Source organism: Vipera ursinii, assembly GCF_947247035.1.
Source record: "Vipera ursinii genome assembly, chromosome: 4".
NCBI classification, from domain to species: Eukaryota; Metazoa; Chordata; class Lepidosauria; order Squamata; family Viperidae; genus Vipera; species Vipera ursinii.
Window position 1 is genome coordinate 58,992,471 of NC_139514.1, and position 288,358 is coordinate 59,280,828.

A 288,358-nucleotide genomic window follows, 5' to 3' on the forward strand; every position below is an offset into this window, starting at 1 on the left:
TTTCTCAGTGCTGTGCTGTGCTGCTAAGCTTGTAAGCCGCCCTGAGTCTTTGGAGAAGGGCGGGATATAAATGGAATTAAAATTAAAAATTAAAAATTAGTTCTTCTAGGTTTTCCAGTACAGATCACCAGTGAAATGGTTATGCAAGTATACCTATGTTAGCCAAACAAACACAACTTTAAAGCAGCCATGCAAGGCTTATAAAGGATGTGGCTGTTTTTATGCAGATGCTTCATTGAGGCTGATGGGTTGTGTGAATAATTTCTTTCAGATACTTCATCTCAGTCTTTAAATGAGCTAATGTCACCTTCTCTGTAAGAATTTAATATATAGTGAAATTTTGGCTGTCCTTGTATTTATTCTTGACATTGCTTTGCTCATTCTTGTTGTTGTCCTGTTGGTGATATATTTTATTAATAATAAATAGTTTCTGGTTGTGATATTGTGTCTATTTTCCATAATTTGGGAAGAACAGGTCATAAGAAATAGACATTTCTCTACCTACCCAAATTAGGAATGATGTCAGGGCAAACCAGTAACCTCTTCAATGAGGATGTTGAAGATTTAAAGTTTAGCTTCTGCAGCTGAATAACGGGCTGTGTGGTGTTAATTGTTGCAAATAATAAAACCGACAGTACCTCTTTTTCTAGACATGACTTTTCCAATTTAAATTCTTGATGGAAGATGGCACATATGCACACATTCAGCTGCTTTAAAATTATGATCTTTTGGGTGCAAAGGCTTTCTGAGAAAATGAGTAAATTGTAGAATTAAAATTGCTTGCAACTTAGTTGTGCCACTTTAATGCCTATACTTTATGATATCATCTTTAATTACAAGACCACTTGCTGTTTCTTCCCTACAGGATTTCCGCTTGATTTAACTTGTGGAAAAGATACTCAAAAGACCAGACACTTGATTTCCCCAAAATTGGTTAAATTAGCATTTCCTGGATTTTGATTACTTAAAGTACCATTTTTTTTAACTATTAGTATTTGAATTTGTAGAATACAGCCTCCGTTCCACATTCAGTGTGAAAATGCATTGTGGAAAATATGTCTGGATTCTGGGGTCCTTGCATTATACCTAATCTACATTTTGCATTGGTTTTCCTTTGGGCTATCACTGATCACTGATCTGCCCTAGCCTTAAATTTGAGAAGAATTTTTGAAAATTACTGTAATTTTTAGTGATGATGTCTTTTCCGATTATGGAGTATATATCCAACACCTTTGCTCCGCGAGCTGCATTGGTTGCCAGTTGTCTTCCGGGTGAGGTTCAAGGTGTTGGTAATGACCTACAAAGCCCTCCATGGCATGGGTCCAGAATACCTTGGGGAGCACCTGCAGCCGGCGTCAACTTCCCTCCGCCCAGTACGCTCCCACAGAGAGGGCCTTCTCAGGGTGCCGCCGGTCAAAGAATGCCGACTGGTGACCCCCAGGGGGAGAGCGTTCTCTGTGGGTGCACCGGATTTATGGAACCATCTTCCGGTAGAGCTCCGGATGGCGCCCGATCTCCGCTCCTTCCGGCGCGACCTTAAAACCCATCTCTTTAAAGAAGCGGGCCTGGCCTGATGGGATGGGGTGGAATTTTTATTATGACTTCAATTTTAAATTTGTATTATTATGGGCATTGTTTAATTATGTTTTAATAATTTTAATTTTTGTATCTGATTTTTATGTATTGCCCTGTTAACCGCCCTGAGTCTCTTGAGAGAAGGGCGGTATATAAATTAAATTAATAAATAAATAATAAATAAATATTTTGCCTGCTGAAGCACCCAGTTCTGTTCTGAACTTGGCAATCTTGTGAAATTTTGGCCACCTTTGGGATGGATTCATGCAAGTTCTTTTATGTGAGGTCATTGAAATCTCATGGGATTTAATTGTCATAATTTCACATTATTTAAATAAAGCATATTCTCTTTGGAGAATCCGAACTGTGGTAGGCGGAATCCAGTGCCTGGGAAATGCCATCTACTCCCTTGGAGCGTGAACAGACAAAAATGCTTGGAATAAGGAAACTCAGTGTTAACTCCTCTTTTACAAATAGTGAGTGTGCAAAACTGAGAGTCTCTCTCTCTCTCTCCCCTCCCCCCCCCCCGCCCCATGCGCAGAGTCTTGGGAATTTGCACTGAGCTGACTCAGGTCTTGCCCAGGGGAACTATTGTGAAGACAGTTTTGTAACATTTCTTTAACTGTAGCAATTTCCTACTCAACTGACTTGTGGCCCGCGGGATTTCACCTCTCTTCTGCAGCCAAGGCATTGTGTCCCCTTGCCACAGCTCCCAGATTGCTCTGCGGGATGGCTTTACTGCTTCCCCTGCACAGAAGCTGCTGCTTTTGTATGGTTTCTTTTTGCCTTTGCATGGAGAGAAGCCTGAGGGTGAGACTGAATGGCAGCTGGCATTTGCCCTTTGCCCTTTACCGATCGCCAGCTGGAGGAGGTGCTGGCTGGCTTAGTTGGGAGGACAGAGTGCTTTAGTGAAGACAGCCACACGGCGGTGCCAAACTGGGCTTGTGGCCATGGAGGAGAGGGAAGAAAAGTCAAGTTTTGTGATTGTTGCAAGGAATGGGAAAAAGAACTCACAGGTAGATTTGATGCGGCTATATACAAGGTATGCATTCTCTTCTAGTTTGGTGGTAATGCATAAGTGCTTATTTCAAAGAGAAAAGAGAGGGGACTTTATTTCTGCATTATGCACCTTGGTTTTGCAGAGAGGCACTTGGTTAGTGCCTTGCTCGGTTATTCAACTGAAAACAGTAGAACCAATGCCTTCTAAAAGCATGAATGGAACAATTTACATAGGTAAAGGTAAAAGTTCCCCCGCACATGCGTGCTAGTCGTTTCCAACTCTAGGGGCCGGTGCTCATCTCCGTTTCAAAGCTGAAGAGCCAGCGCTTGTCCGAGGACGTCTCCGTGGTCATGTGGCCGGCATGACTAGACGCCAAAGGCGCACGGAACGCTGTTACCTTCCCATCGTAGTGGTCCCTATTTTTCTACTTGCATTTTTACGTGCTTTCGAACTGCTAGGTTGGCAGAAGCTGGGACGAGTAACAGGCGCTCACTCTGTTACATGGCACTCGGGATTCGACCCGCCAAACTGCCGACCTTCTGATCGACAAGCTCAGCGTCCTAACCCACTGAGCGTCCCTTTACATAGGTAGTGTGCAGTATATATTTTTGCCTTAGGTATATACTCATTCTCTTATCATTTTGCACCTTTTGCTTATGGCACGTTCAGGACCTAAGCACTGGCCTTACTATAAACCTTGCTGAGTCATCTGGCTCAGACAACAGATCTTGCTGTTATCAGTTATGGTGTCTTCCAACCAGCCCTCCCCCTTCCCCCCAAACCTCTGGGCCCCTCCTTTCCAGCGCAGTTGCTTTTTGTTTTCCTGTGATATTTGCTGCTCTGGAGAATAAGAGACTAAGCGTAAGATGGCCCTGGAGAATCTCTGCTGATGCCATTCTGTTTTGATACAGTTGGTGGCAAATAACTATTTGACCAAGTACAGAGGAACCCTTCAAGGATTCTTGCTCGAATTACTTCTTACTGAGAGTAAGGAATTGAGATAAAGCAGGGGTGTCAAACTCAATTTCATTGAGGGCCACATCAGCATTGCGGTTGCCCTCAAGGGGCCGAGTGGGTGTGGCCTGGGTGGGCATGGCCTACTGGGTGGGCGTGGCTAAAGTGTGTATGGCCTACTGGGTGGCCATGGCCAGCTCTACATCGTTCGCATCAAGGGTGCCTATGGGGGCCTGGGCAGGAGTGGGACAGATCTGAGGGTCTCTGGCAGGAGGAGGGTCTCTGGGCCAGGGCCAAGGCAGTGGGGGCCGTTTCCTCACTGTTTCCAGGATGGCTTCGCGGGCCGCATGAAACCACGGGCCGGATCCGGCCCCCGGGCCTTGTGTTTGACATATCTGAGATAAAGTGTCACTGAATAATTGGTGATTCTGCATTGCTGGCCAATGGCAGCAAAACAGTTTTAAAATATTTTAAGAAGGAAAAACTGAGTCATCTTTATGCCTTAATTTGTGTGTTTAAGGCAATACGTGGTGTGGTTAAAGCAGAGATCCAGATTCAAATCCATGCTCAGTCACAGAAACCTACTGAGTGACTCTCGGCCAGTTACTGTTTATGAGTGTGAGCTGCTTTATAGGGTTGCTATGGTGATAAAATGGAGAAAGAGAGATCCATATAAACTCCTTGAATGTCTGCAGAAAAGATGGGAAATAACAACTAGCACGCTTGTCTTATACCACCCCTTAGGACTGTGTTCCATTTGTTTGTGACCAAGGCTGACCTTATTTTCCACTTCTAAAATTTTGAAGGGCAGGCAAGTGAATTGGTGAAAACCAAAATTAAATATATAGGGAGTGCTTTCTTCCTCTGTTGTCCTTGTGTAAGTCAGCATGTCAGGCAAGCTGAACTGGTTTATTTGCAAGGCTTTCTCAATCGAGAAAATTGAACAAAGGGAGATAATTTTACTAAATCAGCCCTCGAGTGAAAGGATTAATTCATTGAGAGTAAGTTTTTGGCAAGACAAACCCTTGGGCAGGAGTCCTGGACAAAATTTGCAGATAAGACAACTATCTGATGCTTTGGGAGAGTAGAGGATATGCAGCTTCTACCTTGCAAAAAACATCATCTGAGAAGGGCCTTCCATTCTTCTCCTCCTCCTTCCATCTGTGGCTTCCTATTTTTTTGAAAATCCTTTCTTCAAAGAGAAGGTAGCACACAAGCCTTCAAGGAATACTGCCTCTTTAAGATTCTCTCAGTTAAGCAGAAGAGAAGGTGCGAAGTGGACCCTTTTGGATATGCGAGATCTTTTCCAGTGTGTGTTTCTTTTTGTTCTTTATTGAATGTCTGTAGTGGTTGGGGCCTTAACATTGACTGTACCATTGTGTGGGTTAAACTATCCCCTGTTGCAGCAGTTTCAAAGTTGCTGTAAAATGAAAGTATAAAATCTACAAGGTTAGTTAAACGGTGGATAGTATCTCACAAATAGAAGCTGTGGTAATTCCAAATGTAATGATGACTTATAGAAAAAAAGATACTTGATTCCAAGAATAATCAATATCACTAACTGGAAAATACAAAAAATGCCTTTTAGATTCTTTTAAAAATCCAGATTAATGCACACAGAAATTTTATACGTCCATCTAAGTGAATGGTATTCTTTACTGTATTGACTTTCTTCAATGATTGATTTGATTTATATAGCGTTTTTAATCCACAGTTCTTCTGGTGAATTTATGAAAGAAGCCGGACTATTTGAGGACCAGCATTGTGAGTCTTCCAGTGGTCCCCACTTCTTTCCAGGTAAATCCAGAAGGTGGATGAAAACCTAAGTGCCAACTGCCCAGCAGAGACAATGCCTATTGCTACCTGAAGTAGGCTACCTTATGCTGCGGGACACGTATCCGTTTGGTATATTGAATGTTCTGTAGTTTCTCTCTATTGAAGTGAAAGTATTGCTAATCTGCTGAAGTACATTTCATGAGCACGTTCTTATTCTATTCTAAATTTCAGGTGCATCCAACTTACAATAGCCTGTGTAATTAATGCAAGAAAATTTCTTGGCTATTTTTCTATAAGCAATTAGGATATCTTTCCTTTCAACACCCCCCTCTCCTGCTCAATTTATTGAGTTTTTTGTTTTTTTTTTGTTTTTTTTAAAACCAAGATATTATTGTACTATAAGCTTTAACTATCAGAACTCTTAGCTTTGATTTGGGGGGAGGGGGATGTGAGGAAGAAACTATAAGATCTATGAAAAAGTAACACTCGATAAAATGTAAAAGTAAAATAGCTAATTATAATAAAAGCAGCATTACAGCCAACATGTGGAAACCATAGGACAAACATTGAAAAGTGAAATACAAAAGCTTCAGGCCTTTCCGGAAAAGAAGCTTCCAGATAATCTTATATGCATAGGTGAACTTGTATCCACACATGATTTTTAATATGAAAAATGTGGGTTCTAAATTGTATATACAAATTAAATTAATAATGAATGCAGTTGTTCAGCCAGGAGCTATGACCTGTACATAGCATGTCTACACATATATTTTTAATTTCAAGGACTTGGGTGTAATAATGGATCACAAAACTCAACATGTCCCAACAGTATCATGCAGCTTCAAAGAAGGTTAGTGACATCTTGAAGAGCATCAAGAGAAGCACAGAGTCCAGATAGTGGGAGGCAATTATCCCACTCTACTCTGCCTTGGTCAGCCCCACTCAAGAGTATACTGCATTCAGTTCTACGCACCCAAGGTTATAAAAGGGCTACCAAGATTTTTACAAGATATATACTGTATATAGAGAGAAAATAAGTAAAACACACATGGTGAACCCAATTAAAAATATACATAATGAATGAAACCATTAAGCAATCAAATATACTGTCATCTTGAATCAATATACAGATAGTCCTCAATGTATGACCACAACTGAACCCAAAATTTTTGTTATGTGAGACATTTGTTTTGCCCCATTTTACGTCCTTTCTTGCCACAGTTGTTAAGTGAATTACTCCACTTGGTAAGTTGGTAACATGGTTTTTAAGTGAATCTGCCTTCCCAATTTGGTTTTGCTTGTCACAAAAGGTGATCACATGACCTTGGGACACAGAAGTGGTCATAAATATGAAGCAGTTGCCAAGTGCCTGAATTCTGATCTCGTGATCATGGGGATGCTGCAAAGATCATAAGTGTGACAAACAAAAGGTCATAAGTCACATTTTTCAGTGCCGTTGTAACTTTGTACAGTCAGTAAATGAAGTATTGTAAGTCAAGGACTACCTGCAGTTCAAGTAGTAAGAGATAAGAAAGAGCAGAAAAGCCTTAATTTCCAGGGTGTTTGTTGGAATTAAAATAACAGGCTGTGTACAAGTTGCCCTCTAGTTGTCCAAATTAAGAATGAAATGAAACATCTCAAGGTTGCCATTTTAAGGAATTTTAGAGCCTTAACCATATATACATGCCCATCACACTTTTCAGGAAAAGCAGTTTTTATGCAGAGCAATAAAATAAAATAAGAGACAGCAACTACATGGGGATTACCTTGTTAAGTGTATTTGGGAAAGTGTATGAAAAGAATTGTGATTAGAAGTATAGGTGGAAATGAACAAATTTTGGGAGGTTCAGTGCTGCTTTACGCTGGGTAAGGGATATTCTTAAGTAAGTCATCATTGATACAGTACAGTTTATTATAGAAATAGTCCTTGACTTATTATAATCGGTATCCAAAGTTCTGACTGCCATTCTCCTCCCCAGACATACGATCCCCTTTTGGCTGCTTGGCAAGCAGCTGGTCCTTATGGCTGTTTGCAGCATCCCTTGGTCAGGTGCCACATTTATGTAACAACCACCACGGCAAAAAAGGTTGTAAAATTGGGTATGGTCATGTGATAACTGCTTTTAACAACTAGCATGGCTTTTGATATATTTTTTTCTAAAAAAATATGGAAGAGAGTTCAAGAGACCAGGAAAATTTCGAAGTATAAGCTAAATGTTGTGGGAATTGAGTATTTAAGAAATGTGTGTAGTAAAATAGTAAGAAATTGTTTCATGAATGAATGAATGTAGATTGAAGGCGAAAATGAATAACTAGTTCAAAAGTAGCACATTTAAGTGATTTGGTCCTATAGAGAATGAATGAAGGTTGAATCATCAAACAATATATGAGGGAGGTGTAAGAGAAGAAAAATATCGGATGAAATTGGTGAAATTTTCAAAGAAAGTTGAAAAGTTTAAGAACAAAAGACAATGTATGAAACTATATGGGTGAAGTGGAAATAAGAATTTCTTGGAATAGAAAGGTACGAGCAAGTTCAGTGGATGGTGTTAGTGTAAACCAGGGGTCGGCAACCTTGGCTCTTTTATGACTCGCGGACTTCAACTCCCAGAATTCCTGAGCCAGCTATGCTGGGAGTTGAAGTCCCCGAGTCATAAAAGAGCCAAGGTTGCCTACCCCTGGTGTAAACTAAATTAAGCCTTGTTTCTTTTCATTTTCATATCTCAAGCTTTTAATTTTGCATCTTGCCATGTATTCATCCCTTTTCTGTGCTTTCAACAATATTGCTTACTACAAAGAGGAACAGTGTGATGAATATGTACATATATTTGTAGAAGTAGATGTAAATGAACAATAAAAAAACATATCCTTTAGTTCCTGGCAGTTCCAAACCTACTTTGGTTGCCAGAGTTTCTAAGGAATGTGCAAGCTAGACAAGCCAGTTGTGCTCTCCAGATTATTTGGACAACTCTCTTCAGTCTAATCAGAAGCAAGTTGTGGGAGTGATAATCCACAAAGTCTGAAGGTTCTTTGGTCAACTAAGGTACAGGGTGATTCTTCGGATATGAAGATGTATACAGTTGTTGTATGTTACAACCAGCAAGCTGATCTTGTGATACTGATTCAAAACTGATGTCATATGTTCAATCCAACATGCTGCTGCATTTTTCATTGAATGTATTTTGTGAAAAATTGAAGTGTAAGAAACAGTATAGCAATAGGGACCACCTGCTGCCGGCGTCAACTTCCCTCCGCCCTGTGCGTTCCCACAGAGAGGGCCTCCTCAGGGTGCCTCCGGTCAGAGAATGTCGGCTGGTGGCCCCCAGGGGGAGGGCCTTCTCTGTGGGCGCTCCGGCTTTATGGAACCAGCTGCCGGTCGAGCTCCGGATGGCACCGGACCTTCGCTCCTTCCGACGCGGTCTGAAGACCCATTTATTTGAACAAGCTGGCCTGGCCTGATGGGGGATGTTAGGGTTTTTAATGGGGTTTTTATACTGTTATTGTTTTTATCTGGGCGATTATTTAATTCTTTTTAATTTTTGTATTCTCTATTTATATGTGCCCTGTTCACCGCCCTGAGTCCCTCGGGAGAAGGGCGGTATACAAATTTAATAAAAGTAAAAGTAAAGTAATAATCTATATGATGTTATATTCCTGATCATTGGAATGTTAATGAGAGAAAATCATTAGCAAACTGAAGTTAAGTATTCATTCTGAAATAAACAGGTCATATATATTCACTCCAGATTCTTATTTTCAGCATTGGCCAGCTAATCAATCAAGGAAGGCATGACTTCTTAGGTATGATTGTGTGTTTTTTTCCCCGTCTCAGTGCCAAAAGCTGTTGCAAAATAGCAACATATTATAAATAGACAAATTTATTCCAGCTCTGGCCATATAGTCTGTTTCTCAAAGTTCAGCAAGTCAAGAGAAGTAGATTTTATTTTGGAAATTGTATTTTTCCCCCAAATTGCTCATGGAGGTTTGTATATTTGTGTGTGTGTGAGAGAGAGTTTATAGATTTCTCAAAACCTTTCACTGTAGCTAGCTAGGCCAGAAATAGGCAAATGGCTAGAGCAGGGGTAGGCAACCTGGGCTCTTTTATGACTCATGGACCTCAACTCCCAGAATTCCTGATTCTGGGAGTTGAAGTCCATGAGTCATAAAAGAGCCGAGGTTGCCTACCCCTGGGCTAGAGAGAGCAACTGCTCATGCTAGAGTTCTGCCTGATGTTGCTAATCAGTCTAGCAGCCGCTTCCTGTGGTACCTTGGATTGCTGCATGCCAAGTTCTGTCCTTTTAGAATAGAAGAGTAGAATAGAATAATAACTTTATTGTCACTTTGAATGTACACTAATAGGCATACATTAAAATGAAATTTCATTGCATACAGCTCTCAAAGGGTCACCACCTCCGATATATGCTAAACAAATATGGCAAAAATAAACAAATACAGAATTATGCATATACTGTACCCATATATACTGTACTCATGCGCTCGTGACCTCCCGTTTCGACTACTGCAATGCTCTCTACATGGGGCTGCCCTTGAGGACCACTCGGAGGCTTCAACTGGTGCAGAATGCGGCCGCGTGAGTTGTGATGGGGGTCTCCCGATACTCCCATGTTACACCTCTACTCCGCGAGCTGCATTGGCTTCCGGTTGCCCTCCGGGTGAAATTCAAGGTGCTGGTGATGACCTATAAAGCCCTACATGGCTTGGGTCCGGGATATCTGAGGGAACACCTGCTGCCGGCATCAAGTTCCCTTCGTCCAGTGCGCTCCCACAGGGAGGGTCTTCTCAGGGTGCCACCGGTAAGAGATTGCCGGCGGGTAACACCCAGGGATAGGGCCTTCTCAGTGGGGGCGCCTGCCCTTTGGAACCAGCTGCCAGTGGAGCTGAGGACTGCCCCCGACCTCCGTTCATTCCGCTGGGGCCTGAAGACCTGGCTCTTCGAGCTCTCTGGCCCAGGCTGAGGATTAATTTATTTTAATTGGGGGTTTTATTATACAGGGATAAATTTAATCTTTTTTAAACTTGGTTTTTAACTTTTGTATTTTTGGTTTTTAATTACCCTGTAAACCGCCCTGAGTCCTCCGGGAAAGGGCGGTATAGAAATGTAATAAAATAAATAAATAAATAAATAAATATTATATGACACAGAGAGACAACACAGCCTAGTTCAGATTATGCGTACATGTGCATGGCGAGAAAAACGAGATTGCTCTCTTCATATGTGTTAATATGAGGTCTATTGGCAAGAGCTTCATTAAGCCACAGGCCATTTGGGTTGTGAACTCCGCAACATTTAGAAAAGAATAACATTCCATTCTGGACTCTTTTCCTGTATTGCCATGAGAACATCAACCTTGGCCACCAGTAGTCTTACAGTCAAATTTCTTCTACACAGAGTTATTCCAGACGACTCCACAAATGAGAGTGGGCTCACCCCTTTTCCACCACAGAGTATATTTCAGGCAGTTACCTTGTCACTGAACGCTAAATGGCTTCTGTTCTGAACATAACCATAAGATGTCTAGCTGCTTCTGCACATTCCCTTAGGGAGGAAGAATGATTGATCATGTCTTTTTTTGTCAGATAAATAAATAAATGCAACAGCAACAAACACATAGAACAGAAATAAGCAAACTATCCAAACCTGTCAATAGAGATAGATCAGCTGAAATAATGAGTTATTCCCCTCTTTCTGTGGCTTGCTGTGATTCCCTCATCAGTGAATTACAATAGCAGAGACTCAAACGCTGGAATTCATTATCATCACAATGCAGATGTAAGGATTCTCCAAACCTGTGGTGATCTATGAGAACAGTTCTAGATTTTATTCATCAGATGGAGGTGTCATGATGCAATTTTAGATGGCTAAAACATTAATATCATGCATGAGAACTGAGGATTTTTTTAAAGGAGTATTTTCCTTATCTGCCCTCTGCATTCATATTTGCACCACCAAAGCAAAGTGAGTACTAGCAGCACTCAAGTAGCTTCCATAACTAGTGGTACAGTGGTTTTATGTATTTATTCATTGCTTTTAATTTTGCTGTATGCTGCCTACAGTTGCTTTTGGTGAGTTAGGTGACTATATAAATTAGACAAGTAATCCATCAATCAGTCAATAAATTTAAAAAAAAACTGAAAAAGCTTTTTTTCTGACATTGCATCATCACCAGGGAGCTTTGTTATAACACCAATAAGCTAAATGCATTTGTTCCTCTCTGGGCTGGAAACTCACAGAACACATGATGAAACAGTGAGGGGAACAATGGAGAGGTCAATTTAAAACAACATTTGTTTTAGATTCATGGGGCTTCATTCCTCCACCTCGAAGTTCAGCGTATTGAGGATGGTAGCGAGACTCTTAAATAGCAGCAATTATACCAACCATGCTTGCTTAATATGGCCACATCTCTACTATACATGTCTGCCTTCTGTTTTGTAGCATCCTCATATGAAGTCCTGTTCTATCAGAGAAAGAAGTACATAGGCCCTAAGGTTGCTTAGTAGCAGTTCACATCTGGATAGCAGACAGCACAAGCAGTGATCACAGATTCCTTCTAATGTAAGAGAGATTATTTTTAAATTGCAATATTTTTTTTCTAATGTTCTGTACGTATATCTTTTTGTCTTTCTCAATTACATTTTGTGACTTGTTGCTATTGATGCATATCCTCTTTTTAGGGAATGAGCCTGTACTACAGGCATCTCATCTCTATGCTTTTATGCTAAAATGTAGATAGAGGCTTTCAGCTCAGTTCCTGGTGACCAGGTGGACACATTTATAGTTTTCTTGGCAATAGTATAGAAGTGGTATGCTATTGTCTCCTTCCTGATTTTCTAACTGGTGAACTTTCAAGTAAGTTATCCCAGGTTATATATTTTTTCCCAGGTATCTAGTTAGGCTACAGGGTCTCCCATGCAAATACTAACCAAAGCTGATCTTGTTTAGCTTCTCAACTCAGATCAGGTTAGTTCAGGTTAGCCAGATACTGCCATCTGCTGAGACACACATTAATTCTAGATTCTTTTTATTAAAAGGAAACACAGGAACTCCGATCAAGTAGCTATTAGCAGAGAGATCTGTCATCTTTCTTTAAAATTCACACCATGACTCTTTGCATTAGCTCATCTTTGCCCAAGCTTTCTGTTGTAGAAAACCTGAGCATTTTGAAGCAATAGTTTCAATACTTTTTATGATTTACTGTTTTTTTTCTTTCTGTTTTTTTAAACTGACGTACATACAGATTTAACAACATATAAACTACAGGTAGTCTATGACTTACAACAATTCATTTAGTGACTGTTCAAAGTTACAACAGCATTGAACAATGTGATTTATGACCTGTTTTCACATTTACGACCTTTGCAGCATCCCCATGATCATCTGATTAAACTTCAGGCGCTTGGCAACTGGTTCATATTTATGACCATTGCTGTGTCCCCAGATCATGTGATCACATTTTGTGACGTTCTGACAAAGTCAATGAGGAAGGCAGATTCACTTAACTGTGTTACTAACGTATCAACTGCAGTGATTCACTTAACAACTGTGGCAAGAAAAGTCATAAAATGGGGCAAAACTCACTTAACAAAATGTCTTACTTAACAAAATAAATTTTGGGCTCAGTTGTAGTCGTAAGTCGAGGACTACCTGTATAATAACCCCCCCATCCCCAAATATAAGTAATAAAATACAGGTGAATGGCTAACACGTTGAATAACCAGCAAATCTGAAATATCATTAACATTAACATTCCTAGAGTATTACAATATAGACATTTCATAGTTTAGTAAATTTTTGTTGTTGTTGTTAGTTGCGAAGTCGTGTCCGACCCATCGCGACCCTATGGACAATGTTCCTCCAGGCCTTCCTGTCCTCTGCCATCTTCTGGAGTCCATCTAAGCTCACGCCTACTGCTTCAATGACTCCATCCAGCCACCTCATTCTCTGTCGTCCCCTTCTTCTATTGCCCTCAATTTTTCCTAGCATTAGGCTCTTCTCCAGTGAGTCCTTCCTTCTCATTAGGTGGCTAAAGTATTTGAGTTTTAGCTTCAGGATCTGGCCTTCTAAAGAGCAGTCAGGGTTGATCTCCTCTAGGACTGACCGGTTTGATTGCCTTGCAGTCCAATGGACTCGTAGGAGTCTTCTCCAGCACCATAGTTCAAAGGCTTCAATTCTTTGGCGCTCAGCCTTTCTTATGGTCCAGCTTTCACTGCCATACATTGCAACTGGGAAGACCATAGCCTTGACTATACGCACTTTTGTTGACAGGGTGATGTCTCTGCTTTTTAGTGTGCTGTCTAGATTTGTCATGGCTTTCCTCCCGAGGAGCAAGCGTCTTTTAATTTCTTGGCTACAGTCCCCATCTGCAGTGATCTTGGAGCCCAGGAAAATAAAATCTGTCACTACCTCCATTTCTTCCCCATCTATTTGCCAGGAAGTGAGAGGGCCAGATGCCATGATCTTGGTTTTCTTAATGTTTAGTTTCAACCCAAGTTTTGCACTCTCCTTCTTCAGCCGCAACAAGAGGCTCTTTAGTTCTTCTTCACTTTCTGCCATTAGAGTGGTATCATCTGCATATCTTAGGTTGTTGATGTTTCTTCCGGCAATCTTAATTCCAACTTTTGATTCATCTAGCCCTGCCTTTCTCATGATGTGCTCTGCATATAAGTTAAATAGGCAAGGCGACAGTATACAGCCTTGCCGGACTCCTTTCCCAATTTTGAACCAATCAGTGGTTCCGTGTCCAGTTCTCACTGTTGCTTCTTGGCCTGCATATAGATTTCTCAAGAGACAAATAAGATGGTCTGGTATGCCCATCTCTTTAAGGACTTGCCAGAGTTTGTTATGATCCACACAATCAAAGGCTTTAGCATAGTCAATGAAGCAGAAGTAGATGTTTTTCTGGAACTCTCTAGCTTTCTCCATGATCCAGCGTATATTAGCAATTTGATCTCTAGTTCCTCTGCCTCTTCGAAATCCTGCCTGTACTTCTGGTAGTTCTCGATCCACATACTGCTGGAGTCTAGCTTGTAGAATTTTAAGCATAACTTTACTAGCATGAGAAATGAGTGCAATGGTGCAATAGTTTGAACATTCTTTGGCACTGCCTTTCTTTGGAATTGGAATGTAAACTGATCTTTTCCAATCCTGTGGCCACTGTTGAGTTTTCCAAATTTGCTGGCAAATTGAGTGTAGCACTTTTACTGCATCGTCTTTTAAGATTTTGAATAGCTCAGCTGGAATACTGTCACCTCCACTAGCTTTGTTGTTGCTCAGCTTTTCTAAGGCCCACTTCACATTCTAGGATGTCTGGCTCGAGGTCAGTGACCACCTCATTGTGATTATCAGGGACGTTAAGCTCATTCTTGTATAGTTCTTCTGTGTAATTTTGCCACCTCTTCTTAATCTCTTCTGCCTCTGTTAGGTCCCTGCCGTTTTGGTCCTTTATCATGCCCATTTTTGCATGAAACGTTCCTTTCATCTCTCCAATTTTCTTGAAAAGATCTCTGGTCCTCCCTATTCTATTGTTTTCTTCTATTTCTTTGCATTGTTCATTTAAGAAGGCATTCTTATCTCTTCTAGCTATTCTTTGGAATTCTGCATTTAATTGGGCATATCTTTCTTTTTCTCCCTTGCCTTTCGCTTCCCTCCTTTCCTCAGCTATTTGCAAAGCTTCCTCAGACAGCCATTTTGCTTTCTTGCATTTCTTTTTCTTTGGGATGGTTTTGGTTGCTACCTGTTGTACAATGTTGCGAACCTCTGTCCATAGTTCTTCAGGCACTCTGTCTATCAGATCTAATTCCTTAAATCTATTTGTCACCTCTACTGTATATTCAACAGGGATATGATTTAATTCATACCTGACTGGCCTAGCGCTTTTCCCTACTTTCTTTAATTTAAGCCTAAACTTTGCAACAAGAAGCTCATGGTCTGAGCCACAGTCAGCTCCTGGTCTTGTTTTTACTGACTGTATAGAGCTTCTCCATCTTTGGCTGCAGAGCATATAGTCAATCTGATTTCTGTGTTGACCGTCTGGTGATGTCCATGTGTAAAGCCATCTCTTGGGTTGTTGGAAAAGAGTGTTTGCTATGACCATCGTATTCTCTTGACAAAATTCTATCAGCCTGTGCCCTGCTTCATTTTGTACTCCAAGGCCAAACTTGCCTGTTATTCCAGTTATCTTTTGGCTTCCTACTTTAGCATTCCAATCCCCCATGATGATAAGGACATCATTTCTGGGTGTTAGTTCTATAAGGTGCTGTAGGGCTTCATAGAACCGGTCAATTTCATCCTCTTCAGCACCGGTGGTTGGGGCATAGACTTGGACTACTGTGATATTGAATGGTTTGCCTTGGATTCGAACTGAGATCATTCTGTCATTTTGAGGATTGTATCCCAATATTGCTTTTCCTATTTTTTTATTGACTATGAAGGCTACTCCATTTCTTCTGAGGGATTCTTGCCCGCAGTAGTATACCTGATGGTCATCTGAATTAAATTCACCCATTCCTGTCCATTTTAGTTCGCTGATACCTAAGATGTCAATGTTTAGTCTTGTCATCTCTTGTTTGACCACGTCCAGCTTTCCTTGATTCATGGATCTTACATTCCAGGTTCCTATGGAGAAAAAGTCTTTACAGCATCGGACTTTCCTTTCACCACCAGACATATCCACAGCAGAGCGTCCTTTCGGCTTTGGCCCAGTCGCTTCATTCTTTCTGGCGCTACTAGTACTAGCCCTCTGCTCTTCCCCAGTAGCATATTGGATGCCTTCCGACCTGAGGGGCTCATCTTCCAGCGTCATATCGTTTTGCCTTTTGGTACTGTCCATAGGGTTTTCATGGCAAAGATACTGGAGTGGGTTGCCATTTCCTTCTCCAGTGGATCACGTTTTGTCAGAACTCTCTGCTATGACCTGTCCGTCTTGGGTGGCCCTGCACGGCATAGCTTATAGCTTCATTGAATTACGCAAGCCCCTTCGCCACGACAAGGCAGTAATCCATGAAGGGGAGTAAATTTTTGAGAGAGGTTTAATTCAGATTTTCAAAGAAACTCATGCCGGTGTACTATTAATGTGCTATTAAGCTACTTGCCACTAAATTACAGTTACACTGCTATAGCAGAGTTAGAACATTGTCTATTCCTAGCAGCACTGTTGAAACAAAGATCGTACCTAATCCTGTCATCCCACACTATTTCTTTAGACATGGCTGGATATTATAACCAAGTGTGTATGTATGTATGTATGTATGTATGTATGTATGTATGTATGTATATATATATATATATATATATATATATATATATATATATATATATATATATATAAGAAAAAGAAATGCAAGAAAGCAAAATGGCTGTCTGAGGAAGCTTTGCAAATAGCTGAGGAAAGGAGGGAAGCAAAAGGCAAGGGAGAAAAACATAGATATGCCCAATTGAATGCAGAATTCCATAGAATAGCTAGAAGAGATAAGAATGCCTTCTTAAATGAACAGTGCAAAGAAATAGAAGAAAACAATAGAATAGGGAGGACCAGAGATCTTTTCAAGAAAATTGGAGAGATGAAGGGAACGTTTAATGCAAAAATGGGCATGATAAAGGACCAAAATGGCAGGGACCTAACAGAGGCAGAAGAGATTAAGAAGAGGTGGCAAAATTACACAGAAGAACTATACAAGAATGAGCTTAATGTCCCAGATAATCACAATGAGTTGGTCACTGACCTCGAGCCAGACATCCTAGAATGTGAAGTGAAGTGGGCCTTAGAAAAGCTGAGCAACAACAAAGCTAGTGGAGGTGACAGTATTCCAGCTGAGCTATTCAAAATCTTAAAAGACAGTGCAGTAAAAGTGCTACACTCAATTTGCCAGCAAATTTGGAAAACTCAACAGTGGCCACAGGATTGGAAAAGATCAGTTTACATTCCAATTCCAAAGAAAGGCAGTGCCAAAGAATGTTCAAACTATCGCACCATTGCACTCATTTCTCATGCTAGTAAAGTCATGCTTAAAATCCTACAAGCTAGACTTCAGCAGTATGTGGATCGAGAACTACCAGAAGTACAGGCAGGATTTCGAAGAGGCAGAGGAACTAGAGATCAAATTGCCAACATACGCTGGATCATGGAGAAAGCTAGGGAGTTCCAGAAAAACATCTACTTCTGCTTCATTGACTATGCTAAAGCCTTTGATTGTGTGGATCATAACAAACTGTGGCAAGTTCTTAAAGAGATGGGAGTACCAGACCATCTTATTTGTCTCTTGAGAAACCTATATGCGGGTCAAGAAGCAACAGTGAGAACTGGACACGGAACCACTGATTGGTTCAAAATTGGGAAAGGAGTCCGGCAAGGCTGTATACTGTCACCCTGCCTATTTAACTTATATGCAGAGCACATCATGAGAAAGGCAGGGCTAGATGAATCAAAAGTTGGAATTAAGATTGCCGGAAGAAATATCAACAACCTAAGATACGCAGATGATACCACTCTAATGGCAGAAAGTGAAGAAGAACTAAAGAGCCTCTTGTTGCGGGTGAAGAAGGAGAGTGCAAAACTTGGGTTGAAACTTAACATTAAGAAAACCAAGATCATGGCATCTGGCCCTCTCAATTCCTGGCAAATAGATGGGGAAGAAATGGAGGTAGTGACAGATTTTATTTTCCTGGGCTCCAAGATCACTGCAGATGGGGACTGTAGCCAAGAAATTAAAAGACGCTTGCTCCTGGGGAGGAAAGCCATGGCAAATCTAGACAGCACACTAAAAAGCAGAGACATCACCCTGTCAACAAAAGTGCGTATAGTCAAGGCTATGGTCTTCCCAGTTGCAATGTATGGCAGTGAAAGTTGGACCATAAGAAAGGCTGAGCGCCAAAGAATTGAGGCCTTTGAACTATGGTGCTGGAGAAGACTCCTGCGAGTCCCTTGGACTGCAAGGCGATCAAACCGGTCAGTCCTAGAGGAGATAAACCCTGACTGCTCTTTAGAAGGCCAGATCCTGAAGCTAAAACTCAAATACTTTGGCCACCTAATGAGAAGGAAGGACTCACTGGAGAAGAGCCTAATGCTGGGAAAGATCGAGGGCAATAGAAGAAGGGGACGACAGAGAATGAGGTGGCTGGATGGAGTCACTGAAGCTGTAGGCGTGAGCTTAAATGGACTCCAGAAGATGGTAGAGGACAGGAAGGCCTGGAGGAACATTGTCCATAGGGTCGCGATGGGTCGGACACGACTTCGCAGCTAACAACAACAACAAAATATATATATATATATATATATATATATTTCTTAGCTGAGGGAGACAGCGTTGTTGTCTGAAAACATTTTCATGTGGACAGCATGACTAGATGCCAAAGCGCTGTACTGCCCTGCTCACTCACACACACACTCGTAACTGCGGTCTAGTGAGTTTATGAATATTCCCCTTCACCGAAAACCCAGAACTGTCCCAATTAAATCCAGCCATGAAAAAACCAAGGTTAGTCCACAGAGCAATGGCCCAATAGTCCACAAGGCACTTGAAAGTTGCTCAAACAAAATAATTTTACCAGACAAACCTAATTCCACCAGGCAAAATTTAAATCCACACACAAGAGAGCTCATGGGGCAAGGAAAGTTCTGAGACTCCAATTTCAAACACAGTATCAATCCAGAGTGAAGCAGGAATCATGATGACCAAACACACAGCTAGAAAATAAACACATTGTTCCCAGCAAGGCCTCCATTTGTCTCCTGTGATAAATAGCCAGCTTCTGGTGCAGCCCATCAAGACGGGCAGGGCCCTCCCTTCTTGAGTAGTCGGGCTGACCTTCTCTGCTCCTGCCTTTTCTCTGCCCTACGTGATCTTGGATCAGGTGCAGAAGGCAGTTCCTCCTCCTCTTTGCTAGCCATCTGCCACTGCAAGCTTTCCCCAGCTGGAGCCTCAGTGAGCCATCAATCAAATTGGTTCCAAACATACCAGGAATTTGCTCATTCTCCCCTGAGCTGACATCTGAGGAAGTATCTGGGGAATCATTCAAGTGAGACATCACAGGAGCATGGAATGCTGTTACCTTCCCACCAAAGTGGTAGCTACTTATCTACTCACATTTGCATGCTTTTGAACTGCCATCCTGTTCCGCCGCACTCAGGTCTCGAATCTGGGCTGTCGGCTTTCCACCTGATAAGCTCAGTGTGTCAGAACTGCCACCTCACGCCTGTGCTCCTGCTATTGCTCGCTACCAGTCTACCATAGACTCTGTGGGGGAGGGTGAATGCTTAGGGAGAAAGTGAAAGTAATGGAAGTGTATCTCTTCAAGAAAGTGTTTCAAGGTCATTCCCCTGGGAAAAGAATGCTGCTGCAAACCAGCCTACACCCGACCATTTCAAAAACATATTCTTTGAAATTGATTGGACGATGGGGTGGGAACAGCAGTGGGAAATGCCTAAGAGGGGGGAAAGTTACACTTGGGGATTTGGTACATGAATTTCAGTTCTGGCTTTGCTTTACTTGACTTCTAATAAAACTATACCTTTTGCAACAAATGGAGCCAAGGATCATTTTTATTTAGATGTGCAGGCTGAGGCAGGGCTGACACAGCATTTTTAACTGTGCCCCTTTAAGTGTATCTATAGCTGACTTGAAAACAGTACTCTTATGTTTGTTAATACCATCTAGAGTGAGGCGTTACACAGAATGGCCTAGGACCAGAATAGGTCCAAAAGAATTCAATTTTTTTTAAAAAAATAATATTAGATTATTTTATATCAAATCTTCAGATGATACAAGATAGTGTGGGATAGTAATACCATAGAAAACAGACATTTAAAACATTTTGATTGATTAGAGAAAGACCTATGGAATATGAAAGTAACTCAAATGCAGAGGGATAGTGATGAAGGATCAGAAATAGTGTTTGTGGGGAAAAAACAGTATTTGATAGGAGCTGAGTATGATCACCAGTGTGATCTGGATGGGAAAAAAAAGGTCAAATGCAGTTTAGGCTTTATCGTCTGATAAGTTAGTTACTAAATAATGGAAAGCAATTCTTTTATTTTCTTGAGTGTTTGTCCAGTTCTGGGCACCACACTAAGAAGGACTCACTCATATGTTAGGTCCTAAGGCAGTGATGGCGAACCTTTTAGAGACAGAGTGCCCAAACTGCAACCCAAAACCCACTTATGTATCGTCAGGTGCTGGCTGGGCGTGGCCCATTGGGTGGGCGTGGCTGCGATGGTAACAGCAAACTGGGTGGGACTAAAAAGTTCAATCAATCAATTCCAACTTTGCGAGATCTTTTTTTTTCCCTGTGAGAGGTTGAAATTGATTGATGATTGAACCCAGTGCTTTTTTTATAAAAGAAAAAGGTGCTGGAACTCATACATGTCATACAACCCGCTTTGCCTACCCTATAAGGTTCCATCCAAAAAAGGTGCCGGAACTCCATTCTGAGTGTTCTATGACAAAAAAAGCCCTGATTGAACCTTTTTTTTTTTTGCACACAGCAGAGACCTAAAGTGAAAAGGTTTTATAAAACCTGAAGGCCTAGGACTCGGGCAATGGCGTGCGTGCCCACAGAGAGGGCTCTGCATGCCACCTGTGGCACACGTGCCATAGGTTCGCCACCATGGTCCTAAGGAGTCAAGATAGACTGTCTTTTCTGTCTACTTCCCATAGTCAGAACATAGTTTTTTTAATCTTGTCCATTGTCTGCTTGCATCACAGTCTCCTGGCTGCTCATTGCCTCAGGGAAGTACTCCATTTTTATTTGATCCAGAACTGTTTGGTCTTCTTTCAGTATATTTTATGTTAATAACAATCCCCAAATTAAAAAAAAATCCAAGGAATATTCTTTCTATGGCAGTTCTTCATTATCTCTTTTTAATAAATATACATCATACTGGATGTGATATGGAAACATTGCTTTACTTATTTTTTTTCCACTTTTGTGCTCCATGCTTCCAGTAGAGTGCGAAAAATCATTTTAATTATTCTGCTCTTTGTTGCCATTGAAATATCCTTATCTTTCATGATTTTGTATTAAGTTTAGTACTATCTTCCTCCCTAGAATGGCTTCTTCATTTTATATCACACTGTCCACTTTCATCTATTCTCGAACCCAGGAAAAGAAAACTATTATATTTGTTTCTGCAACAACTGCTATAAATTGAGCAAGCATTTTGTGACTTTCCGTCTTGGCTTCCCCACAAGCAAAATCAGTGGGGAAGCTGACAGGAAGTAGGAAGTTGCAGTCAGGTGAGGTTCTCACTAACCCATAGTCATTTTGTTTGAGGATAGTAACTGATAAATATACGGCCTCTTTCACTGATCACAATTGCCACCTATGTGTCAACTGCCAATAGATGTAGACAAATATAATGAAATATGGGACTCCTTCATATAAAATACAGTAGCTTAAAAAAGAGAAAGCTATACAAATGTATTAGAAATATGTTTGAATAATAATTGCATTTGATATATATATGTGTGTGTGTGTGTGTGTGTGTGTGTGTAACTCCTTAGAATTAAAATGATATACCGTATTTTCTGGCGTATAAGACAACTTTTTAACCCATGAAAATCTTCTCAAAAGTTGGGGGGTCGTCTTATACGCCGTGTCGTCTTATACGCTGGAAAAAAAACATAAATCAGTCGAGCGTCCCCGTTCTTGCAAAGCCGGGCCGCCCCGCGTAACTGAGCTATCTCCGGCGCGGCTCTGGGACATGGCTGGGCAGGAGCGTCGGGCGGCTCTCCCCACGCGAAGGCGGTGCTGCCCGTCGGCTCTTGGCCCAAGGGGAGGGCCTCGCGCCCGCCGGACTCACCTGTCGCCAGCACCGCTCTCCCCCCGTGGGGATGCGCTTCCGCCGGGCGGTGCTGGCTGAGACGAGCCAGCAGGCAGCCGCCGTGAGCGCGGCGCTGAGGGGCAGCAGCAGGACGGCCTGGCCTAGCGCCTGCAGGACAGCCAGCAGCTCCACGCGCAGCAGCAGCCGCTGGCTCAGCAACAGGTCCGAGCGCAGGAGCCGCACCGCCAGGCTGCCCAGGAAAAGCAGCCACACCGAGAGGCTGCACGCCCAGTCCAGCTCCATGAGGGGCAGGGTGGGAAGCTGGCCGGGAAGAGGGACCGGGAGCCCGGGCCGAGCGCGCCTCGGCCGACAGAGGCGGAGGACGGAGCTGCCCCGCCCTGCGCCCAATGGGAGAAGTTCAAGGCCTGGGGGGGAAGCAGGAGGGGTGCCGGCCATGGCGGGGTGGCGGCTGCCCTCCGGCGCTGCCTGCTGCCCAGGAAACGCTGCGCCTCGGGGGCTGGCAGAAGCGCAGGAGCAGCGGGAGGGCCAGCAGGGCCAGTCGGGCCTTCGCCTCCTCTGCGTCGGACAGGGAGGGCAGGGTGGCCCTCCGCTCTCGCCTTTGCGGGTCTTGTATGCGCAGGTGCAATTGGCAAAAGTTGACCCCTCGCCGCCCCCCCAAGGCCTAGGAGCCCTCAGGTGAAACGGCCCCTTTTGCGCGTGCCCCGCACCCTCCCCTGAGAAGAGCCTCCTGGGCTGAGAGGCATTCTCCCGGCCAGAGCTCGAAGGCAAGAGCCCCCCCAGTAGCCCCTCTTCCCCGCAGGGGCCCAAGAGCCGCCTTCCGTGGGGTGGAGCTGGACCCCAGGCGCTGGTGGGGTGGTTGCACCGCTCCCCCTGCAGGACGCCTCCCCTGCATCCCCCCTGGGGAGGGAGCGCCTGCCCGCCGCCAGGCCGTTCCAAGTTCCAGGAACTTCCGGGGACTTCTGGTGGGCCTGGTGCCCCTCTCGCCCGCAGACCACACAGCGGCCCTTGCCAGCCGGCCTCAGCATGGCCACCCCAAGCCCGCCTCTCCAGCGCGTCTTCCGAGCCCACCTGGCTGACCGCCTCCAGGGCGGGGTTTGGCTCCAGACGCGCGGCTGCTCCGTCTGCAAATGTGCTCTCAAATGGGTGGGTGGAAGGAAAAGCCCCTTTGGGCTTCAAAAGGGAGGCTTTGCACCATCTGCATCAGACGGGGCTGAATCGGGCTTGTGTCGGACACTTGGCAACTGGCATGTAAGTATTTTCTGGCGTATAAGATGAAAAACCTTGAAAATCTTCTTAAAAGTCGGGGGTCGTCTTATACGCCGGGTCGTCTTATACGCCGGAAAATACGGTACTATTTTTTCCTTTGTTTTTAAAAACACTTTCTATGTGTTTTTTTGTTTTCTTTAACAGTATATATATTTTTATCGTCATTATCTTTGTGCTTTGTTCCTCCTCTTTCTGTGCGATTATTTTAAAAGATTTTTTTTTTAAAAAAGCTAGTAACTGGGGACTCCTGGAACTGCCATCACTGTCTTGTCCCAGGCCAAGCACATACAAATAACTGAAGAGGTTGCTGGCTTACTTTATTAATCCAGGTCTGCAAACACACACAGTTGCAGTAGTGTATGTGTTTGCATACACATACTGTACAAGTCCCACCCAAAGTCCAGCAATTTGGTTTTTACAAGTTCCAAAATTAAAGTAGTGAGTAGAGAAGTAGTCGGTTGAAATCTGAGAGCCAGAGCTTGTAAAAGGTTTGTCAGCCAGTCTGTTTTCAAAGTCAGGGTCATGAGATTCAAGATTCAAGGCTCATGGAATAGGAGTTAAAGGATGGCTGTTGTCAACAGAGAACTTGAGCTCACTGTTCCATTTTAACAGAAACAGACCCAGTGTTGCTCATTTAGTGAGGTGAGACTACTTCCTTGTGAGCAGTCTTGCAGCATGCCTTTGCTCTGCACCCTGCCAAGCTCTTCATTGGGAGAGGGCAATAATTCTGCACCATCTTGGAGAGTAGAGGCAGCCATGTCTGTTGGTTGCTGGCAAGCTCAACGTCCTCTGCCTCATGGATAGCAATCCATCTGCTGACTCTGGAATTGACTGCTCATTGTCTGTTGGCAGTTCTGAAGCTGGCTGCTTTTTGTCAGTTTCCACTCCTGACTTTGAATCTGAGCCCACTATGACAGTCGCTGACTGGCGTGATCATATGATGTGCTTTACAGCCATGTCACTTAGTGATGGAAATTCTGCTCCCATTTACCATCATTAAGCAAGGACTACCTATGAACCCTCAGTGTCTCATTGGTGAATCTAAGGGAGGCGAAGGACTTGCAGGGCTCCAGCTGACTCAAACACAGGACTGCATGCTCTGATCTGGCCATGGGGCTTTCTATCCCCTTAGTAATTTCTCCTTTAGTTTCTGGAAAGCAATCAACATTTTTCTTCCTGAGAATTATGACAATATTAGAGAGTAGGGAGGCAGATATTAGAAGATTCCCCTTCCTCCTCCTTTGGTATCCTGGAATTAGCAGAAGCAATAGCAAAACAATTAACAAACAGCTACCCTTTTGCTGGCCTCATTTCAGAGGCATGACAAGAGTAATGCTGTAGAGGGTGGTGGGGAGAAATTTTACAAGCAATTTGCTTTCTTCTATTCTCCAGGATGGGAGGAAAGTACATCATCAGGCCTGTGGGGAAGAGTCTTGTACCTGATCCATCATTAGTAACCACCATTGCCCATTGAATCACTACAGGGAGTTTACTTGACAAGTTTTATGTTTAGCTTATCAGTTACTAATGCCACCTAACAATGGGCTTTTAATTGTTTTTCTAAGGGACGCGGTGGCTCAGTGGGTTAGGACGCTGAGCTTGTCGATCAGAAGGTCGGCAGTTTGGCAGGTCGAATCCCGAGTGCCGCGTAGCAGAGTGAGCGCCTGTTACTCGTCCCAGCTTCTGCCAACCTAGCAGTTCGAAAGCACGTAAAAATGCAAGTAGAAAAATAGGGACCACTACAGTGGGAAGGTAACAGCGTTCCGTGCGCCTTTGGCGTCTAGTCATGCTGGCCACATGACCACAGAGACATCCTCGGACAAGCGCTGGCTCTTCGGCTTTGAAACAGAGATGAGCACCGGCCCCTAGAGTTGGAAACAACTAGCACGCATGTGCGGGGGAACCTTTACCTTTACCTAATTGTTTTTATCATGCAATACTGTTTTTATAACTGTTGTAAACTGTTCTGAATTTTAAAAATGGAAGAAATATGTAATTTATGTATATTTTCATTCCAAGAATGAAAGTGAGACACATACACACACACACACACACACTTATGTGTGTATGTGTATGTACATATGTTTGTATGTGTATAAATATAATAACTTTCATCTTTGGAAATATTCATTTACTCACTACATTCACATTTCCTTTTCTTAAAAAAAAAAAAACTAAGGAAATGTTAACAAGGTCTCAAGGGATGTTTCATCCAGGAAGTTCCAACCAGTGTGAAGGTGGCAGCTGCATCTCCTAGTAGAAATACCATACTAACTCTTTTTCATAGATCTGTAGCAGTAGCTTTTGAGCTCTGAAAGCAATGGAGGAAATGTAGGAAGTTGAAAGTTGAGAATGTACCCTGAAAATCAAAGGGAAAAAGGGAAAATGGAAAAGCAAATGACTTTTTCTAACCCTCCTTTTTATAGCTCAGAACTGGGCATAACGTTCTGACATTAAGCTCTGGCATTAAGAGCATAAAACATATGTGTGCATGCACCTTTATTAATGTCTCATCACAAAAGGTATTACATTACAAAGAAAAGGGGGAAAAACAACCCCCCTTTTATTCTCTAGGGATCCGTCTTCTGTTTTTCATCTCAATTTGAGCATACTTTAGAAAGGATAGTGGAGAAAAAAAAATTCCTTCCTCTTTGTAATTCTCTTTCCACTCTACGGGCCAAAGAGCAGATCCAGTTCCTGACCTCCTGAAGGTCTGAGTAGGAAATCTGTTTGGGGGGGGGCTCCCATACTTTCCAGTACTGCATCACTGCAGTACTGGGTAGCTGCACGTCTCTATTTTGGTAATGATCATGATTAGTATTTAGAGTACTTTATAATTTGGTTTTTCAATCTCATTTTACAATTGGGATAGTATGTTTGACCAAAGGTTGTCTCATATTGAATCAATAACTGAGGACCATTTATACATCCGGCATCTATTCTGCTCTTTAGAAAGCTGCATCCTTGGATTCATGAAGCAACCAAGGAAAAGTGGCTTGATCAGTTGACATTAGAAAGTCATAGGCACCAAAATAATGATCTTTCCTTACTCCTCTATAACAACGTTTTCCTTGACGCAGTTTTCATTCAACAGCATTGCTATTCAACTCATAATACCACATTCTTCCCAGATTTCCTCCCTCCCCCTCAAATGCTATGTGTAACAGCTTGTAATCTCTCTAAATCATTTTCTAATCCAGCAACCTCCAACAGAGTGGTCTACAAGCTCCTTGATGCTCAGTTAGCTAGGAATTATGGGAGCAGTAATCCCACACCCTTAGAGAGTGCCAGTTTCAGAACAAAAGTTGTAAATTATCAGCCCAAACATCTTTGACTCTAAATGAAGGTCAGCGGAAGCTGCAGGTAATGTGCAGATGTCCTCAGAAGAGACTGCAATAGTAGCTCCCTGGAAGCCAATAGATGGAGTACTGACAAAGCTTTCCAGACAAGGCACATGACCGGGAGTCTGTAATCCTTTCGATCAGCAAGAGGGGGTTACTGTAGGGTTAGTGCTGACATAAAACCAACCAAACAGTCAAGACAACCTAGGAATTTAAATTTATCTTTTTTTTTCTTTTCCCCCTGGGAAGAATCCAGAGAAAGAAATATTTTGGGAAATATTAAAAAGGCAGAATATATTTCCCCAAAGAATATTAAAGGCAGGAACACCCCCCCCAAGTCTCTCTGCCCCAAACAGAAAACAGGTCTGCAGAAATGCAAATGATAATCTTGTCAGAAAGATTGGAGCTAGGAAGCTTGGATTAGAAAGACTAAGATCCCTAGAATCAACAATCCCTCACACCAAAAATTCAACAGTCATCAGCCACAGCCCCAGGGAAGCAGGATATGACCTTTGGGACATAATAGGATTAACCCACCACTATCAGAATACCAGAAACGGTAAACTCAGATTCAGGTCAAAGTTCATGGCACAGGAACAACTCCAAACAAAAGCTCAAAGTATAAAAACCCACCACTCCCTAGTACATGTAGTCAGTTTTCCCAGAGCCATCTTTCTGTTCAGCTCTCCTCTTCAATAAACTACAACCTTTTTTCTAAAGCAGTCTCCATTTTGCTTATTCCGAGCTTGGACTGGACCCTGATGAAGATTTTTCTCCCTATGATGACCAAATAATTTTTCGTCAACTATTCCTTTCTCCTTGAGCAGAGTTGAATGTGCTGTATATTTTTTTACTACATTTCTGTTATTGAGAATGGTATTTTCTCTCTCTCTCTCTCTCTCTCTCTCTCTCTCTCTCTCTCTCTCTCTCTCTCTCTCTCTCTCTCTCACACACACACACACACACACACACACACACACAAACACACACACACACACAAAGACAGGTATATTGATGAAAAATCTTAGCATGCCGAACTTGCCAGAAGTCAGTCTTGTCTGTATATCTTATTTTTAAGAGGAGTTTTAAACATCTTACATATGATTAAAGAATACACAAATACTCTTGTTTTTTATCCCCTTTCCATTTCTTCTCACAGACACTAGCACAATCAATTTGCCATGCCATGCCTCCTGTCAATTTTTTAGAATTTCCAGGATTTAATCTTTCATCCATGTGTATGTCCTCTATTTACTTTTGAATGTGATAATGCATTATATACATTATACAAATTAAGCTTGAAACCATATTTCTTCTCTGACTTGAAAAACAGAAAGTCACACTCTTCTTTCTTGGTAGAAATATTAGTCCCCATTATTTTGGCAGCTAACAAGAGCATCTGAGGTAAATACGGTAGCTTTAAGCAATAGTTCAGAGGGGGATCAATAGTTTGTACAACCATGTTTGGAACAGTATTAAAAATATCTAATCTGTGGGTCTCAGATAAGTTGAAAATTGGAGAACTTCATTGCTGACTGCTATTGTTAAAATAATAATTGCTATGGTAACAACAATAACAACAGTATACTCTTATGTTCTTCATCTGCCCCCATGATGAGAATTGGTTGGCATGGTAAAAAAATTGCCAAAATGAATAATTTTACACCAAAGTTATCACCTAAGACTGCTTCCCTCAACTTACAAGTTGATGCTCTAAGGTGCATATTAGAACTGGCTCTTAAACAATTTGTTCTGTTCATTACATTTGTCCTTTAAAAATGGATAAAATACTATGCTATGGAATTGAAGCTATGATTAGAACAGCTTATTAGTGTTCCATATTGTCAACTACATTTTAGCAGTAACCATATATTCATGATAAAGATATAATAAAGAGCTGGTATTACAGCGGCAGGTAATGTGCAGATATTCTCAGAAGACATTGCAACAGTAGCTCCCTGGAAGCCAATAGATGGAGCACTGACAAAGCTTTCCAGACAAGGCATTCGACCGGGTCTTAAGTAGTTGCACAAATATTTCTCAATTTGAATGTTATTTTTCTGATCAACTCATTAGATAATCATAAAAAGTCATTTTCATCTTCAGTCACTCATCTGTTGTGGAGGCTGGTGATACTGACTTTCCTTGTAGCTACATGATGCATTCATAAAACAACTCATAAAAAATAGATAAAGCTATACAGATTATTGCAGTGATTATTGAAGTACATCTCCTCTTTAAGGAGAGATTTGTTTTTAAAAATGAAGTTTAAATCAGAAGCGATCAAGAGATCACTGAGATCAAGAAAGAACATTTGTTGAGGACAACATCTTTGCTGGTTTGAACTTTCACTCCCTGAAAGCTTTCTTTAGATTAAGAATAATTTACAATGTTTCCTCCTCTTCCTTTCCTTCCTGATATATTTTCACTAAGTGAGAAATACTTTGCAGAACAAAATTATAGGGAACTGCTTATACAAGTTGTAGCAATATTTCTCAGTATGTACACAAAATAGAACTATAAGTTCATTTTTTTCCTTGCTATGGATTATACGTTTTATTGTAATGTTCAGGAAACCCATAATAGGGGTAGGTCAATTTTTAAGCAGGTAGCTTTTACAGATTGTGTTTATCTGAAAATTTCTACACTAAAATCAGGTTAGCATCATATTTATTTATGATAACTACGTTTAATAATCTTACTGATCAGCTCATATTATTTTTTAAAATGTTATTTAAATTGTTGTAGAAATGTATTGGATTAAGCATTCAACTAGTGTTTAAGGACCTAAGAAAATATCTTACTAGATTAGCATGACAAAATGCTGAGGGAGGATTTAAAAAGCTAGTAAATAAATACCATCTCATATCTATGATAATGCAGAGATCTGATGGGATGTACAATAGTACAGAATCAAAGTGAAGTATAAAAGGCCATATGTGTTTTGGGAAATGGTTACCCTCCAGTTAAACATTATTTTGTGCTACAGCTACAAAAAAAATGTCAACTGCTTTTTTTTTTAAACTGAAGGGGAAAAATTATTAGCATGGTGTTCTGCACATATAAACCTTGACATAGTGCTTTTTCAAGATTAATCGTAAAACGACATCCATGTTTTTACTTTTGTCAGCATAGCACTGTGTTGAGCGGAGATGATGTTCTTGTCTATCATAGTTCAAAAATACTAAGTAGAGGAAAGTGTGCACAAGTGAATCCCTGTACACTTGCCAGATGCCCATTTTGGTATATAGCCTTAAAGAAGGCAAATTCCTTGGGGAGTGTAACAGCACGTGGGCTATGACCTTGGGCAGGGCTTTCCAAACTACAGCCCGCAGGCTACACCAGGCCCTCTGGAAGGTTCCTACCACCCTGCCAGCTCTCTCCTGCGCTGTGCTCCAATCCTTTCCATGCAGCACACAGAGAGAAAGCAGGGTTGCATTCACCACTGTTTGAAAAGGAAGGTAGGATTTCCTCGATTTATTTGATGGGAGGGGAGGGGGCTTGTGAACCACATGGAGGGTTGCTGGATGAGGAAGGGGAAACATCTTCCCCTTTAAAATTTGTGCTGGCTTTGAGACAGCTAGAAGTTTGCTTCCTTTGTCAGGTGGAAGGTGATCCAAAGGGCTTCCTTGGATCATTTCCCTCCCCATGCAAACAAAGCCCCATTCAAACTGATGCAGGGCTAGCTGGACGAGGAAGAGAAAACCAGCTGGAGGGTTGCTTCAGGGGGGGGCGGGGGGGGGAGAGGAATGATCTGGACTGGTTGGGCACTGGCCTGATCCGGCATAGCTTTTCTCTGGTTTTATGTTTTATGTCCCGGACATAAGAACTAATGGCACTCACTGCTCTTCACTTATTGCAGATGTTCAGGAAGAAAGAGAAAAAAAGTGGTCGAGTGCTGACAGTTTAATGAAGAATGGGGTGTATAAGCAGGTGACAAAGCCTTGTGCCTCATGTGCAAAGAAACAGTGGCCGTTTTGAAGGACTACAATTTGAAATGGCACTATGAGGCCAACATGAATGGAGTACAGAAGTGTTCGGAAACCTTTTCATCAGTGCAAGGCAGTTTGCTTTCCCAGCAAGGACTTTTTGCACAACTGAAAATGAAAGTTTGACCAGAGCCAGTTGCAAAGTGGCTAAAAGAGGGAAGTTATTCACTGCCTGGGATCTCATCAAAGACTGTAGGATGGAAGCATTTGGAAGAGTTACGCCCAGAAAAGGCAAATCTGTTCAAAACACATTCCTTCAATTAAATTTTATTTGCTCATTTGTAAAATTGATTTTCCCCCCTCCCTGACCCTGAAATATTTGCAAAATGTCCAATGTGGTCCTCACACTGAAAAGTTTGGAGAGCCCTGACCTTGGGAGATAGGAGGAAGAGCCGCAGACTAGGTAATGGTCAGACAAAAGATAGCTGAGCCTGCAGAAGGAATAGGGTCATTGGAAACATCTGTTGTCCCTAGAGTGTCTTGGACTGTAAAAGTACCAGGGGAGAGATGCACTTTCAGACTTGCAAAATTATGTTAATGTAACCTTACAATAAAGGCAGAGCTAGTACACCTAGGAGTGCTGCTTGTCTGGACTATCATGCAAGGCTGAGATTAGCATGATGCCTTAAAAGATCACTCTTAACTCAGACTACTAATCCGAGTGTGCCTGAATACATTCCCTTCACTGAAACGCTTTGCTTCTTTCTTTTGCCTGAAGATGCTGCACAGTAAGTGAATGAACAGCAGCCCCACGGAGGCTTGATAGAATTTTCCTTCTGAGTCCTGCTGTGTTCCTCGAAAATAAAACTGGTCTCTTTTTTTTGGCCTTCAAAAGAGGCACCAGGTCTTACTTTTTTGGGGTGTATATATGTTCTCCACTCACCTCTGGCACTGACAGCCCCGGCCAGCTGGCCCACTTGGACTCCTGCCTGCATTTCGCAGTCAAAAGCCTTTCCGGAAGGCTACTGCAACCACTGCAATCCATAGCTCGGTTCTTGGCTGCAGAGGCCTTCCAGAAAGGCCTCTGATATGAAATGCAGGCCTGGTGATGCCGCAGAAGAAGTAGGTCAGTGAGGAGAGGCCAGGCTGCAAGGTAAGTGAGTGAGAGGCACGTAAAGCAGCTCCACCCCATCACCTCTGCCATAGCTTGATTTTTACGTGTGTGCCTTGTCCCCAAACTAGGGCTTATTTTTGAAGTAGGGCTTATATTTGGCCCACCCCCAAAATCAAGCTAGGGCTTATTTTTGGGTTAGGTCTTACTTTTGGGGAAACACAGTAGTAGGAGCAATCACAACTTATTTATTTATTTATTTGTTTATTCAGAACCTTCTCAACATGGGTATTTTTTCACAGACTTAAATGGCAGAAAGTCTGTAAGTTTTTGCAGGTGCTTAAAAAAAGGAGATGTTTCCTTCTGGAGGGTTGGCATATCATGGTTAGGATTTAGGATTTATTAAATTTATATGCCGCCCTTCTCCCTAAGGACTCAGGGTGGCTCACAACAATAAAAATTAAGAGATATAAAATACAAAAATTAAAAAAGAATTAAACAATGAATATAAGAAATACGGGACAATTTAACACAATAAAAACCAAATTAAAAACCATGGTCAGTCCAGGCCCGCTTGTTGGAACAACCATGTCTTCAGGTCATGGCGGAAGGATAGAAGGTCAGGGGCCGTCTGCAGCTCCGGAGGCAGTTCATTCCAGAGGGTCAGCGCACCCACAGAGAAGGCTCTCCCCCTGGGCGTCGCCAGCTGACATTGCCTGGCCGACAGAACCCTGAGGAGGCCAACTCTGTGGGAGCGAACTGGGCGATGGGAGGTTGACATTGGCAGCAGGTGGTCTCGCAGGTACCCCAGGCCTAAGCCATGTAGGGCTTTAAAGGTAATTACCAGCACCTTGAATTGCACCCGGAGGGCAACCGGAAGCCAATGCAGCTCGCGCAGGAGAGGTGTAACATGGGAGTATCGAGATACTCCCATAAGCACCTGTGCGGCCGCATTTTGCACCAGCTGAAGCCTCCGGGTGTACTTCAAGGGCAGCCCCATGTAGAGAGCATTGCAGTAATCCAGGCGAGAAGTGACAAGGGCGTGGGTGACCGTGCATAGGGCTACGCAGCCCTGCTCGCAACCAGACAACAGTAACGGGAAGGGAAGGCATTGGAATGTAAGGGAGGTTTGGGAGGGAACTTCAGAATGCAAGTGTGCCACCTGGAAGCATGAGACAGACCCAAACCCCAAGGACTGAGAACATCCGAGGCAGACAGCGCAAGTGCAACTGATTGGTGGACAATTGACAATGGGAGGTCCAGGGAAGAAAAGAAAAGTTTTCCTATGCTGTTTGAATGTGAAAATGTCACAACTTTCTACTTCTGTACCCATATGGCTTTTCAGTAAAGATATACTACTGGAGAAAAAAAAAAGTCCTGACCTAGGATTTTCTTTTGCTGTTTAACACAGTGGGAGAGCTTTTTAAAAAGGAGATATTTCTATGCTTTGACTTGATACAACTTTGCCTTCTGAAAAGTCTGTGTGGGCATGACATGTAGAAACAATTTTGTCAGTACGTTTCAAACTGCAATGATGGTGGTGAATAAAGTACAGTTTGCAGCATTGTAAGGCCATCAGAACATTGTAGATAATGCTAACACCCTTTAATCACAAGCTTTTTGAGTGTTTGTAGGCAATGGGAACCCACTTACTCCAGTGGCCTAGGTTTTCTCCAGAATAGCAGAGCAAGTTGTTATAGTGAGAACTGATGCTTACCTTTATGTGCATATAGCATTAAGAACACTGCCACTTTTCTGACCAAGATAATTGTGGTCTCTGCTAAAAAAAATAATGTGCTGATTAGGAGAATTATTAAGCACTTCTTACTGGCTGATAGCGTAAGCCTGCTTTAAAGCACATTATAAAAACATGAAAGGTTAAACTAGTCACCACAAACAGGGCAAAGTTCCAAAATTAATTTGATTAAAAAGAACCACTTGGAGATGATAAAGTGTTTACCACTTTGGTGGACCAGGTGAGCAGAAAAGAGTCCATAATTATTATTTTGCGGTATCCAAGAAAGAAAGCTTTAATCTCTACCCACATTGACACCAAGCAACATCAGTTCAAAAGGAGCAACACTAAAATCATCGGCCACACTACCACCCACCATGCGTATGAGTTCATTGAAGGCTGGCACTCCACAAGCAATTGTTACCACCAGCCTATGAACCTCTCAGAATTCAAATCAACCGCACAGCCAATCAGAGACAGCACCGACCCTCAACCAACCTACGCAAGATCCCCTCCCCTTCCCACCAACAGTTCACCTCCCACTGCAGTCAGATTCCAGCAAGTTAGGTTCTGGAACAGTAATACTTGAGTGTTCAAAGCAGACAAGTCAAAGCAGAGGTATAATCCAAACAACAGAGGTTGGATGCTAACTGAGCATTAATAGTTCAAGAAAGCTCACATTAGGTTGGTCAAACCAAGAAGAAATATCTGAGGCAGCAATTCTCAGGGAAAGGAAACAGAAGATGTTAAGGAATAGGGTTACCAAGGGGTCTCCAACCATGGCAAGTTTAAGACTTGTGTGCTTCAACTCCTAGAATTCCTCAGCCAGCATGGCTGCCTGAGGAATTTTGGGAGTTGAAGTCCACAAGTCTTAGAGTTGCCAAGGTTGGAGACCTCTGACCTAACAGACAAATTGCTTAGACCAGTGTTTCTTAATCTTGGCAGCTTTAAAATGTATGGATGTCAACTTTCAGGAATTCTTCAGCCAGCATGCTGGCTGGAGAATTCTGGGAATTGATGCCCATGCATCCTAAAACTGCCAATGTTAAGAAATGCTGACTTAGACTAAAAAAATACAAGCTGTAAGCTATGACTACATGCTATGGTATATAGTATTTAATAGACCTTTGAGCACGCACAGTACTGCTGCCCATTTTTGCCTTAATGCACAAAATACAGACTGTCAGAATTCTGCTGGAAGCAAAATGGTTCAAGATGCACAATTATGGCTCTTTATGTAACTGTTGTTACTGAATATTTTCAAAACCTCTTTATTATACGAGACATACTGTACTTATTTGCCATTTTTTGTTCTGAAACCCAAGTCAAAGAACTTGAGGTCTGAATTTAGGAGATGTCAAGTAATCTGAGCAAGATTTCATGTGATGAATATGGTCAACATGTCATCATTCTCCACATATAAAAAGAAATATATGACTTCAGTTTGCATTATATATGAATACATTACTATATATTCCATGAATAAGTGACATAGATGTGTCACTTAAAACTATATATCTGTAGCTCAGATAAGATAGCATTAGCAATAGCACTTAGACTTATATACTGCTTCATAGTGCTTTACAGCATTCTCTAAGTGCTTTACAATGTCAGCATTTTGCCCCCAACAATCTGGGTCCTCATTTTATTGACTCGAAAGGATGGAAGTCAAACTTGAGCTGGTCAGGATCAAACTCCTGGCAATGAGCTGAACTAGCCTGCAATACTGCATTCTAATCACTGTGCCACTATGGCTCCTTGTCACAAAGATATGAGATCTTACTGATGCCAATCCTTAGAAAGCTTATTTTGTTCTTTTCCACAGCAAACCAGCAATAATGTATATACTATATTTTAGGGATTTGCAGTGATAGTTATCTCAATAAGACCTTCCCTTGTCTGCTCTTCAGAAAATATGAGTAACTTTGTTGTAGGTATCAACATGAGTATTTTTATCTTATATCTTGGCTAAACTGAATAATTAATACATTAGCTAGAAGTATCAACCCGTTTCTATTGAGCTTTTTAGGCCATTGCAGAAATGATAGTAGAAAGTGGAATCCCTGTGATATGTGACTTGTATCGTTGTGACTTGAAATGACATGACATATTACTTTGCATGGCCAAAAGCCTTGCTGGTAACTTAAGAGAAACATCTTGATGGTATTTCTTAGTATTTTATCTTGTATGCACAGAAAGATTGTAACTCCAACAGACCCACATACTTATATTACCTCTAGTGATAATTAGATACATGCATCATTAACTATCTTAAAGGGATTCATACTAGCAATTATATAATACCAAAGTTAATTAAACCTGTTGATAATGTATATAGTGATGTGCCCTTACCACTAGGTGTTGTTTCTTTGGTAATCAAAACATGCTTGTGCACCCTAATATTAATGATTGCCTATTAATAACATCTCAACATATGACTGCTTTCCTCTTAGTTTAATAATTTGTCAATGTGGTTGATGATTTGAGGTGTCCTCTAGAAGATCCCCAGTGATGTAGTCTCAGTTTACTCAGAATGCTTTAAGAATTAAAGCTTTAGGCAGAATGCTTTAAGAAATCCTCATTCGGATTCTGGGTCAGTGGTTAAGAGCAATTCAAATTCAGCACCTTGCTCCAAGCTACGTGGCACACGAGGGACCATTTCTTCTTTAGCATTGTCCTATCATGTTGCAAGTTTGTAGGGTCTTATGGTATTATTGCAAAGCACTCTGAGCACGCACAGCATGAAGAAGCAGATAAATGGTACATTGGGATGCACAGCACTCCAATCAGATAAACTGACTGGATTCAAGGAGCTTGGGATGCTGACTGATTGCATTCGGGAATTAATAAAATCCACACTTGCTTAGTACACGCTGTGCCCACAAGGAGTAAGGTCTGTGAATACATAACACATTGACACTGTTAGGTACCTTTATTAATTCAGGTACCAGCCTGCCAATAAAATATGAGAATGAACCTAAAAACTATCATAAAAATGAAAATAGTGATTAGGTAGCAAATGTTTGAAGCCTGGATGAAATGATACATTCATGATAGCTCACTGTAGGGATTATAGATGCATTATTACTGGGTAAATGTACAGTAAATATCTAGCCTTTTTTCTTCATTTTAAATAGGTTGTAATTCTGTGACTCCACAGACTTTCCAAAGTAATGGATCAGAGACAAGGTTCAAAACCTGCAAGTTGAAAAGGGTCAGAGGAGGCTATGAAGGCTGTGAAGGTGGAGGTAAGTTAAGATGACATCAGGAGCATCCATGCGGAAATTAATCAAAATCTGCAAGATGGTGGATGCAGTGATGCAACTGAAGCTCTATCCATGTTGCACATGGGCACTGAAGGGGCAAAGGCTTTCATTGCAACATTGTGCCTGTCATCTTGCAGATTTTGGCACCCCTCGCCAACAGATGCTCCTGAAAGTAATGATTTTTTTAAAAAAAAAAAAACAAGTAGAAGAGTTAAATCTTCCAGGCTGGATAATCTAATGGCTGCCTGTGTCATTGTAGAATGATGCTAGGGATTATGACAAGCACAATACCTTCATTTTCATCCTGAATCTCAAACTGGACTTGTGGCAATATCTGAGACATTCACTATTTAATTTTGCTTGCTTTTCTTTTTACCCAAGTGTAAGTAGCTATAGATGTAAAAATAGGGACCTGTCACCCGCTCTTCCATTTCAGCAATTTGAAGCCCATTCCTCATGACTTCGGAAAGCTACTGATGAAAGACACAGAATTGGCAAGCATTTGATAAATATAAGCATCAAGAAACAATTATGGATTTATAATCTAGTGTTCAGATTCCATATGTAATTTCTGTCCTTATGACAACATTCAGAAATAAAAACTGCAACTGCAACAAAAATATTGTTTCTTTTGTTCCTTTGCCATTTGTTTTCAGAAAGCATAGACCTATTTGGTTTTCCTGGACATGGGCAATATTATATTACTGGATAAAAAAAAATGTTCCTGTACATTTCTTGCTGTCAGGCAGAAATCTCCCCAGTATGACTTGAGGACAATGCTCTCTGTCATCCCATTCTTTCTGCTGTGATCTTTGCATATGTTCTGAAACAAAAATGGCTTCTAAAGATAAAATTATGCTGAACTGATTTATTTTTATTTGCAATTTGTATTTTTTAAAACTTTCTGTTTTTTCTTTTCTCAGATACTGTCTCTTTAATAATACAACACTGGTCATTATTATTTTAAGTGAATTTCTTAAAATATTCTTCAGGAAAGTTTTTTTAAAACTTTTGTGTACCTAGGCTTCAGAAAGGTCCTCCTTCCTTCCTTCCTTCCTTCCTTCCTTCCTTCCTTCCTTCCTTCCTTCCTCCCTCCCTCCCTCCCTCCCTCCCTCCCTCCCTCCCTTCCTTCCTCCCTCCCTCCCTCCCTCCCTCCCTCCCTCCCTCCCTCCCTCCCTTCCTTCCTTCCTTCCTTCCTTCCTTCCTTCCTTCCTTCCTTCCTTCCTTCCTTCTCTTAGGATAGAATAGGTTCCATTAACATGTTCAGTCTGATTCTTTTGGAGCATGTGTGTGTATAATTCTTGGAAAGAGTTTGCTAATAGGAAAAAAATAATCCACTCTCAAATTCATATCAATGGCTCTAATACACTAAATACCTACTGCAAGCTTGAAACAAATGGAATTTGTTTCAATGGCCTAATGGCAGGGGTGTCAAACTCAATTTCATTGAGGGCCGCATCAGCATTGCGGTTGCCCTCAGGGGGCCAGGTGGGTGTGGCCAGGGTGGGCGTGGCCTACTGGGTGGGAGTGGGTAGAGTGCGTATGGCCTACTGGGTGGACGTGGCCAGCTCTACATCATTTGCATCAAGGGTGCCTATGGGGGCCTGGGCAGGAGTGGGACAGATCTGAGGGTCTCTGGCAGAAGGAGGGTCTCTGGGCCAGGGCCAGGGCAGTGCGGGCCGTTCCCTCACTGTTTCCAGGATGGCTTCGTGGGCCACATGAAACCACTTCGCGGGCCAGATCTGGCCCCCGGGTCTTGTGTTTGACATGTCTGGCCTAGAGTACTTCTATTGTAATGTCAGGATTAAATGTCTTGATTGTCTCATTTTACCACAGCGGTTGAGTAACATACAGGGAATAGAAAGTATGATAACTTATCTCAGGAGAAACTATGTGCCCAAGGAAGAAGTGGAAAAAAATGTGATTCTAAGGATCCTTTTGGAATAAACAGTTTCTTAAAATCATCCACAAGCTTACCATTTTTGACTGAGAAATGTAGAGGCACTATCTTTCTAGAGTAAAAGAAGGAGCAGAATCCCTGGTTTACACAGTTGGCTTTGCCATAAATGCCAGGAACCTTTTCTTGGCTTTTGATCTGCTCATGATTTTGCATGAAAATGTTAGAGAAAACCAGAAATGGGCATTCAGTCGGCCGCAGATTTTTCCTGATATCACAGTGGCTATGGAATTAATGCTTTCCAAACCACAAAAGACCGGTAGCTACTTCCATATATTGGTTGGGAAAATAGGAGACACCCAACTGAGTAAACTTCTCCTTGAATCTGAACTTTCACTAGCTGAACGAAGATGTAATTAAAGCTATTTCCTGATTACACTGATTTTTGCTGGAATCATGACATATGTTTTGGCTTGTGGTTTTCTTTTTCCCCCAGCAGTATTAATTATGGGCCAAAATGGTAAAGCCAAAAGAAAAGGGGAATAAAATGTATTCATACCATGCAGCCACTCTGTGCATATTACATAGGACAGGGGTAGGCAACCTTGGCTGGCTCAGGAATTCTGGGAGTTGAAGTCCACGAGTCATAAAAGAGCAATAAATAAATAATAATAATAATAAATAAATAAATAAATAAATAAATAAATAAATAAATAAATACATAAATAAAAATAAATAAATAAATAAAAAAGGAGCAGTACTTGGATTCACAAGGCAGCTTGTTTGTGGTAACTGACTTTTCTCTCTTTGGCATGTGGAGGTGATTTTTAGTTAATGAGAAATAGAAACCTGACTCTTTTGTCACGTAGTCAAGACATCAGATTTGTTTCCTAATCTAGAGCAATTCCACAGATGGAATTGTGTGCAAAATTGTTAATTTCTGCCTGTGGCATATATATATATATATATATATATATATATATATAATTTTATTCTTTACATACATATGTTAATTTTCCAAATGACGTGTGAACTGAGTTTATAATTCATTAATACATATACGAGGGGTGTCAAACTCAATTTCATTGAGGGCCGGATAAGCATTGCGGTTGCCCTCAAGGGGCTGGGTGGGTATGGCCAGGGTGGGCGTGGCCTACTGGGTGGGCATGGCTAGAGTGCCTATGGCCTACTGGGTGGGTGTGGCCAGCTCTACATCGTTCGCATCAAGGGTGCCTATGGGGCCTGGGCAGGAGTGGGACAGATCTGAGGGTCTCTGGCAGGAGGGTCTCTGGGCCAGGGCCAAGGCAGTGGGGGCCGTTCCCTCACTGTTTCCAGGATGGCTTCGCGGGCCACATGAAACCACTTTGCGGGCCGGATCTGGCCCCCGGGCCTTGCGTTTGACATGTCTGACATATACAAATCTCACTCTTTGGTTCTTTTTCCCAACCATTTATAAAATAAGTTCCAGCTTTCATAATATTCTGTTTCTTCTTTGTCTTTTAGTCTCATAGTTAGTCTGTCCATCTCTGCGCATTCCAGTATCTTCTTTATTAGCTCTTCTTCTGATGGTACTTGTTCATTTTTCCAGCATTGTGCATAGCTTATTCTTGCTGCAGTTATGATATGTAGAACCAAGTATGTATTTTGTTTATCAGTCTTTTCTGGTAATATACCTAATAAAAATAATTCGGGATTAAATGCTACATGTTCTCCTAGTATATTTTCTAGCCAAACATGTATTTTTCTCCAATAGGCTTTAACTTTATCACATGTCCACCAAATATGGTAATATGTACCTATATTGTGTTTACATTTCCAGCATTTGCCTGATACATTTTTAAACATTTTTGCTAATCTAGCTGGAGGTAAATGCCATCTATAAAACATTTTATACAGATTTTCTTTATATGCAGTTATTTGTTTCAATAGTCTTATATAGTTGTCTTCTTTTAATTTTGAACATTTAGCTGATAAATATATACCCAAATATTTTACCTTTTTCACTATCTGTACCTCTATCACCTCTGATATTTGATTTTTTTGCTTATCCGTAACCTTTTTCACTATTATTTTAGTTTTTTCCTTATTAATTTTTAATCCCGCTACTTCACCATATTGCTCCAATTTCTTCCACAATTTTGGAATCATCTTCAAAGGATGTTCCAAAATGAATACCAAATCATTAGCAAATGCTTGTAATTTATATGTTTCACCTTTTAACTCCAAACCTCTAATTTCTGTATCTTGTCTTATATTTCGATTTAAAACTTCCAAAGTAAAAATGAATAGCAGAGGAGACAGAGGACATCCTTGCCTTGTGCCTTTCCTTATTTCAAAGCTTTCAGTACAATCTCCATTCACAATTACTTTGGCAGTTTGTTTGCTATATATTGTTTTTACCATATTTACAAAGTTCTGTCCAAAATCCATTGCTTGTAATTGATAAATTAAAAATTGCCATGAAAGATTATCAAATGCCTTTTGAGCATCTAGTATATCTATTATCATTCTTAAATTGTTTTTAATTTGTAAAAAGCCGTTTTGGTCCAGATGTATAAATTCAACCAAATATTTCTTTTAAATCCCATTTATATCCCGCCCTTCTCCGAAGACTTAGGGCGGCTTACAATTTAAAGCACAAATCAATGTGCTTAGCAATAACCTTGATTCTATGTATATGCCTGCTTATTAGTGCTTTCGCCCCCCCCCAAGTGGCATTATTACAAAGTCAGCTTATTGCCCCCAACAATCTGGGTCCTCATTTCTTCAATCTCTCCGCCATTATTGAAGTAAAATTTTTATAATCCACATTAAGTAGTGAAATCGGTCTGTAGTTCTTGATCTGGGTCAGATCGGAATCGTCTTTTGGTATTAAAGAAATATTTGCTTCGATCCATGTCACTGGCATTTTAGCTTCTATTAAAAGTCCATTACAAACATCTTTCAATGGATCACTTAGTATCTCTTGCAAACTTTTATATAGTTCTGCCGGAAGTCCATCTGGGCCAGGAGCTTTACCATTTTTTTGTCTCTTTATAGCCTCTGTTTTTTCCATCATTTTAACTCCTTAGTCTAACATATTTTTAAATGTCTCTGAAATCTTCGGAAGATTACTATTTTCTAAATATTTTACAATCTTCTCTCTCGGAATCTCCTTGTTATCCAAACTGCCGCCGTCCCGTTCGGAGGTCCTCCGTGCTTGTCAAACATGGACGAACGCGGCAGCTGTGCAAACAGGACGGTGGCAGTTTGGAGAGTGCGCGCGCACCTCTCCAAACCGCCGCTGTCCTGTTCGGAGGTCTGCCGCGCTTGTCAAACATGGACGAATGCGGCAGCTGTGCAAACAGGAGGGTGGCGGTTTGGAGAGTGCACGTGCACCTCTCCAAATCGCCACCGTCCTGTTTGGAGACCTGCCGCATTCGTTCATGTTTGATGAGCGTGGCAGACCTCCAAACGGGACAGCGGCGGTTTGGAGAGGTGCACGCGCACTCTCCAAACCGCCGCCACCCATTGGGAGACCTGCCGCGCTCATCAAACATGGACGAACGCGGCAGCTGTGCAAATGGGCTGCTGCAGCTTTCCCAATGAGTGACGCCACTGCCCGTTCGGGCGGAAGAGGTGCGCGCACCGGGTGACTGGGAGCCGCAGGAGATGGCTCAAAGAGCCACATGCGGCTCTGGAGCTGCGGGTTGCTGACACGTGGTCTAACCAATCTGGTAGTTCTTTGTTCTCTAACAAGTCTTTCATCTTCCCCCTTTTGGAGACCTTCCTCTTTCTGTTCTTTTGTTTGTGCGGTTGCTCCTTGGATCTCCTCCTCTGTTTGTTTCTGTTCTTTACTTTCTTCTTGACCTCTTTTTACTCCTTCATCCAGAGTTGATCTATTCTTCTCTTCAAAGTCTTCTGCTTTCCAAATTGAGTCAAGTCTGTATCTTGTATTATTCCAGTTTATTAAGATGCCTTCTGGCATCAGCCATCTAAAGTTTATGCCATTAGCCATAAGTTTCGTGGTCAAAAAATGATATTCGAGAATCTCTAACTCTCTTAGGTATCTGTTTTAAGACCACAATTTCTTTATTTTTATATTGTATTGGTTCATCTCTTACTTTTCGTAGTATTTCATCTCTTATTGACTTCCTTACAAACTGTACATGTACTTCTCTTGGTAATTTATTTCTTCTTGCATAACTTGAATTAAAACGAAAAGCCCTATCGAGCTCAAGTTGAATTTCCTATCTGTCTATTTTCAGAGCGTCCTCCAGGATATCAATAATAACCTCTTCTATGTTTTCTGCTCTGTCCTCAGGAATATTTTGGAATCTCAAATAATACTCCACATTTGCCATCTCCAAAATCTTAATTTCATTGTCTAAATTTTCATTTTCTTGCAATAAAATTTCTATCTTTTTGTCATTATCACCTGTTTTTTCTTCAATCTTATTTATCTTCTGTTGGTTTTGTAATATCATTTGATTTTGAGATTCCAATTTCCCCTTTATATCTATCATTTCTTCATTTAACTTCTCCAATGTTGCTTGTGTAATTTTATGATTCCCTTGTGTCTCCAAGCGATGCTTCTCAACCATCTCTTGATTCTTCAACATAAGATCCTGAATAAATTTTAATGAGGTCTGTGTTTCACTTTGAACTGTAGTCTCTGCAACATAGCTTCAATGGATCCCTGGATTGACCAACTGAGGGTGCAGAGGAAGTTTTTTTTTCCGTAAGTCTAGTAATATTAGATGAAGTCATTTTGAAGTTTACAGTCTGTAGCAAAAACAATGTCTGTTTAAACTTATTCAGATTCAACAAAAGTAGCTTAAAGTCTCAGTCTCATAACAAAGCAACTTTATCTTATTGCAGGTGTTCTTTCCAAGGTCACGCAATCAACAGAGGGAATTACAAAGCTTTCATTCTTCTTCTCTTTTTTCACCACTAGATGTCCTCCTTAGCTTATTTATCAATGTCCACTATTTTAAACGAAGAATCAATGTCCAATATTTTAAACAGAGAATCTCTTTTACCCCAAGTAATTACCCGCTGCTCATAAATCTTCTGGGGGTCTTTGCCTTCCAACTCTTATCATCAGGGATTCAACATTAATAACCTTCTAAGAGAAGGAAATGAAATGAAATGCTCACCCAGATTCAACACGCTGTTGGAATTCCTCTGAATTGTGATTCTCTTCTTCCCGTTGGAGACGTCTGTGGCTGACGATAGAAAACAGCCTTTTATCTTCATTTAGCAGAGGGTCTTACAGTTCGCTCTGATCGGGCGCCCCCTGATCTGAGCTCCTGAAGTGCCCCTCCTCCTTTATTGCCTCTCCAAGGCAATTTTCGACCCTTTAAGGGTCGTTAGATGAAGAAAAAATCAAGCTGGAAAGCGGAGCACTGACTTTTCCAGCTTGTCTCAATGCTACCAAACAGGAAGTCCTCGGGGTTGGTGCCATTATTTAGGCAACATTATTTCCAAACATCTCCATTCTCCAATTAAATTCATTGGAGAATGAATTTAATTGGAGAATGGAGATGTTTGGAAATTCATTCTCCAATGAATTTAACAATGTAATTCTAAATTGCTAATGAACTGCAAAATGATTGAATCAGTGTATGGACCTGGTGTTATCAGATACAAAAGAAAGAAAGAACAAAAGAGAAAGAAAGACAGAGAGAGAGAGAGAGAGAGAGAGAGAGAGAGAGAGAGAGAGAGAGAATCATTGTAGTGCTACCTGAAATTAAGAATATGCGAGATAAATGAATAATACAGTTCATCAGGTTATTTTGATGGAAGTAGATAGTAGATGTTGCTATTGAATTGAATTCTGTATTCTGTTAATGTACAGGAGAACCTGGGACACATATGTTTAATAAAATCATATCTTACTTAAAAATCACCTTGTTTAACATCTACATGAGGCTGCAGGGCGAGATGATCTAACAGTTTGGAGTGAGGTATCACCAATATGCTGATATACCCAGTTTTATATCTTTACATTGGGCTGCCTGAGCAATGCTGTGGATATCCTGTCCTAGTGCTTGAAGGCTACAGGGTCATGGATGAGGCTTCAACTCAATCCAAGCAAGACTGAGTAGCTTTTGGTACTTGGACCTTCCAGTGATAAGATCCTGGATGAGTTGGCCCTGTCCCAAATGTACATCCAGTGTACAATCTGTTGGTCCTCTTGGATTCAGGGCTCCTGCTGAAAGAGTTGCTGTGGCTAAGAGGGCCTTTGCATACCTTCAGGTTATGCAACTCTTGCACCCAATCCTGGACCGTGACACTCATGCCCTCCCATCTGGATTCCTACAATGCACTCTACTTGGAATTGCGTCAGGCCCAAAGAACCAAGAATGACATATGTGGTTCTGAGTAGTTCTTTAGTGTTCCTCACCTATTAACAGAAATCTTGCCAGACTAAAGCAACTATCTGCATAATTATTAGATTATTGTGAATTGTTGTGGCATGTATGTCTGCATTTGCAATCTTCCTGCTTATCAGACATTCCAAGCTCTGATGTGTCTTTCTCTGGGAAAGAGCCCCTCCCGCCTGTCACTCCAGACTACATTCCACCACAAGCTGCCCTTGAAGACCATTTGGAAGCTCTGGCTGGTGCAGAATGCAGCTGTGTGTGGGTGTAAATGGTGTTGATTACTACTACTTCATGAACTGCATCATTTGCCAGTGTGTTTCTGGATGTAATTCAAGATGCTAATTATCCCCCTTAAAGGCCTTGATGGTTTCAGACCAGATTACCTGAGAAACTGTCTTCTCCCAGTTCTTTCTAGCCATCCAATTTGGTTCAGCAGGATGGACATGCTCTGGGTCCCATCAGCCCAGGAATGTTGGCTGGGTGGGAATCAGGAGTTGTGCCTTTTCTCTGGAATTGTGCCTCCCCTCTGGAATAATCTCACTTCAGAGATTAGAATTGCCCCCACCCTGTTGACTTTTTGTAATACCTTAAAGACATGGCTATGTGCCCAGGCCAGGGTCATGTTTGTGTTAAGCGTCCTGTTTCCTGATTATGTTAAGATATAGGGATGATAATTTTCTTGGGTGTTGCATATATTTAATTTTTGTTTCCCTTGTTCCTGTAATTGGGTTTTAATTGATTTATGACTGTCCATCATCCAAAGTTACTTGTTTGAGATGGAGGGCCATATAAATTGAATGAATGAATGAAAGAAAGAATGAACAAAATAAAATCAGCATGCTGGGATTCTGCTACTTTATAAGACTACCAACTAATGAAATGTACACATTTACATATTAGGTTAGGTAATGAAAACAGTGTTTGAGTGGTGGTGGTAAGTTGTAATTGTGGCAGGAAGGACAGGATTTGTTTTAGATTTGACCCTAGATTACATTTATTAGCTAGACATTTTCAGGGAGGGCTCATGATTGAGTATCGGGCAGAGAGGGCCCCACATGTTATTTTCAATGACTTTTGCTGGGATTTGGATAAAAGTAAAATGAGCTTTCTGGAGTTGTTGAACCTTTCTGTGGCCTTTAGCACCTTATATTACTAGACTTCTTAAAAAGAAAGTAGGGGGACTGTTTTACAGTCATTTTGCCCTTTCCTTAGTGGGTGGCCCCAGTTGGGTTTGGCAGATGATCTAGCTATCTCTCTCTCCTGCCAATTTGCATAAGCTCTTGGGAGATGTCAATTGTCAATTGGGTATGGCGTGATAGTTCCCTGTTATATACTTGGGCTCCTTGCCATGTGTGAGATGCTTTGCCTTGATTCTGTGTCTGGAGGCTACCAGGGTCCAAATGGAATGAAGCAGATTGAAGCTAAAGCTCAATTCCAGCAAGACCAAGTTGCTATTGATACATCTGACTGTTTTAGAGGTGTCTCTTGTCTTCCTGCCCCTGGGGAAGCAGGCATGAAATTTTGGTGTACGCCAATGTTTTGGACTCAGCAGTGCCTTCCGTTAATTGAAGCACTGGCTTCAATTCAAAGAGCTAATTTTGACCCAGAAAGCCCAGGATTGCCTTCTCACAACCTATCTACCTGATTTCTCACCTTAGGAGAAACTGTTTGTCATTCCCAATTGCATGAAGTCATGATCCAGAGATTCATACAGGTTGTTTCTCAATAGCCGCTTCTGTGTACTGGAATAGCCTCCTGATGGACATCAGACTTGTCCTAATATTTTTATCCTGGAAGCCACCAAGCTGTTTCAGAGGCCTGTGGATGATAGTGATGATATCAGTAAATAAACAATGGGTGGTATTAATAGGCTTATTGTGTCTGATTTTATTATTTTAGTACCACTGTGGATTGTTCATATTATTACTACAGGTGCTCTATGACCAGAGTACAGAATTAGTGTGACTGCACTGAGTAAAAATTGAATAAATTAAATCATGATGAATAAATGTTAGGTTTGGCTTGTGCATGTGAGACTGTATTTTGTTCTTGAGCACTTATGTGGCAACAGTCTTCCCCAAATTTACTGAAAGATAACAGTGGAGAACTGTGACAATCTAGAATTATTGAGAGTTTTGTTCATTCTTTTCCTGTGTGCCATATTGCTACATTGTCTTTAAGCTGTTTTTCTCTTCGTACAAGAAGAGGTACAAGTGTCCTGAGAGCCCACTCAAAGCTGCTCCAATCAAATGCAAAACTGCTAATTCTGTAAGCCAATTACATGTTGCAGTGTTGTCTACACACTTTTGCATTTCTACAAGAAGTATTTCTGAGCAACTTTACATAGTGTCTGGTATCACATACAAATGAGTTCTGAACTAAGGTCTAGGCACCATCTAAAAGCATATAAGGAGTTCTGTAATGAAATCAATTTGCTCAATGTGGCATGTTTTCCACTGCATTGTTGGGGTTGTTCCAGGAGATGAGGAGGATCTGACAGTGGATCTGTCAAATGAATATGCAACACATACTAGACATCTGTGAGATGGGCTGGATTCCATGGTAGGTAAATTACTACCTATAGCTTCTTTCGAAAGTAGGGTTTGAAAACTGCATGCCTATCAGTTTTTAGCGCAGTTGAAAAATATCGCTGTCTTTTAGAAACAACAACTACTTGCAAATGTCAACAGTAAAAGACCAAATACTAAATCATTGTCAAATGCAGATATGAAATGTTTGGCAGACATTTGACCAGTCAGAGCATGTTTTGAGAATACACAAAAAGAAAATTTTGGGGGAGAATATTAATTTGAACAAATATTTGAGAGATGTGTCTCAAACTGAACTATAAGTTTGTAAGTCACATGGAATCACTTGGTTAAAATGAAAGCCACATAATTTGCTAAACAAACAAACAAAAACGAATCATTTGGGTTTGGGAGCATTTCTGGAGTATTGGCCAAATTGTCACATACAAGGAATGCTGTATGTGATGTGTGTTAAGCTGATGTTGGCCCTCCTGGGTAAGCCAAATACAAAACATGACCACATGAGCTAAAATTGCTTTATCAAACACCTATCCTGCAAGTCTGAAAATACAACTTCCATCCACCACTTGTAACTGCTATATCCATTAGGGTGGATCCTTCCTAAGTTTTCTTCTTTGACTGTTAAACAATTGCACTCCTGCCTCTCTTGACTGATGGTTTCCTGGACAGTATCTCCTCTCCCCTTCCCTCAAGGTGGTCTATGTATTCCATTACATCTGGTAATTTAGCCCACGTCTTCTCTACCTTACTAAACTATTATGTGGGAGTTTCAATTGATGAAAACTATAATGGTTGGTGAAATTCAGTATCTATGGATGCATTGGTGGTGTCCATGGTATTCCAAAGATTGCAGTTTTGAATATGAGAGTAATGAAGAGAGAGAAAAAAGAAAAAAAAATGTGTCTATGAAACTAAGAGAAAGGGGAAGGATATAATAGATCTGAATGGAAGTGATATGATATTGTAAGTTACATTCAGAGGAATAAAGATGTGGGCTATATTATGAATGAAGGGCTAAAAAGTATATATGAGACAGTCTGAATTGTTGTTATCTAGATGTTGATGCATATGAAAGTAGGAATCTAATGGTGGGTGATGTTTGAAAGTTATACTCTTGATCTGAATGAATGTTATTCTGGGGCAGAGCTTATTGTGTTATGTGACATGAATGGATGAGTAGGAATATAAACAAAAATGTATAAGTGATTGGGCTACTCAGAAACAAAAGAATCAATGAGCATGGTAACTTGTGAGTTTCTCCTTAGAAAAAGGTCTATTCTAAATGCATGGTTTAAGTATAAGTCTGTTCATTGTGTATGCACACATGGCAGAAGAATGAATATAAATCTAAAAGCATGATTGATTTGATTGTTTATGATGAAAGATAAAAAGAATCAGGGAAGGTTACAAGAGTGATGAGAATTTTGAAGGTGGACAGATTAATTTTGTAGTATGAAGATTGGATCTTTGGAAAAATCCAAGAGAAGGGAGAAATGAACAAACCTGGAATGAAAGTAATGACTACAGGAAATGAAAGTAGGGGTCATATAAAAAGTAATCTCTAGTAAGAGAATTAATGGAGGTGGGCATAAAGAAAGTTAGAGTGCACAAGCTGCTTGAAAAGAATTTTCAAAGAAATCTGTAGTCACATGGGGAATAGGAAAAAATGTGCTTTACGGAATGAGATGAAAGAGGGTTTCAGTGAGGAAAATATATGTAAGAAAAATGGTTGTTGGAAAGGTATGGATGAGGGAAAGATATAGTATGTTGTGTATATAAATAAAAAAGATAATTGTAAATGATGCAGTCAAAGAAGAAACACAAATTTTAGGCAGAGAAAATGCAAAGCAATTTTAATGAAAATAAAACTTTTGCAAGTAGTGAAAAGGGCTAAACAAAGAGCTTCCAACAAAGTGAATGGGATTAAAAATAGACGTGATGAAATAATTTGGGTTGAGACTGAAATGAATGATTGCTATTCTTAAAGATAGTTATTGGAGTAATAATGACATGTCAAAGAGTGAAACTGTAACAACTGCTATGATAGTTTCCATAAAAATGATGAAAAGAACATAATAAATGCTGTCAGAAGTTGAAAAATGATAAGACTGCAGGTGTAGATTGCATAGTTGGAAAAAATTTAAATGTGGAAATGTTTTTCTTATGGACTGTCTATGAAACTTTAGTTTGTTATGATGGCTTTATCTGTGCCTGAGGATTGGAAAAATGTTGTTATTTTTCCCTTCTAAAAGGGGAAAGACATCAAGAGTGAATGTAAAAAGTACCAGGAGATTAATTAATTGGAAGGTGTTTGAAAGAGAATGGAGAAGTGATCATGAACGTAATTTGGGAAATGCAATGTGGTGTGTATAAGGAAATGTGTAAACTAGATTTATGTTATTCAGAGATCACTGAGAAATGAAATGAAAAAGTTTATTACACAATTGTTGATTCAGAGAAATAGTTTGATAAAGTATTTGAATATAAAGTAAATATCAAAATGGAATATTTTATGTGAGTGTGGAGCTGAAGTTTGGTTGTTGAATGTGTTACAGCAATACATGATGGGAGTAAAACATGTATGAAAATAAGTTGTTCAATACTCACTAGATTGGGAAGACAAGATGTTCCTTCCAATATGTTGATGTCCAAATCTGCCAGGAATAGTTGTAATGCTATTAGAGGTATGTTGGTTGTAGTATGAGTTGAGCAGCATATAGATTTGTTAATAAATAAATAAATAAATAAATAAATAAATAAATAAATAAAAATAGTACAGAGATGAGGCCATATTTATATTTATATTTATATTTAGTTATATTTATATACCGCCCTATTCCCTGAGGACTCAGGGCGGTTTACAGGGAATTAAAAATCCAAAATACAAAAATTAAGAACCAAATTAAAAAATATTAAATTAACCCTGTAGTCAGTTAAAAAGAACCCCAAATTAAAAATTCCTCCTCAGTCTGGGCCCGAGAGCTCGAAGAGCCAGGTCTTCAGGCCCCGGCGGAATGATCGAAGGTCGGGGGCAGTTCTCAGCTCCACCGGCAGCTGGTTCCAGAGGGCAGGCGCTCCCACCGAGAAGGCCCTATCCCTGGGTGTCACCCGCCGGCAGTCTCTTACCGGCGGGACCCTGAGCAGACCCTCCCTGTGGGAGCGCACTGGGCGAAGGGCATTTGATGCCGGCAGCAGGTGTTCCCTCAGATATCCCAGACCCAGGCCATGTAGGGCTTTATAGGTGATAACCAGCACCTTGAATTTCACCCGGAGGGCAACCGGAAGCCAATGCAGCTCACGGAGTAGAGGTGTTACATGGGAGTATCGGGAAACCCCCATTACAACTCGCGCGGCCGCATTCTGCACCAGTTGAAGCCTCCGAGTGGTCTTCAAGGGCAGCCCCATGTAGAGAGCGTTACAGTAGTCCAAACGGGAGGTCACAAGCGCATGAGTAACTGTGCGTAGGGCGTCTCGGTCCAGATAGGGACGCAACTGGCGCACCAGGCGAACCTGGGCAAAAGCCCCCCTGGTCACGGCTCCTATATGGTCTTCAAAATTGAGCCGTGAATCCAGGAGGACGCCCAAGTTGCGAGCCCTATCGACGGGGGGTAACACCTCACCCCCCATCATTAAGGATGGAATAACTTGGTTAACCCGAGATGCCGATATGCACAGCCACTCAGTCTTGGCGGGATTGAGACGAAGCCTGTTTCTCCCCATCCAGACCCGAACCGCCTCCAGGCATCGGGACATCACGGAGAGGGCATCACTGGGTTGATCTCGCCCAGCGGCTTCATATAGATGTTGAACAGGAGAGGCGAGAGAACCGACCCCTGAGGGACTCCACAAATGAGAGACCTCGGGGCGGATCTCTGCCGTCCTGTCAACACCGACTGCGAGCGGCCCTGGAGGTAGGAGGAGAACCACCGTAAAACGGTGCCTCCCACTCCCAGCCCCCTGAGACGCCGCAGTAAGATACCATGGTCGATGGTATCGAACGCCGCTGAGAGATCTAATAGGACCAGGACAGAGGAGCAACCCCTGTCCCTAGCCCTCCAGAGATCATTCACCAGCGCGACCAATGCCGTCTCCGTGCTGTGTCCGGGCCTGAAGCCCGATTGGTACGGGTCCAGATAATCAGTTTCCTCCAGGAACAGAGGGAGCTGATGCGCCACCACACTCTCAACAACCTTCGCCAGAAAGCGAAGGTTGGAGACTGGACGGTAGTTGTTTAAAACAGCCGGGTCCAAAGCAGGCTTCTTGAGAAGGGGTCTCACCACCGCCTCCTTCAAGGCGGCAGGAAAGACACCCTCCTTCAAGGAAGCAGTTATTACTGCATGGAACCAGCCTCGTGTTCCTTCCCGAGCCGCATAAGCTAGCCAGGAGGGGCACGGATCCAACAAACAGGTGGTGGTGCTCAGTCTCCCCATGATCCTGTCCACATCATCAGGGGAAACAGGGTCGAACTCATTCCAGATAACGTGCTCAAGACCGCCTGATTCCTCCACATTAGACTCTGCCCAGTCAGAGTCCAAGCCGGTCCGGATCCGAGCGATTTTGTCCGCCAGATGATGACTAAACTCCTCGGCTCGTCCCTGCATGGGATCCTCTCTCACCTCCTGGTTAAGGAGGGAGCGAGTCACCCTAAACAGGGCGGCCGGGCGATTATCTGCGGACGCGATAAGGGCGGCAAAGTTGTTGACTACCAACTTGAATAATTTGCAGCAAGTATATTGTATAATGTAATGAAGTATCTGAAAATTAATATATCAAAGGGCAAAGGGAAAAAGAGGGAATAGGTTGAGAGAAAGAAGAAGATTAAGAATTTTGTGGTTGTTTGGAGCTGATGTAATTCTTAGAGAGAATGAGTCAAGAAGTTAAAAGAACTGTGTAATGAAGGAGCCTAAGGAGTCTGTTGCTGGGTTTAAGAATGGTGTGTAAAGGTAGGAAAACAGGAAAATATGCAACCCAGGATTGTATTAGCTTTACTCCAAGGTCCCCCTCACAGGTCTAGATTTAGCTCTGTTTGGTTTCTTTTTATTTGATGGTTTTACTTTTTTTGGCTTACTATTTCTTACTCCCTTTTTATTCCTTGTTCTGTTCTGGACTGTTCTTGCTTATCCTGAAAGGATAACATAGGAAGGAGTATGTTCTTCTGTAGTCATGTAAATCTGAGGAATTAGTGCAAAATCTGGGTTCACAGCTAGATTAATTAGACTAAACAGGTTCTACTTTTATTTGAAGGGGGAAATCACTCGTATATGAATGCTTGGAATTCAATAGCCACTTATTCCAGACAGGCAAATGTAAAATGGTTTGCTCCTGAGTTTACAGAAAATACATTTTTTGCATCTGGAGAAATGTTCTTTGCAGCAGGGGAAACATTTTTCCCATAATGTTTCTCCCATCCATTGCCCCCACATCTGTTGTTTCTCTGCTACATCTGTGTCCCCAAGTGAGCACCTGAGAGCTCTATAAAACAGTTTACAAATAGGTTTTTTGGAGATGTGCTAACTGTCCACTAGCAACAGCAATGGTGGGTAGCATGGAAAGTCACACTCTCCGATTAGTCCAACAACAGTAGCCTTTACCAGTTGGAATTTGCTCTTGAAAATGAGCAAACAGTATAGTTGCTTTCTCTCCCCTTATCTACTCTCTATCCCACTTCTTTTCTGGAAAGATTACATAGTTATCCTAATAGCTGGCTCCAGTCCTTTAAATCCGGAGCAGAGAACTAGGCTATTACGATAAAACTTTCCAGGGTGAACAGCATTTCAATCTTTTCTTCTTAATAGAGAGGTTTGTGGAGATGTATCTGACAGGCCTGTCTTTTCGTTTTAGGGCCAAAATAAGGTCTTCAAATGGCAATTGCATCAGCAGAGAGAAGCCGAAGGAACTAGAAGTATGATAGAACAGGAACCAGCCATCTTCTAAGAATCACGTAGATTCCCAGCTGAGAATGCATGCACCTCAGCTCTTATTTTCTTATTTTCCTCTCTGTATTTTCCACACCAAGGCACATAATTCACCTAATTTCCTACTCCCTCCTAGTGACTGTAGGTTTCTTACTTCATAAAGATCTTGGAGGTGATAGAAGGGAAATGTCCCAGGCAAGGCTTCCTGAGAGGGAACAAGGAGCAATGTGAAGGCTGCTTTATAACAACCTTGTTTCTTCCTGCTTTGCTCTTCAACTGGGCAGAAGAAAATAAAATAGCCAGGCCAAGGGTCCTTAGTGCTCCACAAGTGAGAGATGCGCCCTTTGTGTGATAGGAGAAAGTACAAAGGCAAGAGTACTTATTTACTCTATAAATGCTTTCAAAGCTGCACCAATCATTTTATTTATTTATTTATTAGATTTATGTGCTGCCCATCTTGTCTAGATTATACTTAAACAAAAGTCAAAAAATTTGCATTTTCCGTTCAAATGGAAAATATAAGGGTTGAAATGCATATCTACAGAATCCAATAATTATTTCAGAAAGACATCAGGCTTAAATGCAACTGTCATACAACATAAAGGGAATTTGTATACTCATTTCTACTTTGATAGCAAATTGCCTTCCAATTAGGAATGATTACCTTGTGAAATATGTCTGCTTGAACCATGAGTTTCCTGCAAAAATACTATATTACGAGATTTAGTTATGGTCTAATCCACTGTACTGTTAAATCTGAAATTAACTCTACTCATATTTCTTCCCCTTTCCATGATGATATTTTCTCTCCCCATCCCCCCAACGAACAATAAAAATGTCAGATGTGGAGAACAATAACTCTTCTTAAATGGAATGCAATCACAACTAACCAATACGCACTTATTGCACTGAATAAATAACACTGATTTATAATTAGCCATCGATTAGAATCCCTAATTCATATCCTCACCTCATGCAGATGTTATAATTATTATACTTTGGCCTAGGAAATCAGTACTCCTTGCAGCTTGAAGTAAGTTTATATTGATTCAAAATGAAACCAAATCATTTAATGTAGGTCATAATTATTTTAATGTACATTCATCTTAGTCATAAATAAAATGGCATGTCTCCCTTGCTATGCTTCAGTGGAACATTTTATTTCTTTCTGTTTGTGGTTTATAATGGATCTTGAAGTAAATTGATAGTTCTGTGGTGTGGTCTTCCAATGCAGAGAAGACCCAACACATGATATGCAAAGAAAATTCACCAGGAAAACATATGCCAACCTACTGAGATCAGATTATGATCAAATGGCTAGGGGAAGAGCTGCCAAAAGGTTCCACCAAAGTTTAGTTCACATCTGTTTTCTTCTATTCCTAAATGACACCTGCCGTTAATCCTAGCTATCTCAGGAGATCTGTGCTAAGCTCCCAATTCAGCTCCTGAACCTCAGGTTAAAAAGATGACCAGTGCAAATGATGGAAAAATATTATGCAAGACTTCAGAGAGCTACTGCTACTCAGGGTGGTCTAAATTTTACCAAGTCAGCTTTGTTGGCCAAAACCATTATGATTTCCAACTGGAAAGGTTGCTACTATAAATGAAGGATATTGTGATGTAATGCAGGGCTTTTCAACCTTTACACAGATTGTACCACTTTTAGGACATGACAATATTTGAGTACCACCAGTCCTTAGCAAGGTGTCAAAAACGTGATGACTAAAAAAAAAAAAGGGGGGGGGATTTTGGGTTTTACTGATTAGATTCATTTGTTGTTATAGAAATGGCTAGTTTATAATATTATGGAAAAGCAAAAAGTTGAGGTTCAAAGTTAATGCTTGCTTCTACTGCAACAGAGGAAGTCTGCTCTTTTTCCCTTCTCCCCCTCACTTTCCCCCCTTTTTTCCTCCCCACTACATCCTACTATTTGCTTTTGTATTTTTGTATTTTATTCTATAATCTAATAAAATGTTACAAACTGTAGAAAAAAAGGAAAAAAGTACCAGTTTTAATTTCTTCTGTGGCAGTTCCTTTGCTGAATCACTTTCCCTTTGCACTGACAAATGTATGATGAATTTAGCCATATTTATTAATATGCACCACTACCAGCTGGCTGGTCGGCCCTTCTTCCTCTCTCCTCCACTTCTTCCTCCCTGCCTTCTGAGCTCTCCTTCCACAGTGTAGTAAGAATGCACCCCCATTCCCTTCACTGTACCCCTAAAGACACAGGAATCAAGCACAAAGCAAGAAAAGCTCACAAAAGCCTCCCAGAATAAAGAAACACTGACTATGTTTTTTTCCCTTTAAGGTGCCTCAGATGTGTCTCAGTTTAAACAATGTAGCAATCAGGCTCTGGCAATTACAAAAAGTGATAACTTTAAATTAAGCTTGTTTACCTATAAAGAAAACTTGCTAAAAGCCATAGACAGACTCAAGATAAGAAAGTAAAACTAATTACATTTGTTTAAAGGGATTAAACCTATGGAAGCCAACATTTTGGACTCCTTGCTAGCCTTTGTGAAACAGACTAAAATATTCCAATAACCAAAGCACACAAAGAAGCCTCTGAATTACAAAACACTGTAAAAACTGTACAAAAATCCTTATGGCAACCCAATCAAGCTGCCATTTGACCAGGAACCCACTGGCTTCCGAAATAAATCAACCTCCTTTCCAACATGCTCTTCTCCCGGCTTTTCATTTCATCAGCGCTGATTGCATTCTCTTGGCTGGAGAAAACAAACCAGGGGAACTTTTCTTTCAGCAAAAGCTGCTTCTTCCTCCCTGTCTCTTTTTCCTCCCTGCTTGCTGAGCTCTCCTTCATAGCTTCTTCTCCGTCCCCTTCTCTTCCCCTGATGTCTTTTTTTTCTCCTCTCGTGCCAAAACTGCCTCCTTTTATATCTTCTCCTCTCCTCTCCCCCTTTTCTCCAGTTCACCTCCAGCTCCACACTTCTTCCAGAAGTGCCAATCAGCTGGAGCCAATCAGCTGGAGCCCTGCCAGTGCTCCTGGGGCTTCTGTTGAGCTCCTGCAGCTGCCTCTCCCTCTGGCTTGGGTCGCTTCAGCTCATTCCTCTCCCCCACTACACTTCTCCAGGACAGTCATGTATCACTGGTGGTACACGTACTACCGGTTGAAAAGCCCTGATATAATGTACCTGAAAAGGATCAGGTTGATGAAAAGCTGAAGTAAATTGCACCAGCCTAATCTGGACAGTACTGAATAAAAAAATATCTGAATTGGTGTCTGGAAGATCCAAAAGCATTGGATTTAAGGTGCAGAGATTTGGGGATATTGAATATCCTGCAATTGCACCAAAGGAGAGGTGGTACCTTTTGTATCTTAATTAGTAGTTGTCAGAGAAGGGTCCCTTTCCATGGACTGCAAATATCTGGATGGGTGCAGTAAAATAAAATGTTACAACATTTTTACATTTCAAGACTCTTACTTTTTGCTCCTACACAATGTCTGCCCAAACGTTTGCAACCCAGAACTAACAGACCTATTTGGCTGGTGCCAAAACTTGTCCGTGTCCCTAGAAGACAGTGGCTAAGAACAGATGGCCAAAGATAAGTTCCCATCTACTCATATGAGATTCAGGATTCTGCTGCTTCTGCTTATCAAGCATCCCAGGCTTGCCTGTGTCCCCTAGGAAAGTGCAGCCAATCTGATCACTAAGGCATCTATAACTTTATGGAAACCTGTTCCTGAAAACAACAGGAAGTAGCTTGGTTGGATGTGAGTGCTGCAGAAATCGATAAGCAAACAATATATTTTATTTATTTATTTTATTTATTTCGATTTATATACCGCCCTTTTCCCAAGGGACTCAGGGCGGTTTACATGGCAAATTAAAACAGTACAATATATACAGGTTAAAATAAAATTAAATTAAATAGCCCCAAAATAATTTAAAAATTAAAACCTTAACCCAAAACCCTCAGTCCAGGCTGGCAAGCTCGAATAGCCAAGTTTTTAGGTCCCGGCGAAACGAGTGAAGGTCGGGGGCCATCCGGAGTTCCACAGGCAGCTGATTCCAAAGGGCAGGCGCGCCCACCGAGAACGCTCTCCCCCTGGGGGCCGCCAGCCGGCACTCCCTGACCGGCGGCACCCTGAGGAAAAGCCTTATGGTCAGGTTGCTTCATTGCCTATAACATTGAAAATGCTCTCTCCTAGTCTTTTAATAATATAGAGTTCTTAAGTTATGGAATGTTTTTAATGTTCATTTTATAGCTTAGTTTTTTATTGTATGCCATCCAGGGTCATAGTTGTGAGATAGGAGGCTAGACAAATATGATGAACAAATAAATAAATAATTCCATCATGTAGATGAATCAACTTCCACTTTCTGGAACAGTGGTTCTTAAACCGATTGATCCAATTATTCCCTTTCCCAGTCTTGAATAATGTCATTACCCCCACCCCCACCCTCACCCCCTAATGACGGTAGTTCCAAACTGGATCCTTGATTCACAAACAGACAATTACAAATTGCTTAATTACCCCCAGGATGTATATAAATTACCCCTTTGGGTGTAATTACCCCCCAGTTTAAGAAATGATGCTCTGGATGGAATGTTGTATGATCAACGTATTTAGGGGGGCAGAAGGAAAGCTGCTTAAATATGCTTACTCTTGCACACTATTCCAAAAGCTAAATCATCCTAAAATTAAATTATTAGACTAGTTGAACACCTTGTATATTCAATAGTACACAGTTTAGTAAATCAGGGAGGCTTGGCTTCAAATCCTCCTATACAGGAATTCTGTCTCTCAGCCATCCAACATCTAACCAAGCTATAAAGCTAAAATGGCTGGTGGGGTGGGGTGCTGGAGAACTATCTGTACTATTTTAAGCTCCTCAAACAAATGGCAGAATATAATGTGATGAAATTTACTATTAAGGCTTGCCTCAAAACTTTCTCAGTTTAGCACAGCCAAATTTAGATAGGGGCCAGCAGTCACATTCAGTTCATTAGAATGGCAAGCTTTGGAGGGTGATGGCAAATCAAGGAACAATTGCCTGGCCTCATACCAAGAGATATCTGAGGTGGCTCGACTTTCCATCATTCAACTTTCCTGAATCCAGTTGAAAAGGTCTCCAAACTTGGTTGATGCCAACGTTTTTTCAAACTTGGCAACTTTGAAATGTTTTGAATTCCACACATTGAAGTCTACACATTTTAAGGATGGCAAGTTTGAAAAACACTGATCCATACTATTTGGCTTTTTACTAGGCCTCTTTGACCAATATGACCCTAGGCATAGGCATACTTACATGACCGTGAATCTAAAGTTCATAAGGTACCACCACCTAATCAGCACTTGGTCTGTCAGCCAATAAACTGTTAGCTAATTTTCCCATCTTTTAAGTCTCGCCATAGTGACAAATCTCCATAGCCTTTCATATTCTAGTGCCAGCAATATTGCATTTGGGTCCTTTATTAAACCATGCTAGGATGCTGTGAAAATGGGATCCTGGGAGGAAGTGCTCTTTCCAAAGAGAGCACAGATTGCCCCTTCAAGCACAAAAGAGTGATACATGTCTGTTCCTGAAGTGGCATTCACTACTTTGAAGCAGCATTTCCCCGGCCCTGAAACAACAGGATTGGCAGAGAGAACTGTATTGCAATCGCTCAGAATTACAAGTCCCTCGTATGATGTTAGGCGATCAGCGGAGGGCTTATCTGTGGGGACTGTGTCTTTGTCTGAAAGGCTTCTGAGTCCGCAGTGAAACGCAGAAGGAAGCACAATTTGCAATACATGGTCAATTATGCAGCCCTTTCGAAAAATTAAGAAATCCTTCGAAGTGTAGCTTGGGCCTTCCAAGAGATGTTTTTCTGCGTGAAAGAGAAAACCGATATATGCCATCTGCAGGCATTTTTTATTTAAAATGAACTTGACTTGTTAAAATGTAGTATCCAAATAATTTTAAAATGTGCTAATTGATCACAATATTTAATTGTCTGGACATGGCAGCATAAAGTTTTAGTTATATACCAACCTATCTTGGTTTAAATCATGTTTCTTCAATGAGTTCAATATCCCAATATAATGATGGATTAAATAATTGATTGCTGTTTGTAGCCCACTATCATTTAAAAAAAAAGTATAAAAACCAAACCCAGCACTTTAAAATATTGGTGTGTGTATGTATGTGTGTGTGCGCACGTGTATGTTTGTGTATGTACACACACACACACACACACACACACACACACCATTAGTATATACAAACACATCAGCCTTTGTCTACCTGGTGCCCTCTTCTAGTTAATCTTATACTTCCTTATCAGTTTGGATAGGGATGATGGGAAATGTAGTCCAAAACTGAGTACCATGTTTTATTGCTAATGTAATGGACGCACGTAATTTATTCTTGACACATTGCTGTCTATAATGGGAAAATATGCTAAAGCAATAATTAACTGCTGAAAGATGGGCTGAAGTGAAACAACAAAAGGTAACTTTCTCAAGAAAGCACGGCCTTTTTAACACTGCTTGAGAGTCCTACATGTCAGATATCAGTGGGGTGACGGTTGATGAAAAGACTTGTAGTTTTGATGATACAAAGGAAAGAAGAGGCCAGTTAAAGCTTCTGAGGGAAACTCTGGCAGGAATAATGAAAAAGATACAATAGATAGTTGAATATGAGGCTTAAAATTTTCATCTTTTAATATTTATTTTTATTTTTCTGGATGAGCAACCTTGTATCATTCAGCCACAGGAAACAAACTATGAGTGAGCTGAAATCTCTCCCCCTGTGGTCTTTGAAACTATCTGTCCAATTTTAATGGCCCTTTCAGGAACTCTGAAATACTGTAATTTATTTAATTACTGAGCAGATTGTCAGCTTGCTTTTAAACTGTGGGTTTTGTATAGTAATACAAGATCTAACTGTGCATAATAAAGACTGTGTATGGTTGTCTTTATGTTCTGATGCATAATGGAATAGTAAAGTTAATGAAGTACAGATAATTTCAAAAAAGGGAAGAAAAAAATTCACTGTTGTTTGCATGTGTATATATGTTTGTGCATGTGTGAATTTTCAGATCTAAAGCAATATGTAAAACATTTTGTCTAGTAAATCAAATGTTTGGATACCGTAACTGTATGGTTGAACAGCATCTGCTAACAGAGGGAATTGGAACGGAAACATCTTTCATTTTCCCAAATATTTGGCATTGTCCATTGCAGGTTACTGCATTCTACCCTATAGGGGAAATGGAAAAAAAACTGCATTAGGTCTTTGTTTCAATAGACTGCCATCCAACTACTTCTTTCCGCATAGCTTTTTGAGCATAAATCATCTAGAAACATCTTCCAGGATTACAGCATTACTGAAATTGGAAATCTCTGCAGTGGAATCCTTAATTTTCTAGGACTCAAGGAACCAGGGAGGAGTACAGTATGTGATCAGAGAGAGCTTCCTACTACAGCTCTTCTGGAACTTTGACACTGATATATATTCTTACTTCTTTTTAACTGGATTGACCAGGTTGTAGGACAAGTGCATTACTTTCAAATGAAGTCCAATAGAATAGAATAGAATAGAATAGAATAGAATAGAATAGAATAGAATAGAATAGAATAGAATAGAATAGAATAGAACAGAACATAGTTGAAAGGGACCTTGGAGGTCTCCTAGTCCCTCTTTAAATTGTTTTTTAAGCCAAAATTTGATAAATGAACATCATCAGATATTAGGAAGAAATAAATGGAATTTTGAAGAAAAAATATATTTAGGACATTTTTGGATAGTCTTATTTCATTTGCCTTAGTTTCTCCTTCATAAATCTCACATGAATTTGTGATTATCACTGTAGTTGGCAGTTAGTTAAATGTTCTAATCCAATCACCTTCCTCAGCCTTTGTTGGTTTTAATTGTGATGAAACATATTTTTGGGTTTTCCTTATAGTATGCATAGCTTTTTAGAGCACTTCCTTTTTTCTTTTGCACATAATTATTTCTTTGTATATGTTTCCTGAATGATAACATCTGAGCAAGATAGCTTTGAGATTTATTATCTGGGTAGTAGGACTTTTAAATTTGGTTTCAAAAAGCTAAGCCTTTCAACAAATATGAGAGCTTAAAGTTGATACAGAATGCAGGAATGAGGCTCAGATATCTGGTTTTCACATTTCAATACTTGCAAAAAGGTTTACCCAAATAAAAAGCTGGAGACAATTTTACTGGTCCTCCTAATCCTATGTACTTAGCTGGATGATTTGTAAATGAACTAAAACACTTTTCCTATCTGGTTTTATGAGCTAATTTTTACTAACCCTGGCAACAGGCAATAACATCCGATAGGGAATCCATCCATGAGAATTTTCCATTTTACACTATGTATTATGGGATGAATATAGATTTCTTATTCTAGTCACCAATACCAGGAAAATATGACTCCAGTTCAGAGTGTTTTTAATTTCTGACGTGTCTTGGAGAGGAGAGAATACTTTTAAATCCAATCTACAATTTAGTCAACATGATTATTTCATTCAACTCACAAAACCAGAAAATTAAAAGCTACAGCCTTCTTGCTATTATTACTTGTATAAAAACTCTGATCAAGAGCAATTGTAACAATGAAGTCACTAGAAGGAGTCAAGTAAATTGCTAAGACTTGTAACTATTGTACAGAATTAACCTTCTTAGGAAGACTGTTCTGATATGTAGTTGCCTAGTTCAACTACCAATTTTTAATGTATTTTCAACACCTCAGATTCCACTTTGGGCACGTTTAAGACTTTCCTTGCCAAACTGAGTACGCTACATAATATGAAAAACAAATCCATTCCAGAATTTTGGCAATACAGGTAGTCCTCGACTTACAATAGTTTGTTTAGGGACTGTTCAAGGTTACAATGGCACTGAAAAAAATGAGTTATGACCATTTTCCACACTTACAACCATTGCAGCATTCCCCATTGTCACATGATGAAAATTCAGATCCCTGGCAACTGACTCATATTTATAATTGCTGTGGCGTGGCGTGGGGGTCACGTGATCATCTTCTGTGACCTTCTGACAAGAAAACTCAATGGGGAAGCCGGATTCACTTAACAACCATGTTACTAACTTAACAATTGCAGTGATTACTTAACAACGGTGGCAAGAAAGATAATAAAATGGGGCAAATCTCACTTAACAATTGTCTTGCTTAGCAACAGAAATTTTGGGCTCAGTTGTAGTCGTAGGTCAGGGACTACCTCTGCTATGAAGTATGCCAGGGTCAAAATGTATAGAAAATACTAGAACTGCAAAATTTCAATTGTTATACTAAATTAGTATTGAAAATAAAGAAAAAAAACCCTCAGTGAAGAGTGAGGAACAGTGTACAATATCAACTTTTGATGAGAAAGATTATTCTTACTATTAGAAGGGACATTTTCTGTTTTCTGGTCTAGCTCTCTTGCCTGTAATAGTACCAGGAGACTAGGCTCATGAGAAATGGGAAAGGAGACTCACTCAGTACACCAGTCAGCAGAAGATGATGACCGCCAGCTCACTAAGTTGAATTTGTGTCTCCTTTGGTGCCTGTCTTCACATCTTCTTTCACTTCTCCTCAGGCCTGGACTTCCTTCTTTGCAGTTTTCAACAAGACTGGTTTACCTCTGAGCTTCCACACCTGCATAAATGCAAAACTGTCCAGACAATCAAACACATATAACAGTTAGGAGATTGGTAAATAAAAACAATAGGAAAAGGAAGAAGATATCTGGCCATTTGGATGACACGCTGTGTTTCAGTCTGAGGCACAAAAAGCTTCAGTGATTTATCCAGTCTGTGGTGCTCTGGCAATCATTTGTCTTGAACCTTAGTAAATTAAAGATGGAAAAATAATTACCTGTTTGAGAATATTGCACCGAACATGATGCAAATGTACGCGCCTAAAAAACATGAGCTTACCAGACACGCTGACTTTGCAAGAAAAGCAGAAGCTGCACAAATGAGCAGATATAAATAAATAAAGGAAGAACACGGTTGGTAATTAACCTGCAATAAACCAACTTAACCACTTAGGGGCAGCATTAACACAGAGTTGTCCCAAAACCAGCAAAGCAAAACAGCACCCCCTTGCACTCCCCCATCTTTATCACCTGACCTAACTGAATATGCTCCAAATACTTATAGACGAGTAAATAGTTAAGACATTGACAGGCAGAAATACCATTATTCATCAAATCCCAGAACATCCCCTGGCTGCCTCTTTAAAAGTTCTCCCTGGTTGTTTGTTTAGATTCATCATATTTACAGATGCAGAAGCTCAATGCTCATCAGCACCAGGGTAGTAGTGACACAGCAGCAGATGTATTGTTTTTGCTTCTTTAACAGAATAACATAAACAGTAATCACTTCCTGTATTTCTAAATAGAAGCGATTGCTTAGTATAGTTACATCAGCAAACAGTTCCATCAAATCTACAGGATACAAAGACAGGGTTTATAGCTCTCAGCTTTGAGAATCTTACAAGGGAAACCGCAAGTAACAAAGGGAAGAATATGCATAAGAACTGATGTTTATCCTGGCAGGATTATGGACTGCTAACCCTAGGGCTAGGGATGCAGTGTCATCCTCTGCCAGCTCTTTAGTTCACTGGTAAGGCAACCTCTCTCTACTGCTCTTCTCTGCTATGCATCAAAAGGAGCGTTTTCTGACTTGTGTCAGCTCATGTGGTGCTGTTTACCTCCCAAATGCCTTTTTCCTAGTAGTTTATCGGCAGGAAGGACAAGGGAGACGCGTCTTCGTTAACAGGTTTATTTTAGTCAGCCCGGACAAACGGAACAGTGAACAAACATGCTTTATATAGGCAGCTGTCAAACGGGACAGCAAATCAGCAGGGCGCATTTTCCCTCCAAGAACAGGGGGCCAATCAGTCAGCTGTTAGGGCAGAATTTCCCCAGCGACAACGCTTAGCGGGTAACTAGGCAGGGGATCCTGTCAGCTGGATTTGGCGGGTGGCCGGCGTTTGACAGCTCGTCGCCGCGACTGCGCATGCGCCAACTTTGACAGCTCGCGGCGGCCGCCGGGGGCTTGCCGCGAGTTTGACAGTTGGGTAGTGAATGCGCATGCGTCAGTATTTGACAGCTCGCGGCTGTCGCTGTGGGATAGCCGCGGTTTTGACGGCTCGCGGCTTAATGCGCATGCGCGGCGTTTGACAGCTGTCAAACGGCCGCGTGTATTTGCGGGAGCGTCTGCGCATGTGTCATCTTTGACAGCTGTCAGTGCGGCCGCGTAAATGCGGCCTATGACAGCTGTCATTATGGTTCGCAGTATATTGCACCCCTTTCCCCCCCCCCTTGAACTGAACCAAGTAATTTGAATTTAACTTTTAACAGTGTTGGAACTTGTTGGCGCACTCCCGGCCCATTCGAAGTCCAGTAAGTATGCTGGCGGCCTTTTCTGTCGCGTGGATCTGCGTGGTGAAGGCTTTTCTATTGTTGCAGGGGCTTCCTCGGGAGGAGGATCGGCTGGAGCGGGGACATTCTCTGGGTGAACGGTGCTGGGGGGTGCAGGTTCTTCCGCCGCTGTTTCTGGCGTGGAGGTGTTGGGGGGTGACCTGGGTCGGAGTTGATCTGCGTGTCTCCGTAGTGTGAGTCCCGGGCCAGCATTGATGGTGTATGACAGGGGGCCGGTTTGATCGAGAACCACCCCCTGGGTCCATTTATCCCTTCCCCCATAATTTTGGGCCCAGACATTTTGTCCCTTAGAGAATGTTTTGTGTGGCAAATTGTTGTTTTTTTCGGCCGCTGGCCTGTCTGGGTGCAGTCTGTCAAGTCGAGTGACCAGTCGGCATCTTAGTTCTGCTGGAGATTTCCCGGTGGTGGACACGGGAGTGGAGTGGTGAGCGAGGAGGAAGCGGGCGAGTCGACGGTGCCAGTTTCCGACGATCAATCTGCGCAGAGAGTCTTTGGTGGTCTTTACCATGACCTCTGCGAGGCCATTACTGGACGGGTGGAACGGAGCCGATGTTGTGTGTCTAATACAGTTCCTCCTTGTGAAGATCTGGAAATCACGGGAGGTAAATTGAGGTTCGTTGTCAGTGATTATGACATCTGGTAGACCGTGGGTGGCAAAAACTCCCCTTAGTGCTTGAATGGTGGCCTCTGATGTGGTGCTTGAAACCGGGAGAACCTCCAGCCATTTAGAGTAACTATCTACAATAATTAAAAAGGTTTGTCCCTGGAACGGTCCTGCAAAATCGAGGTGGATGCGGGACCAAGGATTGGAAGTGGTTTCCCATTTGTGGACTGGGGCGTGTGGAGGGGAGGGTCTGGTTTGCTGGCAGATATAGCAGCCGGCTACATGCTGCTCAATGTCCCTGTCCAAGGATGGCCACCAGATGTAGCTGCGTGCCAGAGCCTTCATTTTTGAGATGCCAGGGTGGCCCTCGTGTAGTGTTTGGAGAACTCTTGCTCTGTGGCATGAGGGAATTATCACCCTGCAGCCCCAAAGGATGCAGCCTAAATGTGTGGAAAGCTCTTGTCTTTTTGCAAAATAAGGTTGGATGGGGGGTGAGGGGCAGGTTGATTGCCAACCTGATGTGACCCATGAGAGTACCCTGCTGAGGGTGGGGTCCCTGGTTGTGGCAAGTGCGATGTCTTTAGCTGTTACTGGGCATTCTGTGAGTTCTTGTATGGCCAGGACTTGGCCGGCTGGAGCTGGATCAGGGTCTATTTGGGGCAGTGGGAGCCTGCTAAGGCCGTCTGCGTGTGACATTTCCTTCCCAGGCTTGTAGATTAACTGATACGAGTAGGCAGAGAGGAATGTCGTCCAGCGAAGCATTCGCGGGGATAAAATTTGCGGGGTCTGGCGGTCCCATGTGAATATGCCCAGGAGAGGTTTGTGATCTGTGTAGATTGTGAAAGGTCTGCCGTAGAGGTAATCGTGGAATTTTTTAATTCCGGCTACGATAGCCAGGGCTTCCTTATCTATTTGCGCGTAATTGCGCTCGGTTTTTGAAAGTGTCCTGGAGTAGTATGCGATTGGGGCTTGCGTGCCATCGTTAAGGGAGTGGCTGAGGACTGCCCCGATGCCATAAGGTGAAGCATCGCAGGCGATGCATAGAGGTTTGGTTTCGTTGTAGTGCGATATGGTTGTATCGCTGGAAAGTAATTGTTTTAGCTGTTTGAAGCTGTCATTGTGAAGTGGGGTCCACTTCCAGGGGGCCCCTTTGTCCAGGAGTCTATGAAGGGGTTCTGCTATTGTGGCTTTTCCGGGTAGAAATGAATGGTAAAAATTTAGGAGCCCTAGGAATGCCTGGAGCTCCGTTTTATTTTTAGGGGGGGGGTGCGGCTTGTATTGCTTGTATTTTTGCGTTGGTGGGGTGAATGCCTTTGCAGTCTATTTTGTACCCCAGGAACTCTGCGGAGGGTACTCCGATTGAGCACTTCTCGCGTTTTAATTTTAAGCCAGCTGTGCGGAATCTTGACAGGACTTCGTGCAGCCTGGTTGCTAGGGAGTGGGAGGAGTCGCCCGCGATGAGGACGTCATCAAAATACGGGCAGACTCTGGGGATGCCTTTGAGAGTGCGCTCCATGACTTCCTGGAATATTCCAGGTGCCACGGAGATGCCAAATTGGAGGCGGTTCACTTTGAACGCCCCTCTGTGCGTTACTATGGTTTGGGCTTCTGCGGTTTCCCTGGTTACAGGGAGTTGCAGGAAGGCATGTGCCAAGTCTAATTTGGCGAAAATGGAGCCGGACCCTATTTCTGATAGAACATCTCTTACTGACGGGACTGGGTACGCATGCGGGTTGAGTGCGCGGTTGAGGGTCGCTTTATAGTCTGCGCAGATTCTGACGTCACCATTGGGTTTGACAGGTGTCACTATGGGGGTTTCCCAAGTTCCGCTGTCAGTGGGTTCTAGGACTCCTAGTTTGAGCAAGCGGTCTAGTTCCCTGTCTATTTTTGGTTTTAGGGCGAAGGGAACTTTTCTGGCTTTTATTCTAATTGGTCCGACCTCTGGTTTGAACTTGAGGTTGATGGGGGGGCCATTGTATTTGCCCAGTGAGCCGTCAAACACATCCGCAAATTTTTTGCAGATATTTTCTAAAGACTCGGTTTGGATGCGGTGTGTCCCTTCGAGGCGAATGCCTAATGCCTCAAACCAATCTAGTCCTATTAAGCTAGTTCTTGGTTGCTTGGTTATTTGGGCTGTTAAGTGGCCTGAGAATTTTTTAAAATCGACTTTCAGGACGGCTTGTCCCTTTAAATCTATTTGCGCCCCTTGAAAATATGCCAGCAAGACCCTGGAGGGTTGAATTGGAATGCGGTGATTTGTTTTGTCGGCTATCTTTTGGAGGGTGTCCCCTGACAGGATGGAAACGGAGGATCCTGAGTCGACCTCCATTTCACAGGGGATTCCCTGTATTTTGACCCACGTTCTAACTTTGGCTCTGGGGATGTTGTTGGCGGGAGTTTTTGTTAGGGAGCATACGGACCCTCTAACCCTTGGTTGAGGACGGGGAGGGACTGTCCTACCTGCGGGGATCTCGTCAAGGTCGTGGAGGGTCTCCCGGTTTAGGCTGCGACATGCTGATTGGATGTGGCCGGTTTTGCCACAGCCGTGGCACTTCGCGTTCCTAAACCTGCAGGTGGCTCGGGCATGGCTTCCGCCGCAACTGGCACACTTTGCTCTGGCGTTGGTCTGCGGCTTCTTCGTGTTGGGGCCCGATTGTCGGTCTTGGTTGCGGCTCCTTTCCCGGCCGGCGGTCATCCGGTTGAAGCGGGAGAGGATCGCATCGACCCCGGATTCGGGCTCCGGCGGCCCCTGGTCGAGCTCCTTGGCCTGATGGACAGAGTTGCCCGAGTTTTCGCCGAACGACTCGATTTCGTCGCGATGGCTGTCTTCGTACGCCATTATCTCCAGCGTGAGCTCTGCGAGGTCCATTGTGGGCTTTGCCACAAGCTTCCTCTGCAGACGCGGGTTCTGGAGACCGGCGATAACTTGATCGCGGATCCGGTCCTCCAGGTCGGGGAAATGGCATTTGCGGGCGGCGTGCCGGACAGTCGCGATGAAAGCAGTGGAGGTTTCACCCGGCTGCTGCTTCCGTCGGGCGAAAGAGAGCCGCCAATACAGTTCTGACCGCCTTGGCATGAAGTGTTTGCTGAGGCGGTCTATGAGCTCGGCATACGGAATGGTGGCGACTGGGTCCGGGCTGCAGAGGCCAACGGCGATATCGTATACCGCTGGCCCGCTCAGGCATAGGAGCGCGGCGGCCTTGTGGCGGTCCTCCGTGATTTTATTCACAAGGAGGTACCCCTCGACCTGGCCCAAATGCGACTCCCATCCTTCAGGGTGCCGGACGTCGAACTCCCTTATGTGTCCTAGGTTTGCCATTCCGGGTCCGCGGTACTTTGGGCACCTAGGAGGGTGGCTTGTCCGGTCGGTGACTTAGCTAGTGACTTCAGCGGTTGACCGGACAGCACGCTCCTGGCCCGTGACTTCAGCTAGTACCGGGATCCCATCCTCGTCGCCAGGTAGTTTATCGGCAGGAAGGACAAGGGAGACGCGTCTTCGTTAACAGGTTTATTTTAGTCAGCCCGGACAAACGGAACAGTGAACAAACATGCTTTATATAGGCAGCTGTCAAACGGGACAGCAAATCAGCAGGGCGCATTTTCCCTCCAAGAACAGGGGGCCAATCAGTCAGCTGTTAGGGCAGAATTTCCCCAGCGACAACGCTTAGCGGGTAACTAGGCAGGGGATCCTGTCAGCTGGATTTGGCGGGTGGCCGGCGTTTGACAGCTCGTCGCCGCGACTGCGCATGCGCCAACTTTGACAGCTCGCGGCGGCCGCCGGGGGCTTGCCGCGAGTTTGACAGTTGGGTAGTGAATGCGCATGCGTCAATATTTGACAGCTCGCGGCTGTCGCTGTGGGATAGCTGCGGTTTTGACGGCTCGCGGCTTAATGCGCATGCGCGGCGTTTGACAGCTGTCAAACGGCCGCGTGTATTTGCGGGAGCATCTGCGCATGTGTCATCTTTGACAGCTGTCAGTGCGGCCGCGTAAATGCGGCCTATGACAGCTGTCATTATGGTTCGCAGTATATTGCACCTAGTGCATTACATTATAGGCAACCAGCTCCATTTCAATTGGCTGCTGTGTGCTACATGGCTGTTTTGTCCAGGCTGCTGGGATGCCTGTATTCTTCTGAGGGACCTGGAACAGGTCTTCTAGAGGCAGGTCAGAGAGATTTCCCTCACCTTTCCTTTCCTTTCCTTTCCTTTCCTTTCCTTTCCTTTCCTTTCCTTTCCTTTCCTTTCCTTTCCTTTCCTTTCCTTTCCTTTCCTTTCCTTTCCTTTCCTTTCCTTTCCTTTCCTTTCCTTTCCTTTCCTTTCCTTCCCTTCCCTTCCCTTCCCTTCCCTTCCCTTCCCTTCCCTTCCCTTCCCTTCCCCCGGAGCAGATGTACCAGACAAGAAAGTGGTAAGCAGAGATGAAGTCATCAGAGGAGGACTCATACGAAAGGTTGATAAATGAAAACCAAGGAAAAGGAACAGGAAAGGAACTGGTACTAGTGTTGAGGGAACAAAAGGGGAAAGCATACATTGGAGGCCATGATAAAAATAATCCATGGCCAAGGCAGAGGAAAGGATTTAATTATGGAAAGGAATTTCTTAAGCAAGCTTTATTTCCAGCCTGTTTATGCAACGGGTGCCAAGAAAGTTAACCCTATGTATTTTAGTTTTCAACAGAGGTCCTGGAATAAGAATGTGTAGCAAGTGTTTCTTGAAGAGGATGCTGTAAAGATGGCAGGATGAATTCTTTCCAAGGAACAAAAATCTGAGGCTTTTGGAGGTGGGAGGCATCGCAGAGAATTTAAAGGAAAAAAAGAATATGAGCACCTAGAGCATGGGTGTCAAACTCGCTGCGTCACGTGACGTGTCATGAAGTAGCGCAACTTTTTTCGCATTGCCGGAGCTGGGGTGGGCACGGCCTCTGCATGATGCAATCGGCCCACGGGCCAGCAGTTTAACACCCCTGACCTAGAGGAAAAAGCTGCAGTAGTGAAGGTGAACAAGACCATCGGGACTCGGATCAAATCTTTTGTTGAGGGGGATGGAAGAGAAGACCTCTGTTTTAGGATTGCTTTACAGTAAGATTTGAGATTGGGGGCCTGGTTAACTGGGGCAAAGAAAAAAGAATCTAAGAAAAAAAACCCTAAAGAAAATAATTATAAGAATTCAAAAGAATAGTAATTTTCTTTTAGTAACCACTGATGACTTATATCAGACATGTCAAACACAAGGCCCGGGGGCCGGATTCGGCCCGCGAAGTGGTTTCATGTGGCCCGCAAAGCCATCCTGGAAACAGTGAGGGAATGGCCCCCACTGCCTTGGCCCTAGCCCAGAGACCCTCCTTCTGCCAGAGACCCTCAGATCTGTCCCACTCCTGCCCAGGCCCCGATAGGCACCCTTGATGCGAATGATGTAGAGCTAGCCATGCCCACCCAGTAGGCCATACGCACTCTAGCCACGCCCACCCAGTAGGCCACACCCACCCTGGCCATACCCACCCGGCCCCTTGAGGGCAACCGCAATGCTGATGCGGCCCTCAATGAAATTGAGTTTGACACCCCAGACTTATATGATTATAAAAGTACTAAAAGAATATTTAAATATTTTGCATATTAATACTACATATTAATCATTGTGAATAAGCACCTTATATTTTTTTATTTTTTTATTTGTTTGTATCCTGCCTTTATTATTTTTACAAACAATCCAAGGTGGTGAACATATAACAGTTGTATGTAACATTTGTTGCATAACTTTTGCTTTCACATATGCCAACAGGTAGAACAGTAATTTCCAGTTTCCATCAACTCAATCATGTCTTGAGAACAATTGATTCTATATCAATGTCTATGAAATTAATTCCACTTGATTCAGATTATACTTGTATTAGTAATATGCATTTCTCAACTATTTTCTATAGGCAGTTATCATGGCAAGAGAGAGAACAGATGAAATAAAGAAAGACACACAATCCAGGCAGACTCACTTAAGGCCATTTCCAGCTGTTGTTGTCCCTAGTGGTACTAAAAATTAAAAAAAAACATGATGCATATAAAAACAAAATGAACCATCCTCACCCCATCCCTAAAGCAAAATAGTTAGCCCATGGGTTAGTATGACCCTACTTATGAATGGGATTGTCATTTGTGACATACAGTCGTTGGCACTACAGCATTTGGGCTGCAACCATCCCGAAGATCAGTACTTGGTTCCCAGTAGCTGGTAAAACAGATCATTCCAATTCTTTGCTGCCATCTGCTAGTCATTTGGATGGTTGCAACCCAGATAGTGAACCCTAATTAAGTTCATTTGTCTTCCTCTTTCTCAACCTACAGAGACTCATTTCTACAGCAATTATTTGTGGTCATCATTTTTTTCCCATTGGTGACCTGCATGTAGTTTATTTTTAAGTTTGCTGGGAAGAGTGACAGCCAGAAGCACAAGACAACTGCAACCTCAGTAGCATCCATTTTTGCCCTTACACAATATAGCATCACTGAGACTGCGGTACCTCTAAAAGAACCTCTGTTACCAATTAGGAGTGAACAATTATGGAAAGGCAAGGGAAGAACAAAACATCAGCATGATTAACAACACCAATAATAAAAGCACTGATGAATAATTTAAAATGTGCCTTTAAAAATAAGAATACCAAGATAAAAAAAAACAATTTGAAAACCTGGGATACTGTTTAAAAAACAATACACAGACATACTTCTCCTGGCAGAAGCTCAAAATTGGGATGCTTTTCAAAATTTGACATAACATTTCACAGTCAAAATGTTATACTTGAAAATGTAGACATCAAATTATGTTTGATTCTACTGTCCCCCACACTGCATTAGAAGCAGTTTCCACAGGATTTATTGCCAGGTAAATATGTCAAGAAAAGCCAGTTGGTATTATGCTTAAGGCACCAGGCTAGAAACTGGGATATCATGAATTCTAATCCTGGTTTAGGCTTGAAGCCAGCTGGGTGATTTGAGACCAGCCACTGTCTCTCACACCTAGGAAGGAGGTAATGGCAAACCACTTTTGAAAACCTTTGCCAGGAGAACTGCAGGGACTAGTTCAGGCAATCACCAGGCGTCAACACTGACTGACACTGAACACACTCAAAGGTGTCAAGAAGAAATAAGAAAGCGCTTTGCTTTTCCAGAGCACCTGCTTTAAGAAGGTAAAAAAACTCCTTAAATGTACACTTTGGTCAATGGATCATGTTAGGCTGTCGATTCATTTTATCATCCTTTTACCAAAATAATATTTCAATCTGCTGCCTGTGTGTGTTTTTTTATTAAAAACAACTCATTTCAGCTTCTAATTTTTTTGTATTATAGTATTAGCTCTATTAGCAAAAGTCATGAGACTAACCCCATATTTAGCCGAATGCATGCTATTTTCTTTTAAATCTAGCGTGTAATGTGTTCTGCACCTTGCATGTTGCTATTGTGCATTTGCCTTGCCCTGCTTGTCTCCTGTTGGCAACTGCCATCGTGAAACAAAAGGCAGCTGCCAGTTTAAATGAACGTCTCTCATATTCTCTGGAGTGGATGCGGCACCATTTCCGCAGGCTGGGTGGCAGTCAGTGAAGCTGGAGATGGTCCCTGGGAAGTATGAGCTTGTCATGGATGAGCAGTTCAGGAGCCTGCTTGTGGCCTGCCTGTGTGTTTAAGCAGTGGAATCTGACTAAGTGCTGGGCTGGGCAAGAAGCCACGGTCTCAGTGCCAACAGCCTGGCTTGAGCTGGCTGCCGGGGGTGACCGTCCATTTCATTGCTGCTCTTGGCAAAGGGGATGTTTTATTAAATAGAGCCTTGGCTGGCTGCCTTGAGGTACAGCATCAGAAGTGTACAGAATTGTGGTTGTTGGCTGGCCAAGGGCTGGGAGAGCTGCTAAATCAAATTAAAAATCGGAAAAGAAAAGGGAAGGGATGGGCTAAGATAGCCCTGGAGAGGATGTAATTGTTCATATTAAAATAAAGCGGCACCATGGGGAGATTTATATATTTTCCTTCCATAAAAACCAGGTCTGCATATTTCTCTTCACAGTTCACAAAGTCACAAATGAGTCATTGAGGAAAAAGGCCCTGGCGTATTAAAATAAATCCCCATGTCCCTAAAATCAGGACAGCGACAGGTCCTCTGTATAAGAAGTACAAAAAGAAAATAATATTTCATCTGTGTATGGTATTCAATGCACTTTTGCTATTTGTTGGTTTTCTCAAGAGAAAAATATCCAGTGCAGCCAGTGAACAAAGGTAGCTGTGCAACTTCTGCTACACAGCATAAAGACACCATTTAACATGGGTAACAGGGTCACTGCAATGAGGTGGAATGAGGTGAGGTGGGATAGGAAGGTCATTAAAGGCCAAAGCTGAGCTAACTGATCCAGCCAAATACCTCAGACAGGTTAAATTAAGAGCTCAGGCCCCTTTTTTGGGCCTGAGTGCAATTCCTTTCTGGTCAACTAATTCCTTCATGTTGTGCTAACTATTCACTGGAAAGTTATTATACTTCTGATGAATGTGATCAACACAAAGTCTGAGGGAGGCTCCATACAGCCTGTTATGTATTGGGCTTGTGGTGTTACACCACCTGCGTTGCTGGAGGAGCTAACGGCTCTCCAGCAACCCAGACAGGCCGTCTCCAGTCCTGCAATTGGTCAGCCCCAGGTGGCAAGCGTGGGTTCAAACCTATTGGCTGCCACCTAGGGGCTAGACTTTATATTGTGGCTGGTTGTGGCCCAAGTTTCAGTACAGTTCCAGCAAGAATAAAAGAATGAGTTTTCCTGTACTCAGCCTCGTGTCATCATTCCTGCTCTCCAGAGCCCACGACTTAACACAGCCAGAACTTCTTTAAGCATTCTGTATATGAAATCTTTTCTCCTTCAGGAAGAAAAAAAAGTGAAGGAAGGATGGAGAAAGGCAGTGACTGCATCTGAGATGGAAGGACTAAAAGTATGATGGCTGAATGACTGATTGAATTATTTCATATTGTGGGCTGCTGGCATGCAAAAGTGAGCTAATTGGGCAGGTCATTGTATTAGTCAAAATATCAAGCCAGCTGAAGCAGAGATGTCTATGAAGTATGGGTGTAAAACCAAACGAAACCAAACCAAACCAAACCAAACCAAACCAAACCAAACCAAAGCTAATGATAAAGCAGAGATACCACTGATAAGCTTAGACATAATTTACATTAAAACACATTTTTTGTACCTTCAAGTTTGGGCAGAACAGGAAAGCTCAAGCCAGGGTGGTAATCTTTATTTTTAACTGATATCTTCCCAAATTCCCACAGAAATAATTTACAGTGACAAGTAATGTAAAAATGCCCTGGGTGCACAGAAAATTAATCTGTGATATAAAATGTTACATGTAGTGAATCCAAAGTTTCTGAAACTCTGGGTTTTTTTCCCCCAAGGACCACACATTTCTCAGACAGCAGACTTTGGTTCTGTATGCAATCTTCACAGTGGCAAGTAAAGACTACCACATATTCTCACCTTCTGCCTTGCCTCCAAAAATAGAAATATAGCTCAAGTGTCACGAAAGCCTCATCAGCTTGTTGCAACAGGGTTGATGTTCAGATCAGTGGGTTAGGATGCTGAGCTTGTCGATCAGAAGATCGGCAGTTTGGCGGGTCAAATCCCGAGTGCCGCGTAGCAGAGTGAGCGCCTGTTACTCGTCCCAGCTTCTGCCAACCTAGCAGTTCGAAAGCACGTAAAAATGCAAGTAGAAAAATAGGGACCACTACGGTGGGAAGGTAACAGCGTTCCGTGCGCCTTTGGCGTCTAGTCATGCCGGCCACATGACCATGGAGACATCCTCGGACAAGCGCTGGCTCTTCGGCTTTGAAACGGAGATGAGCACCGGCCCCTACAGTTGGAAACGACTAGCACGCATGTGCGGGGGAACCTTTACCTTTACCTAATTGTCAGATATTAAGTTTGCAGTCAGCTACTTGAGCTTTAAAGGCCTGGATCAATTTAGAGCTTGCTGAGATCTTTGAGAAGACAGATTGTGTTCTCTAAGAGCAGTAGAAAAGGTAGCAATGTGTGAGCCTCCAGGCTTTTTTTTTCTGACTTCCAGCCACTTGTCTAACTTATACCTACCTGGTGATAGCAAGATCCTAAAAATGTCTGTCATACAGCATGTTGGTAATATAAAGACAAAGTAGGAGAAAGATAAGCAGGGACTGCTGGGTTGTGAATGGCTTGCAAACAGATTTGGTTTTCATAAGCCAGGGATCTATAATTAAAGTGACCAGAATACGGTCTTACATTTTTCCATCTGTTACTAATCAACTTATTAATTTGTACATTGCACTTATTCCAAAAGCAAATGTGGCTGCTACTTTGTTAAAAAAAGAAAAGAGAAAGCAGTTAAAAATGTTATTAGGTAAACCCTCTCAATTTAATGCTTTCTTTGCAGGCACAAAGAGAAATATTTCCCAAAAGAGTTTCTGAGCCCTAGACTCAGCTGCTATTACTACAGAAAATAAAATTAGTACCAGCAAGTTTAAATTGAAAAACTCCTAAAGGAAAGAGATAGTTAATCCCAGTGCTTTTTTTGTAAAAGAAAAAGGTGCCGGACCTCACACATGTCATACAAACCACCTTGCCTACCCTACAAGGTTCCATCCAAAAAAGGTGCCGGAACTCCGTTCTGAGCGTTCTATGAGAAAAAAAGCCCTGGCAAGAGAATCCCAGTTCTCTCCCTTGTTGGAGATAGCTAAAGCTGCATGGCTATCTGACAGGTTGTAGGCGAATCTTCCCACATTGATTTGATGGCTTTCAGACAGGACTCTGGAGATGTGCAAGTTTAACTGAGAAATCAGAACCTACACAGAAGCCTATGTCCCAGGGTGTTCAAGCTGAACTCTTCCAAGAGAAATATATACATTCATCAGGCCTCCCAAGAGTGGGAAGATTAATGTGCTTATAATTACTCTGTAGAAATTACTCCTTGCCAGGATTTGCAAAGGCATCTTTGTGTTTGGATACTTTGTAGGGAAGGCTTCTGCCCCGTCTACCTTCCACAACACTACAAATGAAGATGGAAGGTCTGCTGGTGCTAACTGCATTTAAATCATTATAGTAATTATTGATTGATAAATTATACATCATATTGTTATTAAATAATGATGAAATTAATCTAGTTCCTTGCAGGTGTTAAATTGTAAATATAATTATAACAATCCTCATATATTGGGATGACTTTTGAAGTGTGCAAGTGTTTCACACTGGGTCTCTAGCCCCAAAGTGTACAGATGTGATGACTTAAGTGTACAGATGTGATGACTCCATCCTTCAGACCCTCTTCAAAAATTTGGTAACAAACTGTGCTTTTTAATGTGACAAGAGAAAATGACCAAGTATAAGAGAATCATAATCATTAGTATTCTATTATACCAAATTCTCTCTTTTTAAAAAATAATAATATAGCCATTGGTTTGCTTGTCAAAGGTCAGGTATGGCCGTTAGCCTGAAAAATTTACTCAGGCTTAATTTAATCTTACAATATAGCTTTTTTACTGCTTTGGTTGTATATGGCCTTTGAGGCTAAAAAATAATGGAAGGCAGATAGAATAGGAATTCTATATGAGTCCAAGTTAACCCAAAGGTGCTTTTTCATAAGGCAACTAGGCTTTCTGAAAAAGTGAAAAAGCACCTTTGGGACAACCATGACTTGGATGACTGAGAATCTCCATAGAGTCCAAGTTAAAGGAAATCTTCCAGTTCTTTTTAAAAAACATTTTATTGGGTTTTTTACAATAACAATCTCCAGTGCCTGGTGTATAGTGTGTTGTCTTGGTTTATATATTTGAAAACCCCCCAATAATAATTAATTAGCAGTCAATAATGATTGATCTTGATAATTCTATAATTAGTATATTAATTAATATTATACTTCTTTGATCTTCTCTTCTCCCAATTGTATTCTCTTTCCTCAACCTTAAACAAATATAATCCTTAATATTTTCAATGTATAAATGATTACGTATAGACATTTTTTGCATATTTGTACAGATAATGATAACTTCTATGTATAACTTTTTTATCAGCTTATATTATTCTTATAAAAACCATCTCATTAGTTCACCATACATCCTATTTTCGTGGTTTTTGTTGAAGCTTACTTTCCCCTATATATTCAATCCATTCTTATCAGTCATGATTTTCTCAATGCTAGTCATCTAAAATATCCAAATTTTTCCATTTCAGTACACCATCTCAATATTTTCATATTTCGTGCATTATAAAATTACTGTACTTCTTATCTATCACATAGCATTTGAGTATAACATTCTTTCTGATCAGCTTATATTTCACTTATGCAGTGCTTTTTTTGTAAAAGAAAAAGGTGCCGGAACACATGTCATGCAACCCACCTTGCCTACCCTACAATGTTCCATCCAAAAAAGGTGCCAGAACTCCGTTCTGAGCGTTCTATGAGAAAAAAAGCCCTGCACTTATGTTTATAAAAGTTACATCATCCCAATGTTTTTACATTTCATATATTGTAAAACATACTATATTACCTAAATCTCTTATCCCTCTTGTTATCCCCTTATTCCCTTTTTGTTCAAAGTTCTCTATTCTTTTAACCATATTCAAGCAAGCGTTTGCTCATGTAATACTCCAACTGGTAGGGCAAGTCAAGTCTCTTGAATCTGTCTCTAGCCTTCTTCTTTTGTCGAGTCGCTTTCCAAGTTGATATATTCTGCTTGCCCAGCAGTTCCTATGTTTTTGTAAGTATTGTTGGGAATAAAGAAGATAAAATAGGTAAAATACCGTAGTTTCTGGCGTATAAGACTACTTTTTAACCCATGAAAATCTTCTCAAAAGTCAGGGGTCGTCTTATAGCCGGGTGCTGAAAATTTAGGGACAGGGCTGGCTGGAAAACCTGGAGCAGATCTCCCATTTGGTCTGCGCAGGGAAAGCGGGACCAATTGGAGAAGAAGCTGCAGTCTGTGATATTTTACAGGCTGGGGTCTGGGTGTCTTTTCTTCTAAAGTTGAAAAGCAGCTGTAGTATATCCCAACTTGAAAGGCAGGTGGGGAAGGCAGCAGCCAGAGCAGCGGCTTAGCTCTAAGGACACATTTGATTCAGGAACTAGGCAGGCTGGCTGGAAAACCTGGAGCGGATCTCCCATTTGGTCTTTTTTTTAAAAAAATCCCATTTATATCCTGCCCTTCTCTGAAGACTCAGGGTGGCTTACAATTTAAAGCACAAATCAATGTGCTTAGCAATAGCCTTCATTCTGTGTATATGCCTGTTTATTAGGGCTTTCACCCCCCCCCCAAGCAGCATTATTACAAAGTCAGCTTATTGCCCCCAACAATCTGGGTCCTCATTTTACCTACCTTGGAAAGATGGAAAGCTGAGTCAACCTTGAGCCTGGTGGGATGCGAACCTGCACTAATCACAGGCAACTTGTGTTACTTAAGGCTCTGCGCAGGGAAAGCTTTAGAGTGAATTAGGAAAAGTGAAAAAGTGAATTAGGAAAATAGGGAATGGTTGCTGGAATCAGGGGCTGCCACAAAGAAGAGGGAGTCAAGCTATTCTCCAAAGCACCTGAAAGCAGGACAAGAAGTAATGGATGGAAACTAATCAAGGAGAGAAGCAACCTAGAACTAAGGAGAAACTTCCTGACAGTTAGAACAATTAACCAGTGGAACAACCTGCCTCCAGAAGTGGTGAATGCTCCAACACTGGAAGTTTTTAAGAAGAGATTGGACAGCCATTTGTCTGAAATGGTATAGGGTTTCCTGCCTTAGCAGGGGGTTGGACTAGATGACCTCCAAGGTCCCCTCCAACTTCTTCTTCTTCTTCTTCTTCTTCTTCTTCTTCTTCTTCTTCTTCTTCTTCTTATTATTATTATTATTATTATTATTATTATTATTATTATTATTATTATTATTATTATTATTATTATAGTTTAAACCACTTGCACTGTTTTATGTTTACATGTTTGATGACAAACAGCCTTATGTTTATAAGTGACAGTTTTCCTACTAAGCACCTGCATGTCATAAGCATTTGAATTAAAATTACCATATTAAAATCAAATCTGATGTTTTTAAATTTTTATTTGGTGTGCATTGGAAGAGGGGTAGTCTTATACGGCGAGTATAGCCCAAACCCTATAATTTAACAGGAAATGTAGGGGGTCGTCTTATAAGCCCAGTCATCTTATACGCCGGAAAATACGGTATATACTTTCTGTGTCCCAAACTCTGACGATTATCCTGGGAATTCTATAGTCCATTCCATTTTTCTTGTTATATCAAAGTCTTGTAGATTTTTTCCTGTTTGTATTAAATTGTAGTTCTTTTCATTTGTAGCTTCATTGATTTGATCATGTTCTTCTAATTTTTGTTCTGTTATCTGATTTGTTTGTTCCTTCACCGTCATTGTCTGGGTGTTTTTTGATTGTAGATTTAGGTTAGAAATGTGCTCATTTATGTCAAAGTTGGTTTTGATTTCCTCTCATTTGTATCTGTCATAACATTGCGTACATTTCCTCTTGAAAAGTATTTATCTTGCCTTGAAATATTGCTTCTGGAGGTCTTTGATGTTCCAGGCTAAATCCTTCAGGGGTAAATATTGAATGTGGTGGTCTGTCATTTTTTTGATAGGTATACGATATCCGAGTTGTCTCCCCCCTTCAAATAGTCTTTCATTAATATTTTAGTCTCTATAATTAGTAGTACAGGCAATATTTTTGTAAGTTTTTTTTCAGGGGTCAATTATTAATCAGTCAAAGTTGCAATTCCATATGTTTAGCCACCTTAAGTCCTTCCTGAAAATTCTCCTCTTAAAAATTACCCAAAAGCTGAAGTTTTTCTTATTCTATAAACAATTCTTACATTTAGACAACAGTCCAGTTATTTTTTTTCAGACTTTTTAATCTTATAGCTGGCCAACTCTTTCTGTTTCCAGCTATCTTCTTAAAAGTTATTTAAAATTCAAGGTAACAGATTATTCTTTGTTTCTGGGCATCCTTCCGATTTCTGAGTCATTACTGTTACTGTTCTGTGCTCTGATTCTCCACTAGGTCTCAGTAGTTGTTTATTTTCCAGTTTTTTCAGACAAAAAGTTATTATTGTTATATATTTTTATAATTTCATCAAAACTCTTTAGGGTATAGTCTTAACAGTTTTTTTTTAGTTTCTAGATTTGTCCAGACTGTGTTGTTGTTGTTAGTTGCGAAGTCATGTCCGACCCATTGCTACCTCATGGACAACGTTCCTCCAGGCCTTCCTGTCCTCTACCATCTTCTGGAGTCCATTTAGGCTCACGCTGTAGTATTTTAAATTTAATTTCTTTCCCCCTTAGTATTAATTCACCACATCCATCTATGAGGAAGTGGGGATATAGTCCCCTCCCTTTACTTTCGGAGCTTTTCTTGCTTTGGGGGTCTTTCCCGAGGATTCAGTTAAAAGATAAAAGAGAGAAGATTGATGCTGTCACCAGTTCCAAGCATGCTGTTCACCGATGTTCTGTTTTGTGCTCTTGGACTTCGGCTGCATGTAGCTTGGGCTAGACACTGATGTACATCTAGCCTTTCTCCTGTTGGGTTGGAGGGCTTCCCCAGGATTGAACAAAATGACAGCTGCCATTTCGTGATCAACAGAGCACCCCTCCTTCACGGTCATCTCTTCAGGGGAACTTCAGACCCATTTAGGGTTCCCCTGGCAGGGCAAAACTGGCTGTGGGGAGTGGAGCTCCGCTATCCCGTGGCCATGCGCTATGGCGCAAAATCAGAAGTCACAGAAATCTTCCAGTTCTAAAGACTTTTAGGATGATTTCATAAAGCAGTAATTCTTGGAATCGAGTGAGGCATGGACAACGGTGACCAGGTCCTTCTTTTCAAATGTCAGAACAGCTTCTGTAACCAGTGGAGACCAACATCTTCAAAGTGAATATCAATGAGCAAAGACATGTGACTTTGATTTCACATGTGCCACTTTGGAGCCTTCTGTCCCCCCCATTTTTGTGCTTTGCATATGTCAAAGAGAAATGCAGTTTTAAATATATGTGGTAGTTAAGGCAGGAGTGCAGTCATCTGTCACTTCAAAAATTGCTGAACTATAATTCCTGCCACACGTCACTAACTTTTCAGAACACACTGCAAAGCAAGTTACGTTGATGGTCAGAGAAACGATCCTAGCACTTTTATTTTTTTTTTATTGAAAAGTTTTAAAATACAGTTTTCCTTTAAAAAACCCCCCTTCCCCCTCCCTATACCCCCCCTACCTCCCCCCAACCTCCCTCCCTCCCCCCCTCCCTCCCCCCCTCCCCCCCGACTTCCCAGAGCTAAATACAAGGTATATATATATAAAAAGGCAATCATAAACAACCATATACTAACAACTATAAGTTCTAAAATCCATCACTCTCTAGCTTATATAGGATAAAACACACCTTAACAATATTAAATATATATAAAAAACTAGAATAAAAAAAAGAAAGAGAAACGAAAGAAGACTTATTCGAATGCTACATAAAACTTCTTAACCCTATACTTGTTCTGGATAAACTCAATCCATTTTCTCCATTCCATAATATAACGTTCTTGCGAATGATCTTTCAAATAGGCCGAAATCTTCGCCATCTCTGCCAGGTCGGAAACCTTTAAAGTCCACTCTTCTATGGTCGGCAACTCCTCTTTCTTCCAATATTGGCCTATCAAAAGTCTTGCCGCCGTAATTAAGTTCAACATCAGCTTGGTGTCCACAACTGTAGCGTCTGCAATTATTCCCAGCAAAAAAAGTTGCGGACAAAACTTTATCCTCTGTTTAAAAATCTTCTGCATATTCCACCAGATTTTTATCCAAAAAGCCTTAACCTTCTTACATGTCCACCATATGTGAAAATATGTTGCATCCTCATCACCACACCTCCAACATTTAGGCTGATAATTCGGATACATACTTGCAAGCTTTTTAGGATCTAGATGCCATCTATAAAACATTTTGTAAAAGTTCTCTCTTAGATTTTGAGCTTGAGTAAATTTTACGTTTCTCACCCAAATCTTTTCCCACGTATCCATTGTAATAACTTCCTGGATGTTTTGGGCCCATTTAATCATACAATCCTTAACAAGCTCTGTTTCCGAGTCAATCTCTATCAATGCAAGATATATCCGTTTAATATGTGCTGGTCCCTGATTTCTAATCTGCTTTGTCAAATTTTCATCAGTCACTCTCTTCTAGCACTTTTAGAAGAGAGTGAAGGGTGGAGGGATTTGGGACAGGAGGGAAAAGAGTGTTATTCAAGGTTCCTGGGCAACACTAATCATACTTGGTAAAAACCAGCTGGAAACCAGTCAGGGTTAGAAAAGGATGCCTGAAGTCATATTGGAAAGAAAGATAAATGGTTGTCAATATTCCCAAGTGGGTACATTTCTGTAGGAACAAATATTAGCCTAAAAGTATGTAAATATAGTTTGTCAGGAACACAAAAATGTTAATATGAGATGGTAAATTCAGCATCCTACAAAGCAGTCAGTAGACATACTTTGAACATTCTGTTAATTTAATACCAACTCATCTGGAAGTTATCATGTCGAGTCAACTTGCTTTAGAGTTGCAGTAGAAATATAAAACTTTCTTAGATAACTTTGGGGCAGGCAGGGTACATATAGAACCGCTTGCCCGTTGAGCTCCGGATGGCCCCCGACCTTCGCTCCTTCCGGCGGGATCTAAAAACCTATTTATTTGAGCAAGCCGGCCTGGTCTGATGGGTTTCGGGGTTGGGTTTTAATATGGTTTTAACTATTGTATATATTGGGCATAATTATTTAATTGTTTTTTAACTTTTGTACTTTGTATTTTAATATTTATTGCCCTGTACACCGCCCTGAGTCCTTCGGGAGAAGGGCGGTATAAAAATCTAATAAATATAAAAATAAATATATGTTGTTCTGGGTGTATGTAGGTGGGTGGGTGGGTGGGGGAAGATCCATCCAGCAAATGGCTTCTATCCTTCTTGCTTGTCTTTTCACTGGCTGTGCCTGGTTCTGAAAACTGCACCATGCGCACACTGTACTGTTAGCTCCAGGACAGAAGCAGAAGAAAGCCCCCTTATAGATGTAGGTAACCTGTACTGATCTTCTAAAAAAATCCCTGTTGGAGTTCCAGGATCCTGACAGAGGGCTGACTCAGTAAGAGATGGTGGTTTATGTAACCTACAGCAGCCCATTATTACAAAGGGCTTTCAGAAAATCCTCTGTGCCAGGCACAGCGAGGGTTATTGATTGAAGAGGCAGTGAAAATGCACAGAGAGGCTGCATCCATTAGGGCTGCTGCTCTCCACCAATTAAGAAAAAATCATTACTCAGCAGCCATCAGTGGTCTGTGTGTTGTGCTGAAGCATATGTGTTCGATTTATCTTCTCCTGCCACCACACTGCAAACTTAATGACAACTATTAGGGCTGATTGCCCACACTAAATGCCCTGTGTGTATAAAGGCAAAAAAGAGGAGAGGTTTTTGTAAGCTTTGCAATAACAAAATGGCAGCAGAATGCTGGTCAAATTCAAGAGGAGGAGAAGAAATTGGTTTAGGGTTGCTGATTTCAATATAAAACACCAATCACAAGCACACCCAGGAATTCCATGTCTGCTACTTTCTCGAGAAACTTTCAATGGATTTCTTTCAGAGAAAAGATAATCATTTCTACATACAATAAACAAGAAATTCCGAAGATATTTTGAAAGTGCAGGTTGTAAAACAAAAATAAAACAAGCATTTACTGTGCCACCCTATGCGCATCAGTCATAGGTTTGAGTGAGAGAGGATTGTCTCTGGAGTCAGTGGCGCAGAGTGGCAGATCTTTAGAAAAGAAAGTCTTGTTAATAATGCTTTGTTCAGATACCAGTGTCAATTATCAATTCTCTTTTCCCTGAAAGCAATAATTACTCCACTCGCAAAGGATATAAGAGAAAAAAAATTGGCATGGGAACTAGATGTCCAATAAAAAGAACATTTTTTTTCGCACCCGGTTTTTCAATCCTTATTTTCTTGGGCCCTTTGTTTCTTTGTTACTTGTTGCTTTCATCACAACTTGCACTATAGATCAGGCACAGAGGTGCTTCATTCATATTAGATTTCTATTGCTTAAACATAGAAAACTGATTTTGGTGACAAACCATGATTTATTTTTTCATCAGCAAACCATAATTTGCAGCTATGCTTTATGGTTAATAATGGCTTTCTTTAATCATGGTTTATCATTACATCTGCACTCTAAATCATGTCTTATCCTCGGTTTGTTTCTGTTCCAAGCAGCAACCTCCATCCATTAACAGAAACAAACAAGAAGAGTAGCCAGAAAGCAAAGCCTCTTTTCAGGATCATGCAATCACAACGACATTTTCAGCAAACTCTCAAACTTTAGCCTGCCTAGCAACTGCCATCTATATACCTTTCTTCTCCTTGAGCTAGAGACAAACTGTTCACTGGAAAGAACAGAGGGAGATTTAAAGGGCCCACAAGAGATGTCCATCATCTCATTCAAACTGAATCTCTGTGGATAAATTAACTCTTAACATCTGCACAGTGGCACCTATATGCCTTGCAAAAAGAGAAATGTTATGATCATTTGCCTTCTGGATTGAGGTATTGATTTTTCCCAGAGATATTTCTGGGAAGTTGACTTCTTTGATCAGAGCTTGATTTTTGGAGATCACATAGATGTGGTCATCTTGGTGGTTATATATGGGGGCAGCTTGCTATTTTCATCTTCTGGGATATTTTTCTACTTCTCTGACTAGAGACTATAAGCCTTGGGATTTTCTATTGGTTTTCCATCTCACGATTCAAGGTGCTGGTAATTACCTTTAAAGCCCTACATGGCTTAGGCCCGGGGTACTTGCGAGACCACCTGCTGCCATTGTCAACCTCCCTTCGCCTGGTTCGCTCCCACAGAGCTGGCCTCCTCAGGGTTCCATCGGCTAGGCCACAGGTCTGCAACCCGCGGCTCCGGAGCCGCATGCGGCTCTTTCAGCCGTCTCCTGCGGCTCCCGGTCCTCTGCCATGTGCAGTCCAAAAAAAAAAAGTGGGACTAAAAAAGTTCAACCAATCAATTCAAATATGCAGGGTAGGTGCATATCTCGCCTTGGCTCCACTCTTCAGTCAAACCCTATTCTGCGCATGTACGCGCATGTGCACACATTTTTTGCGGCTCCCAGTTTTTCCTTTTGTGAGGGAACTGGTTCTGAGTGGCTCTTTCACTGTTTCAGGTTGCTGACCCCTGGGCTAGGCAATGCCGGCTGGTGACCCCCAGGGGGAGAGCCTTCTCTGTGGGCACGCTGACCCTCTGGAATGAGTTGCCTCTGGAGCTGCGGATGGCCCCTGACCTTTGGTCCTTCCGCCGTGACCTGAAGACATGGATGTTCCAACAAGCGGGCCTGGACTGACTATGGTTTTAAATTTGGCTTTTATTGGGTTAAATTGTCATTTATTTATTACATCCATTGTTTAATTCTTTTTTAAATTTTGTACTTTATGTTTTTTAATTTTTTATTGTTGTGAGCCGCCCTGAGTCCTTGGGGAGAAGGGCGGCATATAAATTTAATAAATCTGATTCTGAATCATGATGAACCAGGCCCAACCCTGCTTCATTTTCTCAACCACATTAAAGATTGGTAGATGCTGCCACCACACAGGCTGACACTGGAGAAACTTGAGCAAAGTAAAATCTCATTGGTACTTGATTGGGAGATTGTTGGGAAGTCCCATTGGGAAAACAAAGAAAACCATGACAAATCACTTCTGTATGTTTCCCAAGAAAACAACCTGGATGTATGGTAATCATGTAATGACCAGGAATAAAACCTGACTCAGAAAAGACTTTAATTTAAAGCATGTAAAGCACTTAGAATATATGGATGTTAGATCTACATATTTTGTTTCAAATCAGTTTAAGCTTAGTATCCAAACCAATAGTTTATGGATTCTTCTCCACTGGGCATATACCATCATTTTATTTCTCTTCAGTTCTAATTCTGAAATTTTGTTGAGCTTTCTGCTTAGCCAGGTTGGATCTACTACCCTCTGCAGTTCTGTGGGGATGGTATAAAAACATCCCTTTTCATCAGTGCTTATGTCTATATGGAGATGACTCTGTGGAATCCCTAAGCCAGATGCTCCTTTGCTGCTTTCTCTATAGGGAATCTACATATTTATCCCATTTTAAGAAATTATCCTGCTAGACAACACAATGTCTGTTACTGCTTCTATCTGATCAGGACCCTGACATATCTTTCCAGATTGCCCAATTTTTAGCTATCGTTCTGGCCCAAAGGCTATAATAAAGGTTTTATTTGATTAGTTTATTTATTTATTCTGGTAGAATCAACCCATTAGCCCAGGGAATTTCTTCCTGGGCAATAGTGATGAATATCTGTAGGATGAGCATGAAGGTTTGTCCTCTGAGCTTGTGGGTTGGTTTCTGAAAGTTTCATTACCAGGCTGGGTAACATCTTCAGTGGAGTTTAGTGTTCTTCTGTTTATAAGGGCTTCGTGTGGACGGTAGGTCTTGTGATGGATCAGGTGTGGGTGTGCCAAGTGAGGGTCTTGTAATGTGTCTTGTGATGGGGAGGTTACATCAGGTGAGGGTCATTGGGAGGTGAAGTGCTGGTTGGGGGGGCTTGCGGGGGTTGGTTGAGGGTCGGTGCTTCTCTGGTTGGGTAAGCAATTGATTGATATTCTGAGGGGTTCGTAGGCTGGTTGTAGGTCAATGTGTCTGTTGATGTAAGTGCTTGTGGAGTGCCAGGTTTTGATGAACTCACGAGCGGTAGTGAGGTGATAGTGTGGCTGATGATTTTAGTGCTGCTCCAATCGAACTGGTGCTGTTTGGTGTCAGTGTGGGTAGAGATTAAGGATTTGGGACTGTGGCATTTGACTGCCAGCTGGTGTTTGTGGATCCTGGTTTTTAATTGATGTGTTGTTTGTCCCATATAGAACTGGTTGCAATTGTTACAGTTGATTTTGTAGATTACATTCTTTCTTTCATCCTTCTGTATCTTGGTATCAAAACGTTTGGAAACCAACCCCAAGCTTGGAGAACGAATCTTCACCCTTAGTTTCTCCCTTTCCTCGGCAGTTCTCAGGGACTTTGGAGCACCTTCGAGACATTTCCAGGAATAAGCCATCCGAGAATTCAGATTATCCATGGTTATCCTCCATTTGAGATTCTGGGTCCAGTATGTATCTTTTCTGTGATGCCATAAAGAGGATAGATTTGGATTCTTTGCTAATGATTGACATTTCAAGGTTGAACTCCATACATATCCATAGCAGAGGTCCCTGTCCCTATTTCATTAATTGTACACATTTGGCTTTTCCTTGCCAAATATTAAATAAATGGATACCACAAATGAAAAGGTGTCATATATTCATGTAAGAAAAAAGTGGAAACAAGAACAGCTATTTGCTTGTTTTCAGTCTGGTATTTCTGTCCTCATTATTCTATGTCAGTGATGTCACACAAATTCCTTGGCAGGCTTTTTCATCCAGTTAATCACATATTCTGCTGTTTAGCCACATATCAGATTAAGGGATATCAAAATAAAACATGAACAAAAGCAAGATGTGGCCAAAAAGCTTAACAAACAAGCAAGTGAAAAACCAATACAGAATTTTTTTGGCATTCTGTTTTACATATTCATCTTTCCTCACATCAATCTGAAAATCTAACAATTTAATAATTTTAATTATTAGCATCTTTAATGCTATTTTTAAAATTTTATTTTGATTAAGGCATGGAAGACTTTTTCAGGCAATAAGAATTTAAAGTCATAATATTATGCATGTCTACTCTGAAGTAAATCCAGATTGCAGTTTCTATACAGCACAATTCTACGCAGTGACCGTGTAAACCCGATGCCCACAGAGGTGATAGGATTGTTACTTGCAAATTGTTCAGCTAGGGATTCTTTTCTAGAATCCTGAGGAATACTAGTCACAACTAGGAGTGATGGACAAAAGACTGCAATAATATAAGGCACCTTCATAACTCACCTTCCTGTACAATTAAACTTTTTGACTTTTAGGGCAGAAATGATATAGAAAAATGCTATAATTACAACAAACAAATAAAAAGAAAAACACAACTTGCCCTTTCTTGCTGTAGTAAGCTTTATAAGATTTCTGTTTAATAAGTAAAGATATTATTGCATTACATGTTCAGATTAGACTTATATGGAAGCTTGTCTCAAAGATCTATTTGAGTTTACATCCTGTACTTATCTGAGAGTAAGATCTTTAGAAGTCTTGTGTCTGGCTGCTGAGAAAGTGCAACTGTTCCTCTAAACCAGGGGTAGGCAACCTTGGCTCTTTTATGACTCGTGGACTTCAACTCCCAGAATTCCTGAGCCAGTTATGCTGAGGGGAAAGAGAGAGTTTCCAAGCTGAGCCATGCTGGCTCAGGAATTCTGGGAGTTGAAGTCCACGAGTCATAAAAGAGCCAAGGTTGCCTACCCCTGCTCTAAACTATCGATGTTACTAGTTTTCCAGAAATCCCAGGAACACAAATGATATATCCTTAATTCTTTCTTTTCCTTTTCTGTGTATATATTTAGGGTGATTGAATTTCAAAACCTGGATTTCAGCACACTTACTTGATGGGAAGTTCAGGGCGCTGACCAAACTCCAATATGAAGTCAATCCAAGCTTCCTGTCTCCTGAGCCTATGATAATAGACTATGCTGAGTAAACTGGTAATTAATTGATACAGAATGTTCAAAGAAATAAATAGTAGTGCTCAGGTCTTTAATATAAAACCAAATCCAGCGTAATCTGCAGTCTGGAAGAAATAGAAACCTCAAAACAAACAAACAAACACAAAAAAGAGAAGAACTATTTGCAAATCCCATCAAGATCCTTTGAAATTATTTCTTGTTTTAAGGAAACATAGTCTTGAATATTCTACAGCCCCAGCATTTCTCCTCACTTAGGTGTATAGGCACCTAAAGAGGTTAACAAATTCTTGAATAAAATTGGTTGCCCAGGTTATGTTTTATATAATTCATCCAGCTACCTAGGAACAAAGACAGTTGTAATTTAATCCCAGCCCTCCATTTAGAGATAAAATGAAAGTGGGAGAACAGAATTAGAAAATTTTGGTTTAGAGTTAGACTATCTTTGGATAATCAGCTTTACATTTGAGTCAAGGACTTCCAGCTTATAATTGTTAATCATTATACAACAGTCATATGTGCTGACAAGAATTGCAGACCAGCCCTTGAAAAACATCTCGATAAGCTTACAAATCCTGAAATTAGTACAGGGTGCGTAGAAAGTGTTTTAGGAGATAATGTGGCAACATGAGTGAGTATTTCCTTCCCAACTATATTGTTTAGATTTGTGTGTTTCTTTCCTTATTGTCACTTGCTTTTTTCATTCATCTTCTGGAGAAGAAACCTAAGTAGCACTGTATTTCTGGCAGTAGATCTACCTGCGACAAGCTAATAATTCTTTTCAATATCTAGGGAATGAGAACACAAGAATTCTCAGACTAAAGAACCTATTGGTAGTAGGTTAGCATGTTAGTCAAGAGCAACTAGCTTGATCTTTTCTTGCAGGTTTTTTTTTACTCATAATTTTTATCTGGTCTGTACTTACTAAGCTAATTTGAGGGCCTTTGATTGGAAAAGGGATAGAAAAAATGGAACGGGGCTGGAAAGCTGCCTGCTCTGTCTTGACGAAAAAGAAAAGCAAGGTTACCAAGGGCAAGAAATTTAAAAGTTAGAATGAAAAAAAATAAAAGTGAGGTTTATTTCTGATGTACTCTTTGGATATCTTAAAAGCTGCATCTTCAGTATTTGGTCAAGAACTATTCGTGGAAATACCTTTGCCGGTGTGTATGTGAATGACAAAATGAATGTTGTATTGTAATCCCTGATGCTTCTATAAGTGCACTAAGACATGGTATGTACATATGCATCAAGATGTTGCAATCAGAGTTTTTTTTTAATGAACTGGTTGAATTCTGCCAACAGACAAAAAACAACTGTTTCAGATGATTTTTTTTTTAAAATTACTTTTTAGAATAGTTTATTTGTTGCCTCACTGAAATTACAATAAATTGTTCAGATGTTTCAACAATTCAGTTTGGATTTGAGTGTACAATTATCTACTTTGCCTGCGAACTAGGAATGCCATAGAGGAAGTTTTCTATGTCTTAGGGAAGGAGTGACATTGAAGCAGACTTTTCCACATCTTCACACTGATTTTAACAATACCAGAGTCATGCTATGAAGAAAAAATGGAGAACGGAACAATGGCTCTTCTATATACAGTAGTCTGCTAAAAAGATATAGGTAACCAATGAATATAGCATGACTAGAAATACTGTTCATTAATCAGATGTAGTATTTGCTCAGGTGTTTTAAAGCAGTGACTTCAAACATGCCTTCTCTCTCTCTCTCTCTCTCTCTCTCCCTTCCCCCCCCCCCCGTTCCCCCTGCCCCCACAGCCCCATTCTCCAGAGTCAAGGTTTTGAAATCTCTCCGTACAGCTTTCATCCTCCTGGATCCCTCCCTGTGGCCTCTTAGAGCTGCTTAATTGCCTCTTGTTTCTTGTGACTCTCACTGCCAAGAGTACTTAGCCTTAACTGTGGGGTGTGCATGAAGAACACTTTTTATGACACAAATGATCCGTGAATCACACAAGGATGCTGGGTATTTCTGTCCAGAGAACATAGGCATACCTACCAACTTTGGCCTTCAGACAGGCTCATTTCCAAGCTAGAAGCTGACATTTCAGCTTCTCTCCTGGTAGTCCAAAAAAAGTCAGGTCTTCTCTTACACTAAAAAAAGTGTCATGAAATCGATAAATCTTGCTTAGCTCTTTTGAAAAAGAAGTGGATAGAAATAAGATGAATGAATACAGTGAAAAGACTCTCATAACCCAGAATTAGGTATTATTTGCTACAGGATCTCAGTCAAGCTGAGAGATAGATTGGACACACTCTGCTGCTTTAGTTTATCATACTGATAAGTTTTTTTAGGGCCCATATCAGTTACACTTGATCTGTACTGTTTATGCTAAAAAGCATCCAGAAAACAGTTTGCTTTAGACCAGTGAGAGGCAAGGAGAAGAAATGCTACCCAAGCAAAAATTAGCTTAGTTTCCCCTCTAAATTTTAAATAAAAATTTCAAGCATATTGTGACTCAGAAAAGTCGACACAGAAAAGGCCTCCTTGATTGAATTTCTTATTGCTACAATAACTTTGAAGCAACTTTTCTTTATGCATCAAGTAAGCTCTTGGCAAAGGAGCCTCCAATTCATGATATTGTGCCATAATTCATGCAGTTTCCTGGGATAATTACAATTTATTTAATGAATCATGTTAAACCATGATGTAGTGTGATGCACGAATCCAGACATATATTACCTAAAAGGCATCTCGTCCCAAATGTTTCTACCTGTTGTGTCTGGTCTGGTAGGATAGACATACTCTGGGTTCTGTTGCCTAAGGAATGTTATCAGGCAGTGCCCAGAAGATGAATCCTTTCTGCTGGAACAGCTATCATGATTCAATCCAAAGAAAGAGCAACACTGAGGAGAAGAACTTTATTGCAATGATCATTGGAATAAAAAAAAAGCAAAGATTTTTTGTAGAAGTTGAGGGCTACAAGGCAGGAAATCCCACAGATCTGATTGGTTTGGGGAAGCTAGGCACATCCTGTTCTATTCAATACGAATAGATAAGTTTTATTGTTGAGCAAAACAGCCTTTTGGGAGGGCAACAGAGGTGGGGAAGTCCACTGTCCAAGGAGATGAAATGCTGGGGTCAGGAGCTGATGGAGGATGGAACTTTGGAGTTTCTTTCGGTTGCAATTCCCTTCTAAGGGCTGCCCTTGGGCTGTACGGTGAGCTGATGGGGAGGCTTCTATTCCTTGGTTAGATGTGCTTGCAGGGGGTCTTTGTCTGGACCAGGGAGGGTTAGTCTGTTTCTGATGCCATTAGGCAGACATGTCAAACACAAGGCCCGGGGGCCGGATCCGGCCCACAAAGTGGTTTCATGTGGCCCACGAAGCCATCCTGGAAACAGTGAGGGAACGGCCCCCACTGCCTTGGCCCTGGCCCAGAGACCTTCCTTCTGCCAGAGACCCTCAGATCTGTCCCACTCCTACCGAGGCCCCCATAGGCACCCTTGATGCGAACGATGTAGAGCTGACCACGCCCACCCAGTAGGCCATACGCACTCTAGCCACGCCCACCCAGTAGGCCATGCCCACCCTGGCCATACCCACCCAGCCCCCTGAGGGCAACTACAATGCTGATGCGGCCCTCAATGAAATTGAGTTTGACACCCCTGCCATTAGGCAAAGAGATGGACTAGGTTTGACCCTGGTCACATCAAAAGGACAGGGAAGAAAAGGGTGCAACCTCCATTTTGTTTGCTAGCCTTATTTTCTCCTCTGCATGCCCACCCTCCAGAACATTCTCCCTCTGAACCTCCTGGCCTTTCATAAGGCCCTAAAAACCTGGTTCTGTGATCAGGACTGGGGCCATGAATAAGTGAAGGGATCCATCTCCTGGTTATGTGGATAATTGTTTTCTTGACTGCTGTGTATTTTAATTTTTGTATACGTGTCTGTTTTACATATACAAATTTACATAGTCCCCCAAAATTGTTGTTGGGGTGGGTGGCTGTATAAATTGGTTATTATTGTATAAATCGATTGATTGATAAATGAATGAATGCATGAATGAATAAATAAATAAATATGTTATACTTTCAATGGCTGTCATCCCTTCTTATTCTGAACATAGAATAAGCAAGCGAAACCTGTTTACTATGTTTGAATAACATTTTATAAAAATGTTGGTTATTATATCATTTACTGAAAGTTCTTAAATAAACTATTTAGTTTACTTTTGCTAGACATATTTGATGATAATTTTGACACAAGCAAACACAAGTTAAATAAATAAATAAATAAATAAATAAATAAATAAATAAATAAATGAATGAATGAATGAATGAATGAATGAATGAATGAATGAATGAATGAAAGAAAGAACATTTTTCTCTATTCCCACCTGGCTTCATCACTGAGACTACAGGTAGTCCTTGACTTATGACCACAGCTGAGCACAAAATTTCTGTTGCTAACTGAGAAAAGTTCTTAAGTGAGTTTTGCCCCATTTTATGACCTTTCTTGCCTTAGTTGTTAAATGAATCGCTGCTGCTGATCAATTAACAAAACAGTTGTTAATCTGATTTCCACATTGACTTTGCTTGCAAAAGGTGATCACTCGACCCTGGGACACTGTGACTGGCATAATTCAACTGTCTGAATTTTGATCATGTGACCACGAGGATGCTATAATGGTTGTAAGTGTGAAAAATGGTCATAAGTCACTTTTTCAGTGCCGTTGTAACTTTGAATGGTCATTAAATGAACTGTTGTAACTCAAGGACTACCTGTTTACAGCAACACTTGTATTATTGTTTCTTAAATATTTAAAATGACCATACTTTCAAAATACTGTGGGTTTTGTTTTTGTTTTTGTAGTTTCATCTCAAACAGCAATCACTGCTTCCGGATCTGAGCTATACAAATCCAGATGGCAACAAAGAGAACAATTTGTTCTAACAACACCCCAATGAGATAGATTAGTTTATAGTTACTGTTGTCAGTCGGTGATAGAGCTGGCTCACCAAATTCTCAATGACTATTAAATGGCAGCAAAGAGACCCCCCAGTCCTACTGAATGAACTGCAGATCGGAGCTAGGTTTCGAATCTCCATTTTCTACTCCGAAGCTTCACTCAGTCTCAATATTGTACAGTACTGGTGGTCTCGGTCAGGCATTTAAATTCATTCAAGCCATTTACTGCTTAGAAGCACTCCTTGGGCACTGTGGTAATCTGATTGATGGAGCTGTGCTGGTTAAGAAAAAGGCATGTTCTTAAATATTTCACAATGAAAATGACAAGAGAAAAACATTAAGTTAAAACCTTCTCTTTCTCTCTCTCTCTCTTTCTCCTCCCTCTCCCTCTCCCCCCCTCCTCCTCATTGCAAAATCTGAGCTCTAATGTGTTGATGCTGTTTTTAAGGGAAACCTTGTAAAGCAGGCATCGGTGAATTAATAATTAAAATAAAAGAGGGTGCATTTCCTAGGCTGTGAGATAGCTCCTTAAAATGAAGCAAAACATAAAAAGAAAGAAAAATGGATGTAAACTATTCCAACCTGTAGTTGTTCATGCCTAGGTGTGATATGGATTTCCTTTGGTTTCTTACAAACACCCGTAAACAGTCTAGACTGAAGCTAAGGCAGGTCCTTCGTGGTTATAAAGCATAGCGATTCACAATGCAGAGCTTTTCAACCTTTTCAGAGATTGTACCACTTTTAGGACATGACAATATTCGAGTACCACCAGTGCTTAGCAAGGGTTCAAAAACTTGATGACTAAAAAGGGGGGGGGGATTTTGGGTTTTACTCTTAGATTTATTTGTTGTTATAGAAATGGCTAGTTTATAATATGGAAAAGTGCAAAGTTGAGGTTCAATATTAATGCTTCCTTCTACTGCAACAGAGAAAGTCGGAAATCAATGTCTTTTCTTTTTCCCTTCTCTCCCTCACTTTTTTCCTTTTTTCTATCACCTTTCGCTTGCAAAAGCCCCTTGCTTTCTCTCTCTCACACACACACTTCTCCCAGAAAGCGTTTCCCTCCACTTTCTCTTTCTCCTCACCGCTTCTCTAACAAAAGACTTTTCTCTTCTGTCTCTTTCTCTGGAGTCTTTTTTTCCTTTACCTCTCCAGCCAAAACTGCCTCCATTTATAGCCTCTCCTGTCTTTGCTCCCCCTCCTTTCTCTCCTGGGTGTGCTGGAAGTGCCAATCCTGGGGCCTTTGTCTTGGCCCAGCAGCCCTGCAGCTCCTGAGGACTCTCTCACGGGGAGTCCTGCGTTGTACTGCTTTATTTTTTTTAAAATTCCATTTATATCCCGCCCTTCTCCGAAGACTCAGGGCGGCTTACAAGCTTAGCAGTAGCCTTCATTCTATGTATATGCCTGCTTATTAGGGCTTTCACACACCCCCAAGCAGCATTATTACAAAGTCAGCTTAATTGCCCCCAACAATCTGGGTCCTCATTTTACCTACCTCGGAAGGATGGAAGGCTGAGTCAACCTTGAGCCTGGTGGGATGCGAACCTGCACTACTTGCAGGCAGCTGGTGTTACTTAAGGAGGCATTAGCCCACTGCTCCACCAAGGCTTTAGCTCATTCCCTCCCCCACTATTCTTGTCTAGGCTAGGCAGGGTCGCATACCACCTGCCAGGTGCCAATGTACCACCTGTGGTATGCGTACCACTGGTTGAAAAGCCCTGCACTAGTGGATTCTATAGGGTTTGCATTAACAGTGGTTTGAATTTTTTTAATTTTAATTTAATTTTTAATTTTAATCCCATTTATATCCCGCCCTTCTCCGAAGACTCAGGGCGGCTTACAATCTAAAGCACAATGTGCTTAGCAATAGCCTTCATTCTATGTATATACCTGCTTATTAGGGCTTTCGGGGGCCCCCAAGCAGCATTTTTACAAAGTCAGCTTATTGCCCCCAACAATCTGGGTCCTCATTTTACCTACCTCGGAAGGATGGAAGGCTGAGTCAATCTTGAGCCTGGTGGGACTCGAACCTGCACTAATTGCAGGCAGCTGGTGTTACTTAAGGAGGCATTAGCCCACTGCTCCACCAAGGCATAAGGAATAAGGGAGAGAAAGGGAAAATAATCATTTGCTTTAAAAACATCTCATCTAACTCTCAATTCATCTAAAGCAAATGTTCTAAATAGTAAAATTGGGAAATTCTGCTTTTACTCACCTGCATAATAAACATCTTTACTAATGTTTAGGAAATTACCAGTTGCTTATGGTAAAGTATTACAATGAAGATGCATACTATCTTCTTTTCTGCAGATAATGTTATTGGGATAATTAAAGTAGGGATTTTTCCCACCTCTAATTTAGGAGATATATCTTCTAATGAGGGACATTTTATTTGTGTCACATTTGCACATTACAGTGGATGTGATCTAAAGATGTAAAAAGAAATGATCATAGCAATATTGATCTAGATGTTGCCCTTTACTTAATACCCTGTTCACTGCTTAGTTTGTCTCCTTCATTCTTACAACAGTTTGATGTATGAATTTTGGGGCTTCTTGACATCTTGCACAACTGCAAACCTGGGATTACTTATTTACTTATTCTGACTGGCTCCTGATTAAACTTCCTACATAGACGTCTTTTCAAACATCTATTTCTCATATCCAAATTTCTCACTCCAACTCTTAGATTCACTGTTTAAAAAAAGAACAACAACATACTGTAAGTGTACACTTAAAAAGCCAAGAGTATATTGCAATGTATTGCAGACAGAACACATGCATCCCCTGAATTTTTTTTTCTTTCATTCCCCCATAATTCCCCAAATGACTCTAGAAAGTTAGAGGAGCAAATAAAAAGACTGGACGTGGCAGGAAATTGGAGAAGCCTCACTGCATGAGTCGAAAGCAGCTTTGGGAATAATGCTCACAATCCATAGCATATAAAGAGCTCCGTTGTCCATTCATGGCATTCTTCAACTTGCTTGACTGAAGCGATACCCAGACCATTTCTCTGCCCGTATGCTGGCAGAAATCCTGTTTAGGTATTTGAAGTAGCCGAAGGACCACTCGGGACGACAGGCTAGTAACAACAGATTTATTTAAGAGCAAAGGCAAACATAGAATAACTGTCCGGCTTTTATAGCCGGCAGCTGGTAGTGAGAACCAATCAGCGGTGTCCGTTTTGGCGCCCTGTCAGGCAGGGACCAATCCGCGTCGTCTTTTGTTGACAGCTCCGGCTTCCGCGTGTCTTGGTGTTTTGACAGCCGCGAGCTGTCAGTGGTTGCGCCTGCGCTGTATGGTGGATGTTTTGACAGCTCAGGCTTCTTCGTAGTCCGGCGTTTGACAGCCGCGAGCTGTCAGTGGTGGCGCCTGCGCGGTGCGGGGAACTTTGACAGCTGTCAAAGTTCCCGCGTGTTTTCCTGTCAGGCTGCTTTAGTTTATACGCTTGCTGCTGCCGTATTATTTGAACATATACATCTCTCTCCGGGGATTGTTTACGTATATAACACACCCCTTACCCCTCTCCTGGTGCGTTTCCATCTTCTTGGATGTTTGAACCTGCCCACTGATAGTCTTTTAGGTAGGTGGGTGGTCTCCGATTCCTGTTTGAGCGGCGAAGGGGTGGAGGGTGGTGAGGTTCCGGGTCTTCGTTTTGGTGTTCTTCTTCCTGGTTTGGAATAGGCAGCATTTCCGGTGGGAGCTGTATGCTGGCATTGGTTGGTTGCCCAGAATTGTGTGGTGGTTGTCTGGGTCTGAGCTGATCAATATGGCGGCGTATGTTGCCCTGTGCTTGCGTAGCTATAAGGTATGAGATGGGCCCTGTTTGTTTTATTACTGTTCCTTGGACCCACTTGTTTTTATCTGTGTATGATCGTGCCCAAATCAATTGTCCTGGGTTGAGTGTGCGGGTTTGGTGGGGGTGTGGTTCTTTTTCTGGATACGTGTCAGGGTGCAGTCTGTCCAGACGTGTTATTAGCCTTCTCCCCCATCTTAATTCTGCTGGTGATTTGCCGGTCGTAGAGCATGGTGTTGTGTGTTGTGCTAAGAGGAACTGGCTGAGGCGCCTCTGCCAGTTTCCTTTAACGAATTTTTTTAATGCTTCTTTCGTGGATCGTACCATAGTTTCAGCCATTCCGTTTGACGAAGGGTGGAACGGCGCCGACGTGACCAGCCTAATACAATTCTTCATAGCGAAGATCTGAAATTCACGAGAGGTGAATTGAGGCCCGTTGTCAGAAACTATGGTGTCAGGTAAGCCGTGCGTAGCGAATATTTTTCGTAAAGCTTGAATAGTGGCTTGGGACGTTATTGTTCTAAGGGGGGTGACTTCCAGCCATTTTGAGTGGCTGTCTACTACAATTAAGAAACTTTGGCCTTGGATGGGTCCCGCAAAATCTACATGTATACGTGACCAAGGGTTTCTTGTTGTCTCCCATTTATGGATTGGAGCCTGGGGTGGTTCATTCCTGGTCTCTTGACAGGTATAACACCCACCTACGTACTTTTCTATTTGCTTATCTATGCCTGGCCACCACACATAACTTCTAGCCATCGCCTTCATTTTTACAATTCCAGGGTGTCCTTCGTGTAAAATCTGTAATGTTTGGTCTATGTTCCTCTCTGGTATGATGACCCTATTTCCCCACAGCAGGCATCCTCTATGTGTTGAGATCTCATTTTTCTGTTATAATAAGGTTGGAATTGAGGTTGTGGATTTTGAGCTGGCCAACCTGTTGTGGCCCATTTGAGGATTCTGGCAAGTATTTTATCTTTGGCAGAATTATTAGCTATGATGTTTGCAGTCAGGGGGCATTCTGGAAGTTGGGAGATTGCTAAAATCTGGCTGGCTGGGGCTGGGTCTGGGTCCCTGGTTTGTATGGGCAGTCTGCTGAGGCAGTCAGCATGACCCAATTCTTTACCTGGTTTATGTATTAGTTGATAGGAATAGGCTGCTAAGAAGGTTGACCATCTTAGCATTCTCGGGGAGAGAATTTGTGGAGTAGTTTTGTTCCACGTGAATATGCCTAGCAGGGGTTTATGATCTGTAATTATAGTAAATGGTCTTCCATACAGGTAATCGTGAAATTTTTTGACCCCTGCTACTATTGCTAGGGCTTCCCTGTCGATTTGGGCGTAGTTTCTTTCAGCTTTGGTTAGAGTGCGTGAATAGAAGGCTATGGGTCTTTGTGTGCCGTCCTTGAATATGTGACTTAAGACAGCCCCGATTCCATAGGGAGAGGCATCGCAAGCGATGCATATTGGGGTGTCCTCCCTGAAAAGGGTGATAGTTGAACTGTGACAGATAATCTTTTTTAATGATTGGAAGCTACTCTCATGTTCTTTGGTCCAGGACCAAGTTGTACCCTTGTCTAGGAGTCTGTGCAGAGGCTCCGCAATAGTGGCCTTATGGGGGATGAAGGCATGGTAAAAATTTAACAATCCTAAAAAGGATTGCAGCTCTTGCTTATTCCTAGGACTGGGTGCGGTTTGAATAGCCTGTAGTTTTTCTGAGGTGGGGTGGATGCCCTGGCTATCTATTTTGTACCCTAGGAATTCAGTGGATGTGACTCCAATAGAGCACTTTTCCCGCTTAAGTTTGAGGCCGGCTTCTCTGAGCCGGCTTAGCACAGCTGACAGCCTGTCAGCTAAGTTCGCTTCGTTTTCTCCGGCGATGAGAACATCGTCGAAGTAGGGGCAGACCCCGGGTATTCCTTTCAGGGTCTTCTCCATGATACCCTGAAATATACCCGGGGCCGCCGATATGCCAAATTGGAGCCTCTTTACCTTAAAGGCACCGCGGTGGGTGACAATTGTCTGGGCCTCCGCAGTGTCCTCAGTGACAGGTAGCTGTAAGTACGCCTGAGCGAGATCGAGCTTGGCGAAAAGGGTGCCCGAGCGGATGGAAGCAAATACGTCCCTTACCGCTGGCACCGGGTAGGCATGGGGGCTGAGGGCTAAGTTGACTGTCGCCTTATAATCGGCGCACAGTCTCACTTCCCCATTAGGTTTGATTGGGGTGACGATAGGGGTCTCCCAGGTTCCCCCTTCTGTGGGCTCAAGCACCCCTAGTCCTACGAGGCGATCAAGTTCGTTTTCGATTTTTTCCTTAAGGGCAAAAGGTACCCTCCTGGCTCTTATCTTAACTGGTTGGATTGCAGGGTCTAACTGTAAGGAGATGGGGGGGCCCCTGTATTTCCCTAAAGTGCCATCGAAAACGTCGGCGAATTTATCGCAAACGGCTTCTAGGCTGGGTGTTAGGATGGTGTTAACCCCAGTTAAGGCGATACCTAATGGACTGAACCAGTTTAGTCCTATCAAATCGGTGCGGTTCCCTGGTGTGACTAAAACCTCCAGGGGCCCCTTGAACCCCTTGTACTGCACTACGACCTTGGCTTTTCCTTCCACCGGAATGGGGGTTTTCTGGAAGTCAGCTAGGTGTACCTGAGTTTGTTTCAGGGGGATTTGTCCTCGGCCCTTCTGACAGATCTCCTGATAGGTTGTTAGAGAAATTAAGGAAACTGCCGACCCGGAATCTACTTCCATGTGGCAGGGCACCCCCTGAATCCTGACCCAGATCTTAACCTTGGAGCTTATGCTGTTTACCCTATCCACAATCTCTACTAGGGGCCCTGGGTGGGGTTCTCTGCTGGCCTGGGCAGCTGGCCTACCTGGGGGGTTTGCCTCCACCTCATTGATGTTGTCCCGGCCCTTGCTGCGGCACACCGGCTTGATGTGGCCGGTCTTCCCGCAATTGTGGCATTTCGCGTTCCTAAAACGGCAACCTCCTCGGGCATGATTGCCCCCGCAGCTGGCACAGGCGGCTCGTTGCTCGTAACGCGGTGGCGGTGGAGGGTTCCTGGCTCCCCGGCGGTCCGACGTCTTTCCCCTTCTCGGCTGTCGGTGCTCCATTCGGCGTTGTAGGGCTTCTCCGTCGGTGAAATCTACCGACTCTCCGCTGTCGCTGAAGGCTGCGCTTTCCTGGTAGACGGTCGCGGGGGTCTCTGGGGTCGTGTTGGTCGGCTTCTTCTTGTGGCTGTGTTCGTATGCCATGATCTCCCTGGTCAGCTCGGCCAGGTTCATGTCGGGTTTGGACGTCAGTTTTTTTTGTAGCTTCTCGTCCCTCAGACCGATCACCACCTGGTCTCTGATGCGGTCTTCCAGGTCGGGGAAGCAGCAGTTCCTTGCGGCATGCCTGACCCCGGCGATGAATTCGTTGGCGGGCTCGTCCTGCCGTTGTTTCTTTTGCGCGAATTGCACCCGCCAGTATAGTTCTGATCGAGCCGGCATGTAGTATTTGCTCAGCTGGTCCACCAAGTCCGCGTAGGAGACTTCCGTGATGGGCACTGGGCTGAACAACCCGACGGCTGCATCGTACACCGGGGGCCCGCTGATGTACAGCAGAGCGGCGGCCTTTGCTCGGTCGTCAGTGATCTTACTGACGAGGAGGAATCCCTCGACTTGGCCGAGGTGTGATTGCCATCTCTCGGGATGGCGGGTATCAAACTCCCTCACACGGCCGAAGTTTGCCATGTCGTCCGGTCCTGGGTTGCTCCGATGGAAGTTAAAACTTCCGTGACAGCTCTTGCCGGGAACTCCCTTCCTCGGCCGTGACTTCAGCTCCGGAGCGATCCCATCCTCGTCGCCAGTGAAGTAGCCGAAGGACCACTCGGGACGACAGGCTAGTAACAACAGATTTATTTAAGAGCAAAGGCAAACATAGAATAACTGTCCGGCTTTTATAGCCGGCAGCTGGTAGTGAGAACCAATCAGCGGTGTCCGTTTTGGCGCCCTGTCAGGCAGGGACCAATCCGCGTCGTCTTTTGTTGACAGCTCCGGCTTCCGCGTGTCTTGGTGTTTTGACAGCCGCGAGCTGTCAGTGGTTGCGCCTGCGCTGTATGGTGGATGTTTTGACAGCTCAGGCTTCTTCGTAGTCCGGCGTTTGACAGCCGCGAGCTGTCAGTGGTGGCGCCTGCGCGGTGCGGGGAACTTTGACAGCTGTCAAAGTTCCCGCGTGTTTTCCTGTCAGGCTGCTTTAGTTTATACGCTTGCTGCTGCCGTATTATTTGAACATATACATCTCTCTCCGGGGATTGTTTACGTATATAACACAGTATTTACTTTGTACGTTCAACCTAGCATGTGAGGAATGGTAAGGTAATTTAGATAGTTCTTGTTTTAGCAAGTGCCTCATTTAGTGACTGTTTGCAGCTACAATGATGATGGAAAAGTAACTTTGCAACCAAACTTCACATTTAGAACCTTTGCAGGTCTATAAAGCAAAGGAAGGCTAAAGTAAGATCATAAAATCGGTTTGTTTTCATTTAGTGATCACTTTGCTTAATGACTGATTTGCCAGTGCCAATTGTACGCACTAAACAAGATCTACCTGAACTTACATTACAGTTGTCTATAGTGAGCAGCCTAATTTCACACAGAATAGATAGAAACTCTGCAAGTAGAGAAATCCTGTGCAAAGGGAAGCATTCACATGGGCTGAAAGATGTACTGCTGAGAGAACTTTACTACACACATAGAGTTAGTCCTTTTATGCATGTCACTAGTTCAACTGACAGAGAAGAGTGCCTGCTTGCTATTCTTTGAGTGCTGGACTGAATACACAGAGGTAATGCTTGAACAAGACTAGGAGAAGCATTTATCTTTGGCAATTCTGTAGCGTGAATTCCAATTTTTATGTGTGGGTAGAGATGGGTGGGTAAACCTGCAATAGTAGGATGCAACTGTAATTTAGGCACACAGAGCAGGTCACTACAATGTAGCTGCTTCTTTTTCATAGTGCAATTATTATACACAAAATTATTATGCACAAAGTTAAGATACACAATCCTATAATTGAATTTACATTCTTTGCCCCTAACTACGAGACCAGCATTAATTAACACAACTTAATTTTACTCTTATACATACAAAAATAGATATATACATTCTTATATACATACATACACACATATAGAGCAGGAGTCCCCAACCTCCGTTCTATGGACCAGCACCAGGCCATAGCATGCCAGAAACTGGGCCACACAAACAAGCGAAGCCCCATCCGTACGGATATAGGCAGCACACAAAAACCCGCCCCCTCTGGTCCATGGAAAAACCTCTATCCATGGAACCGGTTCCTGGTACCCAAAAGATTGGGGGCTGCTGATATAGAGGATACACCAAAAGTCAGGGCCTATAGGCTAATCACAAATGTTTTATTATTTTTCTTTTCTGAGAAAAAAGTACTTGAGAAAGTTCAAACCTCATATATCATTCAGTAGGGAAGTGCTTAGAAGAAAATGGCAACCAATTTCAATATTTAATGTAATTTGTATAATAAATTGTCTTTGGGGCTTGATTTTGGTGTACCCTGTGTGTGTCTGAGTATCTCTTTGTAATGCCAACACAAAGATGAACTTTCCTCAGAATAAGGTAGATTTCTTCAAAAGTCAAAGCTTTGGGAGAATATCCCTATCTTGAATGTTTTTCCTGCTATGGGTCAGTTTAGCTTGTCCGCTGGTGCTTCTATCATGCATCTTCTGTAAGTTAGTTGCGATGATCACTTTTTTGTGTTTTCCTCATATTGTTCCCTTGTTTGCAACTTTATGGCGTCATTCCTACTCCATTCTTCTCACTTGTGTAAATTTTCATTTTTATCTTGCTACAAATTTGCCCATTCCATATTCTTGGAATATAGATACTTTAATAATAATCAACAAATACATGTCATGGTAGAAATTAGAATAGATAGCTAGAGAAGCCCTAATGGGTGTGGCACGAGTGATTTACCATATCGCATTCCAAGGCAGAAGCAGAGTAGAGTAAAATCCTATATAGGAGAATGACTTCCTTGGCTCTGTTATGTACTGGTTAATATGGAGCTGTGAGAGTTTCCCTATGGACTTAGCTGCCATCAAAATCCTGTCAGCCCAATCTACTCATTGACTAACAGTGGACTTATGGTTAAATGAAGATTTGCTCTATTGCAACTTTTAGATTGTCCCCATTATTACTGAGGAAATCTCTTATCTTGGACTTACTCATTTTAATTGGCAAGTGCAAACCTTATCTACTTGATTTAACAATTTAAAATTCTGATGGAATATTACTAACGCTGAGAGGGCAATGTCATCTGCAGAAAAGTTTATAAATAGAGCCTTTAAGGATGCTGATATTGAAGAACTATCTGAATAGCTTTGAAGAAAAAGTTATCCTAACCCAAATCTTACCGTCAGTTCATCTAATTTTTTGGTCGTTTTGAAATCTCTGAGTCAGGGGTTACAAAGTTATTCAGCTAATATTAAGGCATTAATACAGTATATACAATGGTAGTCTTTCATAAGCACATGAAAGAGATATAGAAGAAAATCACAGCCTCATGAGACAAGGATTAATTAACCCTGTTTGTCTGAAAACACAGATTAGAAGTGCACTAAAGATATGGCACATTTCCAAGATGAAATAATTTATATACCAAGTTTTCTGTGTAGAAGTCACTTAAAATTTCTGAATATTCTTCTTAATGCAAAGCTACAAGATTCGCTTGTGGTTTAATGAAACATGAGTTTGAGAGTATCACTAAAAACTGAATAGAGTCTGGAAATTAAATCTGCATTCTGTGTTGGTTTTTGCCTTTCTTCAAAATTGAGGCTCAGCCTATACTGGCTAAAATTCTATGAACTTGTAATCATATTTTGCAACTTTATCAACAAACACTTCTTTGGAATACATTCTCTGATCTGCTTGATCAAATAGTTAATAAATGTAAACATAAGGTTCTGTTGTGGGACGCGGTGGCTTAGTGGGTTAGGACGCTGAGCTTCTCGATCAGAAGGTCGGCAGTTTGGCGGGTCAAATAACGAGTGCCGCGTAACAGAGTGAGTGCCTGTTACTCGTCCCAGCTTCTGCCAACCTAGCAGTTCGAAAGCACGTAAAAATGCAAGTAGAAAAATAGGGACCACTACGGTGGGAAGGTAACAGCGTTCCGTGCGCCTTTGGCGTCTAGTCATGCCGGCCACATGACCATGGAGACATCCTCGGACAAGCGCTGGCTCTTCGGCTTTGAAACGGAGATGAGCACCGGCCCCTAGAGTCGGAAACGACTAGCACGCATGTGCAGGGGAACCTTTACCTTTACCTAATTTCATTCCAATGGTTCAAAATGGTATTTAAATCTGTCATTCTTAAAAATTGCAGATTCTTAAACACTTAGAACCAGATTTAAGGTATTTTGATACCAATAACTCAGATTAAATTGATTTAAAATCCATGGCTGAAATTGGGTTCCTTGTGAGTTTGCGGGCAAGAATAAATGTTATAAAAATAAATGTTACTTCTTTCTCTCATTTTTTCTCTTTGTCCCTTCTTCCCTCTCTTTTACTATGCAATGCAAACTTAGAGAATATCACCTCGAGTGAGATGTTTCTCTTGGTCACATAGAGTCAGATTATTCCAGCCTGTCACTTTGCTGAAAATAGAACATGACTGGGTCTTTAAAAACAAAGGAAGTAGCTCCACTGAAATCTGTGGGCCAAGGGAAAAAAGAATGATACTTTCATTAGTAGTTTAAGGAGTCTGAAAATTTTGTTTCAGAAACAGGTAATGGGTCTAGACAGGTATTTTCATTAGGTTTATGATTTTCTGTTTTCTGTGTTGAGCTAAGACCTCAGTGTTCTAGTACAATCTCATGTTGTATTTCTCTGTACAGATTAGGAAAGTGTGTCCAAATTCAGCCTGTGCTGTAGCCTGAGCTCAGAGACCTATATTTCTCTCTGGAATATTTTGTAATCACTAATATTAATTCGAGGCCTCTCCAGTGTCTTCTCAGATATTCTGGACAAAAAACAGTCCTTTTGTTGCTGACCAGCACCATCCTGTGGTCTGTAATAGTATTGTATTTTCTTTTTAAGTGATTTATAAGATCCAGGGAGCAGTGTCATTTATCTCCTTTAACAATGAATGTCTACACTGTGATACAAAGTTCAAAAGAAAAAGTACATTTTATGTATATTTTAAAAAGGTTTGCTTTTGTTTATTTCCTGCGAGATTTGCTTTATCTGCCAAAAGGAGAATATATGGCAAGGTCATATGATAGAAATCATTTTAGTTACTTTTTGATTACCAGAAAGGCAGCACACTTTATGACAATTCTGTCTTTCTCCTGTCCTCAGGTAATAGGGTGAATGCTAGGTGAGATGCTTCTTGAAATATAGGTGATGGAAACAGAAATATCAGGCCAGGGAGGTAGTACCAGCTGTCAAGAGGGTATATGAGAAAAGAGACTTACCCTATCTTTTAGTCTTTTACCCTATAGGATTTTCAGTCTCCACTCCACTATACTAAAAGATGTCAATTCCTCTTAAGCTGCTACTCAGAAAAAGGCAAATTCTCAGGTTTTCTCTATATAAAATGTGACTTCTATACCAAGATAAGGATTTGAATTGTCTTTACCTTTAATTTTGACCTCTTCTTGCTCAGAGGAAAAACTAGTAAGGAATTATCCAAAGGCTTAGCTCTAGTATTTGCAGAAAATTATCATGAAGTTGAAAATTGGCAAATTAATGGAAATTAATTTAAACAATTATGCATCTGTAGCTAAATAAATTAAACACCTACCTACCTACCTACCTTGGACTGCTGTACCAGGCCTTAGTATCCTGGACAGTACAGTCTGCTTAGCTCCTTGTGTATCTTGAGATTTTCCCAGTTTAAAGGAACCACTTTATCTCTGCAGCCTTCAAGGTCTTTGTAACCAAAGTGATTCCCCAGCTTTTCTGTGGTATCGAAATCTGTATTTCTAGAAATCTTGACATTCTTGAAGCTATTTAGTCAAAGTTTATTACTGTTATCTTTTGCATGAAGAATGTTGTGTAAGTTTTGGAGATAGGCTTGGTCTCTGTAGATGCTAAAACCTGACATTACCTGTTTAAATCTTTGACTGAAATTAAATTTTGTTTTCTCTGTAGGTTTGCCACCAAGGGTTCCTGGTTCCTACAGATCACTTAAAGGTAACCTGGTTAAAAATAGTTAATGATAAGCTTTGTTTCCTGAGGCTGTCCTTAGAAAGTTCTTGCCCATTAAGCTTTGAAAATGCCAGAAGTTTTCTTTATCAATCCATTTGGGATATTGATTTGGAAATCAATCTAAGTCTGATTTCTAGCCTGGTTTCCATGGGGTCCTTTTAAATGGGTATGTCCCAGCTGCCTATCTCTGCTCCTAACACAGTCATGAAATTTTACAGGGCCTTCAGTTTGGGCAGGCTGGATGCATTGCCGTCTGCCATTCTGTCAAAGTGTTATAAAATATTCATTTACATGTCCTTAATGTATAGGAGGCTCAGTAGATTTTTGAAACCATATGGTCTTTCTCTGCTCTCTATATGGTGATCCCCTTTACCTGAAGTAATCTCTTGGCAGAGAGCCGGATTTCTATTTGTTGCTTTTCCTAGTCACAGAAAGTTCTGTGCCTTTGTAGGTACACCTTCTGCCTCTCCATGAATCTAAATATTGTATTTATTTCTCGGTAACATTATACATTTTCATCTCTATTTGTTTTAATTGCATTTGACTGCTGACTTTATGGCCGTAATAAAGATTTGAATTATACTCCCTCAAATCTTTTGCTGTATTTCAAGAAAAAAATTGGACTGGCTAAAGTTGCGGAATGGCTGCGCAAACAAAACATTTTCTGAATTCTCAATTTATACAGGACATGTTAGCAGCTTCTCAAATTACCTGTTTTGGAAAGTGTTTTGGAAAAAATCTACAGTTAATGTCTATAGACAGTGAAAGAGTATTTCTAAGATAGAAATTGATAATTCATAAGAGTTTGGAATAAAGAGGAGGGATATCTTATTTTAACAAATAAATGGTTTGTTTTGAAAGAATATTAAATATATTTCTTATGATCTTAAAGTGAGACTAATTCATCAGATGATTTTTTTTATCATGTTCACTGGGCACCTCATTGAATATTTGAAAAAGGTTGAATTAAAAATGTTTTTATGCTAGAGATATATTTGAGGGGACTTTAACACATATAATTTAAACCTACTGTTTGTCCATTTTTGGTCTAATATTTACATTTTTATAATAAGATTTTAAGAAGAAAAATAAAGTTAAAAGAGGTTTATATAAAACTAAATTATAAACCAAAATATTGAGCTCTGGTATTCTCTGATCTTGCTGGTTTTCTGCAGATATTTCATTACCAGGTTAGATAATATCATCAGTTCAAGGGGGAGTGAGTTTTGCTTGTGGCTAAGAAGGAAACAAATAATCCAAACAATAATCAAGGAACTATGTGGGAAGAAACCAAGGGTAAACTATAAACAGCTAGGAAACTCTGTCATGTATTGATGATGTTACTTGGTTAAAAAAGAACATCTGCAAGAAAGCAACCAAGTTCAGACAACATCCTTGAGCTAATGTTTTTCTGGTATTGGAACTAAAAAATTAGAATTTATGGATTTAAATTTTAGGATTTTTATCTGTAAAATTTTAATCCCTTGCTGGCCTTGATTTTAAAATAGGCAAGATAATATCTGCCAAAAATTCATGTAACAAAATTTAATAAAATATTGCCACAGTTTCAAGGTCAATACCACTATAGAGACATCTTTGAGAGCTGGGAATCTTCTGAAATACACTATATGGTAGGTTTAATGACAACATATTTAATGTAGTTTTTGAATAGGGATTGTCCTATATTTACTGAAATATAAACTACTAAGTTCTATAGGGAGTGAACAAGCATATTTGTTATTTATTCCAAAAGTCAGGAGAGAACAAAGAACTTTGGTTTTGGCTACTAATTCTTGTAGTGGGTTATCCTGTAATTTGTCTTTCATACAATATCAAACTGATGACACATCCCTACTATTGGATTGCGCTGCTGGCTGATATGATATCAAGTGAGGAGTAATAGCAGCAAGAATACTGGAAAGAGATGTAACCCAAGACATTTCTAGCTGCTTTATTCTACAATCTTGCTGCTGCTATTGCTAATATTGCTAATCCAGGACTAAGTTCTGTATGCCTCTTGGTGCTGCAGTGCTTAAAGAGGTCCTGGACTCTTGTTTTCCTTAATGATCTTATTTAGAAAGCACAACCAAGATTGTTAGAGAAAGCGGCTGACCAAGACTACTCTAAAATGAACCATAATGTTTCTGAGAGATGCTAAAGTCACCTCTCTAGTTATCAAAAATTGCTTGTACTCTGAGCCCAAGCCCCAGGCCACATTAGGGAGAGCAATTAGCTGTGACTGTGGTTATGAAATCTATCAGTTGCTGCACATGACATTTCCCATGGTAAATTATTTGACGGTGCCACTCAGTGGCTTGTTAGCGACAAGCCAGAGACCCGTATATAGAAGAGAGCAAATTTATGCTAGTAGACAATGTACCATCTGTGGCTCAGAGCGAACCACAGTAAATCAGCTATCTGGATGTGCCCTACAAGAATTGTTATGCGGAGGGATGTTGCAGACAATAGAGAGTTTACTCTCCTTCCTATCATGGAAGACAGCAGAATAATAGAGAGAATTCTAACATATAGCACCTCAAGTCTGGTGCTGTCCATTTGGTTATTAGAGAACAGCCATTTGTCCATTTGTTTCTCCATTTGTCAGACATAATAATTCACAAGGGAATAGTAAATTGAAGCCTTAGCTGAACACATTTCTGCTCAATCCTAGAAAGACTTACAGTAGAACTGGAGAATAAATGCCTAATTCAGAAATCCACTTTAATTTCAAAACCACAGTCTTGTATGTTTGGAACTTTTCCGTCTGTCCTTTAAGGCTATTTTCTCGCAGCGCTACACTTATTCTCCAAACTTTTAAATAAAAAAATAATTAAAGAAACAAACAGAGCAAGTCTTTAACCCTATGATTCTTTGGGGAAATACTGAAATGATCAAACAGAACAACTAGCCTGTATAGAAGCTGATTAAGCTGACTGATTGCTTTGTGAACGAAATATCTGGTCTGACATTTCAATGTGTTTAATCAGAGAAGTCACCATCATGATTGACAGTTTGAAAGAGGGTTGAATCTAATGTTTGGTCAATGTTTGAGCAGTGATTTCTGCTGACAGAAAACTATGATTGGGCAATGACATATCCAGTCCAAAATAACAGGTAGCAACAAGGACGAGCATTCCTATAGTGGGGAGGGAGACAGAGAATAAGATTCTTGATTATTATCTAAAGGTAAAGGTAAAGGTTCCCCCGCACATGCGTGCTAGTCGTTTCCAACTCTAGGGGCCAGTGCTCATCTCCGTTTCAAAGCCGAAAAGCCAGCGTTTGTCCGAGGACGTCTCTGTGGTCATGTGGCCGGCATGACTAGACGCCAAAGGTGCACGAAACGCTGTTACCTTCCCACCGTAGTGGTCCCTATTTTTCTACTTGCATTTTTACGTGCTTTCGAACTGCTAGGTTGGCAGAAGCTGGGACGAATAACAAGCGCTCACTCTGCTACGTGGCACTCGGGATTCGACCCGCCAAACTGCTGATCTTCTGATCGACAAGCTCAGCGTCCTAACCCACTGAGCCACCGTGTCCCTTGATTATTATCTAGTCTGTTCCTATTGAAAGGGAAAGGGAAATGGGAGGAAGACTGTAAATTCAATGGCTACACAAGAACCATAAGGAAGGGATAACACCCAGGGGGAGGGGCTTCTCTGTGGGTGCGCCTGCCCTCTGGAACCAGCTGCCCGTGGAGCTTAGGACTGCCCCTGACCTTCGTTCATTCCGCCGGGATCTGAAGACCTGGCTCTTTGAGCTCTCCGGCCCAGGCTGAGAATTTTTAACTGGGGTTTTTATTTTTTAGGGATAATTTAATCTTTTTAAATTGTTTTTAACTTTTGTATTGGTTTGGTTTTAAATACCCTGTAAACCGCCCTGAGTCCTTCGGGAAAGGGCGGTATATAAATCTAATAAAATAAAATAAATGGCAGCGAGGAAGAAAGCTGCAACTGCTATATATTCACTAGTTTTAGGTGAAACTTAATTTTATTACATATAATTAGTCTTGCTTATGATTATGATTAAGAATGAAATCCTGTTCACTTTTATACTAACTAGACATGCTTACTGTATATATCTGTGCACTGATGATTGGTGCAGAAGATAAAGGTAGAACATTTGAAAAGGAAGATGTCTTTTTCACATGTGTGCTTTTTGAGGATATAGGATTTTGATGACTGTTCTTTCACACTGTATTTGTAGAAGAAATTTCCAAGTGTGGGTTTGCTTTGCATTGAGCATGCGGGTGGAAGTGCGAAACAATATGGCATTTTGCTATGGACAGCTCATATTTTGCCTGTTAGGGAAGGTTTACAGAGAATTATTAGCATAGAACTTTTTTTTCCTAAGCAGGTTGTTATTTTTTCCTTTTTGTTATGCCTTGTCCAAACTCTCTGCTTTATCTCTAGTCCAGAAGGTTATCACAATTGGTAATATCAAATGCCATGGTGAGATCTCAGGAGGAATATTTCTTTCTTTCCACTTTCTGACAAAGGTTATTAATTAGAGCAAAGAATACAATTTTTAATCATGTGCCCAGATGCGACTTCAGACTAGAAAAGATCCAGATGATTTTCTTCATCCAAGATGCTATATAATTGAAGCCCTACCATATTCTTCCAAAATATTTCCCCAAAGGAAAGGTTGGAGATTTGGATGGCAGTTGTTTAAAATGACTGAATCAAAACATGGCCTTTACAAGAGGGTGTGTACAATTGCCTCCTTCAAGGCAAATGTGACCTATCTCTTCAATGTATGTATCATAGCTTGAATCTAATTGTACATCTCAAAGGCCCTGAAGGAGTCAGGCCGAGCATAAATCCTGCATAGGTAAAGGTAATTCCCCCGCACATGCGTGCTAGTCATTTCCAACTCTAGGGGCCGGTGCTCATCTCCGTTTCAAAGCTGAAGAGCCAGCGCTTTTCCGAGGATGTCTCTGTGGTCATGTGGCCGGCATGACTAGACGCCAAAGGCACACGGAACGCTGTTACCTTCCCACCGCAGTGGTCCCTATTTTTCTACTTGCATTTTTACGTGCTTACAAACTGCTAGGTTGGCAGAAGCTGGGACGAATAACAGGTGCTCACTCTGCTACGTGGCACTCGGGATTCGACCTGCCAAACTGCCGATCTTCTGATCGACAAGCTCAGCGTCCTAACCCACTGAGCCACCACCAAAATTATGTTAGAGATGGCCAAAATCAAAGTCTCAGCTCAAAAGAACTCAGGAAACTTTGCCAGGCATGGTTCCATTCATCCCCTTATGTTCCCGCCCAGTGGCTTCGAACTCAGAGCAAATGGAGCTTGTATCTGTAGAACAAACTTTATTCTTTGGATTGCCAGAACTGCAAAATGGAAAAGGCCAGCATATAGCAGAATTCAATATGTGGTTAAAGGAGTGGTATAAAGGGGAAGGCTTTGGTTATATTAGTCACAATGTCTGTAGCTGGTCCAATGAAAAAATGTATAAAAGAGATGGTTTGCATCCATCAAAGAAAGGGACTGAGTTACTCGGCAATAATTTCACAGATTTTCTGGAGGAATATTTAAACTAAACAATGGGGGACAGTGAATTAATTGATACAGAACATCCCTGTCCCTGGCAATCTAAAAATTATAGGGCTGTCAGTGTATCTAACATAGATATGTGTGTGGACAAGAATATCAACCTTGCTGTCAAGCAAAATCAAGCTTTTAATAGCGAGTGCCACGCAAAGTGCACTAACAAAACAGGTGGTAAGAAAATAGGGGAAATCAGGCACCACACAGGTTATGTAGAAAGTAAACACAAGGTCAGTCATAAAGGACTCAAATGTCTATACACCAATGCACAGAGTATAAACAGTAAACAGGGTGAACTAGAAATTCAGGTTAATGAGGGCAGATATGATATTGTTGCCATTATGGAAACATGGTGGGATGAAACTCACAAATGGAACACACAGCTAGAGGGATTTAAATTATTTAAAAGAAACAGACCAAATAAAAGAGGAGGTGGAGTTGCTCTCTGTACAAGAAATAACTACATCTCTACAGAAATAGAGCACAACAATGATGAAACCTGTATTGAATGCATTTGGGTCAATATAAAAGAGGAGAAAATGGCATTGCCATAGGTGTATACTATAGACCACCCAACCAAACAGAGGAAATAGATGAACTTTTTGCTAGTCAGCTAACTAAGGTATGTAGGAAACACATCACAATAGTAATGGGGGACTTTAATTACCCTGACATCAACTGGGAGACAAACTGCACCAAGTGGAAGATCAAACAGATTCCTGACAAACCTAGCAGACAACTTTGTCTCCTAAAACGTAGAGAAGGGAACTAGGGGATTAGCCATATTGGATCTAATTCTCACTAACAGAGATGAAATTATAGAAGGTGTTGAAGCCACAAGAACCTTGGGAGGAAGTGATCATGCAATATTGGAATTCAACATTATGGAAACACAAGCAATAGAACACAGTCAAACTAGAGTCTTGGACTTTAAGAGAGCTAATTTTAATAAACTTAGAGAGACCTTGGGAAGGATTCCATGGATGAGAATCCTCAAGGGGAAAAAAACTCAAGAAGCTTGGGAAATTTTTAAAAATGAGATAATAAAAACCCAGTCTAGCACAATACCAACAAAGAAGAAAAATAACAGCTCTCAAAAGAAACCAGCATGGCTGCATAAAGAACTCTCTGATAAATTGAAAGATAAAAAGGACAAGTATAAAAAATGGAAAGAGGGGCACATAACTAAGGCAGAATATCAGCAAATAGCCTGAGCCTGCAAAGATGAAGAGAGGAAAGCTAAGATTCAAAACGAACTAAAACTTGTGACCAAAGTCAAAAATAACAAAAAAGCTTCTTTTAACATGTAAAAAACAAGAAAAAAGTTAAGGAAATGATTGGTCCATTAGTGGGGGAAAGTGGCAAGAAGGTGACAAGCAACAGGGAGAAAGTAAAACTATTTAACTTATTTTTTGTATCTGTCTTTACACAAAGGGAAAAAACAGTCCAACCCATCAAAAACAGTGCCATAAAAACATAATTCATGTTAAGATAGGCAAGAAAATGGTAAGTGAGCACCTGTCCAGCCTAGATGATCACCAGGACCAGATGGATTACACCCCAAGGTTCTCAAGGAACTGACAGATATGATCTCAGAACCACTGAACAATATTTTTCAAATATCCTGGAGCACTGGGGAACTACCAGAGGACTGGAAAAGAGCTGATGTAGTTCCCATCTTCAAAAAAGGAGAAAAAAATGGATCCAGGAAATTACAGACCTATCAGCCTGACCTCAATACCTGGGAAGATTGTGGAAAAGATAATCAAACAATGAGGCAAACAAAGTCATTACTAAAAACCAACATGGGTTTGTCAAAAACCGATCATGCCAGACAAAATTTATTGCATTGTTTGATCAAGTGATAAAATTAGTGAACCAGAGGAATGCTGTGGGTATAATTTACTTGGATTTCAGTAAGGCATTTGATAAAGTAGATCACAACCTACTACTTGATAAGATAGAAAAATGTGTGTTAGACACCATCACCACCAGATGGATTTGTAGCTGACTAACCGGCTGTACTCAGTGTGTGGTCCTCAATGGAATTGCATCTACAAGGAGGGAAATGTGTAGTGGGATGCCCAGGGCTCTGTTCTAGGCCCAGTGCTCTTCAACATCTTCATCAACGATTTGGACAAGGGGATAGATGGGGAACTCATCAAATTTGCAGATGACACCAAGCTGGCAGAAATAGCCAACACTCCAGAAGATAGGCTTAAGATACAGGAGGATCTGGACAGACTTGAACACTGGGTGGTATCTAACAAAATGAAATTCAATGGTGAAAAAAGTAAGGTTCTACATTTAGGCAAGAAAAACCAAATGTAGAGGTATATTATAGGTGGTACCTTGCTCAATAGTAGTAACTGTGAGAGGGATCTTGGAGTCCTAGTAGACAATCACTTAAATATGAGCCAGCAGTGTGCTGTAGCTGCCAAAAAAGCCAACACAGTGCTAGGCTGCATTAACAGAGGGATAGAATCAAGATCACACGAAGTATTAATACCACTCTACAATGCCTTGGTAAGGCCACGCTTGGAATACTGCAACCAGTTTTGGTCTCCATGATGTAAAAAAGATGTTGAGACTCTAGAAAGAGTACAGAGAAGAGCAACAAAGATGATTAGGGGACTAGAGGCTAAAACATATAAGGAATGGTTGCTGGAATTGGGTATGTCTAGTTTAATGAAGAGAAGGACGAGCGGGGACATGATAGCAGTGTTCCAATATCTCAGGGGCTGCCACAAAGAAGACAGAGTCAAGTTATTCTCCAAAGCGCTTGAAGGCAGGACAAGAAGCAATGGATGGAAACTAATCAAGGAGAGAAGCAACCTAGAACTAAGGAGAAAATTCCTGACAGTTAGAACAATTAACCAGAGGAACAACCTGCCTCCAGAAGTGCTGAATACTCCAACACTGGAAGTTTTTAAGAAGAGACTGGAAAGCCATTTATCTGAAATGGTATAGAGTTTCCTGCCTGAGCAGGGGGTTGGACTAGATGACCTCCAAGGTCCCTTCCAACTTTATTATTATTATTATTATTATTATTATTATTATTATTATTATTATTATTATTATTATTATTATTATTTCACTGAATATATGTTTGATGTTGATGTCATTGTAGCTTGCCAGAGATGGTGTTGGCTAATCCTAGTCATAGGTTCAATACATGTTACATGTACAATATTTGTCTAGTCATTGCTGTGAATGGAACTTTATTAGTTACTAAGATTATTTATCTTGCACCTCAACTCCTCCTAGAAGCTCTAGTGATAAAATGTTAACATGTCAGGTTTCTTGCAACTAGGTCTTTTCCCCAATAACTGTAATCCTTGTTGCATGTTGTAATGGTGATGATAGTGGAGGAAATAAAGTCTAAATAATGCCCATAGACAGGCACTAGGAAAAGATGCGTTGAGTTCATGAGCTGAGAGACACAAGAATTCCTGTCAAGGTCTACGTATAAGCTCAGGGAGCCTACAAAAATTTCAGCTTTGCTCCAGAACAGCAAAATGGGACAGTAACAAAACAGAATTTTCAAAACAGACTGAACAGCAGAGAAATCTGGAACCGGTTCAAAACTGATACATAACTCTCATCTTGAATTGCCTTAAAAATGTATGCTAGTTTCCTGGACATTCTTTCTGCCGGACTATATGCACATCTTGCTGGAACACTTCTAGGTGCACAGTTGTATCCTGTTGAAACTTTAGTAAAACATCTCACAAGACAAAACAGCCAGTGGAATAATTAGGGGAACTTTTCTGGTTTTTCCCCCCTTGAAGACAGAATGATATTCTGTCTTGCCTGCCTCCTACTCTCAGGAACTCTTCTAGCCATGCAAGTCCATGGTATAAGAATTGGTGTGCATTGGGAATGTTTAATCAATTGCTAATTTGTCAGAATGACAGAGGTTGCAAAGGGGATTCTGGCAGCAAAAGTATATGTTGATTCATTCCAGAATCCACTTTGCAGAGAGCCAGACTCTTATATACAATATCTGTATTGAATCACAAAGTGCTGTTTGGCTCATGCAGGAATCCTTTGTATCATTAATGAAGGGGAAAACTGACCTCTATTCTTGTATGGTATGAATATTCAGACGTCATTTTGGAATGCTCTGTGTAATGTGACTAGAAATAATAATTAGGAGGCAAGAAATGGTGTGGCTCAAAACAATGGACGATTGAAATGGAAAAAGAAAATATGCATGTTTGGTGTGTGGGAAGACTAAATATGTTTGAACTGAAACAAGAATTTAAGTGGTATGAAAAACTGGTTTAGATGTAAATGAGAGATTTAAGGCTAAGGATGTTAGAAATGGAACTTCCTGTCCCACTGTGAACTGGTTTCACCAACTCCTTCGGCAAATCACTCCAGAATTCCCACTTGGGGCAGCAATCACCAGGTTCAAATGATCATATTTGGATGCGGAGACCTAGTTTCTTGAAAAGTCTATAAATCTGGGAAAGGCGGAAGAAAAGAGAAAATGAACATCAGCAGCAAGGTGATGTTATAGTGATAATCGTGCACTATGAGCCCTGGTGGCGCAGTGGTTAAAATGCAGCACTGCAGGCTACTTCTGTTGCCTGCCGGTTGCCAGCAGTTTGACCGTTCGAGTCTCATTGGCTCAAGGTCGATTCAGCCTTCCATCCTTCCGAGATCAGTAAAATGAGGGCTCAGATTGTTGGGGGCAATAGGCTGACTCTGTAAACCGCTTAGAGAGAGCTGTAAAACACTGTGAAGTGATATATAAGTCCAAGTGCTAGTGCTATTGCTATTAGAAGACTTGAGGCTCAGTTTCGGCACAAATCTTACTGGAGAAAATCTACAGGTTTACAAATTGTCTTGATTGTATACAATCATTATCAATCGCACATGAACATAACTTGAGCCTTAGATCTAGAAACACCTTCTAATTTTGTTACAGTCAAAAGCTTCTCTTTTTTTGCTGTACCTATAAGCAGAGGAAAGTTAGGTCTGTAATTCTGAGATTTTGTTTTTTATTTATACTCAAAAGTTGGTTATTTCCAGGGCTTTTTTTCTCATAGAACGCTCAGAACGGAGTTCCGGCACCTTTTTTGGATGGAACCTTGTAGGGTAAGCAAGGCGGGTTGTATGACATGTGTGAGTTCCGGCACCTTTTTCTTTTATAAAAAAAGCACTGGTTATTTCCAAAATGTGTCATTTTTTTAAAACATGCTGTTATCTTCCAATATGACAATTTGAAATTTGGGGAGGTGATTTATATTAGACAAGTACTTATATTTCACCCCAAAACAAGCAATCAGGAGGAAATTTATGAAGAGAGCAAGAGACCAAGAGAGAAAGAGAACAGAGAGAACAGATTTTACTATATATAATTATATTATTTCATTTTTTAGTTGCTTCCTTAAGATTTCTTATTGTATTGTAAGTTTATAGTCCCACAGTTCTTTAAGCATGGAGCATCTTCAAGTTCTTTAAGTAAATTATTTTTTCCCATATATTTTATTGATTTTTAAAAATATAAATCACTTAATAGTTGGTAAATAGTGTGTTTGCTGGGTTTACATTTGTAAAGAAAAATCATTAACAATTGGTTTCTATAATCCATAATAGTACATTTAGTTGATTTCCCCTTTTCCCCAAAATGTCTTCTTTGCAAACCTTGAAATAATACAGTTCTTATTATTTTGATAGATAACAGTTACATATATGATTTTTCCCAATATTCCTAGAAATAATGATCACATCAATATAATATTTCTTTTCTATCTAATCATTCTGCTTACGGTACTTCATCTTATATCCTGTTACAGTACTTATTTAGATTTGTTTCTCCCAGTACTTATTTAGATTTGTTTCTCTTTCGGACCTGGCGTGCATCACGGAGACTTGGTTGGGCCCAGAGGGCGGGATTCCTCTGGTTGATCTTTGCCCACCAGGTTTCCGGGTGCTGCACCGGCCTCGGGCTCAGGGTAGGGGTGGGGGTGTGGCTGTTGTTGTGAGGGAGACCTTGTGTCCGCGGGAGGCCACTGTTCCTCAGATAGTCGGGTGTGAGTCTCTCTTTTTGAGATGCGGCCCTGGTGCGCAGTTGGGCTTGCTGCTGGTGTACCTTTCGCCTAGTCATGCAGCAGCAGCCCTGCCTGAGCTGCTCGATGTCCTCTCTGCGCTGGTGGTTGAGTTCCCGAAACTTATAGTTTTGGGGGATTTCAACCTACCATCGCTGGGAGGATCATCTGAGTTGGCCCGGGAGTTCATGGCTTCCATGACGGCCATGGACCTGACGCAGGTAATTTCGGGACCGACTCATGAGGGAGGCCACACCCTTGACCTAGTTTTTTTATCTGGACAGTGGTTAGATGATCTTGGTGGGGGCTCTCCAATTATTATGCCCCTGTCATGGACCGATCATCATCTCCTGCGACTGGTCTTCCGTTTTGCCACCCCCCGCCGTGGGTGTTTGGAACCAATTAAATGGTACCGCCCCAGACGCTTAATGGATCCCCAGAGGTTCCAGACAGCTCTGGGGTCCCCACCTGCCTCCCTTGCTCACAGCTCGGCAGATGCCTTAGTGGAAGCCTGGGAAAGGACGGCCACTGAGGCTCTTGATCGAGTTGTACCCCTGCGGCCCCTGACCCGGTGCAGATCCCGTCGAGCTCCATGGTTCTCTGCGGAGCTTCGGGAGATGAAGCGTCGGAGACGGGGCCTAGAGAGCGGTTGGAGGTCCAGCCGATCCGAATCCGACCGATTGCGACTAAGAGCCTACATTAGGTCTTATCTCGCTGCGATAAGGGAGGCGAGGTCTAACCACTTCGCCACCCTTATCGCGTCCGCAGATAATCGTCCGGCCGCCCTGTTTAGGGTGACTCGCTCCCTCCTAAATCAGGAGGTGAGGGAGGATCCCTTGCAGGGCCGTGCCGAGGAGTTTAACCAACATCTGTCGGACAAAATCGCTCGGATTCGGACCGGTCTGGACTCTGACTGGGCAGAGTCTGACGATCAGGACACGGGTGGTCTTGTCGATATCATCTGGGAGGAGTTTGATTCTGTGACTCCGGAGGAAGTGGACAGGATCATGGGGAGGCTGAGCACCACCACATGTTTATTGGACCCGTGCCCTTCCTGGCTGGTTTATGCAGCCCGGGAGAGGACACGCAGCTGGTTCCAGGCAGTTATATCGGCTTCTTTGAGTGAGGGTATCTTCCCCGCCGTCTTGAAGGAGGCGGTGGTGAGGCCTCTCCTCAAGAAGCCTGCCCTGGACCCTGCTGTATTGAATAACTTTCGTCCTGTCTCCAACCTTCGCTTTCTTGCGAAGGTTGTTGAGAATGTGGTGGCGCATCAGCTCCCTCTGGTCCTGGATGAAGCGGATTATCTAGACCCGTACCAATCGGGTTTCAGGCCCGGGCACAGCACGGAGACGGCATTGGTCGCGCTGGTGAATGATCTCTGGAGGGCTCGGGACAGGGGGCATTCCTCTGTCCTAGTCCTATTAGACCTCTCGGCGGCTTTCGATACCATCGACCATGGTATCTTGCTGCGGCGTCTCAGGGGATTGGGAGTGGGAGGCACAGTTTTACGGTGGTTCTCCTCCTATCTCTTGGGACGTTCGCAGTCGGTGTTGGCAGGGGGGCAGAGGTCGACCGCGAGGTCTCTCATTTGTGGAGTTCCTCAGGGGTCGGTCCTCTCGCCTCTCCTGTTCAACATCTATATGAAGCCGCTGGGTGAGATCATTCGTGGCTTTGGAGTTGGGTATCATCAGTACGCTGATGATACCCAACTTTTCTTTTCGACCCCAAACCACCCCAGTGATGCCCTCGACGTGATGTCCCGTTGCCTGGAGGCGGTTCGGGTCTGGATGGGGAGGAACAGACTCCAGCTCAACCCCGACAAGACTGAGTGGCTTTGCATATCTTCATCCCGGGTTTATTCGGACATTCCACCTCTAACTATGGGGGGTGAATTATTACCCCCCGTAGATAGGGCTCGCAACTTGGGGGTCCTCCTAGATTCACGGCTCACCTTGGAAGATCATATAGGAGCCGTGACTAGGGGGGCCTTTGCACAGGTTCGCCTGGTGCGTCAGTTGCGGCCCTATCTTAGCCGGGATGATCTGTGCACGGTCACTCATGCGCTCGTGTCCTCTCGTCTGGACTACTGCAACGCTCTCTACATGGGGCTGCCCTTGAGGACCACTCGGAAGCTCCAACTGGTACAGAATGCAGCCGCGAGAGTGGTGTTGGGAGTCTCCCGATACTCCCACGTTACACCTCTGCTCCGTGAGCTGCATTGGTTGCCAGTTGTCTTCCGGGTGAGATTCAAGGTACTGGTAACGGTATTCAAAGCACTCCATGGCATGGGGCCGGAGTACCTCAGGGAACATCTGCTGCCGGCATCAAGCTCCCTGCGCCCTGTGCGTTCCCACAGAGAGGGCCTCCTCAGGGTGCCACCGATCAGAGAATGTCGATTGGTGGCCCCCAGGGGGAGATCCTTCTCTGTGGGCGCTCCGGAGCTGTGGAATCAGCTACCGGTAGAGCTCCGGATGGCGCCCGATCTTCGCTCCTTTCGCCGCGATCTCAAGACATTTTTGTTTGTACAAGCCGGCCTAGCCTGAGGGGGAGTGTTGGGGTTGTTTTATTTTTTGTTTTTTAATTTTTCTGGGGGTTTTTAGCGTTGTATCATATTGTTTTTAACTAGGGCAATTGTTTAATCTGTTTTTAATGTTTGTATTGGTTATTTTATTCTGCCCTGTGAACCGCCCTGAGTCCTCAGGGAGAAGGGCGGTATATAAATGTTATTAAATTAAATTAAATTAAATTAAATAAAGTTCAAAGTATTCTTGCTGGTTAAGATTTTCTCAACAGTTAATTACATTTAAAGATTTAAATCCATTTTTTCCATATAAACCATCTCAACACTTTTACATTTCTTAAAGAATAGGCAAAAACAGTAAAGAAAAGGAAAAGAGAGCAAGAGTAAAGAAACATAAAAAATAAAATAGTATTTAAAATATATATTGCTCCTAAGCTAATATATATTCATTCCCAAAATTTCTTATTCTCTTTAACCATGATTAAAAATATATTTAATCTTTAAATATTCCATTTAATGTGCTTAGTCATTTAATCCTTTAAATCAGGGGTGTCAAACTCAATTTCATTGAGGGCCGCATCAGCATTGCGGTTGCCCTCAGGGGGCCGGGTGGGCGTGGCCAGGGTGGGCGTGGCCTACTGGGTGGGCGTGGCTAGAGTGTGTATGGCCTACTGGGTGGGTGTGGCCAGCTCTACCTCGTTCGCATGAAGGGTGCCTATGGGGGCCTGGGCAGGAGTGGGACAGATCTGAGGGTCTCTGGCAGAAGGAGGGTCTCTGGGCCAGGGCCAAGGAAGTGGGGGCCGTTCCCTCACTGTTTCCAGGATGGCTTCGCGGGCCACATGAAACCACTTCACGGGCCGGATCCGGCCCTTGGGCCTTGTGTTTGACATGTCTGCTTTAAATCTTATTCAAAACATTTTTTTTCTTTTTTATACATTATAATTTCCCTAAATTCAGACACATTTAATTATCTAAAAAAGTTCCTTCATCTAGGCCATTTCAGCAGTATTATATTACTTATATCAAGAAATAAAATAAAAAGGGGGAAAAAGCATACAGTATTATTTAAGGAATTCATTTCTCTTAGAATGACATATGTATTCAGCATCTTTTCTATTTCTTTAACCATATTCAAACATATGTTTCTTTTAAAAATATTCTGTCTGGTAGATCCCATCCTCTATTTTCTTAATTTTCATTTTGATCTTTTTCCTTTGACCAGTATCTTTCTTGATCAATGTGTTCTGCTGAATCAAAAAGTTTTCCATATATTCATGACTGTTGCTGTAGGTATAAGAAGTAAATTGAACAAAGTGTCTTTATATGAGGCTTTTGCCTTTCCATGTTTCTTGAAAATCTTTCTTTTTCTTCTTCTCTGCTTCTCTTATCACTTCCTTTCTTTCTGATGTTTTCAACATGTCTACATTCCATTTTATCTAATCAGTTTTTTGTCCTCAGATTTATTTTGTATTCTTAAGGGATGAGTTGTTTTTTTCCATTTCTTGTAAAATTTTCCCCACTAGGATTAAATCATGTTATCTTGCTTTGTTAAGTTCCGTCTTTGAGTCTCTATTTTCAATTTTATGTCCACTTATTTTTTTTGTCTGCTCCTCCTCTGTTATTGTTTCCTGGAAGTTTTTTGTTGTTGTAAAGTTAACTTAGAGATAGATTGATTTGTATTTTCAAAGTTATTTTGGATTTCTTTGTGATTTGAACATTAGAAATATCTAATGTAGAATGTGTTTACCTGAGATGACAGTCACTAGATGGAGATTGTTTGCCTTTGAACAATCTATATAAGTATCTTTTCTAAATGTTTAAATCAAAGGCATCCTTTGTTTTATAACCATTGTCAGTATTTTTGAGTTTTGGCAAGTATCTCTTGAATTTTTTTTTATTAAAGAGTTTTACAAAAACAAAATTTTACAATATATCCCCAAATCCCTCCCACCCCAAACCCACCCACTCCCCCCCCACTTCCCAGAGCTAAATACAGGATTATAGTTACAATAATCATATTCTAAATAAAAATTATGCATAATATACAATTAACCAAATTCATAATGTGCTTTAACTCCCCTTTAACATAACTACAAACAAAGTACCAATAACAATATCCCACTAAAATCTACTCATAAGCTAAATGGAACTTTTTAGTCCCATATTTGTTCTGAATATAATTTATCCATCTCCTCCAAACTGAAATATATCTTTCCTGTGAATGATCTTTCAAATAAGCAGAAATCTTAGACATTTCTGCAAGATTCGAAACTTTAAACACCCATTCTACTATAGTGGGCAAACTATCCTTCTTCCAATATTGTCCCACCAGTAACCGTGCTGCTGTTATCATGTTCAACATCAAGTTAGTTTCTTTAACATCACAATCTACCACAATACCCAATAAAAACAATTGCGGAGAAAACTTTATCTTTTTCTTAAAAATCTTTTGAATGTTCCACCAAATTTTGATCCAAAAAGCTTTTATATTTCTACAAGTCCACCACATGTGAAAATAGGTAGCTTCTAAACTACCACATCTCCAACATTTAGACTGTAAATTAGGATACATATTAGACAACTTCTTGGGATCCAGATGCCATCTATAAAACATTTTATGTATCTCTTGAAATTTTACAGAAATTCTTTTAACTATATCATCCACATATAGCTAGAAAGATTGTTCTAGCTACATGTGGATGATTGGGTGAAAGAATCTGTTATTCTTTGGGGTGGTGGTGGAAATCTGCTATTCAGTTTTAAAAGTCCTGGATTGAAAGCATATGTTCATTCTCTGGCTTTGGAATATAATAAAAAAGAGTGATCAGCATGATCAAGGTTTAATTTGTTCTTTGAAAAACTGAGGTACTGTTGTGTATTTATTCTATTTTTTAAATTTTTAATTTTTTTCTTTTTGCATTTTTATAAATTGTTTCATATTTGTGGTATTTTGTTCTCTTTTGCAATGAAGGAGTGTTGTATTGTGATAAAAAGAATTTTAAAAATTCTAAAGCCAGATGATATTTTTCAAGATCTTTGCAGTTCTTTGTGTTTGAGAAATTCATGCTTAGGTTGAAATCCTGTATCAGTCTAATTGAGCAGTCTCATTGAACTCAACGTGGCTATTTCAGAATAAGCATAGGATTACGTTGTTGATCATGATTCTTCTCCCATCTTCATATGGTAAAATTAATAGGATAATGTTATATTTCTTCCAAGGCAATCTCCTCCAAACAATTCTCATAATTTTCTGCCAGCATAAGATAACCCTAGCTGGAAAGTACTCAGGTGGGAAGACTCTTAGATGCAATGCAAACTAACTCATTGTAGGAAAGTGAAACTTCTACTAGAGAAAGTTACACTACTTGTAGCACATGTTATTGCATTTTGTCTCTCACACATCCAGCAGGATGATTTTTTTTCTTGATCCAAATAGTACAAAAATCTTGGGAATAAACTTCAAACATACTTATATGCTTAGGTCAATATTTTAAACATTTCAGTAGCTGAAATATTTGATGGAAGACTTTAAAACAAAATAAACTAATTTAAGTCATGACACTAGTAGTATTATGCCATGCTATTTCACTTTGAATTGAATTGAGTTTTTTAATAGTTTGTACTACCATCCCTGCATGCCAACTTAAAACTAACTGTCATTGAATTCAGTGCCACTTACTCCCACAGCCCAGGAAGTGTGCATAGGAATCCCATTTAAAACTCCCTTTTAAGTTACCAGAACTTTAAAAAATTATACTAATCAACAGATTTTTTCCTTAATGACTTGGGAAAAGTAAATACAAGAATTATTCCTAATTTGTTAACCAAAGTCTTAATCATTCTGATTGGGTAGAACTAGCTGTTACTTGGCAGGTTTATATTGGCATGGATTAACATGCTTCAGAGCTTTATAGGAGAGAAAGATCTGCCAACCACATACAGGACATTAAAAGTATAATGCATCAAAACAAGTGCACTACTCAGTCTCCCTTAGCACCATGTTCTACTATCTATGATTAATGCAGTTTAATCATAGACCTTGTAACTTTCTTAAAACTGGTTAATTTCTACCAGTCCCCTACTTTTCCCCCACATTAAACTAAAATATTCTTGAGCCGCAGCAAAACTATTTTGTTAAGACAAAACTACTATCATAGTCTCCTTGTTTAAATCTAATTCTTTAGTCCAAACTGTTTCTCTGGGTGTTGTTATAGTGGGTTGTCTGAAATGACACTTGACAGGAAAGACCATAGCTAGCCACTTCATTCCATGAAAAGTTTCTTTGTAACAAACTTTTATGCTCAGAACATGGAGATATTCGTTCTAGGTACAACTGATGAATAACATCTGGTGCCAGTTTTCAACACCCTGGGTAGACCTAGACCAGACATGTCAAACACAAGGCCCGGGGGTCAGATCTGGCCTGTGAAGTGGTTTCATGCGGCCCGCGAAGCCATCCTGGAAATAGTGAGGGAACGGCCCCCACTGGCTTGGCCCTGGCCCAGAGACCCTCCTCCTGCCAGAGACCCTCAGATCTGTCCCACTCCTGCCCAGGCCCCCATAGGCACCCTTGATGTGAACGATGTAGAGCTGGCCATGCCCACCCAGTAGGCCATATGCACTTTAGCCATGCCCACCCAGGCCACACCCACCCGGCCCCCTGAGGGCAACCACAATGCTGATGCGGCCCTCAATGAAATTGAGTTTGACACCCCTGACCTAGACAGACTTTCAGACAGAGAGCAATTTGCTTTCTGGATCCTGTTAGAGACACAAAATTCTGCCTGCAGTTATACAATGCGTGCATTTGTCAGATTACCCCCCCCTCCCCCAAATTCCAAGAACAAATAATGCAATTAATTTTGTGTTGGGGCTATATTTTTCTCAGATTTAAATATTTTGGGGGAAAAAGCATCTGGGGACAAGGAATGAAACTGATGAAATATCAATCATGACATCACAGTATAAATCATACATTGCGTATGCATTATAATTAGCAATTAATATTTGCAAGGTATGTCAATTAATATGTAGTATTCTATTAAGCATGCACTTCTTACCCACTTCTTCTCAGAAAAAGCATCTATTTTTAGGTATTTTCCTGTTATTCTAATTATTTTCTCTTGCAGCCTGGTACTTTTTGAAGACCTTGAAACTATAGGATCTTTCTGAAGACTTCACTTCTATTCTCTATCTTCATCATTCTTAAATTGTTATATTCCAGATATTTGTTTCTCTTTGTCCTGCAGGTTCTTTTTAGATCTTAATATTGAAATAACAGTCCCCTCACTATGCCAAAAACGATATTAGGACTTTTAGGGAGAACTTATTATTTTATGTTAAAAACTTCCTATTATAGGTTTGGCTCATTTTATGTGTTTCCTGTTCAGTGTTGCCGCTGCATGATTACTGTCAAATGCCTGTTTCCTCTTATTAAGTCAGGTTTTTTTTTACTTTGCAAGGAGACATAGTGTATTAAATTACTTAGCATTTCACTCTATGCATATTCTATTTCAATACAATGGAAAAGAAATTATACCTTTCTGTTGGTTCAGGAGAGGATAAATCAAAGATAACTGAAAGACAGTTCAGCAACCATGCTGATTTGGCAAAAAAACAGGCAGAGGACTTTTAGTTCCTATCAAAGATGTCTTTTGCTGATTAAAACATACTTGTGAATAGAAATTCCTAAAATACCTTGGCTATGTTCCATGCCATGTCCAACCTCTGTTTTAATTCACTGCTAGAAAACTGTAGAAGAGCAAAGCTTCACTAGTGCCAAAATGTAGAAGCTAAGGACTTTTCCAAAGTCACTCCAGGTGTTGTTTTTTTTGAAAATGATCTAAGATTCATTCTCTTGCTCTTTGACCTCACGACTGCAGATAAAAGCAACATTCAGCCGTCTGTTGGCTTGCATATGCCTACAAGTCACAGACAACCCTTTCAGCTAATTATTACTAAGCCTGATGTATTGAGTAACTTAACTGAATGCAGACAATATCTATGAGCATATTGTGCACAAGAGCATTGGTGTGGTTGGTTACAGTTCATCTAGATAGAAAGTCCTAATATGAATATCTCAAAAAGAAGAATGAATTTTCCTGGAGTAATTATTATGAACTACAGGGTTTTTTGTTTCATGTCCAGGGGAAGGTTTAGCTAATCCTTTTTCAAATCATCTCCCTTGCTTCCAGGACACCACCTGTATACCTGTATTTACACCAAGGACAGAATAAATATTTTGTTCAGAATATTGTGAAGCTTACTTAGAGAAAACTAATGTTTTTAGCCAGATTAATTCTAAATAAATACTAACTAAAATATTTAACCTGCCATTCAGGAATCTGCACCCTAAAAGTAAACAGGATCACTGAAGAAACGATGCCAGCTTCTTGGTACCCAGATCCAGGGAAAATTAGGATGGAGGAAAAAAAGTGATCCCAAGTGAGAAAACAAGTGAGAAAAAATGGAAAGTGATATCTGGGTTTCTGCTTGAGTTATCGTATTTTCCGGCATATAAGACGACTTTTTAACCCATGAAAATCATCTCAAAAGTTGGGGGGTCGTCTTATACGCCCAGTCGTCTTATACACCGGAAAATACGGTAACACTATTAACACAACAGCAATGCATGACTAAAAAGCAACTTTCACCAAACTCTCATGAATCAGACTTAATGTTACAGAAAAAGGAGATTGAGATCAAAATATTGGGACATGAATAACTAAAATTCCAGCCCTCTTGTATTAGTGAATATGTTAAGGTGGGGTTTCAGTGAGTTTGAACTTCTTTCTCCCATGTATGCTTTAACTGTAGTACTAACACCTCTTTTAAGGGTGGCATACTGTCTGTCTCTGTACAATCTTCCAGGGCATTTTTCTTACTTATGGCAGTCTCCCAACAGTCCAGAAACAAACAAAAAGAAAAAAAACCAGTGTAGAACAAAAACAGATTTTCAAAGACGCTACTATAATGGTAAAAAATTACAAGGTGCAACTACAACTACAAACGGAGCTAGCTTGCCTTAACCTTTTTGTTAATTATTCATTATTTTACTCTAATAGGAGGTAACTAAAACTCCTCAGTATAGAAATTGGCATGTTTGGGAGAAGAGTACTGGGTCTATTTTTATGTTTTGCTCACGTTCAGAAGTTATATTAGTCCAGTGAATTATTATATCCTAATTTTCCCCTCAAATGTTGGGAATTCATACGTGCTGCATGTTTTGAAAGAATCCACATATTGCTAACAGGAAGGGCAGTCATCCAATGTCTGCTGTTCTTTACCCCGCTAAAATTGACTACTACAGCGACTCTATATGAGTCTATGTTTGAAGACTAGCCAGCAGCTATGCAAAATACAATGGCTTACGTGCTGATGGGCAGGGGTATTCAGTGCTATATATATAATACTAATTTTGCAGATGCTTCAACAGGCTTTTAAATTAAAACTTGGTTTTAGCCTATACAGCCTTTTAGGGCTTGACAGACAGCCACTTCATTTAGGCAGAACCAACCTATCTAATAAACATGTCAGGAACTGGGATGTTGAGAATCCCCCATTCATGTGAAATTTGAGTGGTGTTGGTGGATAAGGGCATGCTGTTTTGAAGCTTATGCTCCATCCTTGTGAAATACAATTTACTCTAGGGCAGTGATGGTGAACCTTTTAGAGACCAAGTGCCCAAACTGCAACCCAAAACCCACTTATGTATCGTTGGGTGCCGGGTGGCTGTGGCCCATTGGGTGGGCATGGCTGCAGTGGTAACGGCAGACTGGGTGGGACTAAAATGTTAAATCAATCAATTCCAACTTTGCGAGATCTTTTTTTCCCCATGAGAAGTTGAAATTGATTGATTGACTGAACTTTTTTTCCCGCACACAGTGGCAGAGGCCTAAAGCGAAAAGGTTTTATAAAACCCAGCTGAAGGCCTAGGGCTCTGCGTGCCACCTGTGGCATGCATGCCATAGGTTCGCCACCACGGCTGTAGGGATATTGCCCCTTCCCTAATAGTATTCATGGAGGCATTGGAGCTGTTCTAGAGAGCTTATAGTATATAATTTTTAAGAAGTAACTACTGAGATTTTTATAAATGAAAACCAACTGGATCCCAGGGAAGAGAGATTTCATATTATTGATTATATTGGTTGTAGATGTTATTTGAGATCTGTGGTAGAAAAATAATATTGTAAGTAAGTAAGTAAGTAAGTAAGTAAGTAAGTAAGTAATTAAGTAAGTAAGTAAATAATCACGCTGTGAAACATTTGCCAATGAGCAAAACTCTATATTATCTTTTATATTTTTCAACACCAGAGTTCATAGCATGAAATCAGACGTATTTATTGCTGATTCTGGTTGTGTAAATTAACAAACTGTGGATCAATATTCATGAAATTAAAATCGGTTAAAGCTGATGAATCTTATTTTATTTTAAGATCTTCCTCCAAATTTTTTACAAGGTCTAGCTTGTTATGGAAGAACATATAAAGCGCAAAATTCTTGGGGCAGAACAGTTCTGTCATTGTCTGTTCTTTACCCTAGAGTACCGCATACAATCATGAATAAAATCCCTAGCTAGACAAGCAAGGAGATTGTAGAGGAACTCAATCTGTTTCATTGCAGACATACAAATCAAAATAAGAACAGTTAAATGAAGGGGCTATGAGTGACACATGAATGTAGAACATTTGGATTTTGTTAAAATTCCCTTTCAGCACACTGTAGTATGAATCCACTTGAAGCTCCCTCATAAGATTGAATACTTTTGAAGAAACATTCAGGGTTTCTTCATTATGGAACATTCAAATTTTCATTACTTGTTTTCCTCCACTAGTTTTGCTTCAAACGCTGACAGATATTTCAATCTTTTATGCACATTAATCAGAAATTGCGGGGGAGAGTTACCATTCCTTTCACACAAAAGGCAATATAAAAATTTGAATTCCTAACATTCAATGGCTATAATAGATCTTTGATGGGAAGAAAAAACATGCAAGGAATTAATACAATATTGAGAATTAATTGAAAATTACAATGTGGCATACTGTCCAGTCAGCAACCTGGACAGCTTGACTAATGTAGTAAAATATTTATAGATATGAATTTAGGATCTAATGGAGGTCACAACAAAAATAATTTGTGCTCAGAAGCTGTTTAGAGGAAATGGTAAAGATAGTAAAGATGTGGTAGATGTGAAAATTATAAGCAATTATGTTTGTGACTCCCAAGCTTCTGAAACAAATAATACTGAATTATTATCTAACACTCAAAGACTGGGTTGTTATCAAGAGTAATAGTAGGAAGCAAATATCTATTAATGTGATTAACTTAAAATATGACTCAGATTGTGAAGTAGGCTTATTATGAGATATCTAGCTTCTAACCCACATGATAATTTGGTAAGGGAAAAACATTTAATTAATATTACAGTTGAGCAGATTTACAGTTTGGTAAAATGAATCATCTGTACTTGATCCAGAGTTACAATCAAAATTGAATGATGGGAGTTGGGAGAAGAAATTGAACTCTCTTTACATTCTCATGTGATAGGAAATGACAGATACTGTAATTGGATACCTGGCTCTGTCAGTAGCTAAAGCTACCTTGTCTCAATGCTGGCCTGGCCTATTTTTTATCTCATTCTCAGTTAGAAGCATAGCTAATGTAGGAGAAAGAAGCATTGCTGCAGGGTGGTTGTTTCTATTGCTAAGCACATTGATTTGTGCTTTAAATTATAAGCCGCCCTGAGTCTTCGGAGAAGGGCGGGATATTTATTTAATTTGATTTGTATACCGCCCTTCTCCCGAAGGACTCAGGGCGGTGAACAGGGCAATAAATACCAAAATACAAAAATACAAAAATTAAAAACAGATTAAACCATAGTGCCCAAATACAATAAATAAATTACTTAAAAACAATAATTAAAACCCCAAACCCATCAGACCAGGCCGGCTTGTTCAAACAAATAGGTTTCAGATCACGTCGTAAGGAGCAAAGGTCGGGAGACATCCGGAGCTCAACCGGTAAACGGTTCCAAAGGTCAGGCGCACCCACAGAGAACGCCCTCCCCCTGGGGGTCACCAGTCGGCATTCTCTGACCGGTGGCACCCTGAGGAGGCCCTCTCTGTGGGAGCGCACTGGGCGGAGGGAAGTTGATGCCGGCCGCAGGTGCTCCCTAAGGTACTCTGGACCCATGCCATGTAGGGCTTTGTAGGTTATTACCAGCACCTTGAATCTCACCCGGAAGGCAACTGGAAGCCAATGTAGCTCATGGAGCAGAGGTGTAACGTGGGAGTATCGGGAGACCCCCAACACAACTCGCGCGGCTGCATTCTGCACCATTGGAGCCTCCGAGTGGTCCTCAAGGGCAGCCCCATGTAGAGAGCGTTGCAGTAGTCTAACTGAGAGGTCATGAGCGCATGAGTGACTGTACGCAAGGCATCCCGGTCTAGATAGGGCCGCAACTGGCGCACCAGGCGAACCTGGGCGAAGGCCCCCCTAGTCACAGTTACTATATGATCTTCTAAAGAAAGCTGTGAATCTAGGAGGACTCCCAAGTTGCAAGCCCTATCTACGGGGGGTAATAACTTGTCAGGGTTGAGCCGAAGCCTGTTCCTCCCCATCCAGACCCGGACCGCCTCCAGGCAACGGGACATCACGTCGAGGGCATCACTGGGGTGGTTTGGGGTCGAAACCCAACTCCAAAATCACAAATGATCCCACCCAGAGGCTTCATATAGATGTTGAACAGGAGAGGCAAGAGGACTGACCCCTGAGGAACTCCGCAAACGAGAGGCCTCGAGGTCGACCTCTGTCCCCCTGCCAACACTGACTGTGAGCGTCCCAGGAGATAGGAGGGGAACCACTGAAGGACCATGCCTCCCACTCCCAATCCCCTGAGACGCTGCAGCGGGATACCATGGTCGATGGTATCAAAAGCCGCTGAGAGGTCTAATAGGACTAGGACAGAGGAACAACGCCTGTCCCGGGCCCTCCAGAGATCATTCACCAGAGCGACCAATGTCGTCTCTGTGCTGTGCCCGGGCCTGAAACCCGATTGGTAAGGGTCCAGATAGTCAGCTTACTCCAGGACCAAAGGGAGCTGATGCGCCACCACACTCTCAACAACCTTCGCAAGAAAGTGAAGGTTGGAGACCGGATGAAAGTTGTTTAATACAGCTGGGTCCAAGGCAGGCTTCTTGAGGAGAGGTCTCACCACCGCCTCCTTCAAGGCGGCGGGGAAACTACCCTCACTCAAGGAAGCAGATATCATCGCCTGGAGCCAGCCTTGTGTCCCCTCCCAAGCCGCATAAACCAGCCAGGAAGGGCACGGGTCCAATAAACACGTGGTGGAGCTCAGCTTTCCCATGATCCTGTCCACTTCCTCCGGAGTCACAGGATCAAACTCCTCCCAGATAACATCGACAAGACCGCCCATGTCCTGATCGTCAGACTCTGGCCAGTCAGAGTCCAAACCGGTCCGAATCCGAGCGATTTTGTCTGACAGATGTTGGCTAAACTCCTCGGCACAACCCTGCAAGGGCTCCTCCCTCACCTCCTGATTAAGGACGGAGCGGGTCATCCTAAACAGGGCAGCCGGGCGGTTATCTGCGGACACGATGAGGGTAGCAAAGTAATTAGACCTTGCCATTGTCATCGCCGCAAGATAAGACCTTGTAAAGGACCTTAGTCATGATCGGTCGGATTGAGACCGGCTGGATCTCCAACAGCTCTCTAGGCCCCGTCTCTGACGCTTCATCTCCTGGAGCTCTGTGGAAAACCATGGAGCCCGCTGGGATCTGCACCGGGTCAGGGGCCGCAAGGGTACAACTCGGTCGAGTGCCTCTGTGGCTGCCTTTCCCCAGGTTTCCACTAAGGCATCTGCCGAGCTGTGAGCAAAGGAGGCAGGTGGGGACCCCAGCGCTGCCTGGAACCTCTCAGGGTCCATTAAGCACCTGGGGCAGAACCATCTCGTTGGTTCAACAGCCCCACGATGGGGAGTGGCAAAATGGAAGACCAGCCGCAGGAGATGATGATCAGTCCATGACAGGGGCATAACAATTGGAGAACCCCCACCAAGATCATCTAACCACCGTCCAGATAGAAAAACCAAATCGAGCGTGTGGCCCCCCCCATGAGTCCCACATGATATAAATGGGAATTTAAAAAAAAAGATCCTGAAGCTAAAACTCAAATACTTTGGCCACCTAATGAGAAGGAAAGACTCACTGGAGAAGAGCCTAATGCTGGGAAAGATTGAGGGCAATAGAAGAAGGGGACGACAGAGAATGAGGTGGCTGGATGGAGTCACTGAAGCAGTAGGCGTGAGCTTAAATGGACTCCAGAAGATGGTAGATGACAGGAAGGCCTGGAGGAACATTGTCCATAGGGTCGCGATGAGTTGGACACGACTTCGCAACTAACAACAACAACAACATATATATATATATGTTAAATGTCTGCTATTGCTAGGCCCCAAACAAGCACGAAGCCGAAGACACCAGCCTGAAGATGACGAGTGGGACCTCGTTGAAACGTCGCCAAGACACTATCAATCTTACATGGGAAAAGACCCAAATACGCCAAGACCTACATACCTGTACCCATGAAAATCCACACACACACACACACACACACACACACACACACACACACACTCATAACTCTTAATTGCAATGTCAGAGCATAGGTTTGTTTGATCTCTCCAAACAAACTAGAACAGAGATCCCCAACCTTTTGGGCAACAGGGACCGGTTCCGTGATGAAAGGTTTTTCCACAGATTAGAGGGGGTGTGTGGCTTTGTGTGCTACCTGCATCCTACGGATGGGGCTTTGCTTGTTTGTGTAGACCAGTTGCTGCCAAGCCACGGACTAGTACTGGTCCATGGACCAGGGGTTGGGGACCTCTGAACTAGAAGGACAATTGTTTTCTAATCACATTATTGAAACCCATTGTACAAATGCACAGATACACAATAGATATTCAGGAAGGAAAAAAGAAAAAAAGGGGGCAGATGAATACCAGGAAATTGGGAGATTCCAAACAGCTGTTTGTGGTGCAATCTCTGTTTTTCAAGTGCCATGCTTCCATTGTTTATACTATACACAGGACAGGATGTCTATGCTGATTCTTACAACCAAAGAATCATACTTTGCTATGGCCTCATATCCACTTCTCTGATGTAGTCAAGTTCTTTTTGCAAGGAAAAAAGGGCTTATAGCACTCTCCATGCAACTACAATACAGTAGATAAACTTTTAGTTTGTTTCTTTTTAGCAACTCCATATAGATCACTGAATTCAAACTCCTGCTAAAGCAACAATGGAGATTAAGGAATCATGAAGAGGTGGCCGTCTAGCCTCTACTGCAGGGGTGTCAAACTGCTGGGTATCACAAGGAAACCACACCCACCGCATTGCTGGCAATGGGGAAAAAGTTCCGATATGTCGCACAATGTCACGTGACATTGCAAGTTTGACATGTCTGCTCTACTGGAACAGATCAAGTGAAAGGGAACCTACCACTATTTTGAGTAATTTGTTTCACGGTCAAACAGCATTTCCTGTAAAAATGTGATTTTTAAGATTTAATCAGAATATGCTTTCCAATAACTCGAGACTTCTATTTCCTGTCCATAACTGTGGATCAAGAAAAAACAGATCTTGATCTTCCTTTAAAGGTAAAGGTAAAGGTTCCCCCGCACATGCGTGCTAGTCGTTTCCAACTCTAGGGGCCGGTGCTCATCTCCGTTTCAAAGCCGAAGAGCCAGCGCTTGTCCAAGGACGTCTCCGTGGTCATGTGGCCGGCATGACTAGACGCCAAAGGCGCACGGAACGCTGTTACCTTCCCACCATAGTGGTCCCTATTTTTCTACTTGCATTTTTACGTGCTTTCGAACTGCTAGGTTGGCAGAAGCTGGGACGAGTAACAGGCGCTCAATTTGAAGAATGCTATCATATTCCTCCTCAATTGTTTTTTTTCCTCAAGGCCAAACATACATAGCTCTTAAAATGTCCTTCCTTTATTTTAATTTCTTTACCCTGATCATAATGATCCTTCTCAGAACCTTATCTAATTTCTCAGAATCCTTCTAAAATTATGGCATTTTACAATGGACACAACATGAAAGTTGGGAGTAACTCAATGGAAATAGAATGAATTTGTTATTTAGAAAACGTAGCTTGATTGATGTAGTCTTAAATTGTGTTTTCCCTTTTTTTAGCCAGATCACACTCAATCAATCAGTCAAATCTTTATTCAGTCATATAATACAGAAATCACAGGTAATTAAAATAAAAAAAGTGTGTGTGTGTGTATACGTATCTCTATCTCTATCTCTATCTCTATCTCTATCACTATCTCTACGTGTGTATATACACACACATTTATTTATATTCTAAAATACCTAAGAAGGTTTCAAATTAATACTTTAGTATACTGTGCAGACTATTGAGCAGTACTTGACTGTGAGCAGAGAAATGAAGTCAGATTGATCTGATAATAACATTTTAAGATAAAACAAATTAGAGTGACCAGGGTATTTACTAAAAAGTGGAAATAATATTTCCTGGCATGCTCCTGCATAGAGAGGACAATACAGCACAACATGTTCCATTGATTCAGTTATTCCACCACTGCATGGAAAGAGTCTTTATTCAAAAGGGATTTTTTTTTTGTATCTTCCTTCAGTAATGGCTGTTGGATGGCATTGAATCTGGCTAAAGAAAAGGGCCTTCTGAATCTTGGGATTGTTATGTGGCTGAGATATCTGGCTGACTGGAGAAGATTTGCAGACTGGCTCAAGGGTAGGACTGAGAAGTTGGTGGGAGAAGATGTGACTCCAGGCAGACTTCAGTGTTGAGAAGGCCCGCTTCATGGCCAAGAACTGTTTGAAGTGCAGAGAGGTGCTTGAAAGATGGTTCTTAGAAATTTGGACTGAACTCTTTCCAGAGTCGCCAGAGTCACCTTGTAGGGAAGATGGGCAACATAAAAATTTAAGAAATAAATGAAATAAATGAAGGGAAGGGAGAATGGAAACTCAGTGGGGAAGCTGGCAGGAAGTTGGAAGTTGCTGCTACTCCTGTTGCTTTTTTTTGTTGTTGTTCTCCTTGGTCATTCTGTTTCTCTAGGTAAGGAAATATATCTGAAATGATAACGCAATGAGCAGGAGATGTCTAGTGGTCCCTTCAATTTTTTTTTGTATCTTCTGTAAATTTTTAATAAGCATTCCCTTTATCCTTCCACTGAAATCATGAATGAAAATATTGAAAAGTAGAGGATGTAAAACTGAACACTTTGATACCTTTCTTGAATCTGATCAGGAATCATTGATGACCATTCTTTCAAAACAGTTTTTGAGCTAGCTATGTATTAGCTAGCTATGTATTAGCTAGCTATGTATTACTTAAGTATCATGCTAACCAGCCCATATTTAACTAGCTTGATGATAAGAATGACACAGATACTTGGTCAATTGCTTTGCTGAAGTCAGGATACATTATTTTCTCACAATTCATTAAATTAATTACCTACCAAATATTGAGATAAGATTAGACTGACGTCTATATCCATGCTAACCTTGCAATGCTGAGAATTTCTCTGAGCTTGTCGATCAGATGGTCGGCAGTTTGGTGGATCGAATCCCGAGTGCCGCATAACAGAGTGAGCGTCTGTTACTCATCCCAGCTTCTGCCAACCTAGCAGTTCGAAAGCACGTAAAAATGCAAGTAGAAAAATAGGGACCACTACAGTGGGAAGGTAACAGCGTTCTGTGCACCTTTGGCATCTAGTCATGCCAGCCACATGACCATGGAGACGTCCTTGGACAAGCGCTGGCTCTTCGGCTTTGAAACAGAGATGAGCACCGGCCCCTAGAGTCGGAAACGACTAGCACACATGTGCGGGGGAACCTTTACCTTTACCTTTATTTCCTTTATCTATCCAGTAGGAAATTCCAGCCATGCAGAGGCTTTCTTATAAATAAGAGAAGGTTGAATTGATAGAAGATGTGATTTTATGATGCAAGCTTTTTCAATAAACACAATTACTGACAATAATGGGTTAATTAACATGGGTTAATTTTACAGACGTTTATTATTTTTTTAGTTGACACTATTACAATATAATATATGTAGTGATGAAATCCACTTTTTAGCCTTAGTCTAGAACTTGCTCCATCATGAAACTAAGAATTAACATTAAGTTTGCCAAGCCTGATTCAAGTCTGGATAGGAGGTTGGGTGAGGTCTCCCTAGAGCTCTGGTGTTGCAAACTGCAGAACGAAAGTTTTGCAATATGAACTGTATCACAGCCAAGTTGGAGTAAAATTAATTCTCTGGCTCAAGAAGGAGGGGCAGAAAAAGATTGCGTGCACTGCTGTTGTGGGAACAATGCTGAAACCTGGCTGAAGTCGCATCAAAATTCTGAAGGCAGTTACTCATTTATAACAACCCCGGTTGCATAAGAAAAAAGGCATAATAAATATCTATATATCTATATATCTATAAAGGTAAAGGTAAAGGTTCCCCCGCACATGAGTGTTAGTCGTTTCCGAATCTAGGGGCCGGTGCTCATCTCTGTTTCAAAGCCGAAGAGCCAGCGCTTGTTACCTTCCCACCATAGTGGTCTCTATTTTTCTACTTGCATTTTTACGTGCTTTCGAACTGCTAGGTTGGCAGAAGCTGGGACGAGTAACAGGTGCTCACTCTGTTACGTGGCACTCGGGATTTGACCCGCCAAACTGCCGACCTTCTGATCGACAAGCTCAGCATCCTAACCCACTCTCTATATCTATATCTATATCTATATCTATATCTATATCTATATCTATATCTATATCTATATCTATATCTATATCTATATCTATATCTATATCTACATCTACATCTACATCTACATCTACATCTATCTATCTATCATCTATCTGTCTATCTATCTATCTATCTATCTATCTATCTATCTATCTATCTATCTATCTGAGAGATTTTTATTATGCCTTTTTTCTTATGTAACAAGACAGTGAACATACCAGTACTCCTTCCTCCTTCTCCTCCAAAACAACCCTGTGAAGTGAATTAGACTGAGAAAGACTGACCCAAAATCACCCAGTTGGGTTTTCATGCCTAAAGTGGAACTAGAACTCAGTCTCTTCGTTTCTAGGCCAGCAGCTTAACCACTACACCAAACTGGTTCTTGTGAATAAAATTAAAGAGTCCTTTCTTTTTTAAAGACATAGTAGAAATGTGAAGTGTGTTACTTACATTCAAGTTGACCTATAGACTGCTTGAGACTGAAATTTGTAATACTGTAATAGCAAATTAAATAGCAAAATTACAGATTCATTGAGAGGCAGGCTGACGGTGTCGAAAAGAAAGAGCAAGAGTTGGGTGCTGGAGATTGCCTTGAATCTCCTATTAATTTTATTATTTTGGTTTATGCCTTCTCCATCAATATTACCTTTCCATAGATGGAAAGGCTATAAGCTGCCCTGGTGTTCTGGGCCTTTTCCTGAACTATGCTGGAAGTGGAATCATAACTGTTAAATAGCGGGTTCTTTGGTGCAGGAATGAAGATGCGGAACAGAGTACAGGATAACTCATTGTTTATTTCGTGCTGGAACTGTACTGAGGGAAATGCCTGCAACTAGCCGCAATATATAGTCTAGCCCCCTAGGCGGCAGCCAATAGGTTTGAATAAACCATTGCCGCCTGGAGATAGACAATTGCAGCACAGGAGACTTGTAGTCTGGGTTGCTGGAGAGCCGTTAGCTGCTCCAGCAACCCACGTGGTATTTCACAAGAGCCCAGTACATAACACCCCTCCCCTCTTAGATCAGACCATAATAACACCAATTAGTCTCAACAATTATCAAGACTCATTATCCAGCACAATAAAGTAAAAGTGAGAATAATAATAAAAATAATAAAAAACAATGTAGGTTACAATGAGATTAAACAACATCTCAATGAACAGGTTTCACAATAACAATGTAAGTTACAATGAGATTAAACAACGTCTCAATGAACAGGCTTCACACTTTGCACTATTAGACAGTTACCTCATAGCACTAGTTTCTGTAATGTAGTGGCAACAGGATTTACAACAATATATAGCTCTTTATTTTACAACGTAATCTGCAAGGTATGAAGGAGGCTTGTGTACCCTAGAGGAACGTCTCGGAGTTCCCATCACTTCGTGGTCTACCAGCTTACCCAGTGGGCTGGGTAGACTTGTGTCCCTTTGTGCTCCTGAGTCAAGGGGATTCGATTCGCTCTGGCTGGCCTCTCCAGGTTGGCCCACCCCAGAGTCAGGCTGTTCGGCAGAGTAGGCACAGCGGTTGCTGCCATTCTGTTGGCTTGTTCCTTCAGGGGGTCCATGTTGCACTCCAAAGCTCCCCTGTTCTCCCTCTGGTTCCACCTCAGTTAAGAAGGAAAAGTCCTTGTAGTCCATGTAAGGGTTGGATTGGCCGCAAGTTTGAGGACCTTGGGAGGGACTTATGATGCAGTCCTCACTTAGTGGCCATTCTGGAAACCATTTCCTGAGCTGATCAATGTGACGTTTGAGAACTCACCCTCCCTCCAACCCCATTTCATAAGATAAGATAGGGGTCTGGATGCCTTGGTGATTTGACCAGGAACCCACAGATTCCCATGACCATAGTTCCTGGCCTAAACCCAATCGCCCATGTGCAGCCCCCTCAGGGGTTTTGGTCGAGAGGCTTCTGCTGCCACTCTATCAGGATGCAACCTGTCCAGTTTAGTAATCAAACGCCTCCCCCAATGTAGTTCTGCAGGACTTTTGCCTGTAGTAGTGCAGGGCATAGAATGCTGGCAGAGTAAAAAATCTGCCAATCTGTGATGCCAGTCACCTGTAACAATGCACTTGAGTGCTTCCTTCGTTGTCCTCACCATGAGTTCAGCTTGACCATTAGAAGATGGATGAAAAGGCACAGACATTGCATGTCTGATGAGATTAGCTCTAAGAAAGGCCTGAAATTCAGTGAATTGGGCCCCATTATCTGAAACTAAGACATCTGGCAAGCTGTGTTGCAAAGAGTTTTCTCAGCACCTGGATGGTCCTAGCAGTAGTCATGTTAGGGACTGGAATTACTTCCAGCCATTTTGATTGGCTATCCACTACTATCAGGAAGATCTGCCCCTGAAAAGGCCCAGCGTAGTCTATGTGCACCCTGGACCAGGGAATGTGCATTTCCTCCCACCTGTGCACTGGAATCTGTGGCATTTCAGGCCTAGATTGCTGGCATGTATAACAACCATGGACTTGAGCCTCAATGGCCTTATCAAGGCCTGGCCACCAGAGGTAGCTTCTGGCTAAAGCTTTCATTCTGACAATGCCTGGATGGCCTTCATGTAATGATTGTAAAACTCTGTCTCTTAGGGAAGTGGGAATTATGACTCTGTTGCCCCATAAAATGCACCCTTTATGGGCAGATAACTCATGCCTCCTAACAAAATAGCTTTGAAATTCTGAGCCTGGACTTTTTTCCAACCAGCCCGTGCATACCCATGACAACACACTACTAAGTGTTTTATCTGTGGCAGTTTCAGCAGCAATGTCCCCTGCATGGAGGGGAAACTCAGGTATGTCCTGTATGGACAATATTCTAGCAGCAGGAGCCAGATCTGGATCCATTAGTGGCAGTGGTAGTCTGCTGAGGCCATTGGCATGGCCCATTTCTTTGCCCGGTTTGTGAATTAATTTAAAATTGTATGCAGATAGGAAAATATACCATCTCAACATTCTTGGAGATAGTATGTGGGGGGTTTGTTTGTCCGTTGTGAAAAGTCCCAAAAGAAGTTTGTGGTCAGTGCAGACCATGAAATCCCTGCCATATAAATAGTCATGGAATTTTTTTATTCCAGCAACGATGGCTAGGGCTTCTTTGTTAATCTGAGCATAGTTGCGCTCAGCAGAAGACAATGTAAAATGCTATTGGAACCTGTTTCCCATTTTTTTCTATGTGACTTAAAACTGCCCCCACCCCATAGGGAGTTGCATCACATGCAAGACATACAGGTTTAGACTCTTTGTAGTGAGTTACAGTGGACTTTTCTGACAATAGTGCTTTCAATTCCTGGAAAATTTTCATGTCAGTTAGTCCATTTCCAGCCTATGGAGGGGCTCTGCTATTGCAGCCTTATGAGGTAGAAATGTGTGATAGAAGTTTAGGAGACCCAAGAATGCTTGTAGCTCTCCTTTTGATTTGGGCCTAGGAGCCATTTTAATGGCCTTCACTTTAGAATCAGCAGGGTGAATGCCGTTAGCATCAATTCAGAAATCCAGGAATTCGGTTGAAGAAACCTCAATACTACACTCGTTCTTTTTTAATTTGAGGCCTGCTTTGCGAAGCCTCTGCAAAACAGCCCTGAGCCTACTGGGGATTCCCCTGCAATAAGAACATCATCAAAATAAGGGCAGATGCCCTGAATACCCTTGAGTGTACACTCCATGATTCCCTGAAAAATACCCGGTGCAAGACTGACTCCAAACTGTAAGCGTTTAACTTTGAAAGCCCCCCTGTGAGTCACAATCGTTTGAGCCGTGGCTGTGGCCTCATCAACCGGCAATTGCTGATAGGCCTGTGCTAAATCAAGTTTAGCAAAAATAGTATCCCCTTGCAAGGACGCTAAAATATGGTTGACCACTGGGACTGGGTAAGCGTGTTGCTTGAGGGCTTTATTTAGTGTGCATTTATAGTCAGCACAAATACGAACTTCCCCATTGGCTTTAAGTGGGGTGACTATAGGAGTTTCCCACTCCCCACCATCAACAGGCTGTAACACGCCCTGTTCTACCAGCTTATCAATTTTGGAATCAATTTTATGTTTTAAGGCAAAGGGAACCCTATGAGGCTTAACCCTGATTGGAACTACTTTGGGATCGAGCTTAAATGAGATAGGTGGGCCTGTGTATGTTCCAAGGGTTGAATCAAAAACATCCGTGTATTCCTCGCACACTGACGCGATGTCTGCAGTTTGTGTCCAGTTTATGCCAGTAATCTGAATACCTAAGGCATCAAACCAATTGAGTCCAATGAGACTTGTTCTCTGGCCCCCTACTATTATTACATCCAGGTGCCCCCAAAACCCTTTAAACTTAACAAACAAGGTGGCTTCTCCTTTAACTTTAACATGCGCATTTTGAAAATCTGTTAGGATTATATCTGAGGGTCTTAGTTTGGCCCAATTGTTACTGCGCCTACACACGGAGTTAAAAGTATCTTGAGAAATGATTGAGACTGCAGAGCCAGAGTCCAATTCCATCTTACATGGAACTCCTTGTAGCTCTACCATGAGCTTAAGTTTGGGTTTGAAGGGGCGTTGAGCCCCGGTGCAGAATAACTGGTGCAGAATAACTGGACCTGGATCCGCTTCCTGTGTCTCCTCCGCTCTGCTATGATGTCCCTGTTTTGGTCTCCTGGTGACGTGGGGCTGAGCCGGAAAAGGGGGAGGGGGAGACCGAGGGAGGGAGGAAGGAAGAGAGAGAGAGAGACGGAGCCCGCGTCAGCCAGCGGGCTCACGAGGGGCAGCAACCTCGCGAGAGGCCGCGCGCAAGCCATTAGGACGTGCGCGAGCCCTTGGGGAGGCAGGGCGGGAGCGCAGTCTGGCCGCTGGGCTTCCTTTCCCTCTTGTCCGCATCGCTGCAAGGAATTGCGTTGTTTGGGGACGGCGACGCTCGCCCATTCACACGCTGTCCAAACGCTGGTCATTTGCTGCGGGGCTCCCGCTTGGAAGGGAAGGGAAGGGAAGATTTGTGAGGGGAAGATGCCCTATCGGGGTGGACATAAGGATCCTCCTCCTGAAAAATGTTACCCCAAGTATTCAAGCCAGTCTGTCCCAATAACCTGGGAAGCCTTTCCAAATCCCAGGCTGGTTGTAGTCAGGGTGACCTTCGCGCATCTGGAAGGAACCGAGAGAACGTTTTTTGTTGAATTGGAGCCATGGGCTAGTCGTGGTTAAGGCACTTGTAGGCGAAGCAAATCACAAAAGCCCCCAAATCCTTCTAAATGCAGCCCACGGGTGAGCTTCCCAAGTTGTTTTAATTTAGTTTGCACGTGGCAATAGAAATAAGCTTTTTTCCTCCTCAGCGGATCGGTGCGGTGAAGAGGCTGGGCTTCCTTCGGGGGGCCTTTCATTCCTGCACAAGGGGGAAGGGGAACTCTCTGCTTTTTTGTGTGTGTGTGTGTGTGTGTGTGTGTGTGTGTCCCATCTGCAAAGCTGCCGAGGAAGGAGAAGCGGGATACTGGTTAGGTGGAGGAGGCAGTGGCCTGCGGCGGAGGCGGCCGCAGCACCGGCAGCCTTCCTAGCAGCGGCAGAGACAGAGGCGGCGGCGGCGGAGGAGGAGGCGGCGGCAGCAGCCAAGCGGGAGGAGTCGTGATCCCTCGCTTCTGCTTTCCCCCCCCAGCCCAGGAAGCCTCCTTCTCCCCCACCCCATCCCTCCCCTCCCATCCCGGACCCCCTCCTCTCCCGGCCTTTTCCCCGGCGTGCACCTCTCCAAACGTCGGCAGGTCTCCCGTTCGCCCGCTGCCCCGCTTTCCTTCCTGAATTTTACGCTTCCTTACCCAACTCCAAACTTTCTCTAGCGCCCCTGTGCTTTAGGAGGGGGAACCAAAGGCGGAGCCGTTTCTCTCTGCCCCCCCGCTTTTGCCGCTCCCCCACCCAACCAGTATCCCGCTTCTCCTTCCTTGGCAGCTTTGCAGATGGGACACACACACACACACACACACACACACACACACACACACACACACAAAAGCGGCAAAAGCGGGGGGGGAGAGAGAAACACCTTGTTCTCTCGTCTCAGCGGAGACTTGTTTCGGGGGATCCAGCCTCTGTCACTCCCTTCTCTCAGCTGGGCAGCTGAGAGAAAGGGGCGGCAGAAGCTGCATCCCCCGAAAGAAGTCTTCGCCGAGAAAATGGGCGCTGAGATTTTCTCGGCGAAGACTCACCTTCTCCCGTTCACCTTCAGCAGCTCCGCCAGGCCCGTCCAGTGCCCTGCTAGCAGAGCTTGACAAATGCAAAAGCTGCTTTGGTTAAATACTGGAAGGTTTAGTGATTAACCCACCCCACCCCACCCGGTCTTCTTGCTGTTTCTCCCCATCCTCACTCCTACCCACAGGGGCTCTCTGCCTCTTCTACTACTTCTTTTTCTTTCTTTCTTTTTTGCTGAGGTGTCTCTCTCTCTCTCTCTCTCTCTCTCTCTCTCTCCCTCTCTCCCTATATAGAAAGTGAATAGAATAGAATAGAATAGAATAGAATAGAATAGAATAGAATAGAGAATGGTAATAAGAATAGAATAGAATAGAATAGAATAGAATAGAATAGAATAGAATAGAATAGAATAGAATAGAATAGAATAGAATAGAATAGAATAGAATAGAAATATAGAAAGTGAATAGAATAGAATAGAATAGAATAGAATAGAATAGAATAGAGAATGGTAATAAGAATAGATTAGATTAGAATAGAATAGAATAGAATAGAATAGAATAGAATAGAAATATAGAAAGTGAATAGAATAGAATAGAATAGAATAGAAATATAGAAAGTGAATAGAATAGAATAGAATAGAATAGAATAGAATAGAAATATAGAAAGTGAATGGAATAGAATAGAATAGAATAGAGAATGTTAATAAGAATAGAATAGAATAGAATAGAATAGAATAGAATAGAATAGAAATATAGAAAGTGAATAGAATAGAAATATAGAAAGTGAATAGAATAGAATAGAATAGAATAGAATAGAATAGAATAGAATAGAATAGAAATATAGAAAGTGAATGGAATAGAATAGAATAGAAATATAGAAAGTGAATAGAATAGAATAGAATAGAATAGAATAGAATAGAATAGAATAGAATAGAATAGAATAGAGCTGGAAGGGACCTTGGAGGTCTTCTAGTCCAGCCCCTTGCTCAAGCAGGAGGACCTATACCAGTGGTGGTGAACCTATGGCACGCCTGCCAGAGGTGGCACTCAGAGCCCTCTCTGTTGGCACGTGCGCCACCACCGCTGCCAGCAGCAGGTCCTTGTCGGTTGGTGGACTGGAAGAAAAGGGAGGGGGAAGCATTTTACATGCGTGCATGCGCGCACGGGGCCACGAGCAGGCACATGCTGCAAAGGGGGTGGGGCTAGTGCCTGCGTGATACTCACTAGCCCAGCCCCGTTCTCACGTGGTGCGGTGCCTTGTATCTGCACCCTGTGGCGCGGCGGTTGGCGTTTTTGTGCCTTGCGGTACGGTGGCCCATTTTTTGCTCCCCCTTTTTTTTCGTGCCAGAGGCAGCACTCAGAGGCGCCTCCCTGTCCCCTCCCCCGAGGGCACCAGAATGCCGATGCTGCCTTGGCACTTTGTGATAAACAAGTGGGTTTTGGCTTGCGGTTTGGGCACTCGGTCTCTAAAAGTTTCGCCACCACTGACCGATACCATCTCAGACAGGTGAATGTCCAGTCTCTTCTTAAAAACCTCCAGTGATGGAGCACTCTTGATTTCTGGTGGCAAGCTGTTCCACTGGGCAGCTGAGAGAAAGGGGCGGCAGAAGCTGCATCCCCCGAAAGAAGTCTTCGCCGAGAAAATGGGCACTGAGACGCCTCATTCTCTCGCTCAGTGGAGACTTCTTTCGCGAGATCCAGCCTCTGCCGTGCTGCACCGAGAGAACAGCAAGCCGCCCCATTCTCTCGGCGGAGCACTCCACCGCCCCATTCTCTCGGCGGCTTGCCACCCCTTTCTCTCATCTCAGCAGAGACGTCTTTCGGGGGATCCAGCCTCCAGCTGCTGCATTTCCCAGCCTCGGCTTATACTCGAGTCAATAACTTTTTCCAGTTTTGGGGGGTAAAATTGGGGGTCTCGGCTTATACTCGAGTCGGCTTATACTCGAGTATATACGGTATTTAGTAGCTCAGTAACTGTGTGTTTGCATAAGAATGTTGCTTCTGAAGGCAGTTAAAATAGTATACAAATAATCCTATGTGAATTTTATGATGATTAGCAACTGTCTGCTGTTAAGAGTTTTGAAGCCATGCCACAGTGCAATGTTGTCTAGGCATTTACATGTAGACATTTTCCAACCTTCAGAGAGAGAACAATACCAGGGCCACATATTCACTCAAGGGAAGGAAGAAAAATGAAAAAAAGAGAGGGAGCGTGACTTCACATAATTTAGCTGATCTATTAGTTTTATTAACTGATGACTCTGACTAATGACAGCCAATTTAAAACCTGAACATCGATGTATGGCAGTTTGGAAGTGTGAAAGAGAATATAGATTGAGTGCACATAAGGAGCAGACATTGCAAAGAAATAAAAGCTTTTAACACATTTAAGATGCTGTATATATAATTAAGGGGTAAATACTTTCTAGATAGCCCCAATTCAAAGCACCTGAAGGCTAATTCTGATCAAATGACGATAATAGTTTTGCCCCATTCAAAGGACGGCCAAGAATAGAATCTTTCTACCAGTGCTGTTGGGAAAGAACTGGAAGGAAAATATCTCAGGTCACAATTTTGGGGTCTGTGGCTTTGTTCTGGTATATGCCGGTATTTAGAGAGACAGCAACTATTCCTCCCCTTCATCAACCATGCTTGACTTTGCATGAGGCTCCTTCCTGGTTTCCAGTTTTACTGATTCATCTTGGCCTTCACAGATATAATATCAAATTGCAATCAGGCAGTAGAGGGCAGAATGTTCATAAGGCAAACATATTTTTTTTGTTTTGTTTTACCATACAGCAATAAATTCATATAAGAATTCATTTAAAAGAGTGACTTTATTAAAAAAAATATTTAAAACATTTTAAATTGTGCTGTGTCTTTAAAGAAATAACATCAGGTTTCTTTTAAGGTTTCATTTGAATGGATATGAAAGGAATAAAGACAGTCTGACAATATTTTTTAGTCAAAACCAATTAGTAAGCGGAAAGAATAATCTTTAAGCCTTCCTCTCTCTTTCTTTTTCTTTTTTTGTAAAGTCGAGTGATTTAAACCATGCTTCCCAAACTTTTTCCTTCATTACTCAAAATGGCTTACCGGAAAACTTTATTGAACTTCAAGGACCGGTCATAAGTACATTTAAAGGAGAATATTTGTAGCTCAGGGTTGACTCTTGGAGTTTGCTTGTTTTCCTCCAGACGTTTCATTACCCAACTAGGTAACAACCTCAGTGCTAGAAAGGAATGTAGTTTGCTATCAGTGTATATTTTGGTAGCTTGCCTGTCAGTGTTGGTGGAGGTAGTCTTAGAGATTCTTTGATTGGGCTGTTTGCTGTTGGCTTCTTTGGCACTTTCTTGATTGAGATATTGTTTACTTGATTGTTGGTCTGATCTTAACTTTGGAGTTAATCTATGCTGATCTGGGGGCTGATTGCTGGTGGAGAGATGGTTAGGTCTTTTTGTTCATTTTTGGGCTGGGTGATAGTCTCTTTTGCTTAGTCTATAGATATTGATAATGTATTTGTATCTACTGATGGGTGATTGGTCAGAGTGCCAGGATTCCAGAAATTCCCTGGCATTTTTGGACTTGGCTTGGTCGAGGATGGTCACATTTTCCCAATTGAAACTATGGTTAAATCTATCTATATGTTGTGAGAGTAAAGAATTTTCGTCATGTCTTCTGATTGCCAGTTGGTGTTAGTGGATGCGTTCTGCCAGTCTTTTATCTGTTTGTCCTATATAGTGATTGTTGCAGTCTTTACATTGTATGTTGTAGATGACTCATGGTTTTTTTTCTTGTTTTTTTTCTTGTTGGGTTTTTTGGTCTGCATAGGACACTGTATACATGGAAGAAATGAGCTTGGATTCCAAGAGTCCAGACAACTCCACATTCCAAATTCACAGAAGAAAACCCCTGACAATTTTTAGGAAACATCACTGTTAAGTCGCGGGTTCTTTGGCACAGGAATGAAGACGAGGTAACTGAGTACAGGGAAACTCATAGTTTATTTCGTGTAGAAACTGTACTGGCAAAATGGCTGCAACTAGCCGCAATATATAGTCTAGCCCCTAGGCGGCAGCCATTAGGTTTGAAACAACCATTGCCGCCTAGGGATAGCCAATTATAGTGCTGGAGACTTGTAGTCTGGGTTGCTGGAGAGCCGCTAGCTGCTCCAGCAACCCATGTGGTATTACTAAGGAGCCCAGTACATAACAATCACAATCATTTCAGATACCTCTGAAATGGAATATTTATTTGAAGTAACTGAAAATATGACAAAGCTTTGTTGTCTAATCAGCACATCGAAGTGGGCAAAGTGATATATCAGTTTTAATTTTGTTCTATTTTCCATTTGGCCAACTTTAGTTAAATATAATGAAATATATTCCACATGTCAAAAGAGGGTTAGAGGGGGAAAAAAGCTATAGCTGAGATTAACAACTTGGATTTAAAAAAATTACAGTGGTTCCTTGCCTCCTCATAGAAATTTTCCTGTCCAAGGATCCAAATTTGATGCTATCCTTCAACTGTCTATTTTCCCCCCTCCCCCCCTTATGAACAGTAAAAATGCTCTGTGTCTTGAACAGTTTGAATTTTCTTTCGGCTGTGGAAGGACAAGTTTCCTGTTGTTTGACACAATTATGCAAAGGCTGAGGTTCCTCAGGGCCTTTTGAAATAAGCCTCCTCCTCCTCCTCCTCCTCCTCCTCCTCCTCCTCCTCCTCCTCCTCCTCCTCCTCCTCTTCCTCCTCAGTGTCTTAACCACAATCCTATTTGCATTCACTGCTTGTGTTCATTATAAGGAGGAGTTATTTTCTTAGCCCTTCAACTACCTACTGGTGTCTGCCATTTCTCCTCTCAAGACAATATTCATCAATATTTTCAGATTATTTATATGCTTTAGTTCATTTTATATTCATGGCCAGTAATGTCTTCCAGATGCTGCTAAGGTTAAGAAAATGTTCCACAACACCATTATAAATTAATATCATAAATAAATTAATATCTTCTTCTCTGGATATTGCTAAGAAAAATATTTAAATATCTAATTTTTTTTCAAATAATTTTTGTGCTTTTGAATACGGTAATATAATTCACTAGAAAACATTTTGGGATACTTTTTGCATCTGAGGCCAAAGAGTCAGAAAAAAAACAATAGTGCATGTAAGCAATTTTTCTAAGCTGAAGCTTGTTAAAAAAGGAGAAAAGGAAATTAATCAAACTGATCATTGCAGTCCTGCTAAATGCCAAATTCAACATTGGTTGCACTTCATCAGATGCTAACAGTGTTACTTTGTAATCCTATGTAATAGGAAGTGACTGTCCTTTCAACCATAAGGGCAGAGAATGTTCTCTTCATGAGCCGTTCCTGCAGTATTATGGGTGAAAGGCTGACATCAAGCAGTTCAAGGTTAAGGGAAAAAAAGAGACTCTTTGCCCTTTGCAGAGTTTCACTTCAAAGGCTCTTGAGGCAAAAATATGCTGCCTTGGCCAAGACTGAGAATCAGCCAAAGGGTAGTTGGCATTCCTGAAACAAGCATGCTGCTTTGACAGTGCTCTAGTCAGGTTAAATTTTGGCATTTTTCTCTCTCTGCCTCTTTCTCTCTCTTACTCCTTTGCACACTGACAAACAGTCCACATTTCCAATGAGATCAAAACTGTAGTTGTTGACACAAGTTACAATGAGAAGACTCACAAGTTTTGGGTTCGCTGTGAAATCAGACCTAGACTGTAGAGTGAGCTTGCTGAAGAGAGCATTTTCTGTGAAGCAAGGCATCTGGCAAATGCTATGACTGTGACTGTGATAACTGTGGCATGGCAGTAATCAGGCATGGTCAAATCTACTATTTTAGAAACAGTTTAGAGCATTTTGGAACATGCTATTTCTCCTCTGGATCAGAGAGGTTAATTGTCCAAGTGGAAAGCGGTTTGTGCAGTTCCTGATGTGATTGGTACAAAGCCTGAAAAACATCTGCAATAAAATGTACCACTTCTGGTTCAGAAGATAACTTGGACATTTTCTGAATTGCAGACTTCCTCCACTTTGACTAAAGTGACAGCCAGGCATTCTGTCTGATCCGTAGATGACCATGAAAAGCAAGGAGGGGGGGGGACCAGGCGCGCACCCTGATAGAGCATGCAATGACCAAACGGAATGGAGGCCTTTGTGTCCAATGCAATGAAGTGCAGCATGCAGAGCAGACTGACCTGTTTACATCAACGGAATGGATAAACACTACTTTTGACGTAGCCAGGAAACTTGGATGTAGGTCACCTTCCCAGCCCTCTATGGATGGGCTGAAGTTAACGTTGTTTGTGCTTGCCCTCATAAAATAGTAGATTGTTTGTTACGATGCTGAGACAAATGCAAACCACCCATTTGGAAAACTGCTGAACCACCAGTAGAATGACTGAATCTCTGTGATCTGGAGAAGAAAGGGAATATTCTTAAATTCCTCAAAATATTTCATTTCCAGAATGGGATGCTGTATACATCCCTGGCTGCATCTCTGTGAGAGTCACATATTTTGCCAAATTGCATTCAAGCATTTTTCTCTACCATAGCAGTGCACTGCTCGGAAAATACAAGACTCAGTCAAGGCTATGATGGCCACTGGCCTTTGACTCTGTCTCAGTATCTGCCCACAACAATTTTCTCACATTGAGCAAAATCACATTATACATTTTCTTTTGTTTACAATACTAAAATGTACAGCATTATAATAGGCTTAAGACGTGCTCTTCTTTAATTAGAAAGCAGAGAATTTTTTTGCTAAATAACCATTGGTATGCTTCGGTCTCCAACCCTTTCTGCCTGGTAGTGATGCTGGAATTGGAAAAGAGTCTTGCTTAAACCTTGAAGAAGAGTCTCCAGTCACTTTCAGCACACCACCCAGCTTTACTGAGCATCACAGGGTTCATTTAGAATATTCCACAATATCCCTGTGGAATATTCTTCTCCGTTTGGCCTCTCCTCAGGCCTTCCTAAGAGGAATCAAAACATGATTCTGTAGCCTTGCCTGGGAGCCACGTGGGCCACACTGCTGTGGGGCTGATTAGTCCCTCTCATCTTTTAACTAATTTTAATAATATTTCATTACTCTGGCCTCCTTCTAAATTTTGAAGATTTACACATACTGTTCTACATTTCTAACATTTTATTGCATAGCCCCCAGGGTCCTTCTTTGAGGGAGATAGGCAATTCAGAAAAGTGCAAAATGCATGCATGCGTACATACATTTGTTATAATGCAGCTTATATGGCTGGCATGTTGTTATTCTCATGTGTCCTTACATGAAAGAAAAAACTTACAATAGCCAAACACAAGCTGATCTAATGCAAAGTAGGAATTTGGAAGGAAACCAAGACATTTATGACTTTGCTAGAAGTGGCGATAATTATTCTTTCTTTTTTCCTAAGACCACCACAAACAATAATAATCACTGGCCAAGCAAAAATTTGTATAATCTGTACAAACACAGACTGGCACATAGAAAATGTCATTTATCTATTTACTAATGTGCCATTCCTATTCATTTTTTAAATTCTAACATTGATTAAAATAAGATGAAAAATCTGCAGCAACTATGCCATCAGGGTGAAATAATTGCATAGATGGAATCCTTGCAGAAACCATCAATCCTTTGGAAAGAAGTGACTTTTTGAAAAATTTACAAATTTTCATTAAGACATCATGGCTCTGAATCCTAGGTGAACATTATTATGTTTGTAATGTCTTCTGGACATGAAGTATAATTAAAGGTTTTCATTGCATCAAGACTAGACATTTTCAAATCTCTTTTATTTCTCTGTCAATGATCATTTAAAAAATCAACATAATAATTAAAAAAGCAGGTGTGTTAAACTGTATATTTTACCACATCTTTACAACAGAAAAAAGAATTGAAGCTTAAGGGTGTTCCAATGCATAAACCTTTCTTGCAAACATCATAAAGTGTAGTATTTTGCTGAATACTATAAATATATATATTATTAATTTAGCTTGAAAAAGGGTAACACAACGAAATAGCATTTCACCTATTAAATGTTCATTTCCACCAATTCTGAAATGTTAATTACAATTTTCATAGAGAGGTTCAATAATTTTAACTGGCCACCCAACCAGTTGACTTCTAGGTATAATTCAAGGTGCTGGTTTATCACCTTTCAAACTATTGATGGCATATAGGGCCTGTCTGTCTGAGGCCGTATCTCCAAATATTTCTCCCTTTCTGGTGAGATCAAGCCAGTCTTCCCAGGTGGACCAGATAAGAAACATAATTGGATGGCCTAATTCTACTTTATTGTAAAGCTACATTAATAGAATCTTGTAAATCTGAAAGTACAAATGTCCTGCTTGGGGTGTGTGTGCATGTCTGCCTTCTGAGCTTTTTTGTCCACTTATTATACAGTTGTGGGTCATGGCTTCTCTTACCTGATCATTCCCTAGGCAGTGCCTCTCTCTCCTCAGATCATTCCCACATACCATTACAAACCAGAGTAGGTGCACTCAGCATCCTATTGATTAAACAGCGTAAACCTATGGGTTACAGAAAGTATAGCTTGTATAGCTTCTTTGTTGTACCTGTGCTTTGGAATGACACTCCCCCCGCCACCACACACAATTTATATTACTACTCATATCTTAAGGATGTTTAAAAATCATTAAAACTTGGTTGTTTTCCCAGTCCTTGGAATAGGTGGTTGTGGAGTCTCTAGAGGTGTGTTTGTTTGTTATTACTGGTTTTATTGGTTTTTCAGTTGGCTATGATTATTCTTGTGTATTATTTAATTTCTTTTTATATGTAAGCTGCCTAGAGTTACTAAGGAATCGGGTGATCCCATAATTTAAACAAACGAACAAACAAACAAAAGCCATTTTAACACCCTCTGCTTCTCCAGTCCTGGACACCACTGATTTTGCCTTACAGCATTCCAAAAAGTTACGATAAATCCAAATAACCTTCACTTTTAATAGTTTCAAATGGCTCCCACAACTGTTACTTTTTTTTCTTTTCAAAAACAAAATGTAAGGAAAAAAAAGAATATCTTCAAAATGCATTTTGACACAACTAGAAGCTAGCGGGCAAAAACAACAAACAACCATGGCACGATCATGTTCTTACAACATGTTCTCCTACCATGATTTTGTGATTTTGCCTTCTCATTCCACAAGAGAGACAACCTTAAGTCTTCCTCATCCACAATACTTTTAAAAGTAGTATTTCCTCCCTTAACTCATCCAAGAAAAGCCTTGATTTAATAATCTCTAAGGCTTATCATCTATTAACTTGGAGGAAAGTTATATGATTGCCTGACCTGAATAGCAGTGACAAAAGCAGAATAAGGGCTGACATTGAGAACAGCAAATTTTATGCCATATAATTTTTTGTGGACTCAAGGATGGTTGAACATCACTTTAAATAAATAGTGAGGGAAAGAAACAAAGACATCAGACCCAATAGCAACAACCAAACAATACATAGGCAATTAAATCAAAGTACTAGATACCAAAGTATATTTACTATATGCCAGTCAATTAATAATAAAGTACAGTAATGCTGAAAATTGAAAACAGGCATTGAAATTAAATAAAAAGTGTATTGTTGGCTATTGCAAATATCAAACATGTCTTGAGCTTCAAACTATTTTAATGCACAATTTCTCATATAAATATGGAAATAGCAATCCGATCTTAGCTACATCTGCTGAATAAAGTGAAATAGCACTAATGGAACTGTGGTGTCACTCATAGCTTACCCAAAGACTAATTTTTAAAAGAAGTATACCATAACCTGGAATAATTTGCAACATCCCTGAATCATGTAATCACCATTTGTGATTTTCCCAGGCAGCTTCCAACAAGCAAAGTCATGGGGGAAACCAGATTCACTTAACAACCCCATGATTCATTTAACAAATGCAGTAAAAATGGTTGTAAGCTAGAGCACAACTCAATCGCCTTGCTTAGTTAGCAATGAAAATCCTGGTCCCAGTTGTGATTATTAGTTGAAGACAACCTGTAAGACAAAGGATTGGAAAAGATACAGCTGACGAGAAAATATTTCCCTGTTCCAAACACTCAGGTACAGAGGAAGTAACACAGTGACATTCACACATCAAGTTATATAGCCCAATATGATATGTGGACATCATCATGCTGTCTTCACTATGGAGCAATCAATAAATTTAAACAGTGGGAAACCAGAATGATGCAAAAATGCTAGACAGCAATAGAAGAAATGTTGTAAATAAGCAGATGAACTTTGTGTCCCTTCTGATTTGCTTTACAAAGTTTGATTAGTGTTACAGTGAAATGACAGAACCAATCTTCTTCTTTCCCTAATTGCCTGCTGAACATAGCATGGAAAAATCCAGAATCACTTTTCCTTCACTCTCGACTCTCCATGTGTGCCACCTTATGTGTGCAGGTGCTCCTGCCTATGTGCAAAAGACAGGCAGCTATTCACATAAATAGAGTGCGTTTGTGTGTGTGTGTGCAGGTGTGTGCACTCATGTGCACTATTCCAGCAATTTGATTAAAAAGAAAATGAAGGGAAGAGAAGACTAGTCTGGGTGACTTTGGATATATCATTCCCTCTTTTGAGAAACACCTATCACTCAATCCACACTGGGCCATCATGGTAGATTACAGTCCATAATCTTCAATGAAGAGATCTTTTTTTTTATCCCATTTATATCCCGCCCTTCTCCGAAGACTCAGGGCGGCTTACAATCTAAGAAGCACAAATCAATGTGCTTAGCAATAGCCTTCATTCTATGTATATGCCTGCTTACTAGGGCTTTCGCCCTCCCCAGCAGCATTTTTACAAAGTCAGCTTATTGCCCCCAACAATCTGGGTCCTCATTTTACCTACCTTGGAAGGATGGAAGGCTGAATCAACCTTGAGCCTGGTGGGACTTGAACCTGCACTAATTGCAGGCAGTTGGTGTTACTTAAGGAGGCATTAGCCCACTGCTCCACCAAGGCTCTTCATATGCAGTGGATTGATTTGAGATGATGATGACGATGATGACAATGATCTATGCATGTACCTGTATGTATGTTTGCTGGATATCCTTTCTGTTTCTTAAACAATAAAGGAAACTTATGGTGGTAATAATAATATAATATGACAACAATATGGCAACAAAAGATTAATATGATTAAACTCAACTATTAAATTAGATGTTAGAAGTTTTTTTTAAAAAGGTAAAGGTAAAGGTTCCCCCACACACGTGTGCTAGTCGTTTCCAACTCTAGGGGCCGGTGCTCATCCCCGTTTCAAAGCCAAGGAGCCAGCGCTTGTCCGAGGATGTCTCCGTGGTCATGACTAGATGCCAAAGGCGCATGGAGCGCTGTTACCTTTCCACCATAGTGGTCCCTATTTTTCTACTTGCATTTTTACGTGCTTTCTAACTGCTAGGTTGGCAGAAGCTGGGATGAGTAACAGGCGCTCACTCTGTTACGCGGCACTCAGGATTCGACCCGCCAAACTGCCGACCTTCTGATATTGGAAGGATGGGGGCCAGATGCATTTCCCTAGAGCAGGGGTGTTAAACTGCTGGCCCGCAGGCCGGCTGCATCATAGCGAAAGCGCACCCACTCCATTGCTAGCAATGGGAAAAAAGTCACGATATGTCGCAACATGTCACATGACATTGCGAGTTTGAGAGAGAACATTTAAGAGATTAGGAACTATGTAAGCAAAGGCCCTTTCCCTTGGACCAATGCAAACCTCTGGATGAAAACTCTTCAAAAGAGTATCTTCCTGGAAAGTTCTTGGGTGGAGGGGTGGTTCTGCAGATGATCAAGTAGATCCTCATTGTTAAGGGTTTTAAAGATCAATATAAGGCAGACAGTAGTCATGGAGGTCCTTCAGTACAGGAATCATGTGGTCTCATATGAGTCAGCATCCAGTATTTTGCACCAGCTACAATTTCCAGATACTTTTCAATATACAGCATAGTGCAGTAGTTAAGACAAATTGTAATCAATGTGTAGCTAACTGTTGCTAAACATAGTCAGTTCTGGAAGTATCACTGTTGATCCTTTAACCATATTTGTGCAAGCATGTTCCCTGCCACACCTGCTGCTTGTAGAACCAGTAACAGTTAGGAATCAGGCAATAATCCCCAAGGGAGAATATGCTCATTCTTGGATGTGCAATCCCATCTAGAGGGAGCTTGCACTCAATTACAGAGTCTACCTTTCTCCTTAATAATGGTGACTCTGCCCTGTCAGAATTTAGTTTCAACTTGTTTTCCCCAATCCATCCCATCATGAAAATTGAACAATATTCATAGGTATTGTCTGCTTTTTTTGACATATGACACTAAAAAGCAATATATTTGTTAGTCATCAGCACAGAAACAGTATTCCTGCCAACCTCCGGCTTAAAAGCCCAACTAAGAGAATGTTCTGAACCAGCCCTCTTCTCGCACCCCTAATCAAAAGAAGAGTCTGGAAAGCGTCCAAGACCAAAAGGCTTCTGCCAAGTTTTAATTACACTGTTACAAAAATACAAGAGCTTGACTTCTCAAACGGAAAAGTTGCTTTCAGCAACCAGCCCCTCCCCAAACACTTCTTTTATAGAGAGCTCAGGGCGTGGTCTCCCTGTGCCTCCTCCCGAGGAGTCCCATAGCCTTTCTTTGTTTGTCCCTGCTCGTCTGCCTCCTGCGTCGGGCGTCCTTGAACAGGGCCAGCTGTGGGTCATCATCCTCCGCACTCTCGGGCTCACACAGCTGAGAAGAGGTTCCCGGCTGAGGACTCTGCAAAGCCTCCAAATCATCATCAGCCGGTTCGTTTCCCTCCTCCCCCACATCTGAGTCCTCCGATACATCGGACCCGGCTGTCGGACCCACAGGCTGGCCCTGAGTCACAACAGAGAAACACCAGAGCCATTAAGTTCTCTATTGCAGGGGTCCCCAACCCCCGGTCCGTGGACCAGTATCGGGCCATGACATGCCAGCAACTGGTCTGCACAAACAAGCAAAGCCCCATCCACGGGATGCAGACAGCACACAAATTCATGCATCCTCCGGTCCACGGAAAAACCTCTCTCCACGGAACTGATCCCTGGTGCCCAAAACGTTGGGGACCTCTTCTCTAATGTAATCATTTGTTGAGCAGAATCAAACCGGCAGGGTCAAAGGAAAGCTAGCTCTAAGGAAATGGCAGGAAGCAGTTAAGTAAAAGAACAAAACTTTCCCCACCCCTCTCTGACAGCACAGGTCACATTGTCCAATACATCTTCTAGTAATTATTATGAGAACAGACTTTAGTTTCCTAAACATGATTCTTCAGCAGCTGTTTCTGCTAGCATCCTGCTGTCAGCTTGAGAGGCTTGGAAAAGGAGATGTCACTTCTGAGAAGTTTCCACCTTTTTCAATGGAAAAAATGAATACGAAAGAGGGAAAGCAGAGTTAATTCAAGCCATCAGATGAACTATAGGCCCCCTCAGATCAATGATATTTATTCTCTCGGTTTGGAGCTGGATCACCCCTTTGAGGGCAGGAATTGTCTTGTGGCACTGAGGAGGAGACAACTGGCCTGGGCCCCTGGTAGGGCTGTGTCATACTGGAGGTGGCTAATGGACTGAGATAAGATTTCACCTCCATCTCCTGTGCATCTTTGTAGAGATGGAGGTCAAGAATATGAAGGGACCATGTGCAGAAAACTGCCTGCCTTAGTATCCTGTTATCTGCATGTCTATGAGCTCATTCCAATTAGCACTGCCAAGGACTGCCAGGAACCAGATAGATATGAGACTCTGCCCCGGCTGGGATGTTCGGATGTTCTCTAAGATTGACTAGGCAGTACACCAATAAACAATGCTTTTGCTGTGCGTTATTTTCTGCTTGTTAAAACTGTATAAAAGACAATAAACTCTGCATAGGCAGACAGACATTTTGGACACCCTGTGATGACTGGTCTCTGAATCCCACATTTTGGTGCTTGAACAAGGACAACAAATGAACAGGGACAAAAGCAAATCAACAGGGACCAAAACAAATTAACAGGGACCTCCCTCCAGGGGAGCAACTTTCAACATACTTACCTTCATCTGGAATAGACCCCAAGGTGCACCTTCGTCCTACGAGACCCCTCAGAGGTAAGTATGGGTTGCAATCTATCTCACCAACAGCAGCAGCATGTAGAGGAACTTCACTTCCTGCTACAAAAGTCAGGGCTTAAAGCACCTGAGGCAAAGATAAGGAAGCTTGTTGGAGAGATAGGGAAACATTGTCCTTGATATCCAGAGCGCGGGACGCTCCGTTTACAGGACTGAGTAAAGATAGGGCATACTTTACATCTTGAACCCCAGGCTACAGTTCAGATATTACATCTATGGTTTCAATGCCATCAAGCAGTGGAAAAATTTGGCTCTGATGCTATGGCAGGACAGCAATTGACCACAAAAACTCCACCTGATTATGATCAAATAAAAATCCCCCCCCCAAAGTTATCTTTAATTGGACCTTCAGCTCCTCATGAAAAGGTTGATTCTTCTGCTTCTTCACAGCCATTGTATACCCCCATGAAGCAAATTTTAGAGGAACAATTAGCAAAAGTGTGGGGGGAATGTAGAAAAAATTGCTGACGGATCAGGTCCCTTTGCTCCAGTTGATGTTCAGATGGTATTACCAGCTGCCACTCTACAGGTTTCTTCTGAATACGCTTAACAAGCATTTGGAAAACTGCCTGTTTCTGGCAAGCCTCATCAAGCCTTCTCTAACATCAGACAGAAGGCTACTGAGCCGTATCCTGATTTTGTTAACAGATTACAGGATATAGGTGTTAAGTTGTGGGCTCTGGTGAGCATAAATGATGACACAAGGCTGAGTACAGAGAAACTCATTCTTTTATTCTTGCTGGAACTGTACTGGAGCTTGGGCCACACCCAGCCACAATATATAGCCTAGCCCTAAGGTGGCAACCAATAGGTTTGAACCCGTGCTTGCCGCCTGGGGCTGACCAACTGCAGGACCAGAGACGGTCTGTCTGGGTTGCTGGAGAGCTAACGGCTCTCCAGCAATGCACATGATGTAATACCACAAGCCCAAACCTATGGGTGCAGCTAGCTAACATCACACAAAATGAAGTATTTTGCTTATCTGAATTGTATGACATGGAAAATTTGCTTTCTACATGTCTGATCCCTGTTTGTACCCCTTCTGCAGCAATTCAAAACTTCACTGGCTTGAGCAAATTTCTATTGAATAAAAACTTTAACTATGGGACTATATCTAGTTGGGGGTTGACTGCCTATGATCTACCCCCTGATGTAATTGCTTTGCACACCCCGATAGTAGCAGTCCCTGAGAATATAACATGTGCTAAAATAGTTAATTGTACATCTTCAAGTAAAAAACCTCACTGTTTTGGTATTAGTTCACCTGTTTTAAATTGTACAGCTTTTGAGGAGACTTCCTTTAATTTTGCTCATATTTGGCTTCTGCAAGGATGGTTTTTTACATGTGGTCAAGAAACTTTTAATTACATTCCTGCTAATATTAGTGAAGCACAGTGTTTTCTCAGCTGGATGATTCCTGTTTTGCTTTCCAAACAGCAAATTTCCAAACAGCAAAAAATAAAAAAAATAAAAAATTCACTCAAACCGTTCTCAACGTGGAGTCATGCTAGATAGCACTTGTGACTCTGAAACAGCTTTACTTAATAAAGCAGAATACGTAGCTTTCGCTATATCTATAGTGGGTGTGCCAGCACCTGCTGCTCACACTCATCCATTAACGCTGTTGCGTGTAATTTAGCAAAAACAATTAATGCTACTTCTATAGCTATTTCAGCAATCAACCACGAGCTGCAAGCTTTGCGTAAAGGTATTTTACAACATCGTGGTGCTATTAATTATTTGCTTCTGCGTCAGCATTTGGGTTGTGAAAGTTTTGAAGGGATGTGTTGTTTCAGCCTTTCAGATGAATCACGAACCATCCAGCACCAGCTCAATATTTTACACAATTTGGCCTCTGATTTGAAAATTTATACTTTAGGATCTCGGTGGGAAAGCCTTTGGGCTTGGCTACCCACAAGTTTATTGGGAAAGGTCCTATGCTATTTAGTCTTTATCTGTGCTATTTTGATTGGTGGGTGCTGTTTTGTTCAGTGTCTCCCTTCCTTTTGCAACATGTGTATCACAGCTTTTTGCCCTAAACCCCCTCACACACTGCCTCAGAGTCAGGTATATGCCTTGTATAAGCAATTACAAGGATATTCCTCTCCTGATTATGACTCATCCATTAACCCTTTTTCCAAGTCCTTGGCTAACAAAAAAGAAAAGAGTGAGATGTAGAGATGGAGGTCAAGGATATGAAGGGACCGTGTGCAGAAAACTGCCTGCCTTAGTATCCTGTTATCTGCATGTCTATGAGCTCATTCCAATTAGCACTGCCAAGGACTGCCAGGAACCAGCTAGATATGAGACTCTGCCCTGGCTGGGACGTTCAGATGTTCTCTAAGATTGACTAGGGAGTACACCAATAAACAATGCTTTTGCTGTGCGTCATTTCCTGCTTGTTAAAACCGTATAAAAGACAATAAACTCTGCGTAGGCAGACAGACATTTTGGACACTCTGCGATGACTGGTCTCTGAATCCCACATATCTTGCTCCCTTTCTTCCCATCTTTCTTAATTTTAAATCAACTTTAATGTTAATATCTATTATTTTAAAATGCAATGTTTTTATTTGATTGTATGCTGCCTAGAGTCACCTCTTGGTGAGATATAAATTTAGTAAATAAATAAGTAAACCCTGGTTGTTTTTAGACTGGAAAACAAGGACTGGCTAGTGTCAGGTCCCCATCCCAGGCTCCCCCAGTTTTGCTTTGATTTAATGGCAAAAAAATAATGTTTCCAGTGGCACAGTGCCAAGTGTTCTCTACCGTTGTTGAACTTACCACATTAAGAGTCCCTTGAAAAGGGAGTGCTGTGTTTCATGGCAAAAAAAAAAGTGGGCCCTTGTCCTTGGATGAACTATACAGGGTTGATTGATTGGCATCTACAAAGCAAGAGTGCAGTAAAAGCCCTCCTCACTGCTATTTTAATTGCCTGTTTATTTCCTGGCCTTCCCAGCCACTTTCACAAGACATGACTTTGGTTTTCATCTGCATGCATTGCCTTTGAATTAAACTACAAAAGTAAGGAAAAGCCACCGATAGAGCTGCAATCTCCCTGTTTTGTTTTTGCTGTTGCTTTCCAAAAATAGAAACCTGGTTCTATGAAGATCAAAGGAAACTTAGCAAACTTGCTTCTGTATATCACTTACTTTTGATCAAGAGAGAATTTCAGAAAGTGTTAGTTTAATCTAGGAAGCAACTCTTTTGCACTATGCAGACTTACTCCCCCCCCACATAGCTTATTGATCCTGAATTTGCTGCTCATGGATTGTGTTGCGTTATAAATACTATGCAGCCTTAGGAGGATGGTTAGTTCACACGTCTAAAAAGCAATAGATATGGGAAATTATACAGCTAAGTGCCAAAACATGAATGACAAACCCTTTTTGAAACTGATGGCACATATGATGGTAAGATAACATATCAGTATCCTCCAACTTAAAACTTAACATTAAGAAAACCAAGATCATGGCATCTGACCCTCTCAATTCCTGGCAAATAGATGGGGAAGAAATGGAGGTAGTGACAGATTTTACTTTCCTGGGCTCCAAGCTCACTGCAGATGGGGACTGCAGCCAAGAAATTAAAAGACGCTTGCTCCTGGGGAGGAAAGCCATGGCAAATGTAGACAGCACACTAAAAAGCAGAGACATCACCCTGCCAACAAAAGTGCGTATAGTCAAGGCTATGGTCTTCCCAGTTGCAATGTATGGCAGTGAAAGTTGGACTATAAGAAAGGCTGAGCGCCAAAGAATTGAAGCCTTTGAACTATGGTGCTGGAGAAGACTCCTGCGAGTCCCTTGGACTGCAAGGCGATCAAACCGGTCAGTCCTAGAGGAGATCAACCCTGACTGCTCTTTAGAAGGCCAGATCCTGAAGTGGAAACTCAAATACTTTGGCCACCTAATGAGGAGGAAGGACTCACTGGAGAAGAGCCTAATGCTGGGAAAGATTGAGGGCAATAGAAGAAGGGGACGACAGAGAATGCGGTGGCTGGATGGAGTCCCTGAAGCAGTAGGCGTGAGCTTAAATGGACTCCAGAAGATGGTAGAGGACAGGAAGGCCTGGAGGAACATTGTCCATGGGGTTGCGATGGGTCGGACATGACTTTGCAACTAACAACAACAACAACATCCTCCAAAGCCAACATTTATGGCTAGGTTCAACTTACATGTAACTAAAATTAAAATTAACTGCAATCCCACTTTTTAACATGCATTTTCTTTTTGACTTTATTTATTTGTTAGTTCTCTAGCCTGACTTTCATATCAACTTTAAATCAAATGTAAATGGTTCCTCCTTCTATTTTTCCCCCCCACAACACAATCCTGTGAGGTAAATTGGTGCCAGTCCTGTGAAGTTGTCCAGGCAAGAAGCACAGCAAGCGGTATCTTTATTGTAAGGTTGCAGCTAGACTCTTGCAAGACTGAAAGTATTTATCTCCCTCTCTCCTTTTACTCTCTGGAAAAGTAGGGTGTGTCCCTTCTGAAACTTTTCCCATGCCCTTCCTCTTGTGAGCTGAGATACCTTTTACATGTTGGTTGTCCAGCCTGCAGCTCTTCCTCCCCCAAGATCATTCCCATATACCATTACAGTTGTACTAAGAGAGAATGACTGGTCTGAAGTCGTCCAGCCAGTTAATGTGGCTGATTATGGTCTAAAACCTGGGTTACCTCAATTCCACCATTTAATTACTACATTGGTGGTTTTGTTTTTAATAATGTGTCAGAACAAACCAATACCTGATATTGATACCTGGCTCAATAGTAGTAACTGCGAGAGGGATCTTGGAATCCTAGTGAACAAATAGTTAAATATGAGCCAGCGGTGTACTGCAGCTACCAATGAATGAATGAATCTTTATTGTCAAAGTACAACTATGTATACATTGAGATTAGCTGAGCCTCCCTTTGTGCTCCCACCCCCCAACACACAGTGACAACAAACCCTCCATCTTACTACACCATGTGAACCAACTACACCACACACCGGCCTCCCAAGTCAATTCTGCATAAAATTCACACAAGAAAAGTGAACACAGTCCAAGGCTGTATTAACAGAGGAATAGACTCAAGTTCACATTTTGAAGTTTGGTTTCTGATCCATTAGACTTGTGAGTCAGATTATACAGTTTATATTTCTAAAGATTCATGCAAGAGCTGTACACGAATGGCTTTCTATTGACTTAAATTACAATGTTTGTGTGAACAGTAATACTTTTATATTCACATGATGTACTTTCAATAAAGTTTGATTTTGATATTTGTCTTTTATGGGATAAACGTGTTATTTATTTCAGAAATGATGACACGTGTTAATCTAAACTATGCCTATATCTTTGGTATACAACCATCTTTAATTTGGAAATTATGGTTCTAACAAGGTGACTTCCCAAGATGACACATCTAATTTTTCAGATGATAAGCAAATGAGGTAAAACAACAACAACAATAACAACTAATTGTGATAGAAAAATTATTGAAAGAATGCATTTTGAACGCCACTGTTGGTTAGGGGAAGTGTTACTTTGAAATTTGAATTAAAACAGGAATGTGTGTGTAACTTCAGCAAACATACGGAAAAGTTTCAAGTTTCAAGTTTTATTTAATTTGTATACCGCCCTTCTCCTTGGTAGGGACTCAGGGCGGTTCACAGGGCATATATAAAAAAGACAATACAAAAATTAAAAAAGACAATACAAAAATTAAAAAAGAAAATCAAACTTCTATGCTACTTAGTTTTGCAATAGGATTTGATTCAACAAGTCGCCACCTTATCATAACCTGCAACTCCCCTTATTTTCAAACTGCTTGTAGAAAATTGACATGCAGGAAGGTGCTATTTAATGAACCTTTGATGGACATGAGCATGAGCAGTTTGAATTCCTGGTTTGAATTAAGGATGGGCAAATTTTCCCTATTCTGATTTTGTGATATTCTTCAAAATGTCCTTGGAATGTAAATCTGACATTTGTGATATTAGAACTTTTGCACATGCTGTCACACTCCAGAGGAGTAATGACTAAATGATTCAATAGTGCAATTACAATTACATTGACACCAAGGCTCACCGTGCTAGAAGTGTAGCTGCGAATGTTTATTAGGGGAAACACCTCACTGAAATATAAGCTTGTAGAGATTGACCGTGACCTGGCTCAGTAAGATGCTTCACCTCATAAACCTCCACACCACCCCACTTACACAGGTAGTGACCAGCGTAAGTTTGATCCACTCCAAGCATCAATTTGGCTTTATATGGAAGGATTTTATGCGTGCATTGCTGCTTTGCTACTGTGGCATATTGTTTTGCTTTGCAGCCCTTTGCTGCAAAAACAGGTACAGCCCTTCAGGGCACAATGGCTGAACGCTACTATAGCTAGGCTGTAAAATTATGGGTAGCCATACGTTCCAATGTACGTTCTGTTTCTGGTATCTCTTTACTGTCACCTAGATATTGTCCAGATTTTCATCATCCTAAATCGATCAGTTGCTTAACTGTTGTACCAACCACTAGAAAAGTAACAGTGGAGAAGTGGCTGTGGGTAGATGACTATTTGGCTACTTCATGCATTGTCCTATATAGCATTTTACTTATAGCAGGAAATTATTTCCTTTATAAGAAGGAAAAGCAAATGGAAGCTTGCTTGCAGAATTATTATTAAAAACAGCAGTATTTTAGGGGAATGAAAATTTTTTTTGAAAATATAACCACCAGTAAGGTATCCTATTTACCTGTATGAGCTTTTTTATGTTTTATTCAAGGTTAATAGAGCTTGGTGACTTTATGAGGAAAGGGCCCTTTCCTTAATATGGAAGGTTATTATCTCAGGGTAGTTTATTTTTTAATGACCCATCTACAAAAGAGATTGTTCTAACAAAGCCATCATTTTGCCACTGTTTTAGCTATCTTTCTATTTTATGTGCTTTAATGTATGTTATATTACACTAACTGTGTTTTCAAATTGTATATCATTTGGAAATCCACTGCACTGGAGACAGTGTGAAATATTCTAAATAATAAACTCATACAAATCAATAATCATATTATTTTCATCCCTGATTTTTATACTATTCCCTTCTTTTAAACACAAAGGAAGTGAATTTTTCAGTCTTATGGCTCCTGCCTCCATAAATTATCTACCATGTTTTGCTATATACTGTATACCACCTCAGTCCTTTTAAGTGAAAACCAGTGTTGGCACTGGGCACTATTACTCTAAGTTGCAAAAATATACAGTTGATTTTCGTTTTACTTGTGTAAAATGCATAGCTTTGTAGGAGACAGAACATCCCACAATGGACTTAGGTAAAAATGCATTTTATATAATTTTGCATTTAAGCACAGCTAACGATGCATCCAACATATGTTTAGAAAACACAGATGAGTGGGGAGGGAAGTTAATATCCAGCAATGAAAGCCCACATTTACATCAACTTTTTTCAAACTTAACAACTTTAAGATGTTTGGACCAAACCCAAGAATCCCCAGATGCCCTAAATGAATCATATTCTAATTATATACTCATTCAAACATTTTTTTAAAAAGTCATGTTTTGTCTTCAAATAATCACATGATTATTGCTGTCTCCCTTCTTTGGTCATGAAGGGTTAAGATACAAGGCCAAAGAGGTCATACAACAGGTTCAGTTTATGTTTTAAATGGAAACTGATCATTATGGAAGTCAGATTGCCACAGTTTACCATTTCCGTTTGAATTTTAACTTTTAAAGAGACGGTGCTCTAGACCTGTCAACCTTTCACCTCCTAGGAGAAACAAGATATGCCTACTGAGTAAAGTGAGGGAAAACGCTTCCACCTGTCTTGTTTCTTTTCCTTGGGCTGCTCCTAGCAGCTTAATAGGATCCAAGTTATTTTTTTCTTTGTTTACCAGGAGGCTTCAGTCTCTAAGGCCAGGCTGGATGCTCAGAGGAGCTGAAAAACATCAGTGAATTTGGAATCCTTCATACTTTTTGTAATGTAGTGGGTCCGACGCAAGGAAGAGACGCCAGCTGGAGTACGTGTTCAGCTCTTTATTGGGGGGGGAACATACTGAAGAACAAGGGCTACCTGGCCTCCTTAAATACCTAGCCAGGTAGGCAACCAGCCAATGGGGTTGGCCCTAGGTTTCCCGCCGAAACTAGGTTTCCCGCCAAAACCGTCCAGGCCAACGCCCCCTGGTGGCTGTTGCTATGCGGCTGCCTGCATCAGGATACATAACACTTTTCTCCCCCTAGTTAGAATTATTGGCTTTGACAATATTATCAGTTCAGGTAGTTTTTCCTAAAACCCTTCACCTACTTCTGAAATCACTCCTCAGGTCTCCTTTCCTGCTGTACCCCAAGATGCTAACACAGACAAAAATGTCCATCGCCCCTGATTCCAGCAGGCCACATGCCTTTAAGCCTGCTTGCCCTTTCCTCGGTGGATATATTTTTCCCTTCAGCGAGCCCAAAGAAATGTTGTAGACATTTATATGCTTATTCATAGAGCTGATAAAGCAAAAATTGGAGCTTCAGCTATTTTTGTTGTTGTGATTTGCACACAGCCAGCAAAAGACATAAATCTTTTCTTCATTGTTTTCATAGACTTTCCAGCTGTCTCATTTACATCAGGTAACTGCCAATGTGATCTTGTGATCTATTCCCCTTCTATTTTTTTGGTTTCCCATTTGAAAAGGGGATCAATTAAGAATCACTTTCTAAATCAGCTGTCTTGTCTTTCAAAGCCTAAACCTAATTGTCTAGGCAAACATGATATTTCTTTTAAATGATTTGAATGAAGTGTGTGTCAGAGCATGTGTGAGCATGGGTGTGCATGCACATATGGATGTGCATGCACATGTATGTGTATGTTATGTGCATGTAAACAATATGACAGCAGAATAACTTCCCTACTACGATATAACATGGATCATTTCTGTTGACAAATTACATGCTCTTTTCCCATTTGTGTTGTCTTCTTATGATATATGGCTTGATTTATTGTGCTGAGCATCAGGTATCCATAAATCATCAAAAGAATTTTACAATGGGTTGCAGAATGGCTATCTAATGAAGTATTTGCAATAATATGCCTTTTATAATAATTTAGAATATAATTTCCACTATGCGAATGGGTTCAGTGAAACTACAACTACATATTTTTAAAGGTGTATTTATAATTAATCAATTGCTTGACCAATTAACTTCCATCATCTTAAATGATCTCTCTCAGAAGTCAATATATAGTTGTGCATTTTTGTGTAGAAAATATATACGTGTGTGTCTGTGTGTGTATGACAAAGCCAATGAAATAGAAAAGAAATGCCAGATTAACAGTAGGAGCCCGTCAGTTTGTTCTATAAAGAATGATGCATGACTTATGATAACTATTTCTCATTCAATATACATCACTCTACCTTAAAAAACACTTTTCAATTTTTATTGTATTTTGCTTTTGTAAGCATTGGGCACCTTATAAGCACAGTGATATCTTTAAAAGGGTTCTATGTTTCCTTTGAAACATTCTATAACTGGCTAGAGTCATTAGCCAACTTTATATTTGATATATGAAGAGATATAAATAAATAGAAGGGACAGTATTGGCTCTGTAATGATCCTGGTTATGGTCCAGATATTCTGTGTTGTTACGGACATTAACTAAGCAGAAAAACCAACATTATCAAAGTGTTTAACTGCCCTTCTACACATTAAGCTCTTTTCAACGTACATAAACTTTTATTATACACTTATCACTCACGTTGGATGTTCTAACTTTCTTAGAATTTGCCAGTGTGGGGGAGTGTATCATATTCTTCTTGCTCAATAGTGACAGAGATAAATGTGCTAAACTTGGCATGTGATTAAGAAAGGTTTTAATGTTATTGTGTGTCTAAGTGATGTTGTAACAGTGTAGACAAGGACAGAACAACATAGAACTCTTAGAGAAAATAATCCCAGGGTGGAAGTGATCAGAAGTCTAATTTGCTTATGAAATAGAATGAACAAAATGCACAAATTATAGGAGACTCCCAGCTCAATACAGTTATGACAACAGCAGTCCTATAATGAGGTTAAATTAGTTTTGCCATCCTCTTATACAACACTTATGGATCATCTCAGTAATAGAAGGCCAGGTAACCTTTCAGAATCAGTGAACTATGAGTAAATATAAGTGGCAATAATGTTCTCCCTCTTCCTCTCTCTCTCTTTCCAAAGGATGATGCAAGGCTACTGTTGTGAAAGTGGACATAGTACAGGATGCTATAGGAATTCCATTGAAAAGGGATTAGCATTTGTGGAACTGCAGCTGGCTAGTTAAGAGCCACTCCTTGATTTTTGATTTACCTTATAATGAGGTGAGGACATTTAATGCAAAGCTCTATTGGCCCTTCTTCTTATGATTGCTGTCATGCAAAGAACATCTTCTATGTTCTAATTCTGTAATCTTTATTGTCTTCCATGTCATCACATAGAATAGGAACAACATAAAGTCATTTGGGTACAGCAAATCTAAAATATATGTGGCCTAGACTATGCAGCATTTTCAGTCTCCATGCCTCCTATGATTTCACTCTGCCAGAGTTTCTTAATTGTATATTCACAAAACTGTACTAGTTGCCAACTATTAAAAGATTTAATTTTTTATTGTATTAGTTGTAAAAGTTACACTCACTGCATGAAGCAATAAAAAAATCATATTTTTTTGTACAACCAAAGCCTTAATAAGAGCTTTAGGGAACAGGAACTAAGGTGAGTGAAGTCCTTAAAACTTTTAGGTAGCATTCTTGCCTTACATTTTTATGAGTGAATGGACCTTTTGTACAAAAGGACAAACTTCTGTTTAATAACAGAGAGGAAGCAAATGAACACTGCTTTCAAGATAATATTTATGAGAAATGAAATCTTTCAGAGAAGCAAAAGCCAGCATTGCATAATTTCATGGTTTGCCGCAATATTTCTTTCAAAAGAACTATTTGCACTAAGTCATTAACCAAGTACGGCTGTTTGAAGAACCCTCGCAAGCTACTTCAAAATGAATAGCATGGCATTTGAAAAGGCTATTTTCTTCTAAGCACTCTTCAGGAGGGATGCTCTGCACCCGCTTATGCCATCATCGCCTTTGCACACTCAGATTCTATTCAGTTGGATTAATATACAACATATATTTATGAAGTACTGCTGTTATATATTAAGATGAATTTAAGCTCAGTTATGATGACAGCCAGCTGAACATCAGCTGTGAGGCGCCCGGCAACAACAGGTGGCGTCCTAACTCCCGTCTCATTGGACTGCCCGTTCTGGCGGGACCATTTAAGGATGTGGATTGGTTAATGGTTTGTTGGCAACAGTATTTAAAGGAGCCAGGTTGTGAAGGCTCCTCAGTTCAACCACAATAAAGATTCAGTTGAAACCTCGACGTCTCGTCATCTGTCTCACCGGTCTACCCACAATACTTAACAACTGCCTTTTGCTATCTGTTAAAAGAGACATACTTATTTTATTTTGAAATCAAAATTCTATTATAGTTCTCTGACTTCATTTGTTCATCCTCATTATTAGGCCCAAACAAAGTGCCGCAACAATATGGAAACTCTTGATTTTTCAGTATTCTTTCTCATGCTAGATGTTACATAAAGAGGGGGTTAGGGACGAAGCAAGGAAATCCAACAGGTTAATGTGTATATTTCAGCCAGAAGGTCTGTGGCCCAAAATCATCTCAAGATGAGGACTGCAATTTAAATATGTAATGAGTATTGGGTATTACAGGTATCGGGTTCTACTCAGAATTATGGGTCGAAGAGTAAGGTTGTTTCAATCCCGAACACTTGAAAACACAAAGACTTTTAAGGCTTCTCAAACTGGATCCTGATTGGCCTGATCACCAGGGCCTCAGAGGAGGTTTTCCTTTTAGGGATTGTTTGGTCTTTACTAGTCCTTGTTCCTTGCTTTGCCTTCCCAGATGTTTGCACACATAGATACTGTTATGTACTGAACTTTTGGGGGGTTTAATTACATGTGCTGCTGGAGAACTAACGGTTCTCCAGCAACCCAGACAGGACGTCTCCAGTCCTGGCAGCAGTTAACGTGGCGGGAATAATGGGTTCAATCTGATTGGTTGTTCAGAGCATGTGGACTATATATATTGTGCAACGTTACCCTAAAGCCCCAGTACAGTACAGTCTGAGTTACAATAAAGCTATGATTCTTCTGTACTCATCTGCCTGGCGTCTTTCCTGCTCTTCAGAACTCACAACACAACAGATACCTTTACCTCCACTTTCCTATTCATGTTCTTTGATACTGAAACAGCCCCTTTCTACTTTTTCTTTCTTTGTTCCTCTTTGCTCTGATGCAATAGTGATCAAAAGCAATACATTGTTCTTTTGAACCTCTATTCTTCTATACCAAGGGTAGGCAACCTCGGCTCTTTTATGACTCATGGACTTCAACTCCCAGAATTCTTAATTTAATTCTTCATTAAACTAAAGGTAAAGGTAAAGGTTCCCCCGCACGTGCTAGTCGTTTCCGACTCTAGGGGCCGGTGCTCATCTCCGTTTCAAAGCCGAAGAGCCAGCGCTTGTCTGAGGACATCTCCATGGTCATGTGGCCGGCATGACTAGACGCCAGAGGCGCACGGAACACTGTTACCTTCCCACCGTAGTGGTCCCTATTTTTCTACTTTCATTTTTACATGCTTTCGAACTGCTAGGTTGGCAGAAGCTGGGACGAGTAACAGGCGCTCACTCCGTTACGCGGCACTCAGGATTCGACCCGCCAAACTGCCGACCTTCTGATCGACAAGCTCAGTGTCCTAACCCACTGAGCCACCGCGTCCCTTTTTATTAAACTACACATCCCCAATTCTGGGAGTTGAAGTCCATGAGTCATAAAAGAGCCGAGGTTGCCTACCCCTGTTCTATACTATAGGAAACTTTGTAGCAAAGAACTAAATGTTCAACTTTGTAGAAACAAAGTATCAATGTGTTGCATCTTAAATATTTTTTTAATGGGGAGTGTGTGAAAAGGAAAGAAAACTTTGCATTACTGCGGTCAGGGGGTTAAAAAAAAAAGGCAGAAGAGAACCTTCACCCAACCTGGGCAGATACCAAAAGCATCCCTAGTGGGAGATGTAACGACTGAATAAAGCTTGAGAATAGTTCATTGATAATCAATAGCAAAATTATAAAAAAAATGGCAGCTGCCAAACAGCAGAATAGCCTAGCAGCCCAGCAGTATAGTCTGGGTAATAATGGAAAAGGTACTCATGCAGGGAATATTAAGAACTGAGTGCAGTGTGAAGCCTGGGAAATTACTAGTTATGGAAATTTCACAGATTTAATACTGGTGGCTCAACTGACAATATTAAAACAAAACAAAACAAAAAAGAATCAAGGGCAGTGGAGAATAGAGCAATCTGCAACTGGCCAGCACAAAATGGCAGCAATCAACTGCTGAAGAGAGAGGGATGTGCCAGGTTCTGCAGCTAATCACAGCTGAGGCTGTAATTAAATCAGAATGATGCACTAGAGATAACCCACTCTGAGGGGCTCAGGAAAATATCAGTTTTGAATCAAAGCTGGAACACAGGGGTTGCATTTGAGTGGGAGAAGGATGCATAGAGGAAGGGATGGTCTGGCCTGTGCTGACAGTGTTCCAAGTAGAAAAAGTGGATCTGTCCTAAGGTGGATAAAACATACCCAAAGCAGAAATTCCAGATTTCTTTCTGTTTCCTAGGTATGGACTGGCAACAGGGTGACCCATAAGGAAAACTCAGAAACAAGAGCCAGGGAGAAGCAGGATCAGGAAGAGTAAAAGCTGGTGTTGAAAGAAAAATCAGGTCCAGTTCCAAGCTGGGAGTAAATAAAATGGAGGCTAAGACCTGGAAATAAAATGGAGGCTAGCTGCTTAAGAAAGAAGATTTTAATGATGAGCAGAACCAACAGCATGCAGTTCTAGGACAGTTGACAAAATGGGGTTGAGAGTGAGTGGGTTTTTACACCTTCTTTGGGCTTTGTATTTGAGATTCCTCTTGTGAAATGTATTTTGACCTGTGCTTGAGTCTGCCCTTTTGGTATTCTAATTATTGTTGCCTGACTCATATTGTGGCTTGGAGGTTCTGTCCTGTCTTTGGAGCTGGAATGTCCTGTCTTGTCTTTGGAATGTAGATTTTAGGAGTCTTTGTTTTTCTAATCTTTTCTTTCTGTGGGAGTTGTGGCTGAAGGCGTTTTGCTTACGAATAGTGTGGCCCCAGTCTTTCTGAATGGATTAAAAAATCTACAGTTCTAAAGTTTGACCTCCTCAGGTTTCTGCCAGAGGGAGGTAGACTGAGGCTGTTCTGACTTTGTTAAGATTTTTTCCTCCTCCATTTCTCCTTCAGAGGAAATATTCTATCCTGCCTCTTTTAATATTCCCCCAAATATTTCATTCTCTGGGCGTGGAGGTAATGTGCACTGGTTATAGCAGAGGTAATTATTGAAAAAGAATAGAGAGATGATGCATGAGCAGCATGATAAGCTGGGAAAACAAGGCAACTGATCCAAACAAGAACTAAAGTACAAAAACTGTGAGAAGTTGGAAAATAGAACAATGGTATGTGTAGTTTAAAACAGGGCTTTTCAACCAGTGGTATGGGTACCACCTGTGGTACATTGGCACCTGGCAAGTCATACATGACCATCCTAGAAACATGGTAGCAGGGGAGGGGAATGAGCTGAACCGGTGGCAGCACCGCACATGCCTGAGCGAGAGATGGCTGGAGCTGCAGGAGGGGCTCAGCAGAAATGCCAGGATCAGTGCCAGGCTCCAGATGGAGCTTGGTGCTGATCCTGGCACTTCTGCTGAGAACAGAAGAAGCGCTGATCAGCTGGAATGTTGCAGCATCTCCAGGGTCTTGTGATTTACATTCAGATGCTTGGCAACTGATTCATATTTATGACGGTCACAGTGTCCCAGGGTCATGTGAAGTGACCAAAACCTGCTGCAACCACCCAGCAGACGGGGGAAATAAAAACCAAACACCCACCCCACCCCACCCCACCCGCACTGCCAATCCTCAATAGAAATGCTCACAACAATGAAAACCTCGGATAGGAGGAAGAGCGCTGCTGGGCGGGCAGGCAGGTGTCTTGCTCGGCTGTGGCTTGGGGGACACTTTTTTCAGTGCCCTTGTAACTTCAAACAGTCACTAAGCGAACTGTTGTAAGTCGAGGACTACCTGTACTACATCACTTTTTTCCTTTTTTTTGTCATCAAGTTTTTGACATTTTGCTAGGCGACTGGTGGTACTCGGATGTTGCCATATCCTAAAAGTGGTACAATAGGTGAAAAAGTTAAAAAGCCCTGGTTTTAAAAAAATAACTGAAGCAAAATCTGAACTAGAAACACACAGTGAGGAGAAAGGACAATTCTACAATATATAATAAAAACCAGTTTAGCCAAAATCAAGACTAGCTGCACTCGCAGCTGGAAATTATGACAGCACTTAATTTTGTTCACAGAAAAAAGTTTTTGAGTAAGAATCTTCCATTCAAAACATGGCTGATTATTAGCAACACACATTCTCCTCCAAGCTGCTGGCTTAAGGCTTCTTTTCACAGAGCAGAACTAGACCTTATGAGTGTGATTCTTTGTGATTTTTCCACCTGATACTGCTATTAATTATTTTTCAGAGAAGCACAGCTGTGGTTGCTACACAGAGAGAGTTTAGGCTATGGTGAATAATTCATACATGAATTTTAACTTGGGAAGTGCGCACGTTTAGCAGAATTTGAGGCAGTTTTTCTGCAACTTCAATTAATAGCTTGCAGGGTGTAGGTAAACATGCTGACATAGGAAGAACTGGGAGACATACACACTCATGCAATGATACTACTACATTCCTTATTGTTGCTGATTTTGCAACCATCAATTAATGGGTAAAGTGGAAGATAAACAATACATTCCAGAATAACCATAACTGTATCATTACTTGTAAAAAAAAATCATTGGAAGGAGTTATACGCAATGAACGCTAAAGAATTTATAGGTTTACAACTTCACCAACTAACCCTAACCCTAAACTTTATAGGTGCTGGTTATCACCTATAAAGCCCTACATGGCCTGGGTCCGGGATATCTGAGGGAACACCTGCTGCCGGCATCAAACGCCCTTCGCCCAGTGCGCTCCCACAGGGAGGGTCTGCTCAGGGTCCCGCCGGTAAGAGATTGCCGGCGGGTGACAGCCAGGGATAGGGCCTTCTCGGTGGGAGCGCCTGCCCTCTGGAACCAGCTGCCGGTGGAGCTGAGAACTGCCCCCGACCTCCGATCATTCCGCCGGGGCCTGAAGACCTGGCTCTTCGAGCTCTCGGGCCCAGACTGAGGAGAAATTTTTAATTTGGGGTTCTTTTTAATTGAGTACAGGGTCAATTTAATATTTTTTAATTTGGTTCTTAATTTTTGTATTTTGGATTTTTAATTCCCTGTAAACCGCCCTGAGTCCTCAGGGAATAGGGCGGTATATAAATATAACTAAATAAAATAAATAAATAAATAAAATAAACTCCCCCAACGTATCTCCCAACCTTTGAAAACTTCAGTACAAAAATATTTGGTTCTGCACCAGTACTTTACAATACATCACTTTGGACTTTATTCTGAAGCTGATTAATCTCAGAACATTGTTTCGGGGAACTGAGCTGATTTATTTCTAATTCCCCTCCAGTTTATTGGGCACAACGGCAAAAGTGATATTTTCTTTGGATCACAGACGTTCTGCAGATTTTGTGGATAGTACATTTCGCCATTGGTGGGAATTTGTGTCTCTTCCCATCTCCTGCTCCTGGGCTGAGAACAGCCATTAGCCTTTATCAGCCTCCCACTGCCTTCCTCTTGGTTTGCCTCTTCCTTTATGCATTATTTAGAATTATTGCTTCCCTTCCCAGTCCAGCCACCAATGCAAAGCAAAGCAGCTACCATCAGGGCCGCTGGGAAAATTCTGTTTAAATTATCTGCATGGATCATATCAGAGACTTTTAAAAGCAGCAGATGAATGGCAGTAAGGTTGCTGGCAATACTTCAGAGGATTTCAAAGCTTTTCTTTTTATAACGTTTAACCTTCACATGCATAGCTTCCCAGCATTGCAGCCTCTCAGATCTTTTAGCAAACTGCCAGACAAACACAAAAAATATAATGCAGAAAAAAAATCAGCTAATTAGAGGAGGGGATTGTGTTAGCAAGCAATATATAGGTATCTGCTCCTATGTGTGATGATGAAAAAATGAAGAAAAGAGACATCATAATGCTGAGTCCAACTTTTTCATTTGCATTTCAATGTCAGATACAAACATGTAAGTCATGAGGTTTGTGTTGTAACATAAAGATGAACTCTGTCATTTGTCCTCTTGCCTTGCCCCATTGTGGACACTTATGGCAATGGTATCTCCAGAGAAGAGGCAAGAAGACAGAGTAGCACAAGAGCCGTGGTGGCGCAGTGGTTAGAATGCAGTATTGCAGTCTAATTCTGCCAACTGCCAGCAGTTTGGCAGTTCAAGACACACCAGCTCAAGGTTGACTCAGCCTTACATCCTTCCGAGGTTGGTAAAATGAAGACCCAGATTGTTGGGGGCAATATGCTGACTCTGTAAACTCCTTAGAGAGGGCTGTGAAGCACCAAGAAGTGTAACTCATACTTTGTGTCAGTCTTCACACAAAAAGATACTACAGCCCAACACACACACACACACACAAACCACTTCAAAAGACATACCAGAAACAAAAATTAAAATAAGCGAGAAAATGGTAAGGGAGCATCTATCCAACCTTGATGAATATAAATCACTGGGACCCGACAGGCAACATCCCAGAGTTCTGAAAGAGCTGGCTGATATTATCTCAGAACTGGTGCATCACATCCTCCATAAATCCTGGAGCACCGGGGAAGTACCAGAGGATTGGAAAAAGGCTGATGTGGTCCCCATCTTCAAGAAAGGGAAAAAAACCAGACCCAGGAAACAACACACCAATCAGTTTAACATCAATACCTGGAAAAATCCTAGAAAAGATTATTAAAATGTCGCGTCCGCAGATAACCGCCCGGCCGCCCTGTTTAGGGTGACCCGCTCCCTCCTTAATCAGGAGGTGAGGGAGGAACCCTTGCAGGGTCGTGCCGAGGAGTTTAGTCAACATCTGTCGGATAAAATTGCTCGGATTCGGACCGGTCTGGACTCCAGCTGGGCAGAGTCTGACGATCAGGACACAGGCGGTATTGTCGATGTTATCAGGGAGGAGTTTAATTCTGTGACCCCGGAGGAAGTGGACAGGATTATGGGGAGATTGAGTTCCACCACATGTTTACTGGACCCGTGCCCTTCCTGGCTGGTTTATGCAGCCCGGGAGGGGACACAAGGCTGGTTCCAGGCGGTTATATCTGCCTCTTTGAGTGAGGGTAGTTTCCCTACCGTCTTGAAGGAGGCGGTGGTGAGACCTCTCCTCAAGAAGCCTGCCTTGGACCCAGCTGTGTTAAATAACTTTCATCCAGTCTCCAACCTTCGCTTCCTTGCGAAGGTTGTTGAGAGTGTGGTGGCGCATCAGCTCCCTCTGGTCCTGGATGAAGTGGATTATCTAGACCCGTGCCAATCGGGTTTCAGGCCCGGGTACAGCACGGAGATGGCATTGGTCGCTCTGGTGAATGATCTCTGGAGGGCCCGGGACAGGGGATATTCCTCTGTCCTAGTCCTATTAGACCTCTCAGCGGCTTTCGATACCATCGACCATGGTATCCTGCTGCGGTGTCTCAGGGGATTGGGAGTGGGAGGCACAGTTCTTCCGTGGTTCTCCTCCTATCTCCTGGGACGCTCGCAGTCGGTGTTGGCAGGGGGCAGAGGTCGACCTCGAGGTCTCTCGTTTGTGGAGTTCCTCAGGGGTCGGTCCTCTCGCCTCTCCTGTTCAACATCTACATGAAACCGCTGGGTGAGATCATTCGTGGTTTTGGAGTATGCTGATGATACCCAGCTTTTCATTTCGACCCCAAACCACCCCAGTGATGCCCTTGACGTGATGTCCCGTTGCCTGGAAGCGGTTCGGGTCTGGATGGGGAGGAACAGACTTCAACTCAACCCTGACAAGACTGAGTGGCTGTGCATACCGGCATACCGGGATATTCAGAATATCCCACCTCTTTCCATGGGGGGGTGAGCTTTTACCCCCCGTAGATAGGGCTCGCAAATTGGGAGTCCTCCTAGATTCGCGGCTTACTTTGGAAGACCATATAGTGGCTGTGACTAGGGGGGCCTTTGCCCAGGTTCGCCTGGTGCGCCAGTTGCGGCCCTATTTAGACCGGGATGCCCTGTGTACGGTCACTCATGTGCTTGTGACCTCTTGTTGTGACTCAGGGCCAGCCTGTGGGTCCGACAGCCGGCTCCGACGTATCGGAGGACTCAGATGAGGGGGAGGAGGGAGACGAACCGGCTGATGATGGTTTGGAGGCTTTGCAGAGTCCTCAGCCGGGGACCTCTTCTCAGCTGCGTGAGCCCGAGAGTGCGGAGGATGATGACCCACAGCTGGCCCTGTTCAAGGACGCCCGACGCAGGAGGCAGTCGAGCAGGAACAAACAAAGAAAGGCTATGGGACTCCTCGGGAGGAGGCACAGGGAGACCACGCCCTGAGCTCTCTATAAAAGGAGTGTTTGGGGAGGGGCTGGTTGCTGAAAGCAACTTTTCCGCTTGAGAAGACAAGCTCTAGTGTTTTTGTTAACTGCGTAATTAAATCTTGGCAGAAGCCTTTTAGCCTTGGACGCTCTCCAGTCTCTTCTTTCTGATAAGGGGTTTGTTAGAAGAGGGCTGGTTCAGAACAGTTTGCTTTCAGCCACCCACCCCTTACAACTACGATGGAGCAGCTTCTTGCCGAGAATGCTCAGCTCACCCAGCAACTCACTTTGCTGGCAGCTCAAGTGGGGCAACTACAAGCCCAGGTACATGCTGCACCCCCACCCAGGAGGAAATGTCAGATAGCTATGCCGGATAAATTTGCTGGCAATCCAGAACTGTTTCCTGCCTTCCTGGGACAATGCCAGCTTTTTATCAGCGTGAGAGCAGCTGATTTCCCCACTGACCGAGATAAGGTGGGTTTCGTGTTGAGCCTTCTGTCGGGAGATGCAGCTCGTTGGGGCACGCCTCTGTTGGCACAGCCTAGCCCTTTGTTGGATAACTTTGGGGGGTTTTGTGACCATATGCGCCTCATGTATGAGGACCCAATTAAGGCGCAGACGGCCACCCGACGCCTGAAAGCTTTGAGGCAGGGTCAGCGCCCCCTACAGGCCTACATCAGCGATTTCCGGCTGCTTAGCCAGGATTCCGCCTGGAATGAGGCTGCGCTCGTGGATGCCTTCCAGGATGGCTTGTCGGAGGAGATGTTGGATGAGCTGGCCCGCGTGGACATTCCCTCAGACCTGAATGGGCTGATCCATCTTTGTCTGCGGATCGATGCCCGGCTGCAGCAGCGAAAGAGTCGCCGTGCCACCCCACAGACCCCTGCCGCTCCTGTTGTGCGTGAGCCCCCAGTCCAGAGGGAGGAGCCAATGGAGCTGGGTGCCGCCAGGTCCCGTCTATCGGAGACGGAAATGGACAGACGACGATCGGGGGGGTTGTGTTTTTACTGTGGGGACCCTGGACATTTGGCTGCTTCTTGCCCGAAGAAGCGTCAGCGGGCGTCAGTGATCAAGCCTGCCCCGAGAAAGTCCCCTGCTTTGCTGTCGGGAAACGGCCCGAGCCCGATCTAGACGGTGTGAAAGATCGGGCGACCCACAACGACCACACCGAGCGACGCCGTTCCGACGGTGCCTGTGAACCTCCACGGCATTTGATTCTGGAGGCACGTCTGATCCTTCTTGGCAAGCCAGAGGGGATTCCGGTCCATGCCTTAATTGACTCTGGGGCTACCACTAACTTTATGGATTCGGCCTTTGTGGCCAAATGGGCTGTTCCCCAGTGTCCAGTGGATCCGCCCATGCTTGTGGAGACCATCGATGGTCGAGTGCTCCTGTCCGGGCCTATTACGGCCGCCACGCAACCCGTGTGTATGGCCATCAGTACCCATGTGGAGGCCATTCAGTTCTACGTCACTTCGGATCTGCACTTCCCCGTGGTCTTGGGACTGGCGTGGCTCCGGGCGCATGATCCACAGATCTATTGGTCTCAGAACTTGGTCACCTTCCCAAGTTTGCAGTGCGTGGACCACACCCGCCATATCTGTGCCGGCCAGGTGGAGGGTTCCCCAGGGGTTTCCTTGCCTCCCGAACTGTCCGACTTTGCTGACGTGTTCAGCGAGTCAGAGGTGGACCAATTACCCCCGCACAGGCCCTACGACTGCTCCATTGACCTAGTCCCTGATGCGCCTCTCCCAGTGGGGCGTTTGTACTCCATGTCGGAGCCCGAGTTGGCTGCATTGCGGGACTTCCTGACAAAGAATTTGGCTCGTGGTTTCATCCGGCCCTCGTCCTCGCCAGTGTCTGCGCCCGTGCTCTTCGTCAAAAAGAAGTCGGGCGAGTTACGGCTTTGCTGTGACTACCGGAAACTCAATGCCATCACGGTGCGTAACCGCTACCCGCTGCCCCTCATCCCCGAGCTCTTGGACCGACTCCGGGAGGCTAAGATCTTCACGAAACTGGACCTGCGTGGAGCTTACAACCTCGTCAGGGTTCGGCCGGGTGATGAGTGGAAGACGGCGTTTGGTACTCGCTATGGACATTTCAAGTACACGGTGATGCCGTTTGGCTTGACCAACGCCCCCGCTGTGTTTCAGCATTTTATGAACGATATCTTTCGGGATCTGTTGGACCAGTTTGTCGTGATTTACCTGGACGACATCCTGATTTACTCCCCGTCGCGTGAAGCGCATCATCAGCATCTCCGTCAGGTCCTGCAGCGCCTCCGGGAACATCGGCTGTTTGCCAAGTTGGAGAAGTGCCAGTTCTACCAGGTGACCATCGATTTCCTGGGTCACCGCATTTCTCCTGAGGGCATCGCCATGGAGCCGAGTAAAGTCGAGTCGTTGCAGAGTTGGCAACCCCCGCGTCGCGTGAAGGACGTTCAGCGACTCCTTGGATTTGCCAACTACTATCGGACATTCATCCCTGGCTTTGCTGCCTTGACAGCCCCCCTCACCCGGCTCCTGCAGAAGAAGACTCGGTTCCAGTGGAACGCCCCCGAACAACAGGCGTTCCAGGCTTTGAAGGACGCCTTCATGAAGGAGCCCATCTTGAAACATCCCAACCCGCAATGGCCGTTTGTCGTGGAGGCGGACGCCTCCGACATTGCCATTGGGGCCGTGTTACTCCAGGCGACGACGCCCAGCGGTACCCTTTTCCCTTGCGCGTATCACTCTCGGAAATTGAACCCCTCGGAGCGCAACTATACCATCTGGGAGAAGGAGCTGCTGGCCATCAAGGCGGCGTTCGAGGCTTGGAGGCATCATCTGGAGGGGGCGCGGCATCAGATCGAGGTCCGGACGGACCACAAGAATCTGGAAAGCCTGCAGACCGCTCGGAATTTGAATCAACGCCAGATCCGGTGGTCCCTCTTCTTTGCGAGGTTTGACTTCCGGGTGCGGTACATACCAAGCGGGCATAACCAGAGAGCGGATGCTCTGTCCAGAAAGCCCGAATACACCCGAGCGGAAGACAAGCTTCCGCCCAGGACAGTGATCCCCATCGAGTCTTTTGCTGCGGTGCGGGAGCCGGTGGATATACGGGCTCGGATCCGGGAGGCGCAGCAGCAGGAGGCGTGGGTGGCTCAGCGGAAGGAAGAGGTGGGGCCAGATTCGCCTTGGTCGGTCGCGGATGGACTCCTGTATTATCGTGACCGGCTCTATGTTCCAGGAGGGCCACTCAGGGGACTCGTCCTCAGCCAGTGTCATGATAACCCGGCTGCGGGGCATTTTGGCCTGTTCAAGACTCTGAACTTGGTCTCCCGTACTTTTTGGTGGCCCCGAGTCCGACACGATGTCCAGTCTTATGTCACCTCCTGCATTCCTTGCAGGCAGGCCAAGTCAGCGACAGGGGCCCCGCCTGGTTTACTGCAGCCCTTGCCAACACCCAAGAGACCCTGGGGGGCTGTGTCCATGGACTTTCTGACGGATCTACCCCCATCCTCCGGCTTCACGACTGTGTTTGTGGTGGTGGACATGCTGACCAAGATGGCGCACTTCATCCCTTGTCGCGGCTTACCGTCAGCTCGCGCCACTAGTCGCATGTTCATCCAACAGGTGTTCCGGCTGCACGGCCTTCCCGATAGAGTCGTCTCCGATAGGGGGGCCCAGTTTACAGCCCGCTTCTGGCAGGAGTTGATGCGGGCGTTGGACATTAAGGTTTGCCTCTCGTCCGCGCATCATCCACAAACCGACGGGGGTACCGAGAAGGTCATCGGCATCTTAGAGCAGTATCTGCGCTGCTACGTTAACCTGCAGCAGGACAATTGGGTGGACTATTTGGCCATAGCCGAGTTTGCCTTTAACAACTCGCAGCACACCTCCACGCAGATGACACCGTTCTTGGCCAACGTGGGTTATCACCCCCGGTTTTTCCCCCTTTCTCCCGTGGACTCATCGGAGCCGGCAGCGAACGAATTTATGACGGAGTTACAGGCGATCCATCGGTTGGTGCGACGGCAGCTGGAGAAGGCCAAGGCCGACTACAAGAGGTTCGCCGATCGGTCGAGAAGGGATACGCCTCCACTATCGGTGGGGGATCGGGTCTGGCTGTCCACCAGGAACCTACCATCCACTCGGCCGGCGAGGAAGCTGGACCACCGTTACCTTGGACCGTTCCCAGTCGAGGCCGTCATCAATCCGGTCGCCTATCGTTTAACTCTGCCACGTTCCCTGCGCGTGCACCCCGTCTTCCATCGGTCCTTGTTGGTCCCCGAACAACCGGCCTGTCCACTTCGCCAAGCGGAACCTCCCCCATCAGGAACTCGTGATGGAGGCAGCACCCCCGAGTACGAGGTCGCCAGCATCAGGGATTCCCGCTGGCTGAAAGGTCGCTTCCAGTACCTGATCGAGTGGAAAGGGTACGGGCCGGAGGACTTCACATGGGAAGACGCGACCGCCGTTCATGCCCCTGCGTTGGTGACTGCTTTTCACGAACAGTTCCCATCCCGACCGCATCCGGATCGGCAGACCCGGGGGAAGGGCCCTGCGGTGCGGGATAGTGTTGTGACTCAGGGCCAGCCTGTGGGTCCGACAGCCGGCTCCGACGTATCGGAGGACTCAGATGAGGGGGAGGAGGGAGACGAACCGGCTGATGATGGTTTGGAGGCTTTGCAGAGTCCTCAGCCGGGGACCTCTTCTCAGCTGCGTGAGCCCGAGAGTGCGGAGGATGATGACCCACAGCTGGCCCTGTTCAAGGACGCCCGACGCAGGAGGCAGTCGAGCAGGAACAAACAAAGAAAGGCTATGGGACTCCTCGGGAGGAGGCACAGGGAGACCACGCCCTGAGCTCTCTATAAAAGGAGTGTTTGGGGAGGGGCTGGTTGCTGAAAGCAACTTTTCCGCTTGAGAAGACAAGCTCTAGTGTTTTTGTTAACTGCGTAATTAAATCTTGGCAGAAGCCTTTTAGCCTTGGACACTCTCCAGTCTCTTCTTTCTGATAAGGGGTTTGTTAGAAGAGGGCTGGTTCAGAACACCTCTTGTCTGGAGTACTGCAACGCTCTCTACATGGGGCTTCCCTTGAAGACCACTCGGAGGCTCCAACTGGTACAGAATGCAGCCGCGAGAGTTGTCTTGGGAGTTTCCCGATACTCCCATGTTACACCTCTGCTCCGCGAGCTGCATTGGCTACCAGTTGTCTTCCGAGTGAGATTCAAGGTTTTGGTAATGGTTTTCAAGGCCCTACATGGCATGGGTCCGGAGTACCTCGGGGATCACCTGCTGCTGGCGTCAACTTCCCTCCGCACTGTGCATTCCCACAGAGAGGGCCTCCTCAGGGTGCCACCAGTCAGAGAATGTCGTCTGGTGGCCCCCAGGGGGAGGGCCTTCTCTGTGGGCGCCCCGGATTTATGGAATCAGCTGCCGGTTGAGCTCCGGACGGCGCCTGACCTTCGCTCCTTCTGACGCGATCTGAAGACCTATTTATTTGAACAAGCCGGCCTGGCCTGATGGGGGATGTGTTGGGGTTTTTATTGCGGTTTTTTTTTATACTATTATTTATTGTTTTAACTTGGGCTTCTATTTAATTCTCTTTTAACTTTTGTACCATGTATTTTATATGTGCCCTGTTCACCGCCCTGAGTCCTTCGGGAGAAGGGCAGTATACATATATAATAAACTTTAAACTTTAAACTTAAAAAAATAACAACAACAGAACTGTGAACAGCTAGAAGCAAACAAAGTCATAACTAGTAGCCAGCACGGGTTTGTCAAAAATAGATCATGCCAAACCAATCTCAACTCATTCTTCGATAAAGTGACTAAACTAGTAGACCAACAAAACTCAGTACTTGAACTTCAGTAAGGCATTTGACAAGGTAGACTACAACCTACTCCTTGATTAACTAAGAAAAGGTGGGATCAACAACATCACTACCAGATAGATCTGTAACTGGCTAACAAACCATACTCAATGAGTAGTCCTCAGTGGCACTACGTCCACATGGAGAGAGGTAAGCAGTGGGATACCACAAGGTTCCCTCTTAGGCCCAGTACTCTTCAATATCTTCATCAATGACAGATGAGAGAATAGAAGGGGAACTCATCAAATTTGCAGATGACACCAAACTAGCAGAAGTAGCCAACACCCCAGAAGACAAACACAGGATCCAAAAAGATCTTGACCAACTTGAACAATGGGCCCTATCCAACAAAATGAGTTTCAATGTGGAGAAAAACAAAGTCTTACATTTAGGCAGGAAAAACCAAAGGCACAAATACAGATTGGGTGAGACCTGGCTCAAAAACAGTAACTGTGAGAGGGATCTTGGAGACCTAGTGGACAATCACTTGTCTATGAGCCAGCAGTGTGCAGCAGCAACCAAAAAAACTAACAAAGTCCTGGGATGTATAAACAGAGGTGTAGAATCAAGATCACGAGAAGTACTATTACTGCTTTATAAAGCCCTAGTAAGACCACACCTAGAATATTGCAGCCAGTTTTGGTCACCATACCACAAAAAAGATTTTGAGAGTTTGGAAAAAATTCAAAGAAGAGCGACTAAGATGATCAAGGGCCTGGAGACTAAAACATACAAAGAAAGGCTACAGGATTTGGGTCTGGCTAGTCTAAGGAAAAGAAGAAATAGGGGAGACATGATAGCAGTGTTCCAGTATCTGAGGGGTTGCCACAAGGCAGAGGGGGCCAGGTTGTTCACCAAAGCACCAGATGGAAGGACGAGAAACAATGGTTGGAAACTGTCCAAAGAGAGAAGCAACCTGGATCTAAGGAGAAATTTCCTGACAGTGAGGACAATCAACCAGTGGAACAGCTTACCCCCAGAAATCATGGGTTCTCCATCACTGGAGATTTTTAAGAGGAGACTGGACATCTACCTGTCTGAGACGATATAGGTTCTCCTGCTCAAGCAGGGGGCTGGACTAGAAGTCCTCCAAGTGTTGTGATTCAGGGTCAGCCTGTGGGTTCGGCAGTTGGGTCAGACGACTCAGAGGAGGAGGAGGGGGGTGTTGAAGACCTTGCTGAGGGGGTTGAAGATCTTGCTGATGAGAGCCCTCAGCCAGGCCCCTCCCATTTGGTCACCACGGAGACCCAGCTGTGTGAGCCTGACAGCGTGGATGAAGATGACCCACAGCTGGCCCTGTTCAAGGACGCCCGACGCAGGAGGCAGTCAATTAGGAGTAAACAGAGGAAGGCAATGGGGCTTCTCGGAAGGAGGCAGAGAGAAGCCACGCCCTGAACTCTATATAAGGGGAATGTGTGGGGAAGGCTGGTTTGCTGAAGGCAACTGCTTGGATAGTTCGTGTTTCTTAAAGCTCCTGTTTCTTGGTTCGTGTCTTGTTTGTTTTTGTAGCTATAAATTTGGCAGGCGTAATTCCAGCCTCTTGCCGTTTGTAAAGGGGTTGTCCCTGCCTTTTCTGCAGGGCCGGTAGCAGGCTGGTACAGAACACCAAGGTCCCTTCCAGCTCTATTCTATTCTATTCTATTCTATTCTAATCTATTCTATTCTATTCTATTCTATTCTATTCTATTCTATTCTATTCTATTCTATTCTATTCTATTCTATTCTATTCTATTCTATTCTATTCTATTCTATTCTATTCTATTCTATTCTATTCTATTCTATTCTATTCCATTCCATTCCATTCCATTCCATTCCATTCCATTCCATTCTATTCTATTGCTATTATTTGTTTGCCCCTTTTGTATATATGTTGTGATATCACACGCATACTCAGAGGGGATGGATCTTCCTGAAACCTAAGTATCTGAATTCAAATACAAAATCCAAAGACATCTGTCACCCTTTCTTGTTCTTTCTTAATGTTAATAACTTAATATTCAGTTTTAACCATTGTACATTACCTCTGAAAAATTATTGCTTTAATTATGGTACTCTTTGTTTTCATTGAAATATCTTTATAATTCATGATCTTTACATGATCATTGCTTTCCTTCCAAGGATTAACCTTTTCCTTTCTTCTGTAGCATATTCTTGTCCAGCACATTTAGCTATTCCTCACTCAAGAAAACAAAGCTATCAATTATCTTGGCTTATTTGTCTTCATTCGTGAGTTTATCAAACATGTTGGTATTAAACAGTACCTTTGACTTGATCTTTAACTAATTTGGGCTGTGGTGGCACAGTGGTTAGAACGCAGTAAAGGTAAAGGTAAAGGTTCCCCCGCACATGTGTGCTAGTTGTTTCCAACTCTAGGGGCCGGTGCTCATCTCTGTTTCAAAGCCGAAGAGCCAGTGCTTGTCCGAGGACGTCTCCGTGGTCATGTGGCCGGCATGACTAGACGCCAAAGGCGCACGGAATGCTGTTACCTTCCCACCGTAGTGGTCCCTATTTTTCTACTTGCATTTTTACGTGCTTTCGAACTGCTAGGTTGGCAGAGGCTGGGACGAGTAACAGGCGCTCACTCTGTTATGTGACACTCGGGATTCGACCCGCCAAACTGCCAACCTTCTGATCGACAAGCTCAGCGTCCTAAGCCACTAATTCTGCTGATTCCCTACTGCCAGCCGTTCAGCAGTTCCAATCTCACCAGCTCAAGGTTAACTCAGCCTTCCATCCTTCCGAGGTCGGTAAAATGAGGAGCCAGATTGTTGGGGGCAATATGCTGATTCTGTAAACTGCTTAGAGACGGCTGTAAAGCCCTGTGAAGCGGCATATAAGTCTAAGTGCTATTGCTAACTTCACAAATTTTCATTATTTTTACTTTTTTAATGAGTGCTTTTAAGTCTTCTAACAAAGTAGGATCCTCGAAACATCTCAAATAATAGTGGCATTATGACATCCAGTTTTAATTCCAGCAGTCATCTCTTCCAAACCTGCCATACTTATAATACATTCACTATACAAGTTAAACAGAATTGAGTCAATATACCTAAGAATGTGTCCTCCCTTTCTTGTTCTAAAGGACTCTGTTTAACAGGTTTTGGTTAAACCTGTTTTGGTTTTTCATTGTTCAGAGTATGTCAAAGAATACTTTGGTCTTCTGGCACTCCAGGATATGTTGAACGTTCTACGCAATCAAAAGACTTAAAATAGGAAAGAAAAAGCGCACTATTTTTTCAATTCTCTTGCCCTCTTTGTTCTTCATGTTACGTATTCTTCTCCTATTCATTTGGCATTTTTGTTCCAGTTAACAGTCTTTTCATCAACATTCATATTTATTACTTCCTTCAAAGATCTTAAGCAAACCTTTCTTGTGTAAGGAATTAAGGTAATTGTTCATTAATGTGTACTTTCTATATCTTCTTTCTTTGATATAGATTTATATAGATTTTTTCCCCGAATCTTTAGAAGACATATTCCTATCCCATATTTGTGAATATGGAAAATTAATAATAATATTAAATAATATAATATAATATTGAACTTTTCTATTTGACACCTCCATTCAGTGGACTTAATCCCTAAATATATTTGTTTTCTATAAATGTCTCATTTCTGCATGATTTTCCCTTCTTTCTTTACCTTTTGTTAACTTTATCTCTGTTTGAAGTTTCTCTGAGAGTCACTTTGGTATAGTACAGGGGTAGGCAACCTTGGCTCTTTTATGACTCGTGGATTTCAACTCTCAATGCTGGCTCAGGAATTCTGGGAGTTGAAGTCCATGAGTCATAAAAGAGCCAAGGTTGTCTACCCCTTGTATAGTACCGTATTTTCCGGCGTATAAGACGACTGGGCGTATAAGACGACCCCCCAACTTTTGAGATGATTTTCAAGATTTTTCATCTTATACGCCAGAAAATCAGCGAGCCCAGGAAGGCACGCCCTCCCCTCTCACTGTGGAGGAAGCAGGGCAGGCTGGCGTCTGGCGGGAGCTGGCAGGGCAGTCCTGCGCATGCGCGCGCTCCCAGGCTGTTAAGGAGCACTCCTTAGCAGCCGGGGAGTGCGCGCGTGTGCAGGACTGCCCTGCCGGCTCCCGCCCGATGCTCTTCCCTCTTGAGGCAGCATCGCTCCCCGGCTCCTAAGGAGTCCTTGGGGATGCTGCCTCAAGAGGGAAGAGCGTCGGGTGGGAGCCAGCAGGGCAGTCCTGCACACACACGCACTCCCCGGCTGCTAAGGAGTGCTCCTTAACAGCTGGGGAGTGCGCGCATGCGCAGGACTGCCCTGCTGGCTCCCGCCAGACGACAGCCTGCCCTGCTTCCTCCACAGTGAGAGGGGAGGGTGTGCTTTCCCGGGCTCGCTGATTTTCTGGCGTATAAGACGACTGGGCGTATAAGATGACCCCCCAACTTTTGAGATGATTTTCATGGGTTAAAAAGTCGTCTTATATGCCGGAAAATATGGTAGTTAAAGGCAAAGGGCAAGAAACTGGGAGAGCGTGAAACCCAGATAGTACCTTTCGTCTTAAACAAGAAGCAACAGCAAATGATCTCCCCACTCACCCCCACCCCCACAAAATCCCAAGGAAATAGCATGGATTTGTCCAGGTTTTTGCCAGGGATCAAGAGAAGAATCAAAGGAACCCTAGGAATAATTTTTGTTTGGTGATCTGATCTTTCTAAAAATGTATCTCATTTCCCTTTTCTTCTTTTTATGCTTATTGACTTTGACTGAAATATATTCCTTGTTCTTTCTTGTTTGGATTCAGTCAAAATCCAGTCAATGATTCTATTCTCCATTTTTCTCTGGTTATTGCAAGATTTTGTTTTTGCATCTTATGACCATTTTTCACAGTTACAATCTTTGCAGCATCCCCTTGATCATGCGATCAAAATTCAGATGCTTGGCTACTGGTTCATATTTATGACCGTTGCTGTGTCCCCAGGTCATGTAATCTCCTTTCGTGACCTTCTGACAAGCAAAGTCAATGGGGAAGCCAGATTCATTTAATAATTGGGTTACTAACTGATCAGTTGCAGTGATTCACTTAATAACTGTGGCAAGATGGGTCGTAAAAGGGGCCAAAACTCACTGAATAAATGTCTCACTTAACAACATAAATTTTGGGCTCAATTGTGGTCGTACGTCGAGGACTATCTGTATAATGTTACAGAATGGTAAATCTCCAGATTTGAAGACTGCCTTACTAACATGGCCAATAAGTGATTATATATCTGTGCTTTATAACACTTTCTATTGCAGCCGTTTTTGTCATTTGTATGTTTATGGTAGTGAGTCCTTACCTGATTTTTAAATATATTTTCTTTTATATCTTATTCCATTTCTTCAGCAACTGCTTGGGTTACTTTGTAGGAAAGAGCTTAGAACAAATTCAATAAAAATGCGGCCTATATTTTTTTCTATGTGAAAAATGATAGGGAACTGCATATTCAGGAGGATCTTCATCCACTCAGCTCTCACAGATCTTCAGAGATCACACTGCAATATACGATAGAAAGAGGGAGCATCTTTGCTGTAAAGCAAATACTCTCAATTATATAGCAAACATATCATGTAAGCTCATACAGAGTCAGAGACCCTGTCGAAAAGAATAGGAAGTTTTCTGAAAACAATGCCAGTTCTCCAATATGCACATTGTACACCTGGATAGAGAAGATGGATTTAATAATAATAATAATAATAATAATAATAATAATAATAATAATAATAATAATAATAATAAAGTTGGAAGGGACCTTGGAGGTCATCTAGTCCAACCCCCTGGTCAGGCAGGAACCCTTATACCATTTCAGGCAAATGGCTGTCCCGTCTCTTCTTAAAAACCTCCAGTGTTGGAGCATTCACCACCTCTGGAGGCGGGTTGTTCCACTGGTTAATTGTTCTAACTGTCAGGAAGTTTCTCCTTAGTTCTAGGTTGCTTCTCTCCTTGACTAGTTTCCATCCCTTGCTTCTTGTCCTGCTTTCAGGTGCTTTGGAGAATAGCTTGGCTCCCTCTTTGTGGCAGCCCCTGAGATATTGGAACACTGCTATCATGTCACCCCTCAGCCTTCTCTTCACTAAACTACACATACCCAATTCCAGCAACTGTTCCCTATATGTTCTGTTTGTTCTGTTTCACAGCCAATAGTCCTCTAATTGAAGGTCGTTGGAGAGCTTTTCTCTGGAGCCTTTTCTATTTGAAGGGCTCTCCAGCATAAGTGGCATAAAGTAAAGAACTAGTCTGCCTCATCCAGATGCTGTCCAGATGCTATCCATTGTTCGGGTACTTTGAAGTCTTGTTTCCCCACTTTAAACTGGGCTATCTTGTAGAAGTAGGACACATGGTCACCATATTCTGAGATATTTGGAAACAATTTTCAAACACATTAAAAAAAGTTAGACCTTTTATATTATTCATCTTAGCAGGTCTCATAGTGAAATGTGATCTTAATAAGTGAAGGAGAAGCAGACAATAACCTTAAATGGAAAGGAAGCACACACAAAAAAGTTGAAGCAAAAGTTAGCTAATGGAATGAGGCTTTTTGCTTGTAAAAGCAGATGGGTAATCCCAGGGATTTCTGAACTATGCACTGTACTTCAGAAATGAGCCCAAAGAGCATGGGCAATGATGAACTATAGTTAAATAGCATTTTAAAAGATTTAGATTTTTTAAAAAATCTATGAACTGTCCTCTGAAGGAGCTTTAGAAAAGTAAATTCTAAATTGTTTAATTATCAATTAAAACAATTATCTGGAAAAGAATCACAGACCTCTACACAGTAACCAGCCTACACCCCAAAGCTAGTATTGGTGTTGAATCAGCACGTATCCATATTCAAACAGCATGTACATCCTACTGGCAGTACCATTTTTGACATGCGCTCATGATGGTATACTAGTAGCCACTGTGTCCTATTAAGCTAATAACTCACAATGTCATTCTTTTTGTTATTTCTCTGTTTCTTGATTCTTCTTTATTCAAAGGGACCAAACAATGCAGAAATGTTGGTAGTTATACCTTCCAGTTGCTTGAGCTCCTTTGCTATTTTGACAGAGATTCTCCCTGTTTCTTACGGAGGAACAGAGGTATGAGTCATATAGACCAAATCCGGGCATCTCCCATTCAGAGAATGTGATCCATTGTCTGGCAAATTGCTTGGAGTGATTTTACCATGGCAACAAAACCAGAATGCCAATCATTTCAGCTGCTCTGTCTCCGGCACCTTTCTGTTCTGTCTCAAAAGCAAAAGTTCATCCAGACTCATCAAGACATTACGGAAACAAAACAACTCCTGTCCCTTGCTCCTACGAAGGAGAATGTAATAGACGTGTTTTCTAAAATGTATTCTTCTGCTCGTAATGAATGGCTTTCCATGCTATGGCTTAGAAAAGCATTTTTTTTAAAAAAAAAATCTCAAATTAGCAATTATTAGAAAACACATGTATTGTATCAGAGCAGAAGGCCCTAAATGGGATAGAGGCCGAACTATCAAGCAGGGAATTCTCCCCGCTTCCTCTTTCTCAAGCAAAACAAGACCTAGCTTGTTCCCTGAGGTTTTTACAGCCGTGCTCTGCAATTAATTTTAAACAGGGGCTGCATTTTGAAATAAGCATGGGACTTGAAGGGCAAGATTGTTTCCACCCACAGACTCCCTCTCATGCCAACCTAGAGCAAAGGACCTTTTAACCCTTTCTCTCTCTCTTTTTTTTGGTCTAAATGGCAAACTATGCAAAGGCTATTTGCTTCTGGAAGGAAAGTTCAGTTGCCATTCACTTTTTTTTTTAATGCAGAATAAACAAGAGCTCTGGTGGGAAATATGTGACTGCTATAGATAACCTTGTAACATCAATTGTTCATCAAGAACAAGTTATTTCAGCAAGGAGGAAAGTTTGCAACATTTTGATATTTAAGAGCTCTGCTTAATATTGGAAGGAAGGAGGGCTGAGGCCCACAACAGAGATGTTCTATCAATGAGACTGAGTTTGGGAGGTTTTTTTTAAATAATGTTTTGCGTCGGCCCCGAGGAGGGGGGGGAAATGGGCCTTGTTGTCATCCCTGTGTGCCTTTCTCCTGGGCCTGCCCCCAGGAAAGGTCAGATAGGGGCAGACTCCAGTAATCCTTTGACCCTCCCGGCGGGGGATTATAGGGTTCGGAGTCAGGTGGATCTGGAGGTAAGGAGATCGAGGAAGCTCTAGTAAGATTTTCATTTTTTCCAGGTAGAACCCACCTCTTCCCCTTTAATAAACTGGCCCGACTGGACAACACACACACACACACACACGGTGCCCTCTGGGTGCCCTTATCTAGGGTAGGGTTGATCCTAAAGAAAGCCCCCAACTACTGGTGGGGGTTTTCCTCCACCACCACCCCAACCCCCCCAGGAATTGGCATTTGGAATCTGCTGTCTGGTAGATGTTTACAAGACTAGGCATATACTGCATTTATATCCGTGTTTTCTACTTCAGAATTGCAGGAACAGTGCTGTTAGAGTTCAGTATTCCTAGGCAGAGGGTCTTGGCTCTACAGATTGCACTCAATATTAGTGTGTGTGTGTGTGTGTGTGTGTGTGTGTGTGTGTGTATTTCTACAAGCACAATGATATTTATAATGCACTTTGTGTGAATATAATTGCATGTGCAAAGCTTTCTTTCTGTTGGCAGTTGCAATGAACATGCAGAGGTCTTCAAAAATAATTCTGTTAAAGTGATTTTAACAGGGTTGGGATATTATGGATTAATCACAGAATCCAGACTAACTGCAAGGATTTAAGCAAGGCGCACAATTTATTTTGCCATGTGGCACTGAAGAACCTCATGAGCTCCAGGCCAGTGGAGGTGGCATTTTAGGTGGCATTGCTATCTACACAATTTATGTATCAAGACTTCCTCTTTTTTGTTTTGTTTTTGCAGCTGCTTGAATAATCAGAAGTTGCTCTGTCAAAGTTTGGCAGCAAAGTTAAACCACAGAGGAATAGTTTCTTATGAAGGTTTGATGGACGGAAAAACAAGTGAGCCATCTGATAACCATAGCAACTTTTAAAGAAACTTTAAAAGAAAAAAAATGCACCTGAAAATCCAAATAGTGCTTGTGGTAATTATAGCCTATATAGTTACTTTAGTGCATGGGTGTCAAACTCGCGGCAACACATGTCACGACCTATTGTGAGTTTTTTTGCATTGCCAGAGCTGGGGTGGGCATGGCCTCTACATGGTGCAACCGGCCCATGGGCCAGCACTTTGACACCCCTGCTTTAGTGACTGAGGTTGCATCAGATTGATAACTTAAAACTAAACCAAACCAGAAGGGAACAATGGATAGGATGATCATTCAGAGTCATTTAACCCAAGAGAAAGCTATAGGAAGACCAATTCTCTCTCTCCTCAGGCGTTCTGTTATGTATGCAGGCATCTGCATAGCAACAGCCATCAGGGGGCGTTGGCCTGGACAGTTTCGGCGGGAAACCTAGGGCCAACCCCATTGGCTGTTAGCTTACCTGGCCAGGTATATAAGGAGGCCAGGTAGCCGTCATTCCTCAGTTCACTTCCCCTTCCAATAAAGAGCTGAACTCACACACTGGCTGGCGTCTCTCTTGCGTCGGACCCACCACACAATACGTTCTTTCTTCAATATGAATCTTACTGTATCTTTGGTCTTGTGCAAATCAGATGTCAGCATTTATGGAGATTGATGCCTACTTGGAAACCAGGCTGAATGTATGCCTCTCCTTGAAGTTAACAGAGAATTTTTTATGTGTTGCCAAGAAGAGCTAATATTGATTAGTCAGCATTCTCATCAGACAACGCTGACCTGTTGAAAGATAAATTAATCAATGTTTCTCATCAGAAAACTGCACTTTAGTTAAAATAATTTTGGGAGTTACCAGTAGAAAAGTAGGAAACTTGAATGAATGTTACAAGGCATTTTGTATTGCATGTGACAGGTATGAGATTTATTATGGCTAGTTCAGACTGAGCAGGACTTTTCTTATAGCAGCCTCATCAGTCCCTGTGGCAGTACTCTGAACCCAAATTACTCACAAGAGCCTTGGTACGATTTCCTTCTTTTCCAAGGCAAGATGAGAAAGATCAAATGAATATAATTACGGAAGCTTCCAGAGATAAAAATCATCATGCTAAAAATCTAAAGGGTTTGTCTATCTACTTCCTCTTTCCGTCTTTCCAAACTTTTAATGGGAAATTAGACAAATAAATGTTGGAAAACAGAGCAAGCTTACAGACAAAAGCAAGCTTATGTGTTTAGGTGTTTTTTTGTCTCATGTCAAAGTTTTTATGAACGAGGCTGAGCAATTGCACAATAAAAACTTCGAAACACTCCTGAAACCTTTTGTATATTCTGTATACGAGAGAATAGGTTGCACAATAGAAGCATCATTTAGAAGCACTATTTGTATTTATTTTACAGAACAAAGAAGAAGAGAATGTTTCCAACTTGGCAGCAATATTTACAGATTCAGTGATTTTCCCACATGGGTAGGATAGAATAAAAATTGTGTAAGTATTCAAGTAAATTTTATTTCCATGTTTTATTATTATTATTATTATTATTATTATTATTATTAATAATAATAATAACAACAACAACAACAACAACAACAATAATAATAATAATAATAATAATAATAATAATAATAATAAGTTGGAAGGGACCTTGGAGGTCATCTAGTCCAACCCCCTGCTAAGGCAGGAAACCCTATACCATTTCAGGCAAAAGGCTGTCCAGTCTCTTCTTAAAAACCTCCAGTGTTGGAGCATTCACCACCTCTGGAGGCAGGTTGTTCCACTGGTTAGTTGTTTTAACTGTCAGGAAGTTTCTCCTTAGTTCTAGGTTGCTTCTCTCCTTGACTAGTTTCCATCCATTGCTTCTTGTCCTGCTTTCAGGTCAAGGAGTTGCCAAAGTGTTGCATATATGATAGTAAAATAACAATAGACTGAAAATAATTATCTAGGGGAAGTAATTTATGTGGCAAGTTAAAATATGTGAGGACGTTATGGAATAGCAAGAGCAAATTCAATAAAAATAATTTCAACAGATGAATGAAATAGTTCATATTATAAGTCCCACATAATTTTACTGTTCCTCAGATGGCAGCGCTTCACTCAGCACTTCTCTGTTCTCTCCCCTCCTCCTCCCCATGAATGAGTCCCCAAAGGCAACATTTCACTTTCCTCTTGTTTGCTTATTTTATCTATCAATTGTAAAAAGTACAACTAAGACCTGCTGAGTGTATAGATCCTGTATGTTGCAGGATCCAGTCTGGTTCGGTCATCAGGACCAGAGGTTTAGTCTTCCAAGCTTTCAGACTTGTGCTGGAGCCCCCATCCTCGGGGACCCTCTCTCTCACCAGAATGTGTACAGATATGTCTCTGATTCCCTAAGTTACAAAAATAGTCACCTAGTGCAAAACTGAATTTATCAAAATGAAATATAGTAGGAGAAATCTGAAACAGGCAGTAGTGTTGTTGACTACCACTAGGTGGCAAAATTCAACAAGGCTGCCTCATTTATTCAGTAAGAATGCACAACTTGCCGTTTTCCCCCCTTTGATGGGGTTTTTTACCATCTGCGTGACTGAGACGTGGAGGTGTGATTTAACAAAAGAAACATTTTCCCCTGCCGTAAACTAAAGGTGAGCCAACTTTTCAAGAAGAGAAGATAGTATCACAAAGTGCCAAATCTTACGATGTGCCCACTCACTTTTTAACCCTGCTACCATTTTGCATAAATAAAGATAACGAATAAATACATTATGCTGGTTTGTGAAACAGTATGGCTAAGCTGCAATGGTGAAAATGAGAGAATGGTGAAATATGTTTAAATACTGGAACTTTCCCATATATATTTCATATCACTGAAAGGAAAATCAACAAAAGAAAACAACTGAAGTGTTCTAGTAAAAGTCTCACACAACGTAGCACACACAGATACATACAAACATTTTGAATTCTAATTTCTTATTTGACAGACCAGACATTGGGCTAACAGTCAACATCCTGCTTCTTTTCATAGAAACTAGAGTAGTGGTGGTATTGTGAGCAAAACCCAGCTGTTTTTTTTTTCTTTTTTAACTAGGCATGAAGGACAGGATTTTCTGCTTGGCTGAAATACAATAATAGAGAGCAAAATTCTTGGAGCAAATTTAAGATGTGGCATACAGAGATAGATATGCACATACATTTTACTTCTTGCAAGGGATGGGGCAATCTCAACTTCCTTCTGGATATGTAGAATGTCTACAGCAGACATGTCAAACACAAGGCCCGGGGGCCAGATCCGGCCCACGAAGTGGTTTCATGCGGCCCGCGAAGCCATCCTGGAAACAGTGAGGGAATGGCCCCCACTGCCTTGGCCCTGGCCTAGAGACCCTCCTTCTGCCAGAGACCCTCAGATCTGTCCCACTCCTGCCCGGGCCCCCATAGGCACCCTTGAGGCGAACGATGTAGAGCTGGCCACGCCCACCCAGTAGGCCATACGCACTCTAGCCACGCCCACCCAGTAGGCCATGCCCACCCTGGCCATACCTACCCGGCCCCTTGAGGGCAACCGCAATGCTGATGTGGCCCTCAATGAAATTGAGTTTGACACCCCTGGTCTACAGTTTCTTAAAAGGGCTCTACAACCAAGGATTTTAAAATAAGCCATTTGCCTGGAGAATAATAATGGAAAGTCAATTCTTAAACAATTTATCCTGAAATTCTGTTGGATGGAAAAGTGAGGGTGAAAAATGTAATAGTAAAAGATTATACTCCAAAGAGTTTGGGCTGCGGTCACTGTGACTGCCACAAACTACTGGAGCAACGTGCCATTTCTCTATCTATAGCCTTGAAAGGCTTTATCATGATGAGCCTGCAGTGTTCAGATTGTGACCCAAAAGAGACAGAAAAGGTACAAGGAAATATTTGCCAACATGTCAGCTTACCGATAGAGTCGTGATTTATTTAATGTGTGCTAGGCATATTTTTAGTTCTTAATTTACTTTTGCTCCTCCAGCTTCTACATGTGTTTTGTTTTTTTTAAGTCTTAATGAGATAGTTCAATAAAACAAAACATTTGCAAATGGGGTTGAAACTGTATTGGTTATTACAGGAGCAAGACTTCCCCATGGCCAACTTCTGCCCTGCCCCCTCCCATAAAATGCTTTCAAATAATAAGACCCAATTGCCTACCAGTTTAGCAAAATTGTTCTGCCAGTAATATATAATACTAAATGGAAAAGTAATTCTAGGTTCATTGCTTTGTCTGCTATTGTTTGTACTGATTGGACTTATTGCTATTAACTCTCCGGGAGATTTTAGATGCTTTTTAGGTGCCCTGACTGTACAGATTGTAGAGATTGCCACCAGTTATTGCAAGCTTCTGAATGTTACAAGAGAAAGGGAGTCTCAGGGAGTTCACAATAGACTCTACTTGGCCACTAAGAGGAATAAAATGCTGGCTTGGATGGCATTGAACTTACCTCTTTTTAATTTCATATACCCAGGTATCCTAGACCTAGACAACAATGATCTTAGGGAGCATACATCAGCTATTTTGAAGTTATAGCGGGTTTCTTTTTTTCAAAGATGGTTGGGTTTTGCTTACGTATAGACTTGATTATTGCCATGTTCCCTACTTGGAACTGTACTTAATAGCAATACAGGAACATATATGGAAGATCAAATAATATCTTACTCCACCCAGAAATGGTTGGATATGCCTGGTTAGTAGGGTAGAGTGGCAATGATGGCAACTGAGCTTTGAATGTCTTAGGGCAGCCTATTACTAAATGAGCTTCAATTGTCCTTACCCCTGCCTTCTCTACACTCAATTTGCTAGCAAATTTGGAAAACTCAAGAGTGGCCACAGGATTGGAAAAGATCAGTTTACATTCCAATTCCAAAGAAAGGCAGTGCCAAAGAATGTTCAAACTATCGCACCATTGCACTCATTTCTCATGCTAGTAAAGTTATGCTTAAAATCCTACAAGCTAGACTCCAGCAGTATGGGGACCAAGAACTACCAGAAGTACAGGCAGGATTTCGAAGAGGTAGAGGAACTAGAGATCAAATTGCCAACATACGCTGGATCATGGAGAAAGCTAGAGAGTTCCAGAAAAACATCTACTTCTGCTTCATTGACTATGCTAAAGCCTTTGATTGTGTGGATCATAACAAACTGTGGCAAGTTCTTAAAGAGATGGGCGTACCAGACCATCTTATTTGTCTCTTGAGAAACCTATATGTGGGCCAAGAAGCAACAGTGAGAACTGGACATGGAACCACTGATTGGTTCAAAATTGGGAAAGGAGTCCGGCAAGGCTTTATACTGTCACCCTGCCTATTTAACTTATATGCAGAGCACATCATGAGAAAGGCAGGGCTAGATGAATCAAAAGTTGGAATTAAGATTGCCGGAAGAAATATCAACAACCTAAGATATGCAGATGATACCACTCTAATGGCAGAAAGTGAAGAAGAACTAAAGAGCCTCTTGTTGTGGGTAAAGAAGGAGAGTGCAAAAGTTGGCTTGAAACTAAACATTAAGAAAACTAAGATCATGGCATCCGGCCCTCTCAATTCCTGGCAAATAGATGGGGAAGAAATGGAGGTAGTGACAGATTTCATTTTCCTGGGCTCCAAGATCACTGCAGATGGAGACTGTAGCCAAGAAATTAAAAGACGCTTGCTCCTCAGGAGGAAAGCCATGACAAATCTAGACAGCACACTAAAAAGCAGAGACATCACCCTGCCAACAAAAGTGCGTATAGTCAAGGCTATGGTCTTCTCAGTTGCAATGTATGGCAGTGAAAGTTGGACCATAAGAATGGCCGAGCGAAATGCTGTGGACATAGTATACTTAGACTTCAGCAAGGCATTCAACAAAGTAGACCACAACCTACTTCTTGGTAAACTAGAATAATGTGGGATAGACAGCATCACCACTAGATGGATTTGTAACTGGATGACAAACCATACTCAGTGATATTCCTTAATGGTACTACATTTACATGGAGGGAAGTAAGCAGTGGGGTACCATAAGGTACCACAAGGATACCACAGCACCAAAAAAGCTAATACAATTCTTTGTTGTACAAAAAGATGCATAGAATCAAACTAACGTGAAGTATTACTACCACTTTATAAATCCTTAGTAAAACCACAACTGGAATAGTGCATTCAGTTTTGATCACCACATTACAAAAAAGATTTTGAGACTGTAAAAAATGCAGAGAAGACCAACTAAGATGATTAAGGGTAGTGGTGGGATTCAGCCAGTTCACACCAGCTCGGAAGAGCCGGTAGCTAATTTTTTGTTGCCCAGGCCCAGAATGGACTTCTAGAAGTGGAATCCACACAGAGAAGCAGGTGTTCACATATTGAATCCCACCTCTGATTAAGGGCCTGGACACAAAAACATATGAAGAATGGTTGCAGGAATTGGGTATGGCCAGTGACGTGATAGCAGTATTTAAGTACTTGAGGAGCTGCCAAAAAGAAGATGTCAAAACTCGTCCTGCAACGAACAGGGTAGATACCGAAAACAGGAACGAGAGACTCCTGCTGCAGTCTAGAAGCACTTTATTCCACAGAGCTTTAGCCGCAACGAGAAACAAAGCCAGCGTTGGCTGCTATCTGCATCCAACGCTGCTATATACACATCCAAAAACCCCACCCAAACTCCACCCAAACAAGCCTCCGCCCTCCCAGTCCCTATAACTTCCCCACCCCTCCCTTACAAAGCCTTTCGCCCGACGCTCAGGCAGGTAAGGCTCCCCCAACGTGTCACCACCACCGCGCCCTTTCCCTTCACCCTCACCCACTCCCTGCTGCACCCACCCCCGAAGCCCCCTGTCACCCAGCCACCCGGACACCGCAGGGGGGAAGGACCCGTCCCCTGACAGCGTCGCCACACTGCGCCGCGCAGCCAGGAAGTCCCCCCAGGCCGCACAGTTAGGAAGTCGGCTCAGGCCTCCGCCAGGCTGGCTGCAGTCCGGGGTCCGTTGCTCCCGAGCCGGGGAACCGCGCGTCGTCGCGTCGGCGGGCGAGGCCTGCAGCTGCGGCGCGTCCGGAAGCGCCAGAAGAGACGGCCCGGGATTCGGAGCCTCCCACGCCGGGGAGCCCCTGGATGACGCGCCGCCGGGCGCAGGAAGCAGCCGCGGCGCGTCCGGAAGCGCCGAGACGAACGCCGCGGGCCGTTGGACTCCCCGGGCCGTGCTGCAGTTTGGCGGGGCCGGGAGGAGCCGCGGCGCGTCCGGGAGCGGCGAGGGGAGCGTCGCGGGCCTCCGAGCTCTCCGGGCCATGCCGTCTCCAGGTGGGTTCGGAGGGAGGGTAGCCGGGTGTGCCGGGGGGGTGGAGGGCCCCCCCCTCGTGTGTCGGGCTGCCGAGGCCCGACATGCCGCCCCCTCTACCAGGGGCTCACCTGGAATGCAAGGAGAGAGAGGTGAGCGATCCGTAACGTGGTTAACTGTCCCCCCCGGGGTCTTCCCCGGCTTCCCCGGGTGTTTCCGGTGGAAGGCACGGAGAAGGCGTGGTGCACACACATCCTCATCCCGTACCCAGGTGGCCTCCTCCATGGGGTACCCCTTCCAGAGCACCAAGTATTGCACCCGCCCTCTTCGTTTCCGGGAGTCCAGGATCTCCTGTACCTCGTAGTGACTGCCCTGTACTGGTCCCGGGCCACCCTCCCCTGCCGCTGCAGAGGCGGTCGTAGCGGGCTTCAGCAGGCTGCTGTGGAAAACGGGGTGTATCTTTCCAAGTAGAGGAGGTAGCCGGAGTCTGACGGTGACGGGGTTGACTACCTGTATAACTCGGAAGGGTCCGAGGTACTTGGGTCCTAGCTTTCTACATGGCACCTGCAGCCGCAGGTATTTTGTAGAGAGGTAGACGAGATCACCCACTTTGGGGGGTGCAAACGACCGTCTTTTCCTGTCCGCCTGCTCTTTGTATGACTCTGCTGCTTGTTCTAACGCCTTCTTAGCCACCCCCCACACCTCCTCCAATCGGTGCATCCACGCCCCAGGTGTGCAGGATGCCGGGGCCCCCTGATCGCACCCCGCGATAGGAACGAACTCGTAACCGGATACCACTTTAAAGGGGGAGAACCCAGTGCTGCTATGCACTGCATTGTTGTAGGCAACTTCCGCGAAGGATATCAAGTCCACCCATTCGGACTGTTGGTACGACACATAACAGCGCAGGTATCGCTCCACCGCCGCGTTCGCGCGTTCTGCGGCTCCGTTCGTGCTTGGGTGGTACGCCGAGCTCAGACCTTGTGTCGCTCCAATATAACGCACGAGCTCCCTCCAGAACCGGGCCGTAAACTGCACCCCACGGTCGGAGATGATACGTCGTGGCACCCCGTGGAGACGATAGATATGTTGAACAAACAGCCAGGCTAGTCGACGGGCCGAGGGCAATCCCTTACAGGGGATGAAGTGGGCCTGTTTTGAGAACAGGTCTATAACTGTCCACAATGCGTTATATCCCCTGCTTTCCGGTAGCTCAACCACAAAGTCCATCGCGATGTCCTGCCAAGGTCGTACGGGGTCGGCCACCTGTTGCAGGAGGCCTGCCGGTTTCTTGGTGGAGGGCTTAGTGGTTGCGCAGATGCGGCACCTTTGCACGTAGCTTTCAATGTCCCGTCTCATGGTTGGCCACCAGAACTGGCGGCGGGCCAGATGCAGGGTTTTCACGAACCCGTAATGACCTGCCTGCCTAGCGTCATGGCATTGGTAAAGTGCCTGATCTCGTGCCGCTGCAGGCACATACAACCTGGCCCCGTGCCAAGCTAAACCATCCCGCAACGTGAGGGTGTCGGGGTGCGCCCGCATCCAGTCGTCAGTCGCCAACGCTCCCCTACAGGCCCGCAGGAAATCGTCTGTCACGGTGTTGGCCCTGTGCTCCGTCTCCTCCACCGGGCGGGGCGGCGGTACCAGTGCCTGCACTACCTCCTCCTTCCGGCAATCGTACTGCGGTAGCCGAGACAAGGCATCCGCCAGGAAATTCTTACCCCCAGGCACATACTTGAGGCGAAACCGGAAGCGTTGGAAGTATTGGGCCCACCGTACGTGTTTCGGGGACAGTCGGCGGGGTGTTTGCAGGGCTTCCAGGTTTTTATGGTCCGTCCAAACCTCGAACTCCTGGCTAGCCCCCTCCAGAAGGTGTCTCCAAGTCCCCAGGGCCCAGCGGACCGCAAAGGCCTCCTTCTCCCAGATGGCCCAAGCCCTCTCCGCGGTCGTTAACTTCTTGGAGGCGTACGCGCAGGGCCGCAAACTTCCCTTTGCATGCCGTTGCAGAAGAACAGCTCCAACAGCCACGTCGCTTGCATCAGCCTGAACCACGTAGGGCAGGCCAGGGTTCGGGTGTTGCAGAACGGGCTCCCTGGCAAACTGCGCCTTGAGCGCCTCAAAAGCCCGCTGGCATGTAGTGGTCCACACAAGCTTCTGCCCTGGCCGCGGCAACGTTGCCATTTGTTTAGTCCGCAGTAGGTCCGTGAGCGGCAAGGCGATGGAAGCGAAATGTGGAATGAATTGCCGATAAAAGTTGGCGAAGCCAAGGAAACTCTGCAACTGTTTCCGGGTCCGTGGGGCTTGCCACTGTTGGATAGCCTCCACTTTCCCCGGGTCCATCTCCACCCCGTTGGAGGACACACGATATCCCAAGTAGTCCAGCCGGGGCTTGTGAAACTCGCATTTCGACAGCTTCACATATAGCCGAGCGTCCCTCAACTTGGTCAGCACACTCCGCACTAAGGCAACATGCTCCTCTAGCGTAGATGTATATATAAGGATGTCATCAAGATAGACAAGGACCCCCCGGTACAGATGGTCGTGCAGGACTTGGTTAATCAACTGCATAAATACCGCGGGGGCTCCTTGCAGGCCAAACGGCATTACCCTAAACTGGAAGCTCCCCAACGGGCAGTTGAAAGCCGTCTTCCATTCATCACCGGCTTTTATCCGGACACGGTAATACGCCTCCCTTAAGTCCAACTTGGTGAACACCCGGCCCGTAGCCAAATGAGCTAAAAGGTCCTTCACCAAAGGGAGGGGGTACAAGTGCTCCACACACACCGCGTTGACCCCCCGATAATCAACGCACAGTCTCAGGGTCCCGTCTTTCTTCTCTCTGAACAGGACAGGAGCCGCCATCCTGGACCGAGCAGGCTGAATGAACCCCCTCCGCAAGTTCTTGTCTATATATTGACGGAGCTCCTGCATCTCCCGGGGTGCCATTGCGTACATGCGGGGTTTCGGCAATTTTGCTCCTGGCTCCAGTTCAATAGCGCAGTCCGTGGGGCGGTGGGGTGGCAAGGCGTCACACTCCTTCTCATCAAAGACATCTGCGAGATCGCTATACTCCCGTGGTACCTGTGTCTCGAGCCCGGTGCCCACCCCTGCGGCCCCCTCAGGCCCATTAACCCCCTCCGGACCCAGGAAGGAATGCTTTTCAGGAGGCTGGGGCCCTGTCCCGAGGCGGAGGTGTCGGCATCCCCCCTCCCACCAGACTGTGGGGCCCCACTTGTCCAACCACGTAAGCCCCAGGATGACTGCCTCCGTCATAGACGGCACCACAACAAACCGGAGAGTCTCCCAGTGTGTACCCAACTCCATCCTCACCGGTGCCGTTACATGTGTAATAGGTGCTCCACCCAAAAGGGACCCGTCTACCTGCTGAAACCGGATAGGTTTGGGGAGCCGCTGAAGAGGAATACCGGCCTCCCTTGCCATCACCAAGCTAATAAGGCAGCGTGTGCTGCCTGTATCAATCAGGGCCTTACACTCCCTCCTCTCACCCGTCCGTGGGCTGATCAACACTACAGGCAGCACAAAAGGACACACCGGAGCGCTTACCATCGGGTCCTCCTCGTACTCGTGATCCTCGGAGCCATCGGACGTGTCCGTTCGTCCATCCGCCGGGCCTGCTGGGCGTTTCGGTGTCGATGTCCGAGGTGTCTTGTCGGCCACCTGGTATGCTGTTCTGGAGCGGTCTGCAGCTCTTCTGGGGGTCGAGACCCGCGCCTCCGGAGGATTGGGCCCTGGTCGCGGCGGAGGTAACGGACAGTCCACCGCCCGATGCCCCGGTTGGTCGCAGCGGAAACAGCGGATTGTTGGACGGGGCGCCGGTGGGGCCCCGGGTTGTGTCGCCACCACCACGGGCTTCCGATTCTCTGTCTTCGGCCCCTCCGGGGTCCTCCAGGCTCCAGGGGCCACTGCTGGTCTGCCCCGGGTATCCTGCAACCCAATGTCCAGCTCCACCGCCACCCGGAACCAGTCCTGAAGCCGTGCTGGAACCCCCCGCACCACACACGCCCGCCGGAGAGCTCCATCAAGACCGGCCCGGAAGTGGTGCACCAGCAGGCGCTCAGGCCACGAACGTAGCCTGCCCGCAACCCTGCGGAACTCAAGCACGTACTGCTCTGCCGGCCGTCCTCGCTGCCTGATGGCTAACACTTCGGCCTCCGCGCGATGTAAGCGGGATACGTCTTCAAAGCGGACGCGGAGGGCTTCCAAGAACAGCCCCACGTCCCCGAGCTCACGGGCGTGGTCACTGTAGAGGTCCGCTGCCCAGGTTGCAGCCTCGCCCTGAAGGCACGCGGTGACCGCCACCACCATCGCCCACTGTGATGGATAGGTATGGGCGTACCCGTCCAGATGGTTAATCACCTGCCCCAGGAACATGGCCAGGCGGTCGGGATGCCCATCATAGGTTGTAGTGAGCGGTGGGGGTCCCCACACCACGCCCGGTCCCCAATGCCCAACAGGTGGACGGGTCTGAGCCTGGGACACCCCCACCGACCTGGGTGCGGGACGTCCAGGACCCCGGTCAGGCGTCGGCCAAGCCTCACGCCCCCCTTGTGCTCGTGTGGTTGGGGCCCGAACGCCCCCCTCCCCAGGCACCTTGAACTTTGGGCTAGCTAGTCGGAATCGGGATGTTGCTGACTGACTGGGTGCCCCCCCGAGGGACCACTGTCCCGTGTCTTCGTCAGGGGCCATGGCTCCCCAGGAACCGCCGTCACGTGCCCCGACCTCTCCGAACCTTTCGCGCAGCACATCCATAGTTTGGCTCCCGGGAGCAGTTGAATAGCTGTATTCCTCGCCATCATCATCGGTAAGCCGACGCTCCCTCCAGCCCAGTGGAGCCCCACCGGGTCGGGCCGTTCGCCCTTGCTCGAGCCCCGTGCGCCCCAGGATGGAGCTCAGCCACCACTCTCCCCCCTGGGTTTGGCTACTAACGCCCTGAGACTCCACCGCAGGGTCTGTTGGTTGCACGTCCCGCACTTTGGGCCTCACAACAGGTTGGACGTCCTCCACGTCCCTCTCCACAGGGGTTGTCACCTCCGGCCCAGGTGCCTCCTCCGAAGCGGTCTCCAACGCGGCCCCTTGCACACCCTCCGCCATGGCACACAAAGGGAACACAGCTGAAAGGCAGTAGGGCCGCAACGCTAACGGAACGCTGGCTTTCTGTCAAAACTCGTCCTGCAACGAACAGGGTAGATACCGAAAACAGGAACGAGAGACTCCTGCTGCAGTCTAGAAGCACTTTATTCCACAGAGCTTTAGCCGCAACGAGAAACAAAGCCAGCGTTGGCTGCTATCTGCATCCAACGCTGCTATATACACATCCAAAAACCCCACCCAAACTCCACCCAAACAAGCCTCCGCCCTCCCAGTCCCTATAACTTCCCCACCCCTCCCTTACAAAGCCTTTCGCCCGACGCTCAGGCAGGTAAGGCTCCCCCAACGTGTCACCACCACCGCGCCCTTTCCCTTCACCCTCACCCACTCCCTGCTGCACCCACCCCCGAAGCCCCCTGTCACCCAGCCACCCGGACACCGCAGGGGGGAAGGACCCGTCCCCTGACAGCGTCGCCACACTGCGCCGCGCAGCCAGGAAGTCCCCCCAGGCCGCACAGTTAGGAAGTCGGCTCAGGCCTCCGCCAGGCTGGCTGCAGTCCGGGGTCCGTTGCTCCCGAGCCGGGGAACCGCGCGTCGTCGCGTCGGCGGGCGAGGCCTGCAGCTGCGGCGCGTCCGGAAGCGCCAGAAGAGACGGCCCGGGATTCGGAGCCTCCCACGCCGGGGAGCCCCTGGATGACGCGCCGCCGGGCGCAGGAAGCAGCCGCGGCGCGTCCGGAAGCGCCGAGACGAACGCCGCGGGCCGTTGGACTCCCCGGGCCGTGCTGCAGTTTGGCGGGGCCGGGAGGAGCCGCGGCGCGTCCGGGAGCGGCGAGGGGAGCGTCGCGGGCCTCCGAGCTCTCCGGGCCATGCCGTCTCCAGGTGGGTTCGGAGGGAGGGTAGCCGGGTGTGCCGGGGGGGTGGAGGGGCCCCCCCTCGTGTGTCGGGCTGCCGAGGCCCGACAGAAGAGGGGGTCAACTTATTTTCCAAAGCACCAGAAGGCAAAACAAAAAACAATGGATGGAAACTAATCAAGGAGAGAAGCAACCTGGAATTAAGGGAAAACTTCCCAACAGTGAGGACAAGTCCTAATCAGTGGAACAGCTTGCTTTCAGAGGTTGTAGGTGCTTCATCATTGGAGGTTTTTAAGAAAAGACTGGACAACCACATGTCTGAAATGGTATAGGCTCTCCTGCTTGAGCAGGGGGGTTGTACTAAAACCTTTCTGGGTTGGTGGCCCAGAGGGGAAGGGAGGGAGAGGCGCCTTTACACGTGCATCTGCAGATGCGAACGGGGCCGCCAGCATGCTTGCGAGATGCTCACACCGATGCTAGGGTGCATGTGATACGGTGACGCTAAGGCCTGTGTGATGCTCATGGCGACACTAGCGCCTGTATGACGCTTACGGCAGCGCAAGTGCAGGTGTGGCGGGATGAGTGCACATGGGTGCATTGGCCAGCCACTCACGTGGCCCAGTGGCCAATAGGCTACGGCCCAGTAGTTGTGAACTCCTGAACTAGAAAGCCTCCAAGATCTCTTCCAGCTTTACTCTTATTGATTGATTGATAACTATGGCATGTATCCATCCATACGTTGTGCTGGGTTGTATTTGGTTGACAGGAGTGATGCATAAAAGGCTGGGAAGAACTATCTAAGGATCCTGCATTTTCCTGGAAAATAGAGAAGACTAATCTGTGCAATCAATATATTACTGATAAATAGACATTAGAATCCAGAAATATGTTTTTGATTTTTTTTTAACCAAATATTTTACAAAAAGGAGAAGTAAACCCAAAAGAAGGGGGGAAATGATAAAAAATAAAGTATAAGTGAATAGCTAGGAAATATACAAGTGTCATAAAAAATAAAGATTTCAGTATTTCTGTAAATGACTGAGCATATTGTATGGTTTTATAGAAACTATAAATCGCTTTTTAACGATAAACAAAATACAAATATCACAACAATAATAATATTATAAACTAATACCATAATTTATGATAAATTATATTCATACTAAGAGTAGTCTCTGATGAGGTACTTTTGAAAGATATCCAGCTGAATGTGGTTTGTGAGAACTTCAAATTTGTTTTGTTTTGTACTGGCTAACCACAGAAGAGCTTAGCAAAAGTAAGAGAAATGAAACAGCAATGTAATTAACACTTGTTTCCCCCCCTGGAGAATTTTATCATTAGCTGCTTCAATTGTGCATGAAATATAAATTACATTGCCCGGGGGCATCATGTCTAAAGAGATGAAATCCTAAGTGATATGTCTTGCCATTTGCACATTACACTCCTTGGTCCAAATTAGCAAAAGGTCAGTTTCACAAAGATTGTGGATATTCATCACTGTGGTTGATCTTCTTTCTTAGGTGTAGAGACAACCCTGGGAAAAAGCACAGAAAGCAGTTTGTAGCCTATTGCAATATACAGAATGGATTTAATCGTACAATTTTAGAATTATTACTTTTTTACTTCAGTAATGTATTGGGCTTTGTCTTGCTAAAGGAATATCATGTGGGTTAATTGCTGGAAGGTTTCTCAAGCAGGGAAGCTGGCTAATGGCTCCCAGCTCCTCAGACAACCCGTCTCCAGCGCCGCCATTGGCTGCTTCTAGGGCGGCAATAGTTTGCTTTAAACCTATTGGCCGCCGCCTAGAGGCCAGGGTATAAATTGCTGCATTCGCAACCCTGTTTCTCAGTTCAGTTCCTGCAAGCAATAAACAATGATCTTTGCTGAACTCACTCGCCTTGTCTCGTCATTGAAGCAACGAACCCAGTATCTAACAGTTCAGCTATGCAATGCCAGAAATATCCATTGCTTTATCTGATCAGAGCAGTGACAGGATGAAGAGAGTCATTCCTATTGTTTCATACAAGGAATATCTATTGTCTGTATGTGAATTTTGAGTGCCTGTTCCTGTGCAGGTTAAGATATAGTGATGTTCAGTTAGAATGAAACTCAGTGGAATTTATTCAGGTGAACAAAATATTCACATTTCAAGAGCTTAAAGATAAAACTTTCCCCTGTCCAGTCATGTCTGATTCTAGGGGGCAGTGGTTATCTCCGTTTCCTAGCCAAGGGAGCCAGCATTGTATGAAGATGCTTTTGTGGCCAGCATGACTATACGCCAAGGCACACAGAATGCTCTTACCTTCCCACCAAAGTGGTACCTATTTATCTACTTGCATTTGCATGCTTTTGAACTGCTAGGTGGGCAGGAGCTGGGGCAAGAATGGGAACTCACCCCGTCATACGCTACATGCGTCTTGAACTGTCACCCTTCCAGCCTCTTAACTGCTAGACCCTCTTTCAAAAGTTTACTATGTAGTTTCTATGCTATTTAAAATGGAAAGCATTAAAAAACATGAACTTGATGACCTTAGTTTAGAAGATGACTATTATCTTGTCTGCTTGAAAGTGGTCTGAAAGTACTAGTAATGAAATACAGAACTTCAACCGTGTAGTTACACTATATATGATTGTAGATTTATTACTACAATGAGGACATAGAGTTGAAAAAGTAATTGAAAATGAGCCAGTTAAAATATTATGGGGTTTCTGAATATAGACTGATAAAGCCTTGACTTTATCACTAGATGTGGTTGGAAAGAAGACTGTGGATAATTGATGTAGCAATACCAAAAGATAGTAGAACAGAAGACAAAGAATTGGACAAGATCACAAAGTATCAAGATCTGAAAACTGAAATTGAAAGATTGTGGCATAAACCGGCTGAGGTGATCCCAACAGTTATCAGCCCATTGGTGCTATATTAAAAAATCTTGGAACAGCACTAAGAAAATCTGCATTGACAAAAATTTTCTTCTCTCAATTACAGAAGGGCACATTGCTTGGATCCACATATGTATTACGCCAATATACCATGACAGCCTGCTGTGAACAGATAATATTATAGCATAAGCTGGCTGCAATGGACACAGTGTTTATTGGCACTCTGACACTTTGCTGGCACTTAAGAAATCTGTATATTGGCAAAGGTTTCATCTGTCAATTGCAAAATGCCTCACTGCTTGGATCCTTTACATTAGAATATCCTATGTTTTGGGGAAGAACTCAATACATACGAAAGCCAATACCAACTAAAGAACTGGCATGTTGTGTGTGTGTATGTGTGTATGTATATCTGTCTAGATCTATCTATCTATCTAGATCTATCTAGATCTATCTATCTAGATCTATCTATCTATCTATCTATCTATCTATCTATCTATCTATCTATCTATCTATCTATCTAGATCTATCTATCTAGATCTATCTATCTATCTATCTATCTATCTATCTATCTATCTATCTATCTATCTATCTATCTATCTATCTATCTATCTATCTGAATGCTTCATTCAACTGTATCTCAATCCTGCAGAAAGTAGGCTGGAAACTTTCCTTATTCCAAGTTCAGCAAAAATGTCTATGTGTGAAAGAGTAGAGGACACACTGCAGTTTGAATGTTATTACTTCTCAGATTGCAAGGAAATTTCGCTTGTAAAAATGAGCTTCATTTTTAATCTTCATTGTTATGGAAGAGCAGCACTAGCCAATTCAGAATAGATGGTATAAATTCTTGTTCTCATTTAGCTTGTCTATCTGACAGACGCATGCTAGTGGAATTACTTTGTAGGTTCAGGCTGGTGGGTCTGGCAGCCGTAAACCAAATTTTCATATAGAGTGCATGTCTTCCAAGGAAGGCACTATTATTTTATTTTCATGAGTTATAGCAACCATTTTATTCAAAAATGGCTTGGCCACGAATGATTAGGGTTGGTCATAGTACAGCAGGAGGATGGTGTATGAGGAAAGAAATGAATGTTCACCTACTATATTCCCTGCATTCATCTCACCAATGCTTAGACTTCCTTGTATTTTTTTCCATTTGAAATTTGCATCACCAGCTCTTCTAACTCAAAATGTTGACATTTTTTCATTGTTATCTCAAACAGTGGATCATAGGAACTGGGAAAAGATTCAGATTCACAGCTGCTCTTTACATGAGAACTGTAGTGTTTTCATTTCAGGTTACGTATCCCTGTCTCAATCTCCTGCTATATGTTCACTACAAATGATTGTGCAGTAGAATTTTCAGGGACCTCCTCTTGAGGTTACTACAAATTTTCCCATCGCAGACTTTAATGTGAATCTTTTCCCAATTTACATGTCATTTTAAACAGGTGTGTGGAATTGAAACAGTCCAATACTCAGGCCCACTGCGTGGAACAAACTGTACCCCTAGGCAGGAGTTCTACCACAAAGCTGTGTTGTGTTTTGGAACACTAATGTCCATGAATTTGCTTCTCTTGCACTTGTGCTTTTTCATTTGGAGGGGGAAATAAAGATGAATACAAGCAAAAGATGGACACCACTGGAGTAGCAATGAAAAGGGAAATTAAATATCTGTGAAGGAAAAAGTACTGGTGCAGCTGAAATCCTATAGATCAGACATGTCAAACACAAGGCCCAGGGGCCGGATCTGGCCCACAAAGTGGTTTCATGTGGCCCGCGAAGCCATCCTGGAAACAGTGAGGGAACGGCCTTGGCCCTGGCCCAGAGACCCTCCTCCTGCCAGAGACCCTCAGATCTGTCCCACTCCTGCCCAGGCCCCCATAGGCACCCTTGATGCGAACAATGTAGAGCTGGCCACGCCCACCCAGTAGGCCATACGCAGTCTAGCCACGCCCACCCAGTAGGCCATGCCCACCCTGGCCCCCTGAGGGCGACCGCAATGCTGATGCGGCCCTGAATGAAATTGAGTTTGACACCCCTGCTATAGACAGATGAAGCCTTATACATAGTCCAAGAAAGGGGATGGTTTTGAAGGACAGTTTTTGTCTGGGACTTCATGAGTCCTCCTGGTAAACTAGATATTTCACTTTTTGCATTAATCATGGTTCAATAAAACACGTAATTAGAAAGAAGCCACTTTGCACATCCACTCTGCCTTTTCCTTTTTTTTGCGAATACAGAAGGTTTGGAAACTGTAGTTTTACTTTCTTAGATCTTAGCTAGTAATGTGATTTGTGCTGAATATATTGGTTTATAACAAACTGATTATTTTAAAAAGCTGCTTTAAAAATCATAGTTTAAAATTAGTCATCTTAGAATTGGCTGGAATAAATGGTAATAAATTTGGTTTATCATCTGGATGATGTCAAAAGGAGGGATTATGGAAATATATATGAGCCAATAACGACCTCTTTTTGCACATGTGATTATCCCGTGGCTTAGACATGTATGAATCAGTCCTTCATGACCAACATTGTTATTTGTTCAGATCTCCTGGCCTACATAAAAAGAAATGGCTGTGTTCATAATTTCCAAAATCATGCTCTTAGGAAAAAGAGAATCTGTGTTACAAATGTTAAATTTATTTGAATATTTTTTAAAAAAAATAATTATCAAAAAACTTAATAAAATAAAAATTGTTGTTACCTATCATAATTACATAGAGCTTCTTTTTTTAAAGAGAAAAGGTATTTTTTCTCTCTCTTGAATGCATGAATAATAGTATATTTGATGCTCTTTTTTCCTATTTTGCTGTAAAAATATCTGGACCAAAGACTGAAGTTTATTTTGATTTCGTAATCTCTGTTGGCAGCAGTCTGATATATTGGATGCTACAGAATCTGTCTATGTTTACAGAAAGGTAAAGCTAAATTTAGTGAGGTACAAAGTTGACCCACTTTAAAATGGGTGTCTGTGATAAGGAATATAAACAGTTTACATTGTCGTTTTGCAATTCTTTAAAGCACTTGCTGATCTTAGCTTTATATTTTGCTTGTGTCTGATGGGCTGGAGCTTTTTCCTTTGAAGTAATAGTTGGATGGCTTCACCTGAAGGGCAGAGTTGGAAAAACTAAAATAAACTAAAACTAAAGAGTGGAGATTGAAGCTTTCTTTCATCCATATTGGTGTGCCATAATTTGAGGCAACATCTTTCTTTGAGTGTTGGCTCCTGCATAGTTCCAGCCCAGTCAATATTTTGCCCTCAGAGATTAGAATGGTCCCAATGTGGTTGACTTTTCACAAAAAGCTTTAAAAACAGTGCTATGAACCTGGCCTTTGGGCTCTATATGTGCTAAGGGGGCTTGTTGCTTGGCTGTACTATTAGTTGATTAATCATCACAGCTATGTCTTGTATTTATATATTTTGTGGATAGTTTTTATTGTTTTAATGTTTTTTAAATTGTTTTGTTTCATAATTTTAGAATTGTAAGCCAACCAGAGCCATTTGGTCAAGTTGGACGGCTATAAAATTGAATAAATTAAAAGTCTTTTTTCTAGGTATAGTGAAATTATTCTGGACACCTTTTGCCATTAGACATAGTAGCAATTTTCATAACATCAGAACTGCCCCAACTAGACAATACAATAAAAGTATTAAGCCATGTGCTACTCAGTAGTTTCTTTAGCTTGAAGTTCCTTGTTCCTTATTCTTTAAGGAAGTAAGAGGAGTAAGAGTAATCTACAGTTGAAAGCAGTCTTGTATACATAAGCACTTTTCTGATGGTGATATTGCATGTGCAAAAGGAAACTGCATATAGAAAATTTTACATTCAGACAAGAAGGCTACACAAACAGTAGGCACAGATGGTATACCTTTTGGAGGAACGGTAGAAGAGTTATTTAGGCACCCCCACCCCATCAGAAGGCCAATACGCTCTAGGCAGTTATATCTTAATTAATGTATTTGTTTTTAAAATGGTACTGTACATTCATTCTAACAAGGTTCCCAAAGGTGACTTAAAATTAACTCTGCAACTTATACATTCAATTTAATAACTATTAATAAGTATAAAACAAGTAACACCAATGAACAACTAGGGAGTGAGTAGATACTGTAGCAGACAAATCCCTGGTGAAATCTGAATATTTTTCTTCTTCCAGGGAAGTTCTACAATCAAGGACCATCAAAAGCATTCATTGGTCTAGTAGTGGCAGCCTCAGTACAGCCAAAGATATGTAACTCTTCACTAAGCATAAGATTTAATAAGAGACTTCATAGGAGATGCAACTGAAAAACCAGCTATAATGTCAGTGCTATTTATTTTTTGTGGGGAGGCATTCTATAACAGATATACATTTTGTTTTATTTTTGTGTGTGTGTTTTTTCTAAACCTTATCAGAAAGCCTGACAAATATTTTCAATCAGATCTGCATTTATCTCATGTCTGGTGAGGCAATACCTTCAATTTTGTATTCAGTACCTAGAATAAATCTCCTTATAGTTTGCAGATGCTAAATCTGGGGATTTCATTTCATTAGATAAATGTATTTTAATTAAACCATTGCGCTAGATTTGTCTGCTTATTTGATTACTTGGTGAATCTTTTTAATACATAATTTACTGAGTTATTAAACAAACAGTGAAGGAAAAACCGAGAACTCACATTTTGGTTCTTGCAGAAATTAGACTAAGTATAATTAAACATAGAAAAGTTGCACAAACATCTTCACGTAGTTAATTCTGATCTTAAAAAGTATTTATAGAAATAGAGCATCAACATTTAATTTGTCCATATGAGTGTAGGTGTGCATGTGAACATGTATAATTACTTTAATCATTTTTCCAGAAGATGACAGATAAGAGGTATGTGACACTTAACATCAGTCTGGTTCTCTTTGGAAGATTTCTGGAGGCTTATTATCATTTTTTGTAATGATACAAGCTGAACAGCAAATCATCTTAAAATTATAATCATAATAATCACAATAGTAAAGTTTGAAGGGACCTTGGAGGTCATCTAGTCCAACCCCCTGCTCAGGCAGGAAACCCTATACCATTTCAGACAAATGGTTGTCCAGTCTCCTCTTAAAAACTTCCAGTGTTGGAGCATTCACAGCGTCTGGAGGCAGGTTGTTCTACTGGTTAATTGTTCTAACTGTCAGGAAGTTTCTCCTTAGTTCTAGGTTGCTTCTCTCCTTGATTAGTTTCCATCCATTGTTTCTTGTCCTGCCTTTGGGCGCTTTGGAGAATAGCTTGACTCCCTCTTCTTTGTGGCAGCCCCTGAGATATTGGAACAGTGCTATCATGTCACCCCTAGTCCTTCTATTCATTAAACTAGACATACCTAATTCCAGCAGCCGTTCCTTATATGTTTTAGCCTCCAGACCTCTAACTGTCTTTGTTGCTCTTCTCTGTACTCTTTCCAGAGTCTTAACATCTTTTTTACATCATGGTGACCAAAACTGGATGCAGTATTCCAAGTGTGGCCTTACCAAGGCATTGTAAAGTGGTATTAATACTTCACGTGATCTTGATTCTATCCCTCTGTTAATGCAGCCTAGCACTGTGTTGGCCTTTTTGGCAGCTGCAGCACACTGCTGGCTCATATTTACGTGATTGTCCACTAGGACTCCGAGATCCCTCTCACAGTTACTACTATTGAGCAAGGTACCCCCTATACTATACCTGTACATTTGGTTTTTCTTGCCTAAATGTAGAACCTAACTTTTTCACCATTAAATTTCATTTTGTTGGATAGCACCCAGTGTTCAAGTCTGTCCAGATCCTCCTGTATCTTAAGCCTGTCTTCTGGAGTGTTGGCTGTTCCTTCCAGCTTGGTGTCATCTGCAAATTTGATGAGTTTCCCATCTATCTCCTCATCCAAATCATTGATGAAGATGTTGAAGAGCAATGGGCCCAGATCAGAGCCCTGGGGCACCCCACTACACATTTCCCTCCATGTAGATGCGGTTCCATTGAGGACCACACGCTGAGTATGGCCGGTCAGCCAGCTACGAATCCATCTGGTGGTGATGCTGTCTAACCCACATTTTTTAATCTTATCAAGTAGTAGTTTGTGATCTACTTTATCAAATGCCTTACTGAAGTCCAAGTAAATTATATCCACAGCATTCCTCTGATCCAGTAATTTTGTTACTGGGTCAAAGAATGCAATAAGATTTGTCTGGCATGATCTGTTTTTGACAAACCCATATTGGCTTTTAGTAATGATTTTGTTTGTCTCTAGGTGCTCGCTGATTCGTTGTTTGATTATCTTTTCCAGAATCTTCCTATGAAGTGGAATTTGTCCTATGTCAGTCTGAAGGATAGAACAATGTTTTAAAACTTTATAATTTCTTTAGTAATGGTAACTATTCATCTATTATTTCCATAAGCAATTTGTTTTTAAATCAATCAATTAAATGAAGCTTCCCCCCAGAAAAAAAAATCCTTCATGTAAAAGTTGTCTAAAGACCAATATGGGACAAAAGTCTCAAAACAGGCAAATTATACCAGCGCTTCCCAATATCTCTTTGCAGTCTGAAATCCTTATTCACAACCAGCATTAACCATCATGGGACAGCAGTTCAACATAAGTAAAGAGCAATCAAGTAAGGCAGACATGTCAAACACAAGGCCCGGGGGCCAAATCCGGCCCGCAAAGTGGTTTCATGTGGCCCGTGAAGCCATCCTGGAAACAGTGAGGGAACGGCCCCCACTGCCTTGGCCCTGGCCCAGAGACCCTCCTCCTGCCAGAGACCCTCAGATCTGTCCCACTCCTGCCCAGGCCCCCATAGGCACCCTTGATGCGAACGATGTAGAGCTGGCCATGCCCACCCAGTAGGCCATACCCACTCTAGCCATGCCCACCCAGTAGGCCACACCCACCCTGGTCATACCCACCCGGCCCCCTGAGGGCAGCTGCAATGCTGATGTGGCCCTCAATGAAATTGAGTTTGACACCCCTGAAGTAAGGGAATACTTAAGTATATTTTTCCTGATATATTCAGAAAAACCCACAATTAAAGCAGATGCGTGTGTGTGCCTGCACACACATACACACTTGGATGATCATTTCCCACTCAGTGTGATTTTTATGGGCAATATCTATCTTTTACAAGAAGCGTAGGAGATCTGATATCTAAAATCTATGATCATAAATAAATATGATTATCTATGAAGATTCTCAGTCTTGGTTGTCCCAAAGGTGCTTTTTCAAAAGACAAATGCTTGAAAACATTTCGCTTCTCATCCAAGAAGCTTCTTCAGTTCTGAGGGAAAGAAGCTTCTTGGATGAGAAGTGAAACGTCTTCAAGCAAAACAAAGAAAGCCCAATTGTGTTTTGAAAAAGCACCTTCAGGACACAAGTATGATTGCTTGATCATATCATCGCAGACAATTTTTTTTTCATGAGCTTCAGCTGATCTACAAAAAAAGTATTTTCAATTATATGCAATCTTTCTGTAAATAAGGAAGACTGAATTCCTTCCAGAAGAAACTTTATATCCTTCAGACTACACTGAAGCCCTTAACAAAATCTGAACCCCAATTTTGTATTGGCTGCTAGACTTGTAAAGCTCCTAGAACAAATGTAACAAATTTACTCTTTCAGTTTGTTCTGCGTGAGCCTTCATGAACACCAAATTACCTTGTTTTAACCTTTGAGAATCCATTATCCAGTAATGTTCATTCCTCTTTTTTTAAAAAAAGGAAGTCTTTATTTTATATGATTAAGAATAAAAAAAATCATTTCTGTAATCATTTGCCCATCCAGTAAAGCATCATATAATAAGATTTAACAAGGTCTGAAGAATTGCTAAGGCAACAACTAAACATTTTACTGATGCCTTTATAGCTGAGTGAAAACAGATTATCTAGAAACATATAATAGCTGTTGGAAAAGAAAAACAGAATTCAGTGGGAGCAGAGAGGAAATAGTTGACTATGGCTACAATCTTCCTTTGAGGATGCTTGCACCATTTTCATCCTTCTTTATTTCAAAAATTTCAAAGATATCTTTCTTTCTTTTTTTTTTAAAAGCTCAAGATGTTTAACCTAAGAGCAGTCATGTAGAAAGAACATAAAATAACTAAATATAAAAACTCTTCATTGTCAGCCTGAAAGTGGCACTTTCTTGTGTCTAACCTTCTGAGAATTAAACTAACAGCATCACAAGACTGAAGGGAAAAGTTCAATTCCCCTTCGTTCTGCCTTTTACTCCCACACGCTTTCAAGTTGATATATTCAGTATCCATTCTCATTTATATCACATGCACCAGTTTACAGACACATGGACATTCTCCATCATACACACTTTAAAAAAGACTCCAATTAGATTCAGTGGGAGATTAAATGAAATGGATGGGAAAAGGTTTTTAAGTAGCAGCCTGAAAAAGTTAATTCTCCTCTCTCCAGCTGCAAACCCCTCATCATTCATCACTACAGCATTTTGATTTTAATGAAAATCCTTTCATTAATCCCCAAAGGGTATTAGGTAGTAGGGGTTTTTTCCAGGCCTACTGATCCCCCCAGGAGGGTAATTTTCTGACAGGTAGCAGCGTGTGGGAGAGGATGAGCAACACCCTCCAATATTATGATTTTGTGATTCGGTAAAATAATAATTTATTTTAAAAAAGACTCCCATACACCTGCATTTACAACACAATCTGAGGAACAGTGGAACCAAATGAAAAATACAGTTTGCTCTGAGGAAGAGGCTGAATCATGTAAACAACAGTATAGTTATATTAAATGGTGATATTACAGTGGCAGTTGTATCACAACAGAGAAATAAAGCTAAGTGACTAGGAAGAGGGCTACATATTTGTTGCGAGTATCTTAAGAGCGATGAGGCCATGCCTAAACTCTGTGAGGTCTGTGTCCATCTTCCAAATACTACATTAGCAAACCACTCATCACTTCAGCGTTACTGAAGTATTACATTTCACTTCTTGAAAACTGCAGATTGTATCTCTGGAATAAGGCAAAAAGGTTATGACAAGCTGTAAAAAAAGATTCCCATCTGCGGTGAGTCCTGATAGAAAGGACCAACACCAAAATCTGTGCAGGAAGATCTGCAGCAAGGAAAACAAAACTCCAGAACAATTTAATGCAAACAGTGACAAAACTAAAAGCAAGAGGCATTTTATAGGGGAATGTTTGAATCACAGCTACACAGTTTTGTTGCAGGGCACATAGGCAGGTTGTGTGTTTATGTTTGTTTGTTTATTTATTGAATACACTTGCATATTGCTCAACCTGCCAGAGGCTCCCAGCGACTTAGCATAATCCAGAATAATGGAAATAATGGAAATATCCACTGGATTTCTCATCATTAAATGTCCCCAATAAGATTCAATAAACTGACATACCAAAATGCAATCTTTCTTAATAATGATAACATTGTTAAAATTAAATTGATGGAGCAATCATTACTCACCAGTTAATTAGATTCAAACTAGAAATAAGGGCAGTAACAGTGATGCTACTACAGATGGTGAACCAATTAACTCTCAGATTCTGTCTGGAAGAGCTCCCTCTTTCCCATGAAATGCTATAAAAATAGAGCTAATATAATTTCCAGGGCAAGACTATTCTAATAACAGAAATAGCAGAAAAGCAATGCCTCTTGGCCTCCCTCACTTCATAGAAATGGGAGACAACAGCTTCTTCTGCAATAAGTGTACGAGGAGTGGCAGTTCTGACTGGAGAAGAACAGCCAGTCCAATGATTTTAAAGTCAAAGCTAGCATTTCGAATTGCATCTGGAAACCCAATGATAAACAGAGAAAGGGTCAGCAGCACCTGCTTTACACATTCCTGGTTACTCATACTCTGCTGAAAGTGGTTGCCTCATTCCTAGTAATTTTCAAAAATGCCACTTTACGGAGATCACTGCTCTACAACAAGGATGTCAAACTCGCTGCATCACGTAACGTGTTGCAACGTATCGCAACTTTTTTTGCATTGCTGGAGCTGGGGTGGGCGTGGCCTCTGGATGATGCAACCAGCCCATGGGCTGGCAGTTTGACACCCCTGCTCTACAAGGAATGGCTAGGCCAGGGGTAGGCAACCTCGGCTCTTTTATGATTCCTGGACTTCAACTCCCAGAACTCCTGAGTCAGCATAGCTGACTCAGGAATTCTGGGAGTTGAAGTCCAGGAGTCATAAAACAGCCGAGGTTGCCTACCCCTGGGCTAGGCAAAAGCTATGGCTCATAAGGGCATAACTATGAACAAATACAGGTGAGGAGAGTTTTGCTAACATTTTGCTGATGGTTAAACAAATAGGAGCCAACTGCCTCCTCTATCTCTTACTTCATTTCTAATAAAAGCAAGGCTTTTCATTGCAGGACAGCCTGTTCTGTTCCTGTGATCAAACTGTGGGCTGTTCATACATAGGCTGAATTCTCTGTTATAATGCAACCTATGGAACATCTGTCAAAAATCTTGTTTACATTTATATGATGTAGCACTAGGGAATTATACCCAGCAGCTCCAAAAAGTATTTCTGTTTGTAGCATAGATGTGTGTTCCACAGAACTATGCAATTAATTTAACCACTTGATTGCTAAGTATCATGGGCATTATACTTTGCGGGATTGGGGCAGTTCTCCATTACTATAAGGAAAAAAGCCACCACGACTTTGAATATGGATAAGATCTTCTCCAAGGATCTTAGTTAATAGCCACTGAGAAAAAATCTCTCTGCAGAGCTGCCATCGATTGTGGCACTAACTGAATCCCTGAAGTCTTCATTGCCTCTTTGTTTTCCAAAATTTTATCTTTATATAATCTCAGGTGCAAATGAGTTTGCTCCAGAAATTCCCTTTGCTTCTCTTTCACAAGTACGGTAGTGCTAGAAGCAATAAGAAATTTAATTCTATTGGCAAAACACACGTCTCATAAAAGTGTCATTTTTAAATGGATACCTGTCCTCACCTAAGCAGGTACAGCATAATAAAGCACATAATCACTGTAGCAGTATTTCAGCTTTCACTGGATTGAGTTTGTAGAGAAATATCATTTCAGATGATCTACTCTGCATCTGAAATGTCATAAAAGTGAGAAGGAAATGGATATAATAAGGAAGAGAAAATAATATTAAGAAGTTTTTAATAGGAGCACCAGCACCCTAAAATTCCTATTTCTCTTCCCCTCCTGAAATATAATGTTCAAATTCAATTTCAAATATTTCACAGAACTTCACAGGCTGGACCCAAAATGAAATCTGAATGAGCCAGCAAGAAAGCAAGAAGACAAATCAGTACAGGTAAGAGGTGTAAAAGGCAAGGACCTCAATGGAAAAAAGTCTCAGTACCACTTTGTTTTATGAGGAAACTCAAGTCTTTGAAATAATAGCATATCAATTTGGGTGAAGTACTGTATATGTCAGGCTCAAATGCTATTTTGGTTCTCTATAACAGCAGGTTTTAGGACAAAAGTTTTAACTGTTTCTTTTCACTTTGTCTTTTTGTCATTTTGTCTCAACTGTTTCCAAGAATCCTGAGAACAGCACGCAAGATAAACACCATCTGCTCTGAGGGTTTAATCATTCACAAAGATACACATTTCCAGACCAGCAGGTGAAGTTACACTTTTCCTGTAGTTTTCCACATGCATTTTCATTCACAATCTACTGAGAAAAAAAATCGTTTTCACTTTTCTTTCTTTTTCGGGGGGGGGGGGGTTGGCCTAAAAAATTACTTTCTTTGCTTTTACCATATCTGTAGTTTGAAGTTTAGGAAAAGAGAAAAAAAACCACATTTCCTGAATCTTGATTATATAAAGAAATCGTGATTTATTCTTGGTAATGAATTTACAATGAAATTTAATTTTGTTTCAAACTATCTTGTTTTGTCTGTTTTGGGTCACGTCTACAAAGTGTCCAAATGACACTTGCTTGCTGAGAGCAGAGCAGAATTGTACTTCCTTGTTATGTTAATATGCCCATCTGCTACAAATCTCCTGGCAACAATTATGGCAGGTTAATATGCTGTCCCATAATATATTAATATATTTGTAGAAAAGGTGGACCAATATCAAGGGACAGGCTTGCCATATTTCATAGAAGTAGATGCAGCAGGATTCAAGGACTTTCCTTTACAGTCTGGAATGTTAAAGTACTCAAATTATACTGCTTTTTGGATGAATAAGATAAAAATTACAGGAAGCATACCAAATCTTCCAGAAATCATTCTGGAGTTCTCAGTGACACTAGTTTATTAATAACTATGTTCTTGAAAAAAGTGCTTCCTCAGTTCATGAGAATACATGCCAGCCAGCACTTTCAGAGTACATCTGTTTTCATGATTTGGGTGCTGTTCCTAGCTATCAGTGCATGCATGTGTATGCATGGCCACCACTCTTCCCCAGGAAAAAAAAATGTTAGGTGAAATGTGAACTAAACTAATCATAGAATATTTTAAATGGGAGATCAGGGAGATTAGGTCCCTCTCTGCCCAACCTCAGGAGAGTTAAAATTTACCTTGAAGTATCAGTGGGTTAGGACGCTAAGCTTGTCGATCAGAAGGTCGGCAGTTTGGCGGGTCAAATCCCGAGTGCCGCATAACAGAGTGAGTGCCTGTTACTCGTCCCAGCTTCTGCCAACCTAGCAGTTCGAAAGCACGTACAGTAAAAATGCAAGTAGAAAAATAGGGACCACTACAGTGGGAAGGTAACAGCGTTCCATGCGCCTTTGGCGTCTAGTCATGCCGGCCACATGACCACGGAGACGTCCTCGAACAAGCGCTGGCTTTTCGGCTTTGAAACGGAGATGAGCACCAGCCCCTAGAGTCGGAAACGACTAGCACGCATGTGCGGGGGAACCTTTACCGTATCCTTTTCAAGGTTGCACTCTGAGTTTGCATTGAGGCTTTGATGGGTACTTCAGAACAAGTTTGGGGCCCCAGAATTCGAGAAGACAGAGGATGGGTATAGAAATGCTTTGTGTCAAAGGAATATCATATTGTGTCATCCTAGATACAGAGTGCAGTTTCTGGCTGGATGTTAATAAGAACTTCATAACAGGGTTGATATCCGAAATTGCATTTAATATTGGTAGAATATATATACTTTGTTCTTTTTCATATCTAATACTCTTCTAATGTATCTAAATAACAGCTTATCAAGAATTTAATTCTACTTTGTAAATATTGTTATATTGAAATAGCATAAAGCCTCAAGACTTATAATAATGTTTTATTTTTATTTTATTTGTATCCTGCTTTTGTTATTTTTACAAATAACTCTAGGCAGTGAATATATCCAACCCACCTTCCTCCTCTTAGTTTCCCCACAACAGTCCTCTGAAGTGACTTGGGCTGAGAGAGAGAGTGACTGATCCAAGGCCTTCCTGTTGGCTTTCATATGGCTAAGGCAGGACCAGAAGTCATGGCCTCCTGTTTTCTACCCTGGCGCCTTAACCACTAAACCACTGGCAGTCTTATAGAAAGTCAATTTAAAAAAAACACCAGGAAGAATGGTTCTTTGAGCAACTAATTGTCTAGGAAACGTAAACTTTAGTTCCAAAATGCCTTAATTTAGATTCTTGCACTCAAGCTGGATTTGCAGCCTCAAAAGCACAGCTCGAGTAAACCATCAGGGGATGCCATTGTGTTTACTGTTCCACACTGGTAATGCCAAAATTAGCCTTCAGATATTATTGTTGTCATTTTTATTTTAAAGATTGCTTGCAATTACTCAGGAAACAGAGCTTTTTGCACAGAAAGAGTTTGTATCTTAAGTAAAACACACTGTAGAGAACAGTAACCTATTCCTGCATGATTAATATGACATATAAAAAACAGGAGGTTTGATGACACTGTTGTGGCCACCATCTTGACCTTTGTGCCCTTATCCTGTCATTGCTGTGATTCCTCACCAGCCAGTGGATCCGGCAGCTGAGTCTGAGGAATCAGATGAGGAGGAGGGGCCTGGAGTGACATTAGAGTCAGAGGACAGCTCTGAGGAGCTCCAAGACTTACAGTTGGATGAGGAGCCTGGCCCCTCTACTCACACTCAGGCTGAGACACAGTTGTGGACTGTGTTTGTTTTCCTTGGACATTGACTCAGGTCTGTGAGAATAAAAGAGGTTGCTTTTTTCTTGCAGTTCCTGCCTGCTTCTTGGAAGAGGGGTTTCTCCTTGTGAGCATAACAAGGACTCATGTAGGCTGGGACAGAACAGTCATCACCTTTGGACTGTTCTGATCAAGGCAGGATACATTGCCAAGGCGAAGCAAATGATTCTAGATGGAACAAATCTTGCTGACTCAGTTGGCAAATTTATGGTCTTTCATTTCTAGAAATCTAGTTCTGACATGGTGTGAGGGTGTTAAGTGAAATGAATTTATGGGTGTCAGCTCATTCCTTAATGGATCACAAAACCAGGGAAGATAATTTATTGTGGCAAAAATCTCTTCTTTTGAGAAAAGAGTATATAAGATAGATGGATTTTTCTTAGCTGCTGTTGAACAGAGAAAGAGCTATGGAGAAATGAGGAGGAAGGCCAATATATGAAATAAAGAACAACAACAAGAGTTTGGTTGCCCCTCACCTCTTCATGAACCCAACATAGGAAAGTTATTGTGCAGCTTGTTCAAAACACTAATGAAAAACAATTGCATTTTATATATTTTATATGCCATAAAGGGATGAAATGTAATGCCATATCTGATCAATAGTAAACTTGTAAGGAAAACAAAATTATCAAAGAATAACGGAGACAACAGACCATTTGTGTGTTTGTACCATGAAAGAATGATAACCTAATGAACGTTCTAATTTCTTGAGAGGAAATCCAGCTGAAAACCTCCCTGTGTCCCAAGATCATTCAAGGCCCCTGGGTTCTCTGGCTTAGCTCACGGATGTTCTGTTTTCACTTTAATTCAGGACAGTGAAACAAAATGGATAGGAATACACTTAAATGGGGAAGATTAAAAGGAGGCCTCTTTTAATTGCAACTGACGGACACGTAAATATTTCATAAAGATAGTGCAAAACTACTATTATAGTGAACAGCTGAGGTTTCTGGAGTCTCAGGCAGAGAAACAGCTTTCCCGATGTACTCCAGACATACTCTGAATCATTCTGTGCTTTCTGAATCCAGATCATCTAATTAAGTCCAGGGTCTAACTTACCTATCTGTTCTACTAAGTGATGGCTTTTGTATGTAGGAGGAACAAAATGAACTGGTTCATTAGTAAGATTTATGCATCTTTCATAAGAATTACGTAATCATGTGTTAATCATGATCTGAAAAGAATGAAGGTTTTGTAACATTATGCTTGCTCAACTGCAGTTGTTTCTCATAGCAGCATCTTCAGTCAAAGAATAGTAATGAATAAAGCCCAGAGATGCACCCTTATTCCATGAATCGACTCAAGCAACTATCCCTACCATTTCATCTTAGAAAATGTGTTTAATTCTCCATATACATTAATTAATTAATTCATCTGAATTTATTTCTATTACATCTTTTCCTTCAGTGCTCAAAGTAGCCTGTTTGATAATGTTCCTCAAAAGCAACTCTTTGACTGAGCTGAGAGAGAGTTACAGATGAAAAGTCAATTTCCACGACTGACAATGAACTTGAATATTATTGGCATGAAATGGACAGGAAGAAATAATCCATAATAAACTTTGTGTTTCTGATTCCTTGGGAACTTAGTCTTAAAAGTTAACAGGAGGATTACTTTAAGTAAAATTTCCTTTCCAGTTTGGAAAGTTGGACATACAGTATACAATATACTCTTTTGGCCTTTGTTGCTTTAATGATTTCCATGGTCACCGATACATTGAAAATTTGGGGGCTCCACTGTGCCTTTTCAACCAGGTGAATAGTGAGAGATAAAAAACACGGTACAAATTCAACTGATGAAACCACAGTAGTGAAGTAGTATACTGATGATGTTACCAAGTTGGGTAATGAAAGGTCTGCAAGCAGACAACCAAGCTCAGAGAACACCAAAAATTCCACTGTTCAGCCTGGGCTATATATATTCTCTTCTATTAGTAGTGATGTATATCGTGTCCCTCCTTAGTTGTTCTTACTGTAAACTAAATGCATAAAAAAACTTGTTTGTCCTTGTAAGAATTTCAAGCTTACATGCAATTCTCAATATAGTTTTGCAATATTCTAGGGTCAAAAAAGTTTTCAAGCCATCAGGAGTAAAAAAATACCTAAATCTGCATGTTTGTTTATTTTTACATTGTATTCAGTGGCGTAGCGTGGGGGGTGCAGGGTGGGCCGGCCGCACCAGGCGCAACATCTGGGGGGGCGCGCTCGCACTGAGCTGCTCAGGGAGCCCCAAGGGCTGCACAGAGTCGGCTTGGCTCCGCTCTCAAGCTGCTCTTTCTTGCAAAGCGAAACGAGTCCGGCAGGTGAGATGGGCGGCCACATAAACTGAATAAAATAAATAGAAGTGCCCAACTCTCCGCCCAGGCTCAGGCCAACCGCAAGCGCCCCGCAGGCGCCCCGGCAGGCTTGGCCGAGCGAAGACGGACCCGCCGGCCGGCTGGCCTAGCTTCGTGCGCATGCGTGGCTTTATTTAGCGGGGCTCACGTGCGAGCTTGAATGCAGCGGCTCTTGCAGGTCAGAGCCCCACCCAGCCGCCCTCGAGAGGGACCCGGAAGCATCCCGCATGCGCGCGACTCTTCTTGGAAAGTCTACGCCGCTGCGGGGCGCGTCTTTTCGGCGGTGCCATGACGTCACCGGGTTAGGGGGCGCAAATTGCCCCGGGTGCTGACAACCCACGCTACGCCACTGATTGTATTTATAAGATTGCCCAATTCCAAATAACTCTGGGTAACAAACAGCAACAAAAATGAAGTATAAAAATAATTTAAAATGCAGGGAGGGAACACTCATAAAACAACTTCTATTCGCTCTACCCCAAACCAAGGCTTTAGATTTTGCTTAAAAAGTAGCAGGGATAGGATCCATTTAAATATCTGGAAAATGCTGTTCCAGAGATCAAGTGTGGTGATAGAGAAGGCACACCTCTGTGGTCCTATTAGTATTGGACACTAATTCATACTGGGCATTGTGAATTAGAATCCAAAGTAGACTCCTTGCTCCTACCTTTATCACAAAGGAGAATGAGCGATAATTTGCTTTCTAATTGAAATATTCAGGGAAGAGGGATGTTACATCACCTTTTTGGATGCAAGCAGAATAAGGAATGCTGGTTCCAATTTCAAAAGTTTCCTCCTGTACTTTTGTAAATTTATTTTTTTTTAGTCAGCACATTTCATTTGCTTTGAATATCTGGTTAGGAAATGCAAATATAGTTCAGAGTGAAAGATAGTATTTATCTTTTTTTCATTTTGATTACTCAGTGTATTTAACCCAGCTTCTTTGCATCTTTTCTTTGAGACACTTAAGAAAAAGAACACTAGCAGGAGAAAGATGCTAATTGATCAGCAGGAAAAAAAATGGTAGGTAAGCTTGTATGTAGACAGAAATAAAACCTAACTGTAGGTGAGACAGAAACAAAATCTGTTATGTATGCAGGCACCTGCATAGCAACAGCCACCAGGGGGCGTTGGCCTGGACGGTTTCAGCGGGAAACCCAGTTTCGGCGGGAAACCTAGGGCCAACCCCATTGGCTGTCCGCTTACCTGGCTAGGTATTTAAGGAGGCCAGGTAACCCTCATTCCCCAGTTCACTACCCCCCTCCAATAAAGAGCTGAACTCACACACCGGCTGGCGTCTCTTCCTTGCGTCGGACCCACTACACAATAAAATCTGTTTTCTATTAAAGGTGCTGCGCAAACTTAAGAATTCTAACCTAATTATTAGATCAGGAAAAGATGAAGTATATGTGGTCCTGCTACTAATTCTAGCGCCAGAGGGGAAGTTACAGTACTTAAGCTTTTCTCTATAATTTGATTATCTCTCCATGAAGTCCATAGTAATAATTCCTTAACCTCTCCAAGGTCTTTGGAGGTTTAACAGGTCCTGTTTTCAAAGTACTTAAAGGCCTTTTAGCTTAAATGTGGTGTGACTAAAAGGGCTGATCCATGACAGAAACTTCCCTAACAATATCAATACCTCCCCCCCAAAAAAAACCCCGTCCAAGCAGGCAAATAAAAGCCAGAACACAAAAAGAGCTTGTCTTGGCCCTTCCTGAAATAGTGGTGAAAATAAAATATAATGAAAAGCATCAGGGAACGTCTCATACAAGTGATATCTCTCACAACCTCTCCTTTCCCTTTTCTAAGCTTTGAGATGCTTTCTATACTCTTGAATTCTCCAGGCATAAATTCACTTCCCTCTCTCATTGGGGAGGATTCTTTGGTTTGGGCATTCTTTTTTCCAGGAAAGTAGTGTTAGGGCCATAAAAAGAGGATAAAGTCTCACCCAGTTCCATCCACGTTGCTCAGAAATTGCTAGTTAGTGCTTGTCTTTGGTTGTCAGCAGCTTCTGACTGGCCACACAAATATAGCCAGTCATTCCCCCGTCGGTTCGGATGGCTTCCTCGGATCGAGTGGGCTGCCACCCCTCCACAATCAATGTGGGTCCCCTCCTTCGTCACCTTGTTGGGGCAACATTCGACCCATTTTAGGTTAAAGGCATCATTTGTCTTGCCCTCTTTTTTAATAAATATTTATTAATTTTCTAATTTTACAATCATAAGTACTTAATAAGCAACATGTTGTCTGGGTATATTAATCCAGTGGTACATATTAACTTTCTCAGTCTAGTCCAATACTACACCATCCAGTGCTTCCTTGGTCCTCTCTTCTTCCAAGTATGCATTTTTCCATACTGGGCAAATACAATTCTTATTACTGTTAATACATATACAATTAAATACAGACATCTTCATCACATTTTTCTGGTATTACACATAATAGCAATAGTATCAATTTATAATGTATTTTCTAGCCAAAATATGTCTCAATTGCATTTGCAGTTAAAATCTGTTTATTCAATCAATATCCTGTTTTTCCCGCTTTTTAAAAATCAATGTTCAAAATATCTCTATTGCTTTTAATTTTCTCATAATAAATTATATTTGGGGAGCCAAAAGCTTCCTTTATTCAAACCCTTTTAGAATTTTCATATTTCCCATCTCATAACAAAGTATAATATTCTAGTTACAAATCCTATCCTTCTAGTTATAATAATACTTTTATTTCTAACAGTTACCTATTTTCTTAGTCATATTCAAACATCTGTTTAGTAGTATAATATCCCAGTTAATAGGTCAGAACCTCAATTTTCTTCTGTCTTACTCTAGCTTTCTTCCTTTGCCAAATAACTTGCCAAGTCAATGCATTTGAATCATCAAGTAATTCTTCCTCTGTTTTTGTATATATTGTTTGGAATGAGAAAGGGAATTTGACTGAAGTATTTTTGGAAGAATGCTCAACCCATTTATCTTCATTAAACAGCCTCTGTCCTTCTCCTTCAGTTTTTCTTTTCATTTCTTGTTTGTCAATATTCAGCATTTCTCCTAACAGCTTTATCATCCGTTTGATCAGCTCTTCTTCCTTATCCTCATATGTGGTTCTGAGATCTTGACAAGTATGATGTCTTTTCCATTTCCAGTGTTATCACTTCATCTTCTAATTTTTCATTTGTCTGTAACAGTCTGTTAATTCCTTCCTTTAGGTCCTCCATATTTGGATCTGTTTCTTGTAATTTTCCTTCTGTTTTCTGTGTTATTAGTTCCTTCTTTGTAGTCATTATCTGGATTTGTAAGTTTAGGTTAAAAATTGTTCTTTTATCTCATTTGCATTATTTTTAGTCTCATCCTGAAATTGAAACAATTGTCTTGGATTGATTTCAACATGGAAAGAATTTTTTTCTGAGATTCATTAACATTTTCTTATTGATATATCAAGCTGGGAGCTTTGGAGACAGATGTTGAAGATGATGTTTTTACCATTTAAGTATGGTACAATCATTTTGTTTTTGTAGGTAGTCTTTATAGTCCAATAAGGTCTCCAACCCAGATAAGCAGCCCAAGAGTTTTTGTTTTTCCCTTTTCCCAGGTGCAGTCTACAAAAGTGAAAGTGTCCAGGAACAAAAAAGAGTCTTATCTGCATCTGGGCTTCAAGCCAAATTTCCCTTAAGCATAATAAATTGTAGTGCCATAATTCTCAACTAGATGTCATTGACACTGTCTTCCAGCTTTTCAAATCCAAGCTTATTTTGCAACTTTCAAATATTTTTCCTAAAAAAAAATCTCAAAGGTACTTTTAGTCCCCAAATTTCAAAGCTATAGATCTGTATTAGTTCCAAATTTATCTTGTAGTTTCCTGTTTTTCCTCAAAGCAATTAATTTTCTGTATTTCTTTTCCTGAGGCAGGAGGGCAATAACGTCCCTTCCCTCTCTCATTGGGGAGGATTGTTTGGTTTGGGCATTCTTTTTTCCAGGAAAGTAGTGTTAGGGCCATAAAAAGAGGATAAAGACTCACCCAGTTCCATCCACGTTGCTCAGAAATTGCTAGTTAGTGCTTGCCTTTGGTTGTCAGCAGCTTCTGACTGGCCACACAAATATAGCCAGTCATTCCCCCGTCGGTTCGGATGGCTTCCTCGGATCGAGTGGGCTGCCACCCCTCCACAATCAATGTGGGTCCCCTCCTTCATCACCTTGTTGGGGCAACATTCGACCCATTTTAGGGTCCACAGTGGGGCGAAATCGAACTTGGAAGACGGAGCCCCGTCTTCCTGTACCTGTTATGCTCTGATGTTAAACCGGAAGTCCTGGCTGCAGGTTTCTTTCCTTTCTTCCTTTGACCTTCATAATAGAGCATGTGGATGGGTAGCCTTGAGAAAGTGTTATGAGGCAAGAACATGGCATAGTTGCAGCTGCAGTTCTATGTGTATCTATGTATAATCCATCTATCAGATAGGTGTCAAACTCAATTGCATCACATGCCATATCATTATGTATTGTGACATTTTTTGCCTTTGCAGAGCCGGGGTGGGTGTGACGCATTTGGCCTGTGGGCCACCAGTTTGACTCTATCTATCTATCTATCTATCTATCTATCTATCTATCTATCTATCTATCTATCATCTATCTATCATCACATTTAGGAACCACCCATCTCCCTCACAGAGGGATTCTGGCAGTTTATGAATAAAATGAATCGTAAGACAAATAAAGCTAGCCTCTACTCTGAAAGACCAACTTTCATATTTAGTAAAATGTGATATAGTAATTGGTTTCCTGCAAATGTTTGTGACTGTTGATTTTCTCCCACTTTCAAGTTTTTGTACTGTTCCTTATTTCTAACTCTGCTGGGAGAATCTCTGTGCAAAGGCTGCTTTTGGAGCCACAATTTCATTTGACAACATAAAATATAGGTCAATATCAGTGCTGACATGCACCAATAAATGCACCGATGTTATAAAAAGTGGAAGAAATGTCCCAGAAAACAGACCCCCTTCACTTTAGACCAGACATGTCAAACACAAGGCCCGGGGGCCGGATCCGGCCCGCAAAGTGGTTTCATGTGGCCCACGAAGCCATCCTGGAAACAGTGAGGGAACGGCCCCCTCTGTCTTGGCCCTGGCCCAGAGACCCTCCTTCTGCCAGAGACCTTCAGATCTGTCCCACTCCTGCCCAGGCCCCCATAGGCACCCTTGATGCGAATGATGTAGAGCTGGCCATGCCCACTCAGTAGGCCATACGCACTCTAGCCACGCCCACCCAGTAGGCCACGCCCACCCTGGCCATACCCACCCGGCCCCTTGAGGGCAACTGCAATGCTGATGCGGCCCTCAGTGAAATTGAGTTTGACACCCCTGCTTTAGACTCTCTCTGAAAACGCTTATCCCAGGGGTATTTGCTTATTACTATTAAAGTGCAATTATGAAGGGAAGAGACAAACCTTTAAATAGAGAAATATGGTGTGGATGTGAGTCATTGATCATCAATACATAACAAAAATATGACCGCTGTGTTTTGTGTAACTATAACTTTATTAGTTTAAAGTTTCATAGGATGCCATATTGTCCTATCTGCATTACAATTATTTACATTTGCTTGAAGTAATAGTGGTTTATCATTGCTTGCTTCCTTCTCTTCAACTTCCAAGTCTACCCTGTTGCCAAAGGGTTTTTGGGGATTCCTTCCAACTCACATCCTGTTTAACTTTTCAGGATCTGCCAAAGTCAGTTACGTGCTGCTCACAATTATCTAGTTTCTACTTAGTTTGTAAATTGTCTCTCATAGTTTGTAAATTGCCAGTTGCTAAGCTTGAGAATAATACTTGTTCCACTATGTAGTAGCTAGGGAACTATGAATGCCCTATGCTGTATAGCTACTATTATTTTCCTTTAATTAACCTATGTGTTCTTCCCCATAGATCCTTACTTCTGAGACAGGGGGAAGGAAGGAGTGATTTCATTTTTCAGTCAGATCTTAATAAACCCACTGCTAGCATTGCCTCTGCATTTAAAAATCCTATTTATTTAAGAGTTGGATCCCAGAGCTTTATGCCTGACATTAAAGACAAGAATAAAACTGTGCTTTGGATTGAATTGGAATATGTGTATTTAGCAATAGCAATAGCACTTAGATTTATATATCTCCCCATATTACTTTACAACACTCTCTGGGTGGTTAAAATGTCAGCATATTGCTTCCAAAGTTCCAACAATCTGGATCTTTATTTTATCAACCTCGGAAGGATGGAATTTGAGTCAACCTTGAGCTGGTCAGAACTGAACTACAGGCTGTGGGCAGAGTTTGCCTACAATACTGCATTCTAACCACTGTGCCACCAGGATTCCTATTTATTGACAGACATCACTCAATATCAGATTATTTAAAAGTTGAGCAGGTTCTTGTTTTTTTAAAATATCTTAGATGCAAGATGCTGCCTCATTTTTATTTTAAATAGTTAAATGCTTCTCATTCTCATTTCTTTTTTAAAACAAAGATTATTAAAGTAAATGACAAAAATAATTTCTCTTTAAAAAATTATTTAAACATGCTGTGGTCAACAAAACAAAATAATGAGGAACAAAAAGCAAGAGGGAGAGAGGAAAAGGAAGAATATGAGGTTTAAATAGTAAACTACAACTTTAAGGAAAGCAGCATTTGTGGCATCTTAAATATGAGATGATGTATTCTTTTAAAAGCTTAGTCTATTTCACGCCCGTTCATCAAGTGAACTCTTTCATATGGACTAATGGCTCTGTGGAAATAATTTATTTTATAATGCTATTTTGGTGAATCGTATAATACACTAAGCATTTGAGGTCTAGAGCAGGGGTGTCAAACTGCCGGTCTGTGGTCCGGATGTGTCATGGTGAAACCGCACCCACCCCATTGCCAGCAATGGGGGGAAAAGTCATGATATGTCGCGACATGTCACGACATGTCATATGACATTGCGAGTTTGACATCCCTGGTCTAGAGGAACAACTTTTCTATTTATTTGCCTACAACTGAATGTAAATGCACACACAAACACACACACAAACACCACACCTCCCTCCCTCTCTCTCTCTCTCTCTCTCTCTCTCTCTCTCTCTCTCTCACACACACACACACACACACACACACACACACACACACACACAGAGAGAGAGAGAGAGAGAGAGAGAGAGAGAGAGAACATTTGACAATACTTGGTTATTTTTTCCCCACAGATCTGGCTAGATCACTTGGTACTCTGACAGAAGGCTACCTGCTTGAGTGCTTGAAACCCAGTATTCTTGCATTATTCCCCCACTGGGTAAACAATCATTTGATTTAGCAAACACAAATTCTCCTGAGTCAGTGGAAAACTAAAATGTAAACAAATGACATTTCTCCTGGTTTCAGTGCATAGTGACCCTAAAACAGTGCTGCAAACAAATGACCATTCTTCTTCTTTCAAATGGAATTTAGACCCAGTCATAAGACAGAAATGGTGTTTCTGATCCTCTTGGAGCTCTCAGCAGTATTTTATACCAGCAGTCACAATACCTTCCTGGGCTTCTTGCAAGGCGAGGAATTGTGTTGCAGTGGTTCTCCTTCTTTCTGAGCAGTCAGCATTTGTTGATGACAGTTGGGCAGGACCAAAACAATGATACTTAAATGTACATTTCTAAACTGAGCCATGCTAGAGATGTAAAATCCTATACTAGTGACTGTAAGCTGCCAAAATCTAGATGGGTAAAAAACAAGCTGAAGTCAAACCTTTTTTGGGAGCAGAGTAGATTTCAGTCTGCTCTGGTGGAAACACTGGATGGAATGGCATTCCCTTTGAAAAGGGTTTTTGGGGGTCTCCCTAAACTCATGGCTACTGCTGGTTAGATGGTAAACAGTTGCATGTAAAGTACTGCATTACTATGAATGCATTTCGTATCTATATAGAACACAACTGAATATTATTCTTTTAGCAATATTAATCAATATTTCTAAACACTCCTAAGCAGAAAAGACTGCTTATTGTATGTTGGAGAGGGGGAATGCTGATGGCACAAGGAAGGAGCAATCTAAAACTCACTTGTTGGTCTAGGAATCCTAGACCATATTTACATGGTCTCTTCTCCCCAGCAGAAGCACAACTCCCTGTGCATTCCCAGAGCATGTGTGTTCATACCTCTACCCTACAAATGCCTTCAGGGGTTCTATTTATTCCAGAAATGATACTTTTCAGCTTATCCTTACTCAAGACCTTTCCTCCAGACAATCCATGGTGCATGAAGGAACAGGAAAAGGCCTGAAGTGATGCAGTTGTGATTTGCTCCCTCCAAAGGGATTTTTATGAGCCCATCCTTTTCATGCTGGCCCCTGGGCTTGGCACCTATTCTTTAATGCTGGCTTAGTTTTGGGAGAGACCAGAATCACAGCTACTTTTCCTTATTCTTTTAAATAAGTTGAGTTACCAGTCATGTGCTCAGTTTGGAGAGTTACAGTATGAAGCCTGAAATAAGCTAGCTGTTCCTGGTTTACTAAATGAAACAGAAAGCCCTTGGAATTCTAGCGTCTGCATGTCACGGAGCTCCTTTCCCAGGGGCCTCAGTTTCCAGGGAAGCCTTGTCTTCTCATGATGTTATTAGGATAGTTTACAGCTCACATGCTGATCTCTACAGCAAAATCCCAGCTCTTCAACAATTCTCCAACAGCTGAATAAATCCAGCAAATTGCTAAGTAGCAGCCAAGGGATATGAAAAAGACTGCTGTTTTGTGATTGATAGATTAACTAACAGTCCCATAAGTGCAAGGATTTTTAAACATTAAAATTGGAGGAGAGAGAGACAGAGAGACAGAGAGACGCAGTGCATGGACCAGCCAGTAGTAGAAGGCTTCACGTTTAGTAAAAGATGATAGACCAGGTAGGGATATTAGTAAAAGAAATCACTAATATAGCAGCAGTGAATTCTTCTGGATGTGCAATAAAGGCGTGCTATGGGGGCAGTGAAATGGGACAGGGGCAGGGACAGGAGGGGGTTATACAAAGCAGCTAGGCCAGACATGTCAAACACAAGGCCCGGGGGCCAGATCCGGCCCTCGAAGTGGTTTCATGTGGCCCGTGAAGCCATCCTGGAAACAGTGAGGGAACGGCCCCCTCTGCCTTGGCCCTAGCCCAGAGACCCTCCTGCCAGAGACCCTCAGATCTGTCCCACTCCTGCCCAGGCCCCCATAGGCACCCTTGATGCGAACGATGTAGAGCTGGCCACGCCCAGCCAGTAGGCCATACGCACTCTAGCCACGCCCACCCAGTAGGCCACGCCCACCCTGGCCATACCCACCTGGCCCCCTGAGGGCAACCACAATGCTGATGCGGCCCTCAATGAAATTGAGTTTGACACCCCTGAGCTAGGCTGTGGCTCCAATTCAGCAGCTGCTCTTTGGAAATTACTGGCCACCCTAGAGTCAAACATGAAACATCATACAGAGATGAAATCCTGCTCTTGCTTTATTTTTGTTTTTATCTACATGCATATCCAAGCATAGTATTGCTGAATATTGCAAAGTATTCATGAGTATTACAGTGCATTATAGACTATTAATGCAATCATTTTCTTTAGACAGAGTTAAGAAAGAAGAACCAGTGGTCACATCAGTTTAGACCTTTTCTTTGACAATATCTGCTGAGATGCATTAGTGGGTTTTTGCTCTCTGGGGCAACTAAAAAAAAAAGAAGATAAAAATAGAAAGGGATGATCTTGTCCCATATGCTAGCTAAAGCTTGAAAACAAGATGATTAGCTTCTCAGTGCTGGAAGCTAAAAAAAGATTTTACCAAACCAGCTGAGAAGTGGGGCAACATTAATCTAGGAAACTGCTCATCCTAATTTAGTGCAGTGTACTGATGCATGATAATGCAAATGAATAGTATTATTGCCAAATGACCTGCTGTATCAGGCAGAACTTGAAACTGAACATTTGCAGGCTTCATGACTGCATCAGTACAATGACAGATGAAATCTAGGCCTTTAGTGGGAGGCACCGTTTTACGGTGGTTCTCCTCCTATCTCCTGGGTCGTTCGCAGTCAGTGTTGACAGGAGGGCAGAGATCTGCTCTGAGGCCTCTCGTTTGTGGAGTTCCTCAGGGGTTGGTTCTCTCTCCCCTCCTGTTCAACATCTATATGAAGCCACTGGGTGAGGTCATTCGTGGTTTTGGGGTGGGGTATCATCAGTACGCTGATGATACCCAACTCTTTCTTTCCACCCCGAACCAACCCAGCGATGCCCTCGCCGTGATGTCCTGTTGCCTGGAGGCGGTCCAGGTCTGGATGGGGAGAAACAGGCTTTGTCTCAATCCTGCCAAGACTGAGTGGCTGTGCATATCGGCATCTCGGACTAACCAGTTCATTCCACCTTTAATGATGGGGGGGGTGAGGTGTTACCCCCCCCCCGTTGATAGGGCTCGCAACTTGGGCATCCTCCTGGATTCACAGCTCAATTTTGAAGACCATATAGGTGCCGTGACCAGGGGGGCTTTTGCCCAGGTTTGCCTGGTGCGCCAGTTGCGACCCTACCTGGACCGAGATGCCCTACGCACAGTCACTCATGCGCTCGTGACCTCCCGTTTAGACTACTGCAACGCTCTCTACATGGGGCTGCCCTTGAGGACCACCTGGAGTCTTCAACTGGTGCAGAATGTGGCCGCACGAGTTGTGATGGGGGCCTCCCGATACTCCCATGTAACACCTCTACTCCGTGAGCTGCATTGGCTTCCGGTTGCCCTTCGGGTGAGATTCAAGGTGTTGGTGATGACCTATAAAGCCCTAAATGGCCTGGGTCCAGGATACTTGAGGGAACACCTCCTGCCAGTATCAAACTCCCTTTGTCCAGTGCGCTCCCACAGAGAGGGTCTTCTCAGGGTGCCGCCGGTAAAAGATTGCCGGCGGACAATACCCAGGGGGAGGGCCTTCTCTGTGGGTGCACCTGCCCTCTGGAACCAGCTGCCCGTGGAGCTTAGGACCGCCCCTGACCTTCGTTCATTCCATCGGGACCTGAAGACCTGGCTCTTTGAGCTCTCCGGCCCAGGCTGAGAATTTTTAACTGAGGTTTTTAGTTAAGGGATAATTTAATCTTTTTAAATTGTTTTTTAACTTTTGTATTTTGTACTGTTTGATTTTAAATACCCTGTAAACTGCCGTGAGTCCTTCGGGAAAGGGCGGTATATAAATTTAATAAAATTAATTAAATTAATTTATCACAGAGAATTCTTGACTTCCTTGAGAATGATGATAGTGTTTTTGTTAGCATGAATTCTATTTATTATTTTAATATAATTGCCTTATATATCCACACCTGACATACATGTTGATCTTTGGTCCAATCCAAATGTATTACATTGCAATACAACTTTGATTATCCACATTGTGTATGCTAATTGGTACTGGTGGATATTATAATCAAAGGCTTTTATGGAGGGATGTGGTGGCTCAGTGGGTTAGGACGCTGAGCTTGTCAATCAGAAGGTCGGCAGTTTGGCGGGTCAAATCCCGAGTGAGTGCCTGTTACTCGTCCCAGCTTCTGCCGACCTAGTAGTTCAAAAATACGTAAAAATGCAAGTAGAAAAATAGGGACCACTACGGTGGGAAGGTAACAGCGTTCCGTGCGCCTTTGGCGTCTAGTCATGCCGGCCACATGACCATGGAGACGTCCTCAGACAAGCGCTGGCTCTTCGGCTTTGAAACGGAGATGAGCACCGGCCCCTAGAGTCGGAAACGACTAGCACGCATGTACGGGGGAACCTTTACCTTTACCTTTTTACATAGGGAAGGTTTGGTCTATGGACGTGTTTTTAAATGAAGCATTGACTCAATTCAGGGCCCTCTAACCTGAGCAGCAACAATTTTTCAGATCTTCTAAGGAGTCTTACCTTGAAGACCTTTCACTGGAAATGCCAGTATGAATCAAGGTTTCTGGCTCTAAGTTATGATTCCTTTCCCCCTATAATTTGCCATAATTCTATGATTCTATAAGGCATCAAACATATTATAAACTTCCTGAAATATGGACTCCCATTAATTGCAAGGTCAAGACTGTACATTTTTCAATCATTTATTCTTTAAAATAGGACTTTGAGGCGGGGAGATTTCACAAATTCACATTCCCAGGAATCTTGGTAACTATGTTCAGTTACACACAATTGCTACTATGTTCAGTTACTTGCATATTAGACTCCTCAATTACATTTTTAATCTCTTTTAGTTTCTTCATCTGTTGTTGTTAATCTAGGCCACAAGTAATGTCAGATGTTTTCCACTTACATTTAGAGGAAGAAAACACCATGTAGGTTCACAGAAGCACTACCAAAGAAGACTCATATAAATTAGGTTCTTAAAAGAGGGTATGATTAATGTCTTTTGCTTATGTCATAAATGTGCAAAGCCAAAATGATTTTTTGAATAAAGTGAATAGTTTCCAAATAGGTCACGAGGAAGCATTATTAAAGATTTAACATGAGTCAAAGGAAAACCTGAAACATGTAAAATCAAGTATACTGTTCTTGGAACTTAAAGGTAGTTATTAAATGAAGTAATGCTAAATGACATGAAATTAATAATGTTCTTCAATTGTACCTGGGATCTGGGGGGAAATCATAGTAAAGGTTCCCCCGCACATGCGTGCTAGTCGTTTCCGACTCTAGGGGCGGGTGCTCATCTCCGTTTCAAAGCCGAAGAGCCAGCGCTTGTCCGAGGACGTCTCCGTGGTCATGTGGCCGGCATGACTAGACGCCAAAGGCGCACGGAACGCTGTTACCTTCCCACCGTAGTGGCCCCTATTTTTCTACTTGCATTTTTACGTGCTTTTGAACTGCTAGGTTGGCAGAAGCTGGGACGAGTAACAGGCGCTCACTCTGTTACGCGGCACTCGGGATTCGACCTGCCAAACTGCCGACCTTCTGATCGACAAGCTCAGCGTCCTAACCCACTGAGCCACCGCGTCCCTTTCTGGGGGGAAATCATAATCCTATGTTAAAAGATACTGAACTTAAGTTTATTTGTTGTTGACAATTCATCAGAAATTATAAAAAATATTACATTTAAAACTGAAACTTTTAGAATAAGGAATTTGCCCTCATTTGATTGTGCAAAAATACATTTCATTTTTTTTAAACAGAAACATAATCCTTAAAGAGTTATTTCAAAAATGTTTTCTCAGATATATTTTGCTTATTGCAGCCATGCTATATCTCAGCATTTTGATCTGAATTTGTCCAGTGATCAAATATAAATATTTGCTGAAACCACAATAAAAAAGCAGAAAGTAATTTTCCTTCATAGGAGAACTTAGTGAGAGTACTGTATGAAATTCTCCTAAGCTACCATATTAAGTGTTTCATATTTTGCTTCTTAAATGATTTCTGATAAAAGAAGAAATTGGAGGAAGCCTTGGGAAAATGCGGTCATTTCAGATGGAAGATGACGTTTGCATTCTTTGTAATATATGAATGAGGCAGAGCAAATGTCTCATCTGAAGTATGAACCAAAGCACTGCATACATTATGTTATCTAGATGTTTGTTACATAATGAAACCATGCTTGTTGCATTGTATAAAACCTTTTGTGTTTTAGTATTTGTACACCTATTCCATCTCTCTGGTTTGATATTTTGTCTTCACATTTTTGTCCAGTATTTTTTTAAAAATTCCCTGCTGAAGTGATTGATAATTATTTGACAAAGTAAAGTGAAATCCTGAATCATTCTTTGCTTATTCTGGAGAGCTAAGAAAAGATATTAGTGAAACATTGATACAATTTTACTTTTGTCATTTTAAATTATGGAGTTAGCAATTACTGTGTTTCCCCAAAAATAAGACCCAACTGGATAATTCTCCCTAGCATGATTTTTCAGGATGTTTCTAATATAAGCCCCCCACAAAAATAAGCCCCAGTTAAGATCATCAGCCAGACAGCCAACATTTAGTGCCATATTTCCCTGAATATAAGCCCTAACTGGAAAATAAGCCTTAATGCATCCTTAGGAACAAAAATTAATATAAGACCTGGTAAAGATGGTGTCTATTTAGCATATACTAACACTCACTCAAGAATACACACACACACACAAACACACAAACACAAACATTGGGTCAGCAAGGTAGATTCCTGCTATAACTTTTAGTGAAGAGACCTTTACTTTATGGTCCTGCAATAAACTGATTTGGGTTGATAATATATGTCATATGTAATGTACCCTCTGTATACATAAACACACTGCATTTTATATAAACTAGGTTCAAGATAGTTCAGAAGATGCCTTGATTAGTTGAACTAATCTCTCTGGTGTTCTGAGAAGAAAGAATCTCATGATCCCTAAAGCCAAATAGCTTCAGAGGGGAGCTGAATGAGGACACAATAAAGTAAAATACCACTACAAAATGATGGAAAAACAATCTGGAGTATCTAGATACAAACTACAAGGAAGAAACCACTAGTAATTTCTAGGCAGGGTATACTTGTATTTTAGTCACTTAACTGATGTATCATTAATCTGTTGCTTTCATTGTCTATATCAAGCCACACAAGTTAGGCAGTTTTTATTGCAGGTAAACTATATTTACCTGTAACAAAAAGGATATTTGAGTTCTTTTAAACAAACCATTCACTAGTATGAAATGCACTCAAATAGCAGTCCATACTTGCTAGTAAAACCCTCCCTAAACGTGGCCTCAGATATATTCCTGTCAATTCTTGTCATTCACAGCCAGGCTCAGCCCTGGCCATTAAGAGGTATGAAATAATTTCAGCAGATTCTGTTGAAGCAATACTCAAGACAGATGGTAAATTGGGATTTAGCCTTCACTTTCACTAAAGGAGCATACGAGAAGGACAAGGACCATTTCTTTCCAAACCATTCTCTATCTTGTCTGTTTGTCCCTTATTTATCTTACTGTCTGCATTTTAGCACAGACCACAGGAACAGCAAAGGATCCTAATGTACTTGTTGGAACATAACGATCTATCAATACCAGTGAAAACTCCTATACAGCAAATACACTACATTTAAAAGAACACAAACAATTTAAAGCAAATTAAAAATAAATTTACCTTGTCTTAATAAGGGCCTCATAAATGTACCAGCAAATTACAATGAGACAAGTGTGGTTGAAGCTGTTAAGGAATATTGATCTAATGCAAATTTCTGCCAAAGAATTAGTTCTCATATCTGAGCAACACCAAAATTAAAAATGTAATGTTTCTACAAAAAAGGACAAAAGTATAAGAACTATTTTAGTGGCTCTCCACACTCCCCGTTTATCAGAAGCATCTGTAATCTGTTTAAGTAATTACAGTGCAAAGCAGAAATTAAAATTTGAAATTTGAAACATAGACAACCTAAAATATCATACAACTAATTCCTTTCCATAGAGATAAGTTAGAACCTTCTGCCACCCATGTCAGAGGAATTACTTTGTTGAAAATCTCAGATGGCATGTCAAAAATGCAGGTTACACTGATCTGCCACTGAGCTTTCTAATTTAGATGAAATAGGTTTTTAGATGCCTACAACAGATATAATATAGAAATCTGATTCATATTATGGACACACTTGCAGGTAAACTGAAATCAGCTACTCTAATTTTGTTGAACACTAAAAAAGGTCTTTGATACAGTCTGGACTGAATTTATGAAATGTTTTGAGAATTTATGGATTTCCATTATTTTTTGTTCATTGGATTGCAGTTTGGTATCTTCACCCCATGTCTAGAGTTATCACCAATGATTTGTTTTTCAAACCTTTAAATTACATTGTGGCACTCAACAAGGAAGTATCTTGTGTTTTTTAATTTTCCTGAATCATTGGCTTTTTCTATTAAACAATCTCAAGATACTGAACACATGTGACACTTGAAGCTGATTACAAATTATTCTTATATACTGGTAATATTATCACTATTTTGAATAATCATGTAATTTCATTATGAAACCTTTTTGAAATTATGGCTTATAGTTTAAAAAAGGTAAAGGTGAAGTTTCCCCCGCACATGCGTGCTAGTTGTTTCCAACTCTAGGGGCCAGTGCTCATCTCCGTTTCAAAGCCGAAGAGCCAGCGCTTGTCCGAGGACGTCTCTGTGGTCATGTGGCCAGCATGACTAGATGCCAAAGGCACATGGAACGCTGTTACCTTCCCACCGTAGTGGTCCCTATTTTTCTACTTGCATTTTTACGTGCTTTCGAACTGCTAGGTTGGCAGAAGCTGGGACGAGTAACAGGCACTCACTCTGTTACGTGGCACTCGGGATTCGACCCGCCAAACTGCCGACCTTCTGATCGACAAGCTCAGCATCCTAACCTACTGAGCCACCGCATCCCCTGGCTTATAGTTTAGCTGCTATTAATTGGAATAAGTCTAATTTGTTGCCCTTGTGATCTATTATTGTTGTTGTTAGTTGCGAAGTCGTGTCCGACCATCGCGACCCCATGGACAACGTTCCTCCAGGCCTTCCTGTCCTCTACCATCTTCTGGAGTCCATTCAAGCTCACGCCTACTGCTTCAGTGACTCCATCCAGCCACCTCATTCTCTGTTGTCCCCTTCTTCTATTGCCCGTGATCTATTATACGTATAGATTATTTTAGGACCAATTCAAAGCAGAGAACAGAGCAGCTTTCAAAAAATCTATAGAAGAACCAAACCACCACCAGAAAATATTGATTTCTCTGCTCTTTCATAGTAATCCCTAAGAATAAAAGAGTTAAAAGTCATTTGAAGGGGAGCAGGACTCAAGACAAGAAAGGTGGCAATGGCAGCATGTCCTTTGGGTATATTGATCTCAGCCACCAGAAGTATAAGTGATCCACCTTAGTACTTTCCTGAGCTTCTCATGAGCTGCTGTGGTACAATCTGTCAGAGCTCATATGTTTTATTCAAACAGCATTGGGGGCATTACCAAATAGTCTCTGCACTGTCATTGAAATGCTTCAGAAGACTATTTCCCATAAAACACACATGGAGAATTTTGGAATCATGTTTTTTTTTATTCCCCATAGCATTTGAGTATGATTTTCCCATCATTTTTGAAGACAAAAATATTTACGTTGTTTCATGTTTTTACATGAATTATGACTGAGGCAGAATGCAGACAAAACAGAGATGCATACAAATCTACAAGTATTCTTCTGTTTCCCTCCATCACATATAATTGCTATGCTGGTTAGTGACCAAATATAGACTGTTATGCTATGCTATGCTATGCTATGCTATGCTATGCTATGCTATGCTATGCTATGCTATGCTATGCTATGCTATGCTATGCTATACATATAGTTATTAGTTGCAAAATAGAAATTTTTGGTGTTGAAGAATTATTTTTCTTTTCAACATTGTTAAGACTTTTGGTGTTGGTGCAAGTGATTAGGTTTTTCTTTTTCTGTTTTGTTTTTTTTTAAAAAACAAGTTACAAGAAAGAATGGTGATCCAGAGAAAGTTCAACTGATTTCAGTTGAGAGTATTTGGCTGCAATCCTAATAGAGAATGTTACACTGCAAGCTATGGAACTACCAAGAAACTGTAGAGAACCACACTGTTGGACATATACTTAAATCTCTCCTACTTAAATCATTGAGAGTTTAATAGCACAAGGTAATGTATTCTGGTGTTCTGTTTGGGTACTCTAATTCCCTACATAATTAGAAGTGCCTGATGCTCAGTATAGAAAAGGAAGTGAGTCACTGCCTTCTCCAGTGCTGTTCATAAGTTGGATGGCAAACATCTGGTATGAAAAGTATATGCAAACTCTGCATATTTGGAATGATGCTGCAAAGGAAAGTTGGAGTAAAGCCTTGTCCCCATTACAGACATTTCCCCTGTAGCTCGCGAAGAATGTCAGGGTATAGGATGAAAGAGGTAGAGCTGACACACAGTTGTCTCTGCTTGCTTCATGCCCTTGTAATGGCATTTGGAGGCTAAAGGGGTCCGACTTTTAATTTAGGAGTGCTGCTCAAAATGGTTCAGTTGATGAGTTCATACCTTCAGTATTGTGAGACTGGCAAATATCCAGAAGGGAAAATGAGTGATGTATTTGAAGAAAGAAAAAATAAACCATTTAAACCTCTGGAACTAATTTTGATTTCAGAGGGAGAATTATCTTAAAAGTATATAAGGTAAAGCTCACTATTGTTTCACTTTGAGCTGTAGATTGCATAGATTTTCCATTTTGTGCAAAGAACCCATTGCAATTTAAAGCATTTTCTGTAGAAAGAACAAGTCCATTTTTTGAAAATATTTTACTGAAACCAACCTAATATCTGTCTTGAGAAGGTTATTTTTGTTCCAATTACATATGTATAACCTTTGTAACCAGAGCATTAAGATGCAAACTAAGGGATTTTTCAGCATTGTTCTTATTCAGGCTCATTTAGCAGTAAGATTCCCTGCATCTCACAATAGATTTAAATAATTTTAGGACAGCAGCATTAAATCTCATTGATTCCAGAGGAAGAATTAACCACTGGTTCAACTGTTCTTACTGAAATCAATAAGATCTCAAAACTTAGCTAGATCTTGGTCTGAGTTTCACTTCATAAAAGTTACAGAAAGGAAAGCAAATCAGCACATCTGTAACTAGAGCACTGATAAGCAATTATCTCATTTCTGGAAAGAAAGCATCTTTGGTGCATTATCTGGCACCGTTACAATTGAATTTTACCTTTACAAAATTATGAGCACTTATATGTAGAGCAAGCTCAGTAGAGAAAGCAAGAGTGAGTGATTTATACAGTAGCTTTTACAATAGCTACATCAAATTAAGACCTCTCTCCTGAGATGTTTATCCCTTAACTGCCACCATTTGTTTCAATGGGCTTAAGCTGTCATAGCATATGTATAGTGGGGCTTTTGTCATTAGATGAGGGAAAAATAATCCCCGAAGATTCAGAAAGTAAGATTTATATTTAGCCCAACAGCAACATTTTGTATACATTATTTACTTTCTGAATCCAATTTCTCAATCCGTGTTAGAGGTCTATAGCATAATCAGACAAGGATTTACTATAATTTATACTGATTTACTCTAATATATACTGATTATACTGATTTCAGAGATTGCCTTAGAGAATGTCTCAGAAACTAACAGTGCAAATGATGAAACTAGCAAAACTATCTTCAGCTGCTTCACTTTCAAATTACTAATTTTATAAATAATCAAAATAGTGCCTACTCTCAGTTACTGAGCTGGTGATGCAAATTGACAAGCCAGACCTCTATTCTTTGGAAGGTGCCTCACTCACTGAAACAAAACTTCACTTCTATATTTTGCAGAACAATGGGAGACAAAGAACCACAAAGCTGGTATAGAGAGAACACAACTTCTACTATTATAGATTTTCTCTTCCTTTTTCCGCTTCTTTGGAACCTGAGGACTGTTCTGATTGATGGAAAGCAATCTCTACACAATCCACATATGTAGTATTTCCACTCAGTAAGCATCAAGTTGTGCTAGAGAGAACAGGAGAATTTGTCCTCTTCCACACCCCCTCCCACTTAGCAGGGTTGTACTATTGCAGTCCCAGTTTATACCTGTTGTCCTAGACCTAGCATTTTAATGTCTTTAGCATTTGCTCTTGATTTTTAATTTTTCGGTATTATTATTAATAGTAATTTAATGGCAAGGTAAGGCCAGCATTACTTGTTCTGCATTTCATCTTCCTTTTTTAACTTCTCTGTGTGCAAAATAAGCCTTGGGCACCCCTTCCCCACTATATGTCTCCTGCAAGGCCCTCCAATAGCTACTGCTTTCTTCCCTGCAGTGGGCTGGCTTGTACACTTTAAGGTTTTGCTTCCTCTGAGTCATTGATAGCACCTAGTTCTTTTTTTTATTGAAAAGTTTTACAATACATTTTTGAATACAAAAAAACCCCTCCTCCCCCTCCCCTCTCCCCAACCCCCTCTACCCTACCCTACCCCCTCCCTGACTTCCCAGAGCTGAATACAGGGTATAATAATACAAACATAATCTAAAATATGCTAACAACAATAATAAAACATTAAATTCTATCACACTTTAACTCTCCATAGTCATAATATTAATAAAATAACTACTAACTAATTATACGTCATAAAAATCCGCTACTTATTCAAATGCTAAATGATACTTTTTAGTCCCATATTTATTCTGAATATATTCAATCCATCTTCTCCATTCCACAATGTATCTCTGTTGTGATTGATCTTTCAAATATGCTGAAATCTTTGCCATTTCCGCCAAATTAGAAACTTTCAAAGTCCACTCTTCTATAGTCGGCAGTTCTTCCTTCTTCCAATATTGCGCTACTAAAAGTCTCGCTGCCGTAATTAAATTCAACATCAACTTTATATCTATAACAGTAGTATCTGTAATAATACCCAATAAAAACGATTGCGGAGAAAACTTTATCCTTTTCTTAAATATCTTTTGCATATTCCACCAAATTTTAATCCAAAAAGCTTTAACCTTTTTACAAGTCCACCATATATGAAAATACGTTGCATCCTCACAGCCACACCTCCAACATTTGGGCTGGCAGTTCGGATACATACTTGCTAATTTTTTAGGATCTAAGTGCCACCTATAACACATTTTATAAAAATTCTCTCTTAAATTTTGGGACTGTGTAAATTTTACATTTCTAACCCAAATCTTTTCCCAAGTGTCCATTGTTATAACTTCTTGAAAATTCTGGGCCCACTTTATCATACAATCTTTAACAAGTTCCATTTCTGAATCAATTTCTATCAATGCATTATATATCCTTTTTATATGTGCTTGACCTTGATCTCTAATTTGTTTTACCAAATTTTCATCAATCATCGAGAAACCAACTAGGATAGCACCTAGTTCTTCACTTTTCAGTACAAAGTACTAGTCTGGATGATCAATTATATGGTCACCCAAAAAGTTATAATTTATCTTCAAATAGAGACTAATGCAGAGGACTTACAGTGCTTAAATGTTCTTCTGAGTCACACCCCACTGTCAATTTTTTCAGAATTATACTTTGGAAAAGTTATGCTATATCAATGATGTTGTCCAGCATAGATTGGCTTAAATGGTTTTCTATACTTCCATGACAGAATACTGAGATAAACTGGATCACTCAACTGGAAGGAAAATTTTGGAGTAATATTTATCATACGTGCTAAAATTAATTGAAGGGACGAAGCGTTATTAATGTGAAAGCCAGAACCACACTGGTTTTAAAATGTAAGCTCTTTCTTGAAGCATTGTTGTTTTACATTTGCCCTGGAGAAACAGATACATATTTGAATAGGTTGGGGGTGTGTGAACCACAACAAGAAAAGAATGCCACATAAACATATAAATATTGAACTCAGTCAATCTGACAGTTCATCAGTCAATATTTATTTTGGTCAAATAGCAGCAAAAAACAAAACAATTAACAAGCTGAGTAAAAGTAGTGAAAGTGAAGAATAGTGTTATCTTGGTTTGCCTTTCTTAAGGAGAAATTATTTGGAAAAGTATGGCATGGTTATAATACTGTAAATAAATGCATGCCCTGTATTATGTTGTGGGCTCTGATGAGCAGGAACAAGAACACGCAGAGGAGTACAGACAAACACATACTTTATTTAAGCAGAAACTGTACTGAGAGATTGGAGTCACCCTGCCACAATATATAGCCAGGCCCTATGGTATTAACCAATCAGATTGAAGCTATATTTGCCACCCAAAGGAGACCAATAGCAGGACTGGCGACGTCCTGTCTGAGTTGCTGGAGAACCAACGGCACATGGTGGTACTGGTGTAAACTGGCCTGGATGCCAACTTGAGGACCTCGGGAGGGACTTGTACCATAGTCCTCACTTAGTGACCACTCTGGGAATCTTTTTCTAAGTTGGTCAATATGCCTTCTGACCAGTCGCCCTCCCTCCAACCCCACTTTGTAAGATAGGGGTCCAGAGTCTTTGACCACCTGACCAAGAACTCACAAGTTTCCAGGCCCATAGTTCCTGGCCCAAACACAATCACCTGTTTGCAGCCCCCTCAGGGGTTTTGGTTTAGAGGCTTCGGATGCCAGTCTGTCTGGATGCAACCTGTCCAGTTTAGTAATTAAACATCTTCCCCAACAAAGCTCAGCAGGACTTTTTCCTGTAGCAAGAAATCTGCCAGTCTATGATACCAGTCACCTGTGATGATGTGCTTGAGTGCCTCCTTTGTTGTCCTCACCATGCGTTCGGCTTGTCCATTCATAGAGGGGTGAAATGGTGCAGACGTAACATGTCTGATGAGGTTAGCTCTGAGAAAAGCCTGTAACTCAGCAGCAGTGAATTGAGCCCCATTATCAGAAACCAAAACATCAGGCAACCCATGTGTTGCAAAGAGTTTTCTCAGCACCTGGATGGTCCTAGCAGTAGTCATATTAGGGACTGGAATGACTTCCAGCCATTTTGAGTGGCTATCCACTACTACCATAAAAAGCTGTCCTTGAAAAAGCCCAGCATCGTCTATATGAACCCTGGACCAGGGGGTATGTGCTTCTTCCCACCTATGAACTGGGGCCTGAGGCATTTCAGGCCTAGACCTCTGACAGGTATAGCAACCATGGACTTGATCCTCCACAGTCTTATCCAAGCCAGGCCATCACAGGTAGCTTCTAGCCAAAGCTTTCATCCATACAATGCCTGGATGGCCCTCATGTAAGGAATGTAAGACTCTGTCCCTCAAAGTTGTGGGAATAATAACTCTGTTGCCCCATAATATGCAACCCTTATGTGCAGACAATTCATGTCTCCTGACAAAATAACTTTGGAACTCAGGGCCTGGACTTTTTTCTGACCAGCCCATGTGTACACATGACAATACTCTGCTCAGAATTTTATCTGAAGCAGTCTCAGTAGCAATGTCCCCAGCATGGAGGGGAAACTCAGGTAAATCCCGAATAGACAATATCTTAGCAGCAGGAGCTGGATCAGGATCCATTAGTGGCAGTGGTAATCTGCTGAGGCCATCTGCATGGCCCATTTCCTTACCAGGTTTATGAATTAACTTAAATCTGTAAGCAGCCAAAAATATAGACCATCTCAGCATTCTTGGAGACAGTATGTGGGGAGTTTGTTTATCTGTGGTGAATAAGCCCAAAAGGGGTTTGTGATCAGTGAAGACAGTACAATCCCTGCCATATAAATAATCATGAAATTTTTTGACTCCAGCCACTATGGCTAAGGCTTCTTTATCGATCTGTGCATAATTACACTCAGCAGCAGATAAGGTTCTAGAATGGAATGCAATAGGAACTTGTTCCCCATTCTTCTCAATGTGGCTTAAGACTGCCCCCACCCCATAGGGAGATGCATCACATGCAAGACATACAGGTTTAGACTCAATGTAATGAGTTACAGTGGACTTTTCTGAAAGGAGGGCCTTTAGATCCTGGAAACTTTTTTCATGTAATTCAATCCACTTCCAAGGGGCTTTTTTATCAAGTAACCTGTGGAGGGGCTCAGCTATTGCAGCCTTATGAGGTAGAAATGTGTGATAAAATTTCAGGAGGCCCAAAAATGCCTTCAGTTCTGCCTTTGATTGTGGCCTAGGAGCCATTTTGATGGCCTTAACTTTTGACTCAGCGGGGTGAATCCCACTAGCATCAATAAGGAACCCTAAGAATTCTGTTGAAGAAACCCCAATACTACATTTGTTTTTCTTTAACTTGAGGCCCACATCGCGTAGCCTTTGTAACACAGCCCTGAGCCTGTTGGCCAATACTTCTGGGGATTTCCCGGCAATGAGAACATCATCAAAATAAGGACAGACACCCTGAATTCCTTTAAGTGTGCACTCCATAATTCCTTGGAAAATGCCCGGTGCAATGCTAACTCCAAACCTCAAGCGTTTGACTTTGAATGCTCCTCTATGAGTCACTATAGTTTGAGCCGCGGCTGTGGCCTCGTCTACCGGCAGCTGCTGATACACCTGCACTAAATCAAGTTTAGCAAAAATGGTTCCCCCTTGCAAAAAGGCTAAAATATGGCTGACTATCGGGACCAGGTATTCATGTTGATTTAAGGCTTTATTCAACGTGCAATTGTAGTCTGCGCAAATGTGAATCTCTCCGTTGGGCTTTAGTGGGGTGACAATAGGAGTTTCCCACTCCCCCCCATCAACAGGCTGCAATACACCTTGCTCTATTAACTTATCAATTTCAGTATCGATTTTATGTTTTAAGGTGAAAGGAACTCTGTGAGGTTTGACTCTTATTGGAACAATGTTAGGATCTAACTTAAAAGAGATGGGTTGCCCAGTATAAGTTCCTAGTTTAGACTCGAACACATCTGCAAATTCCTCACAAACAGCCTTGAGATCTGCTCTCTGTGTCTGGTTAATGCCTGTTATTTGAATGCCCAAAGCCTCAAACCAATCAAGTCCTATAAGATTTGTTCTATGGCCCTCTACTACTATGACATCCAGGTTCCCCAAAAACCCTTTAAATTTCACCAATAAAGTGGATTCACCCTTAACTTTAACCCGAGCATTCTGAAAGTCTGTCAAAATAATGCCTGACTGTCTTAATGTAGCCCACTGGTTGCTGTGTCTGCAAACAAGGTTGAATGTGTCCTGTGAAATAATTGAGACCGCCGAGCCGGAGTCCAATTCCATTTTGCATGGAATTCCTTGTAGCTCTACTGAGAGCTTAAGTTTAGGCTTAAGGGGACGACGAGCCCCGGTGCGACAAACGCTTCTCCAGATCCTGAAGAACCCCACACTGACTGGACCCAGGGCCCCAGTACCTTTCCTAGCCGGTTCCTCTGACTGGTGCTTGGGTGGCCTGTCTCTCTGGCGAGCTCTGCATACCACCATGGTGTGCCCGGTCCTACCGCAAGCTCTGCACGTGGCTGAACGGAATCTGCAGTTTGCGCGGGAGTGGTTGCCTCCACACCCTTTACATCTAGGTAAGAGAACTGCCTTGTAATTGTACTCTCTTTGTTGATTTCTGTGGTTTTGCGTGCTTGACTGTCTCTGGAGCTTGTTGATTTCAGGTTCCTCTTCTTCCGACGATTCTCCGCTGCAACTGGTGACCTCGTGGTGGACGGAAACTTCTGTCTTTGGGGTTTTGGTTGGCTGTACAGTTTGTACTGCACCTCCGGCTGCTTCGTCAGCCATGATCTTGTCTTGTGCTTCAGCGACTGTGAGGTTTGGTCTGGCAAATAATCTCTGCTGCAAGGTTCTGTCTCTCAGTCCGCAGACGAGTCGGTCTCTCAGGCACTCCTCTAAATTCAAAAATTTGCAGAGACATGCGGCCTGCCTTAGGCCCGTGATAAATTCGGATGCTGTCTCACCGGGAAGCTGCACTCATTGGTCAAATTTAAACCGCCAGGCCATCTCCAACATTTTTGGCTGGAAATGCCCGGTCAGCTTCTTCTTCAGGTCAGCAAAAGATACTGCTTCAATGGGCGTTGGCGCGAAGAGGTTCTCAGCTAAATTGAAAGTTGCTGGCCCACATATGCACAGCAATGTCGCAGCTTTTAGGCCTTCCTCTGCTATCTGGTTAGCTCGTGGGTAATTTTCTACCTGTGAGAGGTAAGACGTCCAATCTTCTGGATGTTTAATGTTGAATGCTCTGAGTTTGCCGACTTTTGGCATTTTTCCTCAATTCCTGCTGTGCTGTTGGATCCTGCTTCTAGTCTCAGAGAACGCTTCCTCTGAGCACACGGCTGCTAGTGTAGTTTACTAGCCGGCTAGAGAGGGGGGGAAGATGCCTCTTCCCACCAGCGAGTAATGCCGTCCCCTCATAACTTCAGCCCTCAGGCGGAGAAGCAGGATCCCATCCTCGTCGCCACTATTATGTCATGGGCTCTGATGAGCAGGAACGAGAACACGCAGAGGAGTACAGACAAACACATACTTTATTTAAGCAGAAACTGTACTGAGAGATTGGAATCACCCTGCCACAATATATAGCCAGGCCCTATGTTATTAACCAATTGGATTGATGCTATACTTGCTGCCCAAAGTAGACCAATAGCAGGACTGGCAACGTCCTGTCTGAGCACGTGGTGATATTCCAAAAGCCCAGTACATAACACCATGCATATTAGATTTTCAGAAAGATGCTCCCAGAAACCTTTCATCAGATCTTGGTAACACTACACATTTTTGCTATCCTCCACATTTAAACTTCTTCTGCCATTCTTTCATATCCACCCTACATCACACACTGTTACATCAGGGTTATCATCAGGACAATGTTCAGTCATTGTACCTAAAAGAAGCCTGCATTAGAGCAATAAGTATTGCACACTATACTTAATGCACTAATTTTGAATCTATAATTCTGAAAACAACTAAGCCCAAGGACGATGTCCTTGAAATTATCATCTCTATTTCACTTCTTTGTTATCAAAGACACCACATGCAGCAACAGCCAAGCAAGTTAGTGGGGATTTATTCAGGTTAATTTCTCCAAAGAAAAATCTTTTTTTTTTGCACAGTGCAAGCTGAACCAAGCTTGCTGTGTCATCTCTGTTGCAGACGCAGGAGCATAGACAGCTCATGCAGTGAATGATGAATTGAGAAAATGGCAATCTCTATTGCCAGGAGAAACAACACAGGGAGAACAAACATGGAGAAAAGCGTCTTCCACAAAGGGACTTAAAGCCAAAGTCACTTTTACTGGAGAAAAAGCTCCATGCATGATGGGAGGAAAGGAAAAGAGAACTTTTGACCATAGCTCTTCTAACATACATTGGAGGGACATTACTACAACTTATTATTATTATACTACTAATAAAACAAAATGAAAATATTATGTCTTTATTATGTGCCTTTAATATTTATTTAAAGGAGGCTAACCCATGTCAGTAACACAGCCTTATGCCTACTGTATTTACATTACTGCATTTATTTATATCCCGTGTTTAAGAGTTGAAAGATGCCCTATGATTTAGATGCAACAATCCTGTTACTAGAGAATAATTAATTTAAAATAACACAATAGGCCCCAGGCCTAGTCCTGTATATGGAGTATTTGGCATTAATCAATTAGCACCTACTTTAGGTTAAATTGAGAATATGTAAATTTGGCTCCTCATCAGGCTTTATAATCCCCATCCTAGACAGATTTTTTTTTATTGCAGGCTTTAACAAAATATGAACTACAGAAAATTATGGTTTGTCACACAGTCAGCCAGATATTCAGATTGGATTTAGCATTTTTGTCCACCTATTGAGTCCTTCCCAAGAACCTGGGATAGGCATCAATGGATGTTTAATGATGTTACAGATATTGTCACAGGATAGCTCTACTATTTCGTAGAGTTCTAAGACCACTTGTCAAACCACTATGAGCAATTTAAAGGGTTAAAAACAGTAAAAAATAAAACTTATTAAAAGTTGATCATCCTGAATGTACCTGATGATGTAAGAGACATTACAGAGTTCCTAAAAAAATGGAGGTCCATAGACAATCTTCATAACTCACCATTTTAGCCACCCTGAAGGTTGAGGTCCTACGTTCTAAACAAGTGGAGCTTCAAGAGCATTGTTACTTATGTCAAAGCAGCACACTTTGCCACCAGACTATGTGACTTGTGTTTATTTCACCTTTTGAAATCACATGTACCTGCAAATCAATTATGCAGCTTTGGATTCAGACATAGTTTCTTAATATGCCAATATCATCATGACTAACCTAGAACGACATACTTTTTACTCTACTTCTTGAAGCCACTCCCTTTATTTGAATTTATTGATGACATTTTTATCATTTCAACCCATGAAAATGAATCTTTCATCAAATCCCATCAAGACTTCAACAATTTCCACCCCACCATCCACATCAGCCTAGCCCTAGCTCTATCTACTGACAAGTCCACATTCTTCATGTCACTGTGAAGCTACATAATGGACACATGAAAAATTTATACAGGAAAGTTATAATTGCCAAGCTTCAAACTTTCACCTAGAACCCATCAAGTCTATTATCAATAGCCAAGGCATTAGACACATTTTTTATGACCCACTTGATAGAGATATCAACTGATGGAATTAAAGTAGGCGTTCATATGCTGTTCCTCCATGATCTGCCAGCAGTACTCCTCTGGATTCTACACTTTGGACAAATAAACCAAACTTTGCACCAATTAATTAATGGACAGGATTGTCATCAGGATTCAGAATAAGAACCAACAAATTTAAGAAGACTGCAAAATGTCAATACACTCCATAGCAGATCTCAAAGAGACTGTGAAAAGTGGAGCTTTAATAGCAACATTGAGTGACAACTTGTTGCAGGGGTTTAGGATAATTCACCATGGCCGACTTGCCACAACCAACTCACCACAGGACAATTCAGCACTGTATTAATTGCTTCGTTCAGTTACTTTTCTATTGGTGACATTGAAATTATTGTTACTCTTATATTTCTGGATCAATTTTCTTTATTTTATTATTATTAGCTACAGTTCCATCAAAATTACTTTAATTTTTGTATTGGTTGTATTGTCCTGCAGTGATTTGTTCCACGGTAAGTGGGCCACGGTGAGTTAGCCATGGCAAGTTGGCCGTGGCAAGTTGTCCCATTCCTTTGTTGAAGTCATGTACATAAAAAGGCTTTACCTATGTCTGATTTAAAGGCCTAAGACAATAGAAAAGGCATACACAGATTCATTTTGAAATTAAGGCTCCCCCAACATATAAAAAGCACAATTTCATTATGGTTTTGATCCTTCCTAATGAGGGAAGAGAACTAAGTATCTTTGTAACATACAAACGTCATGTGCACTTCCTAGCCTAATTTTCAGATTTTGATAATTTTGTGTGCTTCTTCTCCATTTTTGTTATGTGACAAAACCATCAAAGATGTAGATGTATGGACTAACTTCCAGAATTCTTGTGCTGATTTAGAACACACGGCTGAGAATCTAGGGTGTGTATAATAAACACATATAGAAAATGCTATCTGTTTATAGATAGTTGTACCCTTAGTGATTCTAGCCATTGTTTTTATCTTGTTCATCACCACAATTTCTTGGATAGATCATAAAAATATATTCATAAATAAAATAAAGCATGGCTTGGAAAGAAATGCACATGGCTATGAAGTGAAATATATTTTTGACAAATATATTTCAATGCATAGACAATTTCCAGAAAAGGCTACTATATTTATATATAAGTGAACACTAGTTTAAGAATTCCTTGAAAGGTGTCCAGCTGTCAGAGTACATGACAGCAGGTTGGAAGTATTCATGAACATTTAAGGGAAAAAGACAATGCAGGAACAGCTTTTATTGACATCATTGCAGTAAAAAGATGACTGAGGAGACCATATAATAATGGAGGTGGGGGAAGGCATGCAAATAGCAGCTGTCCAGCCTGAGGCATTTTGAGCAATAGCAGCAGCAACTGCACTTCCACTGCTAGAAATAGAATGGGAAAGGAAGAAAATGTCAGCATAAGATGATAAGCAGGGCAAGGAATAGCAAGAAAATCTCAAGAAATATACATTCACTCTCATCTAAAACACAAAGGCCAATAAAAATAAACGGACATAGCAACCTTTTTAGTGAAAATTTTCCTATCTTCTTTTGCCCTGTTCTTAACTTTTTCCTGTCCTGCGATTACTTAGTGCTATTTTTGTATCTATTTTTCAAGGCAGCACACAGAGAGGTTGCTGGTGTGCAAGAAAAGTATGGTGTAAGCTGTATTTTGTTGTATCACACTGTTCTGCATTTTAAAGAGGCAAATTAATCACTAAACTGCTCTTCGGTGCTTTAAACTGCCAGCTGTTCAACGCTTTGAATTGCAAGATTTATCCTTCAGGATTGTTTTGTGAATAATTATTCTTCCCAAGATTTCATGGAAAACTGTTTTAAGCACAGTGAGAGAAAGCTCCTCCTAGGGAAGAGAGAAGGGGGATTAGGCAAACTGGCATCTGGCTTCTCTTTGGTCTTCCACACTTAGTAAATGACAGGTTATCCCTAGTGGGTCTGAAATTTTAATTAACAGGATTGAGAGAATTGTGTTCTCCTGTTCACTCATGGAATTTCATTCAGCTAGGCAGAGTCTTGGTATGTTATCCTGCCAATGAAAGGAGAATGCACACAAACTTCTTTAGGAATGAGCAATGCACTCACATCAACTAACCAGGGTAAGGTGGCAAAGATCTTTTTGACAATTCTCATTAAGGCATAAAGCCTACTGTTAACATGATGACCCATGAACTGTTTACAACCCCATGTTTAGCAGATGCAGTTATCCTAGTTCTTTTTTTATTGAAAAGTTTTACAGTACATTTTAAACATAAATTGACCCGACCTCCCCATAAAGCCCACCCATCCCAACCCCTCCCCCCTCGACTTCCCAAAGCTGAATACAGGGTATTGCATCTAACAAACTTAAGCTAGAATACGCTAACTAACTATGAATACATTTTAAATCTTATCACACCTTAACTCCCAATAAACATAACTAAATAATACATGTTATTAAATTCTAATACTCATTCATAAGCTAATATTCAAATATATTAGAACTCCTCTCATATAAGCTTTACTTGCATGCCAGACCATTTCGATTGGAGTACCCTTATGCATATTTCTAGTAAAAAATTCTTTCATTTGTTGTTTACATTCTTCCACATTTTCCTCATATCTGAACAAATTTTCATTTAACCTCCAGGATCTCCTGTCTCCCTTTCCCTGATCCAATTCCATCCATACTGGACTATGGTCTGATAAGGTTCTTGGACATATCTTAATCTTCTTAACCCTAGAAAAAAATCATTAGTAATTAGTACAAAATCAATCCTAGAAAAAGATTGGTGTCTATCAGAAAAAAAAGTAAAATCCCTTTCTTCCACATTTCATTCTCTCCAGACATCTCTCAGTTCCAAATCATCTTTCGTATCAAAAAAGACTTAGGCAATCTAGCATGATTTGGAGTACTTTTAAAAGGTCCTTTTTTGTCTTTCTGTGTGTCCAAAACACCATTCCAGTCTCCCATTAAAATACAAGATTTATAATCCCATTGAATTATTTTATTATGTAAAAGTTTGTAGAATTTTCCTTGCTGTTGATTGGGCACACACATATATATATATTATATTCCAATTAAAAGTATTTTCTTCCCTTCTATTAAAAGTTCCATTATAATATATCTTCCTTGTTTGTCTGCTTCAATTAAGTTAACTGTTAGATCCTTCTTCACATAAATAACTACTCCATTTTTCTTGTCCGAGGCTGATGCAATAAATTGTTTACCCAATCTAAAGTTTATCAAATATTTTTGATCTGATACACGAATGTGCATTTCCTGCGAACATATAACGTCATTTTTAAATTGTTTCAAATACTGAAATATTTTATTTCTCTTTTGCGGAGAGTTTAGACCATTAACATTCCATGTTAGAAACTTTGTCGCCATCTATTGCGACTTGAAGCTTTCGGAGCGTATCTTGCAGATCCATAAGCACCTGCCTCTTTGGTCTCACTCCTCCCACTGCTTCAGTATTAATAGATTCTTGAGCGGTGATTTTAGGGTACTGTTTCTGTTGTTCTTGTTGTTGTTCCTTTCGTCTGGTTGCAGCCCGTGTCATTCTTTGAACCTTTGGTTCTTCTAATGGTACCAGGGGCTGCACAGTTTCCAGAGTTTGCTGTACTTCTTTTATAGTCAGCAGGGTCACCTCTTCATCTTGCTGTATTCCTTCCATTTGTGCCTGTCGCGCTCTTCCTTCCTTTCCTCTTTTGAATTCTGGGGATGGCAGTGAACCTGCTTTCAGTACATTACAATAAAAATCTCTTGCATCCAAAACTGTATTAAGACGATATCTTGTACCTGCATAATTCACCGCCATCCCAGTTGGTATCTCCCATCTAAACTGGAGCTGTCATTTTTTAAATTCATCTGCCAAGAAGACAAATTATTTCCTTTTTCTTAGAATTCTTGGTGGAATTTCTTTCGACCTCTTGATCTGCCACTTTAAATCTATTATTATAAAAAGCTTGAATAGTTGCGTTTCTAATCATTCTCTTTGTAAAATAAACAACCACATCTCTTGGTAGTTTTCTTTGCCTAGCAGTCCAGGAGTTGACATGAAATATTTTATCTATTTCCATTATAAAGTCTTCAGCTCGCCATCCCAGTATAGGTGCTACAGCATTTGCAAATATCTCTTCCAAATTTTCTTGTGTATTTTCTTTCAAACCTCCATATCTCTATATTGTATCATTACCACCTCATCATCGATCTTATCCATTTTATTCTCAGCTTCGCACATTTTAGCTTCCAGTATCAAATTACTTTGGTTAATTTCTTCCATGCGTTCATCCAAACGCTCAATATGAAGTGCCAGCCCCTGAAATGCCAGTAAAATATCCTTTCTTATTTCCTTATTTTTCTCATTAACGAGCTCCACCATTTGCTCAGATTGAAGTTTTAAGGCCTCTTGTAAATCTTTCAATGTTAATGTTGATGAGGATACTGCAGGGGATGGCATCAAGTTCTGAAGTGCAGATTGTTGTTGAATTGGTGATGCCCCCCCATCTAGAGACGGGAGCTCTAGGCAGCTTAGAAGCCATTTTAACACCCATTAACTTTTGTTTCTCACTTTCACTTTTCCACCCAATCCTTATATAAAAGTTGTGATTTAACTTAGAGACCCAGGTTAGAACTTTGTTACTTTCCTTTTAAATCTCCAGATCTTTTAGATCTCTTTTATACCAGCTTCAAATGTTTTTAAAAGAATCTTTTACAGCTTCCGTTTTCCCTAAAAGTTCATTCCGGCACCATCTTCCTCCCCTTTCTTTTAGATTAAGCTTTGGAGAAGGAAAAAAAATAGCACTCCAGAGTTAAAGATCATGAACTTGCAATTTCAAAATTCTCCTGCTCAGCTCTGCCTGCGTCCGAGTAGTCCAAAGTTCAACATTGAATGTAGGGATGGTTGCAGCGTCCTGCTCTGTTCTAAAGCCTTAAAACAGAGGAGTCCCCAAGTCCGGAGTTTAATTCAGGCTCCGAGGGAGCTCTCACCCTTTGCTCCCCAGATTGATCATTCTGGGGGTCTGGGGGAGCTCTACCTCTACCTGAATACTCACCCTCCCCTCTTCTCCCAGGGGGAGGGTTCCCAAACCATGAAGCAGCTGACTGTTGCTGTTTCCGCAATTTAAACAGAGTCAACGGGGCTGACGGTCAAGATGACTGCCATTGACAGAGCCTTGCCACCCGGAAGTCCATCCTAGTTCTGTATATGGGAGAAAGATTTATCTTTACATAATGGAGATTCAGGTTAAGTGCAAACTTCAGCTGGAAAAATCTTTGTGTTGTTTTGTGTTGTTCATCCATCCTCTGTCTGAAAGAGAAATACAGTTAGTCCTCAATTTATGACCAGAATTGAGCCCAAAATTGATGTTGCTCAGTGAGAAATTTGTTAAGTGAGTTTTGCCCCTTTTCTTGCCATATTTGGTAAGTGAACAACTGTAGTTGTTCAGTTAGTAATACGGTTGTTAAGTGAATCTGGCTTCCCCATTGACTTTGCTTGTCAGAAGATTGCAAAAGGGGGCCATATGACCCTGGGACACTGCAACCGTCATAAATATGAACCAGTTGTCAAGCATCCGAATGTAAATCACATGACTACAGGGATGCTGCATCAGTCATAAGTGTGAAAAAAGGTCATAAGTCACTTTTTTCAGTGCAGTTGTAACTTCAAACGGTCACTTAATGAACTGTTATAAGTCAAGGATTAGCTATAATTACAGCTCAGGCTAGGATTCATGCATTCTGTAAAGCCTGAGTTCAATTACCAACATTTATTTATTATTTATTTCCTAGCTCATTTTCAGTAGAAGCCAGAGACCATACCTAATTACAAGTATCAGAGAGCTGATGGAGGGAAGAATCTCCCCTGGCAAGAATAGACAACAATGAGCTAGACCGTTTATAGGCTGATTTAACCTAAGCAGCCTTCTCAATGGCTCATAAAATTTGTTGTGCACTTAAGTCCCTAGTGCCTATTAAGTGAAACCAATACACCAAATAGAAATTAATACTCATAATTCCAGTGAGAATGGATTCTTTTCAGTAATTAATTGTTATACTTTATATATTTGAAATTTCCAAATAACATATCAACTAAAAGGACAGTAAGTTATGTTCTGCCGTAACTGAGGCCTTCATAAAAAGGCACAATCCAATTGTAGTTGAAGATGCTACATTCTATTGCTCAAGAAAATCAAACACTAATAAGAATCATTCTTTTTATATTTGTCTCTGACTAAAACTAATAACATGAAAGATCTCATAGTAGTTGACTTTTGTAGAAAATCCCCCCAAGTTGGGATAGTTCTGCAGGTGGTTTATATATTCCAGGACATATGAAAGACAATATAAAAATCTCTAGTACAACAATAGAGAATATCTATACCTCAGAATTAAAACTCTGGGATCTTTGGTTCTCTGAGTTTGGTCGTTTTCCTACAGATGCTTGGTTACCAGCATCCATAGGGTGAGGGAGAGTGGATTTGATGTTTGTTCATATAATAGTTTGCCCTGCTGGTCTGGGTTGGAATGTGGTTTCTTCTTTGATTAGGACTCTGTTTCCTGCTTATTTGGATGTTGTATTTTGGGGAGGATGTGTTGTTTGTTTTCTTCCTTGACTTTTAGTGATATCTTTTAAATGGTATGCAGTTCTTTGTGTTTGTGGCTGGCTAATCTATCAGACTGCTAAGTTTCCCAGCATTCCTGGATTTGGCTTGATCTAAAATGTTTATAGTTTCCTATTTGAAATTCTGGAATATCCTACAATACCCTAATCACAGAATCATTAATAAAGAAACCATGTCCTTTAATCAAGGCAGGTAAGGCAGGCTGCTATATAAATACAACCAGCAAACCTCACTCTCTCATGTATTACTGAGAAATATCTCGAGAACAGCCAGACTCAAAGAACTCCAAAAACCCTCAATCCCTCTTACAAGCCCTAAACTGCACACTTTCAACATATCCAAATGCATACACTGTGTTGTGTAGTGAGTTCTTTGGAGGCAGGAAGCAAGACGAGAGGTTGCAAACAGGAACATTGCTTTATTGAGGCAAACAGGAACAGGACTGAAACAGAGCCTTCTGCACAGCTACTTATATGGTTGGCCACTAGCGGCGGCCAATAGGTTTAAAGGAACCCATTCCCACCCCAAATCCTCCAATGATCTTCTTGGAGACAAGGAATCTGGCTAGTCAGTGACTGTTACACAGACACACCAATTGAGCAACCTTAAGCAGCATTCAAAAGACACGTGAAAATAATTCAAGTAAAACCCCAATACATTACACCCCTTCCCCCTAGAATGTACACACATTACTAATATTATTTAAGAATAAAGTCTTGTAGATATGGTGGTGGTCTGCATGATAACATAATAAATAAATATTATATTTGATTGAAAATGTTGATCATTAACAGGGCTTTTTCTATAAATAGTCCAGTATATATATAAATAATTAGTATTCCTGCACCTCTCTCTTTGAACAAAATATTAAAGTTGTTTTTCACTAACAAAATCTGTGCTAGTCAAGAGAACTTTTCTTAAGTAAAGATTTTGAAAATATTATTTGTCCTGAGATGCAGTAATCTGTTCAAAGTGAGACTGCTAATTAATAATCTGCTGAAAATGTAAGCATACAGAAAATATAAATAATGTGATATATTTTTTTCAGAGGTAAAGGAATTTAAAATTCAGAATGTAATCCTTAACATCTGCTGCCCTAATTAAATAAGACTTATGCTAAATACATTGTTGTCAAGTCTCAGAAAATCAAGTTTAAAGAATGGCCAAGAAACCAACATTCTGATTGCTCTAGGTTTTGGATGCATGCTAAGAATTAGCGGAGGGGAATCAGATGAACTTACAAACTATGGAATAATGTGCTATCTATTTTTTTCTGGAGAAGAAGAGGGGAGGAAGAGGAACAGTTTAACTCATTTAGTGCAGCTTCTCCAGTTCCATAGCCCTCATTTAGCCCGTTAGCGTGATTTTTAACCAGACCATTAGTCACTTGACTGAGAACAGTTTGAGGTAATTGATTCTTTCTGATCCATCCCAAGGAATTAATTTCACAGGCTGCAGGGTAGTTTCTGGTAACATAAAACAGTTTCCTTTGTGCTGTAAGATGCCCGCACATCATGCATTCTACATTTTCTATGCATGCAGTGTGAGTCCTTGAAGCTTAGCTGTCCAAATGTTTGATGTTGTAGAGAAAATAATTTTTTGAAAGAATTGAACACTGCCTTCCTCATTAATGAGGCCTGGTTTCTAAAATTCAAGAAGATGGCTCAATGGTGAACAGGAAAGAAAACATCAAGCGCATAAATATTCATGATTCTATTATTAAGTCACATTGCAAATCAACATGCTTTTATTTGGTTTTCTTTCTGTTTTTAACTCAAAGTATCTTTAAAAGCTATGACCAGTAAGATATCATTGCTCTGCTTTTTAAAAAAAAATGCAAATCCCTTCCTTTTTTTTCTTTCTTAATTTTGATACATTTATACAAGAGATATGGACTGGAGACTGGGATTGGCTGTGTTTTATATATGCTCATATGCTTTAACTATTGCCCGTGCTTCCACGTTTCTATCAGTTTGCAGATTCCACATTCCCTACCTTGATCTGGTCCTATGGCTATGAGAACCACAGCCTCAAAGTGTATATGTGGAGTCTCTGTAATTAAATAACAGTGATGCTTGTCAATCTGACATGGGGAGAGTGCACACTAGATTGTTACAGTCTCCACATGTATAAAGATTTATTTCTTCCTCCTCCTCCTCCTCCTCCTCCTCCTCCTCCTCCTCCTCCTCCTCCTCCTCCTCCTCCTCCTCCTCCTCCTAAGTGAAGAACAAAGAAAAAGAGATAGTGAGATTGCACTGATGAAACAAAAGTCAGAAACTCATTTGACTGCCTTTTCTCATTTTTCTTCTTAAGCATGTATGCCCAGGAAAGAGAAAAGAGGAGAATCTCTCTTGCTTTTACTGCCTGAAGTCTCCAGTAGCAGTGCAGCAATATTCAGGCAGTGCCTCTGAGGCTTTAATTAATAGATAGACAAGGAGCAGGACTGGCTCTTAACTCCTTCTGCTGCTTTTCTTCTTGTCTTCCAAGCAAGGTGGTTTTCTTCTCCACTGCAAATCAGGCTTCAAAATCACATCGATCCAACTCATGTTGAGGGTGGGAAATTGGACAAGGAGCCTTAACGATACAAAAATCTCTTTAGTCCATTTGCCAAGAAAGGTGAACGTTCAGGGACAGTGAAGGAATAAACATAATTATCTTCTTTACATATTCAATAAAATCATGTAAGAAATGTCTGGGAAGAACATAGGTAAACTATTTATCTGATGCTCTTTTGCACAGCAGCTATAAAAAGTCAGCCAATCACACTTCCCCTCTTCACTTCTGTCTCAGCAGAACAAGAATTCTGTCTGTGTGAGAAGTAAGAGGAAGAGGAGGAAGAGGAGGAGGGACAGTCCCAGAGATTGGTCCACCTCTGTTGTCAGTTATCATTCCATGGGAGAAGGGGGCCATTCCTTGCCATTTCTTCCCCTCTCCCTGCATCTCCTAGCACCCAGCAAGAGAGTGGGGGAGAGGGACAAGAGATTCAATCCCCCTTCAATTACCACCCCCCCACTTTCCCACTCACCTCAGGTAACAGAATATTCCTATTATCAGCTCTCCAATCCCACATACTGTAGTGATCAATCATGGGATTGCAAAAAAAATTCTCTTTTCCTCTTGGTTTTTTTTTTTTCCCCACCTAGCAAGAAAAGTTTGGGGAAAGTGGGGGAGTAGTAAATCTATATCCTTGTGGAACCACACGTTGCAAACCTACTCTGTAGAGAGCCTTTCTTCACACATGTCCAACAGTCTAGTCAAGAACAGCCTCCAGGGCTGAGAAGTACCTTTTCTCATCCAACTCACTGCAGTCAACTTGCCCATGGCCAAACTGCCATAGCCAACTCAGCGTGGGACAACTTGTAATGGGACAAGAGTCACACTAATATCGAAGAAATGGTGAAATAGAATCATTAAAGAAAGGCTACCAAAGGAGGGACGAAATAAAATGTGAATGACAAAAAATAAAATAATGTTTCTATTATTTTAAATAATTAAATTGAATAGTTGAATTGTCCAGTGGCAAATAGATGGGGAAGAAATGGAGGTAGTGACAGATTTTATTTTCCTGGGTTCCAAGATCACTGCAGATGGAGACTGTAGCCAAGAAATTAAAAGACGCTTGCTCCTCGGGTGGAAAGCCATGGCAAATCTAGACAGCACACTAAAAAGCAGAGACATCACCCTGTCAACAAAGGTGCGTATAGTCAAGGCTATGGTCTTACCAGTTGCAATGTATGGCAGTGAAAGTTGGACCATAAGAAAGGCTAAGCACCAAAGAATTGAGGCCTTTGAACTATGGTGCTGGAGAAGACTCCTGCGAGTCCCTTGGACTGCAAGGCGATCAAACCGGTCAGTGCCAGAGGAGATCAACCCTGACTGCTCTTTAGAAGGCCAGATCCTGAAGCTAAAACTCAAATACTTTGGCCACCTAATGAGAAGGAAGGACTCACTGGAGAAGAGCCTAATGCTTGTAAAGATTGAGGGCAATAGAAGAAGGGGATGACAGAGAATGAAATGGCTGGATGGAGTCACTGAAGCAGTAGGCGTGAACTTAAATGGACTCCAGAAGATGGTAGAGGACAGGAAGGCCTGGAGGAACGTTGTCCATAGGGTCGCGATGGGTCGGACACAACTTCGCAGCAAACAACAACAACCTGTGGCGATTTGTCCCCTAGCGAGTTGGCTATGGCAAGATGGCCATGGCGAGTTGGCCATGATGATTTGGCTGCAACGAGTTGTCCCATTCTGATCTGAATAGCTTCTGGCATTCCCCTACTACTTTGGAAAGACAAGCTTGAGAGAAATGCTATTTGATTGCCTTTTCATGGGGCAGAGTTCAGAGATGCTTCTAGCACAAGAAAACTGGCACTAACACCCTCCCCTTCCCCTTCTCCTCCTCCTCTTTCTTTTTTTCCGATTGTCTAGCCACCCACATGTGGGAGGATACCTTTTTTGTCCAATGGGGAGAATCTTCACTTTCCCACTGCCAAAAGGGAAATGGCCATAAAAATAAGTGGTTTTGGATAATTCAGTCCACTATTCCACTGCTGTTTCTATTAGGAAAGTATTTCTGATTTCCAGGTGGAATATGCTTTCCTATGAATTTATTCTTTGACCCACACTTTGGGGTGACAGAAGTTGGTCTTCATTTTCTCCTTTGTAACATTCGTTCATTCCCATACTGTCTTTTTTCTTCCTCAAGGCTAAGCATTCGGAGTTCTTTTCTTTTTGTAGAAAAATATAAAAATAAGCTTGATTAAGTTATGTAGGAGCCATTAATGGAGGAAAAATGATGACTTAGTCCTGGGAAAAGGGAAAGAAAGAAAGACTTCAAAATACTCCATTTTGATTCTGATTGGTGTAAGAGAGAGTTGCAATTTGGGATGATGGAAACAAATCTTAATCTTCTGTGTTATAACATCCATCCGTTCTTTTCTCTTTTCTCAAGGCTAAGCATTCTCTGTTCATTCCATTTTTGTAGAAAATTATGGCAATAACCTTGATTAACGCATGCAGGAGCCATTAATGGAGGAAAAATGATAATGTAGTCCCTGGAAAGGAGAAAGAAAGAAGTCAAAATATCCCATCTTGTTTCTTATTAGTATAAGAGGGGACAAAGGAAAACTCAGAGGCTTTTGTAAAAATTCTGTTACAGAGTCTTTAACCTACAACATATTTCCGACCTGGTATAGGAAGTCAGCTCCCCCCACCCCAGCCCCCTCCCAGCCCAGAGAAGAAAATATTTTGGGGAATATTAAAAAAAGGAAAAATATTATATTTCCCCAAAGGAAATCAGGCCCAGTTTTTCTTAATAGCCCCAGGCAGAGGCCAGGTCTGTAGAAATGCAGATTTTATAGTCCCATTCAGACAGGATCTTTTGAAATCCCTTGCAGAAAACTGATAGCTAACAATAGTAGTGTGATAGAATTAGAACTAGCAACTCCTCACCCATCCAACACAGGACATAGCCATCAGCCACAGCCCCACAAAAGCAGGACCTTTAGGACATAATAGGATTAACCCACCATCATCAGAATACAAAAAGGACACACACAGACTCAGGTCGAAGCACATGACACAGGAAATACAAAGCCACAGGAGCAGGAACAACTCCAAACACAAAAGCCCAAGAAGGTATAAAAATCCACCACTCCCAGTACCAAGTAGTCAGCTGCTCCAGAGCCACATGTCTTATCTTGTGGTTCTGCTCTTCAATAAATTACAACCTTCTTTCTAAAGCAGTCTCCATTTTGCCTATTCCCGGCTTGGACTGGAACATAATGGTGAAGATTATTCTTTGAACACTAGGACAAGGTAGTAAGTAAATGATAGTCTGGATAAACCCTTATGTGTTATCTTTGAGAAACTGGAAAAACTGGAGAAGTGGCTTATCACTGGAGGAGAGCAAATGTTGCCCCAGAGAACAAAAGGGTATCAGGGTAACTACAGACCAGTCAGAGTGATATTAGTATCTAGGTAGATTCTAGTGCAGTTCGCAAAGAGTTTAAACTGCAAACAGCTTGAAATTTATCATAAACAAATCTTGCTGGACTAAGCTGTTTTTTTTTCATTTTTCTTAACCGATTATAAAAAAGGTGTAAACGATATATAATTTCAGCAAAGTTGAAATGATTCATGGTGTTGCTTAGCAAGCTAGTTAAATGGGTGTATTGCTGGCTCAAAAACAACTGTAAATCTGTTCATTATCAAAGTTGGGAAAGATATTGAATGGGGTGCAACAGTTTCAGACTTGAGACCTCAACTGTTAAATTTAAATTATGAGATGGAGAGAATGTCTATCAAGTTTACAGATCATACCAAAGTGGATCAGATAACTAATACCATACAAAAAAATAACATTCAAAATGCTTTTCTACAAAAAAGGGAGGAATTTTAAGCTATACCAATATATTTTAAGTATAATTTCCAATTCAGGGAAATAATTGCTCTCTTTTGTTCTGATTTGTTCAGCTTCCACCTTGAGCCATACTTCTAGTTCTGGGCACTAGGATTCAGAGGAATTGGAACAGGTTCAGAAAATAGCAGTGAGGATAATCACAACACTAGAATTTAAATCCTATATAGAAAGCTTGAACAATCTGGATATGCTTAGATTAGACAGAAGATCAATACGGCAAAATATCATAAGAAATAATATCAAGACTGTCTCATTAAAAGATGCATAAGGATGCCATCACTTGTATTAAGAATGTCAAGACCTCTCATATTCTACATTGTAGGAAATCAGATTTCTATTCAATATTAGGAAAAACTTCAAAGCAGTTGAAACAGCAATGCAAATGACTCAGGGAAATCATGGCTATGAATCTAACACAAATGTTACCAACATCAGTATATTAAAAAGCAGATACTCAAATTATGCTTTCTGTGTGTGATACAGATGTGCAGGGATATCACTTTAAAACTAACATGGGACACCATCTTCAAGATTGTGTATTGTTCTCAGAGTTCTGGAATTTTGGCCCAATCTTTAACTTACAAAAAGAAGGTAAAGAGGAAAGCTAACTAATTCACAGGTTAGCTTTGACACGTAAAATGGTATAATAGCTGGCTCTGAAAAGCTCAAGAAAAATATGCTAAAATGTTGTTTCAGCAGCTGCATTGTTTTAATTAACTAAAACCATACAAAATCCCTTTGTAATTGCCCATACATGAAAAATACATATTTAGATGAGCTGTAAATGGAACCGTATGTGTATATGTGCATAAAATAGTGCTAACATTGTTGTGACCAGCAAACTATATTACTCAGTGACTGATGATTCTGTGTGTATGTGTGTGTGTTTGTGTGTGTGTGTGTGTGTGTGTGTGTGCCTTTGAATCATTATTGATTCTTGACAACTGCCTGGATAAGTCTCTGCAGTTGGTTTAATCTTATCTGCTTCCTAGGGCTGAAAGAGAATGAAAGGTACCCAGTTGGCTTTGTGCTTAAAGTGAGACTAGAACTCACAGTCTCCCAGTTTTTAGCCTAGTGCTTTAACCACTACACCAAACTGGCTCTCTGTTTAATCTATAGTGACATCAAAGTATTGTGATTCAAAGAGTGGCCCATTTGTTATTATTATGAAAGCTATTATGAAATATAGAATGTTAAAATGGTTAGATTTGCCATCTGAAAATCAAAGCAATACAAATGACTTTCTGTGAGATGAAAAACCTAGTATTGATCTCAAATTTTAAAAAATATTGCCTGAACAATCAGTGTCCATTCAGTGACAACTTAGATGGGAATGGTGAAGATTTTAATAGACTTTGTTCAACTAAACAGAATGGTAAGTAGACATTGCACCTGGAAGCATTTGCTATTTTTCTGCTTGGCTGAAAAGGAAAATTAGCCAGGCATCCTCATATTTATTTATTAATCTAATCTAATCTAATCTAATCTAATCTAATCTAATCTAATCTAATCTAATCTAATCTAATCTAATCTAATCTAATCTAATCTAATCTATATTCTTTCTATCTACATCTATCTATCTATCTATCTATCTATCTATCTATCTATCTATCTATCATCTATCTATCATCTATCTATCTATCTATCTATCTATCTATCTATCTATCTATCTATCTATCTATCTATCTTTATTTTTATCTCTAACTCTATCATCTATCTCTATTTGTATATCTATATCTATCCATCATGCACCAAAATTTGAAACTGCCCATTTCTTTCATATATTAGTAAGCTCCAATGCAGTATCAGCCTTCAATGATCATGAAATTCTACTGGATGATTTATAAGTTCAAATAAGCCCACTAAGATGGCATTGTTTGATGTAGTTATATCTTGGACACCAAGAGGCAACCAATGCTCTATGTCCAATATTAATGCCAAAACTATTTATATACTACTAAAACTCTGCTGCCTGTAAACTTTAACTGGGTTAAGACATCATAGGGCAAAACATTTTCAACTAAGGTATCTCAAATGGGATAACCTATAGAATGCATCCAAAATTTCCAATTTCCATGGAATTGAAATTTGGCAAACTTTATAAAACATCTTATAACCTGAAATTTATCATAAAGCATTTTATGACATAATACACAAAACATTTCCTGTGGTCAACTGTTGATGTTTGACATGGGCTATTTTCAAGGCAGATATATCTCTGAATATCTGTTTTTCTTTTCCAGTATATTAAAAATTCTGCCATTGTTGAAGACAGTGAGGAATCTGGTAAGGAAATATCTCTGAAAAATGATCCAATAGGTCACAGATTGTCTCGTTTGCTAAGTCTGCTATGTATCCATGGTTTGCTGTATATGATTAATTGTGTGAATTTAAAAACACTTTCCTGCATAATATTATGATAGCTTCCCTCAAACTTGCAATTCTGCACTCTTCCCAGAATAAATAGGTGGTGGTGGTGGCGGCGGTGGCGGGGGTTGGCTAAAAAGAAATGATGAAAGATTTATTATTTGTGAAACCATTTCTCAACAATAGCTGAGGTTAAGGTAATATTTGATACAGAAAACTTCAGCAATTACAAATTTAGTAACACCTGTTGCCTCAAGTTGTTTTGGAGTTTGCTATCTGAAAACTGATTCAGCACTTTTTTTTTACTGTTTTGGAGATTGATTTGTATAGGATTTGCCTCTGAAGAATGGCATGTGACTATTTCAAGAATTTTTTTAAAAGGAAAGAGGATGTGATAGGCTTTGAACAGCCTTTTTGTTTACTTCATTTTAAACCACCCATTCTGTTATGATATCACATCACTTTCTCATTAATTATAGCCCTCAGCTGTGAAAAAGGTACATGCTCCTGTTCCAAATTAATGAAACCCCCGTCCCCTCCCCAACATCTAGTCTTTCGTGGTGTATCATCTTTCCAGTTTCTGGAGATTCTACTGTAGTGCTTAACCATGGAGAAATTAATTACCACTAAATTGATACATAATGCCTGCAAAGTCTCTTAATATGTGACAATACATTTTCCGTTTTGATATTTACATGTACTGTAAGCATATGTTGGCATATCACTGTGTTTTTTTACATTTTCATTATTATTATTATGAACCTGTGTTAAGGAGGAAAAAAATGTGATTTCCATTTCCCTTTAATATAAGCTGAGCCATTCTTGACAACCAAATTATTCTAAGGTAGGTCTTACAAACCCTTTATGAACCAGCATTTGGTTTCCACATTCATAGCAAAGCAAGTCACCACATAAGCAAATCACACAGAAGTTTCTGAGGCCACTCCTAGTCAACAGAAACTTGCTGTGGAGCCACTGGTTATTTCTGTCTAAACCATTCCCAGTGAAAGAGGCCTCATTCTTCTTGTAGACAAACTGGTTTTCTGGTTATTGAGGTAAAACTGCATCTAAGCAAAAGGAATTATGAATTCTATTACAAACACCCTGGGGTGGAATATGAACAATACCAGCACTTTCACCTAATATCTCCACCTTCCAGTCTGTCATAAAAATGAATAAAATCTGCATTCATCTTCTGTTCTGCCAGCTTTGAAATGCAGGGAATACTCAGACAATGTTAGCAACCCAAAATTGCTCCTCCTTCTCCCCCCCCCTCCATCCAGCTGACCAATAGAAGACTGCAAAGAATGCCATTCCATCAGTGCCCATCCCTGAGTTCCCCCCATTTGTGAAGTAACAGGAACATTGCATGTTTCTCTGCACAAGTAGCTGACTACATGTCTTTGTTTGTGTAGGAAGAAAAGTCTCCATCATGGTTCCTCCAAGCGGGGAATAAACATGGCAACTGCTTTGGGAAGAAGGTTGTAGTTTATTGCACAGGAAAGGCAGACAGAAAGATGGATCCAACAGGAAAAGAAGGACTGAGCACATGTGGGTAGTGGGTTTTTATACCCCCTGGACTCTTGTCTGGAGTTATTTCCTGTTTCAAGCTTTGTATTTCCTTTGTCACGTATTCTGTCCTGAGCCTAGGTGTGCCACTCTAGGATTCTTGCTGGTTGTCTGTCCAAGCCCACCTCCCTGGGGCAGGGTTATGTAGATTTTAGAAGTCTTCTTAGCTTCAACCTTCCTGAATGGTTTACATCTGCATTTCTATAGAGTTGGTTTCTGCTTGGGGCAGGGAGACTTGGGGCTATTAAGAAAACCTGGGCATGCTTTTCTGTCTTTTTAAGATCCTTTTAGGAAATATATTTTCCTGCCCTTTTAATATTTCCTTCTCTGGGGAGCTGACTTCCCACAATCCCCCCCTTTGTGCCCTAAGTGTGTGAATGACACACTTACTGGCACAAGATTAAAATTGGTCTGATCAGGGATACTTGGTAAGCAAACTTTAAATTGTTAATGCAAAAAGAAAAACACTAATGGAGGCAGCAGAAAAAAATTCCTGCCCATAAAGTTCTAAAAAGTCAGGGCAAAAATTAGGTGGAAAAGAACTTTATAGTTACCAATATTCTGTGCCAATTATTTTCAAATGTTGGATATCACCTTTAGCTTCCAGTCAGGTTTGCACATTCCTCCCAAAAATCTTCACAGCCATGGTTTGCCTCAGTACCTAACCACTGGCTGCCCATTTTCAGGAGTTGTTTCCTACCTTAGCTCTTAATTCAGTGCATCCAGGTTTGTAATTTGTAATGTCCAATTGATAAGGCTATTCAATCCTTTAAATTGCACATAGTGAGCCCAATCTGAGTCCACCAGAGCAAGATATTCAGGGCTTAGATCTCTTTCCTGATACCTCCTCATGGCATATGAATTGCAAATCACCTGAGGGGTCCTGGTTCCCTCCCCCTTGGAATTTTGCTGGAGGTTGTTCCTACACAGGGCAAGAACCAGGCTGGAGCTCTACTGAAGGTAAGTAGAAGGGAAACTCAATGTGATTCTAAATGGTGTGTGTGTGTCTCTGTGTGTCTGTGTGTGTAGCTACTAATACAAACAGGCAATACAAACATTCTGGATCAATTTTTCCTCTCACCATACAGAAATCCCAAGGTGTTCAGGACTTGCTGTGCCAACTATTCCCAAATGCCATCTCTCCATAAATACATTCAACTGGCTTATTACAATACAAATGAAGCAAGAAAGAAAACTTTACAATGAGTTTCCACCCTCCCCCTATAGTCCAATTTTCTTCTAAGGCTTCACGTGGGGTCCCATGGCACCTTCCTTCAGCTTTTCACAGGTATCTGGGGGACTGGTAGAACTTGGGACATCCTCAGGTTGTATGGTGGCTTTTTGTAGATGGCCGGATTCAAAACTCAATTCCATGGCTCCATGGCATCTGTCTCAGTGTGTGCTCTTCTTCCAAAGGTTTTTTTGGGGGGAGTGTCATCTGTGCAGAGCTGAAAGACATGAGAACAAGAACTCCTCCCCCCTTTCTGGATGGACTCTCCCAGGAGGCAGACAAAGGCATGGAAAACAAAAGGATAAGAATTGGGAGGGGGGTAATTTGCAGGCAGAGTTTTGAAAAGGCATTAATACTGCAGTTGTTAAAGATTCTGGTAAGAGAACATAAAAGAAGGACACCCCCTCCTCATCCCATAGAAAAAGTATCTTGGCAAATACAGGAAGAACCCAGTAACTAGTCTGACTCAGTGGGAGCCTGAGGCTAAATAAACAAACACTTAAAACACACATTGGCTACAAGGAATGTAGAACTGGCTAACAGCAATTAGAACTGATAGAATTAGAATAGGAACAACAAAAGATACACAACAATAAAATAATTAACACCGGATCCCTCCTGGAGCAAATGTTAACACCTTTTAGACAGATTTGAGATAGAAATTAACCCAAACCCAACAATAGACACTGACCAACAAATCAGAAAAGACAAATTTAAACTCACCAAATTTAAACTCACCAATCAGAAATGACAATTTTGGAAACCATGAAAAGGTATAAGAACTCATGCTTAGGACCATTCTGTCTCGCTAGCCGGGGTTTCATGCTGAACTGTCACTCAACTTTAATCTCTGTGATCAAACCTATTTTTCTAGTAGCTGTCTTCACATTCTATTTGTTCCCCTCCTTGCTGCTTGTGAGAATCCCAGCTGGAAGAGTCTGAACGGGAGAATTCCTCCCAACAGTCTCATTTCTGAACTGAATATTTTTAATGTGTTAGGACTTAGGTTATATTAGTCACAACGTCTGTAACTGGTCCAATGAAACAACAACAACAATAATAACACGGTTTGCATCCATCAAATCTGCAATAAACTTACAGATTTTCTGGAGGAATATTTAAGCTAAACAATGGGGACAGTGAGTTAATTGATACAGAACATCCCTGTCCCCGTCAATCAAAAACTACAGGGTTAGCAGTGCATGTAACATAGATGTGTGTATGGACAAGAATATCAAGCAAAATCAAGCTTGTGACAGCAAGTGCCAAACAAAGTACACCAACCAAACAGGTGGTAAGAAAATAAGGGGAACTCAGGCATCACACACAGGTTATGTAAATAGTAAACACAGGGTCAGTTATAAAGGACTCAAATGTCTGTACACCAATGCACAGAGTATAAACAGTAAACAAGGTGAACTAGACTAGACTACTGCAACGCTCTCTACATGGGGCTTCCCTTGAGGACCACTCGGAGGCTTCAGCTTATGCAGAATGCAGCCGCGCGAGTTGTGATGGGGATTTCCCAATACTCCCATGTAACACCTCTATTCCGCGAGCTGCATTGGCTTCCGGTTGCCCTCCGGGTGAGATTCAAGGTGCTGGTGATGACCTATAAAGCCCTGAATGGCTTGGGTCCGGGATATCTGAGGGAACACCTGCTGCCGGCATCAAGCTCCCTTCGTCCAGTGTGCTCCCACAGGGAGGGTCTTCTCAGGGTGCCGCCGATAAAAGACTGTTGGTGGATAACACCCAGGGGAAGGGCCTTCTCTGTGGGTGTGCCTGCCCTCTGGAACCAGCTGCCCGTGGAGCTTAGGACTGCCCCTGACCTTCGCACATTTCGCCGGGACCTGAAGACCTGGCTCTTTGAGCTCTCCGGCCCAGGCTGAGAATTTTTAACTGGGGTTTTTAATTTTAGGGATGATTTAATATTTTTTAATTTGTTTTTAACTTTTGTACTGGTTGTTTTAAATGCCCTGTAAACCGCCCTGAGTCCTTCGGGAAAGGGCGGTATATAAATTTAATAAAATAAAATAAATAAACTAGAAGTTCAGGTAAATGAGGGCAGATATGATAATATTGCCATTATGGAAACCTGGTGGGATGAAACCCACAAATGGAACCATTTAAAGGAAACAGACCAAATAAAAGAGGTGGGGTTTCTCTATATAAGAAATGACTACATCTCCACAGAAATAGAGCACAACAATGATGAAAAATCTTGAATGAAATGAAATGAAAGAATGACATTGCCATAGGTGTATACTACAGGCCACCCAACCAAACAGAGGAAATAGATGAACCTTTTGCTAGTCAGTTAACTAAGGTATGTAGGAAGCACAAGCAATAGAACATAGTCAAACTAGAGTCTTGGGAGGGATTCCATGGATGAGAATCCTCAAGGGAAAAACAATTTAAAAAGCTTGGGAAATTTTGTAAAAAAAGTTTAGCACAATACCAACAAAGGGGAAAAAATAACAGCTCTCAAAAGATATTAGCATGGCTGCATAAAGAATTTTCTGATAAATTGAAAGATAAAAAAGACAAGCATAAAAAGTGGAAAGGGGCATGAATTATATCGGGAAAACAAGAGCTTCCAAGCCGCTAAGGAAAAGCCGGCCCGGCCGACATTTGACAGTTGACAGCTGTCAAATGGCCGCCCGAAGCAACGGCGCACGCGCACAAACCAGCCGGCCGCCATTCCCGTTGACAGCTGTCAAAAGGGCTGCCGGAGGCCAACGCGCACGCGCCGGATTTGACAGTTCCCGGAACTGTCAAATCCGCAGTCTTCAACCTAGTCCTCCAAGTGAGCTAAGCGCTCAGCTGGAAGGAATTCCCTGACAGCCGCCGAGCTGTCAAAATACTGTTCATCGATTGGCCGCCCTCAGAACGGCGGGAAAAACACTGTTACCTGATTGGTTGTTTGTTTTGACAGTTCCCTATAAAAGCCCGGATTGTTTTGACAGTCGGCTGCCGGGAGCTGAACCGAATAAACCTTTCGAACCTTGCCTACGGTCTCGCGTCTGTCTTTCTAAAGACAATTCACCTGGCGACGAAGGTGGGATCCCGGTACTATAGAGCTGCATATTGAGCCGAGTCACCCCGCAAAGGAGTTCCGATCCCTCCCGCTGACAAGTCACTGCTGAAGCCACTTGGAGGGCAAAGGAACCCATTGTAGCAGCTTGAACAGTACTGTGGACCCAGACCATGGCAAATTTAGGTCACGTCAGAGAATTCGACGTCCGCCATCCTGAAGGATGGGAGTCGCACTGGGGACAAATTGAAGGCTACCTCGTTGTCAATAAGATAACAGAGGACCGCCACAAAGCTGCCGCCCTCCTCTGTCTAAGCGGGCCTGCCGTCTATGACATCGCCGTAGGGCTTTGCAGCCCTGACCCCATCGCGACCATCCCGTACGCCGTGCTGACCGACCGCCTCAGCAAGCACTTCATGCCCCGTCGGTCCGAGCTATTCTGGCGCCTCCATTTCGCCCGCCGCCACCAGCAACCGGGCGAAACCACCACAGCCTTCATCGCGGCGGTACGTCACGCCGCCCGCCGGTGCCAATTTCCCGACCTGGAAGACCGCATCAGAGACCAGGTTATCGCCGGCCTCTCTAACGAGCGGCTCCAGCGGAAGCTGGTAGCCAGGCCCACGATGGACCTCGCTCAACTCACGTTAGAGATCATGGCCTACGAAGATAGCCACCGTGAGGTCTCTCCGGTGTACAAAGGCAGCCCAGCCGGTTCAGTCCACCACGCCAGGGAGCCGGACGACGAGCAACCAGAGACCTACACCGGCGTCGACGACATCATGTCTCGTTTCAGCAAGATGAGCGCCGACCACGGAAAGAACCGCAGGCCATTCAGACCAGCCGGTCCGGGCTCAAGGCCCACCGCCACAGGGCTGAAACCTAAATGTGCCAGCTGCGGCGGGGCTCACGCCAGAGCCACCTGCCGTTTCAGAAATGCCAAATGCCACGGATGCGGGAAGACCGGGCACATTCGCTCAGCATGCCGCAGTTCGAACCGGGAAACCCTCCACGAGCTTGAGGAAATTCCGGCAGGTAGGACCCAGGTCCCTCCCCCAGCCAAGGGGATTCCCCGGCCCTCAGTCTTGTCCATACAAGCCGAAACAAAGAGGTCGCCCATCCACCAGTTACAACCCAAAATTAAAGTTTGGGTTAAAATCCAAGGGGTGCCCTGCGAGATGGAGGTCGACTCCGGCTCCTCAGTTTCAATAATGTCTTGGGACACCCTCAGGAAAATTGGGTTAAAAAATAGACGCCGTATTCCCCTGCAGCCCTCCAAAATACTCCTCGCAGATTTTCAGGGAGCTGCCATTCAATTAAAGGGACAGGCACAAATAAAAGTAGAATATAAAAAGTTCCTGGGGCAATTAACGATCCAGATCACTGAGGCACCCAGGTCCACCCTCCTGGGGTTAGACTGGTTTGAAGCCCTGGGCATCCACCTAGAAGGCACTAACCGTATACAATCCCAAACATTAGAACAGGTTTGCCAAGCGTTTGCAGACGTTTTCGACGGAACGCTTGGCAAATACACAGGCACCCCCATAGACCTCAAATTAAAACCTGAGGTAGCTCCCATCCGCATCAAGGCAAGAAGGGTCCCCTTTGCGTTGAAACAAAAAATCGAGGCAGAATTAGACCGTTTAATCAGCCTTGGGGTCCTAGAACCAACAGACGGGGGAACCTGGGAAACTCCCATAGTCACACCAGTCAAACCCAATGGTGACGTGAGACTATGCGCGGACTATAAGGCGACGCTAAACCGCGCTTTAAATCCCCATGCATACCCAGTGCCAGCTGTCAGGGACGTGCTGTCAGAAATTGGGTCCGGTTCAATATTCGCCAAACTCGACCTAGCGCATGCCTTCCTGCAACTACCTGTCACCCGAGAAACAGCAGAAGCTCAAACCATTGTCACACACCGAGGCGCTTTCAGGGTAAACCGCCTCCAATTCGGCATCTCAGTGGCTCCTGGCATCTTCCAGGAGGTCATGGAGAAAACATTGAAAGGAATCCCAGGTGTATGCCCCTATTTTGATGACATACTCATCGCAGGGGAATCAGAAAACAATTTAGCAGACAGACTACAAGAAGTATTATTAAGATTTAGAAAAGCGGGGCTGAAACTTAAACGGGAAAAATGTTCTATAGGCGTCCCATCTGCAGATTTCTTAGGCTACAGAATTGACTCACAGGGAATTCACCCCACGAACTCAAAAGTCCTTGCTATCAAAGGTGCCCCTACCCCAAAGAATAAAACCGAGCTCCAAGCTTTCCTTGGACTTTTAAACTTTTACCATGCTTTCCTACCAGGGAAAGCAACAATCGCAGAACCCCTACACAGGCTGCTTGACAAAGGGGCAGCCTGGCAGTGGACAACAGCCCATGAAAACAGTTTTAGAACACTCAAACAAATGCTTTCCAGCAACGCCACCATCTCCCACTACAAAGAAGACAAACCCCTCTGTCTAGCCTGCGACGCATCCCCATACGGGATCGGAGCAGTTTTGAGTCATTTAGACAACAACGGCACCCAAGCCCCGGTGGCATATTATTCAAGAACACTTTCAAAAACCGAAAGAAATTATGCCCAGATAGATAAAGAAGCCCTGTCAATTGTGGCGGGAATAAAAAAATTTCACGATTACCTTTACGGCCGCCCCTTTGTGATTTACACAGATCACAAACCACTGCTAGGACTATTCACATGGGACCGCCAGACCCCCCAAATATTATCTCCCAGGATGTTGCGCTGGACAACGTTCCTCACAGCATATTCCTACCAATTAATATACAAGCCTGGACACCAAATGTGTCACGCTGACGGCCTCAGCAGGCTACCCCTACCCCACACAGAACCAGACCCAGCCCCAGCGAGCAACATCTTAGCCATTCAAGAGCTACCAGAATGCCCACTGACAGCAAAAGACATTGCTGCCGCAACTTCATCTGACAAAACACTCAGCAGAGTGTTAGCATTGGTACACACAGGCTGGCAAACCTCTTGCCCGGGCACAGAATTTCAGCCATATTTCTCCAGGCAAAGCGAACTAACGTCACACTTAGGATGTTTACTCTGGGGATGCAGGGTAATCGTGCCTTCCAAACACAGACAAAAAGTACTAGACACATTACATGAAGGCCACCCTGGCATTGTAAAAACAAAAGCACTGGCCCGCAGCTACGTCTGGTGGCCAGGAATAGACCAGGACATAGAAAGATACATCGCTGGCTGCTACCTATGCCAAGAATCCCGCCCACTCCAGCCCAGAGCTCCAATTCATAAATGGGAACTCACAAAAAAACCCTGGTCCCGAATCCACATTGATTATGCCGGCCCATTCCAGGGACAGGTCTTCCTCATAGTTGTGGATAGTTATTCCAAGTGGCTGGAGGTTCTCCCGGTTCACAGCACAACGTCTGCCGCAACCATCCAAGCCCTCAGGGGAATCTTCGCAACACACGGTCTCCCCGACGTTATTATTTCATACAATGGCCCTCAATTTACTTCTCATGACTTTCAGATCTTCACGAGGAGAAATTGTATTAGGCATTCAACATCGGCTCCCTTCCACCCATCGTCCAACGGCCTTGCGGAGGTTATGGTGAGGACCACCAAAGACGCCCTCAAAAGAATCATCACAGGGAACTGGCACCGTCGTTTGTCTCAATTTCTCTTAACCCACCATTCCACGCCCTGCACATCCACCGGCAAAAGCCCAGCCGAACTACGATGGGGCCGCCGCCTGGTGACACGACTCGACAGACTCCACCCCGACAGACTGGCAGCCGAAATAACACCAAACACACATCCAAAAACTTTCTCCAAAGGACAAAATGTTTGGTCCCGAGATTATGGGGGAAGGGATAAGTGGGTTCAGGGGGTTATCCTGGAACAAACAGGACCATTATCATACACAGTGGACACTGGGACTGGACTCATACAACGCAGACACTCGGATCAGCTCCGACCCAGGTCACTGCCCAACCCCCCTCTGCAACCGACTCCGGGTGAGTCTTCACCAGCCGTCACCCCCGGACCTGATGAACTCCTCCAGGACCCTCAACCACCTGTCGAGCCCCACCAAGAAACAACTCCTCCAGCCACGCAACCCGAAGAGAGCAACCCCTGCCCCCGTCGGTCCAGCCGAGCTAGAAGGCCCCCCGCATACCTCGCGGACTTTGAATGGAAGGGAAACTCGCCGTCTGTTAAAGAACCTGTTAACCTTACTGTTTCAAAATGTTCAACTGTTGTTATGCATAACGTACCTGTTCGGGGGGGGGGAAAGGGGGTGAATTATATCGGGAAAACAAGAGCTTCCAAGCCGCTAAGGAAAAGCCGGCCCGGCCGACATTTGACAGTTGACAGCTGTCAAATGGCCGCCCGAAGCAACGGCGCACGCGCACAAACCAGCCGGCCGCCATTCCCGTTGACAGCTGTCAAAAGGGCTGCCGGAGGCCAACGCGCACGCGCCGGATTTGACAGTTCCCGGAACTGTCAAATCCGCAGTCTTCAACCTAGTCCTCCAAGTGAGCTAAGCGCTCAGCTGGAAGGAATTCCCTGACAGCCGCCGAGCTGTCAAAATACTGTTCATCGATTGGCCGCCCTCAGAACGGCGGGAAAAACACTGTTACCTGATTGGTTGTTTGTTTTGACAGTTCCCTATAAAAGCCCGGATTGTTTTGACAGTCGGCTGCCGGGAGCTGAACCGAATAAACCTTTCGAACCTTGCCTACGGTCTCGCGTCTGTCTTTCTAAAGACAATTCAGGGCACATAACTAAAGCAGAATATCAGCAAATAGTCCAAGCCTGCAAACATGAAGTGAGGAAAGTTAAGGCTCAAAATGAACTAAGCCTTGTGACCAAAGTCAAAAATAACAAAAAAAAACTTCTTTCAAAGAAGGTGACCAGCAACAGAGAGAAAGCATAACATTTAACTCTTTTTTGTGTGGCTTTACACAAAAGAAAAAGTTATCAAAAACAATACATAAAAAATAGATTAGAAACACAAACTAAGATAGGCAAGAAAATGGCAAGTGAGCGCCTTTCCAAATTTACCAGGACCAGATGGATTATACCCGAAGGTTCTCAAGGAACTGGCAGATATGATCTCAGAACCACTGAACTATATTTTTCAAAGATCCTTGAGCACTAGGGAACTACCAGAGGACTGGAAAAGAGCTGATGTAGTTCCCTTTTCTCTCTCTCTCTCTCTCAAGAAAAGAAAGGAAAGAAAAAAATAGATCCAGGAAACTACAGACCTATCAGCCTGACCTCACCTGGGCAGATTCTGGAAAAGATAATCAAACAACAAATCAACGAATACCTAGAGGCAAACAAAGTCATTACTAAAAGCCAACATGGGTTTGTGAAAAACAGATCATGCTAAACAAATCTTTGACCAAGTGACAAAATTAGTGGACCAGAGGAATGCTGTTGATACAAATTACTTGGGTTTCAGTAAGGCATTTGATAAAGTTGGCATAGGGTTTCCTGCCCGAGCAGAGGGTTGGACTAGATGACCTCCAAGGTCCCTTCCAACTTTATCATTCTTATTAAATGCAAGAGTGAAACTTTTCCAGCAGATGAACTTAAAAACATTCCCTCCTGCTAACTTTGGGCTGTTCTTAAGAGTACATAGAGAGAAAGAGAAGAAAAACAAAAAAAAAAACACATTTTTCTTCACTCTGTTTGTTGGCCAGACAGACAGAGTGAGGGTATTTTCTTTTTGGTAGCTTATTTTAAAATATTTTATTTTATTTTCTGCTTATTTTAAGCAGAATTTTAAAATTCTTTTCTCTTTGGATTCTCTGGTCACTTGCCTTCGACTTATGTTGAGATCCTCCCATATCGATCTGGTCTGCCTTGCTGCCTTTTTTGTCGGACTTGTTTAATAATCATCATGTGTCTGACTTATCCTAGCACAGTTTCGTTCGCCCTCAGGGCCCCCCCCATCCTGGGAGCGACCTGCCTTACTCTTTACACCTCCTCTTGATGAAGGGCCCGATTGTTGGGACCCTGAGAGATGGCTGGGCATGGGTAGGGGCCTCCCATATAAATCAACTAAGAGGCCCCTGGTTAATTTTTTGGCTAAATTTTTTAGGAGGTTAGGGAGGGGGGTGGGAGCTTCTTTTGGTTGTTCGGATATGGGGGGTAGTCCAACAACCGTTGTTCAGGCCAGGTCCGGGATTGATCGCGGGGGGGAGGAGCGGGGGTCAGTTGCCCCCGGGGCTCCAGGGCAAGTCGTGGGATTACCTATTCCCACGACGTTAGGGAATGGCAGCAGGTGTAGGAACAGAGGGCCGTATCAATCTCAGGGAAGGCCTCTCCGCTGCTTGCAAGCGGTGAGGCACTCCGACCCTCTTGTTCCGCCCCGAGGTCCCGGGAGTGAGGATATGCAGCCTCCTGAGCTCCAGCTGGTGTATCTGAATGCCAGGTCTGTCGCTAACAAAGCTCCTCTCGTCCGCGACTTGGTCGAGTGTGAGCAGGCGGACCTGGCTTGCATCACGGAAACTTGGTTGGGCCCAGAGGGCGGTATTCCTCTGGTTGATCTTTGCCCACCAGGTTTCCGGGTGCTACACCGGCCTCGGGCTCAGGGTAGGGGTGGGGGAGTGGCTGTTGTTATGAGGGAGACCTTGTGCCCGCGGGAGGCCACCGTTCCTCAGATAGTCGGGTGTGAGTCTCTCTTTTTGAGATGCGGCCCTGGTGCGCAGTTGGGCTTGCTGCTGGTGTACCTTTCGCCTAGTCACGCAGCAGCAGCCCTGCCCGAGCTTCTCGATGTCCTCTCTGGGTTGGTGATTGAGTTCCCGAAACTTATAGTTTTGGGGGACTTCAATCTACCATTTCTGGGAGGATCATCTGAGTTGGCTCGGGAGTTCATGGCTTCCATGACGGCCATGGACCTGACGTAAGTAATTTCAGGACCGACTCATGAGGGAGGCCACACCCTTGACCTAGTTTTCTTATCTGGACGGTGGTTAGATGATCTTGGTGGGGGCTCCCCAACTGTTATGCCCCTGTCATGGACCGACCATCATCTCCTGCGGCTGGTCTTCCGTTTTGCTACCCCCCGCCGTGGGTGTGTGGAACCAATTAGATGGTACCGCCCCAGACGCTTAATGGATCCCGAGAGGTTCCAGGCAGCGCTGGGGTCCCCACCTGCCTCCCTCACTCATAGCTCGGCAGATGCCTTAGTGGAAGCCTGGGAAAGGGCAGCCACTGAGGCTCTTGACCGAGTTGTACCCTTGCGGCCCCTGACCCGGTGCAGATCCCGTCGAGCTCCATGGTTCTCCGCGGAGCTCCGGGAGATGAAGCGTCGGAGACGGGGCCTAGAGAGCGGTTGGAGGTCCAGCCGATCCGAATCCGACCGATTGCAACTAAGAACCTATGTTAGGTCTTATCTCGCTGCGATAAGGGTGGCGAGGTCTAATCACTTCGCTACCCTTGTCGCGTCCGCAGATAATCGCCCGGCCGCCCTGTTTAGGGTGACTCGCTCCCTCCTTAATCAGGAGGTGAGGGAGGAACCCTTGCAGGGTCGTGCCGAGGAGTTTAACCAACATCTGTCGGACAAAATCGCTCGGATTCGGACCGGTCTGGACTCTGACTGGGCAGAGTCTGAGGATCAGGACACGGGCGGTCTTGTCGATATTACCTGGGAGGAGTTTGATTCTGTGACTCCAGAGGAAGTGGACAGGATTATGGGGAGGCTGAGCTCCACCACATGTTTATTGGACCCGTGCCCTTCCTGGCTGGTTTATGCAGCCCGGGAGAGGACATGCAGCTGGTTCCAGGCAGTTATATCAGCTTCTTTGAGTGAGGGTAGCTTCCCTGCCGTCTTGAAGGAGGAGGTGGTGAGGCCACTCCTCAAGAAGCCTGCCTTGGACCCAGCTGTATTGAACAACTTTCGTCCGGTCTCCAACCTTCGCTTTCTTGCGAAGGTTGTTGAGAGTGTGGTGGCGCATCAGCTCCCTCTGGTCCTGGATGAAGCGGATTATCTAGACCCGTACCAATCGGGTTTCAGGCCCAGGTACAGCATGGAGACGGCATTGGTCGCACTGGTGAATGATCTCTGGAGGGCGCGGGACAGGGGACATTCCTCTGTTCTAGTCCTATTAACCTCTCAGCGGCTTTCGATACCATTGACCATGGTATCCTGCTGCGGCGTCTCAGGGGATTGGGAGTGGGAGGCACGGTGTTACAGTGGTTCTCCTCCTATCTCCAGGGACGTTTGCAGTCGGTGTTGACAGGAGGGCAGAGGTCGACCGCGAGGTCTCTCGTTTGTGGAGTTCCTCAGGGGTCGGTCCTCTCACCTCTCCTGTTCAACATCTATATGAAACCGCTGGGTGAGATCATTCGTGGCTTTGGAGTTGGGTATCATCAGTATGCTGATGATACCCAACTTTTTCTTTCAACCCCAAACCACCCCAGTGATGCCCTCAACGTGATGTCCCGTTGCCTGGAGGCGGTTCGGGTCTGGATGGGGAGGAACAGACTTCAGCTCAACCCCGACAAGACTGAGTGGCTTTGCATACCTTCATCCCGGGTCTATTCGGATATTCCATCTCTTTCTATGGGGGGTGAATTATTACCCCCCGTAGATAGGGCTCGCAACTTGGGAGTCCTCCTAGATTCACGGCTCACCTTGGAAGATCACATGGTGGCTGTGACTAGGGGGGCTTTCGCCCAGGTTCGCCTGGTGCGCCAGTTGCGGCCCTATCTAAGCCGGGATGATTTATGCACGGTCACTCATGCGCTCATGACCTCTCGTCTGGACTACTGCAATGCTCTCTACATGGGGCTTCCCTTGAGGACCACCCGGAGGCTCCAACTGGTACAGAATGCAGCCGCGAGAGTTGTGTTGGGAGTCTCCCGATACTCCCACGTTACACCTCTGCTCCGTGAGCTGCATTGGTTGCCAGTTGTCTTCCGGGTGAGATTCAAGGTACTAGTAATGGTGTTTAAAGCCCAACATGGCAGGGGTCCGGAGTACCTTAGGGAACACCTGCTGCCGGCATCAACTTCCCTCCGCCCTGTGCGTTCCCACAGAGAGGGCCTCCTCAGGGTGCCACCGGTCAGAGAATGTAGATTGGTGGCCCCCAGGGGGAGATCTTTCTCTGTGGGCGCCCCAGAATTATGGAACCAGCTACCAGTTGAGCTCCGGACGGCGCCCGATCTCCGCTCCTTCCGCCGCGACCTAAAAACATACTTGTTCGAACAAGCCGGCCTGGCCTGAGGGGGGATTGGGGGGGTTTATTATTATTTTATTGGGTTTTTTTTATTATGTATTAATTGTTCTTTTAACGGGCATGTATTTAATTACTTTTAACTTTTGTAATTTTGTATTTTATTCTTGCCCTGTACACCGCCCTGAGTCCTTCGGGAGAAGGGCCGTATAGAAATATTAATAAATTAAATTAATTAAATTAAAAATTAGAGACAGTTAACAGTCACATTTACCTCACACACAAAGACTTTGACACACATATACACACAAAGACAAGAGAACAGAAAAGGAAACAGGAGTCTCAATTTTACACATCCTAGTCATTTCCACCATAAATCTCAGTTAAATTAGGGAAGGCACATATTTTAAACATACCACGTAGTTGCCTAGAGAGAGAGAAAGAGAGAGAAGCACTATTTCTTATTTTCCCTTTGAGTACCTTTATTTAGCCAAATTGGTTTCCCAGCAAAGCCCTAGCAAAGTACATTTTCTTTATATATATAGTTTCTCTACCTATCTCTTTTTCATACCTGCCTGAACGGGTAGCTGATTCCCATCCCAGGCCTCAAGCAAGCTTTTCTGGGGAGCCTATCTCGACCCTTTAACTAGAACCCCCCCCCCTTGGTTCTATCGGGCTTGGCGCACTGAAGCCTCCTAGTGAGACTTCTGCCTACCTCCACAGGTTTTTTTGGGTCAAAAAGGGACCCAAGGAGCACTCTGGATCCCTCACAGTGTACTGGGATGCTCCTTTAGGGATCTACCACCACGGTTTCAGACCAAAAAGGGGTCTGTTGAGGACTCTTCTGCTCCCCTGCAGAAGGTACAGGACGCTCTTACCGGCTTTACCTTCACTTTTCACCACCGCTGTTTGCAGACTTCAAATGTCTGGGAGGACCTCTGCTTGCTTTCCAGAAGTAAGGGTCGCTCCTTGCCTGGGGCTTAATTTCCTAACTTTGCTTTGCTTTGCTTACAGGGCTTAACCAGCTAGTTGCCCAAATCCAATTCTCTCATTCCATTCCATTTTTCACACAGTCTCTCCCTTTTCCTTAACAAAAGGTCCTGCGCTCTGGCCAAAACCCCCATACTTTCCAGGGTCTGCAACTTGAACAGACCCTTTCTGCGGCTAGGAAAGGCCAGAGGGAGCAAAATCCAACTGTGATTGGGAAAAGGGTCTTCTCACTCTCACACACAGAAACACACACATTTCTTTTACCCCCCTGGGCTTTAAAGTTAAAATTTAGAGGTACTCACCTTCACCTTCTTTCCAAAGCAGCCCTTGAGCTCAAACCCAAAACTCCCTTTACTACCTTTTGCTCCACATGGACAGGGCCTGGAAAATCCATCCACAGACTCAAAGGGGTCTGCTGCCGGCAGGATGGGCTTACCAGTCTCAGTCCATTGGAGAGGTTAGTTTGGAGTCCCATCTGGGTCGCCAAATTGTAGGAAGAAAATTCTCCATCATGGTTCCTCCAAGCGGGGAATAAACATGGCAACTGCTTTGGGAAGAAGGTTGTAGTTTATTGCAGAGGAAAGGCAGACAGAAAGATGGATCCAACAGGAAAAGAAGGACTGAGCACATGTGGGTAGTGGGTTTTTATACCCCCTGGACTATTGTCTGGAGTTATTTCCTGTTTCAAGCTTTGTATTTCCTTTGTCACGTATTCTGTCCTGAGCCTAGGTGTGCCACTCTAGGATTCTTGCTGGTTGCCTGTCCAAGCCCACCTCCCTGGGGCAGGGTTATGTAGATTTTAGAAGTCTTCTTAGCTTCAACCTTCCTGAATGGTTTACATCTGCATTTCTATAGAGTTGGTTTCCGCTTGGGGAAGGGAGACTTGGGGCTATTAAGAAAACCTGGGCATGCTTTTCTGTCTTTTTAAGATCCTTTTAGGAAATATATTTTCCTGCCCTTTTAATATTTCCTTCTCTGGGGAGCTGACTTCCCACATTTGTAAATAAAATCTGTGAGACTGCTGTGGGAAACTACATGAACAAAACAAAATGCTATTTCCCCATTCCATCTAAAAGTTTCTATGAGTTGTAAAGGCAAAATGTAGGAAATTTTGCATTGGAAAATTATTGTTGGATTTTTCATTCATTCATTCAACAGGGAGTGGGTAGGAAGTAAGTTCAGATCATTGCAAATAGAAGGAGACAAGGTCCAAGAATTGGATAATGAATCTCTTTAAGGGAATGGAAAAGAATAATAGCTAACTTAAGCCAAGGGGGCAGGAGGCAGGGTGAGGCATCAGTTCTCACCAATTAGAAAATGGATCATCCATAAAGGCAGTAGGACCATAGCAACAGTTTCCTAAAAGCCAGAGCAGAGGGACAAAAAATAAATCCAACTCACCAAAAGACACCACAACATTAATCAGTGTCAGAGCCAATCCTGAAATACAGTAAAGTGCTAAAATCCCAACACTCTAAAGAATTTTATAAAATGCTTCTTGAAGATAACTATTCCAGACCTTTTGAAAATCTTTTTTTTTTTGCAAGGGTGGGTAGAAAGCTCTAACTCAATATATCTACAGTGGTAGACAAGCTATTTGGAATAGACTAGTTTCTTTCACTGGGCAAAGTTAAAATGTTGCCATAAACGTCAGATGCTAAGAGGCATTTACAAGGAGTTGGAGGAGAAAGCTATTTGCCATATACGCCTTGTGAGCAAATTTGATGGCATTAATTGAAACAACAATCACCAGGATTAAAAAAGGATTCCGCTGTCGGTGTCCTCTGCTTTTGCAGGTGAAAGGGAAGAATGTAAGATCATGTTCTTTACTTCAGGGATCCTTGAGTGATGGAAGAAATTATTTCGGTAAAAAAAATATATTAGGCATATGGAAAGAAGTATTGCTATGCCAGCATTATACCACATCACAACCTTCAGAAAAGTTGTCCCTCTGTGTGTTCAAAATAAAGAACATCTGATTCATAGACAGACCAAGGTGAGATGAATTCATAGTTAAAACAATATTTATATATAAATACCCCTGCTATAACAGACTTTAAAATAGAATCTCTCCGTGTGTGTTGCCATTAAACAGTAAAAAGCAAAGTACCAGAAATAAAGGGTTGCATGCCTTCCAGAATAATAAGGGGGGGGGGAAATCAATACATGCTCAAAATGGTAATCTCCTTTGGGACAATTATATCAATAACAGTTATCATTGATTAGGTCTTATCCCTGAGAGATACAAATTTTCCACATCTTTGTGGCTCCCTGAAAGCCTAAAAACTTAAAAATGAGAAGCTTTCATTGATCAGCTCCTTCAGAAACCTATCCAGCACTTAGTTGATTAGGAAACAAATACAGGATTGTATTTCTTTCAGATGCCAGACACTGAAGTGGTTTTCTACTGAGTGGGCCTATTTTTGATGTTTGGCAAGTTCTCTCTCTAACACAGCAGCCAGAAACGTGCAGCAAACCTTGTCTTGGTGGTCCCATCTGACCAGTTTTGCTGAAAACTGACAGCAAAATTCTTATTATTTGGAGGAAGGAAATGCATGAAAACTGTAACCTAAGCCACATAAATGGAAAGAAACATGCCCCCAGATGTCCCACCAAACCCAAGGAAATAGTCCTATCCAATCTGCACCTTTTCCTGCACTTACTGAGTTCCTTTGGCTCTCCAAGTCTAACTGCTGTTTTCAAATGATGGCCCAAGCCTGTTCTAACCCCTTTAGTCTAAAACAACTTAAGAATTGAATTGAATTGAATTGAATACTTTATTTGGCCAAGTGTGATTATACACACAAGGAATTTGTCAACTGGCATTTCAATAGCCAGTGCTTCTGAATCAACATTCATTGGCTTATATTAATTACAATTTGGATGTCTGTATGGGAAACTACTGGGTGCAGTGGCATAGTTATGGAAGGACTTGAAGAAAGAAATCCACGAGCAAGGTTGAACAGAATGTTTCTCAGGAAGCCTAATGTGCTAAGTCTGAAACCACCTGATTGCCTCTATGCAGTACCTAGGTACAAAAAGCATTTTGTATGCCTTATTTAGGGACGCGGTGGCTCAGTGGGTTAGGACGCTGAACTTGTCGATCAGAAGATCAGCAGTTTGGTAGGTCGAATCCCGAGTGCCACGTAGCAGACTGAGTGCCTGTTACTTGTCCCAGCTTCTGCCAACCTAGCAGTTCGAAAGCACGTAAAAATGCAAGTAGAAAAATAGGGACCACTACGATGGGAAGGTAAGAGCGTTCCGTGCACCTTTGGCATCTAGTCATGCCGGCCACATGACCGTGGACAAATGCTGGCTCTTCGGCTTTGAAACGTAGATGAGCACCAGCCCCTATAGTTGGAAACAACTAGCACGTATGTGCGGAGGAACCTTTTACCTTATGCCTTATTTATTCTTCTATATTGTCTGCTGCCTTAGTACAATTATAGCAATAGCACTCAGACTTATACAACACTTCATAGTGCTTTACAGCACTGTTTAAGTAATTTACAGAATCAGCATATTGCCCCCAACAATATGGGTCCTCATTTTATCAACTTCAGAAAGATGGAAGGTTGAGTCA